The 288,358-nt window shown below is 41.9% G+C and overlaps 2 protein-coding genes and 1 long non-coding RNA gene across 12 annotated transcripts in view; 2 read left to right on the forward strand and 1 right to left on the reverse strand.

The window, feature by feature from the left end:
- The window catches only part of LOC138741993 (sodium/hydrogen exchanger 2-like), a 75,102-nt gene extending 55,288 nt beyond the window's left edge, over positions 1 to 19,814 (forward strand). The window contains exons 8-12 of the mRNA XM_069896189.1: positions 1,788 to 1,952; positions 3,965 to 4,067; positions 5,081 to 5,200; positions 10,839 to 10,902; positions 18,161 to 19,814. Coding sequence (XP_069752290.1) covers positions 1,788 to 1,952; positions 3,965 to 4,067; positions 5,081 to 5,200; positions 10,839 to 10,902; positions 18,161 to 18,516 — 808 coding nt within the window. The 3' untranslated portion in view covers positions 18,517 to 19,814. The remainder of the gene's footprint in view (positions 1 to 1,787; positions 1,953 to 3,964; positions 4,068 to 5,080; positions 5,201 to 10,838; positions 10,903 to 18,160) is intronic.
- A 19,716-nt stretch (positions 19,815 to 39,530) lies between these two features.
- Positions 39,531 to 214,113, reverse strand: LOC138740661 (uncharacterized). The gene is made up of 6 exons (XR_011343101.1): positions 214,068 to 214,113; positions 212,105 to 212,158; positions 183,831 to 183,995; positions 155,884 to 156,087; positions 144,740 to 144,869; positions 39,531 to 39,579 (listed from the first exon to the last, which is right to left on the reverse strand). It is a non-coding gene; the product is annotated as an uncharacterized lncRNA (long non-coding RNA).
- LOC138740660 (transmembrane protein 182-like) lies at positions 86,322 to 187,477 on the forward strand. Of its 10 annotated transcripts, none has more exons than XM_069893634.1 (6): positions 86,322 to 86,630; positions 104,546 to 104,666; positions 110,093 to 110,185; positions 111,210 to 111,347; positions 130,573 to 130,685; positions 157,932 to 158,023. In XM_069893634.1, the coding sequence occupies exons 1-6, from the start codon at positions 86,463 to 86,465 to the stop codon at positions 157,941 to 157,943; spliced, it is 645 nt and encodes a 214-aa protein (XP_069749735.1). In that variant the 5' UTR covers positions 86,322 to 86,462; the 3' UTR covers positions 157,944 to 158,023. The 10 variants fall into 10 exon arrangements, with proteins under 10 accessions (XP_069749735.1, XP_069749733.1, XP_069749736.1 ...); XM_069893632.1 differs by lacking the exon at positions 157,932 to 158,023 and adding an exon at positions 124,538 to 124,767 and having other exon boundaries at positions 130,573 to 130,623; XM_069893635.1 differs by lacking the exons at positions 130,573 to 130,685; positions 157,932 to 158,023 and adding exons at positions 129,668 to 129,772; positions 130,044 to 130,126.
- Positions 214,114 to 288,358: the final 74,245 nt, after the last annotated feature.

Consider the following 288,358-nt stretch of genomic DNA (forward strand, 5'->3'; position numbering starts at 1 on the left):
AGTAGGCTAGCGGTCGTATCACCACACAGATACTACTTTTTATCATGTAATAAAACAGAAATGTAATATTACACAAAATTGCCTTTAGTCTGCCATAAGGCAGTCAAAGATTTGGCATTAGCATTGCCCAGTGCCCTTGCAGTCAGAGAAAGAAAAGCAAAAGACAGTCTCTCCGGAGTTGCTGAGTGCTGGTGGATTCACCTCCTGGGCTTCCACAGCCTTTGGAGGTTCAGTCCAAACTCTCGGCAGCCTGAGCTCCGATCCAAACCTCTGACATAATAAGGAAGCCTTCAGTGCCCAAGGCCCTTTGGGAGCTTTCCTTGCCCTCAGCAGCCTCTTTAATCTCAGCCAGCAGCCCACAACTTGTGTAGGCCTCTCACTCACAAGTCACCAACTGCATGCCACCTGTGTTTGTCCTTCTGCCGCAGAACCCCTCGCTTGTTCACCACTGTGGTCACTGTCCTTGGGTGGGGGGAGGGGGTCATCTCCTCTGCTTTTCCTTCTCAACAGGGGGTGTTCTCTTTATTTGGTAGTCTGCGCCGGTCCACTGTTCCCCTGGAGTCTGCAACTCCCCAAGGCTGCTGCCAAACACAGGCACCACCATCTTGGGCCAAGACTCTGCAATCGCAGGATTTTAAATAAAATACCATCAGCTCCTTTAACAGACCGTTTAATGCCTGTCTGGAGCTGTCAGCAGTAGGACTTGGTGGTAGGACTCAGCAGAGGAGCACTGTGTCTCCGCTCTCTGCTTTTCCTGGTCCACAGCAGCAGCAGTTTTGACGTAATACCAGTTCTGATGGGCACCACTTTCTTCTTTATGTGAATCTAAGGTTAGTAGGCATAGATTTGAGGTGAGAGTGGAAAGGGACCTGAGGGGCACCTACTGCATAGAGAAGGCAGTGGTAGTTGTGGGGATACTTGTAATGTTCAGACATTTAGGCAGGAATAGGAAAAGTTTAGAGGGATATGGACTGAATGCAAGCAAATGGGACTTGGACAGTGTGCACGAGATGGAGTGGAGGTCCTGTTTCTGTGCTGTAGAATTCTATGACTCTGCATCTTGACAGTTCTTGTGGACATCCCAGTGGCCAACATGCCAGTCTCCAACCAGCAATATCTCTGAGGCATAATTGGTCCTTGAGAAGAATAAAAGTGAGGGGATAAATGGAAAGTGTGTCCACTCCACACCCAGTCAATCAGTACCCAGCAGCCTCCTTGTGTCTCTCTACAGAGTGAGACTGGCATTCTCGTGCACGTGGACTACTCTTTGTCCAGGACATGAAAGAAAGAATTTTGAAAGTTATAGGAGTCTTGATGAAGGATTCCATTTGGCCTGAAACATCGATCATTCCATTTTTCCACTGATGCTGTCAGACCTGCTGAGTTCCTCCAGCAGATTGTATTTGATTTTGAAAATATCTTTTGCTTGTTGCCTGTTCTAGTCAGTGGAAACAGGATGTTATCACTTCATTATTCTAAACCACCTTTGATGCCACCAGATGTCTGGTATTCCACAGAACCATGGAACACTACAGCACAGAAAAAGGCCCTTCTAGCCTCTACTGAACTGTTATTCTGCCTCATCCCACTGAATTGCACCTGGACCATAATCCCTCCATACCCCTCCCATCAATGCACCTGTCCTGATCATTGGTTTACAGTAATGGAACACTGTGTGAAGACTGGGTAAAGAGTCAAGAATTGGGGTATTTGTCCTAAACCTGCCATAATAGGATCTCTCCGGTTCCCCACCCCCGACTAAACTCTTATGTTCAAATTCATTGCAGGTTTGAAAATTTCAACAGCAAATACCTGAACAAGATTTTTATCCGAGAACAGCACCTGTCCAAGTCCAGCATTGTTGTTCTATACCAGAAGCTGGAGAAGAAGCATGCCATTGAGCTAGCAGAGGCAGGTCAGCTGGCAGGTGCACCTTCCATGGCGTCACTCCAGTGAGTACACATTGTGCACTGGGCATTGCTTTCTGCTAGTGCCGTAACACTCCATGCCCCCCCTCCTCTCACAGAGTAACTAGCCTGTCCACTTCTGAAGCCTCTCCTGCCTGTAGGACCAACTGAGAATCCTGTAGTGCTCTGTGTGAAAGGGTCAGAGGGGCTTTTGAGTAGTGAAAGAAAAGGGAGCAGGAGTAATGCAGCCAGCTTTCCTAAGCAAGACCATGCGGACTGATATCTCTCAGCACCACTCCTGTACTGACATAATGTCCTATAATTCCAATAATATCCAGAAGTCCATCAACCTTTGCTTTGAAAGCAATAAATGGTTGAATGTAAACAAGAAGTTTGCAGATGCTGGAGAACTGCAGAGACCCCTGGGGGAGAGAATTCTAAAAAATTACCACATTGGAGAAGTTTATCCTCATTTGAATTATAATTGCTCATTGACTGTTCTTATGGACTATATGGGAGATGGCATCAATCCTTCCATGCTTCAGTGAGAATACTCCTTAACCTACTAAGACCTAATCTTTCCAAACTCTCCTCACATGACAAACTAGTTGTCCTATGTCTAGTTATCAACTATTGAGCTGTAGGGCAGTGGTTCTCAACCTTTTTCTTTCCACTCACAGACCACTTTAAGTAATGCCTGTGAGTGAGTAGGCAGGGAAGGTTGAGAACCACCGCTGTAGACCTAATTGTTGCTGAAATATTTTGCTTGAGAAAAATTGTCATTGGCCCATTTCCTTTAGAGTTCTGAAACTGTGCACATAATGAGTCAATTTAAAGTGGCATATGTGAAAGACTGGTACAAGGAGATAAGGGAAGAGGTAATGGGACTAATTCATTCTGAGCGAACAGTCCCATGAATCCAATGGGACAAATGGCCACCTGCTATGTCATTATCAGAAGAAAAGGTAAACATGTTATAATGGTTTTTAAATGCACCTGAATATCAAAAACACCAAGGAGTTTCAGAACAAGCTAAGGGTTGCCTTTAGCATCAAGGTAATTCTGGGAGGGAATTGCCATACTTTGCAATTTGAAGCCTGATCCTGGCTTGAAGCACAGAGTACGAGTCCAGGGCGCAGTAGGACCAGGAAAGCACAGGCAATGGCAAAGTGTGATTGGCAATTGCAGGCTGGCACATTCTAGTCCAGAAGACGACCAAGGGAAAGCTAGGCCTCTCTAGACCCTTACACTCCTGAGATGGAATGCTTCATTGACATAAATCTTAATTTACACTATTGTAGTTGGTGTATCATACCTGTGTGGCTCCAACCAACTAGAATTCAATGCATCTATACATTGTAGTGATGTATAGTACTAAAACGTTTGTGCTCTAACCCATCACCGTAATTTCCACATAGATAATGGGCACTCAGACGGAGGAGAAAAACTACTCTTAGGAGAACTGAGCAAAACCTGATGATAACATTGAAAATACACTTGGCAACACCATTGGATAGATGGGACCCAATTCACTTCAGCAGTAAAGAGAGGGGATATGGGCTCCATTTTGGCCCACAATACAGCTTTTCATGTTGGAAGATCTCAGACCTCCTTTCTGCATGATCCTTTGGTTGATATTATTGCTCACGTCTCCACTACATCCTCAAACTACTTTGAATTATTCTGTCAGTTTTTTCCCTTTGGCTTCCAATGTTCATGAAATAGCCCTGTTTGTATAACCACATCAACATCCCAGATCCTTTCCTCCTCCCAACCTACTCTCAACCACTCCTCCTCCATTCTGAGCCCGAGTACAGCAAGTTCTTGCCAGATAAATTGGACCAGTCAAATGTTCGCTTTAAGTGCCAGTTTCTCTTTGCTATCTCTAATTTATTGTCTAGTTGTGACAATCAATTGCTCTAAGGCTTCACTTAGCTGGACATACTGAAATTCAGAAAAGTCGCAGATTTCTAAGCTGAGCGAGACTTTCTAATGAGCAAACTCTAACCACCTACCTGCTAACAGAACAAATCATGTTTTCGATCTTTCCAATATAGCAATGAGAAAACGACTGAAGATTCCAAAAGTCCATTGTCTCCAGTAGAGCTCGATAACATCCAAGAGCTCTTGATCAGAAATCTTTATCGAATTAGGCATACGGTATGAAGTTTTTTTGGTTCTGTGCAGTACTGTTTACCTCGCATGTCTTAGGAATCCAGATCTTTGCAAGGCTTCAACATCTGTTGGTTTGGCCATCAGGTATTGTTAGACAGACTTTCTCGTGCCAACGTCATTGAAGTTCAAAATATTTCCGAGCCTTGTGTTTCTTTGTTTAATTTTACATCGAGTACATTAGACGTAATCAATTCTGGAAACACATTTTAACACCGGATAGGTGACTTGAATTCAGATTTAATGACCAGTTTGTTAAGTGGCTCTTGTCTGTGATAAAGTCAGACTCGAGTACATGTTTGCCTTGTTCAGGTACACCACAGACTTGTTTTTTAACAATCTCGCTCATCCTTGCAAACCATCTTCATCTTGTGGTTTGTCATCAATATGGCCTGACTCTGAAATGGCCTTTCTATTTATTGAGTTCAATGGTGGTCAATGATGGAGGGTGCAATCAGTCCTTGTCAGTCACAGATGTTCTGTGAGCAAATAAAATGCCATATCTTTTCAAAACAGTATTTATTGAATGAAAGGTTTTGCTTATGTTTCTCTTAAATCTGCATATTGCAATTTTTATGTTAAGTCTGAGCTCTTTAATTCCCAGCTTGACTGTAATCATCCATCAATTTTATTTGCTGTACAGCACACTTGACGTGTTAGTTTTGCTGCCTCAGCTGACACCCGAGAGTGACTGACTGCAAGGATGTGGCAACAAACTTTGCCAGATTCATTGAGGCCAGTGACAAAACTGGCACTTTGGTGCCTGTGAATAATATTGCCCATTGAATCACATTGTCCCTGCTTTAGATTCATAGCTATATGTTCAATCACGCTTTCAATCAGCATTTTATATTGCCTATCATTTTATTGAAGAAGACATTTTCTTTTTCATGTCTGGGAGGGTGTTGAATGTGGCTCTTGCAAGTGATGAACTGAGCCATTTGAACGCTGGTTATATGGCACTTCGGTAATGCTGTGATCTATTGCTTCCATGTGAACAGATGCAGTCCTACAACAGACATACCCTGCCTGAGGGGAAACACTCCAATCAGGCGAAAGAGATCTTTCTGCGTCGTCAAGAGAGTTTACTGAAGGACGATTTCATTCTAGATTCTGTGAAGGTACACTGAGTTGATCAATCAGATCTGCAAGGACAAACAGCTTTTAAATGTTTTCTTTCGCACCGTATTTTATCATTGAAATAATGCAGAAATGTTACACACATTAACATACACAAGCCCATATTTAGAGTATAAAGGAGGTTATTCTTTTTCCTGTTGACTTTAGTTGATCCAATTCTCCAGATTTTCCCCATTGCACTGGAAATCCTCTGGATTAATTTGAAATATCTGCCATTTTAATGAGGGTGGTACGGTTGGCATAGCCTTTACAGTGCCAGCAATCAGGTCCGGGGTTTGAATCCTGCACTGTCTGCAAGCAGTTTGTACGTTCTCCCCGTGTCTGCGCAGGATTTCTCCGGGGGCTCTGGTTTTTTCCCCACTGCTTGAAACGCACCGGGGGTTGTAGGTTAATTGAATGTAAATTGGGTGACATGGACTCGTAGGCCAAAATGGCTTGTTATTGTGCTGTATGTCGAAATTTAAAGTAAACAAAAACATAAAATACATGGGCTGATGCTTCCATTAACATAACAATGACATGATCCTAAATATCTTTGTTGGCAGTCTCACCTATTTAGTGCCTATTCATTTCCAATCGAAAAAAATTCGTATTTTGCTTTGAAATTTACCACGTTCAGTTTATTGTGCTGTGCTTGTGCCCAGCTTAATCCTACAATGACATAACTATCTTCAGCTTCATCGATTGCCAGGGTGAGGCTAAATATCAACTTGAGGAACAGCACATTATATTCCTCCAAGACAACCTTAAATCTATCAGCAAGAATATTTTCCAACCAGATGGCATTAACAATTCAGTCTGGGCAATCTCCAACCAGATGGCATTAGCATTAACTTCTCCAGTTTCCGTAAAGCCCCTTTCCTGTCTCTGTCTGTTTCTCTCTCATGACTCTCCCACCCCCTCATGTCTCTCTCTCCCCCCTCCTCCATCTCTCTCTCCTATCTGTCCCATCTCTCTCTCTCTCTCTTTCAGCTCCACACCTCTTTCCCTCTCCATTCTGAGAGCTTCCCCCTCCCCTATCACCTCAGCTTTATTCCCTTCTGCCCTCCCACCAATATTGACCTCTTGCCTGCTGGCCTGTGCTCTTCCCTCTGCCCTTCCTTCCTTCCTCTGCACTCCTCCTCCTTTCTCCCCCTCCCAACTTTTTATTTAGGCACCCACCTGCTTTTTGATCACACCTTGACAAGGGCTCTGGCTTGAAACCTTTATTACCCTTTACTAATGATACATTCTAACATATTGGTGTCTTCTTTGGCTTGGCTTTGCGGATGAAGATTTATGGAGGGGGTAAATGTCCACGTCAGCTGTAGGCTCGTTTGTGGCTGACAAGTCTGATGCGGGACAGGCAGACACAGTTGCAGCGGTTGCAGGGGAAAATTGGTTGGTTGGGGTTGGGTGTTGGGTTTTTCCTCCTTTGCCTTTTGTCAGTGAGGTGGGCTCTGCGGTCTTCTTCAAAGGAGGTTGCTGCCCGCCGAACTGTGAGGCGCCAAGATGCACGGTTTGAGGTGATATCAGCCCACTGGCAGTGGTCAATGTGGCAGGCACCAAGAGATTTCTTAGGCAGTCCTTGTACCTTTTCTTTGGTGCACCTCTGTCACAGTGGCCAGTGGAGAGCTCGCCATATAACACGATCTTGGGAAGGCGATGGTCCTCCATTCTGGAGACGTGACCCACCCAGCGCAGCTGGATCTTCAGCAGCGTGGACTCGATGCTGTCGGCCTCTGCCATCTCGAGTACTTCGACGTTAGGGATGAAAGCGCTCCAGTGAATGTTGAGGATGGAGCGGAGACATCGCTGGTGGAAGCGTTCTAGGAGCCGTAGGTGATGCCGGTAGATGATGCCCATGATTCGGAGCCGAACAGGAGTGTGGGTATGACAACGGCTCTGTATACGCTTATCTTTGTGAGGTTTTTCAGTTGGTTGTTTTTCCAGACTCTTTTGTGTAGTCTTCCAAAGGCGCTATTTGCCTTGGCGAGTCTGTTGTCTGTCTTGTTGTATTGCATATTGGTGTATTGCACAATAAACACAACGTCTGCAGATTTTCTTGTTTAACAGCATGAACACTGAATTTTCTGTATTTAGTTCCCATCTCTATCTGATTCCACTATTACCACCCCTCCTGTCCGTGCTCTTGTTCTCACTTCTCTGTCCAATCTTCCATCTTCTAACCCCACCCCAGTGCTCTTTTCCCTCCCTCTCTGCCACTCCCTTCTGTTCAGTACCCTATCACTTCTTGGCTCCTTCCCAGACCCTTCAGTCCTCCTTCCCCTCCCCCCCACTTTGTATTCTTAATGATCTCTCCTTCCCACTTTAGTCTTAATAACGGGTCCCAACCCCAACATGGACACTCCCTGACCTGCTGTCCCTCCATATTCCAACAAGGGTTTCCTCACTCGCACTTTGCAAATTTTTGGGCACTAACTTTTGAGGCTACGTCTCTTCTCGTGGTCATCAGGTGCTTTTTAAAAGTGTTGAGTTTCTCCTTCTTGAGTCCCAGTCCATCACCAGCCCTTGGGTTAAAAGATTTCTCACACTCACCTCAAATCAGTGTTAGGTCTGCTTTGTTCATGAATGAGTGAGACAAACACCAGGCTGAGTCGAAATCAGGGTTCTTTGTTCTTTATTACCGGATTGTAACACTTGCGACTAAACATGTTAGTCGGAGAATGCATTCTGCCGTTATCAGCAAAATGGTGATTTTTTATACCCTTGGATACATGCTTAGAACATCATCATATCATTACTTGTCCAATGACTAAAACTGTTGCTATCCTTTCCCTGCTAGCTTCCTGCCTCTCAATCCATCAATGTCTCTCTTATCTTGTAAGTACAAGGATGCATTCACATCTTGTTACAGCCCTGTACAGGGTAACTCCTTACACATTCCCATCTCATGATGTTTTACCTTACATCAGTCCACCCAACACAACCCATTCACCTCAATTTTCTGATAAGATAAAGAATGGCAATCCTGTTTAGCCAGCTAAGGCCACATAAGTTGGTATGCTTCAGTTAGATTAGTAGTACAATTAGAGTAGCGATCAGCACAGCACTATTACAGCGCCAGCGACTCAGATTGGAAACCAGTGTTGCCCGTAAGGAGCAACGAGCCTAGATTTTTCCAGGATCCTCCTGTTTTCTCCCACTCTCCAAAAAAAATGTACAGGGTTGGTGTTAATTAGGTGTAATTGGGCAGCACTCGTTTCAATGACTGGAATCGGCTTCTAATGTTTTTTAAAAAAGTAATTTTAAATCTCGCTTCATCCTCCTCTGTTCCAAAGAAAAAAAAAATAGTCTAAGTAGCGATGATTTATGAAGCAATTCTAACTGAAGCTGCATATTGGCAGGTATACACTTGCACATCAGGCTGCTTGCTGTGATATTAATTTCCCCATTAATATTAAAGAGGTTATCCAGTATGCACGAATGATGCTTTCTGCCAACCAGGACAGATCCAAAAGTCGTGACTTCCCATTTAATTTCTAAGCAGCTGCCCAAAGATATTTGTCAGTCAGGGGTCCTGGAACAGCAATGTGACCTTGGGAGGTGGATCCTGAGACTGTATACCTGCAAAGACCTGATTATCTTTCTCGCTCACTCTTGTTATAGGACTCTGAAATTTTGAAAATATTAAAATCTATCACTTTTAAACATATTATATAAACATTCAAATTAATTAAACCCTTTAAGATTGATAAATAGAACACTTTCCTTCACTTAACACAATGCTGTAATTAATTAAGCTATCTACCCATTGCCAGGCCACTTGTATCTGGCCCTAACCCATGGCGACTTGCATGTCCATTGGGGCCAGACCCATAGTTCCACTCCTGGTCCAACAGCAGAGCTGTGGGATTCAGATGAGTTAGAACCCAACTTCCAGCTCATCTCCACCACAGTCAGTGATGAGCTGACCAACAAAGAGCATCTCAATGCTGAACCCTCAGAGAAAGGTGCAATTGTTTTGGAACAGTATTGTGGCTGATAGAAATCTAAATGGAAGGCCACTGCTTCCTACTAACAATGGGACCACTAGTAATCTGCTTTGCAGGCAACCTGCAATTAACTAAAAGTCAACAGTTAAGAGCAAAATTCAAGATTGAGTTTATTGTCATGCACAAGAACCTTTCCTTTGCTTGTCCTGGAAAGGCAACAGTTACCAACTAATCCAGCATCTAATCAAACTAGAAAGAGAAGCAAAACTATTCCCTTCAGAGAGATCGAGAGGCTGTGGAACACTCCATTTTCTCTGATGTAGGGTCACCTGGGGCTCCCATAACACCCACAGCTGCATGCCCTGACGTTCAGCAGTAAATCCAAGCACAAGGCCCCATATTCCCCAACAGTCCCGAACCCCCTCCTCTTTCCCCCCCCCCCCCCCCCCCCGCGGAAGAGATAGGGAGCTGTCAGTGCAACGAGGCTTCTCAGTGACCCTGCTTACCCTAGCACCTTCATGGAGTATGGTCCTGTTTCCCAGAAACTGGTCGTCAACAGCCTGAGGCCTTGCGTGAGGCATTCAGCCACCAAGACCAGAACCAAAGCGTGCCATAATAACAGCTGGATTTAGTTAGATTAACCACATTTGGGTCCAAGTTCATTGAAGTGGTTTCTATCTGTTCCTAGAAGCCATTTCAGTCCTTTGACAAAGGAAACACAAACTTGTCTGGAATAACTGTATGTTGAAGGAGTTGACATTGCCTCCTGATATATGAACCTTCTCTTTAATGGATCAAAATCTCTACTTGCAGCTGGTCCAGGCACAGTGTCGTCTTCTGCTGACGTGCACTGAAGGTAGGATGCTGCTGAGTAATGATTAGTGAAAGAGGATAGGTGGTGCAGGAAGCATTGTTCATCAATTGCAATACACAAATGTGCTGGAGAAACTCAGCAGATCACGTAGCATCCACAGGAAGTAAAGGACAACCAAAGTTTCAGGTAAGGGCTCAGGATGCTGAGTGACCTGCAGAGTTCCTCCAGCATGTTTCTGAATTTTATGCATTGCACTTGACCCCAGCATCTGCTGACCTTCTTGCTTCCTGTGAAGGCTGAGGAAAGTTCATCTCCCACCCTCCATCCTCACTACATTCTACAGATGAGGTATCGAGAGCATCCTGTGCAACTGAATCACTGCCTGGTTTGGAAGCTTTACCTCCTTGGAACGCAATATCCTGCAGAGGATAGTGAAGTCAGCGGGAAACATCATTCGGGGCTCTCTTCCTACCATTAAGGACGTCTACAACACTCGATGCAGGTGAAAGGCAATAAACATTGTGAAGGTCTCCACACATCCTTCATGTAAACTGTTCTCCCTTCTGCCATCTGGTAGGAGGTACCATAGCACTCTGGCCCTCGTGTCCAGATTGGACAACAATATTTTTTTCCCCAAGCCCTCAGGCTCCTGAATTCCAGAACATATGTGGATACTGTACTGTGGACTTTAAATGTATGTCTAAATATTTTAATGTTTAACTTCTATTCTAACTTGTATTGATGTAAATATGCTCCAAGGTCTTGGAGAAATGATATCTCGTCTTTACCACGTGAGCTTGGTACGAACGATAAATAAAGGTAACTTGACTCCAATGTTCATTAATTGCTCTTTAAATCCTTGTTCCACAGAGGAGATCGGTTTATTCAGCTGATGCATCACAAAAGAAAGCCAAACTGGCTCGTTCGCTCACAGGTAAGGAACAACATTGCCTCCCATAACTTCCCTAAACATAGCTTCATTTAAACCTATCACCTATCTACGCTATTTGTTGGGCAAGCCACCCCAGCATCGTGGCTGATTGAGTTTCTGAAATTCACCATTCAAGAATTCATAAATCATAGCTCAGAAATCTGAGATGGAGAGTAAATTTCTCTCTCAGAATTTCTATGGAAAAATAGTAATTAAATAAACACATCTATTTTTAAAAATGTGTTTGTTGATGCCTGGGCAAATTATGCAGGGGGGCAATATGGAAAACCACGTGAAGGACCATGAAAAATGACCATCTGTCTTCCTGTAACATGAGGATGCCTGTGACCTGAAACCTCATTGACCTTTTCCCTCTGTGATTGCAGCACTTCCATTTTAGTTAATAACCCTGATGATTTTGCTCTGAAAATTGTCAGTCTAATTTCTATTTGGTTGTATTGACGGCAGCAGCATCCAGGACCATTGGTTGAAGGCCGCTCACAGTTCAACTATGGTCGGGCCATAGGTAGTGAGGGTGGGGGGGTGCATGTGGAATGGGTGACATTAGCAGCAGCGCACACCAAACCTGCTCCTTTCCTACCCAATCAGGCCAGACTTCAGAAGAGTGGCCTGTCATTAACCATGTTGCTGAGGTTGCAATGGTGTTGAAAGGGCTGGATAGAGTGGACATGGAGATGTTTCCAGTGATGGGAGGGTCTAGGACCCGAGGGCACAGCCTCAGAATAAAAACAATGATCCTTTAGAACAGAGATGAGGAGATATTTCTACAGCCACAGTGTGCTAAATCTGTGTACTTCATTGCCACAGATGGCTGTGGAGGTTAAGTTTTTGGGTATATTTGGATCAGAAGTTGATAGGTTAGTAATGGTCAAATGTTATGGGGTTGAGGGAGAAAGATGTATCATTCATGATTAAATGGCAAAGTAGATTAGCAGATATGATGTGCTAAATGACCCAAGTCTGCACCTATGTCTTATGGTGTATGAATGAACCATTCTGACATTTTAATTTGATGAGACTTTAAAATGTTTCCATTTACTGTAATCTAGACAGTTTCTTTCCTGCAGTTCTCAGACTCTTGAATAGATCCCACATTAGTATAAGATGACACCTTGCACTGGTTATCTGTACTTCCTCTATTTAATGACATTTCCATCATTTTGGTTTTTATGATAAGACAATATTTTATTCTTGCAAGTTTTCCTGAACTATTTCGAGGTTGACCTGCCTGGACAGTTCAGGTGAAAGCTGTTTTTTGAGCTATCTAGTTGAACATCCATGCGTAGTACAACATAAACCACAGGACAGAAGTGCAGTTACAAAGAGAGATCCAGAGCAAAGGCAGCATAATTTTACCATTTTGAGGTTCATTCAAATAATTCACTTTTCAAAGTAAGCTGGTACCACTTAATATAGGTATTTACTCATTCTGCATTAGATGTCATCCAGGTGAGGAACCATGTACCTCAGACAAATGAAATTCATTTATCTGTTGTTTGGTGCAGATCAACAAGGACATAAAATATACCCCGACTCTGATGTCTGTGGAACATGGTTAGTGTAGAGATTAGCACACACAGTTATAGATCCAATGACCCAAATTTGAATCTGCCACTGTCTGCAACGAGTTTGCACGTTTTCTCCAGGACCTGTATAGGTTTCTTCCAGGTGCTCTGCTTTCCTCCCATGTTCCAAAGTTGTGGGGTTAGCAGGTTAATTGGTGACATGGGTGCAATTTGACAGTGAGGGCTCCTGGACTGGAGTGGCCTGTTTCTGTGCTGAATCTCTAAATTAAAAAAAATATTTTACTCGCATATGAAGCTTAAGACATATTTGTAGATGCATTAAAATAAAACAAGTTAACATTCCTTGCTAATTCCACTGACCTGCACCCAGTCCATCACCCTCCATACCTCTCCCACCCATGTACCTGTCCAAATTCTTTAATGTAAAAATAGCATGTCTACAATAAAATGTGTTGTAGCTCAATACTGATGCAGACCTACACAGGGGAACTGGATGAAGAGTGCTTTCCAGCATTAACAGAGAGTGTAATGGAAGATTGCATTCTTTGAAATCATTAGTGGAAAATGACAAGCTGGTGGGGTAATGGATGGCAGCGTGATTCTGCAGTGGTTAGCACTGTTTCAGGGACCAGGGTTTGATGCCGACTCTGGTTGCTCTCAGTGGAGTTTGCAGGCTCTCTGGCTGTGAGGGTTTCTCCAGGTACATGGTTTTCTCCCACAGATACATGGGTCAATTATATTCATGTAACAGTACAGCACAGGAACTGGCCATTCAGCCTATCTGTCTGCTCTGAAAAGAGTAGACCTGTGCACTGAATCAAGTCAAACCAGAACTCTTCTGCTTGTATCTGATAGATACCCCTCATTCCTGTTCATGTGTCTAGGCAGAAGCCTCTTAAATGCTATTTGTTTATTATTTAATTGCCTCTAAACCTTAGTTTAGAAGTCAACAGGTTGTACATGGTGGGAATTTTCTGATGTTTAATGCAAGGAGTATTGTAGGAGAGGCAGATGAGCTTAGAGTGAGGATTGGCATGTGGAATGATGGCAACGTGGCCATTAGTGAAACTTGGTTGCAGGAGGGGCAGGACTGGCAGATCAATGTTCCAGGCTTCTGTTTCTTTAGACGTGATAGAATGGCAGGGATGAAAGGAGGAGGAGCGGCATTGCTCGCCAAGGAAAATATCACAGCTGTGATCTGGCAAGACCAACCAGAGGACTCATCTGCCTAAGGTTATTTGGATGGAATGGGAGAGATAGGACCACATGCACGGGGTTGTAGATAGATTATCCAATAGTCAAAGAGAATTGGAGGAGCAAATCTGTAGAGAGATAGCAGACAGTGGCAGGAAACACAAGGTTATGATAGTAGGGAATTTTAATTTTCCACATAATGACTCTGATTTTCAAACTGTAAAAGGGCTGGATGGCTTGGAATTTGTCAAATGTGGAAAGTTTTCTAAATCAATATATTGTGGCGGCTCGCCCCAGCAACAGGTAAACCGGCTCAAAGAGTTGTGGGCAAGTCCACGGTAGATCTGACCGTGAGAGCTCTGGATGCAGGGCAAACCCACAGCCTGGCAGCTGATGTCATAAAGGTCCTGGGAGTTGCAAGAGTCATTGAGTTCTGAGGGATTTATTGCACGCGAGAGTTCAACTCACTTTTGACTCTGCGTGGTTCTTTCGCTCGCTGCATCCCTAGTGTGACTACAATCTAGAGATACCAACTAGAGAGGGTGCAATACTGGATCTCCTTTTGGGGAATAAGACTGGACGGGTGACAGAAGTATGTGTAGGGGAACATTTTGGGTCTGGTGATCATAATTTCTTTAGTTTCAAGTTAATTATGGAGAAGGAAGGGTCTGGGCCTTGGGTGCGATTCTAAATTGGAGAAAGGCTAAATGTGAGGAAATGAGAAAGGATCCGGAATGAGTGGATTAGGGCAGGGATGTTAGGGCAAGGATGTGCAAGGTAAGTGGAGGACCTTCAAAAGTGAAATTTTGAGAGTAAAGAACTTGTATGTTCCTGTCAGAATTAAAGGCAAGGTTAGCAGGTATAGGGAACCTTGAATTTTGAGGGATATTGGGGATTTGGTTCAGAAGAAGAGAGAGGTGAACAACAGTTATAGGCAACATGGAGCAAATGAGGCATTTGAGGAGTATAAAAAAGACAAGAAAAAAACTCGAAAGAAATCTGGAAGGCTAAAAGAAGACGAGGTCGCTTTGGCAGTCAATGTGAAAGAAAATCGTAAAGGTTTCTACAAGAATATTATAGTAAGGGATAAAATTGGTCCCCTTGAAGATCAGAGTGGTGGGCTTTGCATGGAGCCAAAAGAAAAGGACGAGATCTTAATTGTTTTTTCATCTGCATTCACTCAGGAAACTGATATAGAGTTGTGGGAAGTAAGGCAAGTGAACAGTGAGGCCTTGGAACCAATACAGATTAAAGAGGAGGATGTGCTTGCTGTCTCAAAGCAAATAAGGTTGAATAAATCCCTTGGGCCTGACAAGATATTCCCTTGGACCTTTAGGGATGCTAGGTTAGAAATTGCAAGGGCTCTGGTAGAAATATTTAAAATGTCATCCGAGTGTGGTGCCGGAGGATTAGAAGGTAGCTCACATTTTGTTCTGTTGTTTAAAAAGGCTCTAAAAATAACCCTGGAAATTATAGGTCAGTAAACCTGATATTAGTAGTAGATAAATTATTGGAAGGTGTTCTAAGAGATCAGATACACCAGTATAATGGTAGGGCACTGAAGAAAGTGGTAGAACAGTGGGACCTGGGAATACAGATACATAATTCCCTGAAAGTGGTGTCACAGGTGGATAGAGTTCTAAAGAGAGCTTTTGTAATATTGGCCTTCATAAATATTGAGTATAGTAGTTGGGATGTTATGGTAAAGTTGTATAAGACATCGGTGAGGCCAAATTTGGAGTATTGAGTGTGGGAAAGATTGAAAGAGTGCTGAAAAGATTTACTAGGATTTTGCTCAGACTTCAGGAACTGAGTTACAGAGAAAGGTTAAACAGGTTAGGACTTTATTGGGCTAATGAAATAATATCAAAATTGTATGCAGTGCATCAGGAATGAAACAAAAACATTGGATTCTGGAGCATAGTAGAATGAGGGAAGATTTGATAGAGGTATTTAAAATTAAAAGGGGGATAGACAGAGTAAATGTTAATAGGCTTTTTCCACTGAGGGTAGGTGAGATACAAACCAGAGGACATGGGTTAAGAGTGAAAGGGGGAAAGTTTAGGGAGAATGTGAGGGGAACTCCTTCACACAGAGAGTAGTGGGGGTGTAGAACGAGCTCCCAGCTGAGGAGCTCAGTTTTTCAATTTTTACATTAAAGAATTTGGACAGGTACATGGGTGGGAGAGGTATGGAGGGTGATGGACTGGGTGCAGGTCAGTGGAATTAGGCAAAAAAAAATGGTTTGGCGCAGACCGAAGGGGCCTGTTTCTTTACTGTAATGTTCCATGGTTCTAAATTACAAAGAATATTCTCACTTATCATCTCACTGTACATTTTCAAACAGACAAAACAGCATTTCTCCAAACCATGGTGAACACACATTACGCAGCACGTAATAATCACATACATACATCAAAATATAAATTTAAATAAATTATGTAAATATTTTGGGATGATTTACATGGTTACAGGATCTTGCTCCTCAATCTCACAGCTTGCAGCAAGAAGTTATTTCCCAGCCTGATTCATTCAAATAATTCACTTTTGATGTAACTCTGCCTTCTTCTTGATGGGTCAAAGATACTGTGTGCTGGGTGCTGGGTTAAGGAAGGAGTTGATATAGAAGTGGAAATAAGTGTCTGGCATACAGGGAAATAAGGAGAGGGGGAAAAGGCTGATGGGACGGCTCATGTGGGTGCCAGCAAGGGCCCAATGAACCCTTGACACAAGGTTCAGGATGCAATCCTGGTGGGAGAAATGTGTCGTCAGGCCAGTAGAAAGCCATGCTGGTGAGTTGCTGGCGACACGCTAAAACTAGATTGTTGGCTCTGAATACAGTGGAGTTTGGTGTCACACCCTCATTTATGTTGATTTTTACCAATGTCTGGAAGTGCGTGGCTGGTACAGTGGAGAGACCCCATTCTATCCTGACCTCCCATGCTGCCAGTGCAGAGTTTGGATGGTCTCCCTGTGACCACAAGGGTTTCCTCCGGCTGTTCCAGTTTCCTCCCACATCCCCAAGAAAATGAGTGGAGACACAAGAGAGTGCAGATGCTGGAGTTTGGAGCTGGAACAAACGTCTGGAGGAACCTCAGCGGATTACGCAGCATCTGTGGGGGCAGAGGGACGGAGGAGGTTTCGGGTCAAGACCTTGCTTCAGGACCGAGAGTGCAGAGGGAAGGTGGCCAGTGTTAAGAGGAGAGCTGGCAGGCAATGGGGAAATGTGGTGTCCTCTCACGTGAGCCTTCCCTCACATTTCCTCCATTTCCTGAACTTCTGCTTTAAGCCATTCCCCCTCCCCTCCCCAGAGACCTTCATTCTTCCCCCAAATAGACTCCTTATCCAACACCACATTCCCCATATTTTCCAGCTCATAACCCATCACATATTCCCTCCCCATCTCTTTCTATGACTATTGTGTTCGCTTCCCACCTGCCCTCCCTGACCCCTGCAACTATAGGAGATGCAACCACTGTTCCTATCCCTACTCCCTCCTCACCATCAGGGACTGATATCCAGCAGCCCTTCTGGGTGAGGCAGAGATTCACCTGCACCTGTTCCAACTGCGCTCCGTGCTCCTGATGTGGCCTGCACTAGAGACCAAATCACAGTCTAAGGAACAGGTTTGCAGAATTCCTGCATTCTGTACATAATGGCCATTCCAAACACCCAGTTGATACCATTTCATCTCCCCTTCACATTCCCACACTGACCATCTCGGTTCTCAACTTCTCCACTGCCAGAGTGAGGCCAAACATAGATCAGAGGAACAGCACCTAGGTCGTCTATAATACAGTGGTGATACATAGAATTTTCCAACTTCAGCTAATCCACAGTTGCTGTGCTCTCTCCTTCTATTCCCCACCCCCAGCCATGTGATCTCCTGTCCAGTCCAGTGGTGAAACCGAGCTCCGGCCATCCGAGTCTCTTTCCTCAGCCCCTGGTTCTGAACCCCCAATACAATCAGGAGGTTGTCAGCGCCTGAGGTTCTTCGGGAACCCTACTCACCATTAGCTCCCTTATGGGTCCCAGTTCTGATCCCTGGTTCCCATGACTCTGCCTCCAACAGTCTACTTGGGTGAAGAGTGAAGACTGAAGGAACTCTATCTCTGTGCCATCTGCGGGGGGGAGGCGGGGGGTTGGTTTAAGGCACAAGTCCAGGATATGTGAGGGAAGGCTCCATCAACCACAATGTGGAGACTGATGCAAGTCCTTCAGCCACTGAGTCCCTCACTGGTTCACTGCTATTTCTCCTACTATGTAGCATCATCCCCCAGACTTCTGCTTCTTAGAGGGGAGGTGTTCTCCCACTCTGCTGATGTGTGTCTGCTGTTCCCCAAAGGCCACAACCCTCGTGGTCTGGGCTACCAAGCATGGTTATTTGTCAATATGGTTTGAACATTGTGGGCACTCTCTTCCATCTTGGGTTTTGCCACAGTCATACGCGTTGCAAGGAATCATTAGGGATTTCAGCATGCCAAAGTTTCAGAATGCCCTTTTGTCTCTCCTTTGTGCAGTTGGCGGATACGGAGGCAGTAAAAATAATTCAGCGGACCAACGCCCAAGGTTAGCCAAGTCCGTTTCAGTGACCCACGAGCAGCCCAGCATCACAGAGTGGATCAATGAGGAAGAATCGGAGAACCTACAGAGCACCGATGAAAAGGGCGTAGATCAGAATGACATGAACACAAAAAACTCTGGGCTAAAATTGAAGCTCAGGTTTGCGTCTCAGGATACAGTTATAAATGGATTGCCACAGAATGAAGCTAGCAATGGTAGTAGCCTACCCAATAGGAGTTTGCGCTGTGTACCCCCATTAGTCCGTCAGTTTTCTGAGCAAATCAATGAGACAGAGACAACACTGAATGAATAAAAAAAGAATATAACAATGAATCAAAAGTTAATGCGAGACAATCTGCTTTAAAACTTCTTCTATGAAGGCTTTTCCAGCAATTAATGGACCATTGTCACCAGCTCCCTTTTAGGAAAAGCAATACTGATATATGGGGGATAAAAAATAAATCCCATCTGCGGGCTAAAATTAATTTAATAATCAAACGAATTTCGGTTCATCATCTTGACAAATATGTTTATGAAATGCACAGCCACAACGCAGTTCACTGCGAACCACTATTGGTTCAAAATTATGAATCATGGCTTTGCATGCTATTTCAATTCATCATAAAACCAAGGAACCGGACATAAAAATATAGTCACATGAAGTCGCATGGGGTTAAAGCCCTTTCTTGATCTCTTGTGCATTTTAAGAAGGTTTGGTGCTGTCAGTTCCAGAGTGGAGTGCAAAGAAAACTCATTGTAATGTTGCAGTGTACAAAAGGTCTGGAGAAGCTCAGCAAGTCACGTTGCATCACCTTGCGCAGCCACTTCAAGACTTTATGCAAAGGTTCCAACAACTTCCAAGTTCCTGTTCAATGTCTCCCCACCTTTTGTAAACTGCTGGTCATAATTGGGAACCCTTATCAGCATAACAGACATTTCATATAGTCAGTAAGACAGAAGTTATATCTAGCCATATTAAGCAGATCATGTGGTAAATATACTGTACACAGTCATTATTACCTTGTCCGAGCCTGCTTGAAACTTTGTAGGGAAATTAAGTGAATGTCATCGCAAATGGCTTCACTCATTGAGCCATCCAAGAAGGCTACTCATCTTTTGACATCACCTCACAAAAAGATACATTCTTCATTTCCTCCAATGAGGTTATTCGATTACAAATCAATCTGATGAGTTGCCGTAACCATGAACATGAAGCATTGTGCACTTTATATATGTAGTCAGGAGTCTGGGACTGAGATAACAGGCTCTCAGCTATTTATTGTATATACATCTAATGTCCATGTTGCTGTTCTTGGACCATTGAACACTTCCCAGCTCTGACTCAATATGCCTTCCATCTTGTGGTTTACCTGTTGTCAAGGAGTCAAAGCTTTCAATTTGAAAGTGGAAGGCAGGGCAATATGAGAAATTTGTATATCATCTCATGTACTAATGTGTTATAATGTAACTAGGTATTGTATATATTACATACCATATGGTATTGTACCTGTATTGTACATATAGCTGATTTATCACAAGCTTTAAAGTGATTGTATATATTAGACATCTGATAATTGACTAGAAATTGAGTGTTGTTGTGCAGAATAAACATTGGAATGAATCACTCCTTCAGCATCTTTATCTTTACTGCAATTTCATTAGTTTATTACAATTTATTTGAACCATTCTGTTTCTTGCTAGTACTGATTAGAGACCAAATTGAGCTTTAAAGGTAAAAAAGATGAAAAGAATGGCATACTTTTGCCCAGAACCTTTTAGAATCTCTCAACATGCATTTGGACCAATTAAGTGGTTCTTAAATTGGAGTCATTTTATTATAAGAATTGCTGCAAGCTCTCACTTGCAAGAATGTCTTAGAAATATGGAGAATGGCTGTTTATTAATCAGGTTGCCAAGAATCTTTTTTTTAAACATATATATTTATGTTTTTGTATACAGTACAATATTATACAGAATCATATCCAAATGAATCTTATAATTATCAAAATAGAATAAAACAAATAAAAAAGTTGTACAGTACATAAAGGTGAGAAGAGAGAAAAAAGTGTAAAAGAAAAAAAATAAAGATATATGTCCAAAGCTACTGTCATAACTACCCTCCCAAAAAGAAAGACAGGATATTAATAAAATAGTAGAATTAAACTAACATGATAAGGTTCAACCATTAAGATTTAATAAAAAAGTAGTGGTGGGGTATAGAAGAGAAAATGTAAGATATTCAAGCCCATAATATCTAGATATGGTTTCCATATTTTTAAGTATGTATCATACCCATTTCTAATATTACAAGTCACATTTTCTAAGGGAATACAATTTCACATCTCTCTCTTCCAACAATCAATTTGAAGACTGGATTCAGGTTTCCATGTAATTGCTACACATCTCCTGGCCACCGCCACTGCAACTTTAACATTTTTCAATTGATATTTTGACAACTTCAATTGTTCCACCAGGGATCTTTGTGATGATATGATTAAAGATTCTGACATGGCAGAATGGGCAATCATTTATTTTGCTGAGCGAGTGTGCGCACACCCGGAATCTTCTCACTCAGAGGTAAAGAGTGTTAGCAATTGGAACACAGTCATCACCCAACTAAAGGAAAGATAGCTGAGGCAGAGGGAACACAAGAGACGGTTCAGCCATGTTAACCCATACTAGTGTGTCACAATCACAGTTATTTTCCTGACCAATATTTGAAACACCATTTCCCATTTTTAAAATAACGATATGTTTTCCCCCTCCGATTAATATCACATTACAGGTACACAATCTTTTATCCGGACATCTAAAATCCGGAAAGCTCCAAAAACCGGCATTTTTTTCCTGGTGCTGGTACAGCAGAGGGAGGGAGAGAGAGAGAGAGAGAGAGACACAGCAGTGCGACTAAGTTGGGCGCAGGTGAGGGGAGAGAGACGGCAACGCGACTCGGGTGGGCGAGGGGGAGAGAGAGATGGCAGCGCAACTTGGTGGGCGAGGGGAAGAGAGATGGCAGCGTGACTTGGGTGGGCGGGGGGGAGAGAGACGCCAGCATGACTGGAAGGGGATAGATACGGCAGCACAATTCAGGTGGGCTTAAATCTGGGGCAGCTGGCTTTTGTTCTGAAATCCGGAAAAATCCAAAATTAATAACAATTTACAGCACGGAAACAGGCCATTAGGCCCTTCTAGTCCGCACCGAACCAAACACCCCTCTCTAGTCCCACCTCCCTGCACAATGCCTGCAAATTCAGAACACACTGTCAATATTTAGTCTGACAGTTCATTTCAATATGCAGATTTAAAAAAATCTTTAAGCACTATTTGTTTGAGCTCATCTCTTGCTTTTTTTTTCTCTTATTTTTACGATAGAGATGCCTTTAGCTCAAATTCACCCTCCCTCTCCTGGCTCCATTTGTCCATTTCTCCCTTTCTTTGCTTCTCACTCTCCTAACCCTGTCTCTCAACTCCATCCTCCTGTTCCCCTACCTGGCACCATCTGCCCATCATCCTTTACCCCTCCCTCATCAGTCCACCTCTTGCCTGCTGACCCCATTCCCTCTCTTTAATTTTGCCCTTTCTTCCCTTTTTCAGCCCTGAATCAGGGTCACAACCTGAAATGTCAACTCTCCATTTGCTTCCTTGGATGCTGCCTGACCAGCTAAGTTTCTCTGACCGTTTCTTACGTTTAGCATGTCTGCATCAACTGAGAAAGTGACACAAGTTCAAATTCTGGGATTAAAATACTGAATGAGCAATCTGTTCTGTATGTGATATGACCAGATTCCAACTAAAACAGGGGGAAGAAAATAACTGAACAATATCTTTAACTTAGAAATTGGTTTGAAGTTAAGTTCACTCAATATTATGGCCAATATTTTAGTCTAATTTAAGATCTAAAACATCGTTATCTCAATGCTCTTCATGAAAATTGATTTCCTGATAATCTGTGTTAATATCAGTCGAATTTGTAAAGCTCAAATTCTGTTTCTGCTGATCTTAGCAGTTGCTGAAACTAATTGCAGTTTTAAAAAAAGATCCATCTTATTCTCTGTGAGTTTAGACATGCTTACAGCTCAACAATGTTTCATATTATACAGACCAATGTATCTATCCATTACCAAATTTTACAAACCAGGCAACCCCTCCTCACCGTGCATGTTATATGCGCATGCATGCTATACGAGATTATTTTTACAGGTTGAAAGAACGTGCCCATGGGAAAGTCAAACCAAAAATTTGTAGTGAGTGTGGGAAGTTATAGCGGCCATGGGAATATAATAGCGGCATTCAAAGAACACACACATTTATAGCAGCCATGGGAAAGACACACCAGCAATTTATAGTGAGCATGGAATTCTCCAGCCTGAGAATGTAATAATAGCAATGAAAGAATGCACACAATTTATAGTGGCTGTAGGAAATTTTGATCTTGAGAATATCTCTTTGTACTGAATCCCATGGTATTCCTATAAACAGGACATTCTGGCTAGTACACTGCATCTTATCGACAGACACTTTAAAATTGCAGCGCCCAGACAGTCCTCCTTGGACCTGGGTGAGATTATTGGGTAGTGTACGCCTCCTGCACCTTTCAAATAGCAGCCTAACCTCAGCAATTTAAGGGGGATCCTGCCCCTGCGATGACATGGTGAGTGATGTGTCATGCAGCCACTGGGAATCCCCTGTTCCCTTTCTGTTTAAATTTCTAGAGTAACCAGGTGAGCTATTTCCCCTTTCAAATAGGTGGAGGAGGACACCTGGGTAAGTTTTATTGTGTTCCCTGTTAGGTCTTGGATCCGGGTTGATTTTTGACTGGGCTTGCCCGGTTCGGCCCTTCCAAATAGCCTTGTGCCTGGGGGTCTTCAATCTAGTAAATAGCCAGTTAACCCTTTTACAAGGCAATGTGAAGGGGCCTACTGAGGGAGGAGATTAACATATCAAGTGCCTTTGATTTGAGACAATATTAGAATTAAAATCCTGCTTAACTCTGTGTTTTTGATCTATTTAATTGATTCCTCTCCAAAGCTTATTGATGTGTTTCAGTGGGATATCATCTATACAATGGGGGATTGTCACCTCTGGGGAAGTTGATTGGGTGATAATTGCAGGAGATTAACTGTGGCAGATACTGGTATTCACTTTGTCTCATGCCCATTTAAATGGAAATTTCTTCATCATACTACACCCATATGCATGTTGTATGAAAATATTTTTACATGATTTATGTATGTGCGCGTTATATGGGTGAAAACATCGGTCAATTGCTGTGGTGGAAGCAGTTTAGTCACAGTTTTCAAAAGCTTAGATTATTCTTGAAATACTTGTAAGGGAATGGGTGAGACATGGGAGATGATACCCCTTTAATGGGCTAGTATGAGAATGGTGAGTTGCTTCTATTGCAATTCTATTGCAACCTTTATCACATCCATTGCATTAAGCATCTGCAAAGGGTCACTCTGGGTCTGGTCCATCAAAATTGTGGTGTCTTGCAGTTAATGCTTTGTAATTTTGATCTTAAGAGATGTATACAACTGTCTTCCAACTAACTCTCAATTTTGCTTGTTCAATAGACCATAAGTCATAGGAGCAGAAATAGACTATTCAGCCCAACAAATCTGCCCGCCATTCAATCACGAGCTGATCCATTTCCCCACAGCCCCAATGCCTAGCCTTCTCCCCATAACCTTTGATGTTGTGGCTAATCAAGAGCCTCTCTCCCTAAAATACACCCAATGACATGGCCTCCACAATGACCTGTGGTAACAAATTCCAGATTCACTACGCTCTGGCTAAAGAAAATTCTCTGCATCTCTGTTCTCAGTGGGCACCCTCTTGTTCTACACTCTGCACCATGCAAAACAACGTTTCTACATCTACTCTGTCCATGCCTTTCAACGTTCAAAATGTTTCAATGAAATACCTGCTCATTTGCCTAAATTCCAATGAGTAGACCAAGAGCCATCAAACAATTCTCATGTGAACCAGAATCAGAATTTATTGTCATGAACATATGTCACAAAATTTGTTATTTTGTGCAGCATTATTGCACAGGAAGTCCTTCACTTCCAACCTACTCGAGTTATGTCCTCCCGCACGTACGACTGAATTTAAAAAAATCTTTATTAAAACTACTGTACAGGTTCATATTTTGTATTAAAAGTAGCCCCAATCCTGATGGTAGCTGTGAGAAGGGGCTATGGCCTGGGTGGTGAGGGTCCTTGATGATAGAGGCTGCTTTCTTGAGACACTGCCTTTTGTAGATGTCCTTGGTAGAGTGAAGATCCATGCCCATATTGGCTGAGTTTACAACTCTCTGTAGTCTTTTCCTGTCCTGTGCATTGGCACCTCCATTCCAGACAGTGATGAAACCAGTCAGAATGCTCTCCAAGGTACACCTGTAGAAAATTTCAAGAGTAACATATCAAATCTCCTCAAACTCCTCATGAAGTACAGCCACTGGTGAGCCTTCTTGGTCATTAATTTACTGAGGTTTAAAAGTAACTGAATTGTCATTCCTCATAGCATTAATAATCCTTGAAGCTTGTTCAATTTTCAATTGCCATGCCAAAATTTTATGTGCTCTGTCCCCTAACTTGTAATAACGTTGCTTAGATCTTTGAATTAAACGTTCAAATTTGTCAGTTTGCAATATATTATATTTTAGCTTCAACTTTGTCGAGAAAGCCTTATTATCTTCTCTGGAATTCCTTTCCCAACTCTGCTATTTGTTTTTTAAACAACTGAGACTCTACCAGAAATTTCTTCTTTTCCTTTGATTCATAACTAATTATTTGACCACATAGAAATGCCTTTAAAGCATCCCATACAATAACCATATAACAATTACAGTATGGAACAGGCCATATTGGCCCTTCTAGTCCGAACCAATTTACATGAAACTCCAACTAGTTCCACCTACTTACTCCCTGCCCATAACCCTCCAACCCCCTCACATCCATGTACTCATCTTTTTTCTTCTTTCTTTGGCTTGGCTTCGCGGACGAAGATTTATGGAGGGGGTAAAAAGTCCACGTCAGCTGCAGGCTCGTTTGTGGCTGACAAGTCCGATGCGGGACAGGCAGACACGATTGCAGCGGTTGCAGGGGAAAATTGGTTGGTTGGGGTTGGGTGTTGGGTTTTTCCTCTAACCACTTCTTAAATGACAGAACTACCCTGTCACAACTACCTTTTCCACAAGGTCATTGGGGAACATTGAAGGAACAAGACCTAAACTAAATTTACTAAGTGATTAAGTTAAATTTGTTAAAATTGCTTTAGCAGTGGCAAGGAAATGCATTGCAGTGACCTGGAAATTGGATGTGTATTTGTACAAAATAATAATTTATATGAAATATAAATTCCCCTACATTTGAACCGATGGAAGTGAAATATGGGAAAACATCTCTGGTGTGTCAACCTTGGGTCTTATAAAATGACACTTGGGGTATTAGTTTCAAAAGCACAAAGATTGGTTCTTGCATTTATTTAGCTCCTTTCTCCACCTTGGTCATCTCATTGATCTTTACACTTGATGGTGAAATTTTACAGGGCATTCACTACTGGAACTGCAGCAGCTAATTTGCACACACTTCCCTGCTTAAACCATCTCTTTTTTGTGATGTTGCATCAAAAAACTCAGGGCATCAGCAACTGAATCAATCAGCCTGTCCTTCTCTCATCTAAAAGACAACACCTCTGAGAGTGCACTGGAGTGTTAGCTTGCATTTTGTTGCTTAAGACTTTTGATTTAGAGATTCATCATGGTAACAGGCCCTTCTGGTCCATGTGACCAATTAACCTTGTCTTTGGAATATGGGAGGAAACTGGAAGAAACCCATGCAGACACGGGAAGAACGTACAAACCCTTTACCAATAACCATATAACCATATAACAATTACAGTACGGAAACAGGCCATATTGGCCCTTCTAGTCCGCACCGATTTACATGAAACTCCAACTAGTTCCACCTACCTACTCGCTGCCTATAACCCTCCAACCCCCTCACATCCATGTAAAATTACTCCTGACTGTATTCTTATTCAAATCTAAATAAATAGCAATTTGATCCTTAATAAATTTTACAAATTCTGTTTTTTTTCAATAACATTATATTAAACCTCCAGCGAAAAACTAATTGATTAACCTCCGGCCCCACACAAGAAATAATTAGCAAAGAATGGTCAGAAATGATCCTACTCTTATATTCAGCTTGAGTGAAACGTCCTTGCAAATGTGCTGATGCTAAGAAAAAGTCAATCCTAGAAAATGAATCATGACGTGAAGAATAAAATGAAAAATCTTTCTCAGTAGGATTTAATCTTCTCCAGACCTCTATCAAATTCAGATCTTTCATCAAAGAAACCAATTGAACTGCTGCTTTCGATTTTTTTCACAACTTTCGGAAATGTATCTAATAATGCATCTAACACACAATTGAAATCTCCCCCAATCAAAATATTCTTCTTAGCTTGACCTAAAGTTAAGAAAGCTTCAGACACAAACTGTTCATCATCAACATTAGGTGCATAAACATTCAATAAAGACCATGGCTCAGCAAAACAATTTACAATTAATCATTAAAATACGACCAACTGATTCCGACAAAGAAACAAGTTCAAATGGTATTTTCTTATGAATCAAAATTGCCAATCCTCTTGCTTTTGAATTAAAGGAAGATGAAGATACATGTCCAACCCAGTCCTTCAATCTTAAATGTTCTTTTTCAATTAAATGAGTCTCCTGCAAAAAAAGCAAAGTCAACTTTTATCATTTTTATATAAGCTAAAACAAGTTTTCTCTTAATCGAATTATTTAAACCCTGAACATTAAACGTTGCAAAGTTTATATTAGACATTATTATCAAAGTAAAACTCAAACAACAAATACAAAAAAACACCCTTAACTTTCTATCCCTTCTACTAACTAAAAAAACCCTTAAAACTCCCCTTAAAAGCACCCCTTTCTTTCTATCTCTTCTAATAATTAAAAAAAAGATTTAATCTTAAAGCTTTCCTTGATAAATGATCACTAAACAAAACAGCACTACAAAGTAGTAACTCCCCACTTAGCTGGGTTTGGAAAGAAATAAATCCCCCCCACAGGTGGCAGACGACTTCAGAAAGCTTCAGCAACCTCTCTTCCCCCAATCAGACTCGTAAAATGATAAGTCTAAATCAGCTCACAGCCCCATTGATTTTAATCCCAAAACTTGTTCTGGATCATCAATATCAATCAAGCTCTGACAGATTCCCATTCCTGTTTCCATTCTTCTTCTCAGATATCCTCTTCTTAGGTGAAGAGTGCCTTTCAACAGCTGTATCAGGCAGAGAATTAGCAAAGATTAAAGCATCCTAAATCATTCTCAAAAAATTGTGATTGAAAATTACCATAAAAATTTTTCAATACTGCAGGATATCTAAAAGAAAATTTATAACCTTTTCTCCAAAGCACCTCTTTAGCAGAATTAAACTCTTTACATCTCCTAATAATTTCTTTTTAAAAATTTTTAAAATTTTTTCACACTATGAACCATACTGACCAAAATACACACAAACATTTCCCTCAGTGTCATTTTCTCCCCTTTTCCTCCCTCCCTTCCATCCCTCTTTCACCCCCCTCCCCACTCACTCAACGTTCAACATATATGATACATTAAATCCATTAAACAATATCATCACACAATGAAAATAAACAAGAAATTTGTGTCTTCTACTTTTACATACTGGGTCAGTTCATTTTGCCTTCTTTTCCTTCTGTCATTTTAGGTGGTGAAGGTCCGCGGTAAGACTTCTCTGTTGTGTTCCATGTATGGTTCCCAAATTTGTTCGAATACTGTGATGTTATTTCTTAAATTATATGTTATTTTTTTTCCAATGGAATACATTTATTCATTTCTATGTACCATTGCTGTATTCTCAGGCTATCTACTTAACACAGATAAAGAATGAAACATGAGGAAAGCTATGCTCCGGAACTATGAGAAATACAATAAACATGAGGTTACGCATGATACAATATAATTGGTTACTCAGTCTATACTCCACACCCCAAAAGTTAAATAAATGGGACCCAACAGAATCAGACAGATGTTTTCGCTGTAAGAAGGAAACGGGAACAAAAGTAAATGCAATTTGGGCATGTGAGAAAGTGGAAAAGTTTTGGGAAGATCTAAACCAGGTATTAAATAAAATCACAAAAAGCAACATACCAAAAAATCCAGAGATATTTCTTCTAAGTATATAAGAAGTAAAGAACTTGGACTCGATTTGGATGGACCACAAAAAAGATTTATTATGATAGCCTTAGCTGTAGCAAAAAAATGTATTATGTCAACCTGGAAATTAGAAGATATCCTAATAATTTCTTGACTCAGATCTGGATAGAAAAAAACCTTATTTCCCTGTACCATCAATGGGGATTGATATCTACATGCATTCTGAACTGCTACTCTCAAAACAGTTCCTCTATCTTGATATTTTAGACATTGAATCAACACAGCTCGTGCTGGTTGACCTGGATATGGTTTACTCCTTAAAGCCCTATGAGCCCCATCCAACTCCAAACCTTCTGGAAAAAACTCCAATCCCAATGCCTCAGGAATCCATTTAAAAAAAAATTATTGAATCTGAATCTTCGATTCCTTAAGGAATTCCTACTATTTTAACATTATTTTGATGACTTTGATTTTCCAGAGAGTCTATCTTCTTCAATAAATCTTTCTTCTGAATCTCCCATTCAACAGAAGAATCTTCCACTTTCTCTATTTTCTGTTTATTACATTCCACTTGGTCCTTACAAACTTGAAAGGCACCTTCCATTTTCTTAAAATTATCTTGAACTGTGTCCATCAAATTCAAACATTTATTGACATCGCCTTTAACAGCAAAAATGTCCCTTTTAAGAGAAGAAACTTCATCAGAAATACTGTTCATTTTTTCAGTTATATTCATACATCCATGTTCCATCTGAGTAGATATTTGCATTGACATATTGCCCATTTGATGTGCCATTGATTCCAAAACAGTAAAAATAGCTTCAAAGTTAGTGCCCTCTCCTTGAGGCCTACCTTGTTTCTCTTCAACAACAATCAATGATTCTTCTTCCAATTCTTTTAATTCAGCCTTCGATTTAACCTTGCTTCTGATCTGGACCCCTACAGGTCCAGACCCAGTTTGTTCAGAACGCCGTTGACCCTCACTAACAGCCCAGACCTTATCCAGTAATTCCCAGACCCGCGACGCACCGTGCATGCCCGGCAACACAGAGGTCCATGCATGTATGTCTTCTGACATGCTGTCCTGAATCTCTGCGCCACTGGGACCCGCAGCAGCGCTGTGCGTCGGGTCCGTCGTGTACTCCAGTGATTTTGCAGCACTCCCAACATATGAAGAAAAAAAATTGGTATCCTGCCGCCATCTTGTGGTGGCACCGGGGTAATACTCAGCCAGGCTGGAGACCTTTGTTGCTTGCGTGGCTGTCCAGTTGACTCTGAGGATTCCATTTGATAAGTAGGCCTCACTTTTTCTTAACTTTTAAAATGAAGTTTCTTCTGAATCTGTATTTTTGATTTCTTTGTATTAGCTGGTATTACAGTCTTTAAACATTCAGATAACTTCAAAACAAACTTTTAAAACTTTTCCAAGTATTTCAATTCAGGTATTTTTTTAGTCCAACTGGGGGAATATGGAATTACACTTCTTCCTCCTTCGCCATCAGGCCACACCCCCCCTCCCCCCCCTTCTTCATGATTGCATTGGCATGGTGGCCCCAGGATAGATTTTCAGAGATGTTGACACCCAGGAATTTGAAGTCTTTATCCTTTTCCACTGCTGTCCCCTCAATGAGGACTGGTTTGTGTCCTCCTGGTTTCCCCTTCCTGAATACCATAATCAGCATGAAGCATGATCCTTTCCAGCCCTTAGATAACCAAGAATAAGCTTTACGCCCACAGGGGCATTAGCTTTGTTCATATAAAAAGAATGTCTCTGCAGCCACTGAGCAAATGCCTGACAGTGGCTGAACTTTAAAGTTTCTTTTGAAGTTCAAATCGTATTGAAGGGTTTTACTTTTGATCCTGGCTAGAGGTCAACTGACACAGTGCTAATCATCTCACGGGAAAGTCACGTTGGCTTTTTCCATCTATATATTCTCCTTGCTGCTTACATTGCCAGCAGACCTCCTCTCATGATAAAAACACAATGCTGGAGAGACTCAGCAGGCCAAACAGTGCACTCCACACAGCAAAGACAAAGACACACAACCAATGCCCTGTGCCCAAGCCCCCACCCCCCAACCCCACCAAGGCATGAGTCACATCTTGATGAAGGGCCCAAGCCCCAAAAGCTGGCCATGCACCTCCATCCCCACCACACAAAGCACAACGATCGACTTGCTGAGGGCCCCCCCCCCCCACCCCCAGCACTGTGCCTCCAATCGTGGTGTCTGCAGATTTGCAACAAATGAACTTTTAATGAAGAATGTCAACATATGACTGCGAAATCAGTTGACGCTTGCGAGCGGGTTCACAATCCAAATGGAGAGGGGAGTTGTGGTTGCCCGGCAAGGGAGAAGGGGCAACTCAGAGAGGGGGGGGGGAACATTTAGGGTTAAGGGAATTTTAGATGTGGGAATAGTGGAAATATTTTATGTTTTAGAAGTGTTGTCTTACAGTTTGTTCAAAAAAAGAAAGCAGAAATGGATAAGAAGGAAAGGTGGTGATGAGGAAGTGGAAATGAGAGGTAAACAAAGTATGAAATGGCCATGTTGAACTATATGACTATAAATATTAACGGAATACATAACCAAATCAAAAGGAAGAGGCTGTTAAATTTACTGAAGAAAGAAAAAATTGATGTAGCATTCATGCAGTAAACACATCTAATGGAAGTGTAACACAAGAAATTAAGGAGAGATTGGGTAGGGCACGTAACGGCAGCATCATATAATTCAAAAGCCTGAGGAGTAGCTATATTAATCAATAAAAATGTACCAATCAAAATAGAAGAGGAAATAATAGATCCAGCAGGGAGGTATGTAATGATAAAATGTCAGATATATTCAGAATTTTGGAATTTGCTCACTGTATATCCACCTAATGAAGAGGATCAAAAATTTATGCAAGATATCTTTTTGAAGATTGCAGATATGCAGGGGAATACACTGATAGGAGAGGACTTTAACCTTAATTTGGACTCAAAGATGGATAAAACTGGAAAAAAGACTAGCAGAAAGAACAAAGTAACCAAATTTATGGTTAAATCGATGCAGGAAATGCAACTTCTGGATATATGGAGGAGACAACACCCAAAGGAGAAGGAATACTCATATTATTCGGGTAGACATAAAACATACTCAAGGATAGATCTGTTCCTGTTGTCAGCCCACATCCGAGGGAGAGTTAGTAAAACGGAATATAAAGCTAGATTGTTATCGGATCACTCACCCCTGTTATTAGCAATAGAACTGGAGGACATCCCACCAAGAACATATAGATGGAGATTAAACTCCAGGCTACTTAAAAGACAGGATTTTAGAGAATTCATTGAGCGACAAATTAAAATGTACTTTGAAATAAATACGGAATCAGTGAAAGATAAATTTATACTTTGGGATGCAATGAAAGCGTTAATCAGAGGGCAGATAATAAATTATGTAACTAAGATGAAGAAGGACTACAATCGGGAAATAGAACAGCTGGAAAGGGAAATAGCAAGTACAGAAAAAGAATTAGCAATAAGGGAAGATACAACTAAAAGAAGAGAATTGGCAGACAAAAAATAAAATATGAAACACTACAAACATACAAGGTGGAGAAGAACATAATGAAGACAAAACAGAAGTATTATGAGCAAGGAGAAAAAAACGCACAAAATACTAGCTTGGCAGCTTAAGACAGAACAAACTAAAAGAATGGTATTGGCATCAAGGAAAAAGGACAAACAAATTACATGTAACTCAATGGAGATCAATGAAAACTTCAAGGAATTCTACGAGCAACAATATCAGACTGAGAACGAAGGGAAAGAAGACAAAATAGATGAGTTTCTAGCTAAAATTGAACTACTGAAATTGCAAGAAGAGGAGCAAAATAAATTAATAAAATCATTTGAAATAGAGGAAATACAGGATATATTAAAAAAACTACCGAACAATGAAACGCCAGGAGATGATAGACTCCCAATAGAATTCTATAAAACATTTAAAGACTTATTAATTCTTCCTCTCCTGGAAGTAATGAACCAGATTGAAGAAACACAGAACATGTCAGATTCATGCAAAACAGCAATAATTACAGTAATACCAAAGACAGGGAAAGATCCACTAACACCAGCATCGTATAGACCAATATCTCCACTTAACACAGATTATAAGATAATAGCTAAACTATTAGCAAACAGATTGGCCGACTGTGTACCAAAAATAGCAAAACTAGATCAAACTGGATTTATTAAGAAAAGACGAACAACGGACAATATCTGTAAGTTCATTAACTTAATCCATGCAGTACAAGGAAACAAGACGCCAACATGGCAGTTGCCTTAGACGCAGAGAAAGCCTTTGACAGAGTAGAATGGAATTATTCATTCAAAGTACTACAAAAATTCAACCTACCAGAGAAATATATTAATTGGATTAAAGCATTATATAAGAGACCATTGGCGAAAGTGACAGTAAATGGATATATATCAAACCAATTTAAATTAAGCAGATCAACAAGGCAGGGATGTCCACTATCTCCCTCACTGTTCGTGTTAGCTATAGAACCACTGGCAGAACTGATAAGAACAGAAAATAAAATAAGAGGGATAAAAATAAAAGAGAAGGAATATAAAATCAGTCTATTTGCAGATGACATTATAATGTACTTAACAGAACCAGAAATATCAATAAAAGAATTACATAAGAAATTGAAGGAATATGGAGAAGTATCGGGGTACAAGATAAACACAAATAAAAGTGAAGCAATGCCAATGAATAATGCAGATTTCACAAAGTTTAAGAAAGAATCACCATTTAGATGGCAAACACAAGCAATTTGACACTTAGGTATACAACTAGATAATAATCTAGGCCATCTATACAAACTAAATTATCAGCCATTAATGAAGAAATTACAAGACGACTTAGAAAATTGGAAAGACTTACCACTAATACTGATAGGAAGGGTAAATTGCTTTAAAATGAAAATCTTCCCAAAGATAAAATACCTATTTCATTCGTTACCAATTCACATGACAGAGAAATTCTTCAAGGAGCTAAAGAAAATAATAAGGAAATTCTTATGGAAAGGGGAAAATCAAGGATAGCGCTAGATAAATTAACAGAATGGTACAAACAAGGGGGCTTACAGCTACCAAACTTTAAGAATTATTATAGAGCAGCACAATTAAGATACCTATCAGATTTTTATCAAACAAGGGAAAAACCAGATTGGACCAGATTAGATCTAGATCAAATAGGGGAGAAGGTACCTGAACATATACTATATAAGTGGGATGAAAAGCTGGTGCAACATAGGAATTCACCAGTACTGCACCATCTGTTCAACATTTGGAAGAAGATTCACGTAGAAAGGAATAGAACAAATGATCAACTACCAAAATTAATATTGATGCAAAATCAACTAATCCCTTTCACAATAGATAACCTTTCCTTTAGAGAATGAGAGAGAATTAATATTGATGCAAAATCAACTAATCCCTTTCACAATAGATAACCTTTCCTTTAGAGAATGAGAGAGAAATGGGATCAAAAGAATAGAAAATTGTTTTTTGGGAAAGAAATTATTATCTTTTGAACAAATGAAGGACAAATATGGTATAACTCATGGTACAATTTTTGCATACCACCAACTGAAAACTTACTTGAAGGACAAATTGGGAAGCAGACTGAGGTTACCAGAAGGAAGCAATTTTGAATATGTGATTACAGACACAATGATAATTAAAAGATTTATAACAAACATGAACATCAAACTGCAAGAGAAAGAGAATGAGGAAACAAGCTGTAAACCCAAACAAAAATGGGATCAAGATCTAAACATAAAGATAAAGAATGAAACATGGGAAAAGCTATGCTCTGGAACTATGAGAAATACAATAAACATGAGGTTACGCATGATACAATATAATTGGTTACACAGGCTATACACCACGCCCCAAAAATTAAATAAATGGGACCCAACAGTATCAGACAGATGTTTTCGTTGCAAGAAGGAAACGGGAACAACAGTACATGCAATTTGAGCATGTGAGAAAGTGGAAAAGTTTTGGGAAGATCTAAACCAGGTATTAAATAAAATCACAAAAAGCAACATACCAAAAAATCCAGAGATCTTTCTTTTAAGTAATATAAGAAGTAAAATACTTGGACTCGATTTGGATGGACCACAAAAAAGATTTATTATGATAGCCTTAGCTGTAGCAAAAAAATGTATTATGTTAACCTGGAAATTAGAAGATAGCCTGAGAATGCAGCAATGGTACATAGAAATGAATAAATGGATTCCATTGAAAAAAATAACATATAATTTAAGAAATAACATCACAGTATTCGAACAAATTTGGGAATCGTATATTGAACACAACAGAGAAGTCCTACCACAGACCTCCACCACCTAAAATGACAGAAGGAGAAGACAACGAATGAACTGACCCAGTGTGTAAAAGTAGAAGACACAAATTTCTTGTTTATTTTCATTGTGTGATGACATTGTTTAATGGGTTTAATGTATCATATAGGTTGAATGTTGAGTGGGTGGGGAGGGGGGTGAAGGAGGGAGGGAAGGGAGAGGGAATAAAGGGGAGAAAATGACACTGTGTATATTCAAGAGGGAAATGTTTGTGTGTATTTTGGTTAGTATGGTTCATAGTGTGAAAAATAAAAAAATTAAAAAAAAGAATGTCAACATATGTACAGTACAGAACCTTTAATAAAGATACTCAACATACATTTTACTCCTACCCTTGCAGAAATCTGCCTTCTTGCATATCTGGAAATGCCTGCATTGGGATTCCCGCTTGGATACATTCAACCACTTACAAATAAGACAATTAAAGAAAACAATTCACAAACATCAGATGGACCCTGGAGTCTATATTCAAAGAGTGAAGCTACCTGGGCCCCTCTTGCAAGCGCAATCGAAAAGGCAAAAGTTATTATAAAATTCTACAAGAAGTTCCTTGTCACCTTCTTGCAATTGTTCAATGAATCCACTGCAGCTGTCCTTCCAATTTTACTGCTGCAGTTGTGGTTGAGAGAACCTGGTAAGGATCCTTCCACCTTGTCTCAAGTTTCTTTTTTAAATATATTTTTTAAATGAAGACATAATTCAGCCCTTCAAGCCCGTGCCACCCAATTAACACTTCATTGACCTACATCCCAGCATGTTTTTGAAGGGTGGGAGGAAACCAGAGCCCCTGGATAAAATCCACACAGACACAGGAAGAACGTACAGACTCCTTACAGACAGTATGGGATTCGAACCCAGGTCTGGTCCCGATTGCTGGTGCTGTAAAGATGTTGCGCTAACCACCACGCCAACTGCCCTTTGCTCCCAGTTCTTTATGAGAATGTATTCTTCAGGATACAGTTCGAGAGAGTTGATTGTTGATGATACAGTGTTGCCTTCTTTCAGGTGGGCTTGTCGAACCAAAAAATGTAAAACTTGCAAAGATTTAGTCAATTGCCCATTTCATCTGCCAGTTCATGCAAGTCCAACTGAATGGGCAGATCTGTCAATTTAGAGAATTTAGTCTTTGATGTCTCGTTTGCTCTCTCGACTACAGCTGGCAGCCTATGATCGACAGGGGCAGTGGAACTGCTGTTTTATAGCCAGTGCTTCACACAAAACTTTATTTATTTTTGCCACAAAAAGGGGGCATTTGCCAGAACTTAATACCTCCAGGAGACCATATCGTGGAATTACATTATTACAATAATAACATAACATGGTTGACATGGCAGTTAGCGCAATGCCATTACAGTGCCAGTGATCGGGACCTGAATTCGAACCCTGCGTGGTCTGTAAGGAATTGGTATGTTCTCTCTGTGTTTCCATGGGTTTCCTTTGTGGGCTTCAGTTTCCTCCCACTATTCTTTTTTTTTTGAAGACTTTATTTAAAATTTTATAACATGAATACGATAGAGAATTACATTTAAAGAAAAAAAAATTAAAATGGTATGATTACAATATTACATCAGAAAACTACACAAAATAACCCCCCCCCGTTAATTGTAACACAATATTAGTAATCTAACTTAAAATTAGTCCAGCCCTCCCCCCCCCAAAATAAAGAGTGAAGAGTTATTCCTCCCACTATTCGAAATGTACCGGGGCTTGGAGGTTAATTAGGTGAAGTTGGGCAGCATGGGCACATGGGCCAAACAGCCTGTTCTGTGCTGTATGTCTAAATTTAAAATCTAAATTTTAACTGTAAATGCTGTATTGTTGGTTGTTGGTCCCATTTTATCCACCGAGTAAAAACATAAATGATCACTAAAAATTATTTGTAACAGTGTACACGTTATAAAGTCTAATTGCAAATGTTCAACTGGTCAATTTGGCAAGGGAGTACTACCTGTAGGGCTTTTGTCCCTTTCCCCCATTATGCTTTTGACAAATTATGCATTTTGCTGCCTGGTGTGTGGCAAGTGGTCAAGAGTTTTGTGCCACCATGTCTGTAATAAACAATTTACCAGTCCATCCTTGCCAAGATGGGTACAGGTGTGTGGATAATGAACAAAAAGAGAAACCAAACTATTGGGGATGCAGAGTGGGCAGGCAGGGGTAAGCCATAAGTCAATACTGGGATGATATCGGCAACCAGATGATATCGCTCTCCAGTTCTGTTTGGCGTCAAAGGCATCCCTCTGGAGGGTACGCACCATGCCCATGTCTGGCAGAGCTGCACTCTTCGAATATAGACTCCAAGGCCCATCTGATGTTTGTGAACAATTTTCTTTAATTATCTTATTTGTAAGTGGGTTGAATGTATCCAAGCAGGCATTCCAATGCAGGTATTTCCCTATATGGAAGGTTAAACCTGCTAGAAGGCAGATTTCTGCAAGGGAAGGAGTAAAACACAAAAGTCTGCAGACACCACGATTGGAGGCACAGTGCTGGGGGGCTTAGCAGGTTGAATGTTGTGGTTTGAATACCCAAAGGTTTGCCACTCCAAGCCACAATTTTAGCGGCATCATCAGCGGAGGTTTTTTCTGAAGTGTGTCAGCAGCATTGTGCTGATCGGCTGCTCGCTTGACAGTTGGAATCTGTTCAGGAATCTGAATAGCATAAAAAAGATTAATGACAAGAGCAGCGTTATTGACAGGGGGTACCCGCTGAAGTGAGGAATCGTCTCTGCTGCCAAAGTGTGCTCAAATCACGTGCAACACCGAAGGCATAGCGGGGAGTCAGTGTAAGTATGAGCATGAATTTTCTGGTGAGGTAGCGAGCATGCTTTTGAGCCAAAAGATCTGCTTTTGGAGGTGAAGTAGGCATTTTGGATGGTGCAGTTTTGATAATGTGAGAAGGGGTGACAACCAGAAACAACAGCCTCAATATCATATCCTAGTTCTCATATTCTATTCCTCTTGAAATGAATGCCAACATTACATTTGTCTTCATCACCGCTGACTCAACTTGCAAGTTTATCTTCAGGCTATCCTGCACGAGGACTTCCCGGTCCCTTTGCGTCTGGGGATTTTCAATTTTCTCCCCATTTAGAAAATAGCCTGCCTGTTTATTTCTTTTACCAACGTTCATGACCACACACTTACCAACATTGTATTCATTTGTCACTTCTCCGCCCATTCTCCTAATCTGTCTGTCAGTTGTTCTCAATCTTTTTTCTTCCTGCTCACATACCTATGGCATCAGTGCTCTGTGATTAGTGAGGGATTGCTTAAGGTGCTATGTGAGCAGGAAGGGAAGGTTGAGAATCACTGCTCTAGACCCAATTGTTACTGAAATATTTTGCTTGAGAAAAATTGTCATTGGCCCACTTCTTTTGGAGTTCTGAAACCGTGCACATTACGAGTCCATTAGGTACAATTAAAACAGTAGTTTTCAAACTTTTTCTTTCCTCCCACATACCACCTTAAGCAATCTCTTACTAATCAAAGAAAACCTATGGCATAGGGAATACTTAAAGTGATATGTGAGTGGAAAGAAAAAGGTTGAGAACCATTGATCTAAGTCCTTCTGCAGCCTCTCTGTTTCCTCAACACCTCTTGCTCCTCCACCTACCTTTAAATAATCTGCTACCTGAGCCAAAAAGTCATACATTCCATAATCTAAATCTTTGATATACAACATAAAAGGAAGTGGCCTCAACACCAATGCCCTGTGGAACACTGCTTGCAATTGGCAGCAAATGAGAACATCAACAGCAAACTATGTCCATGCCATATCAGCATTGTAGACTCTCAGCGAACAGTTTTGTGTGTGTAGCTAGACAACACAAGCTATCTTGTCACGTCCACTTGCAGTCATCAGCCCAGATAGGAAATCCCTGCTGAAATGTTAGCAGATAAACACAACCCAGTAGGAGCCAATTAAATTTATTATACTCAAACTGCCTCTCGGCCAATTCAATCCAAAATTGATTTCATGACCATTGAAATCCTATACCTTAATCTGCTTCATTTATTTATCCATGTTTTAGAAGATGCAATTCTCACTGACTGAAGTACTCTACATTAGCATCATGCATATCCTCTCAAAGCTTTTATAACAGATGGAACAGCAGTACAAAATTTCACTGACTTTCTCCGCAATGATTCACCATTCCATCTGCTTGCTTGATGATAATTGATTGCTTCATAAAGCAGAGGAATTCTGGGAGATATTACTGATTGCAGTAGATGAGGAGGTGAGATCTTTCGCTTGTTCCTTGATGAGTCCCGGGGTGGTGGTGGGGGGGGGGGGGGGGTGGGGTGAACAGTGGAAACTGGTGTGATTGTGACATTTAGTGATAGAGGCATTTAGATAGGTGCATGAACCTAAAGGGAATGGAGGCAGATGGAATTATGAGCAGGCACAGGAGGTCATTTATTGGTTAGCACAGACATTTCTTTAGCCAAAGAGTCGGATTCTGTGCTGTACTCTTGTATGTGCTGTATTCTATTGGGAACCAGAGTGCTCCCTTTGAAGACAATCTGAACAGAAAGCAGGCCACTTACAAAAAGCGACCTGCAATATGGACCATATGCCGAGCTGGCAAGTCTACTGTTATACAAATATTGGTAGTGAAGGTAATAGAGCCACTGCCTCACAATTCCAGAGATCCGGGTTCAATCCTGACCTCAGATGCTGACTGTATGGGTTTCCTCAGGCTGCTCTGGTTTCAGCTGGATCAGGGCCTGTCCCACAACCTGGAAATGGAGGTGGAAAATAAAATACTTCTGTTGACTTTGGATGATTAATAGCTTGATGCCAACTGGTCATGCTCATGGTAGTTGATTTGTGAAATGTGAGGTGTGAAAATAATGGTCGGAAAATTGCCACAACCTGCTGAGGAATGAGACTACGCAAGCCACAATCGAGTAACAGGTCATTACTCTCCAATGCATCTGCTCTGCTGTTCATGGCTCAATACGAGTGTCCAGTAATCCCTCCACCTCTCTGTCCCACCACATCTGCTTTCTCCTTCAATGTATCTGCCGGTTCCACGAGTTCTGCAGAGTGGCTTCTTACTCAGAGAAATGAGAGAGGTAAAAATAAACATCCTTGGATTGAATGCAGTCTACTTCCAATTCTCAACAGTGATTGGTATAACAATAACCAGTTGGCACACTGAGCTCACAAACACTGCACTGCCTTCCTTTCAAAAATTCCTTTTAAATGATCGATTTTACGTGTGCAAAATTGCAATATCTATTAGGTACTAGCAGATACAAAGTTATACAACTGAATAATTATTTACTTAAATACATAAAGAACATAGCTGTAAATTTAATCAATATGAATTTACTCAGTGTCCTGGTCTTTTTGAGTACAAAAGCCTTATGTTCTGTATATTTCTTTAGGACTTCAGGTCCTGATCATGCCAGTCAGTCATTTTCCAGGTTGGTTTCACATGTAGAAACATAAAGGTTGCAGGTGATAGAATCTTGAGCAAACAATGGATTGTTGGAGGAATTCAACATCCCGTGAGATGGTCAGTCAACGTTTCAGGTTAGGTCGTGATACCACTAATTTCTACTGTGATGAAATGCTTTGAGAGGCTGGTCATGGCAGAATTAACACGTACCGAAGCAAAGATCTGGACCCACTGCAATTTGCCCACGTCACAATCACTCCACAGCAGACCAATATCACTGGCTCTCCACTCAACTCTGGATCACCTCGAAAACAGCAACTCATACACACGGCAGCTCTTCATCAACTATGACTCAGTCTTCAACACCATTATTCCTTCTGTGTTGGTGAAGAACTCAAAGGCTCTGTACCCCTCTGTGCAACTGGATCCTTGATTTTCTCATTGGAAGACCACAGTCAGTACAAATTGGAATCAATGTCTCCTCCTCACTGATTATCAACACAGATGCACCCCAAGGATGCGTTGTACTCATTATATACCCACGACTATGGCTACCTACAAGTTTGCCAATGACAGCACAGTTGTCGGCAAAATCACAAACGGCAATGAGAAAGTGTATAGGAGAGAGATAGATCTAGTTGAGTGGTGTCACTTTAACAACCTTGTGCTCAATGTTAGCAAAACCAAGGAGATGATTGTGGATTTCAGGAGGGAGTCAGAGGAACACGACACAGTCCTCGTCGAGGGCTCAGTATTGGAGAGTGTCAAGAAAGTCAAATTCCTTGGTGTCAGCATCTCCAAGGATCTGTCCTGGATCCTCCATGTTGATGCAATCATGAAGAAGGCCCATCAGTGGCCATACTTTGTGAGGTGTTTGAAGACCCTCATAAACCTTTACAGGTTAACCATGGAGAGCTTTCTGTCTGGTTGTATCATTGCCTGGTATGGAGGGGCCAACTCTCAGGACAAGAATAAACTCCAAACGGTGGTTAACTCAGTCTGCGACATCACAGGCACCAGACTTCACTCCATCAAGGACATCTACATGAGGCAGTGTCTTAAAAAAGCAACCTCTATCCTCAAAGACCCCCACCACCCAGGCCATGCTCTCTTCATTCTGCTACCATCGGGAAGGAGCTACAGGACCCTAAAGACAAGCACCCAGTGGCACAAGGACAGCTTCTTCCCTGCTGCCATCAGATTCCTGAATGATCCATGAACCAAAGACACTGCCTTATTCTTTTAAATTTTTTAATATATTATTGATGCAAGATGGTTCATAATATAAATGTTTGCTTGGTGATGCTGCCACAAAAGACCAAATTTCGTGACTTGTTCATGACAATAAATTCTGATTCTGATTTGTTTGTTCTCTGTGCAAATTGTTTTATTGACTCTAACCGTAATAAGTCTGCAACCTTGAACAAAATTCCTAAAAGGACAATTTCTTTTCACTCTTCTCTGACTCATGAACAAACCTCTCATTAGTGAAATGGTAATGCCCTTGCTCTGTTTTAAAGGAACCTTTTGTCTGCATTTTTATTTGGTTTTACTGATTGTTTTTAAGTATGGGTTGACATCCCTGGATAGCACACAAAGCAAAGTTTTTTTTCCCACTGTATCTTTACAAATCCATATTTTTCAAAAGATTTACTAATGCCATCACCATTTAACATTTTTAACATCAACTCCACCATTGGGTGAGTACAGTGGTTTTCAAACATTTTTTCACTTACATTTTCTTTCTTTCTTTGGCTTGGCTTCGCGGACGAAGATTTATGGAGGGGGTAAAAAGTCCACATCAGCTGCAGGCTCGTTTGTGGCTGACAAGTCCGATGCGGGACAGGCAGACACGATTGCAGCGGTTGCAAGGGAAAATTGGTTGGTTGGGGTTGGGTGTTGGGTTTTTCCTCCTTTGCCTTTTGTCAGTGAGGTGGGCTCTGCGGTCTTCTTCAAAGGAGGTTGCTGCCCGCCAAACTGTGAGGCGCCAAGATGCACGGTTTGAGGCGTTATCAGCCCACTGGCGGTGGTCAATGTGGCAGGCACCAAGAGATTTCTTTAGGCAGTCCTTGTACCTTTTCTTTGGTGCACCTCTGTCACGGTGGCCAGTGGAGAGCTCGCCATATAATACGATCTTGGGAAGGCAATGGTCCTCCATTCTGGAGACGTGACCCATCCAGCGCAGCTGGATCTTCAGCAGCGTGGACTCGATGCTGTCGACCTCTGCCATCTCGAGTACTTCGACGTTAGGGGTGTAAGCGCTCCAATGGATGTTGAGGATGGAGCGGAGACAACGCTGGTGGAAGCGTTCTAGGAGCCGTAGGTGGTGCCGGTAGAGGACCCATGATTCGGAGCCGAACAGGAGTGTGGGTATGACAACGGCTCTGTATACGCTTATCTTTGTGAGGTTTTTCAGTTGGTTGTTTTTCCAGACTCTTTTGTGTAGTCTTCCAAAGGCGCTATTTGCCTTGGCGAGTCTGTTGTCTATCTCATTGTCGATCCTTGCATCTGATGAAATGGTGCAGCCGAGATAGGTAAACTGGTTGACCGTTTTGAGTTTTGTGTGCCCGATGGAGATGTGGGGGGGCTGGTAGTCATGGTGGGGAGCTGGCTGATGGAGGACCTCAGTTTTCTTCAGGCTGACTTCCAGGCCAAACATTTTGGCAGTTTCCGCAAAGCAGGACGTCAAGCGCTGAAGAGCTGGCTCTGAATGGGCAACTAAAGCGGCATCATCTGCAAAGAGTAGTTCACGGACAAGTTTCTCTTGTGTCTTGGTGTGAGCTTGCAGGCGCCTCAGATTGAAGAGACTGCCATCCGTGCGGTACCGGATGTAAACAGCATCTTCATTGTTGGGGTCTTTCATGGCTTGGTTCAGCATCATGCTGAAGAAGATTGAAAAGAGGGTTGGTGCGAGAACACAGCCTTGCTTCACGCCATTGTTAATGGAGAAGGGTTCAGAGAGCTCATTGCTGTATCTGACCCGACCTTGTTGGTTTTCGTGCAGTTGGATAATCATGTTGAGGAACTTTGGGGGACATCCGATGCGCTCTAGTATTTGCCAAAGCCCTTTCCTGCTCACGGTGTCGAAGGCTTTGGTGAGGTCAACAAAGGTGATGTAGAGTCCTTTGTTTTGTTCTCTGCACTTTTCTTGGAGCTGTCTGAGGGCAAAGACCATGTCAGTGGTTCCTCTGTTTGCGCGAAAGCCGCACTGTGATTCTGGGAGAATATTCTCGGCGACACTAGGTATTATTCTATTTAGTAGAATCCTAGCGAAGATTTTGCCTGCAATGGAGAGCAACGTGATTCCCCTGTAGTTTGAGCAGTCTGATTTCTCGCCTTTGTTTTTGTACAGGGTGATGATGGTGGCATCACGAAGATCCTGAGGCAGTTTACCTTGGTCCCAACAAAGCTTGAAAAACTCATGCAGTTTGGCATGCAGAGTTTTGCCGCCAGCCTTCCAGACTTCTGGGGGGATTCCATCCATACCTGCTGCTTTGCCACTTTTCAGTTGTTCGATTACCTTATATGTCTCATCCAGGGTGGGAACCTCATCCAGCTCTTGCCTTAGGGGCTGTTGAGGGAGCTGGAGCAGGGCGGAATCTTGGACTGAGCGGTTGGCACTGAAAAGAGATTGGAAGTGTTCTGACCATCGGTTGAGGATGGAGATCTTGTCGCTGAGGAGGACTTTGCCGTCTGAGCTGCGCAGCGGGCTTTGGACTTGGGGTGAGGGGCCGTACACAGCCTTTAGAGCCTCGTAGAAACCCCTGAAGTCGCCAATGTCCGCGCTGAGCTGTGTTCGTTTGGCGAGGCTAGTCCACCACTCATTTTGGATCTCCCGGAGTTTGCGCTGAAGATGGCTGCATGCGCGACGGAAGGCTTGTTTCTTCTCTGGACAGGACGGCTTTGTAAGGTGAGCCTGGTGGGCAGCTCGCTTCTTTGCCAGCAGCTCCTGGATTTCCTGGCTGTTTTACATACCTCTTTAAGTAATCCCTATGCCATAGGTGTTCTGTGATTAGTAAGGGATTGCTTAATTTGGTACGTGATTGGGGAGACAAAAAAAGCTTCTGCTCTAGACCCAATTATTATGGAAATATTTTGCTTGAGAAAAATTGTCATTGGCCCATTTTCTTTGGAGTTCTGAAACCGTGCACATAACAAGTCAATTAGGTACGATCATAACAGTGGGCTTCAAACTTTTTCTTTCCACCCACATCCCACCATAAGCAATCCATTACTAATTACAGAGCACCTATGGCATGGGGAATACTTAGATGGGAGTGGAAAGAAAAAGTTTGAAAACCACTGGGTTAATGTAATAATTATTTGAGTTTGATTTTTGAACATATTATAACATTTTCCAATCTCCTGATGTCTGTGCCATCACATGCCCAAGGATGATTAAAACTTATGCCCTTTACTTGAAGAATTTCAATCTTTGCATCCTTCAGCAATCTGGGATTCATCCCACTCATACTGAGCAAGGTATGTTTCTTTAAATTAATCCCCCTTCCATTTACATATTTTTACCTTATCCAGTATCCAGAAGCATTGCCATTTCATTCCCGACTGGAATAAGAACTAAACCATTCACTCAACTCAATTTTGTTCTGAATACAAAGCTGCTAAGTTTAGTTATGTGGTGTAATTCTCTTTGGTGCATTAAAAGAGATGTTGTTAAAATACTTTTTCCCCCTCTGTTTCTTTAACTTTAACCTACAACATTCCTTTATAAAGACAAAATAATCAACAGCCAATCAGCTTCAAGATGATTCAAGACCACCTCCCACACCAATGTTATAGGTGTACATCTCCTCTCCCTAGCCAATCAGATGGAAGAACCTTCAAGCATGACGTGGAGATTGAACCAGAAATAAAAGTAAGGATGGTTAAATTCAAGGTCAGTTTATGCACGGAAAGTTAAATGAGAGGGAGGGAATGTGAGGTGGGAAGACAAAAAATATATACTTTAAAATATCCAACAATAAATTTAAAGAAATGATAGGCCACACTCAAAGGAAGCAAATTTATAATACTAGATAGAGTTATTTCCAGTTATAAGATCTTCCACCCCACTACAAAATCTTACACTGCAATGAGCAGCTGTGAACACTCTGGCTAAGCAAGAAAATCTGCGGATGCTGGGGCTTAGTGCTGTGCGCGAAGGTGCTGGAGAAACTCAACAGGCCACACAGGCAATATTTTGGGTCTGAGGCCTTCATTGGGAATGGTGTACTCCACTTTCTAGTGCGCTCCCCTCTGACCTGAAATGTTATTGCAGTAAAGATTATGGAGGCCCAGAGCAACTCAGACACACAGCCAAAGCTTGGCAGACATTCCTTTACCTCCATCTATTTGACAAGTCTGAAAAGTAATACCTTGTATCCCTACATATTCTGTTCTGATATACCATTCATCCAGATTCATCTTATGTGGGAATGGGCTGAATTGATCCAGTATGATGGATGTCTAGAGATCAGGTGCTGACATCTCACTGACTAACCTTCCACTGAAGAGAGGGTCCAGCTGCACTTTGCAATTGGTTTTAAATCAGGGAGGGCTGAACAATGACTCCATTTATCTGGATGGGATTGGTGATGGAGTTTATAGCCTGCCCAGAGCTGGTCTGTCTGGTCAGGGAATCAAGTTTGCAGCTGGTGTTTGGATCATCTGTCGTCCAGTGGATTCTGATTGGCTGCATTTAGGTGGGGGTTTGATTTTGTGGGATTCTGACTCAGTTTTAATTTTGTTTGTGAACAGATCTCTGCAGATGGGCCACTGTGGAAAAAAAATGGGGAAGTGTAGGTAGGGATGAATTATTTTATTACATTTATTTATTTTTAACTTTAATTTAAATTTAGGCAAACACAATGGTAGCAGGCCCTTCCGGCTCATTGAGCCGGAGCTGAATAATTACACCAATTAACCTGCAAATCCCACACATTTTGAAGGGTGAGGAAGAGTGGAGCACCCAGAGGAAATCCATGCAGACACTGTACAGCTCCTTATAGACAGCGCTGGATTCATTCATTGATGCTGTAAGAACTCATGAGTTTTAATTGAATTGTTTTATTTCAGTAGGTTTTTTTTAAAGAATCACTTGAGAACAGAGATTTTGAGCCTGAATGAAAATTTCCCAGACCCAGTGAGCTGTCAGACAGTCTGAGAGCTGAGCTTAGGACAGATAGTTGGGTCCCATTTGTCTTTTATAGGCTGTTCTGGCCCATGGATCAGGGTCAGCTTGTCTGATTCTCTGCATGTGGAACAGGTACGAGGGAGGGCCTGGGTGGGTGCAGGAAACCTTGGCAGCTGGCTGGGTCACCATGGTCCATATGTAAACAACCCAGCAATGTAATCATTTAGTGGAATAAAAATGCTTCTGTTTCATCTGAAGACTTTCCAATGATTGGAGCTCTCTCTGAATATTACTCAGAAGACGATATACGCAGATCCTACTGTGAACTTCAATTCCCCCCACCCCCCCCCATGATCAATTAGGCAAAGTCGATATTCATAGTGGATAACATGCAGCCATTTTTTTAGTTGAACCGTTATAAAATACGTTGAAAGATAATTTTACTGAATCTTTGAAGAACTCGGTCCTGAAACACTTTACCTCCTATGGATGCTGCTGAGTTCCTCCACCCTTTCTGTTATTTTACATGAAATTGACATTTTTCATATTTTACATTCCCTGCTTTTACTGTTCAATTAATCTTGTACCAATGTCACTTGTTTATTTTCCCTTGAATGCAGGAAGTAAATATCAGAGTTCACAAAACATTAATTATTGGAGAGGGTTGAATTTCTATTTAGTTGCTCATTCGTCTCACTATTTTGGTTTTTTTTTTACAATACCCGACAAGATGATCTTGCACCATCTTTAATTAGTGAAAGTTTCTATCGATACAAATTTAAACAGCCGCTTTGCCACATTTTCATTGCCATTCAGTCATGCAGTATGATTTTTTACAGGTGATACACGCGAGAGACTGCAGATGTTGGAATCAGCTGGATGTTTGAATCTGTTTCTTGTGAGTCTCTAGTTCACGAACCATTCCTTCTCTCCCATTGATGTCGCTTGACCTCATCAAGGAGACTTTTATTTTGCTTTTTAATACATGCTATTGCTTCAAAAAGTAATATAAAAAAATTTAACTTTTATTTCCATATGTAGTCGCATCATGCGAGCATATGATCGAAATACAAAAATTGTGTAACAGATGTATATGGCGCATCAGTCTATCTTAGTCAAGTTCTGTTCATAGAAGCCTCACAGATTTGAGCACCAAATTAACCTTATTGTAACCAAAATGCAGTCACCTATATATTCAACCATATACTTCTTCATATGCCCATTGTGACATTTTGAGCTTATAGAGGAGAGGGTCAGAATAAATCTTATTGAATTTCTCACTGCGTCATCACTATATATGCACTTGTCTACAATCACAATCTTATCTTTATACATTACTTCAATTACACCTGGAGTGCACCGGTCAAACTCTTCCCCACCACTGAGATTACAGAGAGTCTTGGTGACTGTAGTATAACTGGTGATCACTTGATGATGAAAACATCACCCCTTAGTTGGAGTTTAGCCGTTATACTTTCCATCAAATATACACTTTTTAATCTTTCCCTCCGTTGTTGGACAGTTGATGGTGTTACATTTCTCCATAATACCTTAATCATCTTCTTTGCGATCAACAGCAACACCTCAAGTAAACATGTCTGGTTTTTGATATCTATATCCTCTGGAGTCACTCACAATAAGGAACCATAGAACACTACAGCACAGAAAACAGGCTATTTGGCCCTTCTAGTCTCTGCCAACCATTCAGAGCATGGCTCTTTCCCTCCTCTGGGCCCTCCTGAAGTCAACAACCCTCTCTTTTGTTTTTTTTTAAACATTCAGATACAGGTTGTTGGCTCTGCACCAGTCTGTTAGCGACTGCACCTCACCATGGTAGTGTCGTCAGTGATCTTGATGATATGGTTCGAGCTGTGTGTAGCTGCACAATTGGGGTCAGTAGTGGACTAAGCATACAGCCCTGGGGTTGGGGGGGGGGTCGGCCCTGTGCTCAGTGTGATGTCCTTGGAAGAGCTGTTACCGATCCAGACTGCCTGAGGTCTCCCCGATAGGAGGTCAAGAATTCAACCCACTGTTGCTAGCAGAATCACAAATGGCAATGAGGAAGGGTACAGGAGGAAGATGGGTCAGCTTGTTGAATGGTGTAATGATAACAATCTTGAGCTCAACGTTAGCAAAATCAAGGAGATTATTGTGGACTTCAGGAGGAAGTCAGGGGAACAAGATCCAATCCTCATCGAGGGCTCATTAGTGGAGAGGGTCAAGAACTTCAAATTCCTGCATGTTAACATCTCCAAGGATCTGTCCTGGAGCCTCGACATTGATGCAACCACAAAGAAGGATCACCAGTGGCTATACTTTGTGAGGTGTCTGAGGAGATTCGGCATGTCACCAAAGACTCCTGTAAACTTCTATAGGTGTACCATGGAGAGCATTCTGGTTGGTTGCATCACTGCCTGGTATGGAGGTGCCAATTCTCGGGACAAGAATAAACTCCAAAGGGTTGTCAATCCATGCTCTAAGCTTGTTAGCCTTTCTAACAATGCTCCTTGCATTAAAATAATTACAGCTGAGAATCTTTCTATCATGTAAATCTAGTTTAAACCCATTGGGACAAGACTAACAAACTGGCAAGGATATTAATCCCCTTCCAGGACAGATGCCATCTGTCCCATCAATATAGATCCCACCTTCCCTGGAACAGAGCCCAGTGATCTAGAAACCTGAAGCCCTCCCTCCTACATCACATCCTCAGCCATGTGTTAAGCTGCCTTATCCTCCTATTCGTGACCTCTCTAGCACATGGCACCGGAAGCAATCCTGAGATCACTACCCCACTACATGCCACCTCTCCACACTCCACTGGATATTGACTGAAGCAGCACTGTTGAAGATCATACCAGAATCATACGCCTGCACGAAACATTCCCAAATCCCCCATTTGTAGGCCCACCATGCATGCACCAACTGGCCCCAGTGAAATAACCCACTGCGCATGTGCTAGCTGGTCTCAGTACTGAAATACATTGCGCGAGTGCTGATAAACGCTCATGCATGCATGCAAGAAAAAATATAGCCGCCCACCGCCTACGGGCCCCGGGATGCCACTGTCGCTGCATTTGATAGTTAAGTGCCCCCTCTCTTGCCCTTTCTGTGGTTTCTGCCTCTTAATTTGTCTTCCATTTGGGGGGTGGCGCCGGACAGAGGACAGAGTTCTCAAAATCCAGACTGTCCGGCCTAAAACCAGATGCCTGGCTACCCTAAATCACAAGCCTGTTTCGAGAGATCTCTGCAATACTTATTCATACCACATGATGGAGCCTGTGATAAATAACACTGGACAAGGAAGATTTTTCTTCCTGATCATTTTTGGTGTACTTTATGGATTTTGGACTTCTGATCACAAAAATCAGCTAAAAAATTTCCTATCACATACCTTTTTTCAGATATTTGTGATTTCCTGTCATATTTTAAGTCTACCAGTATATTGCCCACAGAGCTAGCTGGTGTGGTCAGTCCAATCATGCCTGGGCATTCACTCAGTGCAGGTGCTACGCAAATGTTGTTCTCACTATGGGCATGGTTGGAAGGCAAATTTGTAGATGGAATTTGAAATGTGCCTGGCCACACAGTCATGGGTCTAGCGAGTAGACCAAAGGGCTAAGCACGCATCCTTGAGGTGCGCCTGTGTTGATCATCAGTGAGGAAGACTGTGGTCTTCTGATGAGGAAGTCATGCATCCAGCTGTGGTGGGGGGGGGGGTGGGGGTGGGGGTGCGGGGAAATGGGGTGTAGAGGCTTGGGTTTTGGAGTGTATTGACCAACCCTGAGGGGAGGATGGTGTTGAAAGCTGAGATGTCATCCATGAATTAGTCTGATGTACAAGTTTCCGTAGACCAAGTGATCCAGAACTAAGTGGAGAGTCAGTGATGTTGCATCTGGTTGTGGAGCGATTGTGATGGTAGGCGAATTGCAGTGGGTTAAGATTTTTACATAGGTAGGAGTTAATTCTGGCCATGACCGACCTCTCAAAGCATTTCTTCACTGATGTGAGTGCTGCTGGATGATAGCCATTAATATCCAAAGTGGCACCTTACAGCAGCGACTCTGTGCGAGCAGCTTTGACATGAATAATCAAATATTCCTGTTCAAAACTTTTAAAAATCAAATGAGAAACATAAAATCAAACTTGCCCAACAACATCGATGTCCTAAGATCACTGACAGACCTTGGTATTGGCAGAATTAGCAGTCTCTGTCAGAAGGGACCTTTAAACAGCTCCACCAGTACAACAACATCACAGCAGGAGTTTTAAACAGCCAGGAAATAGGCCATTTAAATTTCATGGGAGTCACAGACAGCAGACTCTCAGCGCATTTAGACATCACAGAGGATTTGAAGAGACAGCGCACAGATAATTTTAACAGGGTGGGAACTACCAGCCGCAGACCCACGGGCCAGGTAAAGAAGATCCAACCAGCTGGACGTGGATGTGGGGATGGGGGGCTGGGGGGGCTACAGGTCAAGCTGAGATGCTTGGACCTGAGGCTTCCACTCCCTACCATCCTCCTTGTCCTGAATGGATCAGAGAATTTGCAACCTGCTGAAGGTGAGAACAAGGGTGTTTAAGCCTGGAGATCAGGATCATTACAAGAAGTCCTGGTATGACCTGCGGAAGACCATCTCTGAGGCAAAGTGGGAATTATGGAGGAACCTGAAGACAGATACACACCAGCTATGGCAGGGAGTGCAGGCCATTATAGCCTACAAAGCGAGGGCAAGCACTATAGATGGCTGCGATGCTTCACTATCCAATGAACTGATCACCTTCTATGTTCACTTTGAGAAGAACCAGACAGTGCCTACTAGAATCTTTGAAAAGGCTGAGGACTCTGTGATATCTGTCTCTGAGGCTGACGTCAGAACAGCAATGCAAGGTGTCAGGCCCTGATGGCGTACCTGCAGGGTACTAAAAATCTGTGCCAACCAACTAGTCAGAGTGTTCGTGGACATTTTCAACCTTTCATTGTGACAGTCAGGTTCTCACTTGTTTCATCCCAGTACCCATGAAAAGTAGCGTGAGCTGCCTCAACAACTATTGCCCAGTAGCATGAACTGTTACTGTGATGAGAGGCTGGTCATGCCCAGAATTAACACGTACCTAAGTAAAGATCTGGGCCATGGCACTTCACCTATCGTCATAATTGCTCCATCACAGATGCAATATCGCTGGCTCTCCACTCAGCTCTGGATCACCTCGAAAACAGCAATTCATAAATATGGCTGCACTTTATCGACTACAGCTCGGCCTTCAATACCATTATTCCCTCAGTGCTGGTGAAGAAGCTACAAACTCTAGGACTCTGTACCCACCTCTGCAACTGGATCCTTGACTTTCTCATTGGAAGATGACAGTCAGTATGAATTGGAAACAACGTCTCCTCCTCACTGATCATCAACACAGGGGTACCCCAAGGATGTGTACTTATCCCACTGATCTACTCATTATACACCCATGACTGTGCAGCCAAGCACAATTCCAATGCCATCTACAAGTTTGCAGATGACACCACAGATGTCGGCAGTATCTCAGACGGCAATGAGGAAACATGCAGGAGGGAGATAGATTAGCATGTTGAATGGTGTAATAACAACAAGCTTGCACTCAACATCAGCAAAACCAAGGAGATGATTGCAGACTTCAGGAAGAAGTCAGGGGAACACAACCCAGTACTCATAGAGGACTCAGTAGTAGAGAGGGTCAAGAACTTCAAATTCCTGAGTGTCAACATCTCTGAGGATCTGTCCTGGAGTCTCCTTGTTGATGCAATCACAAAGAAGGCTCACCAGCGGTTATACTTTAGGTGTCTGAGGACATTCAGCATGTCACGAATGACTCCCATAAACTTCTACAGGTGTACCATGGAGAGCATTCTGGCTGGTTGTGTCACTGCCTGGTATGGAGGTGCCAATACCCAGGACAAGAATAAGTTCTAGAGGGTTGTTAACTTGGCCTGCGTCATCACAGGCACCAGACTTCACTCCATTGAGGACATCGACATGAGGTGGTGTCTTAAAAAGCAGCCTCTAACCTGAAAGACCCACCACCACCACCCAGGCCATACCCTCTTCACTCAGCTACCATCGGGAAGGAGCTACAGGTCCCTAAAGACAAGCACCCGGTGGCACAAGGACAGCTTCTTCCCCACTGCCATCAGATTCCTGAATAATCAATGAACCAAAGACACGGCACTTATTTTTTTTACAGTAATGTTTCAAAAGATGGTTATAATATGTATGCTTGTGTATGTACGTAATTTGTATGTAAAGACGGTTATAATATGTACGCTTATGTATGTATGTAATAGGTATGTAAAGATGGTTATAATATGTACACTTGTCTATGTATATAATAGGTATGTAAAGATGGTTATAATATGTACGCTTGTGTATGTATGTAATATGTATGTAAATATGGTTATATATATGCTTGTGTATGTATGCAATTTGTATGTAAAGAGGATTATAATATGTATTATTGTGTATGTTTGTAATATGTCTGTAAATACGGTTATAATATGTATTCTTGTGTATGTATGTAGTATGTCTGTAAAGATGATTATAATATGTACTCTTGTGTATGTTTGTAATATGTCTGTAAAGATTGTTATAATATGTACGCTTGTGTATGTGTGTAGCATGTCTGTAAAGATGATTATAATATGTATGTCTGTAAAGACGGTTGTAATATGTACGCTTGTGTATGTACGTAGTATGTCTGTAAAGACAGTTATAATATGTACGCTTGTGTATGTACGTAGTATGTCTGTAAAGATGGTTATAATATGTACTCTTGTGTATGTTTGTAATATGTCTGTAAAGATTGTTATAATATGTACGCTTGTGTATGTGTGTAGCATGTCTGTAAAGATGGTTATAATATGTACGTTTGTGTATATATGTAGTATGTCTGTAAAGACGGTTATAATATGTACACTTGTGTATATACGTAGTATGTCTGTAAAGGCGGTTATAATATGTACTCTTGTGTATGTTTGTAATATGTCTGTAAAGACAGTTATAATATGTATGCTTGTGTATGTATGTAGTATGTCTGTAAATATGGTTATAATATGTTCACTTGTATGTATGTAGTATGTAAAGACAGTTATAATATGTTCACTTGTGTATGTATGTAGTATGTCTGCTAAGAAGGTTATAATATGTTCGCTTGTGTATGTATGTAGTATATCTGTAAAGACGGTTATAATATGTTCACTTGTGTATGTATGTAGTATGTCTGTAAAGATGATTATAATATGTTCACTTGTGTATGTATGTAGTATGTCTGTAAAGACAGTTATAATATGTTTGCTTGTGTATGTATGTAGTATGTCTGCAAAGACGGTTATAATTTGTTCGCTTGTGTATGTATGTAGTATGTCTGTAAAGACGGTTATAATATATTCGCTTGTGTATGAATGTAGTATATCTGTAAAGACGGTTATAATATGTTCGCTTGTGTATGTATGTAGTATATCTGTAAAGACGGTTATAATATGTTCGCTTGTGTATGTATGTAGTATATCTGTAAAGATGGTTATAATATGTTCACTTGTGTATGTACATAGTATGTCTGTAGAGCATCGAGTCCACGCTGCTGAAGATCCAGCTACGCTGGATGGGTCAGGTCTCCAGAATGGAGGACCATCGCCTTCCCAAGATCGTGTTATATGGCGAGCTCTCCACTGGCCACCGTGACAGAGGTGCACCAAAGAAAAGGTACAAGGACTGCCTAAAGAAATCTCTTGGTGCCTGCCACATTGACCACCGCCAGTGGGCTGTTAACGCCTCAAACCGTGCATCTTGGCGCCTCACAGTTTGGCGGGCAGCAACCTCCTTTGAAGAAGACCGCAGAGCCCACCTCACTGACAAAAGGCAAAGGAGGAAAAACCCAACACCCAACTCTAACCAACCAATTTTCCCCTGCAACCGCTGCAACCATGTCTGCCTGTCCCGCATCGGACTTGTCAGCCACAAACGAGCCTGCAGCTGACGTGGAATTTTTACCCCCTCCATAAATCTTCGTCCGTGAAGCCAAGCCAAAGAAAAAAAAGAAAGAAAGAAGGTTATAATATGTTTCCTTGTGTATGTATGTAGTATATATGTAAAGACGGTTGTAATATGTTTGCTTGTGTATGTATGTAGTATATCTGTAAAGATGGTTATAATATGTTCGCTTGTGTATGTATGTAGTATATCTGTAAAGATGGTTATAATATGTTCGCTTGTGTATGAATGTAGTATATCTGTAAAGACGGTTATAATATGTTCGCTTGTGTATGTACGTAGTATGTCTGTTAAGATGGTTATAATATGTTTGCTTGTGTATGTATGTAGTATGTCTGTAAAGACGGTTATAATATGTTCGCTTGTGTATGAATGTAGTATATCTGTAAAGACGGTTATAATATGTACGCTGGTGTATGTATGTAGTATATCTGTAAAGACGGTTATAATATGTTCGCTTGTGTATGTACGTAGTATGTCTGTAAAGATGGTTATAATATGTTTGCTTGTGTATGTATGTAGTATATCTGTAAAGACGGTTATAATATGTTTGCTTGTGTATGTATGTAGTATATCTGTAAAGACGGTTATAATATGTACACTGGTGTATGTATGTAGTATGTCTGTAAAGACGGTTATAATATGTACGCTGGTGTATGTATGTAGTATGTATGTAAAGACGGTTATAATATGTACGCTGGTGTATGTATGTAGTATGTATGTAAAGACGGTTATAATATGTACGCTTGTGTATGTATGTAGTATATCTGTAAAGACGGTTATAATATGTACGCTGGTGTATGTATGTAGTATGTCTGTAAACACGGTTATAATATGTACGCTGGTGTATGTATGTAGTATATCTGTAAAGATGGTTATAATATGTACGCTGGTGTATGTATGTAGTATGTCTGTAAAGACGTTTATAATATGTACGCTGGTGTATGTATGTAGTATGTCTGTAAAGACGGTTATAATATGTACGCTGGTGTATGTATGTAGTATATCTGTAAAGACGGTTATAATATGTACGCTGGTGTATGTATGTAGTATGTCTGTAAAGACGGTTTTAATATGTACGCTGGTGTATGTATGTAGTATATCCGTAAAGACGGTTATAATATGTACGCTGGTGTACGTATGTAGTATGTCTGTAAAGACGGTTATAATATGTACGCTGGTGTATGTATGTAGTATGTCTGTAAAGACGGTTATAATATGTACGCTGGTGTATGTATGTAGTATATCTGTAAAGACGGTTACAATATGTACGCTGGTGTATGTATGTAGTATGTCTGTAAAGACGGTTATAATATGTTCGCTGGTGTATGTATGTAGTATATCTGTAAAGAGGGTTATAATATGTACGCTGGTGTATGTATGTAGTATATCTGTAAAGACGGTTATAATATGTACGCTGGTGTATGTATGTAGTATATCTGTAAAGACGGTTATAATATGTACGCTGGTGTATGTATGTAGTATGTCTGTAAAGACGGTTATAATATGTACGCTGGTGAATGTATGTAGTATGTCTGTAAAGACGGTTATAATATGTACGCTGGTGTATGTATGTAGTATGTCTGTAAAGATGGTTATAATATGTTCACTGGTGTATGTATGTAGTATATCGGTAAAGACGGTTATAATATGTTCGCTGGTGTATGTATGTAGTATATCTGTAAAGACGGTTATAATTTGTACGCTCGTGTATGTATGTAGTATATCTGTAAAGACGGTTATAATTTGTACGCTGGTGTATGTATGTAGTATATCTGTAAAGACGGTTATAATATGTTCGCTGGTGTATGTATGTAGTATGTCTGTAAAGACGGTTATAATATGTACGCTGGTGTATGTATGTAGTATGTCTGTAAAGACAGTTATAATATGTACGCTGGTGTATGTATGTAGTATGTCTGTAAAGACGGTTATAATATGTACGCTGGTGTATGTATGTAGTATGTCTGTAAAGACGGTTATAATATGTACGCTGGTGTATGTATGTAGTATGTCTGTAAAGACGGTTATAATATGTACGCTGGTGTATGTATGTAGTATGTCTGTAAAGACGGTTATAATATGTACGCTGGTGTATGTATGTAGTATGTCTGTAAAGATGGTTATAACATGTACGCTGGTGTATGTATGTAGTATGTCTGTAAAGACGGTTATAATATGTACGCTGGTGTATGTATGTAGTATATCTGTAAAGACGGTTATAATATGCACGCTGGTGTATGTATGTAGTATGTCTGTAAAGACGGTTATAATATGCAAGCTGGTGAATGTATGTAGTATGTCCGTAAAGACGGTTATAATATGTACGCTGGTGAATGTATGTAGTATGTCTGTAAAGACGGTTATAATATGTTCGCTGGTGTATGTATGTAGTATGTCTGTAAAGACGGTTATAATATGTACGCTGGTGTATGTATGTAGTATGTCTGTAAAGACGGTTATAATATGTACGCTGGTGTATGTATGTAGTATGTCTGTAAAGACGGTTATAATATGTACGCTGGTGTATGTATGTAGTATGTCTGTAAAGACGGTTATAATATGTACGCTGGTGTATGTATGTAGTATGTCTGTAAAGACGGTTATAATATGTACGCTGGTGTATGTATGTAGTATGTCTGTAAAGAAGGTTATAATATGTACGCTGGTGTATGTATGTAGTATGTCTGTAAAGACGGTTATAATATGTACGCTGGTGTATGTATGTAGTATGTCTGTAAAGACGGTTATAATATGTACGCTGGTGTATGTATGTAGTATGTCTGTAAAGACGGTTATAATATGTACGCTGGTGTATGTATGTAGTATGTCTGTAAAGACGGTTATAATATGTTCGCTGGTGTATGTATGTAGTATGTCTGTAAAGACGGTTATAATATGTTCGCTGGTGTATGTATGTAGTATGTCTGTAAAGACGGTTATAATATGTACGCTGGTGTATGTATGTAGTATGTCTGTAAAGACGGTTATAATATGTACGCTGGTGTATGTATGTAGTATGTCTGTAAAGACGGTTATAATATGTACGCTGGTGTATGTATGTAGTATGTCTGTAAAGACGGTTATAATATGTACGCTGGTGTATGTATGTAGTATGTCTGTAAAGACGGTTATAATATGTACGCTGGTGTATGTATGTAGTATGTCTGTAAAGACGGTTATAATATGTACGCTGGTGTATGTATGTAGTATGTCTGTAAAGACGGTTATAATATGTACGCTGGTGTATGTATGTAGTATGTCTGTAAAGACGGTTATAATATGTACGCTGGTGTATGTATGTAGTATGTCTGTAAAGACGGTTATAATATGTACGCTGGTGTATGTATGTAGTATGTCTGTAAAGACGGTTATAATATATATGCTGGTGTATGTATGTAGTATGTCTGTAAAGACGGTTATAATATGTACGCTGGTGTATGTATGTAGTATGTCTGTAAAGACGGTTATAATATGTACGCTGGTGTATGTATATAGTATGTCTGTAAAGACGGTTATAATATGTACGCTGGTGTATGTATGTAGTATGTCTGTAAAGACGGTTATAATATGTACGCTGGTGTATGTATGTAGTATGTCTGTAAAGACGGTTATAATATGTACGCTGGTGTATGTATGTAGTATGTCTGTAAAGACGGTTATAATATGTACGCTGGTGTATGTATGTAGTATGTCTGTAAAGACGGTTATAATATGTACGCTGGTGTATGTATGTAGTATGTCTGTAAAGACGGTTATAATATGTACGCTGGTGTATGTATGTAGTATGTCTGTAAAGACGGTTATAATATGTACGCTGGTGTATGTATTGTAGTATGTCTGTAAAGACGGTTATAATATGTACGCTGGTGTATGTATGTAGTATGTCTGTAAAGACGATTATAATATGTACGCTGGTGTATGTATGTAGTATGTCTGTAAAGACGGTAATAATATGTACGCTGGTGTATGTATGTAGTATGTCTGTAAAGACGGTTATAATATGTACGCTGGTGTATGTATGTAGTATGTCTGTAAAGACGGTTATAATATGTACGCTGGTGTATGTATGTAGTATGTCTGTAAAGACGGTTATAATATGTACGCTGGTGTATGTATGTAGTATGTCTGTAAAGACGGTTATAATATGTACGCTGGTGTATGTATGTAGTATGTCTGTAAAGACGGTTATAATATGTACGCTGCTGTATGTATGTAGTATGTCTGTAAAGACGGTTATAATATGTACGCTGGTGTATGTATGTAGTATGTCTGTAAAGACGGTTATAATATGTACGCTGGAGTATGTATGTAGTATGTCTGTAAAGATGGTTATAATATGTACGCTTGAGTATGTATGTAGTATGTCTGTAAAGACGGTTATAATATGTACGCTGGAGTATGTATGTAGTATGTCTGTAAAGACGGTTATAATATGTACGCTGGAGTATGTATGTAGTATGTCTGTAAAGACGGTTATAATATGTACGCTGGTGTATGTATGTAGTATGTCTGTAAAGACGGTTATAATATGTACGCTGGAGTATGTATGTAGTATGTCTGTAAAGATGGTTATAATATGTACGCTGGAGTATGTATGTAGTATGTCTGTAAAGACGGTTATAATATGTACGCTGGAGTATGTATGTAGTATGTCTGTAAAGACGGTTATAATATGTACGCTGGTGTATGTATGTCTTCTTTCTTTGGCTTGGCTTCGCGGATGAAGATTTATGGAGGGGGTAAAAAAGTCCACGTCAGCTGCAGGCTCGTTTGTGGCTGACCAGTCCGATGCGGGACAGGCAGACACGATTGCAGCGGTTGCAAGGGAAAATTGGTTGGTTGGGGTTGGGTGTTGGGTTTTTCCTCCTTTGCCTTTTGTCAGTGAGGTGGGCTCTGCGGTCTTCTTCAAAGGAGGCTGCTGCCCGCCAAACTGTGAGGCGCCAAGATGCACGGTTTGAGGCGTTATCAGCCCACTGGCGGTGGTCAATGTGGCAGGCACCAAGAGATTTCTTTAGGCAGTCCTTGTACCTTTTCTTTGGTGCACCTCTGTCACGGTGGCCAGTGGAGAGCTCGCCATATAATACGATCTTGGGAAGGCAATGGTCCTCCATTCTGGAGACGTGACCCATCCAGCGCAGCTGGATCTTCAGCAGCGTGGACTCGATGCTGTCGACCTCTGCCATCTCGAGTACCTCGACGTTAGGGGTGTGAGCGCTCCAATGGATGTTGAGGATGGAGCGGAGACAACGCTGGTGGAAGCGTTCTAGGAGCCGTAGGTGGTGCCGGTAGAGGACCCATGATTCGGAGCCGAACAGGAGTGTGGGTATGACAACGGCTCTGTATACGCTTATCTTTGTGAGGTTTTTCAGTTGGTTGTTTTTCCAGACTCTTTTGTGTAGTCTTCCAAAGGCGCTATTTGCCTTGGCGAGTCTGTTGTCTATCTCATTGTCGATCCTTGCATCTGATGAAATGGTGCAGCCGAGATAGGTAAACTGGTTGACCGTTTTGAGTTTTGTGTGCCCGATGGAGATGTGGGGGGGCTGGTAGTCATGGTGGGTATGTAGTATGTCTGTAAAGACGGTTATAATATGTACGCTGGAGTATGTATGTAGTATGTCTGTAAAGACGGTTATAATATGTACGCTGGTGTATGTATGTAGTATGTCTGTAAAGACGGTTATAATATGTACGCTGGAGTATGTATGTAGTATGTCTGTAAAGACGGTTATAATATGTACGCTGGAGTATGTATGTAGTATGTCTGTAAAGACGGTTATAATATGTACGCTGGAGTATGTATGTAGTATGTCTGTAAAGACGGTTATAATATGTACGCTGGAGTATGTATGTAGTATGTCTGTAAAGACGGTTATAATATGTACGCTGGTGTATGTATGTAGTATGTCTGTAAAGACGGTTATAATATGTATGCTGGTGTATGTATGTAGTATGTCTGTAAAGACGGTTATAATATGTACGCTGGTGTATGTATGTAGTATGTCTGTAAAGACGGTTATAATATGTACGCTGGTGTATGTATGTAGTATGTCTGTAAAGACGGTTATAATATGTACGCTGGTGTATGTATGTAGTATGTCTGTAAAGACGGTTATAATATGTACGCTGGTGTATGTATGTAGTATGTCTGTAAAGACGGTTATAATATGTACGCTGGTGTATGTATGTAGTATGTCTGTAAAGACGGTTATAATATGTACGCTGGTGTATGTATGTAGTATGTCTGTAAAGACGGTTATAATATGTACGCTGGTGTATGTATGTAGTATGTCTGTAAAGACGGTTATAATATGTACGCTGGTGTATGTATGTAGTATGTCTGTAAAGACGGTTATAATATGTACGCTGGTGTATGTATGTAGTATGTCTGTAAAGACGGTTATAATATGCACGCTGGTGTATGTATGTAGTATATCTGTAAAGACAGTTATAATATGCACGCTGGTGTATGTATGTAGTATGTCTGTAAAGACGGTTATAATATGCAAGCTGGTGAATGTATGTAGTATGTCTGTAAAGACGGTTATAATATGTACGCTGGTGAATGTATGTAGTATGTCTGTAAAGACGGTTATAATATGTTCGCTGGTGTATGTATGTAGTATGTCTGTAAAGACGGTTATAATATGTACGCTGGTGTATGTATGTAGTATGTCTGTAAAGACGGTTATAATATGTACGCTGGTGTATGTATGTAGTATGTCTGTAAAGACGGTTATAATATGTACGCTGGTGTATGTATGTAGTATGTCTGTAAAGACGGTTATAATATGTACGCTGGTGTATGTATGTAGTATGTCTGTAAAGACGGTTATAATATGTACGCTGGTGTATGTATGTAGTATGTCTGTAAAGACGGTTATAATATGTACGCTGGTGTATGTATGTAGTATGTCTGTAAAGACGGTTATAATATGTACGCTGGTGTATGTATGTAGTATGTCTGTAAAGACGGTTATAATATGTACGCTGGTGTATGTATGTAGTATGTCTGTAAAGACGGTTATAATATGTACGCTGGTGTATGTATGTAGTATGTCTGTAAAGACGGTTATAATATGTACGCTGGTGTATGTATGTAGTATGTCTGTAAAGACGGTTATAATATGTTCGCTGGTGTATGTATGTAGTATGTCTGTAAAGACGGTTATAATATGTTTGCTGGTGTATGTATGTAGTATGTCTGTAAAGACGGTTATAATATGTACGCTGGTGTATGTATGTAGTATGTCTGTAAAGACGGTTATAATATGTACGCTGGTGTATGTATGTAGTATGTCTGTAAAGACGGTTATAATATGTACGCTGGTGTATGTATGTAGTATGTCTGTAAAGACGGTTATAATATGTACGCTGGTGTATGTATGTAGTATGTCTGTAAAGACGGTTATAATATGTACGCTGGTGTATGTATGTAGTATGTCTGTAAAGACGGTTATAATATGTACGCTGGTGTATGTATGTAGTATGTCTGTAAAGACGGTTATAATATGTACGCTGGTGTATGTATGTAGTATGTCTGTAAAGACGGTTATAATATGTACGCTGGTGTATGTATGTAGTATGTCTGTAAAGACGGTTATAATATGTACGCTGGTGTATGTATGTAGTATGTCTGTAAAGACGGTTATAATATGTACGCTGGTGTATGTATGTAGTATGTCTGTAAAGACGGTTATAATATGTACGCTGGTGTATGTATGTAGTATGTCTGTAAAGACGGTTATAATATGTACGCTGGTGTATGTATGTAGTATGTCTGTAAAGACGGTTATAATATGTACGCTGGTGTATGTATGTAGTATATCTGTAAAGACGGTTATAATATGTACGCTGGTGTATGTATGTAGTATGTCTGTAAAGACGGTTATAATATGTACGCTGGTGTATGTATGTAGTATGTCTGTAAAGACGGTTATAATATGTACGCTGGTGTATGTATGTAGTATGTCTGTAAAGACGGTTATAATATGTACGCTGGTGTATGTATTGTAGTATGTCTGTAAAGACGGTTATAATATGTACGCTGGTGTATGTATGTAGTATGTCTGTAAAGACGATTATAATATGTACGCTGGTGTATGTATGTAGTATGTCTGTAAAGACGGTTATAATATGTACGCTGGTGTATGTATGTAGTATGTCTGTAAAGACGGTTATAATATGTACGCTGGTGTATGTATGTAGTATGTCTGTAAAGACGGTTATAATATGTACGCTGGTGTATGTATGTAGTATGTCTGTAAAGACGGTTATAATATGTACGCTGGTGTATGTATGTAGTATGTCTGTAAAGACGGTTATAATATGTACGCTGGTGTATGTATGTAGTATGTCTGTAAAGACGGTTATAATATGTACGCTGGTGTATGTATGTAGTATGTCTGTAAAGACGGTTATAATATGTACGCTTGTGTATGTATGTAGTATGTCTGTAAAGACGGTTATAATATGTACGCTGTAGTATGTATGTAGTATGTCTGTAAAGACGGTTATAATATGTACGCTGGAGTATGTATGTAGTATGTCTGTAAAGACGGTTATAATATGTACGCTGGAGTATGTATGTAGTATGTCTGTAAAGACGGTTATAATATGTACGCTGGAGTATGTATGTAGTATGTCTGTAAAGACGGTTATAATATGTACGCTGGTGTATGTATGTAGTATGTCTGTAAAGACGGTTATAATATGTACGCTGGAGTATGTATGTAGTATGTCTGTAAAGACGGTTATAATATGTACGCTGGAGTATGTATGTAGTATGTCTGTAAAGACGGTTATAATATGTACGCTGGAGTATGTATGTAGTATGTCTGTAAAGACGGTTATAATATGTACGCTGGTGTATGTATGTCTTCTTTCTTTGGCTTGGCTTCGCGGACGAAGATTTATGGAGGGGGTAAAAAAGTCCACGTCAGCTGCAGGCTCGTTTGTGGCTGACCAGTCCGATGTGGGACAGGCAGACACGATTGCAGCGGTTGCAAGGGAAAATTGGTTGGTTGGGGTTGGGTGTTGGGTTTTTCCTCCTTTGCCTTTTGTCAGTGAGGTGGGCTCTGCGGTCTTCTTCAAAGGAGGCTGCTGCCCGCCAAACTGTGAGGCGCCAAGATGCACGGTTTGAGGCGTTATCAGCCCACTGGCGGTGGTCAATGTGGCAGGCACCAAGAGATTTCTTTAGGCAGTCCTTGTACCTTTTCTTTGATGCACCTCTGTCACGGTGGCCAGTGGAGAGCTCGCCATATAATACGATCTTGGGAAGGCGATGGTCCTCCATTCTGGAGACGTGACCCATCCAGCGCAGCTGGATCTTCAGCAGCGTGGACTCGATGCTGTCGACCTCTGCCATCTCGAGTACCTCGACGTTAGGGGTGTGAGCGCTCCAATGGATGTTGAGGATGGAGCGGAGACAACGCTGGTGGAAGCGTTCTAGGAGCCGTAGGTGGTGCCGGTAGAGGACCCATGATTCGGAGCCGAACAGGAGTGTGGGTATGACAACGGCTCTGTATACGCTTATCTTTGTGAGGTTTTTCAGTTGGTTGTTTTTCCAGACTCTTTTGTGTAGTCTTCCAAAGGCGCTATTTGCCTTGGCGAGTCTGTTGTCTATCTCATTGTCGATCCTTGCATCTGATGAAATGGTGCAGCCGAGATAGGTAAATTGGTTGACCGTTTTGAGTTTTGTGTGCCCGATGGAGATGTGGGGGGGCTGGTAGTCATGGTGGGTATGTAGTATGTCTGTAAAGACGGTTATAATATGTACGCTGGAGTATGTATGTAGTATGTCTGTAAAGACGGTTATAATATGTACGCTGGTGTATGTATGTAGTATGTCTGTAAAGACGGTTATAATATGTACGCTGGAGTATGTATGTAGTATGTCTGTAAAGACGGTTATAATATGTACGCTGGAGTATGTATGTAGTATGTCTGTAAAGACGGTTATAATATGTACGCTGGAGTATGTATGTAGTATGTCTGTAAAGACGGTTATAATATGTACGCTGGAGTATGTATGTAGTATGTCTGTAAAGACGGTTATAATATGTACGCTGGTGTATGTATGTAGTATGTCTGTAAAGACGGTTATAATATGTACGCTGGTGTATGTATGTAGTATGTCTGTAAAGACGGTTATAATATGTACGCTGGTGTATGTTTGTAGTATGCCTGTAAAGACGGTTATAATATGTACGCTGGTGTATGTATGTAGTATGTCTGTAAAGACGGTTATAATATGTACGCTGGTGTATGTATGTAGTATGTCTGTAAAGACGGTTATAATATGTACGCTGGTGTATGTATGTAGTATGTCTGTAAAGACGGTTATAATATGTACGCTGGTGTATGTATGTAGTATGTCTGTAAAGACGGTTATAATATGTACGCTGGTGTATGTATGTAGTATGTCTGTAAAGACGGTTATAATATGTACGCTGGTGTATGTATGTAGTATGTCTGTAAAGACGGTTATAATATGTACGCTGGTGTATGTATGTAGTATGTCTGTAAAGACGGTTATAATATGTACGCTGGTGTATGTATGTAGTATGTCTGTAAAGACGGTTATAATATGTACGCTGGTGTATGTATGTAGTATGTCTGTAAAGACGGTTATAATATGTATGCTGGTGTATGTATGTAGTATGTCTGTAAAGACGGTTATAATATGTACGCTGGAGTATGTATGTAGTATGTCTGTAAAGACGGTTATAATATGTACGCTGGTGTATGTATGTAGTATGTCTGTAAAGACGGTTATAATATGTACGCTGGTGTATGTATGTAGTATGTCTGTAAAGACGGTTATAATATGTACGCTGGTGTATGTATGTAGTATGTCTGTAAAGACGGTTATAATATGTACGCTGGTGTATGTATGTAGTATGTCTGTAAAGACGGTTATAATATGTACGCTGGTGTATGTATGTAGTATGTCTGTAAAGACGGTTATAATATGTACGCTGGTGTATGTATGTAGTATGTCTGTAAAGACGGTTATAATATGTACGCTGGTGTATGTATGTAGTTTGTCTGTAAAGACGGTTATAATATGTACGCTGGTGTATGTATGTAGTATGTCTGTAAAGACGGTTATAATATGTACGCTGGTGTATGTATGTAGTATGTCTGTAAAGACGGTTATAATATGTACGCTGGTGTATGTATGTAGTATGTCTGTAAAGACGGTTATAATATGTACGCTGGTGTATGTATGTAGTATGTCTGTAAAGACGGTTATAATATGTACGCTGGTGTATGTATGTAGTATGTCTGTAAAGACGGTTATAATATGTACGCTTGCATTATGACGCTGCTGAAAAACACGGAATTTCACGACTTGTTCGTTACAATTGATTCTGATTCTCAGGCAGTTCCCTCCGCTCTTCTTGGGCAATGGAGTGATTGATGCCCTTTTGAAGCAGCTGGGAACCTTTGACTACAGCAACAAGAGATTGAAAATCAGCCATGAAGCATTTGGCACACTTGCCTTCAGTGGTCAAGAGTAGGGTTATCATGTGACAAATACAATAGACTTTCATGGTACTACATTTGGAATATTGTGCACAGTTCTAGCTGCCCAGGTACATGAACAGTCATAAAGCTTGAAAGGTATTACTGGTGGACTTGTAGATGTAGAGTGGATAGGTAGGACTTTTCTCCCTCAAGCGTAGGAGGCCGAGGGAGGACCAGATCTTTATAGATCTTTATATAATAGACATTATCATTTTCCCAGGGTAGGGGTGCCTAAAACTAAAAGGTGTGAGCTTAGCCCGGTGCTCTACTCATTATACACTGTGAGTGTATAATGAGTGGAAAGGGCCCTAAGGAGGGCTTTTTTCCACACGGTGGGCGGAGGATGTATGGGACGAGCTGCCAGATGAAGTGGTAGAGGCAGGTACAATTGCAACGTTTAAAGCCCAATTAGACAGATACACGCTTGGGAATGGTTTAGAGGCATGTGGGCCAATCACAGGCAAATGGGATGAGCTCAGGTAGACAACTTGTTCGGAATGGACAAGTTGGGCTGCAGAGTGTGAAAAGACCATGACTCATCACTCCTACCTCTTTTAAATAATTCAACCATCCTAGTTTCATAAAGAATCAAATAGAAATCATATACATTTGGTTCTTAAAACATTGTCATTAACTAACTGCATTAAATTTAGATATTTATTCAGAGCAAAGAAATAAAAATCAGGGTTTGCTCAAACCCTGTCATTATTTATTTTACAAAGTTTTCATTTCTTACATGTGACTTTTGACACCATTCCCACCAAAACCTTTTTTTCTCTCTGTTAACATCAGCCCAGTGAGCAACAAATCTGCAGCCAAGTGGGATTAGTTTGCAGCGAGGTAAAATAAATGAGAAGTAAGTGGAACAGTTAAGCAGATGTTAGTGCTGTTGATCAGTTCTGGTGACTCATTTTCAATCCTGACCTCTGGTGCTGTCTGCGTAGAAATTGCTCATTCTTCCTGTGAACGTGTGGGCTTCCTCCCACATCACAAAGACATGGGGGGTGGGTTGGTAGTTGAATTGGCCTTGGTAAGTTATCCTCAGTGTGTAGGTGGGAATTGAAGAATCTGAATAGGCTTTGAGAGACAATAGGTTGAAGGGAAGTAAGTGGGAGAATGGGACTGATAGAATTGGTCTGAACCTGTATTGACTCAGTATGCCAAATCTCCAGCATGTCTGCCATACAAAATTAAGAAAATGAGAATTTTGCAATTCATTGCCAAGTTTTATAAGTGAGAACAAAATAGATTATATGCCAACCATAGGGTGGAACAGTTAGCACACTGGTTAGCACCAGGCCTTTACAGCGCCAGAGATCGGGACCGGGATTTGAATCCTTTGCTGTCTGTGAGGAGTTTGTACCTTCTCCCCCATGTCTGTGTGGGGTTTCCCCGGGTTTCCTCCCATCATTTGAAACTTACCGGGGAGTAGATTAATTGGATGTAAATTGGGAGGCACGGACTCATGGGCTGAAATAGCTTGTTACCGTGTTGTATGTCGAAATTTAATTTAATTTTAAATATAGGTAAACCTAAAGTGTTGAATGGACAGAAATGACACAGAAAAATTCAAGTCGAATATTAGAATCTCTTGTATTCTAAAAGACCAAATACCGTTCAGCAGAACTTCTTGACCACTTTTTGTGATGCAAATGGAAAGTAACATGTGTAAGACAACCTTCAGGTAAGACAACGTATCTCCAGCCTCTGTATTGGGCCTGTAAGACGACCACATTTTTTTCGTGCTGATATGCTGAAATATACGGTAAGTTCTCTTTCTATCGCCATGTTGCTGGATAATAACAAACGTCACCCAACTATTCAAGAAGGGAGAGAGCCAGCAGAAAGTAAATTATCAACCGGTTAGCCTGACGTTAGTGATTGATTGGCCAGATGTTGGAGTCTATTCTTTTTTTAAAATTTTTTTATTTTTCACACCATAAACCACATTGACCAAGATACATACATTTTCCTTTTCAAATATATACAGTGTCATTTTCTCCCCCCTCCCTCCTCCCATCCCACCCTCCCTACCTCCCCCCCCATTCATTTAAAGTACAAAATCTAAGATACATTAAACCAGTCAAACAATGTTGTCATTCAATAAAAATAAACAAGAAATTCCACTGAGTCAATTCTTTTCATTTCCTTCTCCTTTCATTATTTTAGGTGGTAGATGTCCCCGGTACGTTTTCTCTATTATGTTTCATGTATGGCTCCCATATTTGTTCAAGTATTTCAATATTATTTTAAAGATCTTCGAGGCGCATGACAAGTTAAGCCAAATCGAGCATTGTTTCCTTAAGGGAAAATCTTGCTTCACAAATCTATTGGAATTCTTTGAAAAAGTGACAAGCAGACTAGATAAAGGATCTTGTGTATTTTTATGAAAGCCTTTGACAAGGTGCCGCATGAGGCTACTTAACAACAGAAGAGCCCATGGTATAACAGGAAACACTAGCGTGGGTACAGTATTGGCTGATCGGCAGGAAGAAAGAGTCAGAACACAGGGATCATATTCTGAGTTGCTAGTGGTATTCCATAGGGTTCGGTGTTGGGTCTGCTTCATTTTATGTTCTATATTAATGATTTGGATTATTGGATGAATTTGTGGCCGTATGCAGATGACACATAAAGATTGTTGAGGAAATAGAGAGGCTGCAGAAGGATTTAGAAAGATTAAGAGAATAATCAGAGATGTGGAAAATGAAATATAATGCCGTAAAGTGGTACTTAGCTGTACATGGTGGATGTAGATCCACCAAATAATGGTTTTATCATTTATTGGGTATCTAAGACAACTCCCCCTCCCAAAGAAAACATGCTGAATGAGCAGGTGTGGCATTAACTGAGCTGTTGGGCATGGCCGGAAGGTGGGTGTCATGGAGCCACCAGCAAAACAAAGAAAGTATGAAGCAACTTTTAAGTTAAAAGTCATTGAAGTGGCCAAGGAATCAACTGACTGTGGTGCTGCAAGGACATCTGACATAACTGAGAAGGTGGTAAGAGAGTGGAGAACGAATAATGTTTTAAGAAAAATCCCCAAGAAACAATGTTCGATGAGAAGAGGAATCATTTGTTGGCCAGAGTTGGAAAATCACATTGCACAAGAGGTACTAATAGACCGTAGCTTAAAAAAAATTGTTGTATGGTGGGGTCTGACTGGGTTATGGAACCAATCAGGTGGTATTTCGAGTAGAATTTTAAGACACGTTTTTGTATTTGGCCTGTAAGACGACCACATTTTTTTGGTGCTTATATGCTGAAATATACGGTAAGTTCTCCTTCTATCGCCATGTTGCTGGATTTGTGTAATGGTGTAAAAAAATGTTCACAAAGATGGTGCCAAGATTGGAGGGCTTGAGTTCAAGGTAGTTCAGGTCTCTCAGACCGTTATTGGTGAGGCCACATTTTGGAGTATTGTGTTTAGCTTTCATCACTGTGCGACTGGAAAGATGTAGAGGCCGCAGAGAAAATTTACAATGATTTTGCCATGACTTGGGGTTGATGGGGGGTGGGGCGTGTGTGTCTGAGCTCTAGGGAGAGGTTGAGCAAACTGGGACTTAATTCTTTGGAGCACAAGGGGATGAAGGCTCATCTCTTAGAGGTGTAACAAATCATGAGAGGAATAGATCAGATGATCACACAGAATTGTTTGAGAGGTCTCAGGAATGAGAGAATGTGCATTTAAGGTGAAGGGGGGGGGTTCGAATAGGAACTTGATGGGTAGCTTTTTTTACACTTAGATTTTGTGCATGGAACAGGCTTCCAGAGGAGGTAGTTCAAGTAGGTTTTATGGAACTGTTCAAGAAACAGTTACAGGGATAGGGTTGGTTGGACCAGTGGTTTTCAAACTTTTCTTTCCACTCACATCCCACTTTAAGTATTCTATAGATGCTCTGTGATTAGTAAGAGATTGCTTAAGGTGGGATGTGAGTAGAAAGAAAAAGTTTGAAAACCACTGTTTTAATTGTACATAATTGTACATACTGTGCACGGTTTCATAACTCCAAAGGAAATGGGCCAATGACAAATATTCTCATGCAAAATATTTCAGTAACAATTGGGTCTAGAGCAGTGATTCTCAGCCTTCCCTTCCCACTCACATACCACCTTAAGCAATCCATGAGATGAATGGTCACAGTTCTTTTTTCCCCAGGGTAGGGGAAGTCTAAAACTAGAGGGCAAATGATTAAGGTAAAGAGGAAAGATTTAAAAGAGAACTATCGAGGCACTTGCTTCACACAGAGGGTGTTTCCAGATGAACGAGTAGATGTGAGTTCAATTATAATGTTTAAAAGATATGTAGCAGGTACGTGAATCAGAAATATTTAGAGGGTTATGGGTAACTGAAGGCAAATGGGAGCAGCTCATTTCTGCAAGTTAGCCAGCATGTACTACCAGATACAAGAATTTCTTTATTGCTGTAATCAGACTCTTGAACAAACCTCACATAAGTAAAAACAATGTTTCCTTTGCTCTGTACTATCTGAACCCTCTTCTTTTCCCTCTTCCCTCTCTCTCCCTCCTCCCTCGCACCCACTTTCTCTCTCCCTCTCCCCCTCGATCCCTCTCCTGTTTTGAACCTCTGCTCGCAAAAGGAACTTTACAGTTTATATGTGACAATAAACTAGAACGAAGTGGACAAAATGGGACAAAGGGCCTGCTTCCATGCTGTAGATTCCTCTGCAACTAAAGGGGCAGTGATGCTGAATTTTAGACTGCTCATTTATTGACATCCGATTCTGCTGCCCCACATGTTCTCAGTGGTTGGGGGGGGGGAGGTCAAAAGCGGGGTTAGATATCATGAGATAAGACCGTCAGCAACAACATGCCATAGCCAACTTTGCTATTGCTCTACTGAAACAAGGGACACACCAGTTGAATCTTAGTGTCACAGAAGCTGAAATAAAATACAGAAAATAGTCTTCAAGACTGAGTTTGCATCAGAATCTTTGAAGTCACAAATGAGGAGAACACTTAATGTAACAAATTTATTATTTCAGAGGGGCACAGTATGCCCTCTCAGAAGAATAAATCTTTCCAGCACAAGGGGGTGTACCGATTAGCAATTCCTTCTGATCCTAATTGCAGATGGCCCTCTGAGTACACGTGTTTCTATCCCGCTTACTCACTGGCAGTTGCATCCAACATCAAAAGCAGGCATATTTGCAAGCTTGTGATGAACAAGGAGACTGTCTCAGATTAAATATATGCTTCAGCTTAGATATTCTCTGAATTTTTAGCTGAATGACTCTCATTTTCTCATTTGAATGAAGGTTTTTACTCTCAAGAATGCTCTGCCTGATTAAACCTTTTCATTAGCTGCCTCCTGTTTCAGTCCCACTTGTATGATGGAGGTCTTTACTTAGTTGTGGCCTTGTTGATTTTCCTTGGCACTGAGAGTCAAGGTCAGTGGATCCAATTAACTGTAAAACAGATGCAATTTCTTTTTCTTAAAACAACGACAGGCTGCTATTGATTGTTGACAGATTTCTTCTTTTGTTAGTTGAAATATCAAGGGTGAGACTTGGCATTAAAATAACCATGATATTTCAAAGGAGAACATCAATATTTATCTGGAAATATTAACACAGCAGTGATGTGCGCAAGGACCTGTTCAGGCTGATGAGTGGGGGATCAGTGTTGTTGGTTGGAGGTGTGCAGAGCACTTGATTTGCAGGTGACAGTGATCCTCAAACAGGAATCCTCCAAATGTTCCCATGAAAACCTCATAGAACTCAAATTACAAGCAAGTTACAAATGGCAGTCCAGGCAGGAGATAAATCTTCACCACCCCTCATCGTCCAGAACCCACCTCACTGTGCTTTAGAGGAACACCAACACCTGAGAGGCCTATTCCATGCCTCTGCTGCAAGTTGATTGGCCGTGGTTCAGCTGCAGCTGCACCTGGCTGAGGGCAGGGTTCACGGCCACTCTCTCAAGCTGTTGGCTGCAGGCCTCTACTGCAAGATTTAGGGTGATTACAGTATGATCTGTTAATCTGACATGACTTGTTCAGAGCATAACTTTGTCCTGTTAATCTGACATGACTTGTTCAGAGCATAACTTTGTCCTTTGGTCAAAGCTAATTCATCTTCTGGTCATGGAATATGTTGGATGCTATTTGGCCCCATTGCGACTGTGTCAGTCAAGAAGAGGGGTCTCTGGCCTGGAGCCAACACATCGAGGCAAATGTGAAGAAGGCACAGCAATTCCTCTTCATTCTAAGATGTCTGAGGAGATTTGGCATGTCTATCAAGCTTCTACAGGTACACTGTGCAAAGTATACTGACTGGTTCCACCACAGTCTGGTTGGAACTCGAGTGCCCAGAAATGCAGAATTAAAGACTTTGACTTTCCGTCCATTGAAGGCACCCACGTGAGGTGCTGTCTCGAGAAGGCAGTCAACATTATAAAGGATCCCATCTCTCTAGCCACAACCTCTTCTCATTGGTCCCTTCAGGTAGATGCATGAAGTCTGGCACCTCCAGGTTCAAGAGCAGTTTTTAATCCAACGGTTATCACGCTTTGAACCTCCCCTTATTAACCTAACCCCAACCATAAACTATTCAAAGATGCATGTGCACCTTTTTCCTTCTTGCAAGTAATAATTTCAGTGTATCTCTACATTACTTCTACATAGGACCAAAAACATTTGTTACTCCTTTCTCATAACTAATCCCACCCTCTAGCGTAACCTTGAAGGTGACTGTACTGAACAGGAGGAAATCAGTGCATCCATGGAAGGCAATACACGGGTGGTGTTTCAGGCTGAAACCTTTCATCAGGTATAGCAAGAACTGGACAGATGACTGAATAAAAGGGTGCTAGGGAGGAGAGTAAGAAGCACAGGTTGGCAGGTGACAGGTGAATGAATACAGGTGAGAGTGTTTAAATACAATATTTCTCCTAGAAGTTCAGCAAGTCAGGTTGAATATTTCTGCCCTCCCATCTCATCCTTCTATCATTTAATTTATCATTACCCCTTTGATCTTTACCCCTCTGCTAGGGGAAATGTCCTCTCTAATTACTCTATCTAAGCTCCTCATAAGTTTTAACTTCTTAAAACAAAATCTTCCTTCAGCTTTCTTTGCTCAAAACAAGTTGGGCACATTTATCCAATATTAGATCAGTGCTGGAATGAATTGGAAACATCCTTGTAAATCTACTTTTTTTTGGAAAATTTTATTTATTATATATTAATACAAAAAAAAATCAATAATATAACATTAATCATTTAGTTTGCATAGTGATACAATAAAAAGGACTTTTCCAACCCCTCCCCCACCCACCCTCAAAAGAAAGAAAATAAAAGGAAGGAAGGAAAGAACACCTATTACTACATATATATATATATAGTCAGCATATACATAGTCATTGATTATTATTATGGTCTTTAATTGAGAGGGATGTGTCATGATTATGAATATGTATGAGATGTACAGGAAGCAGGAGAACAAAGGAAACCGGAGAATAAAAAGCCACAGAGAAGTTTACCTGATAAACTTGTGTTTAATGTTTTATTAACTTCACATTTCGGGCCACAAATGTGACATTGGCGACGAGGATGAAAGAAGCTTGAAGAAAATTAAAGACTAAACAAGATTACAGAGGATTACAAACAACTTCAAGGTGATAAGAATTTTCTCTGTGACTCAGTACTTTTGGAGCTGGAATATTTCCTCATGGCTGGGGCAGATGGTGACTTTCTAAGACATAGTGGAATTGCTCATTTTGACCCAACGGGTGATGCAAGCACTGTAAGTGTGAAGTGGAAGGCATGGCTGGAAGAATTTGAATCCTACGCTGAGAGTCGTGGCCTATTTCTAGATACCGGTACGGTTAAACAAAAAGCGCAGAGAAGGACGTTACTTCTTTTCACTGCAGGACCCTCAGTTCGGGAAACATTTAAGACACTTTTGAATACTGGAAGAAAGGATGAGTACCGGAAAGCGGTAGATGCATTAAATGCACACTATGTAGTGACACCGAATGCTACATTTCAAAGCCATTTGTTTCGGAGAACGAGACAAGAAGATGCCCAGACAATTGCTCAGTACGTGACGAGACTACGCCAGCTAGCTGTTGGATGCAATTACATGCCAGCTGATTTGGACAACCAATTATTGGATCAAGTCATACAGCACTGCAGATCAGATAAACTCAGAAGACGTCTACTGGAAAGAGGGAGTGATTTGGAACTCACCGATGCTTTAACCATTGCTGCTGCATTAGAGGCTGTTGAAGGGCAATTTCATACCATGACCCTGAAAGACAACTCAAGCCAACAAATTAAGAGGCTCTCACATCGCCATAACCAGCCAAGATATACGTCGACACAGGACGTGGAGTGTTATCGATGTGGAAACCGAGGTCACTTTGGAAAAGACCCATATTGCCCGGCCAAAGGCAAAGTTTGCAGAAAGTGTGGAGGTAAGGACCATTTTGCAAAGAAGTGCAAAAGCAAGTCCAATGCAGACCAGAAGAGGAAGAGTACAACTTCCAAAGGCAAAGCCTGGGGGAAAGGAAAGTATCCTGGAAAGAAAGATACCATTCGCCAGATAGACGGTGACGATGATGATACCCAGGAGGAACAGAGTTGTTACCAATTTACGTTGAATGAAGTACATCATGAGAAGGTCCCAGTGATCATTGGTGGAGTGACAGTGCAGGTCATTGTAGACTCAGGCAGTGACAGTAATGTGATTGATCGACATTTATGGGAGAAGTTGAAAAGGAAAAAGATCATCTGTACCTCAAAGAAGTGTTCCAAGAAACTGTATCCATACACAGCAACCAAGCCATTGCAGACCATTGGATGTTTTACTGCAACTGTTGAAGCTGGAGATAAGTACACCGAAGCAGAGTTTATGGTCATAGAAGAGAGGGGAGAACCATTGCTGAGTAGAAGCGCAGTGCAGGACCTGGCAATACTTCATATTGGAGCTTGTGTCAATTCAATTCAGTCATACGAGGATATGAAGCAAGAATTCCCCGCAGTCTTCCAAGGAGTAGGAAAGTTGAAAGGTCGACAATTGAAGCTAGCGGTAGATGAAACGGTCAAACCCAAGGCACAACCAATGCGCTGAACTCCGTTTGGACTTCGTGGGAAAGTCGAAGCCAAAATTAAAGAATTGATCGAACAAGACATTATTGAACCGGTGGAACATTCGACACAATGGGTCAGTCCCGTAGTAATTGTGCCCAAACCAAAGGGTGACATAAGACTATGTGTTGACATGAGAATGGAAAAAAAAAAGAATGGCCAATGAAGCTATAATTAGAGAACGACACCCTATACCAACAGTGGAGGAAATACTTCAAGAACTAACTACCAGCAAGGTATTCTCAAAAATTGATCTGAAATGGGGCTATTATCAATTAGAGCTGGATCCAGGTTCCCGAGATGTGACAACATTTGTGACTCACTGTGGATTGTATCGTTACAAGAGACTATCATTTGGAATTAATGCAGCTTCGGAGATCTACCAGTATGAAATCCATCGAGTGATTCAAGGCATTCCTGGAGTTGCCAACATTTCTGACGACATCATAGTCCATGCACCAACGAAGGAAGAGCATGACAAACGGTTGAGGCGTGTACTATCTAGACTACAGGAGGCAGGCCTTACCGTGAATGGAAACAAGTGCCAGTTCGGTGTGTCAGAAATGGACTTCATGGGACACAGACTTACACGGGAAGGACTAAACCCTGCAGAGGCCAAGGTGAAAGCTATTAAAGAAGCACGTGCACCTCAGAACACAACAGAGGTGAGGAGTTTCCTGGGATTGGTTAATTTTTGTGCAAAGTTCATTCCTAATTTCGCTACAGTGGCAGAACCACTAAGGAAACTAACCAGGAAAGGTGTACCATTTCAGTTTGGATCTGAGCAGAAGAAAGCGTTCACAGCGCTGAAGCAAAGCCTGACAGATGCAAAAACTCTTGGATATTACGATCCGGCGGCATCAACCAAAGTCATAGCGGATGCCAGCCAGGTTGGTTTAGGAGCCGTGTTGGTCCAGATGCATGATGGAGGACCACGAATCATTGCCTATGCCAGCAGATCGCTATCAGATGTGGAAAGAAGATACTCTCAGACAGAGAAAGAAGCACTCGGACTTGTATGGGCCTGTGAGAGGTTCCATGCATATTTATACGGCATTGAATTTGAACTCATCACAGATCATAAGCCATTAGAGGTGATCTATGCACCTTGATCCAAACCATGTGCCAGAATAGAGAGATGGGTACTCAGACTACAACCCTACAAATATAAAGTAATCCACATTGCAGGGAAAGCAAACATTGCAGATCCGCTGTCCAGATTGGTGAAGGATGGTGGTCCACAATCCAAGTCAGAATTGGGAACAGAAACAGAGAGCTTTGTACGCTTCGTAGCTATTCAGGCAACACCGAAAGCTGTGACTACGAAGGAAGTTGAGAGAGAATCCGAACGTGATCCAGAACTCAGGGAAGTAAGAGAATGCATACAGAGTGGACAATGGGACAAGTGTACTCACAAGGCTTACATTCCCATTCGAGATGAACTTTGTTGCATCGGACAGTGTGTATTAAGAGGTTGCAGATTGGTGATTCCGCAAAGATTGAGACCGAAGATCGTATCCTTAGCGCATGAAGGACACCTAGGCATTGTTGGTACCAAGCAAAACCTCAGAACCAAGGTATGGTGGCCAAGTTGTGATAAAGACGCAGAGAAATTTGTTAAAACTTGTCACGGATGTCAAATCACAAGTAGGAGTAATCCGCCAGAACCAATCCGGAGTATGCAACTTCCGACAGGACCATGGATCGACGTAGCTGTTGATTTTCTTGGACCTTTACCGATGGGTGAATAAATTATGGTAGTGATAGATTACTACAGCAGATACTATGAGTACGTGGTGTTGAAGTCCACAACCACTGAAAAAACAATACAAGCATTAGCAGAGATATTCGCAAGATACGGATTACCTGTTACATTATACTCTGACAATGGTCCACAATTCATTTCAGAGACATTTGCGGAATACATGAGGACCACAGGTATCCACCATCATAAAGTAACTCCGAAATGGCCGCAAGCCAATGGAGAAGTAGAGAGACAAAATCAGTCCATTGAAAAACGATTGAGGATTGCACACGCAGAAGGACAAAATTGGCGAGAAGCATTGCTATCTTATGTGGCTGTTTATCGAGCAAAGCCTCATGCAACCACTGGAAAAAGTCCTGCAGAAGCATTTTTTGGGAGAAAAATCCGCACAAAAATACCAGAAATAAAGGAAATCCGAGATGACCAGGAGATGAGGGACCACGATGCTGAAAAGAAAGGTGCAGCAAAGCTGTACACAGATTCAAAACGTGGAGCCAAGTACTCAGACATTATGCCAGGAGATAATGTTCTAGTGAGGCATGAAACTGGTGGTAAGCTAGACACACCTTATTACCATCAACCCTATACTGTCGTATCCAGAAGTGGCAGTATGGTGACAGTCAAGTCTCCGACTGGAGTCCTGTATAAGAGAAATGTCTCAGGTGTAAAAAGGTACCAGTCCAGAGATACATCGAGCGAAGAGGTTGAAAGGCCAATACGAGATGCTGAAACTGAAAGACCTGATGATGTTCCAGAGGCAGTTACCAGCACTCCTGATGAAGTGACTAGAGCGCCAGAAATACCTGAAGCCGTGGCGAGCAGTATGTCCGACGCTGAGAGTGAACAACCGAGAAGCGACGACAATATCGCAGGCAGGCCGAAACGAAACCGGAAAGCGCCCAAACGATATGAAGACTTTGTGCCATAGTTTTAATAATAACTTTGGGACAGAATTTAATCTTATATCATAAAGTGCATGTATGAGTGCAGTAGGAAGTAAATTTTATGTAGTTGAGTTATAGTATTACCATTAGTTATGATGTTTATATGTTTCCGAGGGATATTGGTAATTGAAGGTAAAGTTTATTTCTGATTAAAGGAGGGATGTCATGATAATGAATATGTATGAGATGTACCGGAAGTCACGTGGTATGAGAGAGAGATAAGAACACAAGCAGGAGAACAAAGGAAACCGGAGAATAAAAAGCCACAGAGAAGTTTACCTGATAAACTTGTGTTTAATGTTTTATTAACTTCACATTTCGGGCCACAAATGTGACAGGGTGGTTTTTTAAAAATTTCTTTTATTTTTCACACTATAAACCATACTGACCAAAATATATACAGACATTTTTCTCTTGAATATATACAGTGTCATTTTCTCCCCTTTTTCCCCCTCCCTCCCTCACCCCCTTCCCATTTATTCAAAGTTCAATCTATAAGATACATTAAACCTGTTAAACAATGTCGTCACTTAATAAAAATAAACAAGAAATTTTTGTCTTTTACTTTTTTATACTGAGTCAGTTCATTTCGTTGTCTTCTACTTCTGTCATTTTAGGTGGTGGAGGTCCATGGTAGGATTTCTCTATTGTGTTTCATGTACAGTTCCCATATTTGTTTGAATATTGTGATGTTATTTCTTAAATTATATGTTATTTTTTCTCAGGTTATCTTCGAATTTCCAGGTTGACTTAATACATTTTTTTGCTACAGCTAGGGCTATCATAATAAATCTTTTTTGTGCTCCATCCAAATCGAGTCCAAATTCTTTATTTCTTATATTACTTAGAAGAAAGATCTCTGGGTTTTTTGGTATATTGCTTTTTGTGATTTTATTTAATATCTGGTTTAGATCTTCCCAAAATTTTTTCAATTTCTCACATGCCCAAATTGCATGTATTGTTCCTGTTTCCTTTTTACAGTGAAAACATTTGTCTGATACTGTTGGGTCCCATTTATTTAACTTTTGTGGTGTGATGTATAGCCTGTGTAACCAATTATATTGTATCATGCGTAACCTCATGTTTATTGTATTTGTCATAGTTCCGGAGCATAGCTTTTCCCATGCTTCATTCTTTATCTTTATGTTTAGATCTTGTTCCCATGTTTGTTTAGGTTTACAGTTTGTTTCCTCGTTCTCCTTTTCTTGCAGTTTGATGTACATGTTTGTTATAAATTTTAAATTATCATTGTATCTGTAATCACATATTCAAAATTGCTTCCTTCTGGTAACCTCAGACTGTTTCCCAATTTGTCCTTCAAGTAGGTTTTCAGTTGGTGGTATGCAAACCTTGTATGATGAGTTATATTATATTTGTCCTTCATTTGTATAATAATAATTATTTCCTGAAAAACAATTTTCTATACTTTTGATCCCTTTTCTCTCCCATTCTCTGAAGGAAAGGTTATCTATTGTGAAAGGGATTAGTTGATTTTGTGTCAATATTAATTTTGGTAGTTGATAGTTTATTTTATTCCTTTCTACGTGAATCTTCTTCCAAATGTTAAGCAGATGGTGGAATACTGGTGAATTCCTATGTTGCACCAATTTTTCATCCCACTTATATAGTATATGTTCAGGTATCTTCTCCCCTATTTTATCTAGCTCTAATCTGGTCCAATCTGGTTTTTCCCTTGTTTGATAAAAATCTGATAGGTATCTTATTTGTGCTGCTCTATAATAATTCTTAAAGGTTGGTAGTTGTAAGCCTCCTTGTTTGTACCATTCTGTTAATTTATCTAGGTCTATCCTCAGTTTCCCCCCTTTCCATAAGAATTTCCTTATTATTTTCTTTAGCTCCTTGAAGAATTTCTCTGTTAGGTGAATTGGTAATGATTGAAATAGGTATTGTATCCTTGGGAAGATGTTCATTTTAATACAGTTTATCCTTCCTATCAGTGTTGGTGGTAAGTCTTTCCAGTGCTCTAAGTCATCTTGTATTTTTTTCATTAATGGTTGATAATTTAGTTTGTATAAATGGTCAAGATTATTATTTAGTTGTATACCTAGATATCGAATTGCTTGTGTTTGCCATCTAAATGGTGATTCTTTCTTAAACTTTGTGAAATCTGCATTATTCATTGGCATTGCTTCACTTTTATTTGTGTTGATCTTGTACCCCGATGCTTCTCCATAATCCTTCAATTTCTTATGTAATTCTTTTATTGATATTTCTGGTTCTGTTAAGTATATTATAACGTCATCTGCAAATAGACTGATTTTATATTCCTTCTCTTTTATTTTTATCCCTCTTATTTTATTTTCTGTTCTTATCAGTTCTGCTAGTGGTTCTATAGCTAATGCGAACAGTGAGGGAGATAGTGGATATCCCTGCCTTGTTGATCTGCTTAATTTAAATTGGTTTGATATATATCCATTTACTGTCACTTTCGCCAATGGTCTCTTATATAATGCTTTAATCCAATTAATATATTTCTCTGGTAGGTTGAATTTTTGTAGTACTTTGAATAAATAATTCCATTCTACTCTGTCAAATGCTTTCTCTGCGTCTAAAGCAACCGCCACTGTTGGAATTTTATTTCCTTGTACTGCATGGATTAAGTTAATGAATTTACAGATATTGTCCGTTGTTCGTCTTTTTTTAATAAATCCAGTTTGATCTAGTTTTACTATTTTTTTGGCCAATCTGTTTGCTAATAGTTTAGGTATTATCTTATAATCTGTGTTAAGTAAAGATATTGGTCTGTATGATGCTGGTGCTAGTGGATCTTTCCCTGTCTTTGGTATTACTGTAATTATTGCTGTTTTGCATGAATCTGGTATGTTTTGTGTTTTTTCAAACTGATTCATTACTTCCAGGAGAGGAGGAATTAATAAGTCTTTAAATGTTTTATAAAATTCTATGGGGAGTCCATCCTCTCCTGGTGTTTTATTGTTTGGTAGTTTTTTAAAAAATATCTCCTATATTTCCTCTATTTCAAATGGTTTTATTAATTTATTATGCTCCTCTGTTTGCAATTTTGGTAGTTCAGTTTTAGTTAGAAATTCATCTATTTTGTCTTCTTTCGCTTCATTTTCAGTTTGATATAGTTATTTGTAGAATTCCCTGAAGTTTTCGTTGATCTCCATTGGGTTACATGTAATTTGTTTGTCCTTTTTCCTTGATACCAATACCGTTCTTTTAGTTTGTTCTGTCTTAAGCTGCCACGCTAGTATTTTGTGCGATTTTCTCCTGGCTCATAATACTTCTGTTTTGTCTTCATTATGTTCTTCTCCACCTTATGTTTGTAGTGTTTCATATTTTATTTTTTTGTCAATTCTCTTCTTTTAGTTGTATCTTCCTTTATTGCTAATTCTTGTTCTGTATTTGTTATTTCTCTTTCCAACTGTTCTATTTCCCAATTGTAGTCCTTCTTCATCTTAGTTACACAACTTATTATCTGTCCTCTGATGAATGCTTTCATTGCATCCCATAGTATAAATTTATCTTTCACTGATTCCGTATTTATTTCAAAGTACATTTTAATTTGTCACTCAATGAATTCTCTAAAATCTTGTATTTTAAGTAACATGGAGTTTAATCTCCATCTTTACATTCTCAGTGGGATGTCCTCCATCTCTATTGCCAATAACAGGGGTGAATGATCCAATAACAATCTAGCTTTATATTCCATTTTCTTAACTCTTCCTTGAATGTGGGCTGATAACAGGAATAGGTCTATCCTTGAGTATGTTTTACGTCTACCCGAATAATATGAATATTCCTTTTCCTATGAGTGTTGTTTCCTCCATATATCCAAAAGTTGCATTTCCTGCATCTTTTAATTAAAAATTTGGTTACTTTGTTCTTTCTGTTAGTCTTTTTTCCAGTTTTATCCATGTTTGAGTCCAAATTAAGGTTTAAATCCTCTCCTATTAGTATATTCCCTTGCGTACCTGCGATGTTCAAAAAGATATCTTGCATAAATTTTTGATCTTCTTCATTAGGTGCGTATACATTGAGTAAGTTCCAAAATTCTGAATATATCTGACATTTTATCATTACATACCTCCCTGATGGATCTATTATTTCCTAATTGATAGGGGTGGTTGAGGTGGATGGAAATGTATTCATAAAATCCATATATGGTTTCCAAATATTATAAAAAAATTCAACTCTATTCCTTAAACTATGTTATTTCTCTAAAGGTATACAATTTTGGATTTCACTATGCCATCTACTTAATGATACTACATTTTCAGTTTTTCCATGAGTAAAAATATTCTTGGATCATTTTGTAACTTTATCTTCATAATTTGTCCTAATAAAACACTCAAATCATTCCAAAATATTTCCACTTTTTCACAAGGCCATACCACATGTTAAAAATAAGTCCCTATTTCTTTTGTGCATCAAAAACACTTACTGGAATAATTAGAGTTAAGTCCACTTAGTTTTTGTGGAGCATAATATAATTGATGGAGAAAATTATATTGGACCCTCGTAAATCTTCTCTCTGGTGCAATCACATCCTTCCTGTAATATGATGTCCAGAAATGCATGCAGAACTCACGCTGTGGTCTAACTGGTGTTGTTAACAGTTCCAGCACAAACTGTCAGATTCTAAGCCTTGGCTAAAGCAGCAAAAGCATTCTGAGAAACACAAGAATTGCAGATGTTGAACCTTGATCAAGCAACAAGTAGCTGGAGGGACTCAGTGGGGCAGGCAGCATTCCTGGAGAGAAATGGACAATTAATGTTTTATAGAGGCTGACGTTCTCATCTCAAATGGTCTTGATAAAGATTCCCAGCATATGTTGCCTGACCATTTGTACCCTGACCCATTCAATCCCATCAACTTCTCAATTTTAGCTTATTATTTTTGTAACCATATTAACTGTTCTGCAAGTTCATGGTTGTGAGAATTCACTTGGTCCATCCATAGCACTTGATATCCTTCTAGTTATCATGTATCACACCTTTTGAACCTTTCTAGATCCATTACCTCACACTTCTCTGCATGGATTTCTATTTGCTGTCCAAATGACCAGATCATTTGTATCTTCCTTTTTATGGCTAACATTGGTTGGTATAAGCTGCACATTTTTTCCAACATGCCCCCTGTATTTGGACAAATTACTAACATATGCTCAAGCAACAAGGGACCAAGAATTGAGCATTGTTGGACCACAGATCTTCTCACAACCATCAACTTGCTGGCTCCCACTGAGTGCATTGGAAGATCCAGTTTACCGGTCTTGCTTGTATCCCATAAGATATATTTTTAGCCACTTTGCCACATGTGACCTTGCACAAAGTCTTTGTGGAAATCCACACAGGAAATATTAACTGGACGTGTCCTCCTCATCCGATATAAAAAATGCTAATAGATTAATCCATCAAAACCTTCCCCGAAATTTACTACCTTGAATGTCCTCAATCAATGTCTTGGTAAATGGAAGTTTTGGTCCTTCAGAATTGATTGCAATAATTGAATCATCCCTGAAGTCTAATCAAACCATAATTATGGTATTTCATTTATCCCTCCCTAACTTTTTGAACATCAGTGCAATGTTAGCAGTCATCCAGTCCACTGGCACCATTCCGCCAGCAGAGAGGATTGAAACATGATCGTAGGGTGCTCTGCAACTTCCTCTCTTGCTGTCTTTAACAGTACTGTATCCCATTCTGGCCACTTCATTACAGGAAGGATATCCATGCTTTAGAGAGGGTGCAGAGGAGATTGACCAAGATGTTGCATGGATTGTACAACATGTCATATGAAGCAAGGCTGACAGAACTGTGGCTTTTCTCTTTGGAGTGACAAAGGCAAGAGGCGATTTAATTGAGATATAGAAGATTAAGAGAGACATTGTAGGGTGAACAGCCAGCACTTTTTTCCTGGGTGAAAGTGGACTGCGGTGGACCGCGTGACCTCCCTGTCTGGAATGTTGTGGATTGTAGAAGATCATGTGACCTCCCTGTCCGGAACTTAGTCGGAAGTCACATCACCTGCCAATCAAGGTTGGACTCCGGCCACCCATTAGTGTACACTTTATCGTTGGCTCATTTGAATGATGTAGTGTCATCAGGGCCAGACACTCAGCTCAGAACAACATGTGCGACAGTTCTCTCTTTCTCTCTCTCTTTCTGGTCCTTGGCCCCATCTACAAATGCTGCTCTCCGCCAGGTTGTTTAACTATGGACATTGCTGGATGAGTCATTGATAAGGTGTGCACTACACTTAGAGCAGAACCGTAGTATTGTTTGGCAACCTTGAGCCACCCCCTGTCTTGTTAGTGTGTAGTAACCATATAGTACTTAACACTGAGCTGCACTCCAAGATACATGGATCTGGAGTGTCTGCTGAGGTTTCTGTCTGTGAGTGGGTATGCATGTGGGACAGTGTGGTAGGGTAAGCAGTTATTGGTATTTTAATTTGTCTTATTCATTCCTCACACGTTTCCACTCGAGGTCCAAGACTTTTATATCATCCAATGACCTCACTAATATGCTAGCCTGCGTACCATAAAGGAACATCAGCCTCATTGACTAAAGTCCTTCTCGATATGTCAGCCTGCATATCACAAGAACCCATGAGTTCGCTCAATGTCCTTCCCAAACATCAGCCTGCATACCCCTAACAGATTAATCTCCTCACCAATGCCCTTCCCAACATGCCGGCTTAAATACCACATGAAGACATCATTGCCCTGTTGAATTGTTGACTTGCATAACTTGTACAAGAAGCACATCCTAATTTGCAGTCTATATCCTAGGAAGGATCAATGCAAATAACATGCTAATTATGAATTTATTTCCATGCTATTTTAACAGCAGTATTCATCATTTGAAATAATCCAGTTGAAGGATGCACTAAAATCTTAGGGAGAGGAATTTTGAAATCAGACTGTTAGATACTTATTTATAATCACTTCACTTTTTAATCTGGGCTGAAGTTGCCTTCCCAGTTCCTTTCCATGTAAGTCACAAGTATTATACCCTGAGGGAGGAACAGATAGCCAGAAAATGGCTTTGTGTGTGGTAGGTCATGTTTAACCAATCTTGTAGAGTTTTTCGAGGTTACCAGGAAGTTGATGAAGGAAAGGCTGTGGATGTTGTCTACATGGACTTTAGTAAGGCCTTTGACAAGGTCCCACATAGGAGGTTAGTCAGGAAGGTTCAGGCACTAGGTATTCATGGTGCAGTAGTGAACTGGGTTCGATAATGGCTGGACGGGAGAAGCCAGAGGGTAGTGGAGGATGATTGTTTCTCAGACTAGAAGTCTGTGACTAGTGGTGTGCCTCAGGGATCGGTTGCTGGGATTTGTCATCTACATCATTGATCTGGATGATAATGTGGTAAATTGGATCTGCAAGTTGGCAGATGACACTAAGATTGGGGATTTTGTGGACAGTGAAGAAGTCTGTAGAGGGATCAGGACCAGTCGGAAAAATAGGCTGAAAAATGGGAGATTGCATTTAATGCAGACAAGTGTGAGGTGTTGCATTTGAGGAATCTGGGAATACAGATGCCACTTAAAGTGGCATCACGGATGGATAGGGTTGTAAAGAGAGATTTTGGCATATTGACCTTCATAAATCAAATTTTTGAGTACAGGAGTTGGGATGCTATGGTAAAGTATAAGAGATTGGTGATGCCAAATTTGGAGTATTGTGTGCAGTTTTGGTTACTTAACTAAAGGAAAGATATGAATAAGATTGAAAGAGTGCAGAGACTATTTACTGGGATATTGCCCAGACTTCAAGAACTTAGTTATGAGGAAAGGATAAACAGGTTCAGACTTTATACCCTGGAGAAATGAGGGGAGATTTGATAGAGGCATTTAAAATTATGAGGGGGATAGACAGAGTAAATATAGATAGACTTTTTTCCACTGAGGGTAGGTGAGATTCCATCCAGAGGACATGGGTTAAGCGTGAAAAGGGAAAAGTTTAGAGGGAACATGAGAGAGAACTTCACACAGAGGACAGTGGGAGTGTGGAACAAGTTGCCAGCTGAGGCTGTGAATACGGACTTAATTTTAACATTTCAGAAGAATTTAGACCGGTATATGGATGGGAGAGGTATAGAGGGCTGTGGACTGGGTGCAGGTCAGTGGGACTAGGCAAAAAAAAAATGGTTTGGCTCATCTGTGCCCTTCAGAGATGAGAAGGGCTATAATGTTCTATGGTTTTATAGGATCTGTGGCATTTGTAGTACTGCAACCACTTGTTTCCCTACAACCATCACACGTGGGCTCCAGATCACTGGCCTGAGCCACTAGTATAAAAACAATATTCCACTTTTTCGGAGTTAGACCAATTTTCATCACCGCTGGGGCCTTGAGTTTCTCTGCTATTTTTGGAAAGGAAACTGAATGAAGAAGCACTTCAGCTCTAAGCTCTTACCCTTTTTTAGCAACAGCAGTTGAATTATTTTTCATTCTCATCTGTTCAGCTGTCAAGGTCATCTATTTTAATACGTTTGAGGCATAGCAATGTAAAACTTGCACCAGTTACAAAACAAGGTTGATCTCCAACTTAAAATAGCCATGTGATTTTTCTCTCTGTCTGTGTGTGTGTGTGCCTCTCTATTCCCCTCTCTCACTCTCTCTCTCTCTCTCTCTCACACAGACAGACACACACACACACACACACACACACACACACACACACACACACCTTGCAAACTTTAACTAGACCATGAAAGTTAGAATTGTGGCCTTTGTCGCTGGGGTTATTGGAGCTCTTGGACTGCTTCTCTTTTTGGTGGCCTTTGGGACTGATTATTGGCTTCTAGCAACTGAGAACTGTGCTGTGTATGAACAGGGCTCTGAGAGTGAGGAGTCCAAGTCCATGTCATCCACACTGGTGAGTTGGAGGCATTGTGTGATTGAGCTACATTCACTGTTGGCATTGGCAACAGGAAAATGTGCATTGAAGGAAACAAATTTGTGATCCGAAAACATGCAATCCCATCTTCCAATTTGTGTAAAAAGTCTGAGCTGAACTTTTGACAACCAGCACATTTTTGTATTGCATTTGACCCCAGCATCTGCAGACTTTCTAGTTTAAATATATTGCCCTGAAGACTGATGAGTGACAGATTGAATTCAGGAGCCTGTCTGCTTTTTGCTCATACCTTGACGAAAGGCTCAGGTACAAAACTTTGCGTATATCTCTTTGCTTCCTATTGACGCTGTGTGACCTACTGAGTTTCTCCAGCACTTTTCTGCATTGCAAATTGAATTTAATTTGTTTTGCTCCAGATTTAATCTTTTATTTTACTAATGAGTTGTGACGTGGAGAACCGACTGGTTGAGTACCAAATGAACAAATTGTACAAAGGTCTTTCATGACCTTATGAGACTGTCTTAAAAATTAATGTGTTTTTTCAATTTCATTGTGAATGATTACAATAAACTAAGAAGATCTTGCTTCCTGAAAACTTTTGGGTTGCTGATTACAGAAAAAAAAGTTTAAAATTTTCCTTTCAGATACTGTTTTTTTAGATCTAACCTATTCTTGTGATTTCCTGTCAGATTTTGTCTTCTAGTATATTGCTCAAAAAACAAGCTGTTTTGGTCAAACTACTCAGCGCAGGTGCTAGGTAAATGTTGTCTTAGGTCTGGGCATGCTTAGTCAGGATAGATGCAGACAGGCTATAAAAACTGCTCACATGCATTACATAGATATAGATTGAATGCACGTTGATGCACATGTAATTCAGGCAATAGGAGAGTGAGTATGCTTAACAATAGTGTTTACTGTCTTCCAGAAGATTCAATACAATAGAAATGTCTCGTCAATTTTGCAACAGCTGTTACATTTGTGGCAAGTATACTTTTAAGGGCCAAAGATGCAGCATGTCTGCACTTATTACGAAAGCCTATGAGCTCTACTTCAGATGTAAAATTGGTTACCAAGACAAACCCTGGGCTCCTCACGTTTGTTGTGAAATGTACAGTCAACCTCCCGCAATGCATCAGCATCATTATGCAATTAAACATGATTAATTCAATAAAAGTTAATTTAATGTTTCTCCAACTTCCTATGTGAAACAGCAAATCGTGTTCAGCTTGAATTGGTTTAGCATAATCCTCAATTTTTTCAGGAAGCAAACTTTTTGGAAAAAAAAACATTGTTGTCCAGTTTTACTTATCCAGAGAGGATAATCAGTCAAGTATTTAACAATAAATTGAAGCATAGTTATTGAAAGTTAGGGATCTAGCCTGTGTTGAATGATGGGGTTGAATTTTATCTAACACCAAACTGCAAATGCAGGAATCTTGAGTGAACCAAAGAAAAGCTGGATGGACTCAGTGGGTCAGACAGCATCTAAGGAGGGAAATGGGCATTCAACATTTTGGGTCAGGACCTTAATCGAAACTGGATGAAAATCTCGATAAAGGGTCCCGACCCAAAACATTGATCACTCATTTCCCTCCATGGATGCTGCCTGACCCATTGAGCCCTTCTAGTTTCTCTCTGTTTTCTCAATTGGGGCTTGCCAAGTTTATTGCTATCCTGTTCGCACTCTGCCTGCCAGAAATTTGCCATTTAACAATGCAGTCTACACATTATTTCTCTGTATTCTGCTCCAGGGTTTCTTATTGTGAACTATGTCACCCAAGTCAGCATCGCCTTCAACTTTTGATGCAGTTACTTGTTCCTAAGATCCAACCTTTAACATGAATGAAGAATTGCAGTTGAGTATAGTCGAAGAAATGAAAACAGGAGTAAGCCTGTTGAGCTCTCATGCCTGCTTTTCTCTTTAATTAAATAATGATTGGTCTTGTGCCTTAGTGTCACTCTCCTGCATCAATCCTATATTACTTGAAGAATGAGTTTAGAAGAATGAGGTGCAATCTCATTGAAACCAATGAAATAATGAAAGAACTGGACAGAGTGGGCATCGAGAGGATGGTGAGTCTAGGACCAGAGGTCACAGCCTCAGAATACAAAAATGTACCATTTGAACAGAGATGAGGAGCAATTTCTTTACCCAGAAGATGGTGAACCTATGGAATTGGTGGCCATGGACAGCTGCAGAGGTTAAATCATTGGGAATATTTAAGACAGAGGGAGATAGGTTCTTGATGAGGAAGGGTTAAGGGGAGAAAGCAGAAGAACTAGGTTGAAAAGGATAGTAAATCAGACAGGATGGAATGGTTGGGTGGACCAATGGCCTAATTTTAGTCTTATGGAAATGTATTGATTTCCCTTTATGCAGCTGTTATCTTCTTTGGGTATAAAACCCTTTTACCGCTGTACTCTGATTTATATTTGAATGCCTAGATGATTAAGGGACACTTTTCATTAGTGTTTTCCTTCCAATCATTTTGTTAGCCTGGGTTCCCCAATCATAAGGTGACTGAAGGCAGATATTGCATCTGTTCAGTTTGAAACATAAGGTGACAATTAATCTAGGCTCATTAACTTTGGAACACCTTCGCTTCAAGGGATCAGCTTTGAAATACTGTATATAACAGCACAAAATGTTTCCTCATAGTGAAATACTTGGAGTCTGTATCGTTCCAGACACTGACATTGAGTCGATATTTAAAATGAGCTTCCACACACTTCCCATCCTGTGCTACCTCTGGAAGTTCACCCTTTCCCCCACCCGCTATGGGTTGTAGTAATCCCCTTCCTTTTTAATACACTTATATCTGAAATCAGAGAAAACACCCTTGAAAGCCAATGAGCTCCCTAATAACAGCTCCCACTTAAATTGCTGCTGTAATTTAGAGAAGTGGAAATGTTGAGCATTACCTCAGGTAAATGCACAATTGTTATTTAAAGCTGCCGACTTGACCAGCATGAAGATGTGACCAGCCTCAGGGTTCCCGCTGGATAATCACACCTGAGCCCTCCCTCTGAACGAGTTTTCCAATTAGTTCCTTTCCCTTGAGTTTCCCTGTAAAATCATCTTTTTTTTTAAATAAGAATTATGGATTATGGTTCTTTCATAGTTTCTAATATTCCATTTGAAAATCCCCACTTTACAGAAGATTCTCCAGTGAGACATTTCAAGGGTTGCATTAAAATCAACACTTGTATTTATCAAGGCATCTGCTGATGGAAATAATTTTCCTGAATGGACTCAATAATTCCTCCAATCATCCTTCCACCCTGTTAGGGTTCAAAACTTGTCCCAACATTTTTCTCACTTAGCTCTATCCAGGGCCATAAACTGTCCTTTCAGGAAAGGCGAAATTCTGCAGACACCTCACCAAGGCTCTCGATGTGGCCTCTTCTATACTGGTGAGGCCCACAGCAGATCCATTGATGGCTTCATGAAGTCTGTCTGAGGGTCCGAGTTGGAGCCCCTCTCTCCCAGTATTCACCTCCCCATAGACATGTGGAAATGTCTGACCTTGGTCTCATCCATTGCCATATTTAAGAAACGACATATTCCTTCTGTACAGACATGAATACTGAATTTTTCAGCAGTAGGTAGGCCTGCTTGGTTCTGCTGTTTCCATCTCTCCTCCCTGCTCTTGTCCCCACTTTGCTCTCTCCATTGGCTCCTCCCATAATTCTCTCTTCCTCTTCTCTGCAGTATCTTTTCACCTACCTAGCCACTCCTCTCATTCTCCCTTTATATCTCCCCTCCCTGTTAGACACAATAAAGGGTCCAGACCAAAATCATGATCTATTTCTCCACCCAGACGTTGCCTAACCCATTTAACCCCTGCAGCCTCACTTTGTTCACTCTAATTTTCAGCATCTACATTTCTTGTCTTTCAGTCATAATTTTTTTGAACAGAGGAAGCAACTTGCCCTCATTTTACACACTGCTGTAAACTGATCTTTTCTGTGTCATTTCAAATGACAAACTGGAGTCTCACTCTACATACCACAGTGGGGTTGCACTTGACACAGCAGCAAAAGGGTTAATGTATGATTTTAATTTAATTTAGTTGTATGGGTACTCTCTGCCTTATGACCTACTTGACTTCTGTCCATCTGCATTTAGAACTGAATTTTTAAAAAATATATATATGAAAAAATATAAAATTTATGTGGTTTATGTTGTATTTGACAAATCATAACAGGTATACAGGGCATGTAAGAACCAAAATGTGTGTTCTTACCTTTTTAGTTGGGGTCCATAGATGGACGCAGCCATCTTAATTCCTGTGCGCATGTGCAAGTCTTTGGTTGGCACGTGTACTGGGTTTGTGCATTGGAGTTTGGTTGGTGCATGTGTGGGGGGGGGGGGTTTCGCGTATTTGGAGTTCAGTTGGTGCATGTGTGGTAGGTTCATGTATTTAGATTTTGGTTGGTGCATGCGCAGTGGGTTCGTGTATTGGAGTTTGGTTGGTGCATGCGTAGGGGTATTTGCATACTTGGAGTTCGGTTGGTGCATGCGCAGTGGGTTCGAGCATTGGAGTTTGGTTGGCGCATGTGCAGTAGGTTCATATATTGGAGTTTGGTTGGTGCATTCACAGTGGTTTGCGTATTTGGGGTTCAGTTGGTGCATGCACGGTGGTTCGCATATTTGGGGTTCAGTTGGTGTATGCACGGGGATTTATGTATTTGAGGTTCAGTTGGTACATGCATGGGGTTTTGGGTATTTGGGATTCAGTTGGAGAATGCATGGTAGTTCACGTATTTGGGGTTAAATTGGTGCATGCACAGTGGTTCACGTATTTGGGGTTCGGTTGGTGCATGCACTGTGGATTCATGTATTGAAGTTTGGTTGGTGCATGCATGGAGGGTTTGTGTATTTGGAGTTCGGTTGGTGCATGCATGGGGTTCGTATATTTGGAGTTCAGTTGGTGCATGCATGGTGCCTCATGTATTTGGGGTTCGATTGGTGCATGCACGGGGGTTCGCGCTAATGTCAGGGCACTTAACTCTCACACATGCGCCAACCAAACTCCAATATGGGAACCCAGCGTGCATGCACCAACTGAAGGCTCATGCATGTGCACAGGAATCATGATGGTTGCATCCAGCCCTGGACCCCAGGTCACCGACTACAATGTAAGAACACACATTTTGGCTCTTGCATCCCCTGCTATAGTTCGTCAAGTATTACAAAAATTGGATTTAAAAAAAAAAGGTTTGATTAAAAAGTTTGCTTGAAGCCTTCAATACTCCACGTGCATGGGCAAAATTCCTACTTGCATCCATTCCAAGATACGACTGATCCCTCAGTCCCAATTACAGTCATAAGTAAGGGACTACCTAGACAGCATTGTAACAGGCCCTTCTGGCCCATGAACCTGTGCCACCAAAAATACACCATGTCCTCAATTAACCACCTCACCCTGTATGTGGGAGGAAACCAAAGCACAAGGTGAAAACCCATATGGATCACAGGCAGAGCATACAAAGTCCTTCCAGACATCGGTGGATTCAAACCCAGGTCTCTGGCCCTGTATGGGCATGGTGCTAACCCTGCCCCTCTTTCATTCAATTCCTTGACAAGGTAATTCCTCTGCCAGGTATAGTTGAGGTTTCAAGTTCTAAATAGTTAAAATCAATTTTCATTTAGTCTTGATAGGTTTGGGGTACAAGAAAGACCAGTGTTGTGACTTGTAGGGGATGTTTTCATTTGAGAGCTGCACATGGAGGTGGTAAAGAGCCAGGTTCATGTGAAAGAATGCCTGGGGGTAGGGTTGAGGCACAGCCTGGTAACTTAAGCAGTTCCACAATTGAAAATGTACCCCAGCTGTAAGTGTGTACATTGTGCAATGTAAAACGTCATGGACCAATAAGAGTGCTATGTTAATGACTTCAAAGCTAATTCATTTGCTCCCTCCACCACACACACCATTCACTACTCCCTTGAGATACATACTGCAGATGTATGAGGAATGACTCATTTGCCAGTAGCTACTTTCCACACAAGGAAGTGTTTACCTCTGCACATTGACTCCTGCCAAATGCATGACCCTATTCAGAGCTCGAAGAGGTAAAAATTCATCTTGGGTGGTAACTCAAAAGAGACGGCCACCTGCTGTGCATTGCACCCAGTCTCCCATTTCATTTGATTCCAATGCAACTGAATATCTGGGGGAAGAATATAAAGAGTAGTCCATTTTGGAGTATCCATAAGTTTCTCGCTTGAGGGACTTTTAATTTATCGAATGGTTACCTTCCTTGAAAAGGTTTTGCTTAGTAACAATATCAAAGTTGGCGAGACATTTCTTATTAAATTTGATTGCAATGTTCAGGTTACTTTCTAAGGCTCAAAAGATTAAATCAAAACTAGGTAAAGACCCACGCTACACTTGTGTTTATGTTTGTAAGCGTAGATGTATATACCCCCAGTAATAAAAGTACCTGATATAATAACATTTTCATTAACAATTACAATTTTTAATTCAGAAAATAAAACCAATAACAGCCCCTAACTAAGTACTCACCAAGTGTAATATAAAAGATCCAGAGGTGGGTGTGGAGACAATGGCTTCTCTTGTGGGAACGTCAAGAATGAAGAGCCACTGTTTAACAATATTTAAGATTGTGCCATTTGTTTCGGACAGAAAAGTGATGATTCTTTGGAGCTCTTGGGGCAGTGGAAGCAGTATCTTAGAATCTCTTTCAGGCTGAGAGCGGAAGGTTGTTGATAAGCAAATGGGTGGGGAAAATGTGATGTTTCTTTCACTGTAATAAAAAAACGTGCTCTTTTAAAACCACTATACTTTATTAACTATAGAACTCATGAATGTGTGGAGGCATCCATCTTGATTCTATCTGAGCTCCAACAATCTAGACTCTGACTCCCTCTAGTGGCCAGGAGGATCACTAGTTCTGTATCATTACATCTCCTTTCCTTGAGATGTTTTAATGACACACTAATACTGTATTCATTTCAAAGTTTAACACAAACCTAAACATAGCTTCAGCAGCACAAACTATTTAAGTGTGCAGTTCTGTCAGCTGCCTTGATAACGCCTGTGGATCTTCTTAACACAGGTGCTTGTGTCGGCTCTGCTATTCCACTACTATCTAAGCACTGGTGGTGCTTCCTCTGTTGCTATGTAGGCTGGATCTTCTGCACTTGTCTATTCCTTCAGTGCCTCTTGTGTTTTCAGCAGGCTCTTTCGATTCCTCCTCAGTATTTGATCTTCCTCTGTTCTGACAGGTTCTTGGATTTGCATCCTCCAGAACAGTGGCCTTTTGGTCCTAAGTGTTGGCAACTTTGAGTCTCCCTGTGTCATGTTGTGCCAGTGGCCCTCAGCTTCTCACTGACTTCTCATAGTTTGCTTTTTGTCTCCATTGCAGACACTTTGGTTTCCATTTGACATTTTTGACATCTCTGTTCTTGTTTGGGTCTGCAGAGTATGATGTATAGTCTAGGTCCCAAGTGAAGCTCAGCGGGTTTCATATTATCCTCAAGTGGCGAATCTCTATAACTAATAAAGCTTAATATGATCTGAACCACTGTCTAGTGCTTTCTTGAGCAACTGTTTAACTCTGTGAACTCCTTTTCCTGCTTTTCCATTTGACTGTGGATGCAGAGGACTTGAAAATCATACTCTTTTGGAAAGTTCTGGAATTCTCTACAGCTGTAACATGGTCCATTGTCACTGTAGACAATTTGAGGAATTCCATGTCTTACAAAGATTGATTTCATATATTTGATCACAAGCAGCAGACATATTAGAAAGCAGCACAATTTCTGGAGAGTTCGATAGAAAGTCAATGACCAGCAGGTAATTATTCTCATCCATGTGGAACAGATCAGTCTCAAGTTTCTTCCATGGTTCTGCTGGTAAGTCAGTCATTATCATGGGTTCCTTTGTCTGCTTTGCGTGATGTTTCAAACAGGTCTCACAGCTGGAAACCATCCTGTCGATGTTGGTGCTCATCTCTGGCTAATAAACAGCAGTTCTGGCCCTCCTCTTGCATTTTTCCATTCCCAGGTGCCCCTCATGCACCCTTTTCAACATCTCTTGTCACAGTGATTGAGGAATGATAATTCTGCTCTGTCTGAGTTGAAGCCCATTGACAACACTCAACTCAGCTCTGATGTTGTAGTATAGCTGACATTCACCTCTAGGCCATCCTTCATTCAGATTCTTGATGACCTTCTGTAGAACTGTGTCCTTTTCTATTTTAGCTGTGATCTGCTTGGATTTCATGACAGATATGGGAAGAGATTCAGATTCACATGGAGATTCACATCCTGGGACTCTCATTGTGTGCTTCATTCTGCATCATTGCCCTGGATAATGCATCAGCTAACACAGTACGTTTCCCTGGTGTGTATAGCCTCTTGACTGGGCTTAAATTTTTACCTGCTTTTAACCTGGGTAAGTAGTCCAATCTGGGACTACTGCAATCCTGAGATGGAGCTCAATGCTCTGTCCATTGTAGGCTTTGACAGGATTTTCTTGGATCTTCATTTCCATGATGTCATGCTCACAGATCAAATTGACCTTTGTGCTTGTATCCAGCAATGATATAGTCCACTTGTCCTGCTCAACTTTTTTCATGCTTTGCTGATCGGTGTCTGTTGGTTCATAATCTTCCTGTGCCTCCATGCCAACAAAAAGTGTATCACTGAGGACAATTTCTTCTATAGTGTGTACACTATGCATGCTTTCACTTCTGTTTTGTTTCCCTTTGCATAGTGATTCTGGCCTTTGCACTTATTTCAGACTGGGCATTGTTTTGGTGCATGTAACACATGAATGTCTCTCCATTTTCTTGTTGCTTCCTGGATCTCATTTTATTTTGTTTCTGTGTGTGGACCCACACCGTTGCTTTGGCTATCCCTTTGTTTTCACTCTCATCAAACTTTTTCCACATACTACAGAACTAATTCACTGGTGTAGTACAGAATTGCAGCTCCACCTAAAGTAAGTTCTGTCTCCCACAGCAATCTCTCTCTCACTTATCAATAATCCCAAACACAAATTGATCACAGATCACTGAATCTTGCAGCAATCCAAAATTGTATATTCTTGCTTTTAATTTCGTTTGTTTTTTTAAAAAAAGTATTAAAGCTCTCTCCCTGCAGCTGTGTGCGTTAATGAAACATACAACTCTTGAACATTTCATTTTTCTTTGGTGAACAGTGTTTATCAAACAATCTTGATAACCTTGATGAACTTGGCAAAAACAAATGTGTTGGAAACCTCTAATTCTTGAGGTCCTGCCACTGTGAATGGCAGTGCAATCTTGTGCTTCAGGTTTGCTATTAAGTACAATAGCACGAATCATTGTTTAAACATCCTTCACTTGTGGTTGACATTTCCAGACCAATTTAAAGTGTCAGGAGTCTTTACACTCCCCATACCTCTGCTGATAATGACTGATACACATTCTGTACACTCCTGGTGTTTCTTCCACTCCTGGTGTTTCTTCCACTCCTGGTGTTTTTTCCATTCCTGGCACCATGTGATGTTTCTTTTATTGTAATAAAGATACTGATGTACTTTGAAAACAACTATATTAGCTAAATAACATGACTGTGTGAAGGCATCCATCTTGAATCCAATTGATCTCCAACAAACTAGTCTCTGACTCCCTCTAGTGGTCAGCAGGATCACTAGCACCCTATCATTACAAGAAGGTTCCAGGAATAGGTAGAGGTTGTAGCCGTGCACTACTCGAAAGAAGACACACACACGTAGTGTAGTCAGGTTGAGCTCTTAAGTTTTATTAGGGCTCAGGCCTGTCTTTTATACTTCCACTTTTCCCACTGTGACCCCCCCCTTTGGCTGACATCATAACATGCATAACAAAAGCGGGTTTCCCAAATGTGGGTACTTTGCTGCATAACAATGCTCTTCTTCCCCGTGCGCTGTCCCTGTGTGTTGGCTGCGCAGCAAGGCCAGCACCATTTTGGGGTTACTGGCTTTAAGCTGCCCTTGCCATTCACCTGCCAGTTCGCTTGTTGGGGCCAGTGCCGCTGCGCAGGCTGCTGGTATTTGGTTGCACTTGGTGCCTGGTGGGCTGCCACATGACTCACCCAAGAACTGGTGGTATTGTTCTTATTATTGTCCTTGGTTCCCAGAGGCAAAGTCTCTGCAGCCTTTGGTGGCCTGCCTCTTCGGCGTGGTGCTGGTGTCTTGACCAGGTGTGCCTACTTCAGCCTGTCTCTGGTGAAGACCTCCAACTTGCCTCTGACCTCCAGCTCGAATGTGGCCCCAGTGTTGTGGATGACCCAGAATGGACCCTCGTATGGCTTTTGAAGCAGTGGACAGTGTGGATCCCTGCGAATGAAAACATACTCACAGTCCTGCAGGTCTTTGGGTTTGTTGGTCCTCACGTGTCCGTGCCTGGAAGGTGGAATCAGGGCCAGGTTGCTGACTCTTTCCCTTAGCCTGCTGAGGAATGCTGCAGAGTTGTCCTGCTGTCTGCCTGGGGATGGTACAAATTCTTCTGGGATCACCAGTGAAGCTCTGTAGATGAGTTTGGCCATGAAGAGTTATTGAGGTCCTCCTGGGGTTCCGTGTAGATGCCCAACAGCACCCGTGGTAGCTCATCTACCCAGTTGGGTCCTTGGAGTCTGATCATGAGCATGGTTTTAAGTTGCCTGTGGAAACTCCTCACCAACCCATTGGACTGTGGGTGGTAAGCTGTGGTGTGATGCAGCTTGGCACCCCACTGGCTGGAGGTGAACTGGGCCCCTCTGTCAGATGTGATGTTGGATGGTATCCTGAACCATGCAACCCAGGACGAGATGAGGGCCCTGATGGATGTGGTTGTGGGCATTTTTGCCAGCTGGACTGCTTATGGTCACCTGGTAAAGCAGTTGACCATCGTGAACAGATAGCGGAAACCCTGATACTGTCCATGTGGATGTGGTCGAACCTTCATTCTGTGGGCTCGAATTGCTTAGCTGGGGTCTTGGTTGTTTGGCACTGCGTGCACACCTTCACCCACCCACTGACCTGTTTACGTAATCTACGCCACACGTATTTGCTGGCCATCAGTTGGATTGTGGTTCTGGTGGATGGGTGAGCCAATCCATGGATGTTGAAAACCTGTCATCTCCAAGCCACCGGGATGATAGGTCTGACCTGACCAATGGCCACATTGTACAGGAGGGTGGTGTTACTTGTGCCGACTGGGATGTTCTGGAATTGCAGCCCCGATATGGCAGTCCTGTATTGGGGCATCCCCTCATCGCTCTGCTGCACCTCTGCCAGTGCCACAAAGTGCACTCCCCTCGATAGCACATGGATACTTTGCCTGGACAGTGTGTTGGCCACCATTTTGTCCTTGCCGGAGAAGTACCTTACATCTGTGGTGTACTCAGAGATGTAAAACAGGTGTCTTTGCTGGTGGGCTGACCAGGGATCTGAGATTTTAGCCAAGGTGAAAGTCAGGGGCTTGTGGTCTGTGAAGACCGTGAAAGCCCTGCCCTCTAAGTAGTACCTGAAGTGGCAGATGGCCAAGTACAGCGCCAGTAGCTCTCTGTCCAAAGTGCTGTATTTCAGTTCCGGAGGCCACCGATGTTTGCTGAAGAAAGCCAGTGGCCGCCAACTTACTTCAATCTTCTTCTACAGAACTTTACTGATTGTCATTCATGAGGCATCCATCGTCAGAGCTGTTGGAGTGTCTGACCTTGGATGTGTCAGGAGAGCGACATCCACCAAGGCTTCCTTGGGCTTCACGAAGGCTTCCGCTGACTCCCCCTCCCAGGTGACGTCCTTTGCCTTGCCTGCTATCCAGTTGAACATGGGCTACATGATCTGGGTAGCTGAGGGGATGCTCCTGTGATTAGAAATTGATCATCGCCAAGAACTCCTGTAGTCCCTTGGTCATGTTGGGTCCAGATGGCCTCCACTTTACTGGGTAGCAGTGTGGCTCCTTCCCTGGTAATTCTGTGGCCCAGGAAATTGATGGCCTCCAATCCCAACTGGCATTTGGCTCGGTTGATCATCAGGCTGAACTCTCTCAGTCAGGTGTAGAGGTTGCAGAGGTGCACCATATGCTCCTGTTGATTCCTGCTTGCCACTAGGATGTCATCCAGGTTCACAAAGATGCCATCAAGGTCTTGGACAACTGTATCCATGTGTCGCTGGAAGGTCTGTGCAGTGTTCTTTAGCCCGAATGGCATTCGAAGAGGCCAAACGGAGTGATGATGGTGAGCTTCGGGATATCATCAAGGTGTACTGGGATCTGATGATATCACCACACAAGGTCCACCTTTGAGAAGATCCTTGCCTCATGCAGGTTAGCCGCGAAGTCCTGGATGTGCGGCATGGGATACCGATCCGGTGTTGTGGCCTCATTGAGCCAGCAGTAGTCGCCGCATGGTCTCCAGTCCACAGTTGCTTTGGGTATCATGTGCAGGGAGAAGCCTATGGGGTGTCCAATGCCAAGCTCCTCCGGCTTCCTGAATTCCTCCTTTGCCAGCCAGAACTTCTCCGGAGGAAGGCTCCTTGCCCTTGCATGTAGTGATGGGCCCTGGGTCAGGATGTGGTGCTGTACTCCATGTTAGGGAATCACCGTGGTGAATTGGGGGGTAAGCACTGCAGGGAACTCGGCCAGGACCCTGCTGTACTCATTGTCCATTCTTTGTATGGAGTTCAGGTGGAATGCGTCTTTGAGGGGAAAGGTTTGAAAGGTCTTGGGTTGGATCTCATGAGCCTACCATGTGGGACCTTGTCAAAGAGCTTGCTAAAGCTAACAGAGATAAGAAGCTCGCAAAGATAGCATCCATCACCCGACCCTCATCAAACTTCTGGGACACCGTTTCAAAAAAAACTCAATCGTGTCCATGAGACATTGTCATTTAGATGTTGGAACTGGTGAATCTGACTTTGATGGAGTGTGTGATGTTGGAGACCAGGGTTCTTTCTGTGATTGCTCATGGGTAGCTGTTGATGGAGGTTCAAAGAAGGTGTCAATACAAGGCCAGTCAACTCCTGCTCTTTCTTATCTGATAAAGCTCCTTCGAGCAAAACCTAGCATTTTCCATCAGGCAGGCTCTGTGAATGCTTCATTCCATTTTGGGATGGTCATCTCTGAAGATCACAATCATTTTGTCGAGAGGGGAGGAACCCTCAATAGCCTCTTCATGCTCAGTTTTTTTGGCAGTGATGATATAGTGTCAGTAGCTTGTTGCCCTTCTTATGGTCTGTGTTGCTCAATGCTAACAGACCCTCATCCATGAGCTCTTTGCCATGAGGCTCTAGTAAGCTTTCCACATCATCCTCATTGAATCCAGACAACTACATCTTATTCAACAACAGGATTATATGGAGATTTTTCAGGATCATAAACCCATGGGAGTTGTGCACAACTCTGCCCATAATTTTCACATCCATTGTTGCACAGGTTACAGCTCTCAAGGGGATAACATTGTGCAATGTCTACAGGCACCAACATTCTTACTTTGCAAACAATAAACTATAGAAGGTAAATATGATACTTAATTGAATTAAGGAGAGAATAAATACACAAAAAACAGAAAATAAATATTCCCATTTATCCAAGTGTTAAAAAATATAATGTAGACTGTCCTTTTGTGGATTGATGTAGTCTCTGATTAACTTCATATTGAACCTTTTCTGAAGTTTTGAAATGGTGGCTTTATTGTTGCTGTTCATTGTCTCATCACTCAATAGAAGTGGTACGTGAATGGACATTTGTTTCATGGGTATTAACAATGAAAATATCTTAATGGGAAAGGCTATTACGAGGATGTTGTTAGTGATGCTAACCAGATATCTAGGGGCCTTGTCGTAGAACATAGAATGGTACAGTACAGGAACAGGTCCTTCAGCTCACAATATCTGCACTGAACATGATGCCTAAATTCTGCTTGCATGTGATCCCTCTATTCCCTGCCTATTCATTTAGTTCCAAAAAGCCTCTGTATCTGCTACCACCATCAAACCCGGCCAGCTCATTCCAGACACCCACCACTCTCTGTATTAAAAAGACTTGTTGATGGTGTTGCCCAGGGCATTCCATGTGTAAAAGGGGGAAAAGAAGGAAAGAAGAAAATGTGGTTGGAGAGAGAAGCACCATTGTTCAAGCCTTTCTACCAGATCATCAGACCAATTAAAAAAAATGTTCTTTGAGTATCCACCCCATCAGAGCCCTAGGATTCTCTGAGCAATAGGCTCGGTAAAATTAAACTTGCAGCCACTCTCAACATTGCCTCCAAGCAGATGTAATCCCTGGAGATGAGCATTTTCTCGGTCTCAGGAGAGGAGAGGAGGCCCTTCATGATTTGTTTCAACTCTGTTGGAAAACTTTTTTTTTCCATTCAAGATTCCTTTATTGTCATGTCACAAATATCCTAACCAAAAACAAACATAAAATTCATGATTACTAATTCCAAAGCTCCCTTCGCTATCAACCTAGAGAAACATTATACTACTTCAGGAACAGCCATCACTAATTGTTCGATTTCCTTTCTTAAAGCTCTGACTTGATGAAGTAGCCCTCAAGATCACTGAAGTTCAGAAGAATGAGGAAGAGGGAATCCTATAGAGATGTATAAAAATATGAAAAGAGTAGATAAGATAGAAGATGGACAGTGAGGAAGACATTCAAAGCTTGCAGAGGGATCTGGACTAACTGGAAAAATGGGCCAGAAAATGGCAGATGGAATTTAATGGAGATAAGTGTGAGGTGTTGGATATTGGAAGGATAAACCATAGTAAATAGTAGGGCAGTGAGGAGTACAGAGGAACAAAGGCATCTGGGAATTCAAACACAATCCCCTGAAAGTGACGTCAGGGTTGTGAAGAAAGCTTTTGGCATCTTAGTCTTCATAAATCAAAATATTGAGTACAGGAGTTGGGATGTTTTGGTGAGTTTGTATAAGACATTAGTGAGGCCAAATTTGGAGTATTGTGTGCAGTTCTGGTCACCAAATTGCTGGAAGGATATCAGTAAGATTGAAAGAGTGCAGAAAAGATTTACTAGGATGTTGCTGGGTCATCAGGAGTTGAGTTTCAGGGAAAGATTAAACAGGTTAGGATTTTGTTCACGACATTGCTTATTGCAATTTAAAGTGGTCCACAGAGCACATAAGTTAAAATTAAATGATCTAATTTTTATTCTGTGATGAATGTAAAATTGCTGAGGCTTCTTTGATTCATATGTTTTGGACTTGCCCTAGTTTAGATATTTTTCATACATTATCAGTGATTCTAAAGGTTAAATCGGAACCTTACCCTGAAAAATTGTTCTTTTCGGATCATTTCAAGATGATAACATGTTATTGACTACAACTCAAAACTGAATTTTCTCTTTTACTTCATTGATAGCCAGGCATGTAATTTTGATTAAGTGGAAGATAATACTCCACCTACCCATACAAAATGGTTGTGTCTTGTTTAAGTTTAGAAAAAAAATGAGATTTGCCTTTAAAGATTCAAATATTAATGTCCTAAAGTCATGGGGCCTTTTTATGGACCATTATCATAATCTAAAGTTTTAGGGCTGTTATCTGCTTCAATGCTGTGCTGCCTATTTCCAGGTTATCGTCGTTTAATATCCACATGTTAGTTTGTTTACAACCTTTGTAAACAAAGTGGTAGGCATTTTGAATTAACAGGATTTTTTTCCTTATTTTTTGTAATTTGTATCTTTGATTTTTGTATTACTTGCAAACTTCATTAAAAATATCTTAAAAAGAAAAGGCCCTTATTCCTTAGAGTGTAGAAGAATGAGGAGAGATTTGATAGAGGTTTATAAAATTATGAGGGGTATAGACAGAGTAAATGTGAGTAGGCTCTTTTCACTTAGATTAGGAGAGATAAGTACGGGAGGACATGGCTTTAGGGTGAAAGAGGAAAGGACGGCACATTAGGGGATATTTTTCACTCAGAGAGTGGTGGGAGTGTGGAATGAGCTGTCATTCGATGTGCTAAATGCAGGCTCACTCTTATGTTTTAAAAATAAATTGGATAGATACATGGATGGGAGAGGACTGGAGGATTTTGGAACATGTGCAGGCTAGTGGAACTGGAGGTATGATGTTTTGGCACAGACTAGAAGGGCCAAATGGCCTGTTTTCTGTGCTGCAGTGTGCTATGGTTCAATGGTTTTAAGAAGGAAGGTTATTTCCACTGGCAGGTGAGTAGTATGAGGAGATATAGCCTCAAGATTTAGGGGAGTAGATTTAAAACAGATGAGGAGGAATTGCTTCTCCCAGAGATTCTCCACCCACTGAAACAATCGAGGCTGCTTCAGTAAATATATTGAAGACACAGAGCGATAACGTTTATTGTCATATACACTGTACATATGCATCAAATATTTATTTACTGAAGCTGAACAGGTACTTCATAAAAAAGACTACAATGGTATATCTGAATTGAATTACAAAGTGAAAATAACTACAAAAGTTGAGTAGGTAGTAGATATTCACAGTTACCATAGTGCAAAGGAAACAATGCCGTACAATATTATAAACAGTCCATTTGTGGTGTCAGAGCAGTCGTATAACAAGGGAGGGGGAGGGCTTCAAGAGCCTGGTAACTGAAAGAAACTGCTCTTGATCCTAATGATGCTGGTCTTTTAGGCTTTGTACCTTCCATTTGAAGGTAGCAGTGAGAAGTTGGGACCAGGGTAACGGGGTTCTTTTTGATATCAGGTGCATTGTTTGCTGTGGAACTGATGGAGCGTCCCAGTTCTTAAATTGGATGATGTTTGCAAGAGAGGCAAAATAATTTTTTGCATCAATACTGCTCCATGCTCAAGGCTGTAGTGAATAGAACACAAACTTTGCCACCTTCAACCTGGAGCATTGTGCACAGTACCTGGTTTTGGAGATTGTGCAGAGGAGGTTTACCAGGTTGATTCAAGAGATGAGGAGGTTATCTTATGAGGAGATATCGAATCACCTGGGATATACTCACTGGAATTCAGAAGAATAAGAGAGGATTTTATAGAAACATACAACATTATGAAAGGGATAGATACTATAGATAGCATGTGAATCTATGGAGTACAATGCCATGGTTGGCCTTGGAGGTCATCATCGAGTATATTTAAGATGGAGTAGATAGCTTCTTGATTAGGAAAGGAATCAAGGATTTTCGGGAGAAGGCATAGGAATGGGGTTGAAACTGACAGTAAATCAGCCATAGTGGAACGGGGAGCCTGTTACTGTGCTGTATATTAAATGAAATGAATAAAAACCTAGGGCCACCCAGGGAGATTCCTTCAGGCCAAGCCAGCAACTGATGGCAGTGTTGTGGACAGATGCCTAATGTTCGGAAGGAGAAGTCTGCACAGATCTCCCTAAAAAGCCAACTCAGTCAACTTCCTTCTTAAGCAATTAATAAAAGGACATAACCTTTTAACACAGCATCATCAATTTGCATTTGGTTTTGACTTTGAGTACATTTATAAATTTATTTTAATTTCATACTTATTTTGTTTAACTATTTGACAATTATATTCTCCAGCACTTGTTGTTTTACACCATATTATATACAATAATAAATGAGTCTCTTGTCTCAAGCTCATTGGGTAACCAATTAGAAATGGTCAATAGAAATCAGTTGACCCAAATGTCCCAAGGTTTAGGATCTCTTGTTGGGCCTGAATAGGAAAAGGGTTTGGGAAGGATAAAATCTAGTTTTCATGTTCCATGTGGGGATTAGTCAAAAGAGAAAGGAAGATTTGCTGAATGACTATGAACAGCAGGAATCTAAATTAAGAGCTGAAATCACAAAGGGAGAATAATCCTCAGATTATTATCAATGTCAACTCAGCATTAGAACCAAGAGCACGGCTCAAATTTATTATTATGAGAGGAATAGGTCCAGTGTATGGGGAATCTTGGGATGTCTCCAGATGATGTAGCTTATATTTTAATTTGTTATCTTAATGTGCAGAATGGGCAAGTGGTGGGGAGACAAGATGAATTGGCCATCACCTTCCACCATGAGGGGTTCATTTGGCGATGCTGGTTCACAGAAGACATTTCTCATGATAGTATTTGGAATTTCTGGTTCAGTAAGTAATGTATGCTTGTTATTGTCAATCATTGATGTGGGCAGATACATAAATAGGATGGGTTTAGAGCACTGGTTCTCAACCAGTGGGCCATCTGCACCTCTCCAACCTGGACTGCTGCATCCAGTGTTCGCAATGTGGCCTCAGTTACAATGGTGGAACAGCTTCTGGATGTACATCATTTTAATACTTCTTCCCACTCCCACAAGATCTTTGTTATCTCAATGTTGCATTCCTATAAAGAGGACAAACGCAACGAGCACCATCTCACGTTCTGCTTGGGCAACTGACCACCAAATAGTGTGAAAAGAGATGTTCCAGATGTAGGTAACCATGCGTTCTGCTTCCATACATCCATCTACGTTTCTTCTCCCTTTCTTTATATTTCCCATCCACTCACAAACATGGTTCCATCTGCCCATCACACCTCCCTATCTGGCTTCACCCACCACCTGCTAGCTTCTGCTCACCACCATCCACCACTTCCAACCTGTCCTAGTTATCTTTCTGTCCACTTTTGCTCCACTTTGCACATTCCTGTTGGATGCGCCTGTGCTCTCCTGTTCCTGGTTCACTCAAGTTCTGCTCTGCCTTCACCCTTACAGGTCTGCATAGCAGCTATACTCTTTCAGGTCTGCTTGTCAATGGACTTCTACTTAAAAATATCAGATGTGCTGGTTTAATTCCCTGACATTGCCTGACCCACAAACAATCTCCCACCTTCCCTTCTTCAAATGCTGGTTCATTACTATTGAGCATATGTTGATTAGGTCCCTAATGCTGTCCATTCCTCTCCCTGGTTGGCCCTACATGGTCAACTTTGCCTTCACATTCAAGGACCACTAGGGCTCTGCTCTGTATCTTCCTCTCAGATGCACTTCCGCTCTCCTGTTCCTGTTCCACTCTCCAAGATCTACAGTGCCTTTGCCCTTGCAGGTCTGCTTGCGATGGTTGAGGTGTATTCTTTTCAGGACTGCCAGGGCTACCCTGTTCCTTGTTCACTCCACAAGGACCATTTAACCAATATTCTGCTGCTCTGTTTTAGGTTCATATCGACTGAATTTTATTTAAAAATTTCAGAAACACTTGTATGTTACACAAAACACCCTCATATTGCCTGGTCCAATAACAATCTGCCTACTTGCCTACAAATGCTGGTTCATTTGCTGTTAAGCATTTGTTGATGAGATACCCAGCGCTTTCCATGCTGCGCTACCCTGTTCCATTCTCATGCTGCAGAGTGCCCCGTACCTTTACCCTTCCAGATCCACTTGTGCTGTGCGCTCCATTTTCCTTTCAGGTCCGCCAGTGCAGTTCTATTCCTCATTCTCCTTACACAACCCGCTTGACCAGTCTCTGCCACTTTGTTTCTGATCCTCATCAACTATCTTCGACATAAAATTTTCAGTAATGTTTGCTTGTTTGGCTAAGTGCCTTGTTACGAGCCCAGAGGACCCCAAAACCCAGCAGCAATAGATTCACCAAGACAAATGGTTACTTAAACAAAAGTTGCTTTTAATTATCTTCAAACATGAAAACAGAATCATACTTTAACTTGTCACTATTGACTTAACTAACCTAACTTAACCCCCTTCTAATTCTAAGCGCACGTGTATGTAATGTGTGAGTAAGTTCAGAAACGTTCTTTGATTCACAGTCCAATCTCACTTCTCATTCCTCCAATTTCACTGGTTGCAGACAATTCTTAAACTGTACACGGAATTTAACATTTATGAAGTTCACCAGGCTTTGGTGCTTGAAAGCTAAATGGTTACCGCTTAGGAAGGTTCTTGTCGGTATTCAGAGAGAGATTTGTTGTATGCTAGACACCCAGCCACTTCAGTGACTTGCCGAAGACACTTGCTCCCTCAGGGTTCTCAACATGATGATCTCTTTCTTTCAGGTCACCACAGTGTTCCTTCTTGTTTTCCTTATTCCAAGTGAAACATTAGACAGCCAGTCCTCTCCTCTTGCATGAACTAAAAGGGCTTTAACCAGACTGAACTAAGAACTCACAACCCATCTTCCAAATGGGGGTTTCCACAAGCTTGTTAGCTTGTCCTGTTTCAGTTCTAGCTGTTGTTGCTGCAGGAACACTGTAGAACTTCTCTCTCTCTCTCTCTCTCTCTCTCTCTCTCTCTCTCTCTCTCTCTCTCTCTTCCTCTCTCTCTGTCTCTCTCTCCCTCTGTCTCTCTGTCTGTCTGTCTGTCTGTCTCTGTCTCTGTCTCTCTCTCTCTCTCTCTCTGTCTGGCTCTCTCTCTCTCTGTCTGGCTCTCTTTCTCTGAGAGAAAAAGCCTGTTTGACTCTCTCTGCTTGCAAAACCACATGACCCTCTTAGAACAGCAAATTCCCTTCCAGACAGAAGCGGCTCCACCAAGCTCTTTCATCTGTTGTCTTTTTGTAAACATCAATCCATTAGTGAAGTCTCTTTGGCACTCTCCAAAGCTTTTGCAAATGATCTGAGGCCCTGACATATCTAGCATTAGCAGAGCTCCAATATTTTAAATAAGATCTGTTTTAAGTGTCCTGTGACCTACACTAACAAACTCTGCCCCAATTTATCTCCCCAAAAACATATCTATATACTCTGTCACAGCCCTCACATTGCCTGGTCCACTAACACTCTCCCCACTGGCCCTGCTTCAAATGATGGTTCATTACTGGTGAGCGTTCACCGAATGGGAACCTAAAATCATCTATTTGCTTCATGCTGCCCATTGGCATTTGATGCACCTGGGCTCTCCTGTTCCTGGTTCATCCTGCTTGACCACCACTCTGTCGCTTTCTTTTAGGCACTTGGCAATCACCATCTTCTTAGATATATCAGGTACACTGGTTTGTTATGCCTAACACCCTGACACTGCCTGGTCCACTGGCATTGTCCCTCCTTACTCTTCTTCCAATCTAGGTATATTACTGTTGAGATTTTGTTGATTCACCACCATGTTGATTCCCCACCTGTGGCTATCCGTGCCTCTCCCTGGTTCACCCTTCACAGACCGGTGTGCCTTCACCCTTGCAGGTGCTCTTGATATGGGCGAGGCATATTCCTTTCAGGTCCACCTGAGCTACTCTGTTCCTTGTTCACCCCACATGGTGGTTCGACCAGTACTCTGTTGCTTTGTTTCAGATCTTATCAACAAATGTCTACATTATTTGAACATTTCAGGGGCACTTGCTTATTCTGCTAAGCACCCTCGCATTGTCTGATCCACTATTTGCCCACTTGCCCTGCTTCAAGCACCAGTTCTTGAGCGGTAGTGGATTAGGTAGCTAATACAGTCTATGCCTCTCCCTGTTTCCCCTTGCGTGGCCCGTGGTGCCTTTACCCTTGCGCTCTATGTTGCACATTCCTTTCAGGACTATCTATGCTTCACTTTTATTGGGAGCCCTCATATTCGGCTGATATTATTCCTGCAATCTGTTCTCCTCACACAGCCACCATTTCCCCCTTCATGCTCTTGCCACCTCATTACAAGACGGTTGTGCTGCAGCCACATTTATCCTGCTTGCTGTTAGTGGAGTGCAGCATCCAGGAAGTCCACCTCACACAATGAAATGACAAAACTTCCACACCAATGACTCCCAGGGATGGGTCAGGATTAAAGCTGGAATGTTGGAACTGAGGCTGAAGCACCCATAGTGTCTCTGACAACAGGTTCTCTCCATTCCAGAATCTCTGACCATTTTGGGACTAATTTCTGAAATATTCTCCTTGTTCTATTTTCAAAAGTTATCACAAAATGTTTCTTCTGCTGAGTTTATAAAATTGTACAGCACGAAAAAGACTCCTTTCAGTCATCTACACTGACCAGGATGTCCTCTATTTGCCTTTATCCACTACACTTTTTCTATCCAATTACCTGACCAAACACCATTAGACATTGTGATTTCTTTACCTCTGCCAGCTTGTTTCAGATATCCACCACCCTCTGCATTGAAAAGAGGGCCCTCAGGTCTCCTTTAAATGTCTCCCCTCTCACCTTAAACCTGTACTCTCAAGTTCCAGATTTCCTGCCCTGGGATGAATATTCTGATTATCTCTCCTATCTCTGCCCCTCATAATTTTATTGACCTCTGGGATATCGCTGAGGTACCAGAGAGCACTCACTAATAACTTAAACTCTTAAATGTGCTTCAGTGCTTGAATTCCTCAAGTGTTTGGGAAATCTTGAATTGGTTAAGCGTCACTTTTTGCTTTATTATTATAGTTGTGGAGCAGTTTCCTGGTACCAATAAAACCTATGTCTGGAAATCAAGGCAGATCTTGGGCAACACTGTTATTCTTTGAATTATGCAAAATATGACAATAGGTCTTTCCAAACGATTGATCCATTAGTTGGCATTGATTAAGTGTGACGTGCATCACCATAAAATATCCCTCCCTTCCGCAAGAAAGTAGATTGTACAGTAAAATTCCCGTAATCTGGATTTTGAGCAACCGGCAGCCTCAAGAAACCAGAAAAAAAATCACGGAAAATAAATAGGTATAAAAATACGAAAGTATTGGTGCCCCTTCATGGTTAGTTTGCCAATCATGCAACATGCAATCTCAAGCAACCGGCAAATTCACTTATCCGGCATTACCAATCCTCAAAGGTGCTAGATATCGAGGAGAAAAATGCTGGAGAAGCTCATCAGATCAAGCCGTGTCCTTTATATAGCCAAGGTAAAAATACACAACCAGCATTACAGGCTAGAGCATTTTTCCATACATTGATGAAGGGCTCTAGCCCAAAATATTGGTTATATATTTTTACCTCGGCTATATAAGGGACATTGCTTCACCTGCTGAGTTCCTCCAGCATTTTGTGTTTTTAACTTCAACCACAGAGTCTGTAGATTTTCATGTTTTACTTCTTTCCATTTTTTCTGTATTTGCTGATTTATTTATCAATTCCTCACTATTTCTTTTTTCTGCTCTCAACCTCTCCAAATTTAGCTTCTCGGAGCAGAATTATTAAGACCACCAATGACAGTGATCTGGTTCACTTGTTTAAAAAAATAGTGAAGCTACATTTGTTTTTGTCCAGAACTTGGTGGAATAATCTCAAACTGTCCTCCTTAGGAATTGAGGAAATCCTGCATTTGCACTGTTACCCTAATCTCTCTTTTTTCTAGTCTCTAATGCTGTATGTATGTTACAGTCGACTTGCTAGTCTGCTCGTAGAAGAACCCTTCCCCTGGTACCCAGTAGAAATGTGACAATAAACTTAAGGTTGCACACACTCTAGTTTTGTGGATTCAAAAGTGACTATCAAGGCCACTGAGGAAACAGAGGACTCTTCCACAGTTAGCCAAATTCCCAGGGCTAAGCAAACTATGAGTAGCAAAGGAAGCTTGGTAGAAAGTGGATTCGCATTTAGTAATATTTATCTCATAGTTACAATCCTTTCTAACGTGACCAATTTCTTTTCATTTTATAGCCAACCAGCCTCCATCCAAGTATTGTATTCATGGTTATCTCTTCCCTTTTCCAATTTCAATGGGACCTGTGCCTTCACACGACAGCTCTGCTGGTATGTTTTGAATAACAATGCATGGGTATTTTGTACTAAACCTTTTATTGTATTTTTTGTAAGTTTGTCTTTAATAGCTTGATAAATTGAAATATTTTTGCTTTGTGTCGGTCTGATTGGACGATAGAAAAACCTGATCAAAGGGGAGGGTGTAGAGGGTAAAGGCCTCAATTGCTTCTCAGCTTTCATTTCTACCCTCCCACCTCTTACCTGTTAGTCTGTGCTCCACCCCCTTCCTTTCTGCTCTCCACTCTCCTCTTCCACCCCCCCGCCCCCCCAAGTTTTTAATTCAGAAGTTTCCCTGTTTATCCATGTTCCTGTCAGAGGGCTCAGGCCCAAAATGTCGACTGCTCTTTTCGCCCTGTGGTTGCTGCATGATCAGCTGTGTTTCCCCAGTGCCTTTGTCTGTCTTCACTATCTTAGCAGTGATCCCATGAAAGATCATTTAATACCATAAACTAGGTTTACTCAAACATCAAGTACAGGTACACAATCCTTTATCTGGACATCTAGAATCTGGAAAGCTCCAAAATCCGGCAGGTGGGGGGAGAGACCGGCAGCACGAGTTGGGCGGGCGAGGGGGAGAGACCAGCAGCGCGAGTCGGGCGGGTGAGAGACCAGCAGCGCGAGTCGGGCGGGTGAGGGGGAGAGACCAGCAGCGCGAGTCGGGCGGTTGAGAGACCAGCAGCGCGAGTCGGGTGGGCAAGGGGGAGAGACCAGGAGCGCAAGTCGGGCGGGCGAGGGGGAGAGACCGACAGAGTGAGTCAGGCGGGAGGGTGGAGACCAGCAACGCGAGTCGGGCAGGCAAGGGTGGGGAGACCGGCAGTGCGAGTCGGGTGGGTGAGGGGGTGGTGGGGGTGGAGACAGCAGTGCAATTGGAAGGGGGTGGGGGTGGATACGGCAGCACAATTCGGGTGGGGTTTTCAAAATCAGGAAAAATCCAAAATTTGGAACACACTGTCCCCTAAGGGTTCTGGATAAAGGATTGTGTACCTGTACTCCTCCCCTTCCTTCCTTTCCGCAGTGTATCGTGGCTTCTGGACAGCATTCATCATAGTAGGTGTGGCTGCTGGACTTGTGGGAGGACTCCTGTTGGTTTGTGCAGTGTCATTTACAAGTGCCAAGTTCTACAAAGCAGGAGGTGGATTCCTGTTGGCTTCTGGTAAGTAATTTTATGAAATAAAAATGAGTAATTAAACAGTGCTGGAATCTCAGGACATACAGAGAAGAATATCAATATATGCAAAAAGTTCTTCAAATGATTTTGAAGCTCTTTAGTCTGTTGTTAATCAATAATATGCTCAGGGACTGTAGATGTTTTAATTTTGCGACGTTTGACTGGAGAACCTATGTATAATCACAAAGAGTCTCGAATCCAAGGTTAAGTTTGAGGAACAACATTTAAGGCTTTCAACTCCTAACTGCAATTCGGTGGGTGAATTTGGCATTTTGTAACTTCTTGTTACCTTGGAACAATTTCTATCTGCACTTCTTTCACACGAAGCTCCCCTCACCAAGTAGGTACAGGTTACATCAAGTCTCTCTGGTCAAAGAGACTTTCACATATTTCCCCCCTCCCCCATCATTTTGCTCAGCCCCCCCACCCCATCCTTTTGTTTGGATGGCTGCCGACATTCTTCCATACCTTGATGAAGGGCTCAAACCCAAAAACGTTGGTTCTATATCTTTACCTTTGCAACATAAAGGACACTGTTTGACCTGCTGAGCTTCTTCAGCATTTTGTGTCATTACTTTAACCATTGTGTCTGCAAATTTTTGTGACTTACCAAGGAGACCATTCAACCCATCACATTATGCCAGACCAATTTGATTCCCTGATTCATTTTCCATATTTTCACCCCATTCCTAGCAATTCTGTCACACACTAACTTGTGTGGCAATTTACCATCACCCAATTATCCCACGAGCCTGCATAAATCAGGATACAGGAGTACCCAGAGGAAACTCATGCAGGCACAGGGAGAAATGAGCAAACTCCACATCAACAGCAGCGGAAGTTAGGATCAAACCCAGTTTTCTGGAGCTGTGAAGGAGTAACTCTTCAGTGCCAACATTCTAATGTGATGGTGTGTCAGAATATGGAATCAACCTTGAAGTCCTAACCCATCTTGGGGAAAAAAAGGTACAGTGGGGTGCACTATTTCTCTTCCTGTATCACCTCTTTCAGAAATTTGCAAATACTGGGAAAGATATGAAGAGAAGGTCACTTTGTTTTCCCTCTCTTTGATCAGTATAACACAGTGAGGCTTCAAGGTTTCTTTTATTGTCACATACTAATGCATAAAAATGTAATATACATGATATTCTTCAATATTTGTCTGCTCATAAAGAGTCACTATAGTCATTGCCCAGTGCCTCTAACAATAAAAGAATGAGAAGCAAGAGAGTGTCCCTTTGGAGACATTGAGTGTCCGTGGATTTGCTTTTAGCACTCCCGCAGCCACACAAACTCCTGTTCCATCCATCGGCAACCTGAGCTCCAGATCCAAATACAATCAGGAAGTCTTCAATACCTGAGGTCCTTTGGAAGCACTTCTTGCCCTCACAACCCTCTGGAACCTTGGTCAGATACCTGGTTCCCATGAGCCAGTCTCCATCCGCCCTCAGCCTTTATGGACCCTTTGTCCACAAGACACCAGCAGTCTGCAGGCTGTGTTGGTCCTTCAGCTGCTGAGTCCCTCGCTGGTCCGCTGCCGTGGTCACCTTCCATGCTTCTCTTTCTCAATGTGGGGGTAGGGGGTGACTGGAGAGGGGTGTTCTCTCCATTTCTGGTGCCCTGAGCTGATCTGTTGCCTCCTTGGTGTCTGCAATCCCTCGTGGTATGCTGCCCAGCACAGACCTCTGTGGTAGAGGGATTTACAAGTCCACACTGCACTGTGGCATAATGAGAATTCTGACTGGTGTTTCCCTACTGCAAATACAGCTGTAACTCAGGCTAGGTCTCCACTGGACTTGGTCTCATCATTCTCTGTCAGGGAGTGGGGAGACTGGTGATATACTGGCTGGTGGGGAAGCAGGGAAAAATGTTCTGGAGAGTTTGTGAGGTGAGGTGGAGGAGATTGGACAGTATAAAAGGAGAGGGCTGGGAAGTAAAGAGCCCAGCATCTTTCTGGGTGGGGTGGAAGAAGTTGTTTTGGCATCTGAGAGGATGGGAGTCAGTGAGTATTGTGCTGGGATTTGTACAATGGGAAGGGAATGTGGCTGAGTATTTGGGAAATGGGGAGAGGGACGCGGGCCTGGCATTGCGAAGTAAACATATTGCAAGGTCCAGAGTATTCTGAGGGGAGAGGGCAAGCAACCAGAAGTCTTGGATCATTTTGGTACTAAAGACATAAACAGGAAAAGAGAGGAGGACCTGAAGGAAGATTACAGGGTGTTGAGAAGAAAATTGTGAAACAGGACATCTAGGGCAGTGATCTCAGGATTGCTCCCTACATTGTGTGCTAATGAAGGCAAAAATAGCAGAATTAAGCAGATAAATGTGTGGCTAAGAGACGGGTGCAGGGGACAGGATCATTGGGATCTATTTTGGGAGAGGTATTACCTTGTTATAAGTGAAGGTTCATGTGGGTTCCACAGGTTAAGAACCAGATTGAGATTGAGGTACAAAGCACAAGTTTATTCTCAAGAGATGGAATCTAAATGCTAAATTAACTTAAACACACAGTTCACAAGGGGATGAATACGCACTGCGGGTAATGAGGGAAACCCAACAAAACTCAGGAATGGCACAAATACACATACAGTAAGCAATCAGATCAAGGTCACACTATGTGCCCCACCTCTTGACCTGTATGGACACGGCTCTAACTAACTGGCCTTGGGACTCACCCCAACCTAATACAGAAGGTGATACTCACGGGCCATGAGGAGTCAAGAGATAATCCTGCAGCAGGCCAATCACTCAAGGACAGGCTGAGTGAAGGTCAGGGATAAGTCCAGGTGGGCTGCCTGGAGCTCAGTTCCTGGTAATTTGAACTGGCCAATCACGAGGGTCACCTTGATAGCTTGGGACGAGTCTGGCCTTGATTGGTATGCCATGTGTCCTCTGAATAGGAGCGCGGCAGTGCTACCATGTGGCGGCCACGATCTCTCCATAACAGACCAGTACAAAAAGGACGGGATATCAATATCCTGGCAGGGATGTTTAATATAGCTATTAGGGAGGGTTTAAACCAAGTTGTCAGGGGAAGGGGAACCAGGGTGTTGGGGCCAAGAAAGAGGAAAATAGAAAAAGTCAAAGATATTGTGCAACAAAGATGACAAAAAGAGACAGGATAATTTGCTGTGCAATAGAAATACAGCAAAATCAGTCACAGATACTGGTCTAAGGGTAGTGTACTTAAATGCACATAGTATTAGAAATAAAGTAGAATCCCTTGTTGTACAGCTACAGATTAAAAGATATGACATTGTGGTCATCACCGAGACTTGGCTTAATGGAGATGAATGTCCAAGGGTAAATAGTGTATAGGAAAGATAGGCAGGTAGGTAGAGGGGGTGACGTGGCCCTAATGGTAAGCAATAATATTAAATCACTAGAAAGCAGGGACACGGATCAGAAGTGGTAGAATCCTTATGGGTTGAGTTAAGAAATGGCAAGGGTAAAAGGACCCTATTAGCAGTTATATACAGGCCCCAAACAGTAGCCGGGAGCTGGAAATAGAAAAAGCATGTTAGAAGGAAAATGTCAAAATAATTATGGGGGATTTTAACATGAAAAGGGATTAGGAAAGTCAGGTAGGTACTGGATCTCAGGTGAGAGAACTTGTAGAATGTCTGTGGGATGGCTTTTTGGAGAATCTTGTCGATAAACCCACCAGGGGATCGGAGGTTTTGGATTGAGTGCTGTGTAATGAACTTGAGGGGATTAAGGAACTAAAGGTGATGGAACCCTTAGGAAGCAGTGATCATAACGTGATTGAGTTCAGTTTCAAATTTGAAAAACAGAAGCTGATATCTGGTGTGTCAATATTTCAGTGGAAGAGAGGGAACTACAGTGGGATGAGAGAGGAATTGGCCCATGTTGACAGGAAAAGTAAGTTAGATGGAGGGACGGCAGAGCAGAATTGAATGATATTTATAAGAAATAAGGAAAGTGCAGGATAGATATATTCAAGAAAAAGATGAATGGAAAAATAGCACAAAGAGGTTAAGTCTAAAATAAAAGCAAAGGGGAGGGCATAGAGGGAAGCAAAAATTAGTGGGAAAATAGAGGGCTTGGAAACTTTTAAAAACACAGAAAGAATTAAAGAAAGTCATTAGGAAAGAAAAGATGAATTATGAAAGAAAATTGGCAAATAACATACAAAAGGATACTAAGAATTTTTTAAAAATATATAAAGAGTGAAAGAGAGACACAGGTTAGTTATAGGACTGATAGAAAATGATGCTGGAGAAATTATAATAGAAAACATATAATGGCAGAGGAAGTAAATGAGTATTTTGCATCAATCTCCACTGTGGAAGACATGAGCAATATTCCTGATAGTCAGAGGCTCAGGGAATAGAACTGAATAAAGTCAAGATTACTAGAGAGAAAGTGCTTCCAGATGAGGTGCACCCATGGGTTCTGAGGTGCACCCATGGGTTCTGAGGTGCACCCATGGGTTCTGAAAGAGGTGGCTCTAGAGATTGCTGAAGCATTGGAAATTATTTTACTGAAATCAATAGATTGGTTCTGGAGAATTAGAAGGTCGCAAATGTAGTTTCGCTGTTTAAGAAAGGAAGGAGGAAGAAAAAAGAAAATTACGGGCCTATGAGTAACTGATAGTTGGATAGTTTTTGGAGTTGATCCTCAAGGTTGAGGTTATGAAATACCTTGAGATACATGACGTGATAGGTCCAAGCCGGCATGGTTTCATGAAGGGAAGATCCTGCCTGACCAACCTGTTGGAATTTTTTGAGGTAATCTCAAGTAGGATGGACAAGGGAAAGGCGGTGGATATTGTGTATTTGGATTTTCAAAAGACCTTTGATAAGGTGCCACATAAGAGGCTGTTGAATAAGATGAGACGACATGGAATTACAGGAAAGACATTAGATTGTGTGAAGCATTGGCTGATAGGCAGAAAGCAAAGTGTGGAAATAAAGGGATCCTGTTCTGGTTGGTTGCTGGTTAGGGAGGGTGTTCTACAGTGGTTGGTGCTGGGTCCACTTCTTTTTACAATGTACATTGAAGCTTTAGATTATGGGTTGAATGGTTTTGTGGCCAAGTTTGCAGAAGATAGGTGGTAGTGTTGGAAGTGTTGAAGAAACTGAAAGTTGCAGAGAGACTTGGACAGTTTAGGAAAGTAAGCAAAGAAATGACAGATGAGATACAATGTTGAGAAATGTACAGTTGTACATTTTGGAAGAGGAAATAAACAGGCAGATTATTGATTGGATGGGGAGAAAATTCAAAATTTGGAAGTGCAAAATGCTTGGGGGTCCTCGTGCAGGATAACCTAAAGGTTAACCACCAGGTTGGATCGGCAGTAAAGAAAGTGAATGTTATGTTGGTATTCATTTCAAGAGGATTAGTGTATAAGAGTAAACACGTGTTGATGAAGCTCTAATGGGGCACTGGTGAGACCTCATTTGGAGTACTGTGTGCAGTTTTGGGTCCCTTATCTTAGAAGGGATGTACTGATGTTGGAGGTAGTTCAGAGAAGATTTATGAGGATGATTCCTGGAATACAAGGGCTAATATATGAGGAGGATTTAGTGGAATTTGTGGTTGACAGAGGGGAGATCTGGGAGGTGAATAGGAAGTTGACTGTCATTTGGAGAATCAGAGAGGTCAAAATCAAGATCGAAGCAGGAGCAAATTTGGCAGATGTGAAAGGGGGAGGGGTTATAAGGCCACAGATTAGTGATATTAGTACGGTTCAAGATCAAGTCTGTTGTCCCATAACAAGGGTGGCTGGGAGATCAGCATATGGAGGAGGTTTGTCCCAGAGAAGAAGGTTAATGGTAAAACTCAGTGTTCTCCCAGGCAAGTACTGTGGGATTGAGACCACCTTGGCTTGGGACAATCCAATCACATGATACAAAGTAGCCAGCAGGCTCCAATAGAAACATTACATGGAAAACGACAGCATCCTGTGGTGCTCCCTGAGAAAATCTCATTAGGGTCATGGGGGTGACTCATGATGGGAGGTACTTCATTACATTTCCATTTGGCATTGGCTCAAACATGAATTACATCTTGTTTAATCAATATGTAGTGGCATAGCATTGTAAAAGAAAAGCCTAATAGTTTCTTGCCACATGTCCTTAATGTGAGATAAAACTGTATAGTAATTTTTGTGTTATGAGAAATAACACATATTGATAGATGAAGGATAACTTTTATTGGAAAATGCCAGAGGGGTGAAAATCTGCAGATAGAATCTGTTATTTATTCAAATCAAACACATTATTACAGGTAAAATGCACTTGGTATAAGTGCATACTTTATTGTGTGCTGTAAAGATGTTGATGTTATTAGTGTATTTAATGACAAATGTGTTGGCTTCACACATCAAAAATTATGGATCCTTCTCTGTTAAATATGTTCTAAGAATTTAAGGAGGTTTTAAGACTTATTATTCAGCAAATAATGTCTTTACTGTGGCTGGATGTTTGCTCAAGATGTAGAAAGTAGTCCTGTTCGTTTAATATTTTCAAGGCTATATTTATCTGAGAGTTTACAAAGTGAGGATTCAGTTTGTTTGGTAGATTTCTAGATTCTGCATTATGAGGATCTTTCCTATCGGAATACCTCCAGCACATCCATGGTGAATTTTCTGTGTTGGTGGCATTCTCTAGGAACCGGAATCCTTTAGATATTTTTAATATTTTATTTTTAATTTTTCCATAAATACATTCATACAATCTTTAAACTTTTATACACATCATATATATTAAATCTCTGGGAAAAAGTACTCCTTCCCTTCCACCCCCCCCAAAAAAAATGCAAAAATATAGCTTCATTTACCGTCGGAGCTCTCATTTTCATCATTCATTTTTGGGGATATCACATCGTTACATACATTGAAGGGTTAAATTTATAATTGGACCACTACAGAATCCAAGTATGGTTGCCATATCTTAATGAATGTGTCATACTTATTTTTTTAATTATAAGAAATTCTCTCCATGGGTGTACAACTACATAACTCTGAGGCCCACCAAGCAATAAGGAAGGGAGAGTCAGATTTCCAAGAGATTGCTATACACTTCTTAGCCACAGCCAGAGCTACTTTAACAAAGCAAATTTGAAATTTAGTCAGTTTGTAGCTCATGTCCATAAGATTTCCTAGAAGATACAACTCTGGGTCGCATGGGAAAGACACTCCTGTTATTCTTGTTAGTATTTTAGCAGTATCATACCAGAATGATCTTAAGTTTACACACGACCAGGTAGAATATAAAAAGGTTCCAATTTCAATGCCACATCTAAGCACATTTTGGATAATTTAGATTTTGATTTATGCAGTTTTTGTGGTGTGAGATATTGTTGATGCAAAAAAATTGTATTGAATCAGTCCATATCTCGCATTGATCATTGATGTCATGCTATCAAACCAACACTCCACTGGTATTAGAACACTCATGTCCAACTCCTACCTCTCCCTCGACCTTGGTAGGCTCTGTTTAGTACTTTCACCTTGGAGAACAAAATACATCCTAGATATAAATTTAGTTGTCTTTCCCAGCCTAACATCTCTTCCACTTTCACTTCTTGGAGGCAGGACCATTGTGGGACCCCATCTTTCTCTCAAGAAGGACCTTAATTGAAGAAGGCAGTAAAGGGTTCCATTTGATGTCATTTTTCTGTTTTAGTTGTTCAAAGGACATAAGTAGCCCTTCCTCATAATAGTTTTCAATATTCCTAATTTCTTTCTCATACCAAGTACTATATTTAGAATTTTATTACCCAGATTCATGGACAATAATTCATTCTGTACAGTGGTGCTTTTGGTGATATCCCCACCTTTCCCCCCAATACATTCATTAATCTCTTGCTACATTTTAATCATTTGTATTAAGATGTTGTTATCTATTAAAAAAATTAATTGAACATTCCATTTATACATAAAATCCTTCACGGCCCCCTCCCTCACTATATGTAACCCGATATGGATCCATGAGGGAGAGCATTCCACTTCAAAAAAGGATGAAAGGAGCCTCGCCTGGGCTACTAGATAATATTTTTTAAAAATCCGGCAGTCTTAATTACCCCAATTTATATTCCTACATCAATATTTCAATGGAGTCCCAAGGCACTTTATTATTCCAAAGAAATTGTCTTGTATGACCATTGTGTATCTTATAGAAATTCAGTGGCAAAGAAATAGACAAGAGACTGGAAGGGATATTGAAGTCTCAGCATCACTTTCATTTTCACACAATTAACCCTCCCAACTAAAGCTCTAGGCAAGTACTTCCATCTTTGTAGATCATCTTCTATCTTTCCAAGCATAGGGAGATAGTTAAGTATGTATAGATTTAGTAGATCCATTCTGTCCCCTTTATAGTCCTTGTACACACCTCTTTGGAGATTTACAGAATTTCCGAGGTCCCTACACATTGATCTTCAACATTTATGTTCTATTTTCGGGGTTGTCACTTGATGCCATCAAATTCCTTTCTTTCCCTAACCAAGTTTGCACTAAGGTCTTGAAAAATCAGCACTTTTCCAACTTGAATGGGCCATTATTTTCCCTGGCGTATTTGAATGCTGTTTGTAGTGATGCCTCCTGATCCCAAAAATCTTATCAGGACCTGTCGTGGTCTTTGATTATCATATCTTCTGGGCCGAGGGTCCAGTGGGCTCTCTCAGTAAACAGGATTTCTTTGAATCTTCCTATTCCCAACACTTGTGGAATCCATTCCTCAAAGAACCCCACCAGGCCATTCCTTTCATTCCACCTGATAATACGGACATTATTCCTTCTGATAAAATTCTCCATAATGATTGGTTTTATCCAGCACCAATTGTTCATCCAGTTTCCATGCCATTGCATTTTCTTCCAGGGCCTTCAATTATTCCTGAGCCACCGACAGGTCATTTTCAACCTGGTCCACTCGAGTCGTCAGGTTCTCGAACGCTGTCGCCATCACCGACCTCTCTCTGCTACCTCTCTCAGCACATTTTCTACCTTGGAAAATCATCCACTCATTGTCTCTATTGTTTCTGGCAACTTTTGTAGATTGGGTGTCGACCTACCCAGTCTATTTGAGTCTGCTCCGACATTGTGGTGGCACCTTCTTCACCACTCCCTTGTGGACTTTCTATCGATGATCTTGGCGATTTTTGAACTTCTGGAGGCTTATTTTTTTGGATCTTATTTTTCTTACCCGTCATTTTTCTATTTTTAGCACTTCCAACCCACGTCTGACTAGATCCTTGGCATGGCCATGCCCCATTTAGAGAATACCTAAGAAGATCCACTGCAGGACCAACCCCATTCTGAGCAGTAGGCCATCATGCTACATCGGCAACCGAATCTTTAGATGGTTTAACGATAAGATTGTAATGCAGTAATTCTACATTGGGACTGCAGAGTTGTGCAGATTGTGGGCAATTGAAGTGACAGCAGGCTATGAAAGAAGTGACTGGCCACACAAATAACTGCTCTGAATTAGAGTCATTATTTTCTCAGTGCAAACATTGGTAGGGGAATATCATTGCTGATTTCAGGGCAAATAGGGACTTGATAACATATTTTGCCACAAAGATTCTTCTTCCTGCCTGTACCCTGCTTGAAATAGATTACATTCAAAAAACAATCTGTGGAAATGCTATTCAATGGCATCAATCTTTACAATGGGAAAAGGGAACAGTTAGTTTTGCACGCTCAAATGCACACAAAAAAACTAACTTTTATGAAGCTATATTGGGGGTGGGGGTGTATATGAGGGATTTTACACCTCTTGGAAGAAGCTGACTTTGGACCTTTGGTTATCAAATCTCCGGGAATTTGCCCAGCTCTTTTATGTGACACCATACCTTGCACTTTTGTTTTATTGATTTTAAAAATTTTTTGTATTATTTGCTGTATGATGTAGAGGTCGACTTGATAGGAGGCAAAATAAAACTTTTTACTATATCTCGATTCCTAACAAAAATAGAACAATTCATTACATTGGCTTATTGGTTGGCTTTAATTAGTATTAGTAATCAGGTCGCTTTTCTGCTATGTCAAGCCGCTTCCAAATGGTAAACCAGAGAAGAGCTTGATTCCTTTCTTATCTAAAGGTTCTTCTGGAGCTCATGAAGGAATTACTTCATCATTGCTGTGGTATTGAGAGAGTATTTGGGCTGTGAATACAATGTTAGGTTTGCCAATACTGTATTTCGGCAGAACGATTACCATAACACTATGGTTTGAATCCGGCACTGTCTTTAAGGAGTTTGCACATTCTCCCCATGTTTGCGTGGGTTTCCGGTGTGTTCTCCAGTTTTCTCCCACTCTCCAAAGATGTATGGGGTTAGTTGCTTAGTCGGTCACTCGGATTCTTTGAGCAGCATATTCTCATAGGCTAGACGTGCCTGTTACTGTGCTGCATGCCACAGAACGTGTATGCGAAGGGTAAATTGTGGGTCCTGTATATCAATAATATAGCGGATGCTGATTTTCCCCTCAATCCAGGGGGTGGGATCAGTGGTCAGGTTACCCTACACCTTCAAATGAGTGACCACTAGCTTCACCATCAGTTTACCCCGATGACTGTTTGGAGACTGATCAAGGCAACAGCTGAATATTCTCGATTAAAATCTCAACTTGCCCTCCTCCCCGCACCCTATACCTGATGACTCATGAGTTCTTAGATCCCTGGAGATATTGGGGCTGTGACAACAACTGAACGTTCTCCCTGTGTTGGTGTGGGCTTCTCCCCTTAAGACATGCAGGACTAAAGACAGGTCAAATTGTTGGCTGCATCGATGATTGTTTAAGACAGGCATCTGACAGCATCTGGATTTACATCCACCTGAAACCTCACAGAACAGTTTCGGGACAATAGGCTAGTGTTGTAAAGGGTCATCACCCAAAATGTCAAGTGTCTGTTCCTCTGTGGATGCTGCCTGAGCCACAAAATCCCTCCAGGTTGTCTTTGTTTACTCAAGATTCCAGCATCTACAGCTTCGGAGTTTCCTTTAAGTTGTAAGACTCTGGCCTGCAGAGAATGTCCACACCTGGAGGTGAGAAAATTGTTGAGATCTCTAGATTCAGTAACTAAGATTGGGGGGGCTGGCGTGAACACAGGAGGCAGCAGACACTGGGATCTGGAGCAAAAAAAATGAAGCAATCTGCTGGAGGTCCTCAACGGGTCGAGCAGCATCCAAGGTAGAAAAATAATTTTCAATGTTTCAGGTCAGAGGAACAGAGTGATCATGTGCAGACAGCAGAGTTTTAGTTTAATTTGGGGCATGGTGTCAGCTCAGAAACATGGGATGAAGGGTCTGTTCTTGTGCCATTATGTTCTATAAGGTCAGAAATGGACACATTTGCTGATGATGTAACAATGTTCTATTCCATTTTCATTCCTCAGCAAGAGCACATTGTCTGTGCCAGCAGTAAGTGTTAGACAGCTCTCAGGTGGGGGCTGGTAAGTGACGGGAATGCCAGTTAATGAACGTCTTCAAAACAGCTGCTCTCGACATTTATCAGTTTTCCAATGTCAATGTTCGAGGGGTTTAGATAGAATAAGTGCAAGCAAGCTTTCTCCACTGAGGTTGGGAGAGACAAGTGGACATGGGTGAAGTGGACATGGGTGAAGAGCAGATTGTCTGTGCCAGCAGTAAGTGTTAGACAGCTCTCAGGTGGGGGCTGGTAAGTGACGGGAATGCCAGTTAATGAACGTCTTCAAAACAGCTGCTCTCGACATTTATCAGTTTTCCAATGTCAATGTTCGAGGGGTTTAGATAGAATAAGTGCAAGCAAGCTTTCTCCACTGAGGTTGGGAGAGACAAGTGGACATGGGTGAAGGGTGAAATGTTTAAAGGGGACATCAGGGGAACTTCTTCATTCAGAGATTGGTGAGAGTGTGAAACGACCCACCAGCTGAAGTGGTAAATGTGGGCTCGATTTTTGAAATTTAAGGAAATAAAAATGGATAGGCTCCCTCTCTACTCTCAGACTTGATCAACCCAAAGCATCAACCATCTCTCTAGCTCTACAGATGCTGCTGGACCTGTTGATTTGCATGGGAGGCCTGTGATCGGGGCACAGGTCAATGATACTAGGCAGAATATAAGTTTGGCACAGACTAGATGGGCTGAAGGGCCTGTTTTGTGCTGTAGTGTTCTATTTTCTATGGGCCCTAGAAAGAGGAGATCATAGGGTTAAATATTCTGTGAGGTGGGGAATGATGAGAGAGGAATGGGTGCTGCAGGTGTGGAGTTGGGAGACGGTGAATGCTGGTGCTATGGAGGACAGGAATCTGCAGATATTGGAATCTGATGAGACATCAGATTGCTCCTCCTATCACTTGCCAGTTCCCATCTGACCCCTCCCTCTCACCTCTAAAGGTCAAGGTTCCATTATTGTCAGGTAATTCTACATTTAGAATGTAACATGCATGAAGTTCTTTAACTTGTAAGGAAGACAGTTGTCACTTTTTCCAGCGCCTCTCACAGAGATGAGGCCCCAGCATGAGGCCCAGCAAGGGACGAAACCATGACCCCTGGTTTACAAGACCAGTGCTCTAACCACTAAGTTATCCTCACATTGCCTACTCTCAGACTTGATTAACCCAAAGCATCAACCATCTCTCTAGCTCCACAGATGCTGCTGGACCTGTTGATTTGCTCTTGTGCTATTTTTTCCTTCCAGATTACAGTCTCTTGTGTGTTCATCCCCCCCCCCCCCTCACCCACCAACATGTTGTGGTGATACACCACTAGCATACTGGAGGGGGCAAGCTGTGTACCTGCAGAAGGCAACACCTGGCTGGATGTAAATCAGCTGACCTGAATGGACCAAGCCCCATCTGGTCAACTGCCAATCACCCTCCGGGACATAAGCTATACCCGGCCCCTCGAGGTCAGGCTCTGAGCTTTGCACAGCCAATGCTCACAGCCAGCTCTGTGAAAGTTTATATGGAATAAAGCCTGTTAAACAGCCTTTATATTTTTTGCCTGCTTTTCTGCTCGATAGCGTATCATAACTGTAGAAACATTTAATTAACATCCTTGGTGCATTCCACCTTTGCTGGTGATGTGAAATTCCTCACATTTTCTGCGGATGCCCATATATAATCACTGAATGTGTGAATTGCCAATCGTAACAACTGGCAGTGGGAGTTTAACAGCTGGAAATGCCTTCTGAGGTGAATTTCAATGGATTTCTTACTTTGCAGGAATTTTGTTTTCCATCCTGATATTTCTATTTGTGATGTGGAAGGAATTTGTTGTTGATTTGGAACAATACATACTACTCGAGAGAAGAGGTGCCTGCCAGAACGTCCAAGTCGATGTGCAGTATGGATGGTCCTTCATGTCAGCTGGTGCTGGGGCTCCTCTGGCTCTACTTGCTGGGCTTCTGTTCTCTCTGATTGGCAACACCATTGAAGCCAGCAATAAATAAGAGGTAGGCACTGAGGACTGGAGCAAAATCTCTTCTAATGGTGCTAGGTGCAGAGGGAAATCAAAAGTTGTTGTTATAACCCAATATAAATGACATTGACAGCTGCTTCCATCATGTTAAGACTGGCACAGATAGATGAGCGACTCCCTGCCCTGCTTTTATTTGGGTTTGATGGCTTCACAAGAATTCATTTTGCCAACATGGATAGAAAAAAGAATAGACCATCCACTCCCACCCCCACAGTTCAAAATTTATGGGGCCCTTTCCCTATGAGGCAGTCAAGTTTTAGTTTCTTCCTTACTTCTACCGACTACATAAAAAAATGATGCGAGGTGAAAACAAGGCTTTTACCTAAATGCTCCACCACCCCAAGGGGGAGGCGTAGAACCCCTGCTGAGAATGGCAAGCCAACGATGAATGGGATGTCCGCACGAAAGCCCTTGGTCCACTGTTCTAATGCTGGAATTAACCCTTGAAAGAACTGACGGAGGAATCTTCTCAATAGTTGCCTCACTGATACCATCAAAAAGAATTCAACTTTCCTCCTTTTGCTTCTGTCCTGCTTTATTTTTGTGCGAGAGATTACAAAACCAATTTTTTACATAAAAGTTGTCTTCTATTCTACAAATCCTATGAAGTAAAACTTAGAGCTCCCATGTTCCTACAATGGCAAAGATTTGGTATTTGATACTTTTTTTTCCTTTATTTTCAGCATTAAATACAGTTTCAATCATTTCTGGTTGTGTGACTTAATGACTGGTTAATGTGGAATAAATGTTTTACAGTGAATGGCAGCTAAATGCTTTAGCTTAAATCTTTATATCCATATCCACAGCTCAAGCCTGTGTCCTAGTTATTTGGAACTATGACAGCAAATAATATTATTCAAATGATGATTTAATTTCATATTAAAAACAGGCAATGAATTAATGAATTTTGTGGTCTAAAAGCTTAAACAGAAGAACATGGCTCGGTTTAATTTCTACAAAAAAGTGTCTACCACTCAACGTTTAAACGTTTTTAATCCCAATGCAGCAATGGGGTAACGGAAAAGATTATCTTTGCTGTATAAATGTTTAAGGTTCGTTCCCAGTCAGGTGATTTGCTGTTGCATGATTCTTAAAACGTGTGCCAATTGGAAGTGAAAATAAATGTAAGGAAATGTTGGAAATAGTCTGAGATATTTGTGCCAACCAAAACTCAGTAAATAATTCCACTGAAGAGTGTGATTTCAGACATATTGAAGAAAATGACAACTACAGATTGGAAAATTGTTCTTTTTTTAAAAAAAAGAGAGGATAATAACTGAATGCTGAAACTATACCAACTTTTCCCAACAATAGCAGGATAATTTGCAAGAAAAAAAGCAGTGAGAGCAGTATTAATCATGGACAAAGTTTGTGGTTAAAGTTGATCTCATTAGCTGTGAGTCAGAAGGCTCTTCTGAAATTGTCTAAACATTAATGTCAAATTATTTCTTTACTCGCTCCTAGTCCTCTCAGTGTGCATACACCTTAATCAATATTATGGAAACGTAGAAAATAGGTGTAGGCCATTTGGCCCTTCTTTGCATATCTATAAAAGCTTTTTCAGTCATTTTTTATGTTTCCTGCTATCTTTCTCTTATAATCACTTTTACCTTTCCTAATTAATCCTTTTGTCCTCCTCTGTTGAACTCTGAATTTCTCCCAGTCCTCAGGAATACTGTTTTTCTGGCTAGTTTATATGCTGCTTCTTTGGATTTGATACTCTCCCTGATTTCCCTCATTAGCCACGGATGCACGACTTTCCTTGATTTATTCTTTCTTTTTCCAAACTGGGATGTATAATTGTTATTTTTCATCTAAGCTATCTTTAATTGATTGCCATTGCATTTCCACCATTAGTCCTTTAAATATCATTTGCCAATCTATCTTGGCCAATTCATGTCTCATACCATCAAAGCTATCCTCCTTTAAGTTCAGAACCTTTGTATTTGAATTAACTTTGTCACTCTCCATCTTAATGAAGAATTTCACCATATTGTGGTCATTCTTGCCCCAGGGGCTTCACACAAGATTGCTAACTAACCCTTCCTCATTATTCAATCCCTAGTCTAAAATGGCCTCTTCCCTCATTGGTTCCTTGACATGCTGGTTTAGAAAACAATCTAAGAAATACTCTTCCTCATCACCCTGACCAATTTGATTCACCCAATCTACATGTAGATGTAATCCACCCATTATAACTGTTGCACGTATTTCCAATTTCCTGTTTAATGCCATACCTAACCTCACTGCTACTGTTAGGTGGCCTGTACACAACTCCCATTAGCATCTTCTACCACTTAGTGTTTCGCAGCTCTACCCACATCAATTCAACATCCTCCAAGTTAATGACCTTCCTTTCTATTGTGTTTACCTCTTCTCTAACCAACAACGCTACCCCATCTCCTTTTCCTTTCTGTCTATCTCTCCTGAATATCAAATATCCCTGGATGTTGAGCTCCCAGACTCGGTCCCCCTGAAGCCATGTCTCTGTGATCCCAACTATCTTTTTTTTTTTTTTTTTTTCTTTGGCTTGGCTTCGCGGACGAAGATTTATGGAGGGGGTAAAAAGTCCACGTCAGCTGCAGGCTCGTTTGTGGCTGACCAGTCCGATGCGGGACAGGCAGACACGATTGCAGCGGTTGCAAGGGAAAATTGGTTGGTTGGGGTTGGGTGTTGGGTTTTTCCTCCTTTGCCTTTTGTCAGTGAGGTGGGCTCTGCGGTCTTCTTCAAAGGAGGCTGCTGCCCGCCAAACTGTGAGGCGCCAAGATGCACGGTTTGAGGCGTTATCAGCCCACTGGCGGTGGTCAATGTGGCAGGCACCAAGAGATTTCTTTAGGCAGTCCTTGTACCTTTTCTTTGGTGCACCTCTGTCACGGTGGCCAGTGGAGAGCTCGCCATATAATACGATCTTGGGAAGGCGATGGTCCTCCATTCTGGAGACGTGACCCATCCAGCGCAGCTGGATCTTCAGCAGCGTGGACTCGATGCTGTCGACCTCTGCCATCTCGAGTACCTCGACGTTAGGGGTGTGAGCGCTCCAATGGATGTTGAGGATGGAGCGGAGACAACGCTGGTGGAAGCGTTCTAGGAGCCGTAGGTGGTGCCGGTAGAGGACCCATGATTCGGAGCCGAACAGGAGTGTGGGTATGACAACGGCTCTGTATACGCTTATCTTTGTGAGGTTTTTCAGTTGGTTGTTTTTCCAGACTCTTTTGTGTAGTCTTCCAAAGGCGCTATTTGCCTTGGCGAGTCTGTTGTCTATCTCATTGTCGATCCTTGCATCTGATGAAATGGTGCAGCCGAGATAGGTAAACTGGTTGACCGTTTTGAGTTTTGTGTGCCCGATGGAGATGTGGGGGGGCTGGTAGTCATGGTGGGGAGCTGGCTGATGGAGGACCTCAGTTTTCTTCAGGCTGACTTCCAGGCCAAACATTTTGGCAGTTTCCGCAAAGCAGGACGTCAAGCGCTGAAGAGCTGGCTCTGAATGGGCAACTAAAGCGGCATCATCTGCAAAGAGTAGTTCACGGACAAGTTTCTCTTGTGTCTTGGTGTGAGCTTGCAGGCGCCTCAGATTGAAGAGACTGCCATCCGTGCGGTACCAGATGTAAACAGCGTCTTCATTGTTGGGGTCTTTCATGGCTTGGTTCAGCATCATGCTGAAGAAGATTGAAAAGAGGGTTGGTGCGAGAACACAGCCTTGCTTCACGCCATTGTTAATGGAGAAGGGTTCAGAGAGCTCATTGCTGTATCTGACCCGACCTTGTTGGTTTTCGTGCAGTTGGATAATCATGTTGAGGAACTTTGGGGGACATCCGATGCGCTCTAGTATTTGCCAAAGCCCTTTCCTGCTCACGGTGTCGAAGGCTTTGGTGAGGTCAACAAAGGTGATGTAGAGTCCTTTGTTTTGTTCTCTACACTTTTCTTGGAGCTGTCTGAGGGCAAAGACCATGTCAGTGGTTCCTCTGTTAGCGCGAAAGCCGCACTGTGATTCTGGGAGAATATTCTCAGCGACACTAGGTATTATTCTATTTAGTAGAATCCTAGCGAAGATTTTGCCTGCAATGGAGAGCAACGTGATTCCCCTGTAGTTTGAGCAGTCTGATTTCTCGCCTTTGTTTTTGTACAGGGTGATGATGGTGGCATCACGAAGATCCTGAGGCAGTTTACCAACTATACCATATTCATTAATAGCTATCTGCATATTCAATTCCTCCTTGCATTGAGACACCAAGCCTTCAGGCTTGTTTTTTTCCACCCTCTTATCCCTTTTACCATTATGTTGAAAAGTGGCCCTTTTTGATGTTTGCCCCAGGTTTACCTGCCTGCCACTTTTACTTTTCACCTTTCTACCTTTTGCTTCTACCCTCATATTACATCCTTCCATCTCTCTGCACTTGTTCCCCCCCCTCCCTGCCACATTAGTTTAAACCTTCCCCAACAGCGCTAACAAACAAACTCCCTAGGGCATTGGTCCCGGCCCTGCCCAGATGTAGACCATCCTATTTGTACTGGTCCCATCTGCCCCAGAACCGATTCCAATTTCCCAAGAATCTGAAACCTTCCTTCTTACACCACTGTTTAAGCCACATATTCATTCTAACTATCCTGTTATTTCTACTGTGGGTAACTCGTGTCACAAGCAGTAGCTACAATGGAGGATATTCAGTTGAAAGGATCAGATGGTATTAAATGCATTTTAATTTTGCTTCTCATTAAAGAGGAGAAACATTTCAGATGTACTTGCTTTAGTCTTCAGACTGTGTTTGAGACAATATTCAGACAATATGTCATTTTGTATGTGCACAGGGTATCCGAATCTGTAGAAGTCATCGACTTTCTGCTGGTTTGACTGCTTTTGAGTTATTGTTTTGCAGAATTGTGTCATGAAAGCTTCCATCTTTCCCACTGTACTTTGATCATTGATCTACAACGTCTGAGGCAGCAGTTTGGAAAGAGCCAAAATAAATAAAAAAATCAAGGTATACTTAAATTTTTCTGCTTCAGAAAGAATGATGACATTCACATAAAAGATGTCCTGCTATGGGCCCCACGTACTCAAAGTGCAAACATTTAAAAAAAAAAATTCTGTTTCCTAATAAATGTATGCTTTCCCATCTTGCTATGTCCTCCTTCTAACTGTCCCCCAGCAGTCTTCCCTAATCCTTTCTTTTTTTAGTATAACACAGTATCAAGCCCTTCAACCCACAAGCCACTGCACCCAATTAACCTACAACCCCGTATGTTTTGAAGGGTGGGAAGAAGCCGAGACACCTCAAGGAAACCCATGCAGACATGGAGAGAATGTACCAACACTTTACAGACAGCGCTGGATTTAAACATGGGGCCGCTGGTGCCGTAATACTGCTGTGCTAACAGTGGCCACCCTGTAACTGTAACAACAGTTCCAAAGTACTTTTAAGATGTAGAGCAGCATTAGAACAGCAACAATATGTGTATAAGAGAAGACTTTGATTATAATAAAAATATAAAAAATATTATATATTTATTAATTGTGTCCATCCAATTATGATATTTGTTGACTTGATGCTCAGTGGAAAAGAATTCCCTCTTCAAATGTAGGGTCTGAAATTTTAACAATCATTCTACCTATTGAAGTTCAAGGAAAATATTGCTACTGATCTTGCAACAAAAGCTAAAGTAAGTCCATCTGGAAATGGTCCTGAAGGATGGTGGGAACAATGGCGTCATTTAAATCAGTCTGATTTGGTTTGAAGATTCTGAGCCTGAAGGTGTTTTGTTGACTTACTTATTTTCACAGTCTCAAAGAATAAAGCTGGATCTCAAAGATGGACACGACTGACACTGATTTCAGATTTATTGTCAGCGTACATACATTTCATCACATACAGCCCTGAGATCCTTTTTCTGAAGGTGAGGCAGAGTTGCTACTTATTGGAAGTGTAAAATAACTGTACACAGTGTAATCATGGTTACAAATAAAAAACTGTAAAGCAATAACAAATGTAAAGAAGCCAACTGTGCAATACCGAGAGAATAACAAAAAAATCACAAGTAAATAAGTAAACCCAAGTAAGAGTCCTTCAGTGAATCCCTGATTGCAGAGTCTGAGGGGTAGCAGCTGTACCTGAACCTGGTGGTGCGAGCCTTGTAGGGCCTGTACCTCTTTCCTGTTGGTAGCAGTGAGAACAGAGTGTGTGCTCATTGGTGTGGATTTTTGATGATTGCTGCTGATGTACTTGATGGTGGGGAGGGTTTTGCCAATGATGACCTGGGTTATGTCCACTACCTTTTGCAGATCTTTTGCTTAGGGATAATGGTGCCCCCATACCAGACCATGACGCAGCGTGTCGGCACACTTTCCACCACTCACATGTAGAAAATTTCCAGGGTTTCTGGTGTTAGATAGCCAATTGTTGGAAATAGAACAAAAACAGAACTGAAATCAGATAGCCAACTTTTCCATTGGCACTCTAAAGTCAGATACTTCCTCCGTTAGATAGAAAGATGGTAGCAGAACTGTTTGACACCCACCAGTAGGTGTGAAGTACCAATAGACCTGATGTCAGAAGTTTGATTCGATCTGAAAGAGCATCAAACAGAAATGGCAGCAGGTGTCTTAGTTGTAGATCTTCAGTGTGGACAGAGTTGTCACTTGATCTGAAGTGAATGGACCTGACATCAGATGCTCTTTCATTGGAAATAAAAATGGGACAGACAACATTAAATGTTCGACCACCAAATTAGAAACCTGGATTGACAGGAAAAAAATCCACAGCTGCCTAGCAACAGATCTGAATCGTTTACATCAGATTTTTAACCATTGGATCTAAAATGCAAACAACCCCTGTCGTCAGATGCTCAAGGTCTGGTTTCCACAACAACGTGACCACTTTGCTGAACTCATCTGTTTAGCCTGGAAGAGTGACATTTAGCTCCCAGTTGTCTGCCGCTCTAATTCTCTACCCCTCCCTCCTCCAGAGTTCAATCAGAGTTCTCATTACTCTGCCCCAACAAGGTCTAATGTAGGTTGGAAAGCATCATCTTCTACCTTGGTATGTTAGACCCTGCAGGATGCAATAGTGAATTCAACAATTTAAGATGACCACCTCCCTAGTTTGTGTCAGATGTAGTTAATTTTGAAGTAAAGGGGCCACAATGAGTAATGTGAAGCTAGGGGTGCAAAGTTTTCTTTCCGAGGAAAGTGCAAGTCTGGTTGTAGTTTGCATGGTTTTTCTGAGGAGTCTCACGAGGAGGCATATTTGTGATGCAGTCCGGCAAGAGGGAACCCACTTTACGATATTACTGCTGGTGATAAATGCAAATGACTGAGGCAGTCAGGAACGTTTCATGCATCTACGTTTCTCCAAAGCCATTGACCATGGACTTGATGACACAAATATCTGGATGCAAAGCCCTGGACCTTTAAGGCCAGAATGCAAAATTGAAGGGAAGGTGCAAGTCATGTGGACCAAAAGATCACAGTCACAGATTCATACACCACGATACAGGCCCTTCAGCCCACTTTGTATGTGCTGGCCATCAAGCACCCCATCACAAATTTCCAATGTCATTCAGCACAGCACATGATAAACACAAGGACCATAGACACACACAGCATGGAAATAGGTCCTCTTGGCCCATCTCACCAATGCTGTCTGTGAAGCCTATCTGCACTAATCGCATCTGCCTGAACTAGCGCGCACACCCCCACTCCTTTCCTAACCAAGAATCTGACCTGCCCAAATGTCTTTTAAACATTGTAATTGTATCACTCTCTGTGATGCACTGTAGTGACAATAAGCGGACACAAGATTCAAAGACTGAACAACAGGCTTTATTCTACTTAAAATCTCTGCTGTAGTTAACTGTAACTCCGTGACAAATTTGTCTTATATCCTGGCAGATGATTGGCAGCCGGCCAGGTGGGGCTTGGTCCATTCAGGTTGGCCGATTGACAGCCGGCCAGGTGTGGTCTGTCCTCTGATGATCTTCCTGCAGGTACACACGTCACCCCCCTACAGAAGGCTAGGGGTGTATCACCACACTCTCCTTCACCTCCTCTTGCAGTTTGCTCCTGATAACCACTGCCCTAATATGTTAAAAACATAACCCTCAGAATGCTTTTAAATTTCCCCCCCTCTTAACTTTGACCTATTTCCTCTGGTTCTAAACTTGGGTGTCTTTGGAAAATTATTGAACTTATCTGTCCTCTCTGCCCATCGTAATGTTGTAAAGCTCCATAAGATCGTCACTCATCCTCAAGTGGGAACAAGTCCAGCCTATCCAGTCTCTCCATTCCAGGTGATTCTCTTCTGCACTCTCTCTGTTGCCACCACATCCCTCCAGCAATGTTGTTGCCAATGCACTTTGGGAGGTCAGATTCTGGCAGAACATTACAAAAGGGCTTTAGGAGCATTAATGAACAGAGAGGCCTTGGGGTTCAAGTTCATAGTTCTCTGAAACAAAGACACGGGTGGATAGGATGGTGATGAATGGATTTGGTATATTTGCCTTCATAGACAGAAGTACTGAGTCTAAGGTAAGGTGGGGATTGTACCAGCATGATGCGACTGATTCCATCACTGAGGAAGATGGCGTTGTTCCTCTCTCATTTCTCTCATGGTCTGTCTCCTGCAAACCCAGCAGTGGTCAGTCAATCACAAACTTCCACTATCTTTGGGAAGGGTGGACATTTGCATCAAACTTGTATTTTTCCCCACCTTCAGCGTGTCTCCAAGATTTTCCTATCCTTTAAAGTACTTTTAAACTGTTGCAATGTAGGAAATGGTGCAGGGAACGTGTGTCACAAGATTCTTCTGGCAACAATGAGTGGAGGAATAAGATGAGAAAATTTACTGATTTCTAATTAATAGAAGATAAGGTTTTGCCAGCAAAAGGATATTAGCATTTTATTCTGCTTAAATTACAAACATGATATCTAAGTGCAGTAACAGATTCCAGACAGAAGAGAGCAGTGTTGGCTACATTTTCCAATGACAGTCTTCGCATGTTGGAGGGGAAGTTCAGCCAGATTACTTCAACTTTTTTCAACCACTTTTTCCAATCTCAGCTGGAATGCTTGCAAAGTAAAGATATTTGGTGGTATCTTTTAGCTTTGAGAATGGCTCATGCAGAGTTTCCTCTCATGGAATTTGCAGGTTGCATCACCTTTAACAAGACTAATTACAGAAGTTCATGTCCATCTAATTGAGGGCAAGGTGAAAGGAACACCAGCCTATCAGGTGTAAAGAAACAGGAATCTTACAGATTTCTCAATGAACTCGGAGGGGTGGTGGGGGGGGGGGGGGGGTGTTTCAATGACAAAAATCAATCTGGTGGAGGAACTCAGGAGGCTGAGCAGCACCCGTGGGAGAAACAAATTGTTGATGCCCCACATTGAAACTCTTGATCAAGATTGATTATGGAGAAGGGAGTTGGCCAAGATAAGGAGGGGAGGTGGGAGGGGCAAGGAAATAAACCAGGGAAGGGTGATGGACAAATGTGTGCATCAGGCATGGAGTTAGAGGCAGGTGGTTGAAAAGAGAGAGAGAGAGAGAGAGAGATAGGCACAGGGAGAAAGAGAGACAATCTGGAGAGAACTGAGAAGAATGCAAGAAGAGTAAAAAGGAATTAATATAGTAAATGATGGTTGATGGTTGGAGCAGACTCAGTGGCCAAAAGCCTCATTCCGTGCAGCATCTCTCTATGGATTTGTGACTGCACGAATCCCATTTTATTCTGCCCACCTCCCCAATCACTCTCATCAGATCCTACCACTCACCTGCACACTTGGGCAACTTGCAATTGCTACCAAAGAGATTTCCTTCCCTCCCACAATTCAAGTCCGTGCCCATTTGGTTGGTGGCATCTGCAATTGAACCAGGTTAAGATAGAACAGGGCAATTGGCTGATGCACTCAACGGCACAAAGGACAGCTCCTTCCCCGCTTGCATCAGATTCCCGAATGAACAATGAAGCAAAGGGACTGCCTTGTTTTAACTTTTTCTTTTTCTTGCACTATTAATTTTGCAAGATGGTTCATTTAAATGCTTGGCTGCTGTAAAACAAATTTTGTGACATGTTCATGCCAATAAATTCTGATTCTGATGAGACCAACACTGAAAACCATTGTGAGTGGCACGGTCAGTATACTAGTTTCTTTGGCTTGGCTTCGCGGACGAAGATTTATGGAGGGGGTAAATGTCCACGTCAGCTGCAGGCTCGTTTGTGGCTGACAAGTCCGATGCGGGACAGGCAGACACAGTTGCAGTTGGGGTTGGGTGTTGGGTTTTTCCTCCTTTGCCTTTTGTCAGTGAGGTGGGCTCTGCGGTCTTCTTCAAAGGAGGTTGCTGCCTGCCGAACTGTGAGGCGCCAAGATGCACGGTTTGAGGCGATATCAGCTCACTGGCGGTGGTCAATGTGGCAGGCACCAAGAGATTTCTTTAGGCAGTCCTTGTACCTTTTCTTTAGTGCACCTCTGTCACGGTGGCCAGTGGACAGTATACTAGTTAGTGCAACTCTATTATGGTGCCAGTGATCAGGGTTGGAATCTGGCACTGTTCTCCCCGTGACCTGTGTGACTTTTCTCCAGGTACATTACTCTGGTTTCCTCCGACCCTCCAAAAAGGATTTTCTAATAAAATTAAATTTTAAAAATCATCACCCAATCTCCCCCTTCTGAGCCAAGTGATAGAAGGAACTACTATGGACACTGTCCTGAGAAACTCCTTCGGAGACACTGAAGAGCATCAGTTCACAAGACCCTACTGAGGAGAAGATCATGGGGTCTCCCCTCAATAACATTTACCGGGAAGCATTACATACAGAGACCCCAGATTAATTCTGAGGATTCCTTCCACCATCCATCAACCTCTTTGACCTACTTTCATTGGAAGGAGGTTCAGAATTTTCAAAATGGGTAGCAGGTTTCTCTCTCAGGCAGTGAAACTAATTAATTATACCCTGCCCCCTTTGAAGTATAGTTTATTAACTTTGAATTATGTTTTATTAATTTATTAACAGTAATATTTAATTTTATGTGATATATGCATTGTGAATGAACCATGGTCCAGAGAAATGTAATTTTGTTTGGTTGTGTATTTGTGTACAGTCAGATGATAATAAACTCAAACTTGAACTTGAAGTCCTGAAGGCAGGATGATTGACCTTCAACCTGCACAACTTTTGTGAGAGGTATGACTCCAGCCATTGACCCCATTTTTTTTTTAAACTATGGCTCCGTGAGACCCCACTCTGTCAAATGCTGCGCTGTTGCCGAACTTTCATCTCATCTCCGGAATTCACGTTTGGGCTGAGGGCTTCATGGTGAAGGGACTTTTGGCAAAGAGTGATCATGACATAGAACATAGGCAGAGTCAAGGTGCCTTGGCCTACAGAGTCTGTGCCAACCAACACTAATTCCATCTGCCTGGCTGGGCTCCATATTACTCCATTCCCTGCATGTTCATTTACCTGTCACCTCCCTCACCAACATGTTCCCAGGCACCTCCCACTCTGTCTCCCTTATCCCCGTTAAACTTCCTCCCTCTCATTGAAAACTATCCCCTCTAATATTCAATGTTTTAAAAATATTTTAGTTCTGGAGAAACAATGTGATAACCAGGCCCTTCTGACCCATGAGCCTGCACCACCCAATTACACCCATATAACCAATTAACCTATGTCTTTGGAACATAGGAGGAAACCTGAGCACCTGGAGGAAATCGCACAGGTGAGAATGACAAATTCCCTACAGACCGCTGCGATTCAAACCAGGGTCTCTGGTGCTGTAGTACCTTGGAGAGCATTTTGGCTGTTTCATCATTGTCTGGTACAGAGGTGTTCAGGACAAGAAAGCACTCCAAAGGTTTGTTAACTCGACCTGCGACATCATGGGCTCCAATCTTTACTCCACTGAAGACATCTACGAGAGGCAGAATCTTAAGAAAGCAGCCTCTATCCTCAAAGACCCCCACCACCCAGGCCGTGCCCTCTTCACTCTGCTACCATCGGGAAAATGGAACAGGAGCCTAAAGATAAGCACTCAGCAGCTTCTTCCCGGCTGCCATCAGATTCCTGAATGATCAATGGACCAAAGACACTGCCGTACTTAGACTTTTAAATTTATTTTAGTAAGGTGGTTTATATAAATGTTTTCACTCTGACGCTGCTGCAAACAACAAATTTCATGGCTTGCTCATGACAATAAATTCTGATTCTGAATAGCGTTGCACTAACCGCAACACTGATCATATTTCCACCCTAGGAAAAAGGCTTTGACCATTTCTTCCTAACTCTGTTCCTAATAATTTTACATCCATCTGTCACAGAGAGTAATCCAATGTTGACCAACCCCTCCTTGAGGCTGATACTCTCTAATCCAGGCAACATTCCGTTGAACCTCTTCTGCACCCTCTCCAGAACCTTCCTGTAATTCAACGAACACAACTGCACATAATTCTCTAAATGTGGTCCAATGAAATTTTGATGCAGCTGCAACTTCTTGATGTTTCTATTCGGTGCTCTGGTCGATGAACATTATCGAGAGATAAAGAACATAATCATTCTTTATCTCTCTCTCTCTAGAATCTCTACCTGTGTAGCCATTTTCAGACAGCTGTGGACTTGCACCTCAAGATCCCTTTGTACATCAATGCCATTTACTGTGAACTTTCCCCATACATAATAATATAATTCTACAATGTGATAAAATTATAAAAGTGATTTTAATCTGAACATAAGGTGTCAAACATGACTGGAGAGGCACAAGATGTGAGATGGCCATTGGTAACCTGGGAAACTACATTAGAAGATATGATGATGTCCAAGTAATGGCTAACGGTAAAAGATAAAGAATGCATTGTTTACAAACTTCATACACACACACACACACATACTTAGTTCCTGACTTATGACTGTGATTGGGACTGAAAAATGGGTGGTGTGAGGAGCCAAGAGGACAGTCATTGGTGACAGGATGAGATCAATGAGCTGGATGATAGGCAAGAAATGGAAGATGGGATTTAAGCATGTAAAATGTGAGGCCGTACATGTTGGGAGAATTAATAAGCTTGGGACATACACGATGAATGGTAGGACCCAAGAAAGTATTGAGGAACTGCATGTCCATGGATCTCTGATCAGCAGAACAGGTGGGTGAGGTGGTAAGGCGGCGGTCAGGATACTTGCCTTCATTGGTGGGCACTAAAATTTAAAAATGGAGGTTATAATGTAATTTATGAGTTCATAGGGCAAAAGAGTAACCAGGAAAGATTAGGGCCCATGAAGAACAATAATGTGTGTGTGTGGAGGCATGGATGAGGTTCTGTATTAATACAAAGGAAATGGGTTGGAGACTTTTGTGATGGGGAAGGTACAAGTCTCCATAAGTAAAGAGGGGGAACTTGCTGCCTTGGGCTTAAAGCTAATTCCAGGGCTGGATGAGATTTATCCCAGGCTGCACTGGGAGACAAGGGATGAAATAGCTGGGATTCTGCTGGAGAACCCAAAATCTTTAGTTGTCTCATAAGGTTTCAGATGACTAGAGGGTGGCACATGTGCTCCCCTTTGTCAAGAAGGCCAGAGAAAATCCTGTAAACACAGACCTGTGAGATTAACATCAGTAGTAGGAGAGTTATTGGAGAAAATTCTGAAGGATACCATTAATGGTCTCTCGGAATGGCAGATAATGATTGCTTGTGACAAAAGGACATGAGTGGAATTAGGCCATTTGACCCATGAAGTCCATCCTGCTATTCCATCAAGACTGATTTACTATCCTTTATAACTCTAATCAAGAGTCTATCTACCTCCGTCTTAAATATATCCAATGACTTGGCTTCCACAGATGTCCACAGCAATGAATTCCACTGATTCAACACCCACTTTGGTAAAGAAATTCCTCCTCATCTCTGTTCTAAAGGGACATTTTTATATTTCGAGGCTGCAAACCCTGATGCCAGGCTTCCCCACCATTTGCAACATCAGAACATCACCATTGGAAAAACAGACAAGGGTAGTGTTGTTGTGAACATGGAACCTCCCCCTAACCACTGCCTGGGCTTTACCATCCCCTCCAACCTTCCCCTCTGAATGCTCTGTCCTCAGTAGAGGCCTCACCTTCGTCCCCCTTCACACACACTTCAACGAGTTCTGCACACACCATGATGTTGAACTCTTCTTTCATCGGCTCCGTCTCCATGTTTACTTTCACAACCAGGATTCTCCACCCCTCCCCCCAACCCTACAGATCTCTGATCCTGATTTAAACCTTTCTCCTCCTATTGGACACCTCGTTCTGGTTTTCTGCCGGCTCTGGACCTTTATATTTCCAACTGCCATCGTGACATCAACCATATTGACTTCACTACTCCTCTGACTCATTCCAATCTCACCCCCCCCCACTCATTCCAATCTCACCCCCCTCTCACTCATTCCAATCTCATCCCCCCTCTCACTCATTCCAATCTCACCCCCCCTCTCACTCATTCCAATCTCACCCCCTTGGAACTCCTGGCCCTCCACTCTCTCCGCACCAATCTGAACCTCATCATCAAATCTGCAGACAAGGGTGGTGCTGTTGTGGTCTGATTGAAGCCAGAAAACAATTCTCAGACACATCCTCTTACTTACCCCTCCAATAGGACCCCACCAAAATTCACCAAACCACTGTATTATGCACCATCTCTGAACTCATCCCTTCTGGTCACCTCCCTGGCACAGCCTCATACCTTATTCTTTCTCAACCCTGTACCACCCACTTCTACCTCCTACCTAAGATCCACAAACCCAATTGTCTGCATGTTCCTGCCTCACCAAATTTGTCTCCGCTTATCTTGACTCTATTTTGTTCCCCCGGTCCACTCGCACTCCATCTATATCCAGGACACGTCACACACCCTCCATCACTTCAACAACTTCCATTTCCCTGAATTTGATCACCTCATGTTTACCACAGATATCCAATCCCTATACACCTCCATCCCCTTTGTTTCTTTCTGGACAGTAGACCTAACCAGTTTCCCACTGCAACACCACCATTATTCAACTGGCTGTATTTGTTCTCGCCCTCAATAATTTCTCCTTTGGCTCATCCAACTTTCTTCAGGTCAAAGGGGTAGCCATGGGTCCATGCATGGGCCCCAGCTATGCCTGCCTTTTTGTTGGCTACAAGGAGCAATCCATAGTGCAACCCAGCTCAGGCAAGGCCCCTCAACTCTTCCTCCGCTACATCGATTACTACTTTGGTGCTGACTCATGTGCCCATGATGAGCTCATTGACTTCACCCACTTTGCTGCCAACTTCCACCCCAACCTCAAATTCACTTGGTCCATCTCTAGCAACACCGCCTCTTTCCTCGATCTCTCTGTCTCCAGCTCAGGAGATAAACTTTCGACAGACATCTTCACCACATCCTCCTCTGCCATTTTTGCCACCTACTACATGATTCCACCACCAGACAAATATTCCCCTTTCCTTCCTGCTCCACCTTCCACAGGGACCGCTCCCTCCGTTTCTCCCTTATCCACTCCTCCCTCCCCCACCAATTGTCCCCTTGATCACAGGAGATGCTCCACTGGTATCCACACTTGCTCCCTCACCACCATTCGGGGCATCAAACAGTCCTCCCAAGTGAAGCAACATTTAATTTGTGAATCTGCAGGGATCATCTACTGTGTCTGGTGTTCCCACTGTGGTCTCCTCTACATCGTAGAGACTGGGTGCAGAATGGGAGATCGCTTTGTTGAGTACCTCGGCTCTGTCTGCTGCAATAGAGTGGATCTCCCAGTGGCCACTCCCATTTTAATTCCCCATCCTATTCCCTTGCTGCATGTTTGTCCATGGTCTAATGCACTGCCAGCCAGACAGAGACCACCTGCAAATTGGAGGAACAACACCTCACTTCTGCTGGACTCCCTCCAACTGGATGGCAATAATATCGACCTCTCTGGCTTTCATTAAAACCAACCCCCTTCACTTCTTCCTCTTTCGCTTCCCCCAGATTTGTCTCTCCCTTTTCCCTGCCTCTTTCTGCATAGACATGATCAATTCTCACTTCTCCCCTTATCCTATCCAATGAGCACCATTTGTTGGTCTGGACTCCTCCCTCAGCCCAGCACTGTCTGAATTCTGAGATTTCCTGCTTCTGGCTCATGCTACTTATTCCTTGAAAGGCTCAGGTCCGAAAGGTCAGCAACATATCTTTGTCTTTTATGGAAACAGATAGACTAGTTGAGTTCCCCCAGTATTTCTGTGTGCGTTTATTACATTGACGATGTCTGCAGACTTTTGTGTTTCACTCAATATCCTCTCCTTGTCTATTCTATTTAAAACTTTCAGTATTCGAGAGGTTTCAATGAGATTCCTGCCTCATTCTTCTAAACTCCAGTGAGAACAGTCCCAGAGCCACCAAATGCTCTTCAACGATAAACCCTTTCATTCCAGGGATTATTCTCCAGATCCTCTACTGGACCCTCTCTAATGCCAACATATCCTTCCTTTGATAAGGATTCCAAAACTGCTCACAATATTCAAGATGCACGATTCCTTTTCTTGTCATATAAGATGGTAGAAGGTGCAATATTACACAATACTGCCTTCTCCTCGCCATAAGAAAGACAAAGAGTGGCCAGTGTCACCCAGCACCTGTTACAGTATGAGAGAGTGAAGGAAATGAGCGTCCCTTCAGAGTCACTGAGTGTCCGTGGATTTGCCTCCAGCTCTCCCGCAGCCTCTGCAGCCACACACACATACCTGGTCGATCCATCGGCAACCCGAGCTGCAGGTGCATTCACCCAACACAATCAGAAAGCCTTCAGAGCTGAGATCCCTTCAGGAGCCCTTCTTGCACCCTCTCGAATCCCAGCTCCAATACCAGAACGCAGCCCATACGGGGACCCTTAACTGCAAGTCCTGTGTCGTCTCACCAGTGCCTAAAAAGCCTCAACATTACTTCTTTGCTTTCAGATTCTATCCCTCTCAAAATGAATTCTAGCATTGCATTTTCCTTACCACTGTCTCTACATGCACAGCCTTCAGGGAATCTTGCACGAGGACTCCCGTCCCCCTCAGCACCTCTGATTTCTGACTGCATTTGCCCCTTTAGAAAATAGTCCACAGCTTTATTCCTTCCACCGAAGTGCACGATGATACTCTTCTCCCCATTGTATTCCATCTCCCATTATCTTGCCCAATCTCCTGACCTGTCTAAATGCTTCTACAGACTTGGTGCTTCCTCAATATTGTCAACCTTTCCTCCTATCCTTGTATTGTCTGCAAACTTGGCCCCAGACATACTTTAGAATTTTCTATTCAAGAGAGTTGTGGATGCTTAATCATTGGGTATGTTCAAGGTTAGTAGACTCTTAGATGATGATAATAAAAAGGCATGGGGAAAAGTGGTTCTGAGGTAAAAGATCAGCTGCGATCCAATTGAATGGCAGAGCAGCGAGCTATTAAATAGCTTCAACAACTGCTATTTCATCTCTTCATTTGTTCTCTTACATTGTGTAACTGATAGCACATCAGAAATACTTCACTGGCTCTGCGATGCTTTGAGACTTCTTGTAAAAGTTTCAATGTAATACAAGTCTTTCTTCTTTTGTGTGATGTGTTGAGAGGCGCAATAATGCTTTTGAGCTTCAGTGATAAGTAGAAATTCTGCCTGGCCCACAGGAAAAATAATCTCAGGTTTGTATGTGGTGTCATGTATGTACTCTGGCAATACAATTTAACTTTGGCTACTCTTCCATATTAATTCCATTTACAGCCATATAACATATAACAATTACAGTATGGAAACAGGCCATATCGGCCCTTTTCATCCGTACCGATTTACATGAAACTCCAACTAGTTCCACCTACATACTCTCTGCCCATAACTCTCCAACCCCCTCACATCTAACCTCTTCTTAAATGACAGAATTGACCCTTCCGGAAATACTTCTTCCAGAAGTTCATTCCACTCAGCCACTCCTCTCTGAGTAAAGAAACATCCTCTTATATTACTTCTAAAGTTTTGCACCTAACCCTCAATTTATTACCCCCTGTTCCAATCTCCCCTACTCTCGGGGAAAAGAGCCACGTGATCTATAGCAATGGTTCTCAATCTTTTTCTTTCCACTCACATACCACTTTAAGTATTCCCTATGCCATCGGTGCTCTGTGATTAGTAAGGGATTGCTTAAGGTGGTACGTGAGTGGGAAGATTGAGAATCACTGCTCTAGACCTAATTATTATTGAAATATTTTGTTGAGAAAAATTGTCATTGGCCCATTTCCTTTGGAGTTATGAAACCATGCACATAACAAGTCAATTAGGTACGATTAAAACAGTGGTTTCCAAACTTTTTCTTTCCACCCACCTCCCACCTTAAGCAATCCGTTCCCAATCACAGAGCACCTATGGCATAGGGAATATTTAAAGTATTATGTGAGTGGAAAGAAAAAGGTTGAGAACCACTGATCTATAGCCTTCTGAACTTGTTCAAGTACTCATCTAGATACCTCAATATTCTTATTAGAAGTCACCTTAGCTGGGACTTTTCTCCCTGGTGCATAGGAGGCTGAAGGGGAACTTTTAAGAGGTTTATATAACCCTGAGTGGCTTAGATAAGGTAAATAGTCACAGCTCTTTTACCGGGAGAGGGGAATTTCAAACTAGAGGGCAGAGATTCAAGGGGAGGGGGAAAAGATTTGAAATGAACCTAAGGGACACCTTCATTTACACAGAGAGAGTGGTGGACATATAGAATGAGCTTCCAGAGGAAGTGGTGGAGTTGGGTACAATTACAGGATTTAAGAGGTATTTAGACAAGTACATGGATAGGAAAAATTTAGATGAATATGCATCAAATATGGGATGAGCTTACTAAGCTTGGGTAGATAACTTGCTTGGCATGAAGAAATTGGGCTGAATGGCCTCTCTCTGTGCTATAAAACGCTATGACTTCTTAAATGTTGTTGGAGTCTCAATTTTTCCAGCCTGCTCACACAGTGCTTTCTCGATTCTAACGATCCCTCTGATGAACAGGTATTCATCCTCTGAACCTTTTATCCCTTACCCCATGCCCTCGAATTTTAGACACCTCTGCAGTGGGAAGATGTTTCCTCCTAGCTCATGACCTTGTATGTCGCGACTTGTAAAGCAGGTTTGTTCCTTGAAAGGTTTCCAAATTAAACCCATGTCTTTGGAAGTTCCTTTATTGAAAATTATAATAAGTTATAATAAAATTATAATAAAATTATTGCCTCATTAAGCAGTGCACAAAAGTGCTGGAGTCACAATGTTGGAAATTATGAACAATATGTGTAAGGTAATTTGCAGCAAGGTACATTATTTGGCCATTTTTCGATTTTCATCGGAGTCTCTAATTTGCAGAATAATATCCTAGTTTAATGCAGACCCCTCATCATTTTAGCTGACACTAGGTGGAGCCTTTCATTCTTGCAACGGCAGATCCGGCAGGGAAGGTGGCTGAGAGCAGAACGCAAAAAAGGCTCAGCACAGCTTGTCACATCCAACAGAGTCGGTTTGGCAGTACCACAATATTAGCAGCGATGTTTACACCAGCCGCAAGGATGATTGGTTAGGGGAAATAGAAATAGCAAACGCGTGACAGGTTGAAGACTGAATACGTAGCCCATAATCGAATACAGCAGCTCACATTTGGCATGCTGTAGAGAAAACACATCTCTTACTCCTGGCGTAATTTCAGTACAAAGGCACTTCGATCAGTGGATTGAATAATGCAGTGGATTCTATGCCAACGTAAATCGCGGGGACCTGTCAGCCTTCAACATAATCGTGACAGGGGCTTGGATTTTAACTGGATTTCCACAGGCACAATGTAGCCACAATAGCTGGGTTATTAGTTGACAAACTATACCATAAATACTCAGAGGTCTTCAAATTAAATAGACCTGTGAAATGCTTGGAAAGTTATCCACTTTTCTAGAAACTTACCTGTGGGATAACGCTTACTGACACAGCAGGTCGTAGGACTTTTTTGATGAGTGTCAGTTGTTAGTGAAAGAATGTCAACAACCCTGGATCCTCAAATCTCAGCATCTGTTTGAACAGATCCAGCCAACTCCTGGCAAAACACAAATAGAGCAAAATTAGTTACCCCATGGCTGAACTTCACATATAAAAGGGAAGTTTAGCAAAAATGAAACAAGTTATTTCAAAGTCAGAGTAATTTGTTGCTGTGGTGATAGGGGATTCCAGAGTTGGGGGACAGTAAAGAGGTTCTATGGAAGGCATCAAGAATCCCAGATGGTATATTGCTTCCCTGGCACCAGGGTCTGAGATATCTCAGATTGAGTTCATGGCATACTCAGGAGGGAGGGTGAGCAGCCAGATGTTCTTGTCCCTATAGGGCCTAATGACATGGGTAGGAAGAGTAAGGAGGTCCTGCAAGGAGAGTTCAGGGAGTTTGGCACTAGGTTAAAGGACAGGACCTCAAGGGTTGATCTCAGGATTGCCATGTGCCAGTGAGGTTAGAAATAGGAGGATAATGCAGCTTAACATGTGACTAAAGACATGGTGCCTGAGGGAGAATTTCAGGGTTCTGGATCGTGGGATTCTCTTCCAGGAAAGTGGGGCTGGTTTGAATGTGACAGAAGTATGTTTAGGGGAACATTTTGGGTCTAATGATCATAATACCATTAATTTCAAATTAATTATGGAGAAGGGCCTCGGGTTGAGATTCTAAATTGGAAAAAGGCTAATTCTGAAGAAGTGGGAAAGGATCTAGAATGCATGGATTATGATAAGTTGTTTTTGGGCAAGGATGTGCGAGGTAAGTGGAAGACCTTCAAAGATGAAATGTTGAGAGTGCAGAGTCAGGATTAAAGGCAAGGTTAGCAGGTATAGGGAACCTTGGTTTTGAAGGGATATTGAAGATCTAGCTTGGAAGAGGTGTATAGCAGGTATAGGCAATGGAGCAAATGAGGTAGTTGACAAGTACAAAAAAAATTCAAGAAAAACTTCAAGAAAAAAATCCAAAAGGCTAAAAGAAGACAGGAGGTTGCTTTGGCAAACAACATGAAGGAAAATCCTAAGGGTTCCTACAGATATATTAGGACCAAAAGGAAAATGTGAAGGAAAATCCTAAGAGTGAGAGGATAGCAAGGGACAAAATTGGTCCCTTTGAAGATCAGAGTGGCCAACTTTGTATGGAGACAAAAGAAAAGGGTGAAATCGTAAATGTCTTTTTTTCTTCAGTATTCACTCAGGAAATGGCAAATTAAGAAAACAGGCCATGAGATGATGAACCTAAACATATTAAAGAGGAGGAGGTCCTTCCTCTCTCACGGCAAATAAGGGTAGATAAATCCTCAAGGCCTGACAAGATATTCGCTTGGAACTTGAGGGAGGATAGTATAGAAATTGCAGGGGCTCTGGGAGAAATGTGTAAAATGTCCTTACCCACAGGTAGGATGCTGAAGGATTAGAGGGTAGCTCATGTTGTTCCATTATTTAAAAAAAGGCTCTAAAAATAAACCTTGAAGTTTTTGACCAGTGAACCTGACATTAATAGTAGGTAAATTACTGTAAAGTGTTCTAAGAGATTGGATATTCCAGTATTTGGATAGCCAAGGAGTGATTAAGGGTAGTCAATAAGGCTTTGTGCCTGGTAGGTCAGGTTTAACCAATCTTATAGTTATTCAAGGAAGTTACCAGGAAAGTTGACGAAGAAAAGGCTGTGGATGTCATCTACATGGACTTTGACAAGATCCCACATGGGAGGTTAGCAGAAAGTTTCAGATGTTTGATGAGGTAGTAAAATGAATGTGACATTGGCTGAATGGGAGAAGCCAGAGGGTGATGGTAGATGATTTCTTCTCAGACTGGAAACCTGTGACTAATGGTGCGCCTCAGGGATTGGTTCTGGGGTCATTGTTGTTTGTCAACTATATCATTGATCTGGATCATAATGTAGTAAATTTGGATAAGCAAGTTTGCAGATGACACCAAGATTGGAGGTGTTCTGGACAGCGAAGAAGGTTTTCAAAGCTTGCAGATGGATTTAGACCAGTTGGAAAAATGGGCTGAAAAATGGCAGATGGAATTTAATGCAGACAAGTGTGAGATGCTGCATTTTGGAAGGACAAAGGACATGCACGGTAAATGGTAGGGCCACTGAGGAGTGTGGCAAAACAGGGGGATCAGGGAATACAGATACATAATTCCCTGAAAGTGGCATCAAAAGGAGAGGTGGTTGTAAAGAGAGATTTTAGCATATTGGCCTTCATAAATTGAATTATTGTGTACAGGAGTTGGGATGTTACAGTAGAATTTTATAAGAAATTGGTGAGGCCAAATTTGGAATATTGTGTGGAGTTTTGATCATCTGGCTACAAGATTGAAAGAGTGCAGAGACAATTTATTAGGATTTTGCCCAGACTTCAGGAACTGAGTTACAGGGAAAGGTTAAACAGTTCAGGACTTTATTCTCTGAAGCGTAGAAGAATGCAGGGAAATTTGGTAGAGGTATTTAAAATAATGAAGGGGATAAACGGAGTAAATCTATGCTCAATGGAAAAAGTTATGATGCCAAAGGATATGGGTTAAGGGTGAAATGGGCAAAGTTTTGTGGGGAACTTCTTCACGCAGAGAGCGGTGGGAATGTGGAACAAGCTGCCAGCAGAAGTGGTGAATGTAGGCTCAATTTTAAGAAGAATTTGGATAGGTACATGGAAGCGAGAGGTATGAAGGGCTGTAGTCTGGTTGCTAGTAAGTGGGAATAGATAGAAAATGGTTTGGCACAGACTAGAAGGGCTGTGGGGACCTGTTTCTGTGCTGTAATGTTCCATGGTTCTAGGTGCTGTGCTTTCCTGACTCACACTTTATTTCAAGGAAAAATGCAAGAAGCTGACTTGGATCAACTTGGGTATTTGCACATTCTTCTTTGAGCATATGGCAATGATTCAGAGTCACAGACCTAGACAGCATGGAAAAACAGGCCCTTCGACCCAAGTTGTCCATCAGAGCTTGTCCCATTATCCTGCACATTGCCCACATTCACAATTCACCTTCTCTTTCCACCAACTGATTTTGTAACCCACTGTTGGATCATTCTTATAACATGAGTGTTGCTCACCAAGACAGTGGGAACATTCCATTATATAGAGCAAAGAAAAGTAAACAAACAAGTATAAGGCACTTAGTTCTTCCCAGTGGCAGATTAACTGCTATCCATGCCCTAGGCTGAGCTTTAGTAGGAACCCCCATTACCTTGTTCTCCCCTGCTCCATGGCCCCCACCCTTCATTGAATGGAATAAAGTGTAGAGGAGAATTCTGATGCCCTGATTGAGCATCTCAACCCAAAACATTGTCTGTCCCTCTGCCGCCAAGCCGGCTTGGTTCTCTGCTCTGGAAGTAGATAGCCATCAGGTTTTGGTGCAATCAACACGGTGGCAGGGAAGGCCGGCTCCTTGCACCCTCTCCCCTGTTGTTATCTACCACCCCTGTGCTCCAATCTGCAGCATCTGGGCACAAGCAGTGGCTGGTAATATAGAGAGATCGCAGCTATGAGTCAGGCCTCCAACTGGGCCAAATGAAGCCCAGCCAGAATCACCTGCTATTTTACAGCAGACGTGGTAAACACAGAGTGGGATGGCACATGGTTCCTGAAGAACCATAGAGACCACTGATATCCCCACCATAGCAGAGGCAACCACTTTGGGATGTGGCTGTGGCCCGATTCAGACAGCGTGGTGGTATTCACCTTGCTCTGGGCCTGAGGTGTTGATGGGTAACAGTGTCCACAGCTAATGTGACTATGGCAACATTTGCTACCAATCTCTATTCACATTATCGGCTATATGATGTCACTGCCCCCACCCCCCTCTAACATCTACTTTCATTGGCCATACATTATGCCCTCCACATAGATGCGAGAACTTCATTGGCCTGTCGAGCGATCAATCAAATCATAGATGGGTCCCATAACCTTCTGGACTCCTAGGTATCAGCCTACTCAGCCTAATGGGTAATCCACCACTGGTAATCAATAAGATTGTACCTAGATCCTGTGCTCTTTCCATTTCTCTACCTGACCAACATACTGCATCTCTAAAGGCCTTTATATCCAATGAACTCATCGTTGAATATAGCCAATGACTGAGGATTCATAGTTTAACAGACAATTATAACCTATTCCATTGTTTCATGTTTATGTCCCACTGAAATGAAGATTGGTGTGCTTATTAGAGGACAGCCTGTCTTATCCCAAGGACAGGACTTCTCTGCTGGAATATCAGGGGCAAGTCTTTTGACCCAATCTGTTTCTTTATCATTGAACTCCCATTCATCATTAGGTCAAACACAACAATGTCTGCCATCCAATTCTAATGACAAGTCCTCGGCAAAGTGAGTAATACATGCAACATAGCCCAGGCAACATTCAGGGATGGTAGGATGCTGTTCAAAGAAGAGTTTAAATTTCAGGAGATATGGTTCTTAACAGTGTAGAAGAACAGAAGGATCTTGGGGTCCATGTCCATAGATGCCTCAGTGTGCCACACAAGTTGGGAGGGTGCTTATGAAGGCGCATGGTATGTTGGACTTAGTCGGGGGAAATGAATTCAAGAGCTGTAAGATCATCTTGTAGTTCCATAAAACTTTCATTCAGCTCTAGTCACCTCATTGCATGAAGGATGTAGATGCTTTGGGGGGAATGCAGAGGAGATTTACCAGGATGTTTCCAGGATTGGAGAACATGCCTCATGAAGCAAGGTTGACTTTTCTCTTTGGAGCAATAAATAATCATCCCTAATAGATGCATTATGTGCATGGATACATAACTCCAAAGGAAATGGGCCAATGACAATTTTTCTCAAGCAAAATATTTCAGAAACAATTGGGTCTGGAGCAGTGATTCTCCAGCTTCCCTTCCCTTCCCCATACCCCTTTAAATAATCCTTTACCAATGGCATAGGGATTACTTAAAGTGGTATGTGAGTGGAAAGAAAAGGGTTGAGAACCATCGAGTTAATGTTTCAGATCAAATCCCTTTCATCAGGACTGGGATGGAGGCAAAATAAATTTCTTAAACAGCAGGGAGGATGCATCAGGTGAATATGATTGACAGAGTAAAACCAGGGATTAGCTGTAAACAAGGTTATCTAGTCAACACATGAATGGGAACAGTTAAAGAGAGAGAACATTGATGGAAAAATTAGGGAGTTGCAAATTTCAGAGCAGTAGGACATGAGTACGAGCATAAGAATTCTTTGTCATGCACACAAGTACAATGTACAAATGTAATGAATTCCAATTGGCTGCAGCCACACAGGTGCATAAGATACACCAATACACTATGCATTAAATGATCACAATATTCCATGACAGAAAAATAGAAAACAATTATAATAGAATAGATAGATAAATGTTCATGGTGGTAATTAGCACAGTGATGCACATCAATAACTCAAAAAGTTGAGGTTGAGTAAACTGACAGGCTTTTATTCACTGAATAACAAAGGCACATCCATACTGCTCGCCTGTCCGGCACTGAGGAGGGGGCTGTGGTACAGTCACCTTTATACAGGAGCCTGTGAGAGGGGCCACAGGTAAAATCGGCCAATGGGTGTGCTCGACCAGACAAAAACTTACAAACAGTGGTTTACCACATGCAGAAAAGGTGATGTTTCAATAAGAGAGTACACAACTAAAGGGTCTTTCCCAAGACTGAAGTGGCTCACACAAGACAACATAGATTTAAGGTACTTGGGAGTAAATACTGGGAAGGTGTAAGAGGTACATTTTTCAAAGCAGAGGGTGCATGGAATGCACTGCCACCAACAGTGGTGGAGTCAGGTAGAATAAGATATTTTAAGGGACTATTAGATAAGTACATGGAACTGAGAAAAATTGAGGTTTAAGAAGTAGGGAAATCCTAGGCAGTTAGTGTAGGTAATTAGGTCATCACAACACTGTGCGGGCGAAGGGCCTGTACTTTGCTGCTGTGGATCTTTATGTTCAATCTCTTTTAGCAGGTCCCAGACTAGTTTATGATTAGGGTTAGAGTAAGATCAAGATAGTGGCTGGATTTTAAAAAACTGTTCCTGAACCTGGAAGTGTTGGATTTCAGTTTTCCGTACTTTCTGCCAGAATGTCTGTAGCACCTTCTCTGGTGGCTTGTATTAAATATCTATGACCTTCTGTATGAAAAACTTGCCCTTTAAATTATCATGAAATATTTCCTTTCTCACCTTAATTCTATGTCCTGTAGTTACAGTCTCCCCGTATCTATGCTCCTTCTACCAGTCCCCCAGTACCTCCACTGTCACTATAGAATCTCCATCAAAGCCCCAGAAATTTTGACCCTCACTCCCTTTAAGTTTAGATTTCATTAGGCCCTGGAATTTGTCCTCCTAATGGTGGCAGGGCAATACAATAAATAGCAGGGATCTTTGAAATGCCACAGAGGTAGGCTTGGATGTAAATTCATAGTCGCCTGAAGATGGCGACACAGATGGTTACAGTCGTGAAGAAGGCTCTTCGCTTGCTTGCCTTCATAGGGAAGAGTGGGTTTATTCTCAGTGGAATTACATGTTGGAACACAAATTACCACATACTCTCCTCCTGCTCTCCTCTTTAATACTGAACTTACTGAATGACACACCCCAGACACCTCCCTCCTCCAACCGAGGAGAAGAGCTCAGAGTGTAAAATTGTGCACCAAGAGGCTTAAAGACAATTCCTTCCCTGCAGCCATCCGGCTCCTGAACGAACTCCACAACAGCGTGCTCTTGCCACCCTTGCTTGGGACGAATTGTTTTTATTTTCCATTATAACTCTATACACCATAAATTGTGCTCTCCTACTTTACAGGAATTGGAGTGACCAGTTAGGCTGCTCACAGAAAAACCCTTCTCACTGTACTTGGTTTAGTTTAAGTTTATTTACAACATTATGCTTCGTACAGGGAGAGCCAAGTAGAGAGCCAGGGAGATGGTGTTTGCAATGGAGGTGTTTTGTCAGCAGACAAATTGAAGGGGGTCAAGGCAGGCTGGATGGCTAGAGCTGATGGGGAGCCATGATCAGTCTCTCAAAGCACTTCATGATGCCAGATGTCAGAGTCGCCATCAATTAGTCCCATTATGGTGCTTTTTTTCAGTGCTTGGACAATGGAATAATGTGACAAATAAACTTAAATCCAGTATTGGAGCACTGTAAGTTCTAATTACACACGAGCAACAATGGAAGCGGTAACAAGGTATGGAAGCAAAAGATGTACAGCTGTTGTGTGAGGCAAAACAAGTTCGACAGGTCCAAAGAGCAGTGAGTCTGAACACAGGCTGATATAACAGTGATCTTTGTTCGCGTGCATAGAGAAGTCGCAACAAAGATAATAAACACATACACACAGATTGCACAATATAATTGCATCCATTGCTACAGCTACCTGATACTTGCAGCCACCTGTGGAGAAATGGCCATATAGTAAAGGAAAGAAATACAATGCCCGCCACCCTTTGATACAGTGGAGACAATGTCTCTTTACTAAACTAAACTTAGAGTAACGGCGATCTCTCCATGTACCAACGTGCAGCTCCCGATCCTTTATCAGCACACACCTTACCAGTGATTTTCCAGTATTGCCTACAATTCACAACCTGGAGTGGAGCTGGGCTTTGTCCCAGGGGAAGAAAAAAAAGAGGCAGATAGTTCACATGTGGTGGGCTTTTTTTAGTGCAATCAGATAGAGAGTCTGGCCCAAGTATGGATTAGGTGATTAAAGGGGCCAATGATCAGGTGTGTGCTAATCTGTGGACAGAGCACGACTTTGGTTGGCAGGTGAAATGACTTTCGACTAAGTACCTGCCAGTGGGGTCATGCGACACACGTGAGCCTCCGTATTACAACTGCATTATAGCGTTATAGTCTCATGGGCAGCAGGCTTAATTGTGCCAAGGTGGAAGATGTGAAGGTTATCCTCCTGTACTCACTTTATCAGTATATATTAATTGGTGATCATGAAGTTCCAATAGATTGCCCTCCCAAATGGAAACCCCCATATTACTGGCACAGCTGGAAATTTCCTGTCAGAAGATGCTCTCACCCTCTTTCTCTCTCTTTCCCTTTCTTCTCTAATAATAGGCTTTGTGCTATAAGGCTTGAAAATCACACATCATTGTGTTCAATCAACCAGCTTTCATTAGTCTCTGTCACCAACTGAAAACAATCACCTTTTCTACTGTCCTGTGATTACAGCCCTATTAACAAAGGCTGCCAGTCTTTCACTGCTTGATTGCACCATTTCCTTGAGCTTCTCATGACAGGTTAATGTGCTGCGAGGATGCTAAAAAGCCACAGTTAAACATGTCATCATGGTTACCCTGTGGCAGATGAAACTGCCATTGGAAGTGCATTGCAGTAAAGATTCTCCGATGAACCCTGTCAATCACCGACAATTTACACAGTGCTGCAAACCTTGCATCATATTTCTTCATACCTAGACTGTTATTTGCCTTTGTAGATAATTGGCAGTCACTTTGTACAAGAAAAAGAGAAGGGAAGAAATGAAATTCCTGATACTAAATTCTCATAGCCTCTCCCTTATCTCTGTGTGACAGAATCCCTGATTTCTTTAGCAGCTTGAAAACCTTTGTTAAAATGTCAGTGTGTCATACTCATCTGTGTAATGAAGTGACTGAGGCCCTCTGCCACAAACTAAACAGATTCAATGGAATTAAAGCTCATTTTACTATAACGTATCTCAATAAGACGTTTTTCATTTAGTCAATAATCACCAGTCTGGACAATAACATTATGAGTCATTTAGATTTTTCTACTTTAACATTTAAATGACATTAAGAATATTCAGGCCCTCCAGCATGGTCTATTATTCAATCAGATCATGGCTGATCTGAACCTCAGACCCATTTACTCACCTTTTCTCTTGATTCACCTATCTAACCAAACTGCATGGTCTTGAAACCTTCAATTGACCTCCAATGTTCACAGACTTTTTTGTGTGTGGGGGGTGGGTGGTGGGGTGGGGGGGGGTGAGTGGTGGGAGAGAGTTCTTCATTTTCACTCAAGAGTTTCTTGATGTCATCACTCTAACATTGTGTGTCTGGGAGACATCCACATAAGGCACTGCCTCAAAAAGGCAGCCAATATCATAAAGGACCCTCATCACCCTGGTCACAACCTCTTCTGACTGCTACCTTCAGGCCTAAAGATCAACACCTCTAAGTCCAAGAACAATTTCTTTCCAACAGCCAGTCTTTTTTAGACTGTTGAACCTCCCCGTGGTGCACCAATCAGGGATTGCCATGACACCACTAAAGGGTTGTCTGCACTATTGCTAAGTCACTTTTTTCTTTGCACTACGAATATTTATTATCTATCTTTCGTATTTATTATCTCTTTTCAATTTAATTTAATACGGAGAATTTTTGTACGAAGACCCTGTTCAGCAGAGCAGGTAAGAATGTCAGTATATGTGTACATTGTACAATCTTTTTGACAAAAATTATTATTTCTATCGTTGCTCTGGATTGATTTATTTCTGAATCATGTTAGCATTTTAAACACCGTGGTTGGAGCAATTTTCATTTTGCAACCGGCCCACATTTTGAGCATGCTTCTCAAACCAATTCTGGATGTCTATTCTCAACACATCAAACAACATTCCGTCTGTTTGCAAGCCAGTGAACTCGAGCCAATTCAAACACGATAGCTGGGAGTTGCCTTTCTGCTTTCCTGTGCAGCAGCTCCCTCAGTAGTTGATAATAAATAACTCAGAATGTTGCTCAGATCCACTTCAGTGTCAATCCAGGTTTACAATCCTTTGTATTGATTTTTAAAGCATAATCTCCACTCATTAAACTGGCCAATACCGGAAGTCAATTTACAGCTTCCCCAAACTGGAGTCATTCAATGAAAGATTAAAACCTAACCTGAAAACTTCGACTGAAGGAAACCTAAATATATTGAATATTTATTTTTAAAACTCCTGAAGGAGACAATCCTTAAATGTCAACATTGCTGGAAATTCAGTGTTTCCCTATTGCAACCCATATGTGGATACAGATGTGGTATTTTTATTCCTTCCTGGCAATGATCCTATTTTAGTATGTACCACATCACAGTTTTGGTACGGTTCCTTTAGATAAATGGATTGGAGGTCAATCCACAGGACCATAAGAGTGGCAGAGAGGATCATGGGAGTCTCCCTTCCCCACCATTTATGTGATCTGCCGGGAACATTGCCCGAAGAGGGCACGCAAAATTATTGAGGACCCTTCCACCCTGCGCACAAGCATCTTTCAGCTACTCCCATCAGGGAAACAATCAAGTCAAGTCAAGTTTATTGTAATCTGATTGTACAAGTACAACCTGACGAAACAGTGTTCTTCTGGTCCTCTGTGCAAAACACGCAGACACAGAACCAGACATAACACGCATTCAGACAAACTATACATATGCAGGATAAATGTTCCATCGCTATTGTTTGTCTTTACGTGGGTTGGGAACTTCTTGTGTGTCTGCGTGTTTTGCACTGAGGACCGAAGAATATGGTTTAATCAGATTATACTTGTACAATCAGATGATATTAAACTTGACTTGACTTTAGTGATATCAAACATTGGTTAGTCAGAATCATGATTAATCATTACTGTGGCCAGGCACAGATCTAATGCTCTCTACAAATTTGCCAATGACACCACAGTTGTTGACAGAATCACAAACGTCAATGAAGAACGTACAGGAGGGAGATAGATCAGCTCGTTGAGTCGTGTCACACCAACAACCTTGCACTCAACATTAGCAAAACCAAGGAGATGATTGTGGACTTCAGGAGGTAGTCAGGAGAACACGAATCAGTACTCAAGGTCTCAGTAGTGGAAATGGTCAAGAACTTAAAATTCCTGGGTGTCATCATCTCCAAGGACCTGTTGATGCAATCATGAAGAAGGCTTGCCAGCGGCTATAATGTGTGAGGAGATTTAGTATTTAACTGAAAACTCTCAAAAACATTTATAGGTGTACCATGGAGAGCATTCTGGCTGGTTCCATCACTGTCTGGTTTGGAACAGCCAATGCTCATGACAAGAAAAAAAACTCCAGAGGTTTGTTAACTCACCCTGTAACATCATGGGCACGTCTTCAATCCAACGAGGACATCTTCATGAGACGGTGTCTTAAGAAAGCAACCTTTATCCTCAAGGACCACCACCACCCAGGCCGTGCACTCTTCACTCTTCTACCATCAGGCAAAAGGTACAGGAGCCTGAAGGCGAGCACTCAGCGGTACAAGGACAGCTTCTTCCCCGTTGCCATCAGATTCCTGAATGATCAATGAACCAAAGACACAGCCTTACCTTGACTTTTTGTGCACATTTTTAATTTATTTTTGTAAGTGGTTTATATTAATGTTTGCCCTGTGATGCAGCCTCAAAACAACAAAATTTGTGTCTTGTTCATGACAATAAATTCTGATTCTGAGATTACCAGTCATCAGGATCGAACCAGGTTCTCTGGAGCAGAGAGGCAGCAGCTCCTCTTTCTGCATCTCTCTCTCTCACCTGTAACATGCACAAATGTTAATTTCTTTCACCCTATCAAACTTTCACCCTATAACTTTAAAGAGGTTGATTGAGTTGTTTCCACAAGCTTCTCCTTTCAGGAGAGAGATTTCATCCCACTTGTTCAGTCTTTCCAGCTGCTTTTAAGCACTAGGCACACGTTGGCAATTGCGATCAAATTGAAATAGAATCTAATTTCGCTGTTGAAGTTAATGAGCCTATGGTTCCAAAGGGAGCTGTTGGTGTTCACCATTCATGGTGAAGTGTTCTGCTTTCACGCAAACCCTTCACATTCTTTGTAGCTAAGGGCAGGAGGAGAGGAACCTTAGTGGTAGACCAGGCCCACCATTCATCTCAGTATTTCCAACCAAACTTTGGAATAAAATTCATAGGATCATAGAACATCACAGCCCAGAAACAGGCCCCTTTGGCCCTTCTAGTCTGTGCCAAACCATTGTGTTTGCCTAGTCCGATTGACCTCCATACATCTCCCATCCATGTACCTATCCAAATTCTTCTTCCTTTTTCAATCTTTTTTTTGAGTTTTATAGAACAAGCACACATTGTATAGAGAACACGAGGTTACCATACATGGAGAATATAAGTACATTCCCAAAAATAAAGCAATAAGGATGTACTCCTTCCCCATAAAATGTTATCAGAATGACAAAAAAAACCAAAGAAAAAATTCTAATTCCCTACTCCCCCCCAAAAAAAACCTGTGATGTTTTGACATAAAATTAAAGGTAGTTTAGTTCTGCTAAATCTATAAAACATTACTAACTGAAGGAAAAACCATGTACATAAATAAATGCATTCAATGATCAAGACACACAGATTTAATAAGATTTAAAGGACTCCAAATTTTATGAAAATTAGTGTTAGTACACAACGCGGAACACCTGATCTTCTCTAAATTAAGATAGGATATGACAATAATTCCTGAGTTCTAGTGGGTGGAACAGGATCTCTCCATCTAAGACAGATAGCTCTACATACCATAAGAGTTATAAATAGTTTGACTTGATGATCAAATGAAGAAAATAGCTTGTTAATATCATCTGACACTCCAAACAGAGCTTTTAAAAGATTTGGTCAAATTTTTCTTTAATGTCAAAATTGAGCCCAATTCACCACTTCAGGCGGTAGCTCGTTCCACACCCCCTACCACTCTATGTGTGAAGAAGTTCCCTCTAAACTTTTCCCATTTCACCCTTAACCCATGTCCTCTGGTTTGTATCTCATCTACACTCAATAGAAAAACCCATCTACATTTACACTATCTATCCTCCTCATAATTTTAAATACCTCGATCAAATCTTCCCTCATTCTTCTATGCTCCATGGATTAAAGTCCTAACCTCATCAAGTCTTTGTGTGTGGACTGAAACAGAAATGAGAGAATCCAGTTTCTCTCACATTCCAGAGACAAACAGAGTTTGAAGGTTAATTGTTTCAATGGGTGTATTTGGGTGGTGTGGGGTTGTGGGCTGAAAGGGCTCGTTATCATGGTGTATCTGTAAAATTAATATTAAAACATCACAAATGCTTAATTACAATGAATATTACCTTACATTTAGTATTATGTTACATTATATTTCATACAGTACCAAAACTAGTATCTACCATCAACACAGAGCGAAAGACTTGGAAAACTGAAGTAATGGTAATATCAAAGAAACCTGATATTCCAAATTGTAGGATCGTATTGAGTAATGAAATCCTGAAACAAGTTCACAACTTCTTCAAGTAGATTTGATCATGGGTAACCTCTGATGGCAAATGTGAAAAAGACATAAAAGCAAGAGTAGCAACGGCATTTATAGAAATGAGAAACCTCCTAACGAACAAGAAAATAGCAGTTGATAGCTGCCTTAGCTGCTCCATTCTTCTTATATTGATGTCTGGCTGTGAGTCATGGACCATCACAAATGCAAAGGAAGAAAGAATCAATGCAGCAGAAATGTGGTTTCTCAGAAGAATGCGACGCAGATCATACACGGATGGGATAACAAACAAAAGTTCTACAAAGAAAGAAAGCAAAACGTACGTTACTTAAAAGTATTGGAAAACAGCAATCAAAATTCTTTGGGCACATCATACGAAGAGATACATTAGCACATTTAGTTACAACTGAAAAGCTGGAAGAAAAAAGAAGTCGAGGCAGACAGAGAATGAAAACAATGGATAGATTAACCGTGTAAAACAGGGGAGGCAACAGCTACAATTCGGAAGGTACGGTGTTGGATGGAGAGACATTATCGCCCAGGCCGAACAGCAAGGCACCTGAACGAATGATATTTAATAATATTTTATTATATTATTAGTATTCTCCGTATCATCTTACAAGGTACATAAATTCATTGAGGGGTATGGATGTAGTGAATACTTACATTTTTTTTCCAGGATTAATGGTTCTGAAAATGGAGGGTATAGGTATAAGATGAGAGGGGAGAAAGGAGGGTCCCTGTTTGGCTGCAGCACCTAAGAATTTTGAGCATATAAATGTAACAATAAACTCATTCTCATTTATTTCTATGGAGATACATAGGGGTGTGAATTTAAAGTGCGAGGTAGGAGAGGATCAGAGGGGGGTGGGGGGAATGTATGTTTTTTTCCATAGAGGGTAGTTTATAGCAGTAAAGCTAAAGAAAATACAGTAAAAACCATGGGATCCGGCATCTATGGGGATTAGTAGATGCTGGATAAGTGAATTTTCCAGTTGCTTGAGTCTACAGAGTAGGTCCCTTGCAGTCGGAATCAGGGGAATATATAATGGGGAATAAGGAAATGGCAGACCAATTAAATTCTTACTTTAGTTCTGTTTTTACAAGAGAGGATACAAATAACCTCCCAAGGATGTTGGGAAACATAGAGACTAATGCAAGGGAGGAACTGAAAGAAATCAGTATCTCTAAGGACATGGTCTTGGGGAAATTGATGGGATTGAAGGCAGATAAACCCCAAGGGCCTGATAATCTAATCCTAGGGTACTTAAGGAAGTGGCCATTCAGATAGCAGATGCTTTAAGAATTATTTTCCAGAACTTGATAGGTTCAGGATCAGTACCCATGGATTGGAGGGTAGCTAATGTTACCCCACTATTTAAAAAGGGGGGTAGAGAAAAAGCGGGGAATTATAGGCTGGTGAGCCTTACATTAGTAGTGGGCAAAATGATGGAATCCATTATTAAGTATGTAATAGCAGAGCATATGACTAGCAGAGAAGGGATCGGACGGAGTCAACATGGATTTACAAAAGGTAAATCGTGCTTGACAAATCTATTGGAATTCTTTGAGATGGTGACAGGTAAAATAGATGGAGGAGAGCCAGTGGATGTGGTGTACCTGAACTTCCAAAAGGCCTTCGATAAGGTCCCGCATAAACGACTGGCTTCCAAAATCAAGGCTTATGGGATTGGGGGCAAAGTATTGATGTGGATTGAGAACTGGCTGGCAGGTAGAAGACAGAGAATTGGGATAAATGGCTCATTTTTTGAGTGGCAGGCAGTGACCAGTGGGGTGCCACAGGGATCTGTACTGGGACCCCAGCTGTTCACAATTTACATTAATGATCTGGATGAGGGGATTGGATGTAATATCTCCAAATTTGCAGATGACACTAAGCTAGGAGGGGTTGTGTGCACGGAAGAGGGGGTCAGGAAGCTCCAGTGTGATTTGGATAAATTGAGGGACTGGGCAGATACGTGGCAAATGCACTACAATGTGGATAAATGTGAGATTATCCACTTTGGTAATACAAACCGGAGGACAGATTACGATTTGAATGGCAATAGATTAAGAGAGGGGGAAGTGCAGAGAGACCTAGGGATACTTGTACACCAGTCTCTGAAGGCGAGCATGCAGGTACAGCAGGCGGTTAAAAAGGCAAATGGTATGTTGGCCTTCATATCAAGAGGGTTTGAGTATAGGAACAAGGATACCTTACTGCAGCTGTACAGGGCCTTGGTGAGACCCCACCTGGAGTATTGTGTGCAGTTTTGGTCACCTTATCTAAGGAAGGATGTTCTTGCAATGGAGGGAGTGCAGAGGCGATTCACCAGGCTGATACCTGGAATGGCAGGAATGACTTATGAGGAAAGATTGCGCAAATTGGGATTGTACTTGCTGGAGTTTAGAAGATTGAGAGGGGATCTCATAGAGACATAAAATTCCGGCAGGACTGGACAGAGTGGATGCAGATGGGATGTTTCCAATGATGGGAAAATCCAGAACCCGGGGCCATGGTTTGAGGATAATAGGCAAACCATTTAGGACCGAGATGAGGAGGAATTTCTTTACCCAGAGCTACCCCCTCTGTAGCTGTTCACCTCACCTGAGCTGCAGGTATCCAAGTCACATCCCCTCCACCCCTGGTTCCAAACTCTCGGAATTATTAGGAATCTGTCAGGGACCAAGGCCCTTCGGGAGCCCTACTCACCAAGGAGCCCAGTCCTGATACCTGGTTTCCATTTGTGGCCTGATGTGAGGCCTTCAGCTATCAAATCCCTCACTGGCAAGGTTCAGAAGAATATCACATTAAAGTGGGCAAATAGGAGGGTAGCTGGTCACAGAACCTGCATAGACCAACCAGTGAAGGGGCCACAATAGATCCAGGGAAACAAGCCTGACCAAGTGATCGGATCTTCAGATGGAGAGCATTGTGGGGATAGTGCTCACAACTTTGCCACTATTCAGCTGGCTATGGGAGGGTTAAGACCTCATGGGAAAGCATTAATTTGCAGGAGCTGGGGCGAACAGGTTTGGAAAGATTATTAGGAAAGTACACATTTGGGAGTCATTTAAAGATCAACTGATCAGATTTCAGGCCAGACTTATTTCTGTGAGAAAGAAAGGCATTCTACACTGAGTATGATAGGTGCCTGGGATCTGTGGCCAGGGAAGTGGTGGAAACACATACAATAGGAATATTTAACAGGCAGACTAACAGACAGTGAAGGTAGTTACATATTATAAAGGGACCTGAAAGGCACTTTGTGCACACAGAAAGTGGTGGGGTATGTGAAATTAAGGGCAGCAATTAGCGCAATGCCTTTACAGCACCAGCGATCGTGTCTGCTGGGTTTTCCATGAGGGCTCCAGTTTCCTCCCGCCATTCAAAATGTAATTGGGTGTAAATTGGGCAGGCACAGACTCATTGGTTGTAATGACCTGTTACAATGCTGTATGTCTAATTTTAACAAAATTAAAAATTTCAAAAATGAGCTTCCAGAAGAAGAGGTGGAGGCAAGTACAATTGCAATGTTTAAGAGACATTTAGATGGGTACATGAATTGGAAACTTTTAGAAGGAAATGGGACAAACTCAAGTTGATGGGACGAGCTTAGGTAAGGATTTTGGTTGGCACAGACAAGTTGGGCCAAAGGATCTGCTTCACTGCTATAAAACTCCGTGATTCTACGATATTAACTCTTTAAAAAGGAGAAATGGAGTGAGGAAGAGAGTGCAAGAGAACAACGACAGAGTGAGAGAGCAATTGAGTAACTGAGAAAAAGAAAATGCATCTTTTGCTGATCATTTGAAGGTTTAACAGGATTGCAGTTTGCCGAGATTGTTATTTGACAGGATCAGCAACAATACAACTATATACTTCTCTCATTCTTGCACTTAGGTATAGATTGACTTACCTGGATAGCACACAAAACAGAATTTTTCAGCATATCACAGGACATGACAATAAACAGCGCAAGCATAAACGGATTGGAGTAAGCACCTTTCAAGCCATTCTAAACATGTACAATTGGGACTGTCTTTAATTATTCAATTTTTGACAGTAGTGGACTTTGATCAAAAGTTTAGTGGTTTGCTCTTTTCTCATTTAGGACGGATAAGGTAGCTAATGACAGAAATATTGGCTAGAAGTTTTCAAATGGCATTGAAGAGAAACTGGAAGCAGCAACCCACAAAGCCTCCATGGACTCTGAGACAGACAGCCAGCCAAAGTTATGTGCGTTCATATCAGACTGAGGGAATCTGGCAGATGACAAACCAGGAGGTTAAAACTTGTAAATTTTAAGTCTTCTAACACATCTTGCAGCAGTTATGTAAAGATGGGGACATTCACATCAATTCAAAGCGGTAGATGTATATAAGAAAAGCCTGCTAAAATTGAACTTCTGTTACGTTAAAGTTCATAGTATTTAAAAAAAAAATTCTCAAAGGAATCAGTCTCCACATGTTCAAATTTGGTGATCACATCCAAAAGGTTTGCTCAGCTATAATAAATCTGTCATTAAAATATTGTCCCACAATCACCCAGACTTAAAATTTTCATTGCTTTTTTTTTATTGTCAGAATAATGGTTCAGAAGTTGCAATTCCCTTGAATGCACTAACGCCCTGTTAATTATATCTGTGAAGATGGTAACAGCATTCCCTCTGGAGGAACATGGAATCACTGACAAGTTCCGTTGGATTTTTTACTTCAACTGTGCAAGTTGATGGAAGTTTCACAGTCTGATAATGTGAAATGTTGCCACTATTGTCATCCTGCGATTACATCTTCTAGGCTATAATATCAGATAATTAAGAGGGCAATTATTCTGCAAATAGAGTACAGTTCTGTTTAATTAGTTCCATTGCTTTAAAGTTATACCAAGATCAATTAAATGTTCTGTTCTGCTTGTGAGGAGAATTTGCAGAATGTTTGAGGGCTATTTACACTCTATGCTCATCTTAGTATTAAGATAGAAAGATAATAAATATTCACAGTTATCATAGGGCAAGAAAAAAGCATGATGTTACAATAACTAAGACTATTGGGGGGGAAGAAATTTTAAAAAATAACTGAGCCTATCCTTTTGCAATGTCAATTTATGATTTATGTGGTATGGGAAGGTTCAAGAGTCTATTAGCTGTTGGGAATGAACTCTTCATGAGCTTAGAGGAACTGGTCTTCAGGCTTCTATACCTTTTTCTCAAAGGTAGAATGAGAAAAGGTTGGGACCATGATGACGGGGGTCCTTTCTGACACTGACTAACTTAAAAAAAAAGTCAAATATTAGTATCAAATCCATTATACATAATGGTATAAAACCCCAACTCCCTCCACCTAAACTAAACTCCAAGAATGACAATGAAAATAAGAAAAAGCATAGAAAAAGAAAGATAAGAAAGAGTAACCAGAAATCTGGTTGTCAAAGGACACCCATCACCATAAGATCCTAGTGATTTATAACTTTTAATATTTCCAAGGAGATTAACAAAGTTCGAAGTTTAGGGAAAACATCTATAAATTGAATCCTTCCATTTGTAAATATGGGCGCCAACTTTTCAAAAATACATCATATTTATTTCTCAGCTTGTAAGTATTTTTCTCAAGAGGAACTCAGCTATGATTCTCTGCATTCCTTCGCTCCATACCCAGGTGGGAGCCTGATATCCATGTTATTGTTATACATTTTCTTGTAAGGCAATCGTTACAAATTCTTTTTGATATATGGATAATTTCAGCTTTGGTCTTATCCCTTCAATATTACCTAACAAAAATAACATTGACTAACTTCTTGAAGTATTACCTCACAAAGATATCTGCAATGGGCAAGAGGTCAGAGCCTGTGATGAACGACTATGTTTTCTACCTCCTGTGTTCTTGAGCACTCGAATTACCAAACCAGGCTGTGATGCAACCAGTCAGTATACTTCCTGCAGTGCACTTGTAGAAGAGTGATCGAGTATTTAATGACAAGCGAGGAGTGTTGGGCTACTGTTGGGATTGGCACCGAAACATTCTCTGGTTGGGGAAGAAGCTGAATCGTGTGGCAAGGATAATCCAAGACACTTCCATCTCTGGAAATCTTGGCAAAGAAATGATTTGAAACACAAGGGTCGTATTCCCAAAGAACCCATTCTTGACTTGCTCAACACCATGAAAGTGTTGCTCTGTGCTGGATCTCTGCACAAAGGATTTATTATTTGTTTCCTTCTCCAAATTTAAATCTGATTTTATAGAAAAATATGGACATTGTGCAAGCAAGCAACAGCCATGTTTTGTATAATTCCAGTCAAAGTAGTCTCTCTTTTTTTACATAATACATTTTCAAGTCAAGTCCAGTCAGATGACAACGTTCTCCGGTCCCCAGTGCAAAACATGCAGCCATAACACACATACAAGACAAGCCATACATATCCAGTACAAGTGTTTCATCGATACGAATAACTAAATATTGTTTCATGAATATGAGAGCCTCGGGTGGTCAGTGTGAGCCGTTCCTTTGGTCATTCAGAGTTCTCACTGCCCGTGGGAAGAAGCTTTTCCTTGGCTTTTTGGTGCTGGCTCTGATCCTCCTGCATCTCTTTCCCCGACAGGAGCACCTGAAAGATGCTGTGCCTGGGGTGGAAGGGGTCTTCAATGATTTTGTGCCCTCTTCAGACAATGATCCCGGTAGATCACGTCGATAGTGGGGTGGGGGGAGGGAGACTCTAGTGTTCCTCTCTGCCACTCTTATTTTGAGTTAATTCCTTCACACAACAGAACGTAAAAGAAATGACGTAGGGGTGAGGCTTCTCAAATTTTCCAAATATAAAATTTATTCAGTATCTGTGATAGTACAGATCTATCACCAATGTATATAGTTACAGTATCTACACTGTGCTTACAGCGATTGGCTGAGAGCTAAGCCACGTCTACTGTCTGGGCCTTAAAGGGTTGTGTCCCTAGCCAGGTCGGATCATTCCGGACTGGTCGGCCACCTGTGAAGAGCTCCTGTCTTTTGCTAATAAAAGCCTTGGTTTGGATCAACAAGTCTTTGGTTCTTTCGACGAGCTCTACAGTATCAAATAATCTACAAAAGAAAACTGTGCAGACTTATCATAACCTTAGTGCCATATCCGTACTTTCCATCACTATTCACTGGTACATTCATTCATTCTCTAATTAGAACTGGTCCCTTGCAGTTTCTCCACCCTCTGTGTTTTGAGGGACTTCACCTCCAGTCTCAGCTCCTCACATTTACCTTCCAAATAGGTTGTATGCACAGATCACACCTTAACTGCACGAGTCCAGCAGCTCCTAGACTGAGCCGAAATACATCATAATAAGGCAAGCAGTTGAAAAGACAAGAGATACTCCTGGTTATCTTGGTCCCACACTTAGAAAAATATCAAACTTTATTTTTTGACACTATCACATGCTTTTTTTAATGGTGACCTGCCGCAGAACCTTGAGGAGCGCTGGTGCTGCTGAAGGGGATGCCTCACAGGACAGTTTAGAGCTAGAAACAAACATTGCACCAGAACTGTGGACAAACCCAAGGCCTCAGGCTTGTGGTTATTTCCAATGTGGCAGGCTGGATAGCTAACCTGAATCTTTGTTATGCACCTTGGTTTCTAAGCTTTATCGGTGGTCAGATGTGTGCTAGCCAATCTTGTTAGTTCAGGTCAGGGAGAAGCTGATTCACTACTTGATGGGTGAATGCCAGGTCACTCTGGACCATGTTAGCACTGTCACTGCCAACAGCCCTTGACTGACTCAGCAGGTACGGAGGAAACTGAGGAGTTGATTAACATGTAGAGTCAGAGATAAGGGCACAGTCTACGCCAATCCCATTTACCAGCTCTTGTTCTATAATAAGAAGAATGCAGTAGGGGAAAAGGAACCACTTTAGAAGTGTGATAGGGAGGGTTGCCCAAGGCTGTTTTGGTGAATGTTAAGGACCATGGCTGTAGAAGCCAAGACACTGGATATATTTAAAGTGGAGGTTGATAGGATTTTGATTAGTATGGGTGTTGAAGATTATGGGAAGAAGGCAGGAAAATGGGTGGAGAGGAAAAATACATCGGCCAAGATTCAAATAGTGGAGTAGAGTCGATGGGTTGAATGACCTAATTCTGCTCCTACATCTTAAGATTTTCCTCGGCTAAGAAAATGAGCTGTTATAACCAATGCAAGGACAAACATGCCTCAGATTAAATATAAGCAGCAAGAAAATAAAATATCACGATTTAAAAATCTTTTTACCACTAAATAGTTGGGGAAATGCCTTGGTCCCTGAACTTGACTCGCTTGGAGTCAGAGCACTGAAGAGACTGAAATAGCTCATGGGCAATTTACAGTGAGAAGGGTTGCCAAGAATTACAATTGTGCATTCTTGGATCAGTGGAAACTCTCCCTGTTTCTGAAGCAGAAGGTCACTGGTCGGAACCTCAATCCCGAGACACGAGCAAATAAGTTAAATGGACACTTTATAACATGCAGGGGAGGTATTGTACTCTCAATGTACTGGGCTTTTTTTTAAAAACTGAGGCACTGGCTTTCTAAAAATGATTGCAAAATCCCATGGTACCAGTTTGAAGGAAACTGGCATGCTCTTCCTGGTCTCTGTCAATTTTTCTCAGGGAACTAATATTACAAAGAGAACCATACATGCTAACCTGACAATGCTAATGGCAAAGGCATTTAATGGAGTGCAAGGAGATCAGAGATGTTCTCTGTGGGCAACTAGGGAGGGAGAGGTTATCAATCTTAACCTAACGCCACTCAGAGTCATTAACAAACATTTTAACCCATTGTTTAACCTCAGGTAAACAGACCGATAGTGTGTACATGCCCAAACGTTTCTTAAATATTAAAGTCGAGCCCACATTCACCATTCCTACTATCCTGTGTGAAAAACCTCCCCTTATGTTCCTCCTAAACTTTCTACTTTTTACCTTAACTGTGACCTCTGGTTTAAATCTCACCTAATCTCAGTGGGAGAAGATGACTTGCCTTTATTCTATCTATTCCACTCATAAATTTATATACCTCTATCAAACCTCCCCTCATTCTTCTACACTCCATGGAATAAAGTCCTAACCTGTTTAACATTTCCCTGAAGTCCATGCAACATCCTAGTAAATATTCTCTGCACTCTCAATCCTTTTGATCTTTCCTATAGTTAGGTGACCAAAATTGCACATAATACTCCAAATTTGGCCTCACCAATGTTTTATACAACTTCACCATAACATCCCAACTCCTATACTCAATACTTTGATTTATGAAGGCCAATATGCTAAAAGCTCTCTTTACAACACTATCTACCTGTGACAACACTTTCAGGAATTATGTATCTACATTCCCAGATCCCTCTGTTCTAATGCACTCCTCAGTGCCCTGTCATTTACTGTGTACATCCTAACTTGGTTTTTCCTTCAAAAATTCAACACCTCACACCTGTCAGTATTAAATTCCATCTGCCATTTTTCAGCCCATTATTCCAGCTGGACCAGATCCCTCTGTAACCTTTGAAAGCCTTCCTTGCTGTCCACCACATCTCCAATCTTTGTGCCATCTGCAAATTTGCTCATTCAATTTACCACGTCATCATCCAGGTCACTGCTATAAATGACAAGCGACCATGGCCCCAGCAATGATCTTTGAGGCACACCATTCGTCAAAGGTGTCCAGTCTGAGAAGCATAATCCACTATCATTCTCTGGCTTCTCCTGTATAGCCAAAGTCAAATCCAATTGACTACCTCTTTCTTTTTCAATCTTTTTGATTGGTTTTTATAATAAATACCGTATGATGAAGAAGAGGGAATGAAACTGAAAATACAATCTCTCTCTCTCTAAGATTGAAAAAGAAAGAGGTAGTATATAGATAGATATATATTTATATATATCGATATCTATCTATATATATATATCTCAAGATAAAACTTAAAACAGTATAAACTCGGCACCCACTCCACTGCACTGAATGAAAACAGAAAAGACATAAAAACAATATATATAGAAAAGCCCCACCAAACCTACTCTATTAAAAAAAAGAAAACTAACAAAAAAAACATCTGAGCAGCTTATCCTGAGGGTTACATATATTTTGTAGCTTTTGATTCATATCATGAATCAAAAAAACAAAGATAAGATTATATCTCATCTGAAAGGGCGAGTACATCTAATCACATTAAATCACATTTACATCAAATGAAAATAAGACATAAAAGGTTGCCGTGCATCTTCAAATTTCACCAATGATATCGAATTTTTTTCTAAACTTAAACAGGACATAATATGAGAAAACCATTGAAACACTGTTGGAGGTCTCGAGCCTTTCCATTTGAATAGGATGCCACTTCTAATGAACAACATAGAGAAGGCACTGAAACAGAGAAATCTCCCTATGTCTGGTACAATGATCCCAAAAAGAGCAGTTATTGGATTGGGTCGTAGCTTCACCTGGAGTGCAGTTGAAAAGATGTTGAAAATCTTTTTCCAATAAGGATGGGCAAGACCAAAACATATGTGTCAATGTAGCAATATCAGATTTGCATCTGTTACAAGTAGGGTTGAAATTAAAAAAGAAACAAGCCATCTTATCTTTGGACATGTGAACACGATGCATCACTTTGAATTGGATTAATGAATGTCGGGCACATATTGAAGATTTATTCATCAGTGTAAGAATCTTGTCCCATAGATCTTTCAATAAGGGTCTTGTAAATTCCAATTCCCAAGCCTTTTTAATCTTATTGTGAAGTACTGGATGTAATTTCAATAATCCATCATATATAATTCTAATTAATCCTTCCTGAGAAGGATTCAACTGAAAAAATATTCTCAACTAGATCTGTAAATATCTAAAAGAAAATAAATATTTGGTAATCATATTTACTTGCCAGCTGTTCAAAAGACATTAAACAATCTTCCTTCAATAAATAAATTATTGATGGTCAGAAAAAATAATTATGAGGGATATCACTAGATAAGACAATGTTTTTAAAATGAAAATATTTCCTAAATTGGAACCAGATTCTCAATATATGTTTGAGTATTGGATTAGATATATCTTTATTGATCTTGGGAAAAAAACTAAATGAAAGAGAGGTACCTAATAAGAGTCCATTGAATACTGCTGTGTAGATTTCAATTCTAAATCTCTCAATAATGGACAATCCAATTTGTCAGAATAAAAAATCCAAAATATTAGATAACAAATATTAACAGCCTAGTAATAAAATTTAAAAATTAGGTAGGGCCCCATACCACCATATTTTTTCAATTTTTGTAAATTAAATTTACTAATTCTAGAATTTTTGTTCTTCCAAATAAAGGAAGAAAGCTTTGAATCAATATTATCAAAAATAGACTTTGGGATGAAAACTGGAATCACTTGAAATATATATATATATATATATACTTATTATTATTTTAACTGCATTGATACAATCTATCAAAGATAATAATGAAGGAGATCATCTAGAAAGAGACAATAGAGGAGAAAAATTGAGTTTATATAAATCTCTAAATTGTTTAATAATTTTAACACCCAAGTATATGAAATTATCACTGACAATCTTTAATGGAATACTGACCTGCAAATTGATTGGAAAAAAGTTCACTTTTATGAATGCAGAATTTCTATCCAGAGAAAGAGTTGAATTGAGAAAACACATGACATAGCTGGGATAGATGTTTCGGCATCTGAAATATAAACTAATAGATCGTCAGCATACAAAGAAACATTATGTCACTCCATTTCTGACAATCCCCTGAACCCCATAAAGGACTCTAAGGGCTATTGCCAGAGGTTCTTCTTTTAATTTGGCTTGGCTTCACAGACGAAGATTTATGGAGGGGTATGTCCACGTCTGCTGCAGGCTCGTTGGTGACTGACTAGTCCGATGTGGGACAGGCAGGCACGGTTGCAGCGGTTGCAAGGGAAAATTGGTTGGTTGGGGTTGGGTGTAGGGTTTTTCCTCCTTTGTCTTTTGTCAGTGAGGTGGGCTCTGCGGTCTTCTTCAAAGGAGGTTGCTGCCCGCTGAACTGAGGCGCCAAGATGCACGGTTTGAGGCGATATCAGCCCACTGGCGGTGGTCAATGTGGCAAGCACCAAGAGATTTCTTTAGGCAGTCCTTGTACCTCTTCTTTGGTGCACCTCTGTCACGGCGGCCAGTGGAGAGCTCGCCATATAACACGATCTTGGGAAGGCGATGGTCCTCCATTCTGGAGACATGACCTACCCAGCGCAGTTGGATCTTCAGCAGCGTGGATTCGATGCTGTCGGCCTCTGCCATCTCGAGTACTTCGATGTTGGTGATGAAGTCGCTCCAATGAATGTTGAGGATGGAGCGGAGACAACGCTGGTGGAAGCGTTCTAGGAGCCGTAGGTGATGCTGGTAGAGGACCCATGATTTGGAGCTGAACAGGAGTGTGGGTATGACAACGGCTCTGTATATGCTAATCTTTGTGAGGTTTTTCAGTTGGTTGTTTTTCCAGACTCTTTTGTGTAGTCTTCCAAAGGTGCTATTTGCCTTGGCGAGTCTGTTGTCTATCTCGTTGTCGATCCTTGCATCCGATGAAATGGTGCAGCCGAGATAGGTAAACTGGTTGACCGGTTTGAGTTTTGTGTGCCCGCTGGAGATGTGGGGGGGGCTGGTAGTCATGGTGGGGAGCTGGCTGATGGACGACCTCAGTTTTCTTCAGGCTGACTTCCAGGCCAAACATTTTGGCAGTTTCCGCAAAACAGGACGTCAAGCGCTGAAGAGCTGGCTCTGAATGGGCAACTAAAGTGCCATCGTCTGCAAAGAGTAGTTCACGGACAAGTTGCTCTTGTGTTTTGGTGTGAGCTTGTAGGCGCCTCAGATTGAAGAGACTGCCATCTGTGCGGTACCGGATGTAAACAGCGTCTTCATTGTTGAGGTCTTTCATGGCTTGGTTCAGCATCATGCTGAAGAAGATTGAAAAGAGGGTTGGTGCGAGAATGCAGCCTTGCTTCACACCATTGTTAATGGAGAAGGGTTCAGAGAGCTCATTGCTGTATCTAACCCGACCTTGTTGGTTTTCGTGCAGTTGGATAACCATGTTGAGGAACTTTGGGGGGCATCCGAGGCGCTCTAGTATTTGCCAAAGCCCTTTCCTGCTCACGGTGTTGAAGGCTTTGGTGAGGTCAACAAAGGTGATGTAGAGTCCTTTGTTTTGTTCTCTGCACTTTTCTTGGAGCTTTTCTGAGGGCAAAGACCATGTCAGTAGTTCCTCTGTTTGCGCGAAAGCCGCACTGTGATTCTGGGAGAACATTCTCGGTGACACTAGGTATTATTCTATTTAGTAGAATCCTAGCGAAGATTTTGCCTGCAATGGAGAGCAGCGTGATTCCCCTGTAGTTTCAGCAGTCTGATTTCTCGCCTTTGTTTTTGTACAGGGTGATGATGATGGCATCACAAAGGTCCTGAGGCAGCTTTCCTTGGTCCCAGCAGAGCTTGAAAAACTCATGCAGTTTGGCATGCAGAGTTTTGCTGCCAGCCTTCCAGACCTCTGGGGGGATTCCATCCATACCTGCTGCTTTGCCACTTTTCAGTTGTTCAATTGCCTTATATGTCTCTTCCCGGGTGAGGACCTCATCCAGCTCTAGCCTTAGGGGCTGTTGAGGGAGCTGGAGCAGGGCAGATTCTTGGACTGAGCGGTTGGCACTGAAAAGAGTTTGGAAGTGTTCTGACCATCGGTTGAGGATGGAGATCTTGTCGCTGAGGAGGACTTTGCTGTCTGAGCTGCGCAGCAGGCTTTGGACTTGGGGTGAGGGGCCATACACAGCCTTTAGAGCCTCGTAAAAGCCCCTGAAGTCGCCAATGTCCGCACTGAGCTGGGTTAGTTTGGCGAGGCTAGTCCACCACTCATTTTGGATCTCCCGGAGTTTGCGCTGAAGATGGCTCCATGCGCGACGGAAGGCTTGTTTCTTCTCTGGCCAGGACGGCTTTGTAAGGTGAGCCTGGTGGGCAGCTCGCTTCTTTGCCAGCAGCTCCTGGATTTCCTGGTTGTTTTTGTCGAACCATTCCTTGTTTTTCCTGGAGGAGAAGCCCAGTACCTCTTCAGTGGATTGCAGTATGGTAGTCTTCAATTGATCCCAGAGGGTTTCAGGGGACGAGTCCGTGAAGCGGATTGCATCCTCAAGCTTTGCTTTGAGGTTTGCCTGGAAGTTTCCTCTCACTTCGTCTGACTGCAGGTTTCCAACATTGAACCTCTTTCTGGGGGCTTTACTGTTCCTGGACTTTGGCTTGAAGTGAAGGTTGAGCTTGCAGCGAACCAGCCGGTGGTCAGTGTGGCATTCCGCGCTGGGTATGACCCTGGTGTGGAGCACATCTCGTTTGTCTTACTACAACTTTAAGTTATCCCTTACTAATCACAGAACACTTATGGCATAGGGATTGCTTAAGGTGGAACGCAAATGGAAAGAAAAAGTTTGAAAACCACTGCTTTAGTCCATGAACGTTAATTAATTGAAAGCAAAGAATGTGGTAAACTGAGTCACTACACTGTTACAATTGGCTTGTCTGAAGAGATTAATTGAATGATACATTAGAAACTACTGCACTTAAACATGTCACGGATGTTCCTACGATGCAGCTAATTCCATTCACATTTCACTGCAATTAATTTAACTGTCAAGATTTGAAAAGTGACCAATGTTTTAATTTTACAGGTGATTTTTAAAAGATTGCCAAAGATAGGAGTGAACAGGTCTGTTTAGAAACTTGGTTGAGGTGTTGTCCTGTTAGCAGGAAGGTTAATCTTGTATGTGACAGCGCTGAGAAAGGTTATAACAGAGGTTCTCAACATTTTTCTTTCCACTCACATACCACTTTAAGTATTCCCTATGCCATAGCTGCTCTGTTGATTAGTAAGATTTAGGGGAAAGATAAAGTTTGAAAACCACTGTTTTAATCGTCCCTAATTGACTTGTTATGTGCACAGTTTCATAAATCCAAAGGAAATGGGCCAATGACAATTTTTCTCAAGCAAAATATTTCAGTAACAATTCGGTCTAGAGCAGTGATTCTCAACCTTCCCTTCCCCCTCACACACCACCTTAAGCAATCCCTTACTCATCACAGAGCATCTATGGCGTAGGGATTACTTAAAGTGGTATGTGAGTGGAAAGAAAAAGGTTGAGAACCAGAGTTATAATAAATTGACAATTAATATCAGATCACATCTTCATTGAAATAGCAGGTTTTTACAATGCCAAACTAAACTCAATATGTCCAATATCATGCCTGCCTCATTCCCTGCAAGAGCCTCTCAATAGAAGATGATAATGAACTGACTCAGAGAGAAAAGAGATCTTGCATCTTTACTCTCACCTCATTCTTCATGTTCCCTCCCACCTTTTACACCCCCCCCCCCCCCCCACTCCACCATGCCGTGTCAGCCACTACATGCTAGGGGCAATTTACAGCAGTCATAAGTCAGATCTTCCAGATGAAGACCAAACAGTTACAGGGAGAAGGTGCAGACTCCATGCTGAGAGCGACCGAGGTCAGGATTGATCCTGGCTCTTTGATGCTAGGGGTCAGCAGCGCCACGGACAGACACCATCATTTGTTATCATGTGGTAATGGGGACTTTCAGCAGAAAGTACGTATCTGATTGAAAGTCGGAGCCCTGTAGGGTCTATAATGACTCTGCTCCTTGATAAGTTTCAAATCTTCCCCACTTCAGTCAGAACTCAAGTAGATTGATGATAACAGCATATATTTGTAAAGAAATCTACTATAAAGTATATTAAAAATACCGGACTTCATTGCAAAGTCCGTCATAGAGTTATACAGCATGGACGAAGGTCCTTCGGCCCAATGCATTCACAACTTGTCTACACAAACTAGTTCCATTTGCCTATACAGAGCCCATATTCGTCTACTCTAAACCATCCACACTGTTTAATGTACATGTCTATATGATCATTAAATGTTACAATCATATCATCCCTACCACTTCTGCTGACAGCTCATTCCACATATATACCTACTTTGTGTGAAAAAGTTCCCCTCAGCACCCTTTTAAATGTTTCCCATTCACTTTAAATCTATGCTTTCTAGGTTTAGAGAATGACTTTGATTACTTACCTTCTCTATTTCCACCCCCCCCCCCTCCCTATAAAACCTATAATGTCCCCTACTCAGCCTCCTGCCCTTTAGGGAGAAAGGTCCCAGCCTATAAAACTTAATAGGGAGTGTGCAAGATTATGAGTGGACACCCAGCACCTTTTCCCCAGAAGACATCTGTCTAAGGTGAGTGGAGGAAAGTTTAGGGGAGATGTCACTGGAAGGTTTTTTTTTTACAGAGTGTCGGGTGCCTGGAAGACATTATCAGGGTGGTGGCTAATGCAATAGGGCACATTTAAGAAAATCTTAGATAGGGACATGGTTGTAAGAAAAATGAAGGGTTATGGGCTGCTAGGTTGAGAAGGATTAAATTGATTGTGAAGGAGGTGTACAATTGTCTGGCACAACATCATGGGCTGAAAGGCCTGTTCTGTGCTGTTCTTTCTCTCCTTATAATTCTTGCCCTTCCAGTGAATCTTTTCTGCCGATGATGAGCAGGGATCCAGAAGGGCCTGGGCTATCAGCAGTTTCCTGAGCACATTGGAGGTTCACTACTAGGAGTTCGGGTCACCACTGCAACGGATGGGAGGGCGTGCAGCTGCAGAGGGTACAGGAACATAGGAGGCGAATCCACGGAAACTTAATGCCTTTGAAGGGACTCTCCTTTGCTTCTTCGTCTCTGATTGACGAGGGTGCCAGGCTCGTGTTGACCAACATTGTGCATTACTGTGCGGCGATCAAGGAGTCTTGAATATTAACAGAAACAGTGACTAAACTGAGATTCAATAGGCTTACATACTGCTGATAGCTACAGGCCAATAACAACACTGCGGTGCCAACTTGGCCACAACCACGCTATTTTGAATGAAACAACATGAACCTCAACTGAAAATGCAGATTGTAAACTGATCATTCTGAAGATAATAGAATTCCCGGTGCATGGCAAATAAAAAGGCAAACTGGGCTATAATCACATTGAAACATTTCTGCCCCTTGTAATAAAGCTCATTATTGCCTTCCCACAGCCAGCATACACAGATCATCAGTGATAAAGCTCAAGCTTATTTGACATGAGAGTAATCGCTCTCTGGCTGAGGTTCCAAAATACACAGGGTGCTGATAATTGTAATATTGTTGCTCATAGATTCTGCCTGATAACTTGCCACATTGATTGAAACTAAAACTGGAATTATTAATCGTATGCATCAAATATTCTGGGACCAATGAAGCGGACCATCAATTGAAAGATTAAATAAGATTAAACCACCTTCCTTCTTCACCCCATTTCTCCACCACTCTTCAATGCACCCCCTCCCCCAAAACTGAATAGAACAAATTTATTCATTGATACTCCCACACACATACACACAAACCTTGGCGAGTTTACAGTGATATCTCATTATCTTGAAAAACCCTGGAGACTTCAGCAGATTTCTGCATGTTTAACCGAAAAGATTCTGCTCAGAGAAGAGATGCGTCTGAGGAGGATTTCCAAATCTCAGTCAAGGTATTGCAGCACAAATTGGTTAATTGTGCCAAAGCAGCGCATCAGTCACTGAGGGTAGAAATCTAGCAGGGCAGATTGCAATTCATGTTTAAACATAAACATGAAAAAAGGTGTTCAAGTAATTATCATGCATGCATGTAAGTAAATATTATTCTGAGCAATATTTACATAGGAGGATTATTTCCCCTGGAGACAGTGTGTGCGCTTGCATAGGTCGATCCTATTTTAGTAAATCCAAGATTGTGGTTAACGTCGTAGCTGCAATAAGTTAAAATTCTGAACAAGTGCGGCTTTAATGAAAGAGCTGCAATCAGGATATCTCAAAGTACTTTACACTCGGTGAAATTTCTTCTACTGATGATCACTCAGCCTGCAACAACTTCCCTCAGATAACGGCCAAATAATTTGTTTTAGTGGTGTTGAATGAAGGATAATCATTTGCTCACGTACTAGGGAGAACATCTTATGAAGAAAGATTGAATGAGCTTGGACATTTCCCTTCAAAGCTACAGAGGATGAGAGATGTATTTGTAGAGCTATATGATTTTCTTTTAGTTTTAATTTTTTAATTTAATTTTAGACATATAGCATGGCAACAGACCCTTTCGGCCCACAAGCCCGTGCTGCTCAATTGCACCCAATTAGCCTACAACCCCCGGTGCGGTTTGGAGGGTGGCAGGAAACCGGAGCCCCTGGGAAAACCCACGAAGACACACGGAAAATGTGCAAACTCCTCACAGACAGCGTGGGATTTGAACCCTGGTCCTGGTTTCTGCTGCTGTTTACAGCTTTGTACTGACTGCGACACACTATGAGAGGTGTAGATACAGTGGACAACTTGCACCTTTTTCCTCAAGGTGGCAAAGGCCAATACCAGAGAAGATCTGCTTAAGGTGAGGGGACGAAAGTTTAGGGAAGACTTCAGAGGTACTTTTTTTTTTTTTTTTTTACACACAGAGAATGGTGGGTGCCTGGAATGCAATAGAGGAGTGGTGGTGGTTGGGGAATGTACAATAGGGTCATTTACAAGATAGGCACATAGATGTAATTAAAAAATGAGGATTATTGGCTATGAGGTTGGGAAGGGTTAATTGATGGAGGAATGTGTTTAAATAGGTTCGTACAACATCATGGGCCAAAGGCCACCGTGTACCACAGTGTTTCATTTTCTATGTTCTTAAGTTAAAGTCAGGGAAGACTCTGCTCTTCAAAGTAAAGTAGGGTCTTTTGTCCTCATATAGACAGTTTATCATGTTTATCAACCAAAGGTAAATAACTCTGGCAATCAAATACACCCAAGCTGGAACTTTAGTCTGGATTTTATACAGAAGTCTCAGTATTGTATGATTAAATATTATATTTAGAGATTATAGTACTGCAAAAGGCCCTTCCGGCCATGAGCTCATGCAACCATTCAGGAGAGTGAATCCAAGGAAAACATCCAGACCGATGGCGTACTCAGCCGAGTACTGTAAACCTGTGCTGGCCAACTTTCTAAAGTATTCACAGATATCTTCAACATCTCACTCAGGCAAGGAGTGGCACCCACCTGTTTCAAACAGGCCTTAATTGTACAAGTGCCCAAGAAGAGTGTTGCAACCTCCCAAAATGATGACCGACCAGTGGCACTCACATCCAAAGTGAGGAAGTGTTTTGAGAGGCTGGTGTTAGAGCATATCAGCTCCTGTCTGAGTGGCGATATGGGTTCCTTCCAATTCACCTATTGCATCAACATGTTTATGCCAGATGCCATCTCACTGGCTCTACACCAAACCCTGCTACACCTGGTTAGCAAAGACGCCTACAGTTCGGCATTCAACAGCATCATCCCCTCAAAACTGACCAGCAGACTTGAAGACCTGGGCCTCAATACCCTGCTGTGTTTCCACTAAGCGTAGATTGGGAGAATTCTCCTCCACAATCTCTGTCAGTATCGGGGCTCCACAGGGCTGCATACGTAGCCTCCCGCTCTACTTGTTTTACATCAATGACAATATGGCTCATAATTACAACACAATCACTGACAAATTTGCTGACATTGTATAAAAGGGGGGGGGGGGTGGGGGAAATGAGTCAGCACACAGGAGGGAGATTGAAAACTTGGCTGAATGGTGTACTAACAACAACCTTGCACTCAATGTCACCAAAATCAAGGGCTTATTTTGCACTAACAATTAGTGGTAATTCTGCCGCGCCCGCAGGAAAAAAGAATCTCAGGGTTGTATGTGGTGTCATGTATGTACTCGGACAAGTAATCTGAACTTTGAATCTACATACAGTCTATATTTTTGGGGCATGAATGAAACTGGAGTACCCACAAGAAACCAATGCAGATACAAAGAGAACTTACAGATAGCACTGGTTACAAACATGGGTCATTGACACTGTAATAACATTCCGCTAACCACCTATACTTCTACCCAGTAATTATCCCTTCATAACTTTTTCTCTTTCCTCTTACACCTCTCCCTACCCCACCCCCATCTCCCTCTCTCTTCCCCCAACCCTCATCTCAACCCCCCGCTATGCCCCTTCGACCTCCCCCACCCACAACCTCCCCCACCCACAACCTCCCCCTCTGACCTCCTCCGACCTCTCAACCCCATCCCCCTACCAACCCTCCTCCTCCTCCTCCTTCCAACCTCCCCCACCTTCCATATCCACCCTCAGGCCTCCGCAACCACCCCTTCCCCCCAACACCCTCCACAACACTGATCCCCACTCTGACCCCTGCTTGGTTTTTGCTGTTCCCCCTGACTCCCCTCTGAGGCGGAGTGCTCGGTCCTCAGTAGAGGCCTCACCTCTTCCCCCCACCTATATTTCAATGAGTTCCACACATCGCAATACCGAACCTTTTTTCCATTGCCTCTGCACTCATTTCCAAGACTGTGACTCTCCACCCCCACCCCCACCAAGACCCTTTCTCCCACTTCATCCTGGAACCTCATGCTGGCCAGCTGCCCACACTGGGCCTTTTCATTTCCAAATGCCGCCGAGACATAAACCGTCTCAACTTTATCACGCCCCCTCTCATATTCCAACCTCACCTCCTCAGAACGCTCTGCCCTCCACTCTCTCCGCAACAATCCCAGCCTCGCCATTGAACCAGTAGGCAAGGGTGGTGCTGTTGTAGTCTGTTGCACTGACCTCTATCTTGCTGAGGCCAGACAACAGCTCTCAGACACCTCATCCTATTGACCCCACCACTACACATCAAGTCAGTATCTCCAACCTCATCATCTCTGGTCACCTCCCCTCCACGGCCACCAACCTCATTCCTTCCCTCCCCCACACTGCCTGCTTCTACCTTCTATCCAAGATTCACAAACTCAACCGGCACTTAGACACATTTTTCCCTCTCCTCTCTACCTTCTGTAGGGACCGCTCCCTCCGCGATTCCTTCAGGTACTCATCCCTCCCCACCCATCGCACCCCCGGCACCTTCCCTGTGGCCGCAGGAGCTGCAATACTTGTGCCCACATCTCCACCTTCACCACGGTCTGGGGCCCCAAACAGGCCTTTCAAGTGAAGCAACACCTCACCTGTACATCCAGAGGGCTGATTTACTACATCCAGTGCTCTCTTTGTGGCCTTCTCTACATCGGAGAGACTGGCCGCCTATTGGGAGATTACCTCACTCACCATCTCCACTCTGTTGGCAACCACAGCCAACCATTTCAGTTCTGAGTTACACTCCCTTGCTCACGTGTCTGTCCATTACCTCATGTACAGTCACACCCAGCCCACCTCATTTTTCATCTGGGCACTCTCCAGCCAGATGGCATTAACATTGACTTTACTGCTTTCCATTAAACCTGCTCGCCTTTCCCCCCCCCTCTTCTCCCTTTCCTGTCTTTCCAGTTCTTCCACCCATACAGGCATCCCCCCTCCCCCTCATTGCTGCTGTCCCCTCCCTTCTTTCTCCTCCTATCATCTCCTGCATTTTCCCTCACCCCACCTTTTGTTTGGATGCCTCCTGGCATTTTCTCATACTTCGATGAAGGGCCCAAGCCCTTGCTGCATAAAGGACACTGTTTGACCTGCTGAGCTTCTCCGGCATTTTTTGTTTGTACTTCGACCACGGTGTCCACAGACTTTTGTGATTTACTTTTATACTTCTACAGGCACTGCTCAGCTCTCTCACCCATCTCCTGGCTTCCCATGCTCTTTGTCTGGAATTTGCCATCGTCCCTATGATTTGGATGCTTCCCCTCAACACCCCCCCCCCCCAACCCTGTCCCCACCACGCCGAATGATCATCTCACTGATGTGTGGGACACACCTAACGGAGTGGATATTAATAGGGCAGTGTCTTGATGAGAACGTGGAGCAAAGAATGAAAATAAGTTAATTGTCATTCATATTGGTGGAAAGGGATGATGGGCCTATCCACTTGGTGAAGCACGATAATGGGAAATGACTCATACTTGCAAACAGCCCGTTTATATGACAGGTGGAACCAAGATTGATTAACATTTGTCTTTGCATAAATGGCTGACCATCTGCAACTGTAGCATACCAAAGTTAGTCAAAATAAGAAAAATTTCTTGAAGAGCCTTTTCAAACTCTTTATCGCCCCTAACTATATGCATCTTGTTTTCCATAGTTAAAACAAGTTTTTTTTTGTTTGCACAAAACAGGATAGTGACCACACATCTCCTTATTTTGGTGTATAAATATCAAGGCAAAACCTTGTTCTGACCAGAGTCTGAGGGCACATGCTCTGACTTTCCATGATAATCACGCAACAAAACTTCCTGAATCAAGCCTCGAAGTACTAACTCGTCTTTGATTAAAACATCTCTGAGGCAACATTTTGCTATGTACATATGGACCAAAATTCTACATTGCTAGAGCTGAAAGAACAACTATGATAGTTTACATTAAATTATTAAAGGATTGTTAAATGCAAAGCATAATTAGACAATAATTATTCACAGAGTAGAGTTAGAAAAAACGTGTCATTACGATAGAGCAGACGGTGTCATTTTTGAATTTGGGTTGCTGGGTCATGTCATGTCAGAGTGTTTTATGATTTCTGCAGTAAGTTCAAGTTTATTATTATCTGACTGTTAATTTACAACCTGACAAAATAGTGATTCCCCGGACCACAGTGCACACGAACAGTACACAGCATATAATAATCGCATATATATAAAAAGATAACATTAAAATAAATTAGACAGATCGCCTTCAGGTCACCCTTGGGCAAGGTGTCGTACCTGTTTAGCCTCCCAATCAGGGTGACATGAAGCCATGGATGCAGATGGTGTTTGTTTTTTTTCAAGCAGATTCTACAGATTGAAATGTATGGTTGCAAAACTAAAAACGCTAGGCAGGTGAATCTGCTGATCAGTAGCCAGGGTTACCTGTCCAGTATGGACACTGCAACTGAAGAAGACAACGGGAAACCACTTCAGTATTTTTTCCCTTGTATAGTCATGAACTCAACATCGACTATGGTCTCAGCTCAAAGATGGAACCTTCACTGAAGGAGAACAGGGGAAGCAACAACTACAATTCGGAGGGTCAGAGATCGTGACAGATGGAGAGACGTGATTGCCCATACTGAACGGCAAGGCACCTGAATGATGATATATATACACACATACATATACAGACATATATACACACACATACATACATACATATACTGTTCATCAATCTTCTAGCCAGTGGGAAGAAGCTTTTTCCCAGCCTGGCAGTCCTGACTTGGATATACCTGCACCTCCTTCCTGATGTTAGTGGATCATAGATACTGATTACTGGACAGTAAGAGTTTTTTTTTAATATTTTTAAGCCTTATTTAAGCAATGCTGCCTGTAAACATTGACAATAGAGGAAAGGGAGACCCCGGTGATTTTGATCATCCTCTGTATTGATTTCCAGTCTGTAGCTACTGTCTGACACAATGAGGCAGCCAGAAAGGACACTCCCAATAGTGCTCTGGCAAAATATTATCAAGGTGGGTGCTGGTAGCCTTGTCCTCCTCAAGCTCCTCAGGAAGTGTAGGCTCTGCTGCAACTTCCTGACCATCTGACTATTGAGGAGGTGGTGTGGGTTCAGGATAGGTCATCCTTTATATGGCACAACAAGAAAACTGGTGCTCCCAACTCTCTCCATAACTAAACTATTGATGTGTAATGGAGAGTGGATGACTTTTGTCCTCTTGAAGCCTACAATCATCTTCTTTTGTCCATATAGAGACTCTGGTTGTTTACATTTTACAAGTGTTGCAATCATTGTTGCTGATGGGGCCCAACTACCACTCCAGCATCTGCAAACAACGATTCTATTTGGTAACTCTGACCGTGCAGTTGTGAGTCAGCAGGTGTTAATGGAAGCAGGCTGATCGCACAGTACTGAAGGGCACCTGATAGCTGTTGGAAACAAAACAGATCTTGAACCTAGAGGTGCTGGCCTTCAGGCTTCTGCCCGAAGATAGCAGTGAGAAGAGGTTGTGAACAGGGTGATGGGGGTCCTTCGTAATGTCTTCTTGAAGCAGCGCCTCAACAGATGGAAGGTCAGAGCCCGTGACAGACCTATGTTTGCAGCTTTCTCCAGTCCCAGGCACTCGGATTACAAAACCTGGTAATGATGCAAGCAGTCAGTGCACTTTCGACAGTGCACATGCAGAATTTGGATAGAGTATCCTCTGACGTGCCAAAGCTCCTCTGTCCTCACACTTTTCAAAAGTAATGGCATTGGTGTTCCTTTTTCATAGTTGTCTCTATAAGCTGGTTCCAGTAGATTTTCCTGGAGCAAAATGGGATTGGCATGGAACCTGTGTAAATGGGCACTTAATAATCAACAAGAAATCAGTATATCCATACTGAACTCACGCCGAACTGCTCTTAATGCTGGTTGCCTTACCAATTTTACAATGGATTATCAGTAACCACAAGCACTTTACAATGCTCAAAGCTCAGGCTGTTCCCCTGATCAATGGAGAGCAATTTTACAAGTCAGGCAAATAATGTAATACAGATTTCATCTGCCTATTTTTCTTCTCATTAATAAATTAACTTAATCACTTTACATAGCCGATAATGATCAGATTTTGTAAATTGCTTTATCTCTATCACTTAACAATTGTGAGACACGTTGGGATGTAGAATTTACACATTGGATCACGCTTTATGTAATAGAAACTGCCGCGGAAACCATTAATTAGCATGACATTGCTGAAGATTGCACCAAATTGGAGAGGAAGCAGATAATTAGATCATTACAAATAAAGTAGAACAAAGCATTAAGCATAAGTACAGGATATCATTCACACTCACACAGTTATGCCAGTTTAAAGAAGAGGCTCAAAGAGAGGCGTTTCTTACCATCATTTGGAGTTTTGCAGAGACCAAGGAATCGGGGTATAAAGCAGGGCCATGGATTATGGAGATTCCTCCATGGATTAAAAATAATTGAGAGAATGGAAATATCTGCTGAGTCACCTGCTCTGGTCCACCCACATCAATGCAATGGGCAAGAACATGCACCAAAACTTCGACGTCCTCAGTATCCTGAGCAAATTTGCCGCATCACTCACATCCCTTAACAACTTCTACGGGCGCATCACTGAACCCATCCTGTCAAGGTGTGTCACTGCGGGAAGTAGGAACTGCTCCGCTTAGACCGCAAGAAACTGCTGAGCGTTAAGTATGTGCCTCAGGTCATAACACACATTCCCTTGTTGCCTTAAAAAAACAGCCAACATATTAAAAGATTCATCCTGCTCCAGCCACCCTTGCCATTGGGAAGACAAGTATGACACTACTCTCCACCAGCTTCAAGGAGAGTTTCTTTCCTGTTGTTATTGGACATCTGAATGTACCCCAATATTTATCTAATGTTGCCTTTGTTCCGTACCCACTGATCACTCTGTAACTCTGCACGTTTGTACTTTTGTACTGGGTCATACTTTTTGCTCTATATATGAGATGTCTAACTGATCTGAACTCAAAAACATCCTCAGTCATGAGACCATGAGCTTGAACTTGCATCTCATCACAAAATGGGCCTCAATGGCTTTGTCATAGACAATAAGCCCAGCACAAGGGGCTCACATCTTATCACCATGCAACTTTTACGTGACCGAGTTAATACAGGTCGAGATACTGCTTCTGAGATTTTAAGTCTGCATCTCAGGAGATAAAACTGTCCACAGACATTTTCTACGAACCTATCAACTCCCAGAGCTGCACACCTTCACATTCTATCCCCGTTAGGATTCTGTTCCTTTTTTCAATTCCTCCATCTCTGGCACATCTGCTCCCAATATGGAGTCTTCCATTCCAGAACATCCAAGATGTCCTCCTTCTTCAGAACATGTGGCTTTTGTTGGAATCTAGGGGTTAAAACAGTATGAAATAAATGATTAATCAATAAGTTTATTTGGACTGCATGAGTCAGGGAAAGAGGAATGTGGCTAAGTGGCTGTCACAGCATGGAGCAAAGTTGGCTGAACAAAATTGGCTGCTCCCAAGATACAGGGAGAGGATATGCATAAAACGATTTAGGAGGAATGCTCAACTGAAGGAGGTGGGAAGTAGCACAGGAGACACAGGCCAGATCAGAACAAAGAATGGCCCGCAAGAATCAAAGGGAATGGAAAACCAGTCTAGGAGGAAGATTAAGGCACGAGGAGGTGTTAAAGAGAACAGCAGAAATTGGCCAGACAGGGACCGTATGGTGATTAGAAATATCTGGGGATGAATTAATTTCAGATCTAAACAACAGGATAGTCTGGCCTGGAGGATTAACATGGGAAGGCTACACCCCAGAAATCTGCAAAACAGGAGATGACTTGTGATAACCCTTATGCAAAAAGATCTAGCAGGGAAAACAACTTTTGTTCTGTGTGATAAGATTGACCTATATAAACTGTGCCAACTGGACAATAGGGGTCAGTCTCGGGGAGTAGCTCACTGGCAGGTGACCTATGAACTAACAGACTGACCCAGAGCTCTGTTAAGTTTTATTCTTGTGCAGTGCTGTGCTGTGTGGTGTAATAAACTGACTGTTGAACCGAATACCTTCTCCTATCACTTCATTCAACGAACGCGCTGGACTCAGTTCACACATAGACTAAATTAAGAGTAAATAAATTAAAGCCAGACCGATGTGTCGGAACTTGAAGTCCCTAAGGGACTGGTCTGACACCCAAATACCGACAGTGCAGTTCTCCTCATCTGGTCAGGCATACAGAATTTTGTCTCCGACACATGAGCAAGTCCTCCTTGAGCATAGACAGATTGAACTCTTTCATGGTAGAGAGAAGATGGATCACCCCGACTCAGCCCCTATGCTAGACTCTCTCCCTGAGAACCTGTGGTCAGTGGGATCAGCAGATGTGGGTTTTTGTCAGCAGGTTGATTCCATGACCTTCGAACTGTCAGATTACACCCCTATTTGGCAGATGCAATACTACATCATCCAAAACCAAAGACAGTAAAGGAGATGCTTTTGTTTTTGGGTTTGTCAGGTTATAGTAGGCAGTTTATCCCATCGTATGGTGAGTTGACACATCCACTGCGAACTTTGGTGAAGGAGCAGGGGATGAGGAATCTGGGAGCTACACTTGATTGGACTGCACAGGCTGAGATGAGTTTTATTCTATTGAAGCAAGCTCTTACAACAGCTACAGATTTGGCGATTCCAAATTATAAACTACCTTTCTTTTTGGATGTTTCTGAAAAAGCACACACAATTGATGGTGTTCTTTTTCAGAAAAAAGGGGGTGGAAGATGTGTGCTCATGTATGGGAGTATCACACTAGACCCAACGGAAGACAGACACCCACCATGTACAAGACATGCAGCAGGAGTAGCAAAGATTCTACAAAAGGTGGCACACATAGTAATGGGACATGGCCTGACAGTATTAACAACACATAGTATTGTAGCATTTGTGAGCTCCACAGCATTTACAATGACTTCGTTAAGGCAGACGAGACTAGAAAAGATCCTGAATGCTCCAAATGTTACGTTTACCCATGAAGGCATTAACATGGCAGAAAATAGTGGAGAGGATGAACCAAACAATAAAAGGTAAGATCGGGAAAGTACAGGCACGGACCAAACTAAATTGGGTGGATGCGTTGCCTCTGGCATTAATGTCAATAAGGAGTTCGGTAAGTTCTGTGACAGGATTCACTCCATATGAACTACGAACGGGGCACCAGTTCCCGGGACCAGGAGCCGGAAGTCAGACTACGAAGAATGAGGTAAGTTCAATGGGATGCAAGCTGTATTATGATAAACTAACGGCTCTGGTGTCAGATTTTTCACAACAGGTCACAAGTCCCAACAGAGAAGGGGAAACACCAATACCTTCAGTCGCGGAGTGGATTCTGCTAAAGGTCATCAAGAGAAAGTGGTCGGAGCCCAGGTGGACAGGACCCTACCGTGGGGTGGAGAGGACGTCCCACGCGGTTCGACTACAGGGAAAAGGCGAGACGTGGTATCATTGGAGTCAGTGTGCAGCCACGGACCCACCAGCACGGACACTGGAACAGATTCGTACGGCGGCGACTGAGAACCTGTGAGCAACTACGGACTAAGAACTTTCTGAACGGGTCCCTTTAAAGAACATATTGGACTCCGGGGACTGTTGATGGTAGAATCTATTGTTGTTTAAAAATCGATGACAATGGGCAAGCAGTAAAGGAGATTTCTTCAGGTATTCGCAAATTAGCTCACGTCCCGGTTCAGACCTGGCGACCCTTGGGCAGCGCATGGCTGGGAAATTTGTTCTCTGGAGACTGGGGATGGATACATACTATAGTGCTAGTTGCTGGATTTGTGGTTTTGGCGTTGATTCTGATCCCATGCATCCTTCCCTGCCTCCAGTGCCTCATTCAACGAGCGCTGTCACAGAGAGACATCCCCAGACCCCAAGGCATGTATTTGTCCCTACTGCCCTCTCAAGAGTGTAATGATTACAAGGGATCAGAAATGCCAACCCTGGCATGTAACCCGGATTTCTCTATCTAATAAGTTAACTGGTGGTTGGTCTCATTTTCATGAGACCAAAAGGGGGACTGTTGGAATCTAGGGGTTAAAACAGTATGAAATAAATGATTAATCAATAAGTTTATTTGGACTGCATGAGTCAGGGAAAGAGGAATGTGGCTAAGTGGCTGTCACAGCATGGAGAAAGTTGGCTGAACAAAATTGGCTGCTCCCAAGATACAGGGAGAGGATATGCATAAAACGATTTAGGAGGAATGCTCAACTGAAGGAGGTGGGAAGTAGCACAGGAGACACAGGCCAGATCAGAACAAAGAATGGCCCGCAAGAATCAAAGGGAATGGAAAACCAGTCTAGGAGGAAGATTAAGGCACGAGGAGGTGTTAAAGAGAACAGCAGAAATTGGCCAGACAGGGACCGTATGGTGATTAGAAATATCTGGGGATGAATTAATTTCAGATTTAAACAACAGGATAGTCTGGCCTGGAGGATTAACATGGGAAGGCTACACCCCAGAAATCTGCAAAACAGGAGATGACTTGTGATAACCCTTATGCAAAAAGATCTAGCAGGGAAAACAACTTTTGTTCTGTGTGATAAGATTGACCTATATAAACTGTGCCAACTGGACAATAGGGGTCAGTCTCGGGGAGTAGCTCACTGGCAGGTGACCTATGAACTAACAGACTGACCCAGAGCTCTGTTAAGTTTTATTCTTGTGCTGTGCTGTGCTGTGTGGTGTAATAAACTGACTGTTGAACCGAATACCTTTTCCTATCACTTCATTCAACGAACGCGCTGGACTCAGTTCACACATAGACTAAATTAAGAGTAAATAAATTAAAGCCAGAGTCCAACACTTTCCCCCCTCTGCTGCCATCATCTCAGTCCTTACCTGCATCTCCTCTATTTGCCACACATCTGCCCTCTAAATCCATCCTCTCCAAGTACCTATCTAATTTTTTTTTCTTAAATGTTGTAATTGGTACCTGCCTCAAAGTTCTCCTCGGTTAGCCCATTCCATACAGTGGTACCCCTCAGGTTCCTGTTAGATCTCTCCCCATTCCCCCACCCCCCTCACCTTAAGCCTATGTCCTTTGTTTACTGATACCCCTACTCTGGGCAAAAGTATTTTCTGCATTCACTCGATCTATTCCTGTCATCATTTTGTATAACTTTATGAGATCCACCATCAGCCTCCTGTGCTCCAAGGAATGAAGGCCTACCCTGCGCAACCTCTCCCTGTAACTAAGTCCCCTCAGACCTGGCAACATCTTGGGGGATTTAGAGATAGTGGCATTGTCATGTGTCCATTTAAAAAAAAAAGTAAAATTAACTGAAGGATAAGCAGTGTAATTGACCTTGTTGGGTGGTGCAGGGGATGGCTATAGTTTCATAACATACTTTACATCACGCTGTGAGTGCAAATGACTGATCATGCAGAAAAATATAATGACATTTGAAATATGCACTCTCTTTAAAAGCAATGCATCTTTTTAAAAAATAAAAAAATCAATTGAAACGTCTCATACAATGAAATGCAAACTGCATTCAAAGAGATTTAGATGAAGTGTAGGAAGTATTGGTCATTATGTATATTCCCATTCATGAGATCAATCTTTACTCAAACTGCCCTCAGATCTAAATATATTTGCATTTTACAGGAAATATCTTCTGATCAAAGAGCAACAGGTTAGATAAGAAGCATCAGTTAATTGTCAGAATAGAATCATGGAGAGGCAGATTGTGAAGAATGTATAAAAAAACCATGTTTCACTTTAATGAATCCCCTTTTTCGCTTTTTCTTTTCTTTGTTGAACTCCTTCGAACATGCAGGTGGCCATCAGATCAAAGCTCAGTTCGATCAAACACAAAAAGACTTTTCAATACTGATGTATTAAAAGCTGTTTCATAAGCAAAGATCAGAGAAAGAAAATTCAAAAGCTGTATATTAAATGCAGTTTTCTATTGTGACTGAGGGTTTGCTTATTCCGTTGGTGTCTGCATTCATTCATTTTCCATTGTGCAATTAATTACTTCAATTAGTGTGTGTATGTTTCAGCAATATTGTCTTTGGGTGACACTGCAACTAAGAGTTGCCAAGGTTCATGGAAAATCCCATGCTCTTTAGTGAGGTTAGCCCATTTATCTTGCATAGGCTAGTCCCTCAAATGAGAAAAAATTTCTGTTCAGACACTGTTATTACAGTGGAGAGTTTGAAACTCAATTAAACTTCAATGTTCCATAGGATTTCAGGTGTAATAAGCTTGTGATAAAAATGTTTTGGGAAGAATATTCCAAAACCATCACTTGACAGCATGAGATTGAAATAATGAGTGTAGATTTTCAAGAAATATTTTTTATAACGTTGTGGCTGTTTAAAACACTGACACTTAAACCTCTTTGGTGAACATAAGAAATATCTTAAAATGGCAGTGAAGATCATCGTCAATTTTCTTCAGGTGCAGTCCGAGTGCATGGTTCATTGACAATAAACTTATTAAGTGTAATTCCTTTGAGATTAGTTCTTACATGTAAAAATAAGGTGATAGATTTTAGTTGTTCCCTGTACAAAGCAGGGTATTAGAAAGAATGGTGAAAAAAAAGACAAGATAGATTGTCAAGAAAGGACATGGGAGAGAGGTTGAAACATTGAGAGACATGGGAACTAAAAAAGGATCCAAGGGGAACATAATTTTAAATATTAAGCTTTTGGTTGATGTATCAGACCTGATTTTTAAAATACAATACTGGGGAGTGGTGCCATCCATAAATGCTGAAGATTCAGTGTCAAACAGGGGAGTTAAAAACCTCAGTCACTGCCTGAGGTGTTCAGGCACAAAACTCCCAGAGGAGGGAGAGGAAGACTTCTTGTAGGAAATGCCATAAAATCTAAAACAAATGAGCCAATTCTTGAATTAAACAGTGACATATACAATCTGCAGTCTGTGACAGAATGAGCCTGAGACAGTACACACTGACATTCCATGACATAATACCAAGGTTCAAATCTCTGCCTAATTAATGAGGATTGTTAGACAGTTAGAGCACCTCCAGTGATAGTTAACCAATAATAATGGTGATTGATGGGATAGAGAAGGGAAAGCGATTCCCTCGAATAGAGAAATCAATAATACAGGGCCAGCAATTTTATGACACTATGGAGATGGTAAAGAGTGGGATGAGGAGAAATTAATTCAGAGACATTGGGTGGAGGCCATGAAAGTTTCAGCACGGGGAATTAGTGAGTGGGTAAACCATTGTCTCTCAACAGGTATATGATGTAAACGCATGGATATAAAAAGAAAGAAACACAGGCATTACCGATGCTGGCCCCTCTCCAGTATCCTCACCCTCTTCACATACAAAATATCACCCCTTTAATTTCCATAAAGGGCCCTGATTCAAAACATCAATTGACTGTTTCTGCTCATGGATGCTGCCTTACCTGTAAGGTTCCCCTGCCACTCCAGAAAGCTGGGTAGTGTAGTTGTGGATTGTTTAGGCAAAAGTTAAATCATTTGCTTTTAAGGTTAGACAAGGTAATTGCTGCAGTCATGGGATCCAAAGGAATGGGAGGAGATTGCTGGGGCTCTAGTGGAGATATTTAAATCTCTAGTGGCTATCGAAGACTTTCCGGATGACAGGAGGAGAGCAAATGTAGGTCCTTACTGCAAGAAAGCCTCAGAGAAAATCCAGCTGATGAAGTGGTAAAGGAGTTGTGGGAAAACTTTCGAGGACAGAATCAACCTTATTTGGAGAGGCAATTTATAACCAAAGATAGTGAGACAAGAGTTTATTGTCATATGCACAGGTACAAGGTATAAATGCAACAAAATTCTTCCTTGCTGCAGCCAAACTGGTATGCAAGTTGCACTAACTGCAAAATATTTTTTTTAAAAACCAATATGCCAAGACAAAAAAAGTGATAATGTATCTGTCAGGATAAACATTCACAATTGCAGTCATTGCAAGAAACAAAAAAAAAAGACATTCTCCAGTAGTGCAGACAAGTGTTTTGGTGGTCACAAAATGTTGATGGTTAGGGTAGTATCAAGACCCAGAGAGCTATTGGATAAAACCTGTTCTTGAACCAAGAGGTGCTGTTCTTTCTTCTGAAGGAAGTGGTTTTGACCGGGGTAATGAGAATCCTTCATGATGTTGGCTTTCTTCAGTTCAGTCACCAGTTAGTGGTTGTGAACTTCAAGCCAAGTGTTGTGGATGCTGGAGAAGAGTGAGGCGCAGTGCTGCCAGCGCTGACAGCCAGCCCACAGTTACATAGCTGCTGTCTGTGAAGCAGGACGACGTTTTGTATCTTACTGTCATGTTAACTTGCCCAAAAACTCACCGAGTTGCTTTTCCCCCAGGAATCAGGACCAGCCATAACTCCAACTGGTAATTGTTGGGAATGAGACTGCTTGGCAAATGGGAGTTGTTGCATGGACCTCACCGGATGGATGCAAGCAGATCCCAGTCTGTGCTGGGAGGCTCCCAAGTCGTCGAGAAGTAATGGGCTTTCTGTGTTCTCAGCTTACCATAAATGATGGCCAAAACCATTAAGACCAGCAGTAAAACCAAGACGAGGAGGCCAAAGAACATCACAGCCTTGATGCTGAGGTAGAACCCAGAATTAGACTTGCATCTCATGCAGAGTCCTTCAGGGGATCCCTAGCTGGGGTCTGGTGAGGTACACAAAAGTGCTGGAGAAACTCAGCAGGTCATGCAGAAATCAAAAGGTCGCCGACGTTTCACGCCAAGCCCTTCATCGGGAGTATTGAAACTCAAACTGATGCCTGAATAAAGTAGTAAGGGTGGGAGGAAGGAGAGGGGGAGTGCAGGCTAACAGGTAGGAAGTGGACACAGGTGGGAGGGTAAGGGAAAGAGGCTGAGAAGTGATCAGGGAGTGGGCAGCCCTCTCATAGGAGAGAGAAGGGGGTGGAGAGCTGCAGAAAGGTGGACAGAGGGACAGGGAGAAAGAGATCTGGGCTGGTTTTGCCCTTTATATATAATATTCGTGATCTGAATCTGATCCCCTGACAAGTAATCCAAATTTTAGATGGATTTGTGCCATGCATAAAGCACCATTGATATTACATGTTACCAGTGACAATGCAGTACATATGCCACCATTAACTGGGAGTGTGTGGGATCACTTTGAATATAAAGCTGCCATCATTTTCAGAAGGGATTTGCAAACAGGGTGGGGAAAACGCTTGAATTTTATTAAGATTAATTATGTAATACTAGAAATATGATACGTAGTGATTCTAGAAAATCAAGATGTCAATAAAGTGTTCGTGCACATTTAAATCAAACGGAAAAACGTTTGCCATGCACTCCGCTGGTTCTCGTTCCCTTAAACTGAGTCAATCAGGCCCTGCACATCCAGGTAGAAACAGATGCCCTACAATGTTGAATTAATTTGGTGAAGACAACTTTCTGTCTGGATTAAGGAATAGACACATCGGAGACTGTGAATGTGGGAATCTGAAGCTAAACACCACCTTCTGGTAATTGGAGCTGTATCAGAGTGGTCGACCCTCTGAGTTCTCCCAGCAGGGTTGTGTTTAGTTGAGGTAGTACACAAAAGTGCTGGACTTTTGTGCATTTCCCTCGATTTCCCCCGGCATGTGCAAGCTTTCTTGTTTGCCTCCATGTAGCTCAAGTAACCTGACCAGAATTATTGAAGCAATATACAACTTGGAATGCAATGCAGCATGCGTGGGCAGAAATAGGCAGTCGACGTCTCGGGTCTTCATCCGCAAAAAGAATTGTTGAAATCTGTATAATTGTAATTCACCCCTCAGCACGTTCTCTGGTCTGAAAAATCGCTGCGGCCTGCCATTCAACCTCTGACTCACCATCTGGTTTGTATCACGGTGCCTTTTTTATGTGCTCACTCCCCTAACGTAAGAACCTGTCTACACCCCTGACTCTACCTAAAGTTTACAATAAGCTCCTTGATTTTGCTGATGTTGAGAACAAGATTGTTATTCTCGCACCACCCGACCAGATTTGCAATCTCCACCCTATATTCTGACTCATTATTTCTCAATACTCGTCAGGAAAGGTATAGATTGGACTGGAGCTGAAGTTTGCCATGCAGTCATGAGTGTGCAGGCGACCCAGCACACAGCTCTGAGCTGACCCCATGTTGAAGGTCAGCATTGAGGAGATAATGTTGCCGATCTGCTCGGATTGGGGCCTGCCAATGAGGAATTTGAGGATCCAGTTACAAATATAGACATGCAGTAGAGTAGCAGGCCCTTTCTGCGCATGAGCCCATGCCACCCAATTACACCCAAATGACCTACAACCCCCAGTACATTTTGAAGGATGGGAGGAAACCGGAGCCGGTGGGGAAAACCTACGTATACGTGGGGAGAATGTACAAACTCCTTACAGTCAGTGCAGGATTCGAACCCCGATCCCAATTGCTCGTTGTGCTAACCGCTAGGCTAACTGTCCTGCTCATAGGTTATGCTGGCATGATGGCGTTAAGCACTAAAATATGCATGTGTTTATCTAGAAGTCTTTTAAATGTTGCTATTGCATTTGCTTCTGCCACCACTCCTGGCAGCCTGGTCGCAGCACCCACCACTCTCTATGTAAAAACTTGCCCACTGACCACACAAGGTCTGTGCTCCTGGAATATCCTTGGATGATGCGCTATCTGGTCAGAGCAACCTTGCTGATTTTCTCATGATGATGAAGAGTTTAGGTTTGAAACGTCAGCCATTCCTTTCTTCCGCTGATACTGTTTGACTTGTATTTCTCGGGCAGATTGCGTTAGGCTGCTAGTTTTCTCCTTGTCTCTTTTTCAGAGGGCCTTTGACTGGAAGTCCAACACGATAGCCACCAAGCTTCTTGTTTCTTCTGCACAAAGGATCCCCTTGTGTCCCAGCAACCACAGGATGTAGAGCTTACCAAAAATATGAATGCATCTACTTTTATTTCAGCCAAATTAACACATACATTACAAAGGAGCTCTTGAAATTGTGCATATGCATTAAAAGTATTCTCCTTATCCACATGAAGGAAATCTGTCACCATCACCCAGTCTGCTGTGTGTGTTACAACGGACTCAGCAATGCAACCATGTCTTAACTGTCACCTAATCAGTGGGACAGTCATTAAATGGTTTGCCAGCAACATCTGCAACCCACAAAAGAATGGAAGATTAAAACTGAGTCCTTTAATGTTGCCCAATGACACTAACAGCATCAAAGAAAATCTGTAGATGCAAGAAATCCAAATTCAAAACAGGAAATTCTCAGTAGGTCAGGCAGCATCTGTGGAAAGGGAAGCAGAGATAATATTTCAGGTCCAGGATGCTTCCTCAAAACGGAATCACACCTACGGTGCAAACCCTGGTTTTCTCTCCACAGAAGCTGCCCAACCTGCTGAGAGTTTCCTCTATAGTCTTTGACACTCATTATCAATGTGCAGTTTGTATTTCACCAAAATATTTTTGTGAGCTCAATTAAACTGTAGAGAATGGGTTTTTTTTTCTTTTGCTGAAAGAAACTAATCATGGCTCGTTTTAACAGACAAATCGTGCTGCCTTAACTTCAAAGAATATGCTTGAAAAAAAATATATGCTGGCCTCACTCTTCAAATCCCCGTGGAAATATGAAGCAGTCCAGACTCATTAGAAATATTAGATGAGATGGAATCCAAAGCCCACACATTGATCTTATTAGTATTTATTGCTCAGTTGAATATTTTGAATGTCCAGCAAATGTCAGTATAAAGTGATGCAGACAAATTAACAGTGGAAATTATGACAGGAGTGAATGTATAATTTAAAAAAAATTTGAAACAGTGCGCTCTGATGACCTTGCATTGGGCAAGTAACTTGGAGTTGAACATAAACTCATGCAGATGGTATATTGGCAGGAGTCACATTCACTGAAAAGTGCTTTACTTTGAATGTCAGTTCTATTTAATGAGGCAATACATCTCCCTCCACTTGCTGACATAACTAAACTTTATCCCAAAAAGAAAATATGCATCAAGGTGTTACTCATTACAATCAAAATAAGGAATATTACCTTTATTCTGCACCTAACTTTACACTGGGTGAGTTTACTGAAGCTTTTGGATGCAGAACTTAAGGAAATTAACTAAGTGTCAATACGACATTTGTACTAGGTAATCTATCCTGTCATGTATCACGGTCAGAGATCCTTTTCTTTCCTTTTAAAATTGATGTGTTGAAATGTACAGTAAACTAAGTACCTTATAAGGGCCAATTCTGGTGGGATAATATTGGATTTGAGAGTAGTACTCACTGAGAGTAGTAAACCTGGAATTTTTTGCCCATGGAAGCAGTTGAGATTGCCTCATTGAATGTACGCAAGTCACAAATAAGTAGATTTTTGAAGAATTGGGAAATTATGCTGAACAGGCTGATAGGTGGAGCTGAATCCACAGCTGCTGGTTGTGCACACTTCAGCATTCCTCTTCCTTCCAGTAGAAAATATTTCTCCAGATTTACCCCATCAAGTCATTTTATAATTGTTAACAACACACAAAATTCCAGATGAACTCAATGGGTCAGGCAGCATCTGTGGAAGGTAATTCCTGATGAAGGGTTATGGCCCGAAACATCAATTTACTAAACATTATTACAGCACTGTACAGGCATTCCATGTTGTGCCAAACAATACAAAAGTGCTAAACCCTCCCTACCCTATAACCCTCTACTTTCCTTTCATCCATGTACCAAAAAGTCTTTTAAAAGCCCCTAATGTTTCATCTCTACCACCACTCCTGTCAAGGCATTCCAGGCCTCAACAACTCTCTGTGTAAAAAAGAAACTTACCCCTGATGTCTCCCCTCAACTTCCCTCCCTTAATCTTATACATGTGTCTGCTAGTGATTGTTATTCTCACGCTTGGAAACAGGTATTAGCTGTCCAACCCATCTATGCTTCTCATAATTTTGTAGATCTTGATCATCCCCTCTCATCCTTCTATGGTCTAAAGAGAAAAGTCCCAGTTTGCCAACCTTGCCTCATAAGACATGCCCTCTAATCCAGGCAACATTCTGGTAAATCTCCTCTGCATTCTTTCCATAGCCTCCACATCCTTCCTATAATGAGGTGACCAGAACTGGACACAACACTCCAAATGTGGTCTCACCAGAGACTTATAAACTGCAACATGACTTCGCTACTCTTATACACAATCCCTCTATTAATGAAGCCCAGAATCTCATAGGCTTTTTAAACTATCCTATCAACCTGAGCAACTACCTTGAGGGATGTATGGACATGAACCCCAAGGTCCCTCTGTTCATCCAACTGACCCTTAACCCTGTACTCAGCTTTTTGATTTGTCCTGCCCAAATGCATCACCTCACACTTGTCCGGATTGAACTCCATTTGCCATTTTTCTGCATCGTGTCTATGTCCTCTTGCAACCTCTGACAACCTTCAGCTCCATCTAAAATTCTTCCAATCTTCATGTCATCCACAAACTTACTCACCCAACCTTCTGCATCATCATCCAGGTCATTTATAAAAATCATGAAGAGCGAGGGGCTGGGAACTAATCCCTGTGGCCCTCCACTAGTCACTGCCCTCATGCAGAGAACCTCCCTTCCACCACTACTCTCTGTCTTCTTCCTGAAAGCCAATTTTTTGTGCAGACAGCCAAGGTCCCACTGATCCCATGCCTCTTGACCTTCTGGATGAGTCTCTTGTGGGGTGGGGGGGGGGTGGGGGGAAATCTTATCAAACACCTTGCTGAAATCAATGTAGACCTCATCTACCGCCCTACCCTCATCGATTTATTTTGTCACTTCCTCAATTAACTCAACTTTATCTATTGCTTTCCATGCATGCTACTTGACCCACTGAGTTGCTCAAGCATTTTGGGTGTTGCTCTCGTTTTCTACCATCTGCAGTCTTGATCATCTCATAATTTTGGCATTTTTCAAAAGTCACATCACCTTTCTCTGTATTAATGCAAATTCCTCTGCCTTCACTGCAGCAAACTATTGAAGTTCTCACTGAAGTCACTTAGTGACAGCTATGCGAGAGACTTATCATGTACACTATGTTTTATTAAATAAATGTTAACCTGCTTCCATTTCTTAAATGATGCTTGAACACACAGATTTGAAACAACTTAATTTAACATTGGAATGCAATACAGAGGTTTGTTGACAATAGTCCCTCCTACGTTCTATAAAGGACATTTAAGGCAGTGGAAAGGATGTTTTATATATTTTTTCAGTAACTCAATAACTTGGGAAGAAATTGATGAATACCAAGTAAAGATTCTGGTGCTGCTAGTTTGTGTTGAGTTAGTAGAATCATGGAGAAATGTCACAAATATCCAAAATATTATTTCTAATTCCAATTTTTAGGTACATTAAGCACTAGATTCAGAACAGAAATGGTTTCTGATTTCAATGGGACCAGCAGTTTAAATTTTACTGAGCACTAGACACAACAAAGCAAGTTTATTCCCTCAATCTGGCAACAATGCAGGAAAAGTTTTAATTTAATGTTGCTTGGTGTGTTTCCCTTTACATGATACACAGAGAGAAAGCAAAGTTCAAGTTCAAGTTCACAATTATTCTCACATGTTCCAATGATGCAACGAAGAAGTTGTTTTGCTAGTAGAAAAGTTAGATATCTTGTACATAGTATAACAAAAGACACAGTACAAAGATGCAGAGGTACAGAGTTGGTGCAGACAAAAGGTTTTTTTATTATTGTAGCATCATTCAGGAGTCCTAAAACAGTGGGAAATAAACTGTAATTAAATCTGGTAGTGTGTAATCTCACATTATGAATTTCCTTCCTCATGGGATGGATGAGTCTAAAAATATTGACTGCTTTTCTAAGAAAGCAGGAATTGTAAATGGAGTTCATGGGGTGGAGATTGTAATGGGCTGAGCCACATTCACAACCCTCTGCAGTTTCTTGCGATCTAGAGTGGAGCAGTTCCTGTCCCACACAATCCTTGAAAAACCAATGTAGCAAGGTTTCCTGTTCAGTTTTCTTCATATAGTTGGATGAAGCAGACAAAAAAAAATGCGCTATTGTCTCAAGAAACTGATGGCAATTCAGATCTTTGAACCTTAGCTAATGATTTCAGCATATTTATTAGTCTACAATATTGGAACGGAACCTTTGAAGTGTCTTCCAGTCGGCAAGATTAGAAGATCTATGTACACAATAATCCATTTTAAAATAAGCATTAATTTGTTTGCAAATTATTTGCTCTATACATTTGAAGATGCAACAGCTCTTCGATTTACTATACATACAAAAATCAAAATTAGTTGCAAGGCTTGTACCATTGGATGTTCCTAATCAGAGTAAATATGGTGGCAGATATCTCTTTATCTGAAGCCTGGCACATCAGCTATTCCTAAAGAGGTCTCTCACCAAAGTGTTTCCTGAGTCAGACTAGATTAGACATGTCCAGATTAGTGCAAATAAATACTTAATGTTACTATTATTCTTTTTCTAATTTGAAATTGAAAATTAAAGCAAAATCTGCTGGTGTGGCTGGGTACTGTTGCACCCCAAGTAGGACTATACCTCGTCGTCCATGTTCTCTTGGCCAGAAGACAATGTCCCTCGCTCTGCATTTCATCGCTTCTGCCCTCTGTGCAGGATCTCCACATACATATTCTGCAGTGTCTTAGGCCCTTCATGATTACCCCTTCATCAATAAGCAGTTTGTCGCGATAAGGAAAGACAGGTTGTACTGCTGGCTGCGCTGCTTGGCCGGCCTGCCATCCTTAATGAAGATGCCCAGGGTGTTTAGAGTTCCGTCCTCTACCATATGCCTTCTCAGTTCATCCAGCCAGGCCGAGGATCTATGGGTTACTGTCATCACATCAAAAGTGTCCTCTTCCTCGACTTGCTGGACCGTGCATTGTCTGGGAGCCCGTGATAAGGAATCGGCTAAATGCATTTCCTACGTACAAGAGTAATGTGTTATTTCTAGAGCCTGAGTATCATACGCTGCAGTCTTGCTGGCGCTGCGTGAATTGGCCTGTTTATTATGGTCACCAGAAGTAAGTGGTCGGTTTCTATGGTGACCGGCCTGCCATAGATTTTTAAACAGGTGTAAACAACCGCCAGTTTTTTCAATCTCAGCATACTTTGTTTCCATGTCTGTAATTAACCGTCAAGCATACACCTCTGGTCTTCTGTCCTGCAGGCATGCTGTCCCGAGGGTGTACTGTGAGGCATTGCAGGTCAGCATCACCAGTCTACGTATGTTGTAGTAGGAGAGAACTGGAGGACAGAACATGTGTTTCTTTAGGGCATCAAAGGCATTTTGTGGTTGTTCATGCCAGGTCCATTCGACATCTCTGTTCTATAGACTTTTGGAATACCTTGCTGGCCAAATTGATGCCAAATGGCCTCCTCAGAAACCTGTACCAACCAAATGCAGTGCTGAATGTGGTCAGTAGTGACGAGCAGTAGTCAAGCAAGACCTCCCAGACGAATTCTTCATATCCAGGACCGAGAATACCATTGCACCGGCCATCTGTGTGGCAACTCCTCTATGGTCCATAAAGGGTGATGTGGTCTTTTTATAGCTGCATTGAGGGCTCGTGGATTTATACAAATTCAGATCTTCTGCCCGTCATTTTTCTTGGTGGACTCCATGGAGGACACCCATTCAGTTGGTTCCAAGACTGGAGTGATGACACCCAAGTCCTGCATTCTGTCCAGCTCGGCCTTGACCCTTTCCTTCATTGCTCCTAGAATGCAGTGCACTGGACTGACTACAGGTCTTACCTCTGGGTCAAGGAGTATGTCACCGGCAGCCTTCCCAACTCATCTTTGAAAAATTCACCGTACTCAGAAAAAGTTTTCTGTGAGAAGTCATCCTCAGAGGGGCTCGTCTGATGGAGCTCCATGTCCATGCATGCACTGAGGTCTAGCCAAGGCGTAACTTCCTTGTGGACCACGAAGAAGGTTAGCACATGGAGCAGTCTTTGTACAAAACACCGCAGCCACATGTGCCATTGGTCTGGATTCTCCTGCTTCTGTAAACCACTAGGCTTACTGCATGGTTTGACTTGTTCCATCTTTCTCAGCCGGTTAAATGCCCTCAGTAACATGAAATTGCATTTGACCCCAGTGTCGACTTTCATTTCAGCTGTCTTGCCATCGACTTCCATGGACACAAAGGCCTCATAGTTACCTCTGATCTGAGTTTCTGCTGGGTTGTCTGTTGTCATTGTGGTGAGCCTAATGATGTAGTACTCATCGTAGGGCTCGTTTCCTCTCTGCTCCAGTTCCAAGTGGTCGATGGTCCTCCTGGGTCTGGTTCATGTGGTGGTCTACTGCCTGGCTCTGCAGCTGAAGTGGTTCCATACGCCGCAGTTCCTGCACTGCTGCCCGAACACCGGGGACATCTCTCTTCTTGGCATGTGGTCTCCTACAGCAGTTGCCGCATCCTGTCCTGGGTGTGTGGTGGCCTGGCTGACTCTTCCTTCTGGCCTCCAGCCACTGTCTGCTCACTGGTCCCACCTGTATTGCATCGTTGCTTGTGGATTGCTGTTGTGGAGAGGCCAGCCTTCTACTGTTTTCCTCAGTAGTTTCATACACCAAGCACGTTGCGATGGCCTTTGCTAGTGTAAGCTTGCTGTCTTGCAGGAGCACCTTCCACATATCATCATCGCAAGTGCCACAGACCATTCTGTCCTTAATTAGCTCTTTGCAGAGCGTGCCAAAATTGCAGGTGTTCACCCTGATTTTTAACTCACTGATGTATGAGTGTATCAACTCGCCAGGTTTTTGGCCTCTCATCTTGAATTTGTGCTTTTCCATTGTCACAGTTCTCTGAATTTATGCTTTAAACATTTGGGTTCTCATTTGACTCAGCCGGGCTGGTAACAAGATTCCCATCATATACTTCACCCACGTACACAAACGACCTTCCCCTTTCAATGGCTTCCAGGTCTGCCAAATTTAATAGAATACACACGCTGGTGCAGGCAGGCTTGATGCTATAAACATGTTTTATTCCTATTCAAAAACGTGCCATTTCTCAAACACATTTCCATCAAACGCAAGTGGGCCGGGCCATCTGAATCCATCCACCATTATGGCGACTGTGCAAAACATGGTTGTGGTTACTCACTGTGGCCAATTTGTGATTGGAAGACTTCAGACTTCTGACATCATATTCGTTATTGCGTGCTTAATAATGAGTCGAGTTGGTGGTGAAGTAAACCAAACAAAAGACTTAACTAAACACAACCAAACATGATAAACAGGGGAGAGAAAGAAGGAAAGAGGGAGAGAGGGACTGCTCCCGGCCGATACTCGATTCAACTAATGCTCCCTTGTGGTGCTCGCACATAATCAGTGCTGCGAGTACGGTGGCTGCAATGCAATTGCAGTGGATGCAGAGCAGCCAATGGCAATGGTTGTCTACAATACAGGAAGTCACAGGGTATGAAAGAGATCCGTTCCTAAGCCTGCCTTTGTCAAATTTGTAGCTAAGTTGGAACAGTTACATACTGTTTTTATTTAGCGGATTTATGCTTTGGACACGATTACAAGGGCAAATAAGAGAAAAATTTAACACCAATACAAAGTTAAACACCCAACAGTGTTAACGGCAATGAGATCTGACAAAATAGCAAATGATGTTCTCCTTCCATGACCCGACAAACTGCTGAAGCCGCCCATAGTCCATTCATAAGTACAAGTTGTCCATAAGTCAGATGTTCTTAACCCGTGGACTTACTGTACAGATGAAGTTAAATCCCTCTCCTTCTCTATTCCAACCCCATTTCAACTCCCTCCCCATTCCAATCCTATTTCAATTCCCTCCCCATTCCAACACTGACAGGTTTGCCATCAGCCTCATCCATTGCCAGGCTGGGCTAAACATAAACTCGAGGAACACAATATCACATTCCACCCTGACAACCAAAACCCAAAAGCATGAACACGTAACTTCCAATTTCAACTTATCTCCTTTCTGCTCCCATTGTTTCCAGAACCATTTCTGTTCTGTATCTAGTGCTTAATATTAGAACTGTACAAAAAAATTGGAATAGGAAATAATATTTTGGTTATTTATGATTCTACTAACTCAGCAAACTAGCAGCTCCAGAATCTTTACTTGGCATTAATCAATTTCTTCCCAAGTTAGGGTAGTGGGAGCAGCCGGTCCTTGGAAGGGGTTACCTGGGTGAGCGACCTTGCTGGCTTTGAGGTCGTTGTTCTTGAGCTTGGCCTATTCCAACGATTTGGCCAGTTCAATGTAGCTACCCAACTCGAGTAATTGGTGCCTCATGTACCTCGAGCTGACCCTTGCGACTAGAGTGTCCTGGATCTTTTCTTCCTCATGAACGTGGCCTGTAGCCACTTCGTATCTGCACTTCTTGGCAAGTGTCCACAGATCCAACAGGTAGCCATCAATGGTCTCTCCTGGCCACTGGCGACGTAGAGCGAGTCGGTGCCTCGCTGGGACCTTGTTTTGCGACTTCAGGTACTTAGCCTTCAACACCTCGATGGCAGTGCCATATGTAGTGGGGTCCCTGATAACTGCTTAACCTTTGTTCCTACCCTCAAAACGAGTGTGGACCTCCAGAGTTCATCGGTGTGGAAGACGTCTGTTCGCATTCAGGTAGGCCTGGAAGCAGTCTAACCAGTATGTGAATTCCTCAGCTGCGTCGGGGGACAGAGAGTCTATCAGTTGCATACCTGGCTTGGGCAGCACTTCCATCATTTAGGGAATAGCTAATAAGATTGTAGCATGAATAAAAGCTCTCAGGACTGGAGGGAGAACAAATACTTTTATTAGCTTATAACTATGGGTAGAGTTTCACAGTAGACTTCAGAAGGAGGGTTTTGGCGGGAAACCAGGGTTACAAGTGAGCAGATGGGGGTGGGGCCAGCCATCTGCACAACACACCACCAGTGAATCCCAGTTCACTGCACTGAATAAATATATAAATCATTCTTTCCACCACCTTAAATGCCCACAGAAGTGGCTATTGTCAACAAACCTATATATTACATTCCAAAGTTAAACTAAATTGTGTCAAGTCTGTGTGTTCAGGCATCATTTATGAAATGGAAGCAGGTTCCATGCTTAATATTCATTTAAAAAAACATATTCTGTCCTTGACCTGTGCCCATTTTCACTTTTCTCTCTAACCCAGTGGTTCTCAACCATTTTCTTTCCACTCACATACCACTTTAAGTAATCCCTATGCCATCAGTGCTCTGTGATTAGTAAGGGATTGCTTAAGGTGGTATGTGAGTGGGAAGGGAAGGTTGAGAATCACTGCCCTAGACTCAAATGTTATTGAAATATTTTGCTTGAGAAAAATTGTCACTGGCCCATTTCTTTTGGAGTTCTGAAACTGTGCACTTAACAAGTCAATTAGGAGTGATTAAAACAGTGGTTTTCAAACTTTTTCTTTCCACCCACATGCCTCCTTAAGCAATCCCTTACTAATCACAGAGCACCTGTGGCATAGGGAATACTTAAAGTGGTAAGTGAGTGGAAAGTAAAAGGTTAAGAACCACTGCAACCTCTGCCTCCCACAATGGTCTGCTTCGTTATCTGTCTCCCCACCTCTCCCACTCTCAAATGTCCAGTATCCTTTTGACCATCCTCAGCAACCCCCCCCCCCCCACCACATTTGTTTTGTTTGCTCTCATACCCTTCTAAAAATCTGTCTTGAAACAGCGTCCTGACCCCAAACATTGACTTGCCCTTTCTCTCCATGCCTGGCAGGCTGAGACTTCATTGTTTGCCTATGATTCCAGTATCTGCAGTTCTTGGGTTTGTCTGGTGGATGGAAGCAACACCTTTCTAAAACAAAATCAGTGCATTGCCTACTCTGCCATTAACAGGTGTGGGCTGATCTAATCAGCTGCCTGATTTCAGGAAAGAAGGAATATTGTCCCTCCAAAGATTTGCTCTACGAACATAGTTCAGCCAAGCATCACCAAAGACATGACATTTCATCCCATTTGCTGTTTGTGGAACCTGCCTCCTCAAAATGGCCTCCAGCTTTCAACATCTAACACTTTTAACTACTTCACTGTGTGAGAAAAACATGAAATACTTTAAAAGGGTACTGATAGGCATGATAAGGTATTTTGTAAATGAATGTTTTTCCAGCTGTCCCAGATGTTTTTGTACTTTTACATGTAGGTACATTTGAAATTGTAAAATCACATTCCAATATGCATATTGACATTATAAAATTAAAAGATTTGCATTCTTGATTTTTCTCTCTTACTTGTAACCAGTCAAGTGAACACTATTCTAAATGTAAGTTTATTTTTAATGTGTTCATGTCAAACATAAACATCCTTACATTTTATATAACATTTACTAACTGCCTTCACCACTAATTGACATTCACTGCAAATGCATTATATTCTGAGATTTTATAAATTAAAGGTTTGATATTTTTCATGTTTAAAATCATAAAATAAAAGTTTCAGGCGTTTTGTGGAAAACATTGTATTGGTTCTACATCTACAGCTGTTCCAGTGTATGAGGAGTGTTTTTTCGCAGCAAAAAAAGTCCCTTGAGCTAAAAAATTATAATTGATTTTGAAAAACCACAAGGATATGAGCAGATCATCATAATTGGATCAACATGCTCCAAAGGCTGCAGGCTACTTTAACTTTATTTCACAGCTGTCAGATTTCTCTTTTGGCTTCTTCATTATTGAACACAAATGGTTTGATTACAATATGTGGAACATTTGGCCATTCCAGGCTGTGACAGGCTGTCTGCCATAGGGGAAGGTTTGATAAGAGCTGTCAAATACACCACAACTGTTTACACATAGGTCTCGAGAAACTTCAACCAAACAGCTAAAAATAACTAGTGGATTTCTGATTGTGGGTCGATACTCAGAAGCAAGAAATGGGCGTTGTTGACAGGAAGTTCACCACTTGGTTGGAGAAATGCAACACGATTCTTGCAAAAGGTTGAGGATTTATCTTGGAGTCTGGAGGTTGTGAACTCAAACCCCCACTCCAGAGATTCAATTGGACAATAGGTGTTGGCAAATCAGTGTAAATACTGAGGAAAAACTTCATTGTGGAGGTGCCATCTTTCAGATGAGGTGTCACGTGGTTGATCAAGTGAATCCCATGGCACCAAATTAATAAAGAGCAGGCAAAGCATAGTCATATCGAACCCAGTGAGCTTAATGCTTTTGTAACACCCATTAACTCCCTCCCCCTTTTACACCACACTAATCCCATTTTATTCTTCTTCTCACTTCCCCATCAACTCTCCCAATGTTCTGCTCCTCAGCTACACACATGGGGCTATTTGCAATGGCTAATTAATCGACAAATGACCTTGTTGGGATGTGAGAGGAGACCAGAGGAACTGAGGGAAACTCGTGTGGTCTCATGGTGAATGTGCAAATTCCATGTGCCCAACACTGAAGTCAAGCATTGAGACTGGGTCTCTGAAGCTGCAAGGCAGCATCTCTACTGGTTGTGCTATTGTGCTACCCATCGCTGTTTGATGGATCTCACCATGTAGTAGTTGGCAGCTGGCTTTCCTCAATGCAAGAGCAAATAACATTAAAAAGAGTATTTGGCTGAGAACCACTTCAGGATCTTGCAAGGCAGATCAAAACACGACTTGCTGTTCTGAACAACACATCAACTCAACACATCAGACCGCATTTGTGGAAAACAACAGTTATCAGCTTAGGCAGATAATGTTGTTTATCTTCTTGTTGTACGAATCATTTTACTGCAAGGGACTGATGGACGTGGGCGAGAAAAAGGATATATGGAGAGAGGGGAACTCAAAATTCAGATTTAGTGTCAGAGTACATATGTCTACCATATGCAACCCTGAGATTCTTTTTTTGATCCCCAATGGGGGAGGCAGAATTACCACTTATTGGTAGTGCAACAAAAACTATTCATGTAAACAAATAAAGAAATGTAAACAATATGACTGTGCAATACAGAGAAGAAAAAAAACAAAGTGAAAGAATAAGAGTCCTTAAATGAGTCCCTGACTAAGTTTGTAATTGAGGAGTCTGATGGTGCAGGGGTAGCACCTGTTCCTGAACCTGGGAGTGCGAGCCATGTGGCACCTACACCTCTTTCGTGATGGCAGCAGTGAGAACAGAGCGTGTGCTGGATGGCGTGGATCCTTGATGATTGCTGCTGCTCTCCGACGGCAGCGTTCCTTATAAATGTACTCAAATAGAGGGAAGGGTTTTTAACTTGTGATGTCCTGGGCTACTCCACTACATTTTGCAGGATTTTTCACTCAGTTGTATTGGTGTCCCCATACCTGACTGTGATGCAGCCAATCTGCACACTTTCTATCAAATGTTACAAGTGCTACAGTTAGAAATGGATGGAAATGTCAGTGAAGGTGAGGGTTGAACTTCTGGTATACCCATCGTACATTGAACACCAGAACACTGCTTCCTGCTAATCTGATGAACAAATGCAAAACTGATGGAAATGGAAAGCTTTCTGAGGGTAATAGCTTCATGCAGTGTTCAGTTACTTACACTTGGAAGCTGCCCCAGAGAGAATTGTGTTGCAGCATGAGACCAAAGCATTTACGTTAATGAGTTTCTGCCTTCGGATTAGGGATCTGACTACAAAATATTGCCGTACAAATTGGTAAGGCTTCTCATAAGATATTTCACACTGAATTAAAGATTGGACTTTACGTGAAACAATGAATCAAGGCCACATTTTGCTCAAAACTTTATACCAAAACATTCAAATTAAGTGTTTTTAATTTAAGAAAATTGCACTGAATATAAAAGAACATCAGACTTTAAGTGGTGCCCTGTCTGGTTTTTAGCTTTACACAACTCCACTGTTTTACTTTCTATGGAGATACCCAGTTCAACTCTGGCTGCTATTTTGCAATCTTATAAAAGTCTCTGCTCTGAATTTTTTTCCTCCACTAAAGCCACTGAAAGAAGGGTTAACATAGAGCAAAGAGGAAATAAACCCTTAGAAATGACAGGAATTGGCTTCAACTGTGTTGTAAATGCAGGTTAATTTGGGTGACACAGGTTTAAATGGCTGAAATTGGCTTCTACCTTGCTGTAAATGTAGGTTATGTAGGGTTGTAGGTTAATTCACCTTTTCTAGTTCTAACAAAGGTTCTTTAAGATGAAATGTTATCTCCTTTCATGAATGCTGCCTGGCCTGCTGAGCATTTCCAGCATTTTCTATATTTATTATTAAATCTAAGCAGAGAAATCTACCTTGTGTTGTATGCAGGACGTCAGTCTGATGTATTTGTTGCACAGAATGATGGGAAGAATGCTCATTATTATTTCATGGGAGGAAAATAGATGTTATGTTACATCTCACACACTGTTAAAAAATGGAGCAAACTTTATTAAGGAGAATTTAGTTATGGATAAATGGATCTGGAGGATAGACAATCCTTTAGCAGAAAAAAAAACTAGTTAGTTTCAAATTTCCTACTCACTGCTGTGTGGAACTCCGATCAATAGTACCATCTCTCTAGCCTGCTGGGTTGAAGTCAATTAACACTGCCCTGTGTCACAAGTTCCCTGAATCACTTGATCTCTATTGTCCAATCAGCTTCCTGCTGATCTGAGCTTTTCAGATCCAACTTCCTGAATCACCTGACTCCAATTGCCAAGTGCAGCCTTCAGATAAAATCCCTATTGAAGTCTGCTACACTTTCAAACAAGCCATAGCATTCTTCATCATTTTCCTTTGTTAGAACCATAGAACGTGACAGAACAGAAACAGGCCCTTCGGCTCTTCTAGTCTGTGCAGATCTAGTATTAAGCTTGGTCCCAGAGTGCATATCACTCCATACACCTCCCATCCATGTACCTGTCCAAATTTTTCTTCTGTGTTAAAAATGAGTCTGTATTCACCATAATTCGAAGCAAAACATAGCAGCAAATCTGCCATATGTTCTTGCTTTGTGACAGATTACAAAATTAGTTCACCCTATGTTTCTGAAATTACAAAAGCATTGTGTAGAACACTACAGCACAGAAACAGGCCTTTCAGCCCATCTAGTATTTATCACAATATTATTCTGCCTAGTCACATAGACCTTCACCAGGATCTTAGCCCTCTATACCAATTCTCTTATCCAATTTTTTCTTATTTGACCAAATCAAGCCAGCATTCACCAATTCATGTGGCAGCTCATATTGCACTCTCACTCCTCTCTGCATGAAGATGTTCAAAGTTTAAATTTATTGTAAAGTTTCATACCAGAGTTTCTTTTTCCTGTGGGCCAGGCAGAATGTCTAATTACTGGTCGCTGTAAACTGTACTCAAGAAAAAAAAGGAATCCTCCCCTTTCCCCTCCCCCAACCCAGCCCAGATGAAAAAGTGGCCTGGGGATGAATCTCGGCCCGGATGGAGCGACCAAGAATGGTCCTGATGGGCCGGCATTTGGTTCGGAGATTTTCAGCATCTGCACTTTTGTTTTCCTTCCATCTACAAATTGGAGGCTGAAGTCAAGGTCTGAACCGAAGAGGAGTCTTTGAGTTGCTGAAAAAGGGCTCAAAGAATTACAGAGGACCCTTTCCATCCAGCACACAGTATCTTTCAGCCACGGCCATCATGAAGATGGTGGTGGGGGGTGGTGGGGAAGAGAGAGGGGCATCAAAATCAGGGAAATAGCTTCTCCCCGCAAACTGTGGATTGAACATTGTCACGAATCCGAGTAAATCATCCCAAAACATTTTTACATTTATTTTAATTTGTATCTTGATGCCCAGAGGTGTTTATTATGTGCTGTGGAGTTCGTGCACTAAAATCCAGAAAAACATGGTCCAGTTGTATATTTACAATCAGATGATGATAAACTTCAAATGAACACACATTAAAAGAAGGAAGAAATGTATACAAAAGAACAAAATAAAGAAATACAAACAAACTGGATGTAAAAATACAGAAAATAAATATTTGTTAATAAATAATGTGCAAAGTAAGAGTTTTTGAATGAGTCTGTTGTTCCGGAGTCTTTTGATTGTGGGATGGCAGCTATTCCTGAACCTAAAGGAGCCTTGAGGCACCCTTACCTGTTTCCTGATAGGAGCAGTGAGAACAGAACATGTGCCGGGTGGAGTAGATCTTTGAGGATTGCTGCTGTCCGACCGTAGCGTGCCATGTAGATGTAGATAAATGGTGGGGAGACCTTTTCCTGGAATGCATTAGGCTGTGTCCACTACCCATTTGCAGAGCTTTCCACTCTGATATATTTGGTACCCAGGCTATGATGCAGCACACATTCCTCTACACTGCTATAGAAGTTTGCCAAGATTTCCAATGACATACCAAAGCTCTGCAAGCTCCTGAGGAATAAAGGCTCTGACGTGCTTTCTTCATTACGGCGTTTGTAATGTAGGGCTCAGGAAAGGTCTTCCGAGATAGTGACTCCCAGGAATTTAAACTCGCTCACCGTCCCCAACACTTCTCCTACAACGATCACTGGATCGCACACCTCTGGTTTTCCTTTCCTAATGTCAATAATCAACTTCTTGGTCTTAGTAGGTATCATCAACAAATTTGTAAATTGTGTAGTTGTCGCACTGAACCATTCAGTCATGGGTGTAAAGAGAGTAGAGCAGGAGGCTACGTACACTGCCCTGTGGTGCTCCTGTGCTGATGGAGATTGTGGAGCAATAGAACCACAGAACACTACAGCCATGCCCTCTCGTATTTCTCTTTCCTCATCTAAGTAGAAAGGGCCTGCTCACATTTACTATGTCTAAACCCCTCGTAATTTTGTAAACCTCTATCAAATCTCCCCTCATTCTTCAACACTCTAAGAATAAAGACCTAACCTGTTTAATCTTTCCCTGTAACTCAACTCCTGATGACCTGGCAACATCCTAGTAAATCTCATCTGTACTCTTTCAATCTTTCAGTCTTGTCCACACTGATTGGGGACTGGACATGAGGCAATCCAGGATCCAATGACATAGTAAGGTGTTAACACCCAGGTTTTGGAGTTTGCTGATCAGTTTTGAGGGGATGATGGTGTTAAATGCTGATCTGCAGTTAATAAAGAGCATCCTGATGTGTGCATCTTTGCTGTCAGGTGGTACAGGGTTTTGTGTAGAGTCAGTGAGATGGCATCTGCCGTAGACCTGTTGCTGGTGAAGGCAAATTGGAACAGATCCATGTCACTGTTCAGACAGGAGCTGATATGCTTCAACACCAGCCTCTCAAAACACTTAATCACTGTGGATGTGAATGTCACTGGTTGATAGTCATTTAGGTAGGTTACCTGTGTACTAGTGAGATTGAGGTCTGTTTGAAACAGGTGGGTACCACACCCCGTCGGAGTGAGATGTTGTCCCCACCTACACTGCACTCATTCGAACACTGAATAAACTTGCATACTCCCATCCCTCACACATTAGATCCACTCACACACTCCATCCCCTCATACACTCCATCCCCTCATACACTCCATCCCCACAAACACTCCTTCCCTCACACACTCTATCTTCACACACACTCCATTCCCTCTCATGCACTCCCATTCCTTATACACTCCATCCCCCACACACTCCTTTCCTTCACACTCTGTCCCTTCATACATTCCATCCCCACAAACACTCCCTCCCTCACTCACTACATCCACTCACACACTCCACCTCCACATATCCTCTATCTCCACACCCACTCCTTCCCTCACACACTTCACCTTCACACTCTCCATCCCCACACACACTCCCCTCCTTCACACACACCGTTTTCACACACTGTATCCCCTCTCACACTCCTTCCCCTTGTAGTCCTCCCCATCAAACTCCTCTCCCTCATATTCCTCCCTCACTCGAGGGAGCCCAGTGTCGCAGCCCTAATTATACTCAGATGGTTCAGTTAAGCTGGTTAAGTCATTTACATTTCTGACACTGGTCTCCTGAAACAAACACTCAATTCTAAGTCCTATCACAACTAGACATTGACAGGTGGACAGATGTGTAGCTCACTATGTACACAACTCCTTGAAAAATACACAACATCTCCACTGATTCCCGGTAATTCTTCACCCATAACAGGTGATGGTGAAGAAAGAGCAACATCAGGGACCTGGGTTGGAGAGTGTTGCACAGAACAGTGCCAGGCAACTGCTTCCTGAATCGGTTCACCGACACGGCAACCGCCTGGCATTTCTGCATCTGGGAGAAGTCAGGTCCAACCGACCTGAAGGGGCTGCTCCTCAAGTACTGATGGCACTTAAGGCCTGGTGGGGAGGGGAGTGGGTCCGGTTGCTCGAAGGATCTTGTGGGTTGTTGCTGGGCCTTGCCAAACTGGCTATTCACAGGCCGAGATTCCGAGCAGTTGAGGATCCAGGGTGAGCTGACTGCCTGTCCCTCTTTCAGGGTTACATCCAGGCCCATGCAGTGTTGGAGCTGAAGAAAGCATTATCCAAGGGGATGGTGGGTGAGCTCCAGGAACAGTCGGGCCCCAAGCGAATTAAGTGTGAGGTTGATAATCAAAACTGGATTTTAATCTGAACTTGTAAATTATATGTAGCAGAGGGGAAGACGTAATTTACTGCTTATCGTGAATGTTTCACAATGGAAATAGTATGTTTAGTTGTAGTTCTGTGCACAGTTTTTGTAACTTTGTCATGTGCTATCATTTTAAAATTAATTTTTTTAATTTTAAATTTAGACATACAGCTCTGTAACAGGCCCTACAAGTCAGTGCCACCCAATTTACACCCCTTTAATGTCTTTGAAAGGTGGGAGGAAACCGGAGCTCCCAGGGAAAACCCTTACAGGCACGGGGAGAACGTACAAACTCCTTACAGATAGCATAGGATTCAAACCCAGGTCCGGTCCCAATCCCTGGTGCTGTAAAGCGCTAACTTCTACGACAACCATGCCACCCATTGAATAAACTTTTGTTTAAAAAAGGGAGCAACGTCTGGATCAGGGGTGGCCAACCTTTTAATTTTACATTTTTAATTTAGACATACAGCACAGTAACAGGCCATTTCGGCCTACGTGTCTGTGGCGCCCAATTAACCTACACTCCTGGTACATACATGTGATAGTACAAATCTATCACCAATGTACATAGTGTATATAGTTACTGTATCTCGACTGTGCTTACAGCGATTGGCTGAGAGCTAAGCCACACCTATTGTCTGGGCCTTAAAGGGTTGTGTCCCTAGCCAGGTCGGATCACTCTGGACTGGTCGGCCACCTGTGAAGAGCTCCTGTCTTTTGCTAATAAAAGCCTTGGTTTGGATCAACAAGTCTTTGGTTCTTTCGACGAGCTCTACAATACACGTAGCCTGAAATGGTCTGTTAACATGCTGTATGTCTAAATTAAAGATTAAAAATTAAAAGGTTGGCTACCCCTGGTCTAGATGGTGCTGAAAATCTCCAGTTCCTTGAGAGCACAAAGCAGCTCAGTTTCATGGCAGGCCAACTGATTGCCACCAGGCCTTGCATGCCTCCTTGATTGTTGAAGCATAGGTCTTACCTTCGACCTCTGCAAGTCCAAGGTCCTCTACCAACCGTCTCTTGCTGCACCACACTGCACATGGATGACAAAGGTTAACAATGAGACACTGGAAAATATGGACCTCTTCAGGCTTCCCCAGATCCACCATCTCCCAGTGTGCAAAGGCATCAATGGCAACATTCACCATCTGAAGTGCCCCCGGCCAATGTTTGATCATTAGAGAAGGGTATTTGGAGCTCCAACCACACCAAGGGACTGTCTGCTTTACTGCAAGTCACTTTTGCACACGAGGATTACTACGAATATTTATTACCTATCCTTTGTTTTTATTGTATCTTTAAATTTAATTCAATTAGTTTACTGTCAGAGTTTTTGTTACAAATACCAGTTTTGCTGCAGCAAGTAAGAATTTCAGGCATACACACAGTGTAAAATGTGTATGTCAATAAACATTTTGAATTATTATTATCAAAATGTCAGATGAAGTACAAAGCCCACAGACTACTGGAAAGCAGCACTCTATTTTTTCTCTGTCATAGATTTATACAACATGGAACCAATCCCTTCAGCCCAACTTGCCTACTCCGATGTCCATATCAGTCCCACCTGCCGGTGTTTGGCCCAACCTTCCAAACCAATTCAGGCACATATTCGCCCAACTTTTATGTACAGGATGGGCTGCAGATGCTGTGATTGTAGCAAACACACCAAAATGCTGGAGGAACTCGGCTGGTCTTTTCAGTGTCTATGGAAACAAAGACATGTTGCCGATGTTCCGGACCTGAGCCCTTCTTCAAGGAAGAATCAGAAAAGGCAGAAACAGGATATGTCAGGAAGTCTCAGAATTCAAACAATGTGGGGAGGACTTAAGACCAGGTGGAATTTATCATGTCTGTGTGAAAGGAGACAGGGAATGGAGAGATGAAGGGGGAAGAAGCTGGTGTTTCTTTAAACTGAAAGTCAAAGAAGTCAATATTAATGCCATCCATTTGGAGGGCACCCAGTCTAAAGATGAGGTGTTGTTCCTCCAATTTATGGATAGTCTCAGTCTGGTAGTACATGAGAACATGGACAAATGTGTTGGCAAGGGAATGGGATGGAGAACTGAAATGGATGGCTATATTTTCCATGCACCCACTACCCTCTGTGATTGGTAAGTGATCATTAGCGTTTCATAATTGTTAAACATCTTTTTAAATAAGTATGTACAGTTTTAAATTGAGTCAGCTTATTCCAACTTCTGGAAATACCCACATTCCCAATAAACAGAGTTATTTCAAAGTTAAAAAAATGGACAATAAATGTATACAAAATTGGTTACAACAGAGAGGATTGCATGTGCACTTTGGAATGCCTCATTATGGGAAATATTCAAGTTATAGAGTCAAATAAGACCATGGATCAAAAGATACAGGAGCAGCCTCCGCAGATTCACCACCCTCTGGTGGCTCGATTGGGATGCACCGTTGCGCTGCTGAGTTGATGGTTTGGAATGGAAAGCTGTTGGCTGTAAATGACTTGAAATCTCGTGGGCAAAACAGGGCTTGGCTTTGCAGTGCTTTATATTGGGTTCTGGGATCATACTCAGAGTGTGTGTGTGTGTGTGTGTGTGTGTGTGTGTGTGTGTGTGTGTGTGTGTGTGTGTGTGTGTGTGTGTGTGTGTGTGTGTGTGTGTGTGTGTGTGTGTGTGTGTGTGTGTGCGCGCGCGCGCGCTTCAGACTGAAGGTTAAAAGAGTTAGCATGACCCCTAAAACTGAGCAGAGGGTGCAGGCTGTAATGTTGGCCCATATGCAACACTGGTTAAAATTCCCGTGATAGCTCCTGGTTAATTTGGAGGACTATGCAGAGGCTTTGTTGATAGTGTGGTTTCTGTGTCTTGAAATGCCTGCTGTAGGTGCTTGAGGTCTTACAGACAATTGTATAGGATATTGGTGAGGTCCCATTTTGGAGTGCAGTAAAATCCCTGATATCTGCCACTTACAAGGATTGCGGATGCCGGATATGTGAATTTTCCTTTGGCCTCAGACACACTCTTGCAAAACTTAAGCAATACACCTGCATAAAGATTAAGCAGTTTAAAAGACAAAAGTCAATACAAAATGTAAATAATTTTTAAAAAGCAGCATTGTAGTCCTTAATTATTTAAAGTTCACTTTTATTAGATAATTCCCATAAATTACAAAATTAAATTAAAATTCAAGCCCATGTTCCTGGTGCTGTAACAGTGTTGCCCTAACTGTGCTGCCATCATAATTAAACCCCCCCCCCCCAGTTTACAGATGTATATTTACTAATATATTTTATAATATACTAATAAAAATAGACTTTTACTAGGTGGGGATAGGGAGACACTTTGGGAGAGTTACCCCAGCAACTGGGCACTGCCATTTTATTCAAACACAACTTTATTGAAACCATTGAAACAGCTACTGCGGGTGGGGCACGACTGGGGCGTTCCGCTGGCTGAATGTTTGCTCTCATCTTCACCGAGGGGTTGTGTGTTGCTTCGGAGAATGTTTACTTTTACAATTTTAATCTTTTATTCATTTATTCATCCATTTATTTATTTATTCAATATATTCATTTCCTCAATTTGTTTTGCCCGTTGCTTGAATTCCAGATGCCAGGAATTTTACTGGATTGTGTTCACTTTTGGTCACATGCTATAGGAAAGTTGTGATCAAGCTGGAGAGGGTTCAGAGAAGATTTAGGAGAATGTGGCCAGGCTCAGTGGGTCTGAGTTAGAGGGAGAGGTTGGGCTAGGACTTTATTCCTTGGAGTGCAGGAAGAGTGCAGATATACAAAATGATGAGAAGAATAGATCGGATGTGCGCCACGTGTTTTGCCCAGAACAGAGGAATTGGTAACCAGAGGCATAGATTTAAGGTGAGAGGGGGATTTTATTGAAACCAGAGGGGCAGCCTCAAGTCATTTCAAATCATTTACAGCCAACAGCTTTCCATTCCAAACCATCAACTCAGCAGCGCAACGGTGCATCCCAATCGAGCCACCAGAGGGTGGTGAATCTGCGGAGGCTGCTCCTGTATCTTTTGATCCATGGTCTTATTTGACTCTATAACTTGAATATTTCCCATAATGAGGCATTCCAAAGTGCACATGCAATCATCTCTGTTGTAACCAATTTTGTATACATTTATTGTCCATTTTTTTTAACTTTGAAATAACTCTGTTTATTGGGAATGTGGGTATTTCCAGAAGTTGGAATAAGCTGACTCAATTTAAAACTGTACATACTTATTTAAAAAGATGTTTAACAATTATGAAACGCTAATGATCACTTACCAATCACAGACATATTGATTTTATTTCCCTGGGGCGCTTTTAAGATACGATTAGAAACATTACATTTTTTTTCTTATATCATTTACTGTAATATGCTCACTCTAATTTTCACAGTTCATTGCAGTCATTTAACTAATGGAAAATAGATGTCAACCACTAATTACAGAGTCAGTCCTTTTTTTCTGATTTACAACTGGAATTTCCACATTGGAAAAACTATGTCGAAAGGGATTGAAACATGTGAAATGAAAATGACATTTAATCCATTTATAAATGGACAGGCCCATACATATACACTACCTGTATGCATAAACAGGAGATGAACTAACAGAAGGCTAGGGCCACTTCAGTCCTTCTCTTCTTGACCCACACATACTGGACAATAAGGAAAGTGTGCTAATTGAACACCCTGATGCAGACTGAATACTATCCAAAAAAGGTCACATTTACCTGAGATCTTGCTTTCAAAACTAAAGTTAGTTTGGAATTCTTTTTTCCCTTCTGCCAGGGTGAGAGAGAGAGAAAGAGAAAGAGAGAGAGAGAGAGAGAGAGAGAGAGAGAGAGAGAGAGAGAGAGAGAGAGAGCATGTGAAAAAGAATGTGTTTGTGTATATGTATGCTTGCATATGTATTTTGAGTTCTGTGTGCCCGATGGAGATGAGGTGGGGCTGGTAGTCATGGTGGGGAGCTGGCTGATGGAGTTTACCTACCTCGGCTGAACCATTTCATCTGATGCAAGGATCGACAACGAAATAGACAACAGACTCGCCAAGGCAAATAGCGCCTTTGGAAGACTACACAAAAGAGTCTGGAAAAACAACCACCTGAAGAAACACACAAAGATCAGCATGTACAGAGCCATTGTCATACCCACATTCCTGTTCGGCTCCGAATCATCTGTCCTCTACCAGCATCACCTACGGCTCCTAAAACGCTTCCATCAGCGCTGTCTCCGCTCAATCCTCAACATTCATTGGAGTGACTTCATCAGCAACATCGAAGTACTCGAGATGGCAGAGTCCGCAAGCATCGAATCCACGCTGCTGAAGACCCAACTGCGCTGGGTGGGTCACGTCTCCAGAATGGAGGACCATTGCCTTCCCAAGATCGTGTTATATGGCGAGCTCTCCACTGGCCACTGAGACAGAGGTGCACCAAAGAAGAGGTACAAGGACTGCTTAAAGAAATCTCTTGGTGCCTGCCACATTGACCACCGCCAGTGGGCTGATATCGCCTCCAACCGTGCATCTCGGCACCTCACAGTTTGGCGGGCAGCAACCTCCTTTGAAGAAGATCATAGAGCCCACCTCACTGACAAAAGATAAAGGAGGTAAAACCCAAAACCCAACCCCAAACAACCAATTTTCCCTTGCAACCGCTGCAACCGCGCCTGCCTGTCCCGCATCGGACTTGTCAGTCACCAACGAGCCTGCAGCAGACATGGACATATCCCTCCATAAATCTTCATCTGCGAAGCCAAGCTAAAGAAGAAAAGATATGTATTTTGTATTCATGTACATACTGTATTTATGCACATGCATGCAAGTGTAGGCATGAGTGTATGTGTTTGTGTGAATCCATGTATGTTAGTGTGGGTTGTGTGTATTGTGTGTGCATGGGGATCTATGTGAGAAGCCACATGTTTTTGTTCATTTGCTTGCATCACAGTTGAGGCACTGTGGAGCCCAATGTCGACGAGGTCTTTCCAGCAGGTGTTTGCTGCTCAGAAGCCTGATGTTTGAGTCCACGTAGCAGAACTTGTCAGGTAATGATAAGATCCAGAAAATGGTCACAGTAAAAACTGGGAGCTGATGTCTGAAAGAAAATTGTACAAGGTTTAAGTGAGCACAATCCACAGTGAGAGCAAAGTGCCATTGGCTGCTTGACCCTTCACCTGGCGGTGTGGCATGAGTGCCTGCAGCAAGTCTTCTCCTAAGATGTGGTGTGTGGTGTCATGTCTTGTCATCAATTAAGACTTTAACAGAGCTAGTAAACTGGGTAAAGGTCTCTGCTCAATGATTCTGACTCATATTAAGTCAGCATTGAAGCAATTCGCATTAGTTTCAGTTCATGGCCAGACCAACATTCAACTGGAAGTGAGTGTGTAATGCAACCTGCAGTAACATCAATTAATGTCTTCTGATTCACACTTGGAGAAAGCAAAAGAGAAAATCCCTTCACTGCAGTCAACACAGACTTCCCACAGTTAGTGGAAGTATATTAAAGTAGTTTAGAGATACAAAATGCTAGCAAGCCTTATTGGCCCACTAACCTGTCCGTGTGCCCAAATCCTATCATGTGACCAAAGTGGTCTGTAAACATTTTTGCATTCCAAAAAGAGAGAAATTTTCTCCAGTGTCAATAAAAATAGTTGATTTGCTTGAAAAATGAGCACATTATACATTAGAAAAGGTCTGTGATTCTCGTACACAAACCACAGAGGCACTTATATTGAGTACTATATCTGCTGGGAATTTCTTTTCCACATGACATTTCTCTCTGATCTGCTGCTTGCCCCTGGGCTGCTGATCTACCTTTTTGTTTCTATCTGGAGCAAGAACGATCAAACGTGGGTTGAACTTCTTGCTCAGCCAGAGACAAAAATATCTTCTTTAAAAAATATATTATTTTAATTTTTAAGTATATTTAACAATTATACAGAACACAAAACATCATTTCCCTAGCCTTTCTATACAAACCCAATTAAATAAAAAGAAATAGAAATCCCCATTTTCCATGGATAGAGTGAAACACGTAGAGACACGGTATTACCACAGGGCTGTAAAGAGACCTTCTGGCAAGCCAGAAATAATCACATCCCTACAGTGGCGTCAGTTAAGCGCTGAAATATTCCAGGTAAGGCTTCCAAATTTTCAGGAAGGCGTTGAATCCTCTTCTAAGAATATATGTGATCTTTTCAAGAGGAATACAGCTGTTAATTTCCAAAGACCATCTATCAATGAAGAGAGGGGAGTCAGATTTCAATGTCACTGCTACACATTTTCTGGCCACCATAAAGCAATTTCTATAAATTTAATTTGGAAATGGGTTAAAGATCTACTGACACTCAGGAAATTAACCATTAAGCAAACCTCAGGTTCTAATTGGAAGGTGACTCTTGTGATCTTGGTCAAGGTGCCACAAAGGTCGCACCAAAAGGGCCTCACCTTTGTACAAAGCCAGGTAGAGTGCAAGAAGGAACCGACACCAATACCACATCTCTGGCAACTCAGGCTTATACTTATCCAGTTTCTGTGGGATGAGATACAGCTAATGGAGGAAACTCTAGTGAACCAATCTGTTGGGTATAAGCCCGCCCTCTGCTAGACATCATGACGCCCACGTCATGATGCCACCCTTCCATATATATAACCCTGTGTGTCAGTAGCCATGTAAGTTTAATAGAAGTAAAGGATGAGAAAGCATCACATTTCGGAGTCTTAATTGTGTGACCTCACAAAGATAAGCGTATACAGAGCCGTTGTCATACCCACGCTCCTGTTCGGCTCCGAATCATGGGTCCTCTACCGGCATCACCTACAGCTCCTAGAACGCTTCCAACAGCGTTGTCTCCGCTCCATCCTCAACATTCATTGGAACGCCTTCATCCCTAACATCGAAGTACTCGAGATGGCAGAGGCCGACAGCATCGAGTCCACGCTGCTGAAGATCCAGCTGCGCTGGGTGGGTCACGTCTCCAGAATGGAGGACCATCGCCTTCCCAAGATCGTGTTATATGGCGAGCTCTCCACTGGCCACCATGACAGAGGTGCACCAAAGAAGAGGTACAAGGACTGCCTAAAGAAATCTCTTGGTGCCTGCCACATTGACCACCGCCAGTGGGCTGATATCGCCTCAAATCATACATCTTGGCGCCTCACAGTTCGGCGGGCAGCAACCTCCTTTGAAGAAGACCGCAGAGCCCACCTCACTGACAAAAGACAAAGGAGGAAAAACCCAACACCCAACCCCAACCAACCAATTTTCTCCTGCAACCGCTGCAACCGTGTCTGCCTGTCCCGCATCGGACTTGTCAGCCACAAACGAGCCTGCAGCTGACGTGGACATATACCCCCTCCATAAATCTTCGTCCGCGAAGCCAAGCCAAAGAAAGAGAAAAGCATACACAACAGTGGCAACAAGGAATGAAGCGAACCCTACACATACTCCATGCACCAACCGTGAGAAGTAAAACAACAAAAGGTAGAAAAGTACAACCTAACAACTTGCTGCCAAAAGATCAAGGCAAAGCGTGCCAAGATGACGGAGGGAATGTTTGGGGAAGTAGTCATGGTAGGATGGTTTAACCACTAATGCGTAGCCCACAATATTGTGGAAGGTCCAGAAAACCGCAAATGTGCCCTCTTCCTCAGTATAATGGGCAGCAAAACATTTGCCCTCCTTAAGACCTTGCTGTCCCCGGAGGATCCAGGGACAAAGACAGCTCTAAGGAACCATTCAAGCCCTAAACCACCAGTTATGGTAGAAAGGCAACGATTCTATGAAAGGAGACAAGGACCAGGAGAAACAGTAAGTGAATACCTGAGATCGTTGTGCAAACTGGTAGAGCATGTCATTTCGAGCAGTTTCTAAATCAGGCACTGTGAGACAGATTAGTGATGGGGCTGGAAAATCTCCAAGCAAGGCAAAAATTATTAGGAATGGATCAAGACGTTATGTTACAGATTGCATACAGAGTTTTCTGTAGCTCTGAAATGGCAGATAAAAACTTGGATGTGGGTCAACCAGACCTACTGGTTGGGAAGTCTTCCCGCCAACAATGCTTCCATTGTGGGAAATACAACCACCCAGCAGAAAACAGTTTTTTCAAAAATTCTAAAGGCAATCATTGCAAAACAGAAGGACATATCAAAGCTAAATGTCCGCTTCTAAAGTGCAGGTGGCCTGCAAATAAACAGACAGCTAAAGTCAAAACAAATGCAGAGAGAGAGAGGCAACCTAGCAACGATGACGATAACAGCCCAACGACTGACCTTCAAACTCCTGAAATTTCAGCACCTGAGATATTACACATCCGAGGAATAAACGGAGGAAACAACAATCTATTTACAGCTAAAAATAAACAGACACCCCTGAAGATGGAGTTAGACACAGGGGCAGAAGAGTCCCTAATAGTGTTACAGTGGAACGCTTGCCACCACACCTCCCGGTAAAAACAACTGAAATAACTCTAAGATCTGTTACATGAGACAGAATCAAAGTGGTTGGAAAATGTACGGTTTAAGTACAATACAAACAACAGCAAACAAAACACTCTCTCTCTACATTGTAGATGCCCAGGGAACAACATTCTTCAGAAGAAACTGACTACAACACATTCCCCTAGACTGGCTGGAAATTGGTTAGATACCTCCCAGCCAGAACTCGACCAAATCCTCAACAACCATGCAGTGGTTTTCCACTAAGAATTGGGGAAAATCAAAGTTGTTCAAGCCAAACTGCAATTAAAAGATAATGCAGAACCAAAATTCTTCAAAGCCAGAATAGTCCCATTTGCTATGAAAGGTAAATTGAGGCCGAATTAAACAGACTAAAACATGGAGGCATATTAGAACCAATACAATACAGTGATTGGTCAGTGACCATCGTATCCGTACAAAAAGCAAATGGTGACATTCGTATTTGTGGCGATTACAAGTCACCATCAATCAAAATACCTGAACACCCCATGCCCAAGGCAGAAAAATTGTTCCAAGCACTAAACGGAGGCCAAAAATTCACAAAACTAGATTTGTCACAAGCATATCAACAGATAGAATTGGACAAAAAAATATCAAGGGAATCAATACCTGTCTGGGACTATTCACCCATACATGCATGCCTTACGCAATTTCTGCAGCGCCTGCAATTTTTCAAGCAACAAAGGACAAATTACTACACAGACTCTCAGCTGGGTGTTACCTAAATGATATCATCATAATGGGCCGAAACGACAGTGAACACTCACAAAACCTTGAAAAGATTTCAACCAGACTATAACAGGCTATGATTGCAAAAGGATAAATGTGTCTTCATGCGCCCCTCAGTAACATATCTTGGGTTTACAATCGACAATGAGGGGGTGTGAATGAATGCAGCAGGAACAGAAGCTGTTCACAAGGCCCCATACTCAACCAACAAATCGGAATTCCAGTCCTTCTTAGGATTTGTTAATCATTACCGAAAATATTTCTGTAACATGTTTACACTATGCAGCCCGCTGAATCATTTACTCAAGAAAGATCAAACATTGTACTTGAACAGAAACTAAAAACACAGTCGATCAACTAAAGGAAATACTAACATCAACAAATAAGGTGCTGATCCACTATGACCCTAGTAAAGAAGTTACACTGGCTGTGGATGCAGTAGGAGCGGTACTATCCCAAATCACATAAAAAGGTTAGCAACCAGTAGCGTATGCTTTGTGAACATTAACCACAAGCAAATGCAATTACGCCCAACTAGAAAAAGAAGGATTGGCAATAATTTTAGGTGTAAAAAAATTCCACCAATATCTTTATGGAAGAAAATTCACCCTGATCACAGACAACAAGCCTCTTAGTTTAATCCTGGGGCCACACGAAGGCATACCAGTATTAGCTGCAGCCAGAATTCACTGCCGTGCTACTAGCAGTGTATAATTATGATATAAAACATAAACCAGGAACATTCAACAGCCAGGCAGATGCCTTATCACGCATGCCGCTAACCAAGACAGAACAACGAGAACAAGTTATCAAATGGACAGCAGAGGCAGCTGCCATCAACCAAGAACAACTTCAACAACTGCCCATTACAGCCCAGATGATCAGAAAGGAAACCAGAAAAGAGGCAACATTAAGCAAGATTCTATACTTTACCCTTAATGGGTGGCCCAAATCTGAAGTCATTCCAAAAGATCTAAAACCTTACCGCCATGCCGCCATGAACTATCAGTCGAAGAAGGATGTTTACTATGGGGTACCCGTACAATTATTCCAGCCAAATTGCAAATTACCACGTTATCAGAACTGCACCACAACCATCCAGGAATGGTATGAATGAAGGCACTGGCCCAGATGCATGTCTGGTGGCCCTCCATAGACAGAGACATTGAAACAACAGTAAGAGAATGCAAAGTATGTCAGTTAATGCAGCCAAAAATGCCGGAAGCCAAGGCTAACCCATGGAAATAACCATCCACACCATGGCATCGGATTCATGTAGACTTCGCTGGACCACTCATGGGTGAGACTTTTCTAATAGCTGCGGATGCACACTCCAAATGGACAGTAGTTTCACAGCTGAAAAACACCAAAGCAGATCCCATGATTGACTGTTTACGAGCTATCTTTCCCACTTAGGATTGCCTCGTGAATTAGTTGTGGACAATGGGCCTCAATTTACATCAGAATATTTTTTTTAATTTATGCCCTATCACCCAAGTGCTAATGGGGAGGCAGAATGTTTTGTACAAACATTCAATAAAGCAATGAAAACCATGAAATTTACCCTAAATGCCTCCGGGACACACAAAATTACAGATTTCCTATTGGGGTACAGAAACATGCTGCATTCTACCACAAAACACACCCCAGCAGAACTAATGTTTGGCTGCAACCTGCGGACCAGGCTGTCCACAGTTCATCCAGATCTGGGTCTCCGATTGCAAAACACAACATTGCCACAAACCTCACCTAGAACATTGGAAGTGGGCAAGAGAATTCTGGTACAAGATTATAGACTATATTAAGACCCATGGGTGGTAGGAGTAATCTTACAAAAATTGAGCCCCTGCTCATACTCTGTTCTAGTGGGGGACAGATTGTGGAAGTGACACATTGACCAATTACGAGCATTGATTGACACTAAGGACCATGAACTGCCTCATAAGCTGGAGGAGATGGAACCAGACCCTTCATGGCCTGCCCCAATCATCCCACCTCAAGCCGAACGAGGTGGGTGGGGGTGGAGCCAGTTACAGTCACAGAGCCGAGGAGTCCAGTAACTGAGACATGCAGCCAGGAGGGAAGCAAAGACAGGCAGTTGCCGCCGAATTGATCGCCGACCCGACTATCCTAGTCCTGAGCAAACACCAGCACAGCAAACCACGCCGAGGTGGTCCAAAAGAGAAAGAAGACCACCTGAACGCTTTAAGGACTATGTGCCCTGATTATTATTAAATACTTTCTCTTTTATAATTATAATTACTCATGAGACGTATTCTAATTCTCACTTGTAATCCTGGGCCCGATGTAATCTTATTAGTTTGAAGGGGCCCAGTCAGCATTTATCACATGGGGGGGGTGGGAAGAAGAGTGTTGGGTAAAAGCCCGCCCTTTGTTGGACATCATGAATCCCAGTAACAAATGTTTGATCCCTTTACGATGCCAAGACTCCAGAATTTTGTTGTTTAAAGTCATGGGTATAAATTGGTCTGAGAGGTGTTTTTGACGATAGTCCAAAACTTCCACGAGTCTCACACCATATTTTAATCAAATGCTTTAAAATAGGGTAGTCTGTCCTGTTGGATATAATCCTAGAGTTCCATTTATAAATAAAATCGCTGCATACCTTCTCTTTTAATTTAGTTTAGTTTAATGTATTTATTTATATAGCACATTTAAAACAACTTGTGTTGATCAAAGAGCTGTTCAGATCAAAAAGACATCACAACTAGGCAACTATTTAAAATCCAGAATAAAAGGAAAGTGGAGGTTAGGACACAAGGTAACTGTCAGGTGCATGAGAAGGACTCAGAACGCGAGTGAATAAAAGAATATCTGCAAGCTAGATATAAAAGAGTTGATAGAAGGACGAATGGTGTTCCAGCATGTCTGATGTTGGGCTCCGATAGCGAAGGTGCGATCTCCTCTGAGTTTACGATTTGAGCGCATAACAGCTCAAGCACCCCAAATCAGCCAACCTGAGGGGTCTTGACGTGGCATAAGGAATTAGGAGATCTGTGATACAAGACGGCGATAGCTCATTAAGGGCTTTATAGACAAACAGGAGAACTTGAAAATCAATTCTTAGGAAGTGTAATCCAATTTGTATCCAGGAGGGGACACCATCACCTTCAAAAAAGGATGAAATAAATCATATTTGAGCTGTCAAATAGTATTTTTTTTTAAAACTGGGTAATCGAAGGCCCCTAATCCATAATCCCATGTTAATTTTTCCATAGATTCTCTAAGCACTTTACAGTTCCATATAAATTGTCCAACATGTTTGTTGAGGGTTTTAAAAACACGTTTGGGGTAGTGGAATGGGCAAAGACTGGAAAAGATACTGTTATGTCGGTAATACGTCAATTTTCACACAGTTGACTCTGCCAATTAGAGTAATGGGAAAACTCCCTACTCAGATTCTCTTCAATTCTACTGAATAATGGGAGGTAATTAAGTTTGTACAAATTTTTGAGGTCATTATTTACAGTTATTTCAAGATATTTTGTACTATTCAGAAGCCACTTAAATGGGCTTGTTTGCTTGTTAAATTGGCTTGTTAAATGGGCCTTGTTTGCTGATACTCAGTGCAAATCAAAACTTGCTAGTGGAATAATTTCATTTTTTTTTGCCAGTTTACCTTGTATCCTGAAACATCCCCATGAGCTTTTAATAAAGTCTGTAATTTGGTGAGGGAGTTATAACAGAACTTGTTAAATACAAAATTACATCACCTGCCACAAGATTAATTTTAGGATTTGTCCGACCAACCTTGAAACCCTTAATATCGGGATCCTGTCTGATTGCTTTGGTTAGGGGCTCAATGGCCAAGACAAAAAGTCCTGGAGACAAAGGGCAGCCCTGTCAACTCGATCTACTCAAGGGGTACGCTGTCGAGATCTGTCCATTAGTGGTGACCCTGGTCTCGGGTCTATGATAGAGGGTTTTTACCTAGTTAAGAAACAACTGCTAAAACCTACCCAAGACTTTAAATAAATAAGGCCATTTCAGCCTATCGAAGGCCTCTTCAGTGTCTAGAGCTACAACAACACTAAGCTCAGTCTTAGATCTTGCATAGTGGATAATATTAAAGACCCTACAGAAATTGTTGGCTGAATGACATTTCAAAATATAGCCTCTCTGGTGTGGATTTATTAATTTCAACAAATATTGGCCAAGCCTGACAGCCAGGGTCTTAAGAGAACAATTTATGATCTGAATTTAAAAAATAAATGGGGGGGAAATGAAGAGCACTTTAATGGGTCTCCACAGTGATAATGGCAGTAGAAAATGATTCAGGGAGAGTTTGAGTTTAGATGCTAAGTTAATGGCAGTAGAAAATGATTCAGGGAGAGTTTGAGTTTAGATGCTAAGTTAATGGCAGTAGAAAATGATTCAGGGAGAGTTTGAGTTTAGATGCTAAGTTAATGGCAGTAGAAAATGATTCAGGGAGAGTTTGAGTTTAGATGCTAAGTTAATGGCAGTAGAAAATGATTCAGGGAGAGTTTGAGTTTAGATGCTAAATTAATGGCAGTAGAAAATGATTCAGGGAGAGTTTGAGTTTAGATGCTAAGTTAATGGCAGTAGAAAATGATTCAGGGAGAGTTTGAGTTTAGATGCTAAGTTAATGGCAGTAGAAAATGATTCAGGGAGAGTTTGAGTTTAGATGCTAAGTTAATTACATCCATGATGAGAGAGATGAGTAAATCCTTAAATTCTCTATAAAATTGAGGAGGAAAACCCTCTTCCTCTAGTGATTTATTAGATTGTAGTGAGCCCAAGGACTTTTTCAATTTCTTTGGAGTAAAGGGAAGATCCAAATTTGTTAGATCTTCTTGGTCAAGTTTGGGTGAAAAATAGTCAAACTTGGTCAAGTTTTCTGGCGATTCAAATGTATATAAATTTACATAAAACTGTTAAAATGTGTCATTAATTTCTATTGGATTACATGAAACTGAACTCATTTCAATTTGAATTGTCCTTGAATTTCCTCTGTTTTCCGTGGCCAGGACAAGACTTTGTGTGCCTTCTCTCCCAGTTCATAATATCTTTGTTTTGTTTTTAAAATGTTTTTTTTTTCCCAATTCTATAATTATGCAGTCTATTGTATTTGAGATTTTTGTTTAATTCCTTGGATCCAGACTGTTGGAACTCTTTTTCCAATTTCAGAATTTGTTTCCAGTTCTTCTATTCCTGCCATGTATTTCTTCTTAACACCTTTTGTATCTGAGATTATTTGTCCCCTCTGGTTTTGAAGAATGGTGGGATTCAAACACCATCTATATGGGTTGATTAGTTTTTCTGGCATCAAGATAGACAGGGTCAAAGGTGACTGATTCGACAAGGTTCCAGATAAATATTGAGACTCTGATGTTCTGTGAATTATCTGTGTTGACAATAGAAAAAGGTTAATCCTAATATGAGAATGATGGGGTCAGGAATAGGTTTGAGGGTACATCTGTCAAATTTAAAGCTTTCATAAAAACCAAAGTCATTTTGGCTGCTTTTATTTTGGATACTGTCAGTGTTGACTTATCCATAGCAGGATCCAGGCAAAAATTAAAGTCACCCCTACAAGTATATTTTGATGTTTCTCATATTTTGAGAAGAATGTCCCTAATAAAGGATTCACCATCATAGTTAGTTGTGTATAAATTTAAAAGTGTCCAGGGTTTAAATAAATCTGACAATTAACTAATTCATATTGGCCTGATGGATCAATAATAGTTTCTCCATTCATCACCAGAGTGTTTTTTGTCTATCAAAATAGCCAACCCTACCTCACTTTGGAATTAAAAGATGATAATATTACATGTCCTACCCATTCTCTCCTCAGTTTCTTATGCTCTTGTATAGTAAGGTGGGTTTCTTGTATAAAAGCAATATCAGGTTGCATTTGTTTTCCCCCAAGTGTGTCAAAAATCTTTTCCTTTTAACCTATCCATTTATCCCATTGACATTAAAGCTGACAAATTTCACTAACTTATTCATCAACAATAAGCATACACCTATATCAAAGTTTTATGACCTCTTTGTAGAATCTCTATGCAAGCAAAAATGTGTCTCATGGTAAAATAATAAAATAAAAGATAAAGCACTGACATAGTTAATAAAACAAAAACACCTCCCCCCCCCCCCCCCCATGCCAACTACTGAATATTCGGCACTACCTACCCTATCAAACTGGGATGCGCACTTTGCACTCATTAAACACAACATGTCTGGCTGATTTGTAAACATCTTGCCCAGCCTGGGCTCTATCTGAAAACATGAGTTACCATACAGAAATATTCAATTTTGAGTGAGGCAATGAATTTTGAAAACACCCATTTTAAAAATGGTTACGACAGAAATTAATCAGTTTAAGCTGAAACCGTCTATCAAATGTAAACTGAAAATGTAACAACAGTTTTAAGCATCTAGCCATGTAGCTCGTAAAAACTATGGCTGTCTGTCTGGTTTTCATCCACCTGTTTTTGTCTGTTATCTTCCTCCTGGTAAGCCACACAGGAATATCGCTATTTCCTTAGGTGTTTTAAAGAATCTTCTCCCTCTGTAAGGAAGTGTGATCCTCAGTGTTGCAGGATGGAGTCAGGCAAACAGAATATCCTTAGATTGAAGCTCCCTCTTAACTTGGTCAAACTCCTACCTGTATTTCATTAAAATAGACTCAAGTCTATCGTATATGACAGGACCATTATTTTCTCTCGACTGCCACATGGCGATATGTAGGATCTTTTATCCTGGTCTTGATATTTTAGCAGTCATATCAGGATGACTCTCAGTCTCTGGTCTGTAGCTGAATGGGGTGCAAGAGCCTGATGCACTCGCTCTATTGTTACAGACTCAGTAAAATGCTCTTGTCCCATGATGTCTGGGATCTAATGGCAAAAGGTTTACAGGGTCATTTTCCTGGCAGCCTTCCTGAAAATTAATGACATGTATTTTGTTGAATCAGCTATAGTTTTTCAGTTGGTCGACTTTCTCTTTTTTTTGATCATTTTATTATCTTTTCAAATCAACATGAAATTCATCAATTACATAAAAGAATCACAATCTCTCATCATTCGATGTTGATTTTGAATAAGAAAAAGCCCTAACCCTCCCCCTTCCCATCCACCCAGGGTATTAAAAAGAATGAAATATCAATAGAATTCGAGAGAAAAGAAAAAAAAAGATGAAAAAGTAAAGAAAGGAAGAAAATGATTTCATTGGATTCATCAATCTCCTGCCAAGGGGCAAATATCCTGACTTACCTGGAATCCCAGGTGGTTCCCAGATGCAGGGAGCTGAGGGCAAGGGGGAGGGGGGCATCATTAAGATTCTACACCTATATGTTGAAGATGTGGACTCCAATTTTTTTGAAAAACACTGTATTTTTTCCTAAGGTAATTTTCTCCAGGGAAATGCAAGCATAAATTTCCACTTTCCAATGGATCATATCTAGATGGGAATCAGATACCCAGGTAACTTTGATATTCTTTATCCACAGATGGTCGACTTTCTCCATTCAAAGGTCATTTTCCTTCCTTTATATGCCAACAGACGAGTCCAACTCTACCAACTGGTCCTCCGCCACACTGACACGCGGCCACACTGACACACTCCTCCATCTTGGCCACACAAGAGTTCAACTTATCCAGCATTGTTTTTCAGTCCAGAAATAGACTGATTAATTTCTGCAGTTTTAGAATCAAGTTTGCTGGAAATTGTTTGATTATCCTTTTTTAAATCTCTTGAAGAAGGATAATTGAGTCTCCTCCACTCAGACGTTCCTGAACCATTGCCATTTTATGAGCTTCTTGGCAGCCAGCTTTGGGAATGTTTTTCTCTGCAGACCTCGAGGTTTGTTCATTAACTGAATCCCCTTGTTTGCTCTTCAGTCTCTAGTCCATATTGTAGCTGTCTGACTAATTTAGAAGCAAGTTTGGGTGCTTTTAAAGATTTTAAATTGAATTTGCTCAGAGAGCCCCCAGGCTCGTGACTACATCACGGGACACTGCCCCAAAATACATTTAACCTAAAGTGTAAATTCAAGTCCTGGGGAAAATGCAAAAAAAAAATGACAAAATGTAAGTCACTTGTTGCAGAAGGATGAAAGCACCGGTGGTTTAGAACTGTCCACAGTATGAGACAGAAGAACCACCTCATGTAAAAATGTATGTCAGCATCCCGTCACAGGAAGGGGCCTAAACTTTAATTGATTCTTGCAGTGAAATGGAAACATTAAGCAAACTTTTAAGGATTTTGACCTGAAGCGAACTGTTCCCTATCCTGCAGAAACTTCCACTTAGTCCATAATTCAAAGTCCAGCTCTGAGGCAAAAGGCTAATTGTTGACTTTGCTCAATGGGAAGGGAAGCTTGTGCACATGGTAGAATCAGAATCAGGTTTATTATCATGAACGTGTGTCACTTAATTTGTGGTTTTGCACCAGCAGTATTGTGCAGAACAAGGTGCAAAATTACTATAAATTACAATTCTTTAAATGCAAGATTTAATAAAAAAACAGCTAGTGCAACAAAAGAGAAAAAGTGAGGATGTGTCCATCGGTTCATTGACCATTCAGAAATCTGATGCAGAGGGGAAGAAGCGGTTTTTGTAATGCTGAGTGTGTGTCCTCAGGCTCCTGTACCTTCTTTTGATGGTGGCAGTGAGAAAAGGGCATAGCCTGGGTGGTGAGGGTCCTTGATAATAGAAGCTGCTTTCTTGAGGCACCCTCTCTTAAAGATGTTCTTAATAGAGGGAAGATGAACGCTCATGACAACACTGGCCAAGTTTACAACCTTTGATAGCCTGTACCTGTTCTGTGCATTGGCACCTCCATACCAGACAGTGATGCAACTAGTCGGAATGTTCTCCACAGTACACCTGTAGAAATTTTCAAGAGTCTTTGGTCACATAATCTCTTCAAACTCCTTACGACATGCCTTCTTCATGATTGTATCAACATGATAACCCCAGGGCAGGCCTTCAGAGATGTTGACACTAGGGATTGGAAGTTTTTACCCTCTCCAGTGCTGACCCCTTAATGAGGACTGGTTTTGGTTTTCCTGGCTTCCCCTTTCTGAAGTCCACTATCAATTCCTTAATTTTTCTGACGTTGAGTACAAGGTTGTTGTTGTGGCACGACTCAGCTAGCTGATCTACCTCATTCCAGTATGCTTCCTCATCACCAAATATGATTATGCCTACAATCGTGGTATCATCAACAGATTTGTAAATGACATTCAGATTGAGTCTAGTCACAAGTCATGGATGTGAGATGAATAGAGCAATGAGCTAAGCAGACATCCTTGAGGTGTACTTGTGCTGATTGTTAGTAAGGAGGAGATGTTACCGATTTGTACTGAGTGTGGTCTTCCACTGAGGAAGTCAAATGGCAGAGGGAGGTACATGGTCCAGGTTTTGAAGTCTGGTGACCAGTACTGGGGAGATGATGTTGTTGAAAGATGGATGAAAAGCAGCCTGCTGTAGGTATTGCTGTTGTCTAGGTGATCCAGGGCTTAGTGGAGAGCCTGTGAGATTACATCTACAGTGGAGTGATTGTGGTCATAGGCAAATTGAGTGGGACCTGGTCAGGAAGGCTAAAAGAAGGCACGAGGTTGCTTTAGCAGGCAAGGTGAAGGAAAATCCCAAAAGCTTCTGAATAAAGGCAAGGAGTTACAAGCCTTCACTGTGTAGTGATTGAAGAAGCTTCTATGAACCAACCAAGGTTGTGCATGGTCCATCACAGCAAGGTACCTCACAATTCCTGAACAAAGGCAGTACATCCATCTTCACTGAGAAGTCAGGGCACATGAAAAGATGGCAAGACCACTTCCATGAGCTTCTGAATAGACCAGGAACCATCACCAATAAAGCACTGGGCAGTAAACATCTTCAACCCATATTATTCAAGCTAGATGCACCCCCTATTCTTCATGAGGTCATCAAACAGCTAAAACACCAGGGCCTGACAGTATTGCAGCTGAGATTACCAGTATGATGGTAGCACACTGACATCGTGCCTGCACCAGCTGATCATAAAATTGTGGGGAGCTACAGAACTACCACAAGACTTCAAAGATGCATCAGTCTTGACCATCTTCAAGAACAAGAGAGATTGTAACAATTATCATGGCATCTCTCTTCAGACAACTGTGGGAAAATGCCTCGAAGATCATCCTTAGACATTTGGTGCCCAACATCAATGATGACGTCCTTCCAGAAAGCCAGTGTGGTTTTCGAATAGATTGTAGTACAGTGGATATGATCTTCTCACTGAGGCAGCTCCAAGAGAAATGTGTTGACCAACAGAGAACTCTCTATGTCACATTTGTTAATCTAACCAAAGTGTTTGATACTGTTGGTAGACATGGCCTATGGATGCTCTTACCAAAATTCGGTTGCCCCGAACCCCACGCTTAATCAACATCATCCATCAGTTCCATGAAGGTATGGAAGGCCGCATCAATATGTGTGGTGAGTTGTCAGATCCATTTCCCATCAGCAGCGGCATAAAGCAGTGTTATGTTTTGCCTCCTACTCTGATTGGACTATTCTTCACTGTTGTCCTTCTGGATGCCACATCAGATCTGGTTAGGGGTCTTCCAAAAAATGAGGGATGATGGCGAGCTCCTCAACCTCGCAAGACAGAGCAAAAATAAAAGACAGGGACATCGTGGTGCATGAGCTACAGTTCGCTGACATCTGTGTACTGGTTGCCCACTCTCTCAAAGACTTACAGGAGATCACCAGACACTTCGATTTACAATCAGCCTGAAAAAAAATAAAGATTTTGTACCAACTGGCACTTGGCTCAAGTTATGAAGAACCAACTATCCTCATTGATGACACTTGTCTCAATGCTGCCAACAAGTTTTACTACCTGGGCAGTACAATAACATCTTCAGCTTCTCTAGATGTAGAGATTGAGTCAAGAACCAGTCTTTGGTCAGCTGAAAGATTGGGTTTAGTCACAGAACATCAGGTTGGCGACCAAGTATAAGATGTACAGGGCAGTTGTCATAGCAACCTTGCTATATGGATGTGAGATATGGTGTCCATATCAGAGTCACTTACGACAGCTTGACCAACTGCAGCAGTGTCACCCTCATTCTCTGAAGAAGATCACCTGGTGAGACAAGTTCTCCAATATTGAGGTCCTTTCTTGACCCAAAATGCCAGCAGTTTCAACCTTGATGATGTCTGCTCAACTACGCCGGGCAGGACATGTTGTCAGAATGCCTGACGGGAGACTGCCCAAGGACATCTTGTATGTCCAACTGTCCAGTGGTACCTGAAAATGAGGAGGCCAGTGACTTCAGTGCAAGGATGTTCTGCATAGGAGCCTCAAGAAAGCTGATGTTGCCCCATCAACATGGGAGGATCCGGCTCGCAGTGGTGGGACACCATCAGAAAAGGTGTGAAAGCTGCTGAGAACAAGCTCAAAGAGGTAACAGAGGAAAGGCACAGGAAGCACCACAACAGAGCTTCTGCCCCTCCAGGACACACATATCAAACCCCACAAACTGACTGAAAGGCATCGTCATCATCCTAAGAATGGATAGCCAGAAGAACCGCTTTGCGCTAACTGCTACGCTAAGCATGCTGCCCGTAAATGTGGCACGACTAATCTTTTAAAGAGCTGTACATAACATCCCAACACATAGTCAACTGTTTCCAACTATTGTCACATAGATGGGAAAGATTTTAAGTTTTTATTTCCTCTCTTTAAAGGTAACCCCACTGTGACTTTCTCATCCCTCCTGGAACCCTAATACAGTGCAACCCCATCATAAATGTCACTGCATTGTAACTACCGGCAACGTTTGGGCTTCTGGAATACAGTGCTGAGCTAATATATTGAAATGGTATCAAACAGCTGACACCAACACCAGATGGGGAGATAGGGAGAGAGCAGGGAATCTTGTTCGCTCAAAGCACACACGAGAGCAGATTGCAAAAACCTTCCATGCTAGATCAAAGGGGAATTTGCAACCACAATTGTTAATGTGTAATGAAGTTTTAAAGATAAGGCCTCCCAGCTACGGAGGACTGTAGTCAGGGAAATTAACTGGGTCAGTCACTAGAAGTCAACCCTTATTAGTTTACACGTCTCAACCTGGGGTAAAGAGGAGTAGAGTACCTGATAAATCAAGGTTATTGCAGTATCGCAACCCCAAGGAAAGGCATTTCATTATAAAGAGATGTGTTTTGATTTATTGAACCCCTGGTCAGGACTTCTGAATAACTAATGAACATTGAAAAGTACAGTGTAGGTACGGGCCCTTCAGTCCATTCTGTGTGCTGTGCCTGATGCCCAAATTAAACAAAATCTCTTCTGTCTACACATGATGGATATCCCTCTATCTCATGAAGATTCACATCTTAATCTAGAAGCATTTTAAATGCTACCTTCATCTATGCTTCCACCACTTCCCCTGCAGTCCATTCCAGGCACCTATCATTCCATGAGTAAAACTTGCCCCATACATCTCCTTCATCCTTCCCCTCTCTCTCCAACTTAAACATGTCGACTAGTATGTGACATTTTATTTTACCATGGAAACAAATTATGACTGGCTTCTCATAATTTTATTAACTTTTCTTAGAGCTCCCCTCAGCCTCTGATGCTCAGAGAAAAAAGCCAAGTCTATCCAATCTCTCCTTATATCTCATACCCTCGAATCCAGGCAACATCCTGGTACATTTCTTCTGTACACATTCCGAAACCTCCACATCCTTTCTGTAATGGGGTGATAATTCAAACACTCAAAATGCAAGGAAATATATCAGAGCTGAAGATCGGACACTGGGAAAGTAATTAAAGCTACAGCCCATCCTTAAAGAATATGCACCATGTTGAAAGATGCATAGGGAGCATTATGGGCCAAATGCAGGCAGGCAGGTCAAATAAATGTGGGACGTTTTGATCAGCGTGGCCAAAGGAAGCTGAGGAGAGCAGGGCTACTAGCTCCATCTTGACAACTATTTACAGGAGTACAACTGAATTCTGTCTGGCTGCATCATTCTGTGGTACGATAATTGCTAATCCTCAGACCGGATGTCAATACAGACAGTTCTCAAAAAAGCCGGGGTCTCCCTTTCCACTGCTTCAATAGGGCTCAAAGAACTATAAAAGATCTGTTCCAACCAGCACACAGCATCTTTGACCCATTACCATCAAGGAGGTGGTACAGGATGAGTATCAAAATCTGGACTGCCAGGCTGGGAAATGACATCTTCCCACAGGCTGTGAGATTGAGTAAATTATCTCAAAATATTTAAATATATTTACTTATATGTTTTCTTTGTATATATTTGTGATCACCATGTGCATTATGAGTCTATGTGTGTGCATTATGAGACTATGAAGTGCTATTTTGTCAGGTTGTACATGTGCAGTACACGATGATAAACCTGAACTTGACTGACTGACTCTATGACATACTGCTGGCTATTCATCCATAACAGCTACAGCACTCATGTTTGCAGCTTCCCCTCTTAATGACACATTTTTTAAAATATGTAAATATTTAAAATAAATAAATGAACTGCTAAAACAGCTTCATATGACTCTACTATTTATTAATTATCTTTATTTTAATATAAGTAGCTAAGTCATGTATATCTTTGGCTTGGCTTCGCGGACGAAGATTTATGGAGGGGGTAAAAAGTCCACGTCAGCTGCAGGCTCGTTTGTGGCTGACAAGTCCGATGCGGGACAGGCAGACACGATTGCAGCGGTTGCAGGGGAAAATTGGTGGGTTGGGGTTGGGTGTTGGGTTTTTCCTCCTTTATCTTTTGTCAGTGAGGTAGGCTCTGCGGTCTTCTTCAAAGGAGGTTGCTGCCCGCCAAACTGTGAGGCGCCAAGATGCACGGTTTGAGGCGATATCAGCCCACTGGTGGTGGTCAATGTGGCAGGCACCAAGAGATTTCTTTAGGCAGTCCTTGTACCTTTTCTTTGGTGCACCTCTGTCACGGTGGCCAGTGGAGAGCTCGCCATATAACACGATCTTGGGAAGGCGATGGTCCTCCATTCTGGAGACGTGACCCATCCAGTCATGTATATAGGTTCTGTGTATCTGTGTAAAGTTTGTCTGTACGTATGCTCTTTACGTCTGTACATGTGTTTACATTGTTTTTGCATTGTGGACCAGAGAGCGCTGCTTTGTTGGGTTGTATTGTTGCAATCTGTTGATAAACAAACTTGAACTTGAACTTATTAGCCACCAGCCCCATCCCTTCTCTTCAACACACCCTATGATTTATTTTCAGACATCTAGCAAGCCAGTGGCTAAGAAACTGGAGACCAGTGAACATTGACAGTCTACTTAACATTTACTGGTGTCACTGAGAAGCACCAGTTCATCAAATAAAACAAAAATGTATTATTACATGAAATTGCCTTTAGTTCTGCCATAAGGCAAACAAAAAAAACCCAAATCACCATTAGCACTGCTCGGCGCCACTTACTGTCAGAGATGGAGAAGCAAAAGAGTCCCCTCGGCGCCACCAAATACCCGTGGATTCAACTCCAGCGCTCCCGCGGCCTCTGTAGCCACACAAGACTCCAGTTCAGTTCAAACCATTGGCCACTCGAGTTCAGATCCAAATCTCCGACACGATGAGGAAGCCTTCATTGCCCATGGCCCTTCAGGAGCCTTCCTTGCCCTCAGCACCCTCTCAAATCCTGGTTCCGATACCGGGTTCTCATGACCCAGTCTCCCGCAGCCTGTTGCGAGTCCCTCTGACTTCAGGTCGCCAAGTTGCATATGTTTGTATTTCAGCTGCAGAACTTCTCCCTGATCCACCATCCTCATCACCATCCTTGGGGTCGTCTTCTCTAGGGGGCTGGGGGGAGGGGAGAGGTATCCTTTAAACTTTCACCCTCACGAACGTATTTGACATTTTTACCCTAGGAGAAAGATTCTGACTGTCTACCCTATCTAATCATCTCATAATTTGTTGATTATTTTGAAGGAAGAACATTAATTGATATTTTCACATGTAGGGGATATTTCTAGTGATTTCTCTTGTTCTCTGCACCCTTTTATCCTTCCTGCTCCAGTAGTCTCCATGATGAAAATTTAACTGCTTCTCTCTCCACAGTTGCTGCATGACCTGTTGAGTAGGTTTCCACTTTTGTCTATTTTTATTTCAGATCTTCAGCATCTGCACTTCATCAATTTTAGAACAGCTTGAAGAATGGAGACCTTTATCACCATTTGCCTCTCTTCTCGTCTTCCCTTCAGTTTTATCCTTTCATCATCAAGGGTTAGCTATTACAGCGACAGTGATCCCAGGTTCCAAAGATGTATGGGGTTGGTAGGCTAATTGGTCACGTATTTTGACAGCACGGGCTCATTGGCCAGAAGGGCCCATATCCATGTTGATATTATTTTCTTTTTAAATATATTTTTATTGATGTTTACATTATGCACAATTGAACAGTGCAGTTATATATTGTACTGTCTACTTTAAGAGAAGTAAAGAAAAACAAATAAAAACCCTATAATTCAGAACCCCTACCATTATGCAAGGTCAAAAGCTAACATGCAGGGGGAAATCAAGGGACAGCACAGCACCAATGCTTCATAACAACTCGAATTCTTTAGGTTATGATAATAGTCCATAAATGTGCCCCACAACTTCTGCAAAGTTAATATTTGATTCTTTAATGGCAGATTAAATTTGTTCTGAACTTAAACTATCACTTAACCATTGTGTGTGTGCAGGTGAAGTATTGTCTTTCGATTTAATCAGAATTGCATGTCTGGCCAATGAAGTAAAAGATAAAATTTGGTTTTGAGTTGGAGTCAGTGAAACATCATCATCTTGAAATGATCTGAATAGATCAGTGGTTCTCAACCTTTTTCTTTCCACTCACATACCAAATTTAAGTATTCCCTATGCTCTGTGATTAGTCAGGGATTAGTTAAGGTGGTATGTAGGTGGAAAGAAGTTTGAAAACCATTGTTTTAATCGTACCTAATTGACTCGTTATGTGCACGGTTTCAAAACTCCAAAGGAAATGAGCCAATGACAATTTTTCTCAAGCAAATTATTTCAGTAACAATTTGGTCTAGAGCAGTGATTCTCAACCCTCCTTTCCCACTCACATACCACCTTAAGCAATCCCTTACTAATCACAGAGCACCTATGTGAATGGAAAGAAAATGGTTGAGAACCACAGGAATAGAGTAATTCAAGGGCAAGGTTCTAATTTGAATTTGAGAATTACTGATAACGTTTCCAGAATTTTTCTGAACTAGGGCAAGTCCAGACCATGTGAACCAAAGAAGCATCACCAATTTTACATTTGTCACAGAGGATTTATATCTGAATGAATACGAGACAATTTAACTTTAGACATATGTGCTCTGTGGACCACTTTAAATTGCCACAAACAGTGTCTTGCACAAAAGGAGGCTGTATTAATCAGATTACAAATAGAGTCCCAAACCTCATCTGAGAATGAAAGATTTAAATCCTGATCCTAATCAAGCTGATCTCTAAATTGAAAATATATTTAAGATAAGAAGTTATATTTCTATAACTTCCTTTCACAATCCCAGTTTATCAAAAATTATTTTACGGGTGGTGAGTTTGCAGTGTAGTTACTGTTTTACTGCAAGAACTTGACAGATAATTTGCTCATCTGTTTCCTTGGATAAGTTCAACTTTGAAGAACAAATGCAGGCCAAAGCAACCCATTTAATTTGTATGCAACTATCACCCTATATTAGGTTGGTATAAAGGGACTTGAGGTCATGAACATCATAAGTGTAGAAATGACAAAGCATGCAATTTGTTCTCTACAAGTCCACAGTTGCAGGGTGCCACCTTCTACAAAATATATTATTGTGAATTCTCCTCCCAATATCACCTCTCAACCCCACACTCTACCATCAGGAAGGACAAGGGAATATCACCACCCTACAGCTTCCTCTCCATTCTATATCATTTTGATATAGGCTGTTCCTCCATCAGGGTTAGGTAATGAGGAGATGTTGAATGGCATAGGACAAAATGAGAGGGAATATTATAGAAACAAAATTATGATACAGGTAGACAATACAGAGGTAGGGAACTGAGGCCACTCACAAATTGGAGGAACAGCACGCTATATTCTGTCTTAGCAGTCTCTAAACAAATGTCATTAAATTGACTTCTCCAATGTCCATTAGACTCTTCCCCATATCTCTTTTCCCCATCTCCTATCAGAGAACTACCCCTTTTTTGTCCTTCTGCCCTATTAGCCCTTTTCTCATCAACCCTCCCACTGGTATCCACATTACCTCTTATCTGTTGGCTTGTGCTGCTCCCCCTTCCCCTCTCCTCTCTTTTCCTCCTCCTCACTCTCCCACACATTTTTATTCAGGTGTCTGCTGTGCTGATTCTTATTCCTGATGAAGGACCCAGGTCCAAAACTTTGGTTACCCTTTGCTTCCTATGGATGTTGCATGACCTGCTGAGTTTCTCCAGAACATTTGTGTACAGCTACTCCCCGACATACGTCCATTTCAAGATATGATCGGTCAGCCAGAATAGAACACGGATGTATGTCACAATCACCCTGTATTACTGTTATAGTTTGCCAAATACAACATGGCGGCCACCAGCCAGCTCTCGTGAGAGGCATTATTTTCCATAGGTAGGTCCAATTTTCTCAAAAGGGCATAAATTTTATATTTTTTCTTACATTTCAGAGTACTTTGATGGACCCAATGTCGTTTTTTTAAAAAAAGGTGATTTGGATTGCTTGAGCAGATTACCGTCACTGGGGAGGGAGATTGAAGAGAAAGAGAGAACGTCGGCAATCTGCACATGTGTTTCCGCTGTGCCTAGTTACCCAGCACCTCATCGGGCTCCCAGCAGGAGCAGGGCCGTCGGGTCCCTGTAAGGAGCAGGGACGTCGGGTCCCTGTAAGGAGCAGGGACGTCGGGTCCCTGTAAGGAGCAGGGACGTCGGGTCCCTGTAAGGAGCAGGGCCGTCGGGTCCCTGTAAGGAGCAGGGATGTCGGGTCCCTGTAAGGAGCAGGGACGTCGGGTCCCCGGCAGGGACAAGGATGTCTGGCTCCCTGGCAGGGACAAGGACGTCTGGCTCCCTGGCAGGGACAAGGACGTCTGGCTCCCTGGCAGGGACAAGGGTGGATAGTACCTGTACAGTATTTTTTAAAAAATTTTGGTAGTATGTATGGATGGATGCAAGTCACAAAAGTCGTAAGTCAGGGAGTACCTGTATTGCACTGGACTGAACTTTTGGACATTTGCCGTAGAGAAGGTGACATTATCAGGTGGGCCAGAAGAATAGTACTGCCAGGAAATTGATCCATATCCATTGATTTTAACCAGGCAAACCTCGCCAGGGCTACCTAAATTCTATCTGTATGTGGAGTTTGCTATGAGAGGGGAGAACACATTGGAACACATTGAACACATCTCCGACGCGCTTCGGGCAGAGCCCTGACCCACCTTGGATACTCAGACCACATCTCTATAATGCTAATCCCAGCATACAGACCACTCATCAGACCCTCCAGACCAGTTCAGAAGCAGGTTAAAACCTGGCCAGTGGGGGCCATTCATGCGCTCCAAGACTGCTTTGAGTGCACTGACTGGAACATGTTCAAGGAAGCGGCAATTGATGGCGATTGCATTAATCTAGAGGAGTATACGGCATCAGTGACCAGCTACATCAGTAAGTTTTCTGACAATGTCACTGTGCCTAAGACCATGATAATTCACTCCAATCAGCACATATTGCCCAGGAACCATGATGCTGCCTTCAAGGCAGATGACAAGGTAGCCATAGCTATTGCAAGAGCCAAGCTGTCCAAGGTCATCAGGGAAGCAAAGCGAGCACATGCCCAGCACATTCATAGTCACTTCCTGGACAGCAAGGACACACAATGAATGTGGAAGGGCATCCAAGACATCACCAACCACAGGACTACACCATCTGCCTGTGCTGGTGGAGATGTGTGCTTCAGCTAGCAGAGGTTCTCACCAACATCTTTAACATCTCCCTGAGAAGTGCCATGGTCCTAATGTGCTTCAAAGCCACCACCATTGTCCCCGTTCCAAAGAAGTCATCTGTGTTCTGCCTCAGTGACAACCACCCTGTCACACTCATGTCCATTGTCATGAAGTGCTTCATGAGGCTCATCATGGAGCATATCAAACTCCTGCTGCCCCATCACTGGACCCCCTGCATTCACATACAGATCCAACTGCTCTATGATCGATGCCATCACCACCGCCCTCCATCTAGCCCTCACCCACCTGGGAATCAAGGACTCGTATGTTCGAATGCTGTTTATCGACTTCAGTTCAGTATTCAACACAATCATACCACATACCTGATGAGGAAGTTGAGTCTGCTGGGTCTAAACACCACCCTCTGCAATTGAATCCTCAACTTCCTATCGTGGAGACCTCGGAGTCTGGATTGGTAACAACACCTCCAAGACCATCACAATGAGCACGGGGAGCCCCCAGGTCTGCATGCTGTGTCCATTACTTTTCTTTCTGCTGACCCACGGCTGTGCAGCCAAACACAACTTGAACCACATCATCAAGTTTGCTGATGACAAACCCTGATGGGCCTGATCAATAAGAATGACAAGCCAGCATCCAGTCGCTAACGGACTGGTACAGAGCCAACAACCTGTATCTGAATGTTAAAAAAAGAGATGTTTGTCAACTTCAGGAGGGGCCGGGAGAACCACACTCTACTGACCATTAATGGCTCCACCATTGAGGTCGTCAAGAATATCAAATTCCTTGGAGTTCACTTGGTGGAGAATCACACCTGGTCCCTTAACACCAGCCTCATAGCCAAGAAAGCCCAGCAACACCTCTACTTCCTGTGAAGGCTGGGGAAAGTTCATCTCCCACCCTCCATTCTACAGAGGAGGTATCGAGAGCATCCTGTGCAACTACATCATCTCCTGGTTTGGTAGCTGTACCACCTCAGACTGCAAGATCTTGCAGCAAATAGTGAAGTCAATGGAAAAGATCATTGGGGGCTCTCTTCCTACCATGAAGGATGTCTACAGGGCAATAAACATTGTGAAGGTCTCCTCACACCCCTCATGTAAACTGTTCTCCCTTCTGCCATCTGGTAGGAGGTACCATAACACTTGGGCCCTTATGTCCAGATTAGACAACAGTTTTTCCCCAAGCCATCAGACTCCTGAATTTCCAGAACATATGTGGATATGGTACCGTGGACTGTTACTGTATATGTCCTAGTATTTCAATGTTTTTAACTTCTATTCTAACATATTTAGGTAAATATACTCCATGGTCCTGGAGAAACGCTATCTCATCTTTACTGTGTAAGCATGGTAAAAACGATAAATAAAGGTGACTTGACTTGATTATAGTCTTCAAATGGTTATCGATTTCTTTTTCAAGTGATGTGGCAATACAACATTTATTTCCCATCCTGAATAGGTTTAGAAGTGAGAAGTATTTAGAAAACATTCAGGCAAGGAATGCACGTTGATTACCCAAAGGACAATATTCAACAAAACAGTATTTTCTGGCCATTTTGCACTGAGGACCACATTATTAATTTGTGTGTTGCCACATTCTTTTGTGGGATTTGAATCCATGATCTTTGGCACTCTTAGCTCAGGAATACAAACGCAAGGTATTCCACATGTAATATTTCCTCATCACTTCTTGCTAACTGCGGGGCTTGTTATTGAGCTTGCTATTGTAAGAAAGTGGGCGAAAATGATTTACTTCAGCAAAAACATTCATGTCACAGTTGCTTTGAAAATTCAACCCTGTGGAACTTGTTCCATCCCACACGTATCTGAACCTGTCATGATGAAGAGCATATGCTCTGCATATTAAAAATGTGCTATATTGTTTCACCCTCCTGCTTCAGAACTAAAAATTTAATGCTGCTCACATCCAGCCCTACAATAACACATTCATTCCTATTCATCATTAAAAGTTGCCCTTCCAATTTTGAATGAAGAAATTAGCTCTTCCAAATCACTTGTCTTACAAGGCAAAGGAATTGTCTAATGTACAATGCTGGAGTGAAAGACTTAGCTAAAGTGCTTGCAAGTAATTAATCAATATAATGAGAAAATGTGCACTATAAAATGAAGAATTCATATTTTATTCTGATAGATTAATTAATCTTTACTGCATATTTTCTCACTTGCATTAATGACAACACAAAGAATTTCATTTGCTTTAAAATTACCACCACTGTTTGGATGTCTTCCATTATCTCTTAGACAGATCCGGAAATTAGATATGAATAAAGTATTAATGGAAGTTATTGTAATACAAATTACTCTTAAATGCTTTCTGATTGCACTTATCTCTGATCAGAAATACCAATACATATTAAGTAATGAACCATCTCCTGATCCATCCTCCAAAGAGAGTTGACGATGGTCAAACTGAAACATGGCAATTTTTGATGCTATTCTGATAATATCAGAACACACATGTGATAGTATTCATTGTAAAACCTGTTGTTGGTCATTAGAGAGGTTGACCTGACTTATGAAAGATGATGAGGAATATATTCAGATGGCTTCCCTGAGCAAGGAAACCTTTTCCAGTTTCCATGTGCTGTGCTGGAATAAAATCAATTATATTCCATTTAGAACACTATTTGGAGGAGGCACTGGGAGTGCAAAGTCATGGCATGTATTCTGGATGGGACAATGTCCATCACCATGAATGAGCTGGTGGCATCACAACTCAGCTGGCTAATTGCTAAGGGGCGTTGCTTCTAGATCAGGTGGTGAGGGGATGTACAAGAGAAAAACTGGCATGCCCTCATCCGCACCAATCCAGTCGCTATAGGTGAATCTGCCCATGGCATTATCACCAGGATGACTGCCGCAAAGTTTCGGTGGAGACGGAATCCTGCCTTCGCAATGAAAGTACATCTCATTGTTCTGTGTGCCACTGTCACCATGCTGAATGGGAAAGACTGTGGATGGAGCCAGAAACTCAGGAGTGGGCATCGGTGAAACCATCAAGAGTAGCAGGATTGTATTCAACATAATCTACAACCTCAAGGCCTGGCATTCCCCCGCATTGCCATCAGCGGCAGAACAGGGTATCAACCCTGGTTCAATGAAGAGTCCAGAAGGGCATAGAACGATAAAACATTGCAGCACAGAGTCTGTGTTCTGCTATCAGTCTACCTAGTCCCACTGACCAGAATCCATTGCATATCCCTCCAATCCATGTATCTGTTCAAAATGTTCTTAAATGTTAAAATGTATCTGCATTCACGACTTCAACTGACAGCTCGCTTCACACTTCCTCTGTGTGAAGAAATTTCCCCTTATATTCCCCCAAACCTCTCCCTTTTCATCCTTAACCCATATACTCTAGTTTCTACCTCATAGAACCTCAGTGAAAAAATGCCTGCACTTGCATTTAGTCTACCCATTCCCTTCATAATTTTGTACACTGTACCTCTATCAACTCTCCCCTCATTATTCTTCGCTCCATGAAATAAAGTCCTAACCTGTTTAACTTTTCCTGTAACTCAGTTCCTGAAGTTTTGACAACATCCTAGTAAAGCTTCTCTGCATTCTTTCTATCTTATTGACATCTTTCCTGTCATTAGGTTAACAAAACTCCCCATAATACTCCAAATTTGTGGCCTCACCAATGCCTTATGCAAGTTTACCATAATAGTGCAACTCCTACACTCATTACTTTGATTTATGAAGGGCAATGTGCCAAAAATTCTCTTTACAACCCTATCTACCTATGTCACCACTTTCAGGGAATTATGTACCTGATTTCACAGATCTCTCTATTCCACCACACTCCTCAGTGCCCCATCATTTACCATATTTGTCCTTTCTTGGTTGGTCCTTCCAAAATGCAACACCTCACACTTATCAGCATTAAATCATTTTGCAGCCCATTTTTCCAGTTGGTCCAAATCCCTCTGCAAGCCTTGAAAGCAAACACACTGATCTAATTTTCCACATTATCATCTAGATAAATGATTATCGATGACAAATAACAATGGAACCAGCACTGATTCATGAATCACACTACTAGTCTCCAGTCAGAGAAACAATCATCCATTACTATTTCAGGATGCTCCCATAAAGGCAATGACAAGTTCAGTTTACTACCTCACCATGAATACCAAGAGACTGAAACTTCCTGACAAACCTTTCTTGTCAAAGATCTTATTAAAATCCATGTAAACAACATCCGCAGCTTTTCCTTCATCAACATTCCTGGTCATAAAACTCTATAAAATTTGTTCAACACAGCCTACCATGCCCAAAGTCATGTTGACTATCCCAAATCAGTCCCTGACTCTCCAAGTATTTGTGTATCTAATATCTTAGAGCACCTTCCATTAACCTGCTTACAATTGATATCAGGCCACCAGCCTTTAATTTCATGTGTTATGATTGGATTTTATTTAAACAACAGAACAATGTGAGCCACATCCAATCCTCCAGTACCTCACCTATGGCTGAGGACATTTTAAATATATGTGCTAGGTCTCTGCATAAACCTCCCTCAAAGTCCAAGGGAATACTGTATCAGGCCCTCGAGATTTATCCACCCTTATTCAATTCAAGACAGTAAGCACCTCCTCCTCTTTAATCCAGATGGGTTCCACAACCTTCGTATTTGTTTGCCACACTTCCCCAGATTCTGTGTCAGTTTCCTGATTAAACACAAATGCAGAAAGCGCAACTTTATTAATTTGTTTTACCTTTTCCATTCCTCCGTTCCACCACAGAGCCTGAGCAGATGAGCCCTCTACTCTGTCCTGTCTGTGCTGAGCTGCAATATTTTCTCTGATGAGCACAGCCACTCCTCGCCCTTTCATCCCTCTCACTCTATTGCATCGGAAATACTGGAACCCCGCAACATCGAACTGTCCCTCCTGCAACCAAGTTTTACTAAAGGTGACAATGTCATAATTCCATGTGCCAACGCACACTTTAAGCTTGTCTACCTTTCCTGCAGTGTGCCTTGCATGGAAACATTTTTCCACCACTCACCATCCTTTGATTTCTGTCTTTATTTGCAATCTTAACATCCTTTTTCCTCCTCCACTCCACTATCTGCTCTGGCATTCTGGTTCCCATCCCCAGTAAATCTAGTTTAAGCTACCCAGAATAACAATAGCAAACATTCCCACAAGGTTATTTAAACCCTTCCAGTTCAGTGTAAATCATCCTACTGGTACAGGTCCCCCCTTCCCTGGAAGAGAGCCCAATGATCCAGTCATCTGAAGCCCTTCCTCCTGCGCCATGTCTTTAGCCACAAGGTGCATTATCCACCTATTTCTAACCTCACTAGTATATCCATGGGTAGCAATCCTGAGATTACAATCCTGGAGGTCCTGTCCTTCAACTTCATGCAAGGAGTAGGACCAACCTACAAGTCAGGACAACCTTCATCCCAAACAACATAAATGGGTTGCAACATGCAGAGCTCAGCGATCGGCAACTAATGGATCAGATCTAAGCACTGCCACCCTACTAAATCCACTTGCGAACAGTGGTGGATAGTTAAATTATATGAGTCACTGGGGGAGTAGACTCCATCAATATCCCCATTCTCAATGTGGGGGGGGGGGGGCCAGCACATCAGTGCAAGTGTGAAGGAGAAAGTCCAGCTTGAAATCAGAGGGGATCTACCTCAGAACCCAGCATGACAAATGCCAGACTTCAACCAGTTCAATTCACTCCACAAGATATCAAGAAACGGTTGGGCATTGGATATGGCGTAGGCCATATCCAATTTGCTTTTGCCAAAGACATATTCCAGAAGACTTGTGCTCCAGACTGAAGACATGCTCCAGAACTTGCCATGCCCTTAGCTATGCTGTCCAAGTTCTCTTCGAGTACAGCTATAACCCAGGCATCTACCCATCAACATGCATATGGATGTCCTCCCCACAAGAAGCAGGACAAATCCAATCCAGCAAATTACCACTCCATCAATCTGCTCTCCATCATCAGCAAAGTGATGGAATGGATAATGCTGTCAAGTGGATTTGTATGGAAACAATCTGGTTACAGAAGCTTTTCATGGGTTCCACCAAAGCTATTCAGCTCTTAAACTTATTACAGCTTCAGTCCAAGCATGGATAAAGAAGATGAACTCCACAGAGTTGAAGTGAGACCAACGAGACTGGGCATCAAGGCAGCATTTGATGGAGTCTGGCGCCAAGGAGTCTGGGCAAAACTGGAGTCAATGGAGTCATGTGGAGACTCTCCGCTGGTTGGAATGACCTCATACACAAAGCAAGACGGTTGTGGTAGTTGGAAGTCCAATCATTTCAGCCATAGGGTATCTCTGGAGGAGTTCCTCAGGGCAACATTCTCGGTCCAACTATCTCTAGCTGTTCATTGATGAGCTTTATTTGGGTCAGAAGTTGGGTTTTTTTGTTGATGATTGCACAATGTTCAGCACCATTCGCAATTCCCCCAATAATGAAGAAGTCCACAACCAAATGTAGCAAGACCCGGACAGTATCCAGGCCTATGCTGAAGGGTAACAAGTATCATTCAGCTGCATAAGTGCCACCAATGAAGATATCCAACAAGAAAAATACCCAGCTCTCACCCCCGACATTCAATGGCTTCTCTGAATCACCCACTATCAATAGCCTGGGGGATTGCCATTGACCAGAAAATGGAGAACCCATGTACACAATCTGGTCACAAGAGGTGATCATAGACTGTGATTCGTGAATAATGCACTTCCTAACTCCCCAAAGCCTTTCTGCCATCTACAAAGCCCGGAGTGTGGTGGAACACTATGCACATATGAGGAGTCCAAGTAGCTGGACATCATGCAGGGCACGACAGCCCACTAGATAAACACTGCATCCACAATCACTTCCTCACCCCACCACAGTTTGCACCATCTACAAGAGGCACTGCTGTGACTTGCCAAGAGTCCTGAGACAGCACCTTCCAAAGTTATCACCTCTGCCAACGAAAAGGGCAATGGCAGCAACAGCAAGGGGAACACCACCATCTGGCTGAACATCACACTGACGTGGAAATATATCCCCACTCCTTCATCGTCAGTGGGTCAAAATGCTGGACCTCCCTCCAGTATTTGGGGGTATAGCCACGGTTCAACAAGGCAACTCTTTTCACCACCAGGCACAAATGGAAACAAATCTAAGCTAAACTTATAATTTGCCATTCTTTAAATGCAGAAATTCTCATCACAGATCGTGATGGTAATTTATTGCCCAGTGCTTGCTAGAGGCTAAAAACTCAGTTTGGTGAAATTCTCCCTGGGTTGTGAAGTTGGACATTCCAACATTCCACTTGAGCTCACAATTTACTAGTAAAAAGAAAAGGATGTAAGTGAATATTCTTTGGACAAAATGGAGAATTGTTCAGGAATAAAATTTCTGACCTTGAAGTAAATTTGAATTAGTTGGCATATGCCTTCTTTACCTGGAATTTGAATTGAGTCTTTTGACTGCCTTAGAAATTAACTTGTGGGCAATTGAACTCTGGAGTAACAGTACATGAGCAAACAATACAAAATAAATCACTGACTTGTTTTTGTTTCATTGGAGACAGACTGAGATAAAATTGATCAAGTTAACCCTTGTGTTGGAATTCTGATGAACACACTGAATGTTGGCCACCAATAATAATTCTGAAGGTATATTCAATTCTTCATTCAGAGAGTATCAGATTACACAGGAAATGTGGAACAAAAATGAAAGTTTTAATAATTTTGGCTGTGAGATTCCACAGATTTTATTATTGCTTTTGAACATTTAGCAATCATCAAGGTTCATGCTGCACACCCGTCAGTGAGTCATGCAAGAATTATTGAGACACGTTTCAGACCCTACCAAAAACCATCATACCATCTGAGACCCCTCCCCCTCCCACCATCAGGGACCCTGCCAAAAACTGAGCCCTTCAAGGTATGAGCAAAAAGTAGACAGGCACCTGAATAAAAAGGTGCAGGAAGGGGCAGGGGAAGGAACACAAGGCTAACAGGTATCAGTGGTAGGGGGATATGGATGGGAGGGTAGAAAAGAAAAAAGCTGAGAAGTGATGGGGTAAGTGTAGCTTTGTGAATGTAGAGTGAAGGGAAGGAGCAGGGAACTGGAGAAAACGAGACTTGCGGGAGGGGTCTAATAGAAGATGGAAAAGTCTGTGCTAATGTTGTCTGGTTGAAGAGTGCCCTAATTGAATATTAGGTGTTGCTCCTCCAATTTGTGGGTAGCCTCGGTTTGGCAGCAGATGAGGCCATGGATAGACATGTCATTATGGGAATGGTGTGTGGAACTAAAATGGTTAGCCACTGGAAGATCCCTCTTTTTACAGCAGATAGACCAAAGGTGCTCAATGAAGTGATCTTCCAGTCTGCGTCGAATCTTTTCCATGTCACAACAGGAGCATTGGGTTCAGTAGATGACCCCTGCAGGTTCACAAATCAAGTGTTGTGATGCACCATCATAATCACAAAAGGCTGAAGTTATGAAGCTATCAGGCTTTTATCAACTAAAGAATGGAACAATTGTCTACCTCATTGACTGATCGAAGCAAAGTGAAAAGGGGAGCTTGCAAGGGGCTATGGGTAGGATTGATGTCAGGATGCTTGTCCAGCCAGCAGCAGCTATTCATGGCATAAGAGTGGTTTACCACATTCACCCCTCTTTTTTAAGAAGAGTCCTGCGGGGTAAGAAAAGAGAGGAGGTGAAACAACTATTCATATATACATTTTACAGGTTAAGTCAATCAGGGGGTCTCCTCTTCAAACAGCCAGTGAAGTGGCAATGGCTGGGGTGTTGCTGTAGTGTCCTGAGTAGCTTGTGGGGTTGGCCTGTAAATAGTTTGTCAAGGGGTGGGGACAGGGGGGTAGTAAAGGAGTGTGGTGCTGATGCTGGTACATCATTGGTGACAACAGTGGCCAGGGGTTCAGGAACCCCCAAGAATGAAGTTAGGGGGGGGGAAGTGTCTGTTGAAAGTCAATGGTGGACGGGAAGGTGCCCGATGGTGCCAGGTCTCGGATCGAGCCCAGGTCTTCACACCCATCAGTGAAGGCAACGCAGACATACTAGGGGTTTGAGGGGATGAGGCGGATCATCTTGACCAGAGGGTCAGTCTTAGATTCCCTGACTTGCTTCTGGAGTAGGACAAATCCTGAGGAGATAAGCCAGATGGGCAGTATAGTCCCTGTCGCAGACTTCTCAGGGAAAGCAAACATCTGTTCATGAGGCGCGTTGTTGGTGGCCGGACATAAATGACCGGAAGGAGTGGAGTGTGTCTGGGAGGACTTTTTGCCAATGGGAGCTGGGGAGACCCCATGACCTCAGACCCAGGAAGTTGGTCTTCCAGACTGTGGCTTTCTCCCTTTCCACTTGCTGGTTACCCTTAGGGTTGTAGCTGGTGGTCCTGCTCGTGGCGATGCCGCACTTCATCACTCATGAATGATGTCCCCCAGTCACTGTGGATGAAGCCAAAGGTACTCAAAGAGTGTGAAAATATCATGGAGGGCTTTGATAATGATGGCCATGGTCATATCTGGGCATGGAATGGTGAAAGGAAAATGGGAGTATTTGTCAATGACTGTAAGGAAGTAGACATTCTGGTTGGAGAAGGGGAGGGTTCCCTTGAAATCAATGCTTAGGTGCTCAAAGGGGCAGGTGGCTTTGATCAGGTGTCCCATGTCCAGTTGGTAGAATTGAGGTTTGAATTCAGTGCAGACCTAGCTGTTTTCAGTCATTATCTGGACTTCTTCAATGGAGTATGGTAGATTCTGATATTTGATAAAATGGAAAAACCTAGTTACTCTGGCATGGCAAAGGTAATTGTGAAGAGTCTTCAGTCTATCCATTTGAACACTGGCACAGGTTCCTCGGGATAGAGCGTCTGGGGGCTTGTTAAGTTTAAGGGGGCAGTAGAGGATGTCCTTTAAGGGGACAGTAGAGGATGTCATTCTTGATTTTGCCCCTTTGCTTATTATTAAACATGAATGCGACTGTTCAATGATCTGTGTAGACAGTGAACTGTTTCCTTGTGCGGTGGTGCTTCCAATGGTGTACTGCCTCTATGCTGGCCTTCTCAACAGAGGAGCGGCAAATTTCAGGGCCTTGAAGAGTGCATGAGAAAAAGGCGACAGGTCTTCCCACTTGATCCTTGTTATAAGTTAGGTTCATGCATTTTGCTGCCCGGCAGAGTTTATGGAGGTTCACATCAGGGTCCTGCAGGTCATGGCCACAGATAGTTACATTATATAGGTATGGGAAAGTGGCCTTCAGATTGTAGCAATCCACCATGTGGTCCATCTCCTGCTGGAAGACGTAAACCTCATTTGTGACACCGTAAGGGACCTGGAGGAAGTGGTAGAGGCGGCTATCTGCCTCAAATGCCATATACTGGTGGTCCTCTGGGTGGATCGGGAGCTGATGATATGCCGATTCAGGTCAATGTTGGAGAATATCTGATATTGTGCAATTTGGTTGACCATATCAGACATGCAGGGAAAGGGGTAAGCATCAACCTGTGTATACCGAGAATGTACTGGGGATGTAGGTTAATTGGGCAGCGTGTACTCGTGGCCAGAAATGCCCTGTTACTTTGCTGTATGTCTAAATTAAAAATTAAATGATTGGCCATGAGAGTTGAGGGGGAGGTCAAAGTTTGAGGTGGGGCATTGGGCAGGTCAGAGAGGGAGCTGGAGGGCTGGGTAGGACAGAGGGGAAGGTAGAGGGTTGGGGGACCTGAGTGAAGTTGGGGGAAGATGAGTAGTTCAGCAACATAGGGAATTGGGGAGAAAGGGGGAGCTCAAAGGAATATATTAGAGTTGAGGATTATGGAGATGTGAGGGTGAATAGGAAAGGGTAAGTAGAGGTGGGGTGGGGGAGGAGAATGATGGGGAAACCATTGTATACAGAAGCAGAGACATCCAAGATCTCAGCCTGGAGAAGGTTGAGGTCAGGATGGGAACTGGTGATGGAGTCAACGTGGAGACCGGAATGGGAGTGGTTGCATCGGAAGTGGTGGTCTGGGGGAGTCGGAAGCATTGTGGGTTCCAGCCTGAGCATGGCCAGGGGTATGATGAAATTTATGGATGTCATTAGTTTGGGGGTATGGATAAATGCTCTAGGTAGAGTTAAGGGACGGCAAGAAGGGTAAGAGTGGACCAATCATGAGAGCAACTGAGCAAAGGCTGATTCTCCATCCAAGACATTCACGACCAAGAAATCAGCAAACACCACGATCTTCCACCTGAAGCATAATCCACAGACAAACAACAATCTTCAAAGGATCAAATGTTCCTTTTATTCTTTTTCTTTGTTAGGGGTGCCGGGCAATGTTCAAGGCAACTCTTTGTTTGCGTTATGGCAGACAAAAGTTGAAGTATGTCATGTATCTCATGTTGTTAAAAGTATTATTATGTGATAATAAAAAGGAATAATTACCAAAAGCAACCCATCTTGGTTTGCAGCACAGGTGCCACCACCTTGGGCACCATCTTCTATTTGGAAGCCACTAAAGGCAACAGCTTCTAGACCCTAACACGTTTCATTGCCAACTCACTATTTCATTACATGCATGCTCTCTGCTCAACTTTGCTCAACATAGGCTGCTCAATGGTGAATCACATGCTGAACAGCTCCCCCTTAACCAAGGGAGAAGCCTGCGAATAATTATCAGCAGAGAACATGCTAGCATATCACGTTTCCCCTCTCTGAGGAGCGAAGGTACTAAATAATTAGCGGATGACTGTCAAAAGAGTAGATGGCAACTGATGAATTAATACCAGACTACAAAATGAAAATACAAGTGTACATTCAGTGTGCCTCAAAGCATTTCACAATGAAGTATGTTTAAACTATAGAAATGAAGCAATGTAGTAAATAGCAAAAGGCTGATGAGCATTGATGTGCTAGTCACCAGATAATTTATTTTTGTAATTTTGATTGTGGGATAAATATTGGCTGGAACACAAAGATAACCTTTCCTGTTCTTTGAAGTACCGGTAAGTAGGCTTGATCTGAGTTATTAAATAAGAAAGTCTTGATAAAACTTTACAACTGCTGAAGAATTATGCAAAATTTTGTGTGACGGGGCGCACGTTAAAACGGCTGCCAAGGTCTCGGGGAAAGAACTGAAGAGCTTGACCAATATGTTAACAAAGTCAAGGGCCTTTGTCATTTGGAGAGATTACACAGCTGTGATTGTTTTCTTCATGGCAAAAAAGGTTGACTGGCCTTGAAAGAACAAGAAAGATGGTTGGTGGGGGGGGGGGGGGGGGGGTGGAACTGTTGGCTCGCATATTTACATTTGCAACCAGAGGTAATTAGCAAAAGGTCTGGAAATGAGCAACCATTTTTCCACAACGATAAATGTTATAAATTGAACCTCATTGCCTGAGGGAATGGTGCAGAAAAAATTCCAGAGGAAGCTTTGCACAGAAATTTGACTTGTACTTCAATGCGATTAACTTGCAAGTTAATGAGAAAAGCTGGAGTTGTGTGGCTAAATTGAATAAGTTATTCAACAGAGTTGACAGAAGAGGTGAGGAATATTCATTTTGGAAATATAAATTGCTGTTTCCTTCTTAAATGAAAATAAATTTATTTACAATGCAGGAGAATCCAAATGTGTCCCCTTGAAACCCATGCTGCCCAATTCCACCCAATTAACCTACCAGCCCCATACGTGGAACCAGAGCACCCGGGGAAAACACATACAGGTCACAGGGAAAACATACAAATACCTCACCGACAGTGGGTGATTCAAACCCGGGTCACTGGCGCTGCAATAGTGTTATTCCAACTGCTACGCTCACTCTGCTGCCTGTTCTTTTTAATGGCTTTTAGAAATGTTTATATTTCAAGATTAGATTCTCAGTACCTCACATTAGCAGTAAGCTGATGAAGATCCAGGAAGAAGACATCAAGGACCAACATGCTCCATCCACAATCTGACCCAAATTCTATTCTTCATCTGAAGATATCTTGAGCTTATTCTCTCAGAGATCAGCAATGTGATGTTTCTGGATGAGAGAAAAGACCAGCATCTATATAAGTGACTTTTACAACGCTCAGTTTACAAAGCTTTGCAATTGAAGTATTATAATTCTGAAGGAGACAAACACAACTATACGTTTAGCAAGCCCTCCGATTAAGACAATTGACCATGGAGGTAAGGTCAACCATGCTTGATTTTGAATAGTGCCATCAAATCTCATACCATCAGATTAAAGTCTCATCAGAAATGCAGGTCTTCTGACAACGCACTCTCCCCTTACTGCTGCACCAAACTGTTATCAACCTGGTCAAAGCACTAACCTCCTCCCCTGCAAATCCAGTGCTGGTCACGTCTGAGTGTGTTAGAATTAGGAAGGAGCTTCTCTTTGGTGACAAGCTTCTGGACACCCTCATCCCATTGGGCCAAAAGATATGAATGGATTATCTCAGCTTTCTCAGGTACCCAATTAAAATGAAGCTCTCATTGAATTGCTGCTGATATTAGCATAGAGTCCTGGTGAAACTGATATTAAGACAAAGGTAATAACCCAAAGAGCTCAGAAGGCACAAGGTGCACAGTATATGATAGAAAATCATCACCCAGAATTCTGAAAACTGAATATTTGTTACAATTTAACAATGCCCGCACAGGTAACTTTAAAATCAGTTTACCAGTGAAACTTTTATTGAGCCTGATATTAAAGATGGAAAGCTGTCAACAGATCAGCCTATATAGTGCTGGGAGGCATTATAAAATATTTTGGATTTCTTTTTCTCTTACACAGATTCTTTGATCCTTTCATAATCACAGCCTACATATTACCTTGTAAGTGTTATCTAATTATCTCCAGACAAATGTAAAGACTTGTTAATATCAACACATTACATTTCAGTGTCTTTATTGAATTTATATGGTAAAATCCTAATGTTCTGAGTGCTTGGCTACAATTCAGTGAAGAGAAAATTCAAAATCTAGATCAAATTGCTTCACCCATTCAGGGAACTATCTGCAGGTTTTCCCATTTTAAATGTTAGCCTTTGTAAGAGCATCAGAAGGGGAGTTGCTTCTAAGTCCTTTTGAATTGTTCTTTCATCCCAGAACATAGAATATCACAGTACAGGTCCTTCAACCCATGATGTTATTCTGATCTATATTTTTAAACCTACTCAACAATCTCCCTCACAGCCATAAGCCTTTCTTTTCTTGCATCCTTGTGCCTGTCTAAGAATCTTTTAAATGTCCCCAAGGTACCAATCTCCACCACCTCTCTTGGAATAGCATTCCAGGTGTCCACTACTCTGTGTTAAAAAAAAACTTACCCCTGATGTCTCCCTTGAACTTTCCTCCTCTCACCTTAAACTGGCATCTTCTGGTATTTGCTATTGTCACCATAGGAATGGCTGCACACCCTGTCTATGCCTCTCATAATCTTGTAGACATCTAATAAGTCACCTCTCATCCTTTGTAACTCCAAAGACCAAAAAAAAAGCTCTGTTAACTTGGCTTCACGAGACACATTCTCCAATCCAGGCAACATCCTGGTAAATCTCTTCTGCAACCACCTCAAAGCTTTTACATCCTTCCTGTAATGAGGCAACCAGAACAAACAATATTCCAACTGTGGTCCATCCAGAGTTTTATAGAGCTGCAAAATGTCCTCATGGCTCTTGAGCTCAATCCCATGACTAATGAAGCCTTCTTATCTATATCAACTTGCATGGCAACCTTGAGAGATCTAGGGATTTGGACCCCAAGGTTCCTTTATTCTTGCCCACTGTTAAGAATCTTGCCATTAACCAAATGTTCCCCTACATTCAACCTTCTGATTATGGCTGGTTACTCCCTCAAGTTTATTTATCTGCCTTTTCTCATTACCCTTTATTACAAAAAAAAATCAGTTTTTATTCTCACAAACCTATTGCTTTGGAAAGTGAAGTCTGAGCTGGTCACATTGCAGCTCCAGCCTTGTGCATTAAATCGGGCCTCTGTTGCTGTCTGAGTGGTGTTTACACACCCTCTTGCTGTGACTGCCTGGGTTTCCTCACATCCAGTCCTTCCTGGGTGCTCTGGTTTCCACCAACATTCCCAGAACTTGTGTGGGCAAGTTCATTGCCTACCTTGTGCAGATTGATTGCAAAAAGAGTCATGTGTGAGAGGGAATATGTTGAAGGGCGTAGGGAGAGAAGGAGAAGGATATATAATGGGATTGCTTCCCCAGGAGCTAGTATTGACTCAATGGACTGAAGGGTCACCTTTGTCATTATGTGCAAAATGTTTGCAACAGATATCGAAAGATGTTGACCCCATTGGTAGCTATGAGCACAAAAACAGCAACAAACTGAGATAATGTTTGAAATTTCTCCTCATTTCACTGGAAATGATTACCAGTTTAACTTACATAACCAATGCCTCTGCTAAACATAATGAGAGACTTAGAAACAATTAGCATTCACAAGCTGTTGTGAATACAAGCTGTATTCTGTTGCCGTTTCAGGCAACTGCACAGGTATCCAATACATAATGAAATATTTGTGGTCGGCAAGATGAATGACAAATCATTCATCTGGCACAAGGTTTCTATGACTGCGGCTATGTGAATCACTTGGCAATCAAAGTGCACAGTGGTTAACATGGACCTCTTCCAGTAGCTAACTGCATGTATATTGAGAAATGGCTGTCTGACTTTAAAAAGGAACTCTGATTTGATCAAAATCTGGAAGAAAGGGTCATCCATTCAGTCTGAGATTCTATCACCCAGAGGTTGGTGAATGTTTGATTCAAAGAGGTACATATTCAAGAGAGAGATCTAGATGGTGTCTAGTGAAAGCATGGCACTGAGGGAAAGGATCAGCTACTTGCCTAATGACTGGCAGAGCAGGCATGAGAGGTTTAAGGACCTACTCCTGGTTTTATTTCGATGGCCTTGTTTCTGGAATCATTTGCATGGGGACTTTCATCCTGGGGAAGCATCTACATTGTGTGGAAGGTCACAAACAGCTAAAGCAATGGCAAAGAGGGAAAAAGTCTTCAACCTGACAGTGTCTACATTGGCTCAAACAGTTTCAATTGGGAAAGGCAGGTTGCCAGTAACATATGGAGATCACTCAATTGGAGCAAAATGTTCACACATTTCTAAATTTAGGGATTCACAGATTTCCCAGGATTAAAAAAAAAATCTCTCCAATAGAAGCAAAGCAAAAAATCATGGAAGTGAAGACTGATTAAAAGATTGTGAATAAATCCTCAGAACATATAGAAGACATTTTCTTTATTGATGATACAGGAAGATTTTGCTGCATTGCTTTCTTTGGGGGTTTAGTTTCTCCACAAAACCTACTTATTAGATCCCACATCAAAGTGGATAGAACATTGACTGCCTCAGATTGGATGTAATGATGTCAGGGGAGAAGTGGTTGATGAGAAGTGAGCATAGAGGGCTGATCAGGGTTGAAGAGAGGAGTGGCAGGAAAGGAGGAATGGTGGAGAAGGAAAGAGTGATGGAGGGGAGGGAGTGGTGAGGGGGGAGAGTGGTAGGGAAACCTGACAGAAGAGGGAGTGGAGGAGGGAATGATAGGGGAAATAGGAAGGGTTGATAGAGGGGGAGTGGTAGAGAGAGAAGAATGGTGGAAGGGGAGTGGATTAGAGTGGTAGAGATGGGATAAGTGGTAGAGGGTGAGTGGTGGAGAGGTAATGATAGGGGAGTGATTGAGAAGGGAAGAGATGGAGATGGGGAAGTGATGGAGAGGGGGAATAATAGTGGTAGAGAGGGGGAGAGTGGTAGAGAATGAGGAGTGGTAGAGAGGGGGAGTGTGGTAGGGAATGAGGAATGGTAGAGAGGGGGAGAGAGTGATAGAGAGAAGGAGTGGTTGATGGGGGAGTGGTGGAGAGAGGGGACTGGTGGAGAGAGAGGGAGTGATGGAAAAGAGGAATTGTTGAAAACCCCAAAAAAATGACCTTCTGGAATGTACCTAGAGAATGTAGCAGATCATTGAGATCATCAGGGCATGAAAGTGTGCATGTTACAAACTAACCAACCCCCATTAGTCCGAAAACAGGGAGCAGCAAAGGAAGATTTGCCTGTGGTAAATTCAAAATAACAGTTTTTAATTAAACTATTAACCACATAACAATCCTCACTTAACTCTAAACTTACTTAACTCTAAGTTTAAATGGCACTCTGCATGAATGTAATTGTATAAGTGTGTGTGTGTGTTTGTTAAAGTCCAAATTATTTCAGTTTAAACACGTCTGAAAAGTTAGATTTAAGGCCCAGTATTTTAAAGTCTCATTGAACTTGAAGGTCTATTAAATTTTAATTCAGAAGTGATTATGAAGCATCAAGTTCTTTTAAATTGTTGCTTAAAGCAGTAATGAAGTGTTTGTTAACACTGATTCAGTCCTTAGACTGTTCCAACTCATAAATCTTGTTGGGTTGATTTCCAGGAAGAGATTTCTTCTTAATCTCTCACATTGTTTTTTTTACTCTCTCTTAGCTTCTGAAGAGTTCTGAAGCTTCTTTCCACGATGAGGCTGGCGTCCTTTTGTTTCTTAAAAGAACAGTCGGAAGTGGGTCTCCCTTTCGAAATCCACTTTTTAAAAAATTTCCCCTTTTATTAGGAGTAACACATAACTGCACCTGTTCCAGTTACTGTAATTCAACCCTTTGTTTCACAAGGGTCTAACAGTGATGTTCCAGATATTGTGATATATTACAGACAAGTATCTCCCTCTCTTTCTAGAGATTAATGTTTTACTCCTGTGTGTGCCACAGGGTCTTGTCTGCTCAACTCCTGCAGTCTTTTGATTCAAATGTCTGAGTTTGACAATGTAGTTCTCCAAATCATGTGACATTTACATCATCAATGAGGTTAGTTCCAATTCTTTAAAATCATGTGACCATTAATGGAATCTTTAATAGCTGTTAGTAACATTTTCTTGGAAATTATATGATCTTCTGGCTTGTAGACGTCATGACTCCAAAAGATTACATCTCTTCTGAATGTATTATATGGGTGTGTGTGCAACCCTGTTCCAAACTCACTACATTACTTAAGACATATTTATAAGAACTATAGGTTAACATTAATCTAGTATTAATATTAACACAGATTCATTACAGTGCATGCATTGCACACAGAATGATGGTGCCACGTCAATGGGTCTGAGATAGAAAAGTTTCAGTCAGGAAAGTTGAAGGAATGGACTCAAGCACATGGCAGGATCTAGAGAAAAGTTGTAGGGGGAGTTTGGATCGGCTGGGATAAGGGCTCAGGCCGTAAATGCCAACTGCCTTTGGCTTTCTATGGATGCTGGGTGACCTGCTGAGTTTTTCCAGCATGATTGTGTACTGGATAGGCTGGGTCTTGGTTCTCCAGAGCATAGAAAGCTGAGGTGTGGCCTTACAGCATGTTAACAAATTGTGCATGGCATGGATAAAGGGAATGCTTGCCATCTTTTCTCCAGGGTTGAGGGCATAGATTTAGGGTGAGATTTAAGAGGGAATCTGAGGGGGTACATTTTCACTCAGAGTGTGGTACAGATCTGGAACGAGCAACTAGAGGAAGGTACAGAAGTGGATACAATTACAATGTTCAAAAGATATTTGGAACAAGAATGTGGATATGAAAGGTATGGAAAAAATATGGACCAAATCCAGGCAAATGGGGCAAGTGCAAAATATCACCGTGGTCAGCATTGACAAGTTGCGCTGAAGGGGCTCTCTGTGCTGTTTGACTCAATGATTCTTATTTCATGTATTAAGTCCATGAACAGGTCACAGTACTGCAATTGTGGAACTGCTGTGTCACTTCCAGCCATGTCTCCTCACTACGAATGATCATAGAGGCAACCAACCCTCAACATCCCAAATCCATCCATAAGCTCTTTCCTCTATGCCTCCTCAAAGGCTGTCTTTACTTTGGTCTTTAAGAGTCTTTGTCTACAAGTCAAGCAATACCAACCCTTAAAATGAAATACTTCCAATGTAGCAAGGTCCAAATAACTCAGACAGATGGACTAAAATTCCTCCGATGATCACCATTTGACATTGGATCTTCACTCCTATCATGGGCCTGGACCTTGTCACTTTATTCTTGCAATTATTTATTTCTGCTTTAATTTTATCTAACCCAGTGGCTCTTAACCTTTTTCTTTCCTCTCACGTACTTTACATTACTTTAGGTAATCCTTAGGCCATCGGTGGTCTGTGATTGGTAAGGGATTGATTAAGGTGGGATGTGAATGGAAAGGGAAGGTGGAGAATCACTGTTCTAGACCCAATTGTTACTGAAATATTTTGCTTGAGAAAAATTGACATTGGCCCATTTCCTTTGGAGTTCTGAAACCGTGCACATAACGAGTCAATTACGTATGATTAAAACAGTGGTTTTCAAACGTTTTCTTTCCACCCACATACCACCTTAAGCAATCCCTGACTAATCACAGCCCTGTGGTGCATTGGCACTGATGGAGATTGTGGAGGAGATGGTCTGGTTGTGAGGAAATCCAGGATCCATTTGCACAGTGGGGTGTTGATTCCCAGGTCTTGAAGTCTATGGCATAGGGAATACTTAAAGTGGTATGTGAGTGGAAACATAAAGGTTGAGAACCACTGATAATCAGTGCAGGCAATGCCATCCAAATATATTAACATCCAGACAAAGAGCATGTCCAATTTTCTGAACAGAACCCCCCTTATTAGAGCTCAGTCCATCTGAATTGCCCTAAGGCACAGGGAATACTTAAGACGGTATGTGAGTGGAAAGAAAATTTTTGGGGAACCCTGATAAACTCAACATTTCCCTTCCTCAGACTTAACCTATAATCACATCCTGACATGTCTCTCCAACTTCCCCTGACTCAAATACCTGAAACATAGCCATTTGATAAAGGCATTTAACACCATAATCCCCTTCAAAACTGATCAGCAAACTTCATGACCAGGGAATGAACACCCCACTGTGCAAATGGATCCTGGATTTCCTCACATCCAGACCATCTCCTCCACAATCTCCATCAGTACCGGTGCACCACAGGGCTGTGTTCTGAGCCCCCTACTCTACTCACTTTACACTACGACTGTGTAGCTTGGTACAACAATAACATAATTAACAAATTTGCCGACAAAACCACAGTAGAGGTTTGTATAAGGGAAGGGAATGAGTCTGCCTACAGGATGGAGTTTGAAAATGGCTGAATGGTGCACCAACAATGTTACCAAAACCAATGAGCTGATTGTTGACTTCAGGAAGGGAAAACCAGAGGTGTACAATCTAGTGATCATTGGGGGATCAGAGGTGGAGAGGATGAGCTAATTTAAGTTCTTGGGAGTCACTATCACAGAGGATCTTTCCTGGACACAACACACTAATGGCATCATGAAGAAAGCACTTTACTTTCCTCAGAGTTTGCAGACGTTTGGTATGCCACCAGAATTCTGGCAAATTTCTGCAGATTTGTGGTAGAAAGTGTGTTGACCGGTGACACCAATATCCCTGAGTGCAAAGCCCTCCAAAAGGTACTGAACACAGCCCAGGACATCACAGGTAAAACCTTCCCCACCATCGAGAGCATCTACAGGGAACGCTGCCATTGGGGAGCAGCTGCAATCATTAAGGATCCACACCACCCAGCACACCTTGTTCTCGCTGCTGTCATCAGGAAAGAGGTTTAGGTGCCACAAGACTCGCACCACCAGGTTCAGGAACAGCTGCTCCTCCTCCACCATCAGACTCTTTGACAACAAACTCAATCAGGGACTCATTTAAGGACTCGTATTTTTGCACTTTATTGTATGCTTTATATTCTCTGTATTACACAGTTAGTTTGTTTACATTTGTTACCTGTTTACATTTCATTATTTGTTTACATGTATATGTTGTGTATACAGTTTTATTTGCACTACCGATAAGTGGTAATTCTGCTGTGCCCATAGGAAAAAGAATCTTAGGATTGTATATGATATATGTACTCTGACAATAAGCCTGAAATCCCTACCTCCACATGTCCCACATAAATCCATATCATTGTGTGCATTCCAAAATTCACTCCCTTTCTTACACTTAATTTTCCCTTTGCAACCTCCTCCAGTGCCAACATGCTCCCAAAGCTGACCTCTGTCCATTCCTTCATTTCCATGACACTCATGGAGTTTCAGAGATGTTCAAATATTAATGAACCAATGCAAACATTTTTGCACTTTTATTTTTTTCCCCACTGTTGATGAAAATTTTCATTGTGTGGTTTATGTTCTTCTAATGTGTGCTTCTTAATTGCATTACTTAAATGTGGAAATATATTATTCCTGACGTATATATGGGTAACAGATCCTTCAGTCATGACCTGTTTTTTTTACACAATGAATCTGGTGAAAGGTATTATCAGTTTTATTGCATAAAAGCAAGCCATCACCCAAATATCTGTGTTTAAACCTGAATACTTAGTGCTCACAATACTAACAATATGTTATCCAGCAAGGCCCTATTGGCTAGCTAAATGCATGTATTTCAAAGCAGCTTTGTTAACACTCACTGTTCAACAAAAAAAAATTCTTTATTCTTTCACTTACTGAGCAATTTCACAGGATGCAAATTATTTTATTGACGCTTGTTCAACAAATTGTATGAAATTTGTGAAATATAGCAACAAGTCACGATTCTGGCTATTGGTGCAGTGAGACCCCAACAATTCTATCTTATAATTAAACTGGGAAGATAAACTGAGCAAAAAGCTATTGACTCATAATGGGGCTGAAATAATCACTTCTGCCTGCTGAATTTTAGACAAGGTCAAAGCAAACAGATAATTACAATGGGAACAGTTCAAGCAGTAACATCATGCCAGAGCTGATTAAGAATGACATAACCCATCTTCTTGTCAATCCCCTTCATGCAAGGCAAACTCTATATCAGTAAAATATTTGCCAGAAGTAAGTAAATACACTTGCCACCCATAGTGAGAGCCTTACAATTGGTGACATCAGTGGCAGGTGATGATTAAAGATAAATGGAATGCAACAATTATTCTTGTGGATGAATATCTTGAGATTTTTTTTGATGGGTCAAGTAAAATCTAAATAATTGATTTTCCATTCAATATTGTGCCATCACATGTTTGGCTGTAGAGCATATTAAAATCAAGCAACAATTTTATTCCTCATACCCTGATTTGATTGCCGCCCAATTTTCAAAAGCTGAAACTTGACATGCAACAGAACTAAAGCCTGTGGCTGTTCTCACTTCAGGCTTTCTTGAATGCCGCAGAGCAACTTCTAATCTCCCAACCTACAAGCCTGGAAATTATTGGGAAGTGATAGCCTTTAAAGGCCAGTCTGATCCAATTCAAATTTTGGACTGTTGCTGGGGGACCTTACCCTAGGGATGGGCTTGTGCAGAAAAGATCTCCCGCATCTGAAAAGATAGTCCCTTGGACCTTGAGAAGTTTAGTGCAGAAATTGCAGGAGCCCTAGCAGAGGTATTTAAAATGTCCTCAGCCAAGGGTGATATGCTGGAGGATTGGAGGATCGCTAATACTGTTCCATTGTTTAATAAAGGCTCTAAGAATAATCCAAGAAATTATAGGCCAGTGAACGTGATATCAGAAGTGGATATGTTAAAATTTTAAATCTAGATACATATGCTTGCTGAGTGATGGCTTGCTTTTATTCAATAAAACTGATAATCCCTTTCATTAGTTTTAAATAAAAAACAATAAATAAGTACTTGGATGATCTCTTTATGCATGGTGGGTCATGTCTAACTAATTGTATAGAGTTTATCGAGGAGATTACCAAGAAAGCTGATGAGGGAAAGGTAGTGAGTTGATGTTGTCAACATGGACTTCAGTAAGACTAGTGACAGATAGTAGATTGGTCATGAAGGTTCATTTGTTTGGTGTTTAGGATGAGATGGTAAATTAGATGAGACATTACCTTTATGGGTAAAGGCAGAGAATGATGGTAGAGGATGCCTCTCTGACTGGAGGCCTACAACTAATGTTGTGTCTCAGATTAGTGCTGGGCCCATTGTTGATCGTCTCTATGTCAATGATCTGGATAATTATATGGTAAATTTGGTCAGCCAATTTGCAGATGACACATGGATTGCAGGTGTAGAGGACAGCGAGAAAAGCTTTCAAAGCTTTCAGTGGAATCTGGACTAGCTGGATAAATGGGTTGCAAAATGGCAGATAGAAATTAATGTAGGCAAGTGTGATGTGTTGCACTTTGGAGGATGAATTGGGGTAGGACTTAAATGGCAAATAGAGGGTCATTGTGGATTGTAGTAGAACAGAGAAATAAGGATACATAATTCCTTGAAAATGATGTCACAGATAGATAAGGTCTTGTAGAGTTTTTGGCATTTTGGCCTTCATAAATAAAAGTATTGGGATGTTATATCGAAATTGCACAAGACATTGGTGAGGCCAAATTTTGAGCAGTGTGCAAAGCTTTGGTCTCCTAACCACAGGAAAAAATATCCATAAGATTAAAAGAATGCAGGGAACATTTCCAAGGATATTGCTGGGACTTGGATAGATGGGTTACAATGGAAAATTGAATAGGTTAGGACTTTATTCCATGGAGCATTGGAGAAGTAGGTGAAATGTGATATACAAATAATGATGGGTATCGGTCGGGTTAATGCAAACAGACTTTCTCCACTGAGGTTGGGTGAGACAAGAACAAGAAGACAAGGGTGTAAGGGCAAAAGGTGAAACTTCTTCTCGCAGAGGGTGGGGAGACTGCGCAATGGATGCTAGTCCATTTTCAACATTTAAGAGAAATTTGGAGTGGTACATATGATGGAAGGGGTAGAAAGAGCTATGGTCCGGGTGCACGTTAATAGGATTAGGCATAAACTGCATGAGCCAAAGGGCCTGGCTGTCTGCTGTAGTGCCTTATGTTTCTATGGTCTTCAGAAGCCAAGCAATTGGCAAAAAGAACTTATAACGTTATTTTGAGCTTTTTCAGGTGCGACAGAGTATTTAGAGGTGGTTTGGGAGGAATTGTTAGAGGAGGTTGCACACAAACATTTTAAAACACAGAATATTTGCAGGACTTTTGCAGAGTGCTTTTTGAGAAAAGAGCAACAAAGTTGCAGCATACAGTTTGCCTGAGAGAGCATGTGATTTTTGCAGGCAGTCAGAACAGTTTTGCTCTCAGAGAGGGAGTGTGTGAAACAGAGAGAAAGGAGACAGAAATCAGTTCCAGAAGCACAAAGCTGGCAAACCTTTGGAAGACTGCCTGGTCAAAGGAGAAGACTGGCTGTCTGAAAGGTGACCTGAAAGGAGGAGGATCATCTGGAGAACCCTGAAGAGGGCAAGTTTCGTCAACAAGACTGATTAACCAGGAATCAGGTGTGGATGTCCTGGAACAAAAGGAATCTCTCTCTGAAGACCAACAAGAACCCCCTGAGTGATAACCATTTGCCTGTTAAGCACCAAAGACTGGTGAACTTTGTTAATGCTAATTTCTGTGCACAGTACAAGAATTGCCTGCAACCAGTGAGTTTGGACCATGATTGAAAGAACTTTTCTAATCTTGAACATACATTATACACACCTGCGCTTAGTATTAAAGGGGGGATTAAATAGGTTAAGTAAGTAGGTTAAGTAGTAAGTTAAAGTTTAATTCTGTTTTCTTGTTCAAATATAATTAAAAACTACTTTTGTTTAAGTAATTCTGTGTTGTGAAGCATATCTATTGCTGATGGTTTTGGGGGTCCTCTGGACTCCGTAACACAGGTCCTGATCTAGTTTATTGCTGACTAACATTAATTCATGCTCAGTTTCTCAGAAATAGCAGAAGAGCTAGATCACTGTATCACTAGATCATGTAGCTTGTTGAGAATAGCAGCCTGCTGAGTAGAAATTAGGCCCCAGACTTTTGGTGCATGGTTAGGATAGCAAGTGAAAGGTAAGTCAACAGCTCCCAACACTTCAGACCAGCTGAATTTTAATTTAGTGTTCAAGCCTCAAATGCCACCACATGTGGATAAATCCATCAAAATGCACCTCCCAAAGAAACACATTAAAAAATATAGGGGCAGGCATAAGCCATCGGCCCATCGAACCTGCTCTGCCATTCAATGTGATCATAGCTGGGATCTTGCTACCTGCCTATTTCCCATCTCCCTCAATTCCCTTACTATGTAGAAATTTATCCAACCTTGTTATTATTGATCAAATTCTATCCATGTGATTTTTAATAATCGTTGTGCACCAGGTAGCAACGCAACCCATTTCTTTGCCAGATCTTAGATGATGAGGTCACAATGTTCTTGTTGAATATTGACGGTGCATTCAAATGATTGGACCTCACCCTTAGCACTGCTTCACACCCGAGTGCTCCAGGATCTAGAGTAATTGAACCTCTTTAGCAGATGCTCACAGGAAGGAAATAAAGGTTAGATCATAATTCCATTCATCCCTCTAAATAGCATTTCCACTTGGGACCAGAAGTTGTCTTGTAAAGTGAAAATATTTTTCAACAGAGTGTGTAGTCATCTTCCATAAGCTTCAGTCTTAGAGCACACGCACGAACCTATTCTGAGGACAGTAAAGTGGGAACCGGTGATCTCAGGAGAGAGCACCAAAGTAACACAGAAGATATTTTGGGACAGGTTGTGTGGGGCTCTGTATAAGTTTGTCTCACTGAGACAGGGGAAAGATGGTAGGAAAAGAGAATTAGGTTGACAAAACGGGTATGGACGCTAGTTAAGAGGAAGAAGGAACCATACATTAGATTTAGGAAGCAAAAAACAGGAAAGCACATGAGAATTGTATGGTAACCTGGAAAGAACTTAAGAAAGAGAGCTTGAAGGGGGCCTGAGAAGGGCTTGCCAAGTAGGATTAAAGAAAACCCTAAGAAGTTCTATGCTTATGTGAAGTACACAAGTAAGAGTCCTTAAATGAGTCCCTGATTGACCATGTCATTGAGGAGTCTGATGGTGGAGGGGGAGCAACTGTTCCTGAACCTGGTGGTGCAAGTCTTGTGGCACCCACACCTCTTTCCTGATGGCAGCGGTGAGAACAGAGCGTGTGCTGGGTGGTGAGGGTCTTTGATGATTGCTGTTGCCCTCTGACTGCAGTGTTCTCTGTCAATGTACAACGAGAAGGAAGTGGAAGATAGTGAGTTTAGGGAGAGGAGCATGGATAACCTGGAGCAAATTAGTATTAAGAAGCAGCTATCATGGGATACATAAGAGTTGAAAGATCCACATGGCTAGATAAGCTCTATCCCAGGATCATAGGGGAAGCAACGGAGGAGAGAGCTGAGCTCTTGATGGAGATTTTTTCATCTTTGTTATCTGCAGGTGAGGTGCTAGAAAATTGCAGAAAAACAAATGTTTCAGATGCATAAGATTGAGGAACATGGAATCCAATGTGTTTGGATTGAAAACTGGCTTAGCCACAGAAGACAGAGGTCTGTGACCAATGATGTTCCATAGGGATCAGTACTGGGATCTCTGTAATTTATGATCTATCTAAATAATTTGAACATCAATTATATTTGGTTGCTAAGTTCACAGATGATATAAAAATTGGTTAAGTTATGGATAGAGAAGATTGCCAAAGGATACAGCAGGTTATGGATCAGTTAGAAATGTGGGCAGAGATGGAGTTTTATCTGGACATTGAATTTTGGGAGGTTAAATGTAAAGGGAAAGTAAATGGCAAGACCCTTAGAAGCATTGATATGCAAACAAAACCTGGAGAGCAAACCCATAGCTCCCTGAATGTAGCAGTAAGTAAGGTGTATGGCATGCTTGCCTTCATTGGTTGGGGCATTGAGTATAAAGATTGCAGCAGTAAAATAAATTTGGTTAGGCCATATTTGGAGTAATGTGTGGAGATCTGGTCTCTGCTGTACAGGGAGGATGCAAGGTCTTGGTGAGGGTGGAGAACAGATTCACCAGGATATTGTCCAGATTAGAGTATTGGTATAAGAAGAAGTTGGACGTCCAACTTCCCCCTGCTCATCACTCAATGGTCCACGGAGATGCACAACTGCATGCCCATGGAGAAAATAACATGTAATTTAAGAAATATATACGATACTTTTGCCAAAATATGGCAACCTTATCTAGAACACGTTGGTATGCAGCTATAACAACAGCCCACAGTTTTAAAAAGCTAATAAAATGAAGCACCTCAAAAGAGTGGAAATAGATGAGAGAGACTGGTGGGACATGAAAATTCTCTTTTCACCATCATTTTTTTGTCACTTTAATTGTTTTAGCTGTTTAATTTTCAACATTCTGGGGGGAGGGAAGGAAATAATAAGTAAGCTGGCATGGGATGGATAGCAAGGAGAAACTGGGTAATCACAACCCAAAGAGCCTTACGTCAGTGGCCGAGAAATTATTGGAGAAAATACAAAATGATAGGATTTATGTACATTTGGAAAGGCAAGAGCTGAAAATATATATTTTTTCAGGGAAATCTTTTGACGAAGTGACAAAGAAGATTGAAACGGACAGGGTGTTAGACATTGTCTGCATGGACAATTTGCATAAAACATTTGACAAGGTCCCTTTGATAGGCTGGTCCAGAGGTTAAGGCACATGGGATCCAAGGAGTGCTGGCCAGTTGGATCCAATATTGGTGGTGATAGGAGGAAGAAGGTGATGATGGAAGGATGTTTCTCTGTTTCTAAATACTTTATTTATAAATTTTAAACAACAATTACATTACCTTCAATTGTAAGCTATTTAAAAATGATTACATTTTTAAATATGATAATATACTCCCAAACCCCATCGTTAAAAAAAAAGGAAGAAAGAACTGGAGAATACCAAGAAATAAAACATTTATACAGAAAGATTTATTGGAGGTTACCTAGAAGTGAGGTCTTCAGAGAGCCAATCATATGTGCAAATCAAAATTTTGTAAATATGGGCTCCATATTTTTAAAAAAAATGATATTTATTTCACAAATTACAAGTAATTTTCTCTAATGTATACAATTATGAAGTTGTGCACGCCATCGTTCCAAGCCTCAATCTATTTCTGATTTCCATGATATTGCTATACATTTCCTAACAACTGCTATAGCAATTAACACAAATTCAATTTGATAAATATTTAAATTTAACTTTGGCTTTATAAACTTAATATTACTCAGTAAAAACAACATCGGGTGCTGTGGGAATTTGACCCCAATAATTCATGAAGGATGTTTTTCTGATTGGATGTCTGTGACCAGTGGTTTAACGGAAGGATTGTTGCCAGGACACTTCTTGTTCGAAGTACATGTTAACATCTTGGATGTAAATGCAGGAGGTGCGATGAACAAGCTTGTTAATGACACAAAAGCTTATAGAACTGTGGGTATCGAGGGAGGAATTGTCTAAAACAATGGCAGGATAGATTGGATGGGAAGTTGGGAGGAGCATGAGCAGATTGTAGGTGGAAAATTAAATTGAAATAGAAAATATACTCAATGTAGGTTGTCAAGGAATGTTAATTAACAACTTGGGGTCCAAGTGCATAGTTCTCTATGAGTGACAATGCAAGTAGATAGGGGACGAAAAAGGCTTTTGACCTGCTTGCTTCATTGGTAGAAGTTGGCACCTTGTGTTGCAACTTTACAGTGTACGGAGCATTGAATGCTATTCTGGGCACCAGAATACAAGGAGGGGCAATTACACTGGAGAGAGTGCAGAGCATTTTACCAGGATGTTGACTGGATTTGAGGACTTTAGATATGGGAAGAGATTGGATAGGCTGGATTTATTTTCCTTTGAGTGAAGGAGGCTGACGAATGAATGAATGAGAAATACACAAGATTTTTGAGAGGCAGAGATAGGGCAGATAATCATTTTTTTCTGTTCTTTGGATATCAAAAACAAGCTTCAAGTTTAAGTTAAGAGGTAGGAGCTTTACAGAGAAGGAGGGGAAAGATATGGTTAATATCTAGAACTCGCTGCCAATGGAGGTGGTGAAAATAGATGTTTGAGATACTTAATGAGCACTTAAATAGGCAAGGCAGAGCATGATACAAACCTCATGGTACTCACAAAAATGGGTAAAGGTCAGCATGGACATGATGGTTTGTACAGTGCAGTTGTGTGATTCAGTGCAGCGTGCATGGAAATGCTTAATCCAGTTACCTCTTGGACACAATTTTACCTGGAAGGTGATTGCTAGTTCCATCTAACCAGGGTCCGCACAATAAAACAATTCCACTGTATCAGTAGATATGCATTTAGCAAGGAGCCAGTCTACAGAAACACAGCTCCAGCTATTTGAGATAGAAGTAGGGGCAGTGAACATTTTCTATATCTGGTCTTTAGAATGGGCAAAACAGCTGCAGTAAAACAAGTACAGATGGGGTTCTTTGACTGCATCGGTTGTTTTGTCTTTGGCTTATTTTGTTCAATAATAAATGAACTCAGGTTATGCAATCCATAATGTAACTGGAAGCTAAATGCATCTTGTTCAAATGCTTCAACATTTCTTTTATTCTAGGTCTAAAAGTCTACAACTATGAAGGGAAGTAGACACCACAGTTTTGAACCTTGGTGATTTTTTTTTGCCAACTGCCACTGCAGTTACATAGACATGTAATGATTGTCAAACATGTCCACTTAATTTCTTACATCAGTGATGCAGTACATTCAGCTCATTCCAAGAACCTTGAAGAAACCAGAGGGCAGAGCAGTGAATTTGTTTGGTAACACTTGCTGCACCCGAAATATTCATTCGATGGTGGAAGTGCATACCTGCAAAGTACACACCAATTCCTCACTCAGGCTACTGCGGCAACACCCCACCCCCCACCCCCTACCCATGATTTCTACCACCAAGAAGGAGAGCGAGAGCTTGGAAACACCACCACATGTACAGGCCCCTCTCCCAACCTCACACAATCCTGACTTGGAAACAAAACCCCATTCCATTATTATTGTACCAACATCCTAGAGCTCCATGTCCAACAGCATCATAGGAGACTGGAGGGGGAACTGCTGAGATCTGGAGCAATGCTCAGTCTCCTGGAGGAGCTCAGCAGGTCAAGCAGCATCGGTGGGAGAATAAAATGGTCAACGTTTCACACCAGAAGATTTGACGAAGGGCTTCAGATCAAAACATCGACCACTCTATTTCTCCCGCTGCTGCGGCTTGACCTGCTGAATTTCTCCAGTAGGTTACGTCTTGCTCCAGCATTTTAGGAGAGAATGCGAAGGTTCAAGAAAATGATTCGCCCATTTTCATTTCAAACAGTAAATAGGGAGTGGTCATAAATGCTCACCTTGCAAATGATGTCCACATGTCTTTATTTTACCAAACATTTTCCACTTTAACTGTGCAGACACAATAATGATTGTACAGTGAAAATACATCTTTTTTAAACACCCACCATGGTATTACTTCTCTGAGAGTCCCTAAATATAAAATTAATTGCAAGTCATTTGATGAAATCCCCATGCACTTGAGTATAGGGCCAGCACCTCAAATGTTTCCAACATTTCTGGAAGTAATTGCCTTGAATATTTAAATAAGTGGATTATTTAAAATGCAGAAATGATGCACTTTAAGTTAATTCAATAGCAGAGAAGCAGGGCTTAACAAGCTTCAGGTGTTCAGTACTGGAGTGATCCTGAAGCTGAACCCACTTCATTCTGGTGTTAAGCCTGATCTTCAAATCACATGTCTGACTTCCAGTAGTGTGAGATTAACCCTTTTGTTTCTAGTTGATTTTACACCTGTCTCTACCTAGCAGCCATAATTTTAGAATAAGGTGGAGTTGTGAGCCTTTGGAATTCCTTTCCTTTGCAAAAGTGTGGTGATGGACACTGGCAATCTGCAAGGGAGCCAAGGCACGAGAGCAGGCAAGTGGTGCTGAGCCTAAGGCTGGGTCAATCATTGACTGGCAGAGCTGGGCTGAACGGCTGGAGATAAACAAGAACTGCTGATGCTCAAATCCTGAAGTTGACACAGTCTGCTGGAAGGACCGTAGCTGTTGGACAAGTGGCTCTTGGGAACCAGATATCAGGATCAGCGAGGGTGCTGATGGCAAGGAGGGCTCCTGAAGGACATGAGGCACTGACAACTTCCCCGTCACATCAGAGGTTTGGATCCAGGAGCTTGAGTTTCACAACGAACAAGACAGGAGGCTGTGCATCTGCAGCATCTGGAGAAGGGCTGGAGGTGAAACCCATGGACAGGGTGTCTTTGAAGGGACTCTCTTTCACTTTTCTTATTTTCGGTGGCTCTGCTAATGGCACTTCTTTGCGTCCCTTTACGGAAAGCAAAGGTTGACCAATTTTATCTATTTATTACATGACAATCAAAGAATCTGAATCTTGATCTCAGCAGATCAAGCCCCATTAGTAGGAGACAAGGATTGTAGGGTTCCACACCTGCTCTAATTTACTATCTCCTGTGTTTGAGCTGAATTTCATATGTTATTGTAATATCAGCCTGAAGTCAATTTCATAGTTGCAGAATGATTTGAAACTCTGGACAGGTAATTCACAAATTGCATTAATCAAATAACTCCTGGCCATTTCAGTCATGTTTTTGTATGTATATTTGTCCTCAGTATTGACATTTGTTGGTCATTTTGAGCCAATAACTCCATTTAAGAAGGGAAAGTTGCATTCCCTAGTGGAACATCGGCAAGCCATTGGATTTTCATAGTATCTGTGCCTGGGATCCACTGTTCCTCAATTCATTGAGAATTCCTTGTCCCCCTCTAAATTCCTTGGTGCTGCTCCACTGCCAGGCTCCAAGGAACCAAAGTTTCATGAAAAAAATACTTGACCTCTTTTTACAGGAAGCTTGTCCAATACCTCATTACATTAATGTGTGCAGGATTGGGAGGAAAATGCCAAGTGCATTTGCTACAAGCCACAATTAAGGTATGACCTTACAGATGCAGTCACAATGTGAGCTGTTGACATACTTGCAGGTACAAAATCTGCACAATGTATGGTTTGTCATGGAGTTCAATGTTGGAACAAAGCCAGGCTTGTTAGATAGAGTTTTCTCCCTGGAATTTTATTTATGCCTCAGTGAGGTTTTATTTCAGAGATATGTTGGCAAATGTGTTTCTAATTAACTGTAAAGGTTTCATTATGTTATAATAGGCCATTACTTCAGAATCAGACAATACAAATACACATCACAATCCATGCATTTGCCATTAATACACAAATTCCATACAGTTTGACAGTTGCTTGTGCAGGGTTCCTGCAGAGGGTGCCAATCGATTGATTCGACAGCCCTATGACAATGCTCCTCATAATTCTGGACTCTTAACAAAAACAAAAGTCATTTGTTACACTGTTTTCCCTCCCTCTTCACGAAGAGGCCCTCACCCTGGCCTTTCCCTATGGTTCTTCTGTAATGTTTGTGTTAGTGAGAGCCAAGAGATTTCTTGCACATGTGCGTGGTGTGGAAATGGTTTAGAAATATTATTTCCTGAACATTTCACGCTTTGTTTTAAAGATTGACAAAGTGCTTGATCAGTTTAAGGCTGACGGAGAAGAAATACATTCTTCCTGGAAATTTGGAATTAAAATGTATGGGCGAAAAAAGAGAATCTATCTCCAACAGAAATGGCTTTGAAAGGTTTTCTATTATCTGGTTTACTCATTTTAAAATGGCAATTAGTGTCCAATGATTTTCATTTTCTGCAAAATGAACAGATTATGCTTTGTTGGGAATTGTCCCAAATAAATGACATAAAATGAATTCCGAAGTCCACAGATATCAAATTGGAGGAAGACCTTGTCAAAAGAAATTTGAAGCTCATGGGATCAATAAAAAGCAGGTTGTTGGAAACGAAGGGGCTTGATGATAAAGAAATTTGCAGATAAAAGAAAAAAAATGCCCCGTGGTTGCTGGAAAGGAGGAAAGCTTTATTTTGCGGGAAAGAAATTAAGGGTGTGGTCATTTGGCCAGCAATATAGCGAATTGAATCTAATCCAGAGAAATGTGAGGGAATGCATTGGGAGGAGGTGTAAAGGTCAATTAATATAGAATAAATGAGAGGTTGCTGAGCTTTGTGGAGAAATGGGGGAAGCAAGGGGTTTACATCTACAGATTCTTAAAGGCGAAAGAAGTCAGTGAGGTAGATATAGAACATGACAGTAAAAGAGGCCCTTTACCCCACGATCTTGTTCCGACCTATATAAACCTACTCCACAACAATCTAACTCTTCCCAGGCATACACTTATTTCTCTCCATTTTTCTTACATTCACATGCCTATTTAAGAGCCCTATAGTGCCAACCCCCTCACCATCCATGGCAATGCATTCCAGGCGCCCATCCCTCTCTGTGTAAAATGATTAGCTCTGACACTTCCCCTAGGTTACAAAGACAAAGTGCAGGGTATAGAGAAGCGTATAGTTAAATAGTGCAAAAGCATCATCTTTTACCATGTGAGACCCATTTCAGAGTCTTAAAACTGCAACAGAGAAACTGTCATTGAATCTGGAGGTTCATGTTTTCAAGTTCATAGAGAGTGGTGGGAGTGTGGAACGAGCTTCCGGCTGAATTGGTAAATGGGGGCTCAATTTTAACATTTAAGAAGAATTTGGACTGGTATAAGGATGGGAGAGGTATGGAGGGCTACAGGCTGGGTGCAGGTCAGTGGGACGAGGAAAGAAAATGGTGCGGCACAGAGAATATGATGGGGATGGGATGGGTCATTCAAGTAGATTTCTGGATTTAAGGGGATCAAAGGAGAAGGAATTTTCAGGAATATTGATTTTTTTTTGAGAACAGCCAGATGGTCTATTTCTATTCCCTACATTCTTTCTTCCATTGTTGCTGACGAGGAAGAGCCTGGCCGTTCAAGCTGGTTGTCGAGTGTAAATTCCGGGTAAACAGGCCTTCCCATGAGTAGCCCAATGAGCAGAAATTTCAGGACTTGCACCTTCCAATGTAGAATCCCAGACATAGGAAAATATCGGAGGCTGATCGTGAAATGTAAAATCAGAACCATTCCTTTGGTCTTCAGCGTTTTCCCCCAAGGACCGTGGACTAGGTGTGATGATCACAGACATGGCAGGTTCAGCTCCAAGTGCCTTCAAGCCAATCCAGTTTCAAAAGAGAACCTCAAACACACCCCCTGTTTGAATGTGTTTGGTCCAGATATTGTAAGGTACATATGGAGCCTTGTTTTTTTTAAAATCAAGATAAAAATCCTGAATTTTGCTAAAAGTTCAGGGATGCTCCAATTAGAGGCAATTCTGATATAATTCGTGCTGATTGTACATGAATAATAATGTACAACTGAGAGAGAAGAGTTAAGTTTGTGACCCTATTCACAAACTTGGAAATTGACCAATTAGAATTGACAGACAGTTCTACATTATTCAATTTCAATGATTCTTCCATTTACTGCACCTCTACAATGGACACAAATGTGTACTTAGGCCATTTGAGAAAAGTAACTACTAATTATTCGTGTAGTGCTCAAACTTTGGCATTCCTCTTCATTTCACACAGAAGGTTAAACATGATTGCACAGCATCATTTGCAGACTTAAGTGTCTGGTAATTTAGCATAAACTGTTTACTTATGAAATCGCTGTTCATGTTTCTCCTTGGAGAAAATTAGTTATTTTGCTCTTTGTCTGCCTCAGATATCTTTTTCATCAGGATCTGTACGACAGACGATGAAATTTTGAGGCTTTTGCAGCACTGGCCAAATTGTAATGTTAATGATGCCCCATATCAGCTGTCTCCCATTCTAAGCAGCTCTTCCCAGCTTGCCCTCCATATCTCTTTCCAGGCTTCCCATAAATTGTAGCACTTCTGTCTGCCATGTGACATTGAGCTTCACATTCTCATCACAGGGGAAGTCTTCTTCGTTCTTCATTTGCTTTTTGGTCTCCATAATTCTTCTCATCAGCAAATAGGAACACTTCCCCCTCATTCATCCTGTTGAACCACAAAGGCCTCTAACAGGTCTCCTCTTTATTTTCCCTTTTCCAGAGAATTGGTCACACTCCTGCTCGTTCCAACCAATTGATTTTGGAGACATCCTTGTAAACGTTCCACACTTGCTGTATGGCCTTGCTGAGCATTGATCATATCAGGGCACTCTATGTATGGTCCACCCTCAGTTTACATACATTTATCATTCTCTCCCTGCTTTTCTATCCTGTTATTATACAAACTGGTTCCTGCTCTTGGCATTCTTCATGGACTAATCAAAGTGTAATGCCTTTACAGTACCAGCGATCAGGACGGCATTGTCTGGAAGGAGTTTGCACATTCTCCCCACACTGCATGGGTTTTCTCCAGGGTGGGGGGGGGGTGGGGGTCCAGTTTCTTTCCACCCTTCAAATTACGTACCGGGACAGAACGGACTTGTAGGGGCAAATTGGTTTGTTACAGTGTTGTATATCTAAAATCAATTACATTGCAACATTTAAGTGAGTCGGCTCTTCAGCGTTTTCCCCCAAGGACTGTGGACTAGGTGTGATGATCCCAGACATGGCAGGCTCAGCTCCAGGTGCCTTCAAACCAATCCAGTTTCAAAAGAGAGTCTCAAACACCCCCCTGTTTGAATGTGTTTGGCTTCTGTTTTATGTGTAATTTCTTTTACTTCAAGGAGTCAGCTTCCTCTTCACTTCCTCCCGCACATAGAATCCTGTTTTCAGGCATCGAGAGGTGAACTAGAAAACAAATTTAGTTACATACTTGGGAACTAAGTAAAATTCAGGGAAAGAATTAGACAATTCGATCAAATACTTAGTAAGCTTCTTATTGTCTGCTTTCTCAGTGAGAGCCACTTAGGGTTGTGAAACAAAGATGTAGCACCAAAATCACTTCTGCAAAAGTCCAAGAGATATTCAAAGTTAACTCATCTGGCAGCTCTTTCTTTGTTACCGTTTTAAAGTGCTCCCTTCCAAAATTTGAAAATGAGTCTATGTTTCAAGGATTTATTATTTCTTCCTCCTCTGTCCTTCCTCGCTTTTGAACATCATCCTGTTTTACCGCTCTGTGTTCAGTTCACCATGTCAAGAAGCAAAAAAGGATGTCTGGGGAGGTAAGGGTGACCTGAGACCATTAGCCAAGACTGGCTGCGATTTCCTCTGAGAAGAACAGGATAATCAGGCTGGACTTTAAAACAAGTTGTTGATTTGCTCTAAAACACTGTGTACTAAAATCCAAGCCCTCCAATGTTATTTCTGGGTGTTTTGACTTTGAATTTCTCTCAGGGAAAGTATGTCCCTGCCTAAATTTCCTCAGCTTTGACCAGGCACACCACCCCCCACCCCGCACCCCCACCTTGCTACACGATGGGATAGCCTATATGTGGTAAACTACTGTTATGCTATGACTGGCTGCTGTTGGCTGGACATGCCTCCTGAAATCAATTCTACCCATAATACCTTTCTCCAGTGGTTTCAAGGGACCCCTCCCCTCCTCCAACCAGAATGTCTGCTTACTTAAAATAATCGATGAATACTCCCACTTCCTCTTCACCATGCCATGCCTGGACATGAACACAGCCACAGTTATCAAAGCCCTCTTTGGGTACCCTGACTTCATCCACAGTGACCAAGGAACATCATTCATGAGTGATGAGCTGTGGCAGTACCTGCTGGCCAGGGGCATCATCATGAGCAGGACCACCAGCTACAATTCCAGAGATAATGGGCAAGTGGAAAGGGAGAATGCTACGGCCAACCTCCTGGCATTGAGGACATGGGTCTCCACATTTTCCACTGGCAAGAAGTCCTCCTAGTCACACTCCACTCCATCTGGTCATTTTTATGTATGGCCACCAACAACATGCCTCATGGACTGATGTTTGCTTTCCTTAGGAAGTCTGCGTCTGGGACTACCTGCCTGGCTGGCTGACCTCCCCAGCTCTGGAAGCACATCTGACTTGCTGGTCGAGATGGTCCGCCTTCTCCATGCGAATCCCTAGTATGCCTACATTGCCTTCTCTGAAGGGCATGAAGACACAGACTCAATCCAGGACATTGCACCATTGGGCACCTCCCTGACCATCTCTGGCTTTATAAAGACACTCTTTCCCCCCCCACCACTTCACCCTTGGGGGTCCCGGAATTGCAGCTGACCACCCCCTACACCTGACCATTGTTGTCGCCAATGATGTACCAGCTCCATAGATCCCCACCACTTCACCTGTTCTCACCCCTCAACAAACAGTTAACAGGCCAACCTCACAAGCTGCTCAGGATGCTACGGCAGTGCCCCAACCATTGCACATCATTCACTAGGGCAGAGGAGACCCCCTGATAGACTTAACCTGTGAAATGCACATATGTACAGCTGTTTCACCCCCTCTTTTTTTTCTCACCCTGCAGGACTCTTCTTACAAAGGAGAGGTGAATGTGGTAAACCACTGTTATGCCATGATTAGCTGCTTCTGGCTGGACACACCTCCTGAAACCGATCCCATAGCCCCTTGAATGATCCCCCTTTCTCTTCGTTTCAATCAGTCAAGACGATTGTTCCAGTCTTTAGTTAATAAAAGCCTGATAGTTTCACAACTCCTGCCTTTTGTGATTATTAATGGTGCATCTCCATTTCTCTGGCAAACTTCAGAATCAGAATTTATTGTCATGAGCATGCCACAAAATATGTTTTGCAGTAGCATTATAGTGCAAATATTTCTATAAAATTACATTTAAAAATAAATAAATCGGTGTTGAAATAAGAGAAAGTGAGATAGTGTCTGTGGTTCATTCAAATATCTGATAGCACAGGGGAAGAAGCTGTCCTTGTGCCACTGGGTGTTCATCTTCAGGTTCCTGTACCTTCTTCCTGATGGTGGCAGTGAGAGGAGGGTGTGGCCTGGGTGGTGAGGGTCCTTGAGGCTAGAGACTGCTAACTTAAGACACTGCCTCAAGCAGATGTCCTTGATGGAGTGGAGACTAATAGCACTGCGAATTCACAACTCTGTAGGTTCCTTGTCCTGTGCCTTGGCTCCTCGGTACCAGTCAGTGATGCAACCGGTCAGAATGTTCTCCGTGGTACACTTGTAAAAGTTTGGGGTGTCTTTGGTGATGTACCAAATCTCTACAAACTAAGTAGAGCCGCTGGCTAGTCTTCGTGATTGCATCGACTTGACAATGGGGGTTTTGAGCGCTCATTAAAATATTAGCATGGCATCATAAAGACAGTGACACCAAGAAATGCTTTCACCTGGCCGCCCGCTGGCCTGAATGCCTGGATCTTGGGTTCACCACTGAAACAGACAAGAAGCTGTGTGGGCACGGAGGTTATGGGGGGGGGGGTGGTGGGGGTGGGCGCAGGAGGCAGTGGCATCGGAGGAGGTGGTGATGTACAGGGGCACTCTGAAGGGAGTTTTTTTGCATCTTTTTCCAGTCTTGGAAGTGACGCTGGACTAAAGAGTCCCGTTTGTGTGCCTTTTCAGGGAAACAAAAGGAGGAACAGCTAGGGAGAGGGGTCAGAGATGGCACCTGATTACACCATTCTAGGATTAACATTATTTAGATTACATTCAGACATACTGCACATTAACAGGCCCGTTCGACCCATGAGCCCATGCCACCCAAATGACCTACAAACTCGGTATGTTTCGAAGAAAGGGAGAAAACTGGAGCACGTGGAGCAAACCCAGCAGACACGAGGAGAATGTACAGACAGCGCTGGATTCGAACCCCAATTGCAGTGTTGAACTAGATGCTATGCTAATCGTGCTGCTCTGAAGAGCTGCCAGTCTTACTCACTGATTCCACCTACCGTCATCTGCATCAAGCCAACCGTTGAGCTGCTGCTTTGCAATTGGCATCTGGGTGAAGGAGGAGTGCATCGCTTCAGTACAATGCATCTGACAATGGATGATTAATCTGTTATTTACAAGGCAATGGCATGACAAGTGCAGTGAGTGTTAATGTTAAAGAGAGCAGATGTCAAGGTTGTGACCTTTTGATCGTGCTTAGAATTAGGGTAAGCAAAAGCCAGAGAAGCAGGGGATGGGGAAGGTAAGAAACCTTTCAGGGGTAGAGAAATCCTCTCATCTAAAAGAAATTGGGGCATGGCCGGAGAGCGGGGAGCGAAAGCACAGTGCTCCCGTGGTGTCAAACTGCCCAGTACGACTTCTGTTAGCTCCGTATAGACATTGAAAGGCGTGTTAAAGGATCCGACAGTGGTTTTAGATAAAATCTCGCACCCAAGTTAGCAGCGCCTACAATCGGCAGCAGCCATAAGGGATTGTAGACTCCGGAGAAGCGGAGGACTGATGCGGGGCACCAGAAGGGGAGACCATGCCTCATTTGAGATGGAGAAGCAGAGGAGAGAACCCACGGGACGGTGACCACAGCGGCAGAACAGTGAGGGGGCTCTGCGGATGAAGGACCCACACAGGTGGCCGGCTGTTGGTGATTCCATATAACCATATAACTGTTTACAGCACGGAAACAGGCCATGTCGGCCCTTCGAGTCCACACTGGTTCAATTGAACAACTCCACTATCTCAATCCTCCTGCTCTCCGCCCATAACCCTCCAAACCCCTCACCTCCATGTACACATCCAACCTTCTCTTAAATGACAGAAGGGATCCTGCGCACCTATCTCTTTTGGAAGATCATTCCATTCTGCCACCACTCGCTGAGTGAAAAAGTATCCTCTAGTATTTCTCCTAAAGTTTTGCCCCCTTACCCTTAACTCATGTCCTCTTGTTCCAACCTCACCTGCCTTCAGAGGAAAGAGTCTGTTTATGTCTAGTCTATCTATTCCTTTTATCATTTTAAATACCTCTATCAAGTTCCCTCTCACCCACGGAGGCTGTGGAGATTCCAGTCAAGGGACTTGCACCAGCCTGTGGACGGCTGGAGAATGGCTTGCGACTGGCTGAAGGTGGGCTAGGGTATCGGAACTGGGATGCGAGAGAGTGCCAAGGGCCCGAAGGATTCGTCAATATATCAGCGGTTTGGATCTGGAGCTCGGGTTGGTGATGATTTGGACCTGAGTCTGTGTGGCTGTGGGAGTGCTGGAGGTGAATCCATAGACACTCGGTGACTCGCGGGGGTTGGGTGGGGGAGGGGGAGGGGGCGAGGACCTCTCATTCATTTCTCTTTCTCTGACTGTAAAAGGTGCTTCGGGTAATTTCTGCCAATGTCAAATCTGTCTCTCTAATGGCAGATAAAAGGCAATTTTGTGTAATACGACACTGTTTTTATTACATGAAAATAAATTGAATCTTATATCTTGAATATTCCAAGTACGTTTCCATTTCCCATGTCGAGCAGACTCTATGGAAGCTGATAGGAACAGTCTCGCCTCCAGCTGCCTAACTTTAGAATCTTCTTTCCATATCATGGATCTCCCAAAAGAATGTGGATTCAAAAGAACTATTCACACCCCACTTGGCCTTGAATGCTTTAGTGCACTGGGTAACTGTGGTTCATTCCTGATAGCTCCGTAAATAGGGGGAAAAAATGATGCTGCGATGTGCTTTATGCAGACAAAAGTACCGATTAAAGCTGTCTTGCCTGAGGTTCTTACTCCTGCCATTAATTAACCTTACAAAAGGGGTTCATTTCCTGACATTCAGGATCAATGTAAATGAGAAGAACAGAGGACCCTTTCACTGAAGGCGAGAGATTGGTAAGAAAATGGTAAGCAAAGAAGAAAAGCTCACAATTCTTTTATTCCCTCCTCGAGGCTGGGAACTTTTAATTCTGTCTGCTTGCCTGAGATTAGAGTGGAAGTGACAAAAAAAATGCTTTGCTAATCTTTACCTGCATGCCGACATTACATCCAGAAGGTAGCATCAATCTTGTGCGTGACTGGCCTTGTCAGGGCATATAGAAGCAGCAGTATGGGATTCTCAGTGTGAGCTATAAATGTCAGTTATATAGATCCATAGAATCAGAGAACACGACAGCATAGAAACAGACCATTAGGCCCATCTAGTCCAGACCCTTAGGCTCATCTAGTCCATTCCAAACTATTGATTCCACTTGGTTCCATCAACCTGCATCTGGACATTGTTCTCCCCATCCATGTACCGTACCTATCTAATCTTCTTTTTAATGTCAAATTCGAACCTGCATCTATCAACTCTGCCGATGCCTCATTTCACAGTCTCACCACCCTCTGAGGGAAAAAGTTCCCCGACGTTCTCCTTGAATGTTTCACCTTTCACCCCTGACCTATATCCTCTCATTCTTGTCTCACCCAGCCTCAGTAGAAAAAGCCTGTTTTTATTAACCCTATCCATACCCCTCAAAATCTTCTATCAAATTTCCCCTTATTCGTCCTTTCCCTGTAACTACACACGCACACACACACACACACACACACACACACACACACACACACACACACACACACACACACACACACACACACACACACACACACACACACACACACACACAGAAATAATATATATGTATGCACAAATCATATATATCTCATATCATCTAGCTCTAGCTCACTATTAACATTCATATTTCAGTACCAGAGTAGAGCATTGGAAGTGAGTGAGGCGGAGGAGGCCTTTTTGTAAGGAACACCTGTGTGGAGTGTTACAAGCTGTTTCTCTGATTGCTGAGCTTTTATGCTTGAAAATAAGATGACATTTTGAGTGTGTGCATTTATGTTTTGGATGGAATTAGTAATTATCCTCTTATTTAGATTCTTTAAAATGTTGGTGGGGAGTCTGAATTGGGTGTTCTGTTCAAGATCAAATTGAAGATCTTTGAATTTCCCCCAAGATTCCAGTCCTGCTGTCAAAGTCGGTACCAGAATTATTCACTTAAGCCCCCTTCGTATTTGCCAGTGATTCCAGGAATCGAATGCCAGTCGGCCTTTAAAGTGGCAAGCATGAAAGCAAATTCTGCCCAATGCCGGTATCAGATGATGTCATCTCAATCATCTCACACCGGGGATTGCCGGCCTCGACCCCTAGTACAATCCCCAGCATCCGCAGACGCTGGCGTTGAGATCAGGCAAGTGTGAAATGGGCAATTGCATTGCGGGAACTTCCTATTAAAGGGACGAACCCTTGCGGGTGTGAATGCATTCAGTGTCCAAGTTAGGAGTGGTCTGGTATGAAAGGCCAAACCCCCATTCCTATCCTGGGACACTGAATGGCTGATTTACTGGGATGCAAGTGTGAAAGGGGCCTGAGATTCTCATAGCTTCAGCTTTTAAAATTCCTGAACTGTGACACCCAGAGATATCCTTCCACAATTCCATAAATATTCCTGAGATATGCTTTACCTTAAAATTTGGGTCACTTTTATACATATATATAAAAAGCTTTGATAAAGGGTCTCAAACTGAAATATTGTCTGACCATTTCTTTCCATTATCGATATTGGCTGACCCAATGAGTTCCTACAGCTTCTCTGGATCAAGCAATTCTTTGTGGTCTTTTTCCTCCATATTTTCTCCAACCTCCCAGTTTCCATTCCTTGGTGATTGGCAACTATACCTTCAACTGGGTGGCACGGTTGGCTCGCACAACACCTTTACAGCGCCAGCGATTGGGACCGGGTATTGAATCCTATGCTGTCTGTAAGTAGTTTGTACATTCTCCTCGTGCCTACATGGGTTTTCCCCAGGATTTCTGGTTTCCTCTGGCCATTCAAAATATACCAGGGTGTAAGTTAATTGGGTGTAAATTGGGCGGCATGGGCTCATAGGCCAAAATGGCCTGTTACCGTGCTGAATGTATAAATTTTAAAAATAAATTAAAAATTACACAGAAGCTCTAAATCCCTCTTACTAAGAAACTTATGATTCACTGTGACATGTAGATTGGATTCAACATTGGCTTGGCCATAGCAGAGAGAGAAGGTAGTGGTAGAGGGTGTTACTTTAACTGGATGTCTGTGATCATCTGTGTTCCACAGGGATCAGTGCTGGGACCACTAATATCAATAATTTGGACAAAACTTTAGTCAGTTTGCAGATGACAAAAATATTTGGGAAAATTGTGGACTGTGAGGAAGTTTGTCAAAGGATATACTCAAAACTCTGGAACATGCGGACATCAGGAAGTATACCTCGATTCGGCATTCAACACCGTCATCCACTCGAAGCCGATCAGCCAATTTCAAGAGCTGTGCCTCAATACCGCACTGTGCAATTGGATCCTGGATTTCCTTACCTTCAGTATCCCAACCAGTGCGGATTGGCAAGAATTTCTCCCTCACCATCTCCAGCAGCATCAGAGCACCACAGGGCTACGTACTTATCCCCCTGCTCTTCTTGCTGTACACCAAAGAGGACATGGTTCTGTGTGAAAACACCACCACTTACAAATTTGCTGATGACACCACAATAAGGTATAAAGAGGGGCAATAGGTCAACATAGAGGAGGGAGGGAGACTGAAAACAGCTGAATGGCGTTCAAACAATGTAACCAAGACCATGGGGCTGCCAGGAAAGTGCACCAATACCTTTACTTTCTTTGAAGACTAAGTACACTTGGACCTGTCTTTTCCCTTTCTCAACAACTTCAACCGGTCCACATTCAAAAGCATACTTGGCAACACAATTTGGTACAGAAACTGCTCTGCTCAAGATCAGAAGCAGCTACAGAAGATGGAGAATGTAGCACAGAACATAACGCAAACTTCCTTCCCCTCCATGGATCCCATCTGCATTTTCCACTGCCTAGCAAAGACAGACACAGACACATTTTTGTCTCCCTCCTCCTGTTAGGGTGAAGCCTTAAGAGCACACAACGGCAGACTAAGGAACAGTTTCTTCCCCACATCTATCGGGCTCCTAAATGAACTCCATAACAATGCCCTCATACTGCCCTTGCCTGGTGCTAATTAATCTTCCTTTTCATTGTAATCAAATACAGAGCCACTACAAGTAATTATGAAAGGTAACAGAAAGTCATCACCTATTTTTCCATGGGAACAGGGAGGTTGTGCTTCATTTGCACAAGGATTTAGTGAGACCACTTCTGAAGTCCTCTTCAACAATTGATCCCTCTTGACATGAACACATTGGATGTAATTCAAAGAAGGTTTAATAAACTAAAACCTGGAATGAAAGGTTTTCTTGGGAGGAAAGGTTGCTGGAATAGACTTGGTTGAAACATGAAGACCCTGAGAGATTTGGATGTAGAGAGGATTACGAGAAATGTCAGGAATTAGGGAGAGGGGGGTTCCCTACAACCCGATTGGGCACTTTCTAAAATCTTATCCATCAAGTTTGCAGGAGGCAGAGTTAATATTGTTAAGAGAGAGGTATATTGTAAGTATTGATAAACCAGGAGGTGAAAGATTAGCAGAGTGCAGGAATGGGGTTCCAATCAGATCAGCCATCATCTATAGATGGAACTTGCTGAGGGGGATGAATGACTTCCTCCTGGTTCCTAATTCATATTCAGTCAAAATCCAACACATCATCTGCATACAATGGTTGCATATCATAAAGTCAACTACTTGACAATATGGTTTATTACTAACACTGAATGAATTGAGAGCAACTTAAAATTAAATCTGATGGAAATCACCTCCCCATAAAAGATAAGTAACAGAAGATAGTGAGCCACAATCATGCGTCATTACTTCCGCCGAATGTGAGTGAGGATGTATGAACATCTCCGCTGGGGTTCCAGTTACATATGTATAAAGACAGAACCGCAAAATAGAAAAACGTATGATCTGCAGGAAAAACTCCTCCAGCAGATTGTGTGTTGCTCCATATTCCAGCATGTGCAGTCTCTCGTCTGTCTCCACACAAGTGGAAAATATATCCAAGTTTGCCAAGAGCATAAAGATAGGTTGGATTGTAAATAGACAAGACAGCAGCATAGAATTACAAAGTAAATTGACGGGTTGTCGGAAATATTAGATTGTTATCTTTTAAATCTTGAAGTCTAAAATTCAAGTGGAGGAGGATTTGTTGTGTCTATACGAACCCCTGTAGTACCACATACAGTTCTGGGCATGTCACCGTACAGTGAACATATTGGTTGCAACATGAATTCCCCAGTATGTTAATAGAACTTCCAGCTATTGTACAGACTAACCTTTGATTAGCCATAATATAGAAGATTAAAGAGTAATTTGATTGTAACTTTCAGGATTTGGCAAGGCGACTTTATTCACCAATGGGATAGACCAGGACAAGGTTTTATTTTAACAATTCAGAAACAGCCAGAACACTAAAAAACATTCTGAAAGAGATCTTCCGACAAAAATGCGTCAAATTGTATAAATCGAGTTCAAGTTCATTATCATCTGATTGACAATGTTTGTGTGGACCATAGTGCTTACTCAAATACACGTAATAGCAGCACATAAAATCAGATGTACATATATATAAAGGCATAATATGACCATATTTTAATATTTTGGAATAATTTACTCAGTTACAGGATGCCATTCACCAATCTTTTATTCCAATATCACTTATCAGTCCTATAATGGGTAGGCATCAGCTCAACTGATTGTCTGGAGTTTGGAAATATCAGGTATTTGCAATGTCGAAGATGACATATGGAGCAAAGGCAGGCAAATGGATAAGATTGTGATCTCACTCGAGAGCGATGCAGATTGGAGGGGGTTGGGGGGGGAGCTGAATTATCTGCATCTGTCCTTCTGTGCTTTAATTTCTCGCTGCATCTCAAGAGCCAGGGCAAACTACTGAGCTGTTTCTTGTCAAATCTTAACAATGCTCTGCAGATAATGTGGGCATGTGCAAAAGAATTTAAAAAAAAACTAAAAACATGTTTCACATTTGCAACGTATGCAGAGGAATTTCAAGGAAATACGCCGATAAGTAATTGTCTCTGCAGTTTGATAATAAAAAAGGTTGTTCAAGTTACAAAGTCTGTCAATTTAAAAAAAATAAAAGATATGCTTTATAGCCAAATTTGCACCCTGATGCAGTGCCAGAGAGTCTTGGAGGTGAGTGGCATCTTTTGCAGCCTTAGCTTGTCTCAGAGTGTTTCACAGCCAACAAAGTGGTATCACAGTGGAGATGTAGAGACATTGGGTCAGAAATTTCTGCTGCGCAGAAACACAAGCAATTCAGCCCTAATTGTCCATGCCAGTCAAGTCAATTCCATTTGTCTGTGTTCAGCCAATATTGTTGCCCTGAAACTTACGGGAGTTTTGAAGCCAATGCAGAATCTTTGGCGATACCACTGAATCGAAACCTATAAACACAGAACATAAATGCTCATTTTAGGAAAGACTACGTGCGCCGATTTGGGGAAAGTCATACATGGATTTGCTTGACTTTCTGTTAGTTTAAGCCAAGGTGGCTGGGCTTTGATACACAAAACTGCTGAAAACTCAGAAGGTCGTGTAGCATCGAAAGGAAGTAAATGGTAATCAACATTTTGTCGAGGCAAGAGCAAAAAGCAGCCAGCTGCCTGAATTAAAAAGGTGGGGGGAGGTGAGGAGGGAGGAAGGTGTAGGAGTGAAGTACAGGCTGATAGTTAAGAGTTCATTCTCAACTTTTTTCTTTCCACTCACATAATGCTTTAAGTCATCCCTTACTTATGGCATCCTTTGCCATAGGTGCTCTGTGGTTATTAAGGGATTACTTAAGGTGGTGTGTGAGTGGAAAGAAAAGATTGAGAACCACTGCACTAGGGGAAGGGGTTTCACAGAAGGAGAAGTCAATTTTAATGCCATCTGCTTGGAGAATAACTAGATGGAATATTAGGTGTTGTTTCTCTAATTTGCTGGTGGCTTTGGATAGGTAGTTCATGATGCCATGGATAGACGTGCTGATGTGGGAATGGTGTGGGGAATTAAAATGCCTGGCCATTGAAAATCTCTCTTATTACAATGGGCAGAACAAAAGTGCTCAACGAAGTGAAATTCCAGTCTGCATCCAGTCTCTCTGATGTAGATGAGGCCACAGCTGGAACTTTAGATGCAGTGACCCCTGAAAAGTGTTGCTTCACTTGAAAGGTCTGTTTGGAAGCCCCAAGTGGTGGTGAGGGATGCAGTGTGGGTGTAAGTGTAGCATTTCTTGTGATCTCAGGGGTAGGTACTGAGGGGGCCATTAGTGGGAAGGGATAAGTTGATGAGGGAGACCCAGAGTGAGTGGTCCCTGTGGAAAGTTGGGGGGGGGAGGGGAAGATGTGTTTGGTGATGGGATCACATTGTAGGGGGCAGAAATTGCGGAGTACAATATATTGAAGGCAGAGGCTGGTGGGGTAGTCTTGAGGACAAGGGAAATCCTGTCCTTTTGTCTCAGGGCAGAGGAAGCAGGGCAGATGGTGGGAAGTAGAGGAGAAATAGGTAAGGCCTGAGTTGATGGCAGTGGAGGCGAAAATCAGAAGATCCAATATTATAAGTGCTGGACTTGACCTGACCTTGTTGGGAAGCTTTATCCTAAGCAAATGATCTCCACACAAGATGGCCTCCACTCACCAATGAGATCAGCGCAATGCAGAATGCAACGGTGGATGGGACTACTAAATTCTGTGAGGAGTTTGATTGGATTATCAAGGCAGCATGCATTATAATGGGGGCTGCAGCTTGTCAGCTTTCATTCAATCAAGTAATCTGACCTAAGGAACCAACTGCACCCAACAGTTCTGAGCATTGCAGAGTCTCACCAACAGCTGAGTTACTTTGCTGATCTTGGCCTAGCTTGATGAACTGCACGGTTAATGTCGTGGTTGGCGCAATGCTATTACAGTGCCGCCGACCCAGATTCCAATCTGCCACTGTCCGTAAGGAGTTTGCATGTTCTCCCTGTGTCCACATGTGTTTTCCCTGGATGTTCTGGTTTTAAATGATTATGATGAGTTTATTGTTACAGAGACTGTACATATGAACCAAAATTCTTACTTGCTGTAGCTGAGCAGGTACTTGTAAAGAAAAACAGTAAAAATAAACTAATTAAATGCAATTAATAGAGACAAGAAGTACAAAAGACAGATAATAAATATTTACAGTGATCCCATTGCAAAAGGAGTGTCTTGCAATGGGGCGGACAGTTGGTTTGTGGTATCACAGCAGGCCTCGATTAATGTAACAAGAAGAGGTTCATTGCTCTCACAGATCAACAATGCAACACTCCTGTCCCTTTTGTCACACACTAATAATCACTCCTCAGCCTCCTTTGCTCCAAGGAATAAAGACC

Source organism: Narcine bancroftii, chromosome 8 (assembly GCF_036971445.1).
Source record: "Narcine bancroftii isolate sNarBan1 chromosome 8, sNarBan1.hap1, whole genome shotgun sequence".
NCBI classification, from domain to species: domain Eukaryota; kingdom Metazoa; phylum Chordata; class Chondrichthyes; order Torpediniformes; family Narcinidae; genus Narcine; species Narcine bancroftii.

What these genes read in the sequence shown, in the direction of transcription:
- LOC138740660 (XM_069893628.1), top strand. Translation starts at nt 86,463, where the DNA reads ATGAAAGTTAGAATTGTGGCCTTTGTCGCTGGGGTTATTGGAGCTCTT. An exon ending in TTCACACGACAGCTCTGCTG is followed by an intron (nt 110,186 to 111,209) that starts GTATGTTTTGAA and finishes TCCTTTCCGCAG; the next exon opens with TGTATCGTGGCTTCTGGACA. An exon ending in TGGATTCCTGTTGGCTTCTG is followed by an intron (nt 111,348 to 185,928) that starts GTAAGTAATTTT and finishes CTCTGGTGTCAG; the next exon opens with ATTTTTCACAACAGGTCACA.